Here is a 232,500-nt window from a genome sequence, read left to right as displayed (position 1 = left end):
TCTAGAGAATTACAAAAATTAGAAAGTAAATGGATTTTTAAGTTGGATACAATGACACCCAAAGGTCTAAATGAGAATATCAATTATGGGGCCTTTCTTCCCATGTGACTCTTTTCTTTTGATCTTTGAATACAGCGGCCCAGTTATCCTCCTGTACCTCCATAAGACTCCTTTTCCTCACCTCCATAAGACTTCTTTTCTCTACCTCTTTCAATTGCCCTTTCTGTCCACCCATTTTCTACCCCTTCTCCACCCATTCCATACGGGAAGATTAATTTGACAATAATATCAAAGTTTATAAAATTATTATAGTTTCCTCTCTCTCCAAATCAAGCTAATAAATTATTTAGAATGTTCCACCATATACCTTATCATCAGTATTCATTTTATTTATATTTTTTTTATCATATATATATTTTTTATGGGTTATTATACCATCTTTACACTCCTTAGAATAATAGTAATTTGCACAATCAACTTACCACCCATGGACAGTATATTTTTTTATTGTTATGGTTGTTCTTTTCTTTTTTTATGCTTTATTCAACCAAGCAATCAAATATTGCAACGTTTTTCTCTAATTATCACTACTGTCTTTTCATTTCCATGCACACTATATTTCAAATCCTTTAGTCATTTTTTATGTTAATTATTGATACAACGAATTTATCACATTTTTATTTTTATTCTTATTCCCGATATCACAATATACTACCCATTAGGCAACTTTTTTTATTTTACAATGACATATGCTTTGTTATTACAGTTCTTGATTATGTTCATTGGATAAGTTCATCACTATCTGTGCATAGCATTTTTTGGGCAATAATTACGTAAGTGTTCACTCTCAGGCTATCATGCATACCAATATGCCTGGCTATAGAGATTCATTTTAAATTATGAAATAAAAGTTAAATTTTATTTAATTTATAATCATTTCAAAAGAGTGCGCCACACACTAAGCTCTTTTTTTAGTGTAGTACCCACTAGTGGTCTACACTAATAACCTTTAGAAAAATATACTTCTGTTTATATCCCTGCTGTTTTAGTTTGGTGAAGGTGTATCACATGATTTGGCCTCCGTGCGCTGCTGGGCAACGGGACGCTGGAGCTGACAGTAGACGCTGCACAGCGTGAGTCACCGAAGGTGATGACACTGAATGGTGTCAGGCGCCCAGGACACGGCAGCAGGAAGCGGAGGAGGATTACATGCACTGGGTGAGCTATAAATATTGTTTAATGTATATTGTCTGTGTGTATGATCCTGAAGATGATTTTCCAATAAATCGAAACGTTGATATTGTTTCCCTTGCTGTGGAGTCCCGTGAGTGCCGCCCGCTTGTCGTTCTCTATTCATGGTTATATATCTGGGGGAGCACCTGGGCTATATGGACCCATTGCTGGTAGTGCCGACCGGAAAGTAATACATATATATATATATATACACACACACACAGTATGCTAGCTGGAGTGCCCGGCAGTGGCAACGGGGTGATCTGTATTTGGATGCAGGAGTCTTTGACGGTCATTAAATGACCGAGGTCGACAATGGATATGTTTGACTTTCTCTCATATATTTCTAAAGTGCTGCATTGATGTTGAAAATCTCTTGGATTGGAGAGAAGCGTTTTTGCTTTTTTTGCTTAAGAATTTATGGATATATAAGCATTTTTCCTTCACCATTGCCATTTGATATGTTTTTTTTTAAAAAGTGTCTCTTTTGGAAATAATAAACTTTCATATACTAATTAAGAAGTTTGAGTGCCCTTTGACTACAAAATTTAAATATCCTGTACCTGTGAAGGAACGGACTTAAGGGAGCACCATTTGAGAATTGCTGGAGAGTGTGCATTTGTTCAAAGTCTCTCTCTCTCTCTCTCTCTCTCTCTCTATATATATATATATATACACACACTTTATGCTAGCTGGAGTGCCCGGCGTTGCCCAGGATTTTAAGAATGTCTTTTTACAAAAATAAATGTGTAAATAACATTGTAGATAGCTGAATACCCGTGCTTCGCTACGGGATGAGGATGGTAAATTAAAATGATAGTTGTTCATTAATTTACGTTGGTTGGAGATCTAGTATATAGGCATATCTTGCTTCCCTGACACACTTTGTGTAGTGGCCGGACCCCTTTTTGGTCCCCCAAGGGACCCTGTTCTTCCCACTATACAACTCTCAGTCTGTGGCTTCCTGCTGCTTCCATTCCCCTCCTCACATCATGTCAGTGCCCCTGTGAAATTATCGATTTTTTTACAGTATCTTATATAGCGCAGCACATTATGTAGCTCCTGATATACTCTGTGCTGCTGGGGGACCGTGCTACTTCCACTATATAACTCTGTGTGTGGGTTTGTGCTACCTGCATTCCCCTTCTCACATCATGTCACTGCCCTTGTCACATGCAGCCCTGTCATCACTGACATATCATGCATGTCCTGATATAGTCTGTGCTGCAGGCCCACCCCTAGGGGTGCTAGTGGTGTGTTACCCCCACAGTGTTTGTTCCCAGAATGTAAGTCATATGTGTAGCAAGCTTGGTGTAAATTGCTGCATGCATTCCAGAGTTATGCTGTCTGCTGAAAAACTCTGTGCTGCTGCCTCACCCCTAGGGGTGCTAGGGTTGTCTTACCCCCAGAGTGTTTTTTTCCCAGCTTGTAAGTCATATGTGTATCAAGTTTGTTGTAAATTGGTGTAAGCATTCAGGAGCTATGCTTTCTCCTGAAATACTCTGTGGTGCTGTTCCACCCATAGGGGTGCTAGTGCTGTCTAACCCCCACAGAGTTTGTTCCCAGATTGTAAGTTAGATATGTGCCAAGTGTGGTGTAAATTGATCCAGGCCTTCCACAGTTTTTCTGTCTGCTGACATACTCTGTGCTGCTGTCCCACCCCTAGGGGTGCTAGGGGTGTCTGACCCCCATAGTGTTTGTTTCCAGAGTCAGTGGCGCACCCAGGGGGGGTTTCCGAGTACCCAGAAACCCCCCTCCACTAAAAAAAAAAAAAAAAAAAAAAAAAAAAAATTTTTTTTTAAACTTTTAGCTGCATGAGTATTATTAATGACTGTCTAGCGTACTCTGCAGCCTGCTGTCTTCCTGGTGGCACTTGCAAGTGCAATAAAAGTTTACTTTATTTTAATTATAGTACATATATATCCATGTGCCTACATATATACACATGTATATACATACATACATACATATAAACACACACACACACATATGATATATATACATGTGTATATATATGTGTACTGTATGTGTGTGTGTGTGTATATATATATATATATATATATATATATATATGTATGCATGTTTAATATGCTATGTATATGTGTATATGGGTTCACTACGATCTCCCGGCGACCAGCATACCGGCGCCGGGAGGCCGGCCGCCGGCTTACCAACAGTGTGGCGAGCGCAAATGAGCCCCTTGCGGGCTCGCTGCGCTCGCCACGCTACGCGCTCCACACTATTCTATTCTCCCTCCAGGGGGGTCGTGGACCCCCACGAGGTAGAATAAGTGTCGGTATGCCGGCGGTCAGGCTCCCCGCGCCGGTATGCTGGTCGCCGGGAGCCCGACCGCCGGCATACTGAAGACCACCCGTGTATATGTATGTGTGTGTATATATATATATATGTATGTGTGTGTGTGTGTGTGTAGATATATGTATACTGTATATTTATGTGTGTATATATATATACACACACACACACACACACACACACACACACACACACACACACACAGACACACTAGTTTTACGGACCCAGCATATACTGGGTCACCTCAGTCCCCGCCCCCGTGATTGGCTCCGCCCAGTTCTGGAAACCCCCCCATGCAAATCCTGCGTTTGCCACTGAGAGTGGAAGTCAGATGTGTACCAAGTTTGTTGTAAATTGCTGCAGGTATTCCAGAGTTATGCTGTCTGCTGAAATACTCAGTGCTGCTACCTCACCCCTAGGGGTGCTAAGGGTGTCTTCCCCCCACAGTGTTTGTTCCCAGATTGTAAGGCATATGTGTACCAATTTTTGAGTACATTGCTACAGCAATTCCAGAGTTATGCTGTCTCCTGATATACTCTGTGCTGCTGTCTCCCCCCCTAGGGGTGCTAGGGATTTCAAATTGATTTAGTTGCCTCCGTCGTGTTTTAATACGCTCGTATGTAAAATTTCACGATCTATGCTTGTAAACTGTGGATTTGTATAGAAAGACAGATGGACAAAATTTTCGCTTTGATATAGTAGATATATATATATAAACTTAGGCTAGTATAATCCCTGTAGTTAGTGCATTAACGCAGAGCACTGGGATATCAACCAATCACAGTTTTTGCCAGAAATTCATATTCTCAGTAAAGAGAACAGCACAGTCTTGTCATTGAATAAATAAGATTAATATAGTTACTCTTGCTGTGATAAAGCAACACTTTCTCAGAAAAATTCAGGACAAATGGTACATTGCAGTACTCGCTTTTATTTTAACATTCTGGCAAAGAGATGACACAATTCTCTTCATATATTCTGAGCTGCTTTTAGGTTGTACAGTGATAAAGATGGTAAATGTCTCAAAACAAAAAAAAAAAAACACAAAAAAACAGAGACACGTACATGTTTTCTAAACAGACAATACCTCCAGCACGCAGTTTGGTATGTAAACTGAACTGCAGCATTTTTGAAAGCTGACTTAGTCATACATCATGAGAAGACTTGGGTCTGCCTTACATATTTTGGTCAGCAAAAACATTTAACATTAAAGAATTTATTATTAACTATGTAGCATTCACTTTATGTCAACAGACATCGACCAGCTGCTTGTTTTAGAATACCTCCAATTAAATGTTCTTTTAAGAGAAGACCACCGCGTGGAAGCTTTGGAAGGCAGCTGAGTTATGCTAATCAATTAAATATATAAAAAAAACCCTGAAATGATCTTTGTCTATAGGAATTATTTAGAAGACACGCTACACTTTATTGGGTGTTGAGGTATTTTCAGATCAGTTTTCCCAACCTAAAGAAAGAATGTAGCGCTTAAAGGTAAACTAATGAGAAAGACAGGTCACATCAATAACACAATTTAATAGTATTAATAAGAGCAATAGTTAAAATATTCTAAAATACACAATTTCTAAAAACCAATGTAGTGGATTGGTAGATGAAAAGAAAGTGTTCCTCCCACTTGCATAAAGGTTGAAATTATAGCAATAATGCAATAGACCTGTTCCTTTAAACAGTCCCCTAAGTCCAGCATGGGCTCATGTAGGGGGTGTAGTATGGCTGACCGGTGGTCTCCTGACCGCCGGTCAGCTTACCGACGCCGGGATCCCGGCAGCATAGCGACGCCGGGATCCCGGCGGGGAGGGGCGAGTGCAGCAAGCCCCTTGCGGGCTCGCTGCGCTCGCCACGCTGGGGGCTCGGTGGCGACCTGCGGTCGCCACGGGTTCTATTCCCACTCTATGGGTGTCGTGGACTCCCACGAGTGGAAATAGTCCCTGTTGGTCGGCATGCCGACCATCGGGATACTGAGCCGGCGGGATGGTGGAGAAGGTCATGTGACTGTCGGTTAGCAGACCGCCGGTCACATGAATACCACCCCATGTAGGTCACAGCCGTAAGTAATAGTTACCACCAGTGTCTTTCCAGGTTTTTAAGCGGATCTGCGTCCGCAGATGGCAGTCCCTTGGTTGGTGGTGCAAAGGAATTTTCCATGGTTTGTAGGGATCCCTCCTTGAATGGGGTCCAATGTGATGTAACAACAGGGGACTTGGTCCAGGTCTCAATCTTCCAGTGATGTCAATTGGTGGGAGTGAACACACAACAGCAGATCTCACCAATGCGTTTCGTTGCGCTCATGCAACTTTTTCAAGGTGCTGTTCAACCTGCTGAAAAGGGTATAAATACTCCTTCAATATGCCTGCTCATTTGCATATGAAATTGATTATGACAATCCCATCTCATTAGAAGACCAAGTAATCACAGACATCACAGTTTATAATAAACCTTATTCAAATACATAATCATATGTATATAAATATTATGGAATTTCCAATTCACATCTAAAATAAATGTTATAAAAAAACGGTCACATGACCGCTAGTTCCCACATATACATATGGATAAATAGAAAACCAGGGGTGGTTCGTGACTGATACTCACTATATATACTAGGAGCAGAGGTAAACATCAGTTCCATATATTTCCAGCATCTCTGATATAAGTAGATCCCCCTCATTATTAGTATGAGAGGGGGATGCAGCTGAATCGACAGTTAGAGTGGGAAAAGGGATTCTACCCCATTACTGTAATGCATCCTGGTGCGCACAGCCATTGATGCGGCAGGTGAAATGTAAACAACGCATCACTCTGCCGCGCCCGGACATGGTCTCTCAATGCATCACTGTAGTGCGTCCAAGCGTGCGCACGGGATGGCGCAGCATCGAATATAACAACACCGCGTCATCTTCCCACGCCCAGACACCACACAGTGGCGCATCGCGTGACTCAGAGTGTTTCTAAGGCAACGTGTGTCCTCACACGTTGCCCTGGTGATGATAAACATTGGCTCGATGATAACAATAAGAGTCCCCTGAGGGCCTACATACAACCGATTAAGCATCTAAACTCTAATCAGTAATTAATGTGGAGAATACACATAATGTGAAGGAGATATAAACTGCCTATTTAATAAAGCAGAATTTCATATCTAAAGAATTGGGGTCGTGATGAATCGTGTATATATATATGCACAGTCTGTGTAAGACTGCCAGCCCATAATAGGAATAAAAAAAAAGGGGGAGGGCAGGGAAAGAGGGACACAAGTGCAAAGCAAACACAAAAAATATTATGATGGGAGGTGGGGTGGTCATGGTACTGTGTTGAGTTCAACTGCTTCATTCAATCCTAGTGGATATATGGTATTTAGCCTGAACATCCAATATAATTCCTGTTTACACAAGTTTTTGTAGCGATCCCCACCCTCCTCATCATTTCAATATGTTCAATTGCTACCAGACGAAGCGAACTAGGATCTCCATTATGGCTATCTCTAAAGTGTCTTGATATGCTATGTGTATGAATTGTATTCGTAATATTATGGCGATGTTCCATAAAGCGGACTTTAATACTTCTTGTGGTGCATCCTACATATCTCTGGTTGCAACCACATGTAAGAAGATATATAATATAATTCGTGTTACAATTCATAAAACTGGTGAGAGCATATTCTTTCCCCTCCCTAACATAAAAAGGTGTTGTTTTCCTAGGTATATGTTTGCACGTAGTGCATCTAGTGGCCCCACAGCGATAAAAACCCTTTGTTTGCATTGTCAGCCACATTTCATGTGTACTCTCTCCTACCTCTTGTATTGATGTATTCCTTATAAAGCTAGGTGCGAGAATATTTTTAAGGGAACAGTTTTCTTAAAGATAAACTTAGGTCTATTTGGTATCTGTCCCCTAAGTAGGGTATCTTGATTCAAGATTCCAAAGTTCCTACAGACAATCTTCTTGATCTGCATACTCTCACTATTATAAGTGGATATGAAAGCTAGATCTTCCTGCTGAATATTAGGAGTATTTATTGTTCTCTTTGGTCTAAGTAAGTCTTCTCTGTCCAGGTCAGAGACCTCTCTGATAGCCTTTATCAAAGGTGACTGTGGGTACCCCCTATTTTTAAATGCTTCCATCATGGATTCAGCTTGCTCCATGAATTTGGTGTTATCCATGCAGTTGCTACTTAGATGCAAAAATTGGCCCCGCGGAATGTTCTTCTTCCAAGGGGGGTAGTGGGCACTTTGGTAGTGCAAGTAGGAATTGGTGGCAACCTCCTTGTTATAGTTGGAGGTATATATTTTTCCATCCCTGGCTTCAAGAGTTATATCCAGGAAATTCATAGTGAAAGGGTGATAGGAATGAGTGAATTGTAAATTAAAATGGTTTGAGTTAAGACAGGAAACGAAGTGTAGTGCCGAAGTCAGATCCCCATCTTAAATAATAAAAAGATCATCAATATAATTGCCATAGAGGACCAAGTTTGCGCCGAAGCCACCTCCCCACACATGGGCATCCTCAAACACGCCCATGTATAGGTTGGCATAACTGGGCGCAAACCTGGTGGTAACTATTGGTGGTAACTATTACTCACGGCTGTGACCTACATGAGCTCATGCGGGACTTAGGGGACTATATAAAGGAACAGGTCTATTGAAGAATTGCTATATCTTCAACCTTTATGCAAGTGGGAGGAACACTTTCTTTTCATCTACCAATCCACTACATTGGTTTTTAGAAATTGTGTATTTTAGAATATTTTAAGTATTGCTCTTATTAATACTATTAAATTGTGTTATTGATGTGACCTACTTTTCTCATTTGATTACCTTTAAGCGCTACATTCTTTCTTTGTTTCTTTTGCAGGGGGTCTGACCAACCCCCTGTGTTTATCTGCTGTGTTGAACCTCCCCATTCAGCACCAGGAACAAATCACCCTCGGGTGCTTTTTCCCCCTTTTTTTGCAGTTTTCCCAACCTGTTGTGTGTGTATTCACAAAGGTGCCTAAGACAGATGCTGGGGTGCTGCTGCCTGCTGTAAACTTCAAGCTAAAGTATCTATTACTGCAGCTATAAAGAAGAAGTTAAAAAAAATTAAATAGAGAGGTAGTTTTTAAACATTTGTAGTCATAGGGCGAAATATGAATGTTTTGGCTATTTTACGTGTGGGTTTGACGAGATCTGAGCTTAACTAAATGCTAAACTTCACATACTGTAAAATAGCACATTTTTAAACTGCAAGGGTACGAAAATTTCCAGCCCAAAGTTTGTAAATGTGATTTAAAATCCTATATTTAAAAAAATGACACATAAAACCACCAGACAAATGGTAGGTATTTGAAACCTGTGTTTGACAAGCAAGATATCTAATACCAATGCTGGTTGATCCACTTTGCCTGTCTAAATACATATATATAGAAACCAGGTTACATTTGAATGTCCACACATCTTGCTGAACCAGTTTGCTGAAGTTTATTAAAGTCCAGTTTGTCAGGATGGCACAGCATCAGCATTGGTTCTAGCATCAGCAAAAGTTTTCCTGTGACCCTGTCACTGATTAGACACCTAAACAACAGACAGAGAGGAGGGGGGTGCAAATCCCCACCCCTAAATTCCCTTCCGCACACTGAAAATTACCTGTAACCATCCCTGAACCTATCTGGTAATAAAATTCAGAGAATTAGTCACAAATGTTTGCAAACATATGTTTAGCTACTGGCCACATCACGGCTTCTCCGATACAGCAGTCCTAACCTACATAATAGCAGTGCCCACATAGGGCCACGTAATTTGTCACAGTAGGCCTCATGATAAAGGCTATTACTAAAACACTTCCAGACAGAGAGCTAACTTACCCAGGAGCCACCCCCAGGATCTCCCATTGGCACTACAAGGAACAGCATGCCTTCCAAATGCTGCTCCCATTCAATGCCTCTTGCACACAAGCAGACAAACAATTTGGCAGTTGCTCAATCATACCTGGAGATAATTATATATCAGGTGCTGGAAGGGGGAGGGGTCACAGACAAACAACAGACAGAGAGGAGGGGGGTGAAAATCCCCACCCATAAATTCCCTTCCGCACACTGAAAATTACCTGTAACCATCCCTGAACCTATCTGGTAATAAAATTCAGAGAATTAGTCACAAATGTTTGCAAACACAGCTGCTGGCCACGTCACGGCTTCTCCGATACAGCAGTCCTAACCTACATAATAGCAGTGCCCACATAGGGCCACGTAATTTGTCACAGTAGGCCTCATGAATAAGGCTATTAACATAGAAAAATAGAAACATAGAATTTGACGGCAGATAAGAACCACTTGGCCCATCTAGTCTGCCCCTTTTTTATTTTATCCTTTAGGCAATCTCAACCCTTTTTTAACCTTAATTCTTTGTAAGGATATTCATATGCCTGCCCCAAGCATGTTTAAATTGCCCTACAGTCTTAGCCTCTACCACCTCTGATGGGAGGCTATTCCACTTATCCACTACCCTTTCTGTGAAGTAATTTTTCCTTAAATTTCCCCTGAACCTCCCCCCCTCCAGTCTCAATGTATGCCCTCGAGTTCTAATACTTCTTTTCCTTTGAAGAATGTTTCCCTCCTGAACTTTGTTAAGACCCTTGATATATTTGAAAGTTTCTATCATGTCCCCCCTTTCCCTTCTCTCCTCCAAACTATACATGTTAAGATCTTTTAGCCTTTCCGGGTAAGTTTTGTGATGTAGGCCATGCACCATTTTAGTTGCCCTTCTTTGTACACTCTCTAATGTATTTATATCCTTCTGGAGATAGGGTCTCCAGAACTGGACACAGTATTCCAGATGGGGCCGTACCAATGACCTATACAGTGGCATCATCACTTCTTTTTTCCTGCTACTGATTCCTCTCCCTATGCAACCAAGCATCTGACTTGCCTTTCTCATTGCTTTGTTGCATTGCTTTCCTGCCTTCAAGTCACTTGAAATAGTGACTCCTAAATCTCTTTCCTCCTCAGTAGTTTCCATTATAGTACCCTTGATACTATACTTAGCCTTTGGGTTTTTGAGACCCAAGTGCATGATTTTGCATTTTTTAGCATTAAACTGTAGTTGCCACGTTCTTGACCATTTCTCAAGCCTACCTAGGTCATTAATCATTTGTTTGACCCCACCCGGTGTGTCTACCCTGTTGCATATCTTTGTATCATCTGCAAAAAGGCATATCTTCCCTTCAATACCATCTGCAATGTCACCAACAAAGATATTAAAGAGAACTGGACCAAGTACAGATCCCTGGGGTACTCCACTGGTAACATTTCCCTCCATAGATTGCACTCCATTAACTACGACTGTCTGTTTCCTATCCTGCAACCAGGTTCTTATCCATTTAACTGATTTATAATCCACCCCCAGGCTTTCAAGTTTATTTAGCAGTCTGCGATCTGGGACAGTGTCAAATGCCTTACTAAAGTCTAGATATGCTACATCTACAGCTCCCCCTTGATCTATTATTTTCATCACAGAGTCAAAAAAGTCAATAAGATGTGTTTGGCATGATCTCCCACCAGTAAATCCATGCTGTTTTGGATCCTGTAAGTTGTTTGATTTAAGATATTCCACTACTCTTTCTTTTACTAGTTTTTCCATTACTTTCCCTACTACTGATGTAAGGCTTACTGGTCTGTAGTTACTTGCTTCTTCCTTGCTTCCACTTTTGTGCAGTGGAACTACATTTGCTCATTTCCAGTCCTCTGGAATAGCACCTGTATTTAGTGACTGGTTAAATAATTCTGTTAAAGGTGTAACCAGCACATCTTTTAGCTCTTTGAGTATCCTTGGGTGTATCCCATCTGATCCCATTGATTTATTACTAAAACACTTCCAGACAGAGGTTAGGACTGCTGTATCGGAGAAGCTGTGACGTGGCCAGCAGCTAAACATGTGTTTGCAAACATTTGTGACTAATTCTCTGAATTTTATTACCAGATAGGTTCAGGGATGGTTACAGGTAATTTTCAGTGTGCGGAAGGGAATTTAGGGGTGGGGATTTGCACCCCCCTCCTCTCTGTCTGTTGTTTGTCTGTGACCCCTCCCCCTTCCAGCACCTGATATATAATTATCTCCAGGTATGATTGAGCAACTGATTAGACACCTGTTACCTCTCTACTCCACTAACTGATATCAATTGCCCTGACCCCAACACAAGGCAATCTACTTATACCTCCTCCCAGGTACTCACTAGCTAAATAATCACACCCATGTGATCCACCTGTGTATCTATGCTGTGTGTGCAGGGATGTGTGAGGAATTAACCCTGTCTTTAACATAAATCTGCAGACTCCCACAGAAAGTATTAATCTCTCTCATAAAAGACTGGGACAAACTAACCTGTTTGTTACACACCTCTTCCCATAGCTTTGTCAGCCTAGGAGAAATGCACAATGTCTGTGGTAAACTGCATTTTTTGCCACAAGCCCCTTCCCTTTGCTTCACCAGTCTACAGTAAGTGGTTATTTCATGGAGCTCAGATTTATGGGAGAGAGTGTTTTAATTTTTACGTCTCCCGATCTATGTTCCTCACCTAGCTGAAACACATTTTCAACTTTCTGTTTTACAGTAGCAGACTTATCTTTGGGTCTACGGTAGGGCCAATATATTATAAAGTGACGACCAAAAATTGCACAATGAGTTTTACAAAAGCAGCCTATGTTTGAAAATAGAGGTTTCACTAATCCTCCAAATACTTTCTAGAAACATATACAAAGTCTAACCACAATGGCGCTAGAATAAGATTGCACACTCTCCTTAATTTAAAATATATTAATATAAATAACAACCTTAAAAAGTCCTCAGTTTTGATGAAAACCAGTTTCAGAACATCAGGTTCCAATCAGGTAGAACAAAGAATAGTAGTTCCTCCGCACTTAACCTTAAGGGTATATGACACTTCGAATAAAGTGCCTAAAATGTCCAATTAAGACACAATCCTCTATTAAAGTCAAATAGTCACTTAGATAAACTGAATGTCCAAATGAAAAGTTAATATTCAATCAATTTCTTATCTCTTCCTGGTTCCACCAATCTTTGCAGGTATCAAGTACACTTGTAATCAGATGTCTCCACTTTTGTCAAATAGTCCTCAGATGGAGTATATGAAAAACAAGCAGTAGCAGATCATAGTGTATACCATACAAATTTAGTGTTTAAAATTCACAAGTAATCCATCAACATGCATACCAGAAATGACCTTCAAGGGATGCACAGAAAGAACATATAGGGGTTATTTTTCTAGCTTCCCCTATTAAGCTGTACCTCCACCGGGTCCAAGGTAGCAGTGATCAGCAAACACCAACGCATTTCAACCTCTATGGGGTCTTTATCAAGGTGTGAATGTATGTCTGTAGGACCAGGTATTTATAGTAACAAACAAAACACGCCCACTTCCTGTTCCAGGGGGCGGAATTCTTAAATCATTATTGCTAAAAATGCCTATTTAAAGCATTTACATGACTGTGGATAATATAGTTGGAATCCTGATTTTTAATACTCATAATACCAGTAAATAATTAAATCAAAAACCCTCCCTTGATAGGGAATCAATACCGTGATCGCCATGCGTTCCATTGCCGCAGGAAATGACGTGGCAGTACTTTATACTGCACTGCTGGGGTTCTGTGGCAGGAAGTGGTTACGTTACCGCCATGCGTTCCATGGCTGGAACGCATGATGTCACTTCCCATTCCACCAGAGATGGCGTGGCGCTGGTTTCCCCACATTATATTCTATCAAGGGAACTCACTACATCACTTCCCTTTTTACCGGAAGTATTAACTCGAGAATATGCACTATCCTTATGTATTCATATAACATGGAACATATATCACTTCTGACCGGAAACCACAATGGTGCTAGAATAAGATTACACACTTACCTTAATTTAAATATATTAATATAAATAACAATCTAAAATAGTCCTCAGTTTTTATGAAAACCAGTTCCAGAACATCAGGTTCCAGTCAGGGAAGGTTCGTTATGGCTCCATGTATAATACTCCAACTGGAACTTGTATCCCAAAAAAGAAAGAATATACAGTATATACAGTACTGTATATACTGTATATACTGTATACACAGTATATACAGTAGTGCAACACCATTTTCAGTAGTTAGTAGAAAATAATGTTAGAGCAAACGCACATTTAAATAAACAAATACCAAGCACTTCATATGTATTCAATGAATGGCATTGACTTTTCATATTATGCAATTTAATGTTTCCTCACTCAGATGCATGTCACTCAAAAAGGAAAGAACACATAGTGCAGGGCCATTTAAAAAGTAAAATAAATGAAATATTCCATAGAACACACATCTCTTAAGCAAGTAACATACATGAAATATATGTTTATTCCCTCAGCTGGATAGATGGATGCCAGTAACTTCACAAAACAGGAAATGGATCAGAAAAGAAATTCCCACAGGTCCCAGAATGGGTAGTTTCAATTCAAAGGGCCCATAAAGAAACCTATGAATATAGCCAGTATAGCCAAACTGGATGGGAATGCTGGATTCACCTTGCTTAACATTTTATAAACTTTAAAGGTTCTTTTTCATAATCATGGTGAACAGTCATACAGACCACATATTTATAGTATAAACCATTAAACAGTGATAAAACAATTGATTATGTCCCACCCCCTTCAATTCCTGTGCATGCTGGGTGCCAAAAGGAAAAGGACATGCATCATAAGCATCATAACAACGGGCTTGGCACCGTGCCCGCAGCGTGGAGAGCGCAGCGAGCCTGCAAGGGACTTTCTAATGCTTGCCCCACTGCCAGCAAACTGGTGGCCGGATCCTGCTGTCAGTATACTGGGATCCCGGCCTCTGGTTTTTCATACTGCTCCCTGTTATATTACAATCGGAAGTGTCAATTGGCCGCATTGTGTTCCACCGCATTTCAAACACTGGGACTGGATGTCCGCTCACTCATGCATTCCACCGCATTCCGCAGAGCTGGGAATGGAAGTCCATTGTTGGTAACATCCTTTGTCTAACATATTGTGTTCGGTAGCGGCTGAGGTCAGTTGTAATGCTTTCCACTGTTCTACAAAGGTAAGCAGGCAGCTTCATGCAGTATAATTGCACTTATAGATTTCCATAGTAGGTGCTGCAGCTGCAGTATCCAAAAATGATAGAGGGGGACTTCCACATTATCCGTACAAATAGAAAAAGATAACAAATATCAAGTCACATAAACAATTTTATGAAAAATATAAATACATCATGCAGAATAAAAAAGGAAACTTTCTAAAAAAATAAATTTCAATTCAAATTCCCCATTTAAGCCACGGGGAGCTAATGTTTTTAATTGATAAATCCATCTCCAGAACCCTAGCTTTCCAAGATGGGCATAATGATTGTGTGCACCCAAAAGATTTTATGTGACATTCCTTAGAATTATGTTTCTTTTTAAAGGGGGCAGACAAAATATGGTATCCAGACATTTCTTTATGTTGTACAGTAGATGTGCTCTGCAAGGCAAATTCTGAGATGGCAACTAGTTATTCCAACATAAACGAGATCACATTCGTACTGCAGAACATACACAACATTTTTAGACCCACACGTTATGAATACCCTAATTAGGTAGGTCTTACCATTAACGATTACATCCTTAATTTTAGTATCATTGCTCTTCAGTGACCTACACATTAGACAGATGCCACAACAATGAAATCCATTTGTTCTTATTAGAGATGAGCGCCTGAAATTTTTCGGGTTTTGTGTTTTGGTTTTGGGTTCGGTTCCGCGGCCGTGTTTTGGGTTCGAACGCGTTTTGGCAAAACCTCACCGAATTTTTTTTGTCGGATTCGGGTGTGTTTTGGATTCGGGTGTTTTTTTCAAAAAACACTAAAAAACAGCTTAAATCATAGAATTTGGGGGTCATTTTGATCCCAAAGTATTATTAACCTCAAAAACCATAATTTACACTCATTTTCAGTCTATTCTGAATACCTCACACCTCACAATATTATTTTTAGTCCTAAAATTTGCACCGAGGTCGCTGTGTGAGTAAGATAAGCGACCCTAGTGGCCGACACAAACACCGGGCCCATCTAGGAGTGGCACTGCAGTGTCACGCAGGATGTCCCTTCCAAAAAACCCTCCCCAAACAGCACATGACGCAAAGAAAAAAAGAGGCGCAATGAGGTAGCTGTGTGAGTAAGATTAGCGACCCTAGTGGCCGACACAAACACCGGGCCCATCTAGGAGTGGCACTGCAGTGTCACGCAGGATGTCCCTTCCAAAAAACCCTCCCCAAACAGCACATGACGCAAAGAAAAAAAGAGGCGCAATGAGGTAGCTGACTGTGTGAGTAAGATTAGCGACCCTAGTGGCCGACACAAACACCGGGCCCATCTAGGAGTGTCACTGCAGTGTCACGCAGGATGTCCCTTCCAAAAAACCCTCCCCAATCAGCACATGATGCAAAGAAAAAGAAAAGAAAAAAGAGGTGCAAGATGGAATTGTCCTTGGGCCCTCCCACCCACCCTTATGTTGTATAAACAAAACAGGACATGCACACTTTAACCAACCCATCATTTCAGTGACAGGGTCTGCCACACGACTGTGACTGATATGACGGGTTGGTTTGGACCCCCCCAAAAAAGAAGCAATTAATCTCTCCTTGCACAAACTGGCTCTACAGAGGCAAGATGTCCACCTCATCTTCACCCTCCGATATATCACCGTGTACATCCCCCTCCTCACAGATTATCAATTCGTCCCCACTGGAATCCACCATCTCAGCTCCCTGTGTACTTTGTGGAGGCAATTGCTGCTGGTCAATGTCTCCGCGGAGGAATTGATTATAATTCATTTTAATGAACATCATCTTCTCCACATTTTCTGGATGTAACCTCGTACGCCGATTGCTGACAAGGTGAGCGGCGGCACTAAACACTCTTTCGGAGTACACACTTGTGGGAGGGCAACTTAGGTAGAATAAAGCCAGTTTGTGCAAGGGCCTCCAAATTGCCTCTTTTTCCTGCCAGTATAAGTACGGACTGTGTGACGTGCCTACTTGGATGCGGTCACTCATATAATCCTCCACCATTCTATCAATGTTGAGAGAATCATATGCAGTGACAGTAGACGACATGTCCGTAATCGTTGTCAGGTCCTTCAGTCCGGACCAGATGTCAGCATCAGCAGTCGCTCCAGACTGCCCTGCATCACCGCCAGCGGGTGGGCTCGGAATTCTGAGCCTTTTCCTCGCACCCCCAGTTGCGGGAGAATGTGAAGGAGGAGATGTTGACAGGTCGCGTTCCGCTTGACTTGACAATTTTGTCACCAGCAGGTCTTTCAACCCCAGCAGACCTGTGTCTGCCGGAAAGAGAGATCCAAGGTAGGCTTTAAATCTAGGATCGAGCACGGTGGCCAAAATGTAGTGCTCTGATTTCAACAGATTGACCACCCGTGAATCCTTGTTAAGCGAATTAAGGGCTGCATCCACAAGTCCCACATGCCTAGCGGAATCGCTCCCTTTTAGCTCCTTCTTCAATGCCTCCAGCTTCTTCTGCAAAAGCCTGATGAGGGGAATGACCTGACTCAGGCTGGCAGTGTCTGAACTGACTTCACGTGTGGCAAGTTCAAAGGGCATCAGAACCTTGCACAACGTTGAAATCATTCTCCACTGCACTTGAGACAGGTGCATTCCACCTACTATATCGTGCTCAATTGTATAGGCTTGAATGGCCTTTTGCTGCTCCTCCAACCTCTGAAGCATATAGAGGGTTGAATTCCACCTCGTTACCACTTCTTGCTTCAGATGATGGCAGGGCAGGTTCAGTAGTTTTTGGTGGTGCTCCAGTCTTCTGTACGTGGTGCCTGTACGCCGAAAGTGTCCCGCAATTTTTCTGGCCACCGACAGCATCTCTTGCACGCCCCTGTCGTTTTTAAAAAAATTCTGCACCACCAAATTCAAGGTATGTGCAAAACATGGGACGTGCTGGAATTTGCCCATATTTAATGCACACACAATATTGCTGGCGTTGTCCGATGCCACAAATCCACAGGAGAGTCCAATTGGGGTAAGCCATTCCGCGATGATCTTCCTCAGTTGCCGTAAGAGGTTTTCAGCTGTGTGCGTATTCTGGAAAGCGGTGATACAAAGCGTAGCCTGCCTAGGAAAGAGTTGGCGTTTGCGAGATGCTGCTACTGGTGCCGCCGCTGCTGTTCTTGCGGCGGGAGTCCATACATCTACCCAGTGGGCTGTCACAGTCATATAGTCCTGACCCTGCCCTGCTCCACTTGTCCACATGTCCGTGGTTAAGTGGACATTGGGTACAACTGCATTTTTTAGGACACTGGTGAGTCTTTTTCTGACGTCCGTGTACATTCTCGGTATCGCCTGCCTAGAGAAGTGGAACCTAGATGGTATTTGGTAACGGGGGCACACTGCCTCAATAAATTGTCTAGTTCCCTGTGAACTACCGGACGCACGTCTAACACCAACATAGTTGTCAAGGACTCAGTTATCCGCTTTGCAGTAGGATGACTGCTGTGATATTTCATCTTCCTCGCAAAGGACTTTTGAACAGTCAATTGCTTACTGGAAGTAGTACAAGTGGGCTTACGACTTCCCCTCTGGGATGACCATCGACTCCCAGCGGCAACAACAGCAGCGCCAGCAGCAGTAGGCGTTACACGCAAGGATGCATCGGAGGAATCCCAGGCAGGAGAGGACTCGTCAGAATTGCCAGTGACATGGCCTGCAGGACTATTGGCATTCCTGGGGAAGGAGGAAATTGACACTGAGGGAGTTGGTGGGGTGGTTTGCGTGAGCTTGGTTACAAGAGGAAGGGATTTACTGGTCAGTGGACTGCTTCCGCTGTCACCCAAAGTTTTTGAACTTGTCACTGACTTATTATGAATGCGCTGCAGGTGACGTATAAGGGAGGATGTTCCGAGGTGGTTAACGTCCTTACCCCTACTTATTACAGCTTGACAAAGGGAACACACGGCTTGACACCTGTTGTCCGCATTTCTGGTGAAATACCTCCACACCGAAGAGCTGATTTTTTTGGTATTTTCACCTGGCATGTCAACGGCCATATTCCTCCCACGGACAACAGGTGTCTCCCCGGGTGCCTGACTTAAACAAACCACCTCACCATCAGAATCCTCCTGGTCAATTTCCTCCCCAGCGCCAGCAACACCCATATCCTCCTCATCCTGGTGTACTTCAACACTGACATCTTCAATCTGACTATCAGGAACTGGACTGCGGGTGCTCCTTCCAGCACTTGCAGGGGGCGTGCAAATGGTGGAAGGCGCATGCTCTTCACGTCCAGTGTTGGGAAGGTCAGGCATCGCAACCGACACAATTGGACTCTCCTTGTGGATTTGGGATTTCGAAGAATGCACAGTTCTTTGCTGTGCTGCTTTTGCCAGCTTGAGTCTTTTCATTTTTCTAGCGAGAGGCTGAGTGCTTCCATCCTCATGTGAAGCTGAACCACTAGCCATGAACATAGGCCAGGGCCTCAGCCGTTCCTTGCCACTCCGTGTGGTAAATGGCAAATTGGCAGGTTTACGCTTCTCCTCCGACAATTTTATTTTAGGTTTTGGAGTCCTTTTTTTACTGATATTTGGTGTTTTGGATTTGACATGCTCTGTACTATGACATTGGGCATCGGCCTTGGCAGACGATGTTGCTGGCATTTCATCGTCTCGGCCATGACTAGTGGCAGCAGCTTCAGCACGAGGTGGAAGTGGATCTTGATCTTTCCCTAATTTTGGAACCTCAACATTTTTGTTCTCCATATTTTAATAGGCACAACTAAAAGGCACCTCAGGTAAACAATGGAGATGGATGGATTGGATACTAGTATACAATTATGGACGGGCTGCCGAGTGCCGACACAGAGGTAGCCACAGCCGTGAACTACCGCACTGTACTGTGTCTGCTGCTAATATATAGACTGGTTGATAAAGAGATAGTATACTCGTAACTAGTATGTATGTATAAAGAAAGAAAAAAAAACCACGGTTAGGTGGTATATACAATTATGGACGGGCTGCCGAGTTCCGACACAGAGGTAGCCACAGCCGTGAACTACCGCACTGTACTGTGTCTGCTGCTAATATATAGACTGGTTGATAAAGAGATAGTATACTCGTAACTAGTATGTATGTATAAAGAAAGAAAAAAAAACCACGGTTAGGTGGTATATACAATTATGGACGGGCTGCCGAGTGCCGACACAGAGGTAGCCACAGCCGTGAACTACCGCACTGTACTGTGTCTGCTGCTAATATAGACTGGTTGATAAAGAGATAGTATACTCGTAACTAGTATGTATGTATAAAGAAAGAAAAAAAAAACACGGTTAGGTGGTATATACAATTATGGACGGGCTGCCGAGTGCCGACACAGAGGTAGCCACAGCCGTGAACTACCGCACTGTACTGTGTCTGCTGCTAATATATAGACTGGTTGATAAAGAGATAGTATACTCGTAACTAGTATGTATGTATAAAGAAAGAAAAAAAAACCACGGTTAGGTGGTATATACAATTATGGACGGGCTGCCGAGTGCCGACACAGAGGTAGCCACAGCCGTGAACTACCGCACTGTACTGTGTCTGCTGCTAATATAGACTGGTTGATAAAGAGATAGTATACTCGTAACTAGTATGTATGTATAAAGAAAGAAAAAAAAACCACGGTTAGGTGGTATATACAATTATGGACGGGCTGCCGAGTGCCGACACAGAGGTAGCCACAGCCGTGAACTACCGCACTGTACTGTGTCTGCTGCTAATATATAGACTGGTTGATAAAGAGATAGTATACTCGTAACTAGTATGTATGTATAAAGAAAGAAAAAAAAACCACGGTTAGGTGGTATATACAATTATGGACGGGCTGCCGAGTGCCGACACAGAGGTAGCCACAGCCGTGAACTACCGCACTGTACTGTGTCTGCTGCTAATATATAGACTGGTTGATAAAGAGATAGTATACTCGTAACTAGTATGTATGTATAAAGAAAGAAAAAAAAACCACGGTTAGGTGGTATATACAATTATGGACGGGCTGCCGAGTGCCGACACAGAGGTAGCCACAGCCGTGAACTACCGCACTGTACTGTGTCTGCTGCTAATATATAGACTGGTTGATAAAGAGATAGTATACTCGTAACTAGTATGTATGTATAAAGAAAGAAAAAAAAACCACGGTTAGGTGGTATATACAATTATGGACGGGCTGCCGAGTGCCGACACAGAGGTAGCCACAGCCGTGAACTACCGCACTGTACTGTGTCTGCTGCTAATATAGACTGGTTGATAAAGAGATAGTATACTCGTAACTAGTATGTATGTATAAAGAAAGAAAAAAAAACACGGTTAGGTGGTATATACAATTATGGACGGGCTGCCGAGTGCCGACACAGAGGTAGCCACAGCCGTGAACTACCGCACTGTACTGTGTCTGCTGCTAATATATAGACTGGTTGATAAAGAGATAGTATACTCGTAACTAGTATGTATGTATAAAGAAAGAAAAAAAAACCACGGTTAGGTGGTATATACAATTATGGACGGGCTGCCGAGTGCCGACACAGAGGTAGCCACAGCCGTGAACTACCGCACTGTACTGTGTCTGCTGCTAATATATAGACTGGTTGATAAAGAGATAGTATACTCGTAACTAGTATGTATGTATAAAGAAAGAAAAAAAAACCACGGTTAGGTGGTATATACAATTATGGACGGGCTGCCGAGTGCCGACACAGAGGTAGCCACAGCCGTGAACTACCGCACTGTACTGTGTCTGCTGCTAATATATAGACTGGTTGATAAAGAGATAGTATACTCGTAACTAGTATGTATGTATAAAGAAAGAAAAAAAAACCACGGTTAGGTGGTATATACAATTATGGACGGGCTGCCGAGTGCCGACACAGAGGTAGCCACAGCCGTGAACTACCGCACTGTACTGTGTCTGCTGCTAATATATAGACTGGTTGATAAAGAGATAGTATACTTGTAACTAGTATGTATGTATAAAGAAAGAAAAAAAAACCACGGTTAGGTGGTATATACAATTATGGACGGGCTGCCGAGTGCCGACACAGAGGTAGCCACAGCCGTGAACTACCGCACTGTACTGTGTCTGCTGCTAATATAGACTGGTTGATAAAGAGATAGTATACTCGTAACTAGTATGTATGTATAAAGAAAGAAAAAAAAACCACGGTTAGGTGGTATATACAATTATGGACGGGCTGCCGAGTGCCGACACAGAGGTAGCCACAGCCGTGAACTACCGCACTGTACTGTGTCTGCTGCTAATATAGACTGGTTGATAAAGAGATAGTATACTACTAATATTATATATACTGGTGGTCAGGTCACTGGTCACTAGTCACACTGGCAGTGGCACTCCTGCAGCAAAAGTGTGCACTGTTTAATTTTAATATAATATTATGTACTCCTGGCTCCTGCTATAACCTATAACTGGCACTGCAGTAGTGCTCCCCAGTCTCCCCCACAATTATAAGCTGTGTGAGCTGAGCAGTCAGACAGATATATAATATATATAGATGATGCAGCACACTGGCCTGAGCCTGAGCAGTGCACACAGATATGGTATGTGACTGACTGAGTCACTGTGTGTATCGCTTTTTTCAGGCAGAGAACGGATATATTAAATAAACTGCACTGTGTGTCTGGTGGTCACTCACTATATAATATATTATGTACTCCTGGCTCCTGCTATAACCTATAACTGGCACTGCAGTAGTGCTCCCCAGTCTCCCCCACAATTATAAGCTGTGTGAGCTGAGCAGTCAGACAGATATATATAATATTATATATAGATAATAGATGATGCAGCACACTGGCCTGAGCCTGAGCAGTGCACACAGATATGGTATGTGACTGAGTCACTGTGTGCTGTGTATCGCTTTTTTCAGGCAGAGAACGGATTATAAATAAAACTGGTGGTCACTATCAGCAAAACTCTGCACTGTACTGAGTACTCCTAATGCTCCCCAAAATTAGTAAATCAAGTGTCTCTCTAATCTATTCTAAACGGAGAGGACGCCAGCCACGTCCTCTCCCTATCAATCTCAATGCACGTGTGAAAATGGCGGCGACGCGCGGCTCCTTATATAGAATCCGAGTCTCGCGATAGAATCCGAGCCTCGCGAGAATCCGACAGCGTCATGATGACGTTAGGGCGCGCTCGGGTTAACCGAGCAAGGCGGGAAGATCCGAGTCGCTCGGACCCGTGAAAAAAAACATGAAGTTCTGGCGGGTTCGGATTCAGAGAAACCGAACCCGCTCATCTCTAGTTCTTATACTTGATCTTTTTTCTTCCTCTAGACAACTACGTACTAATTTATTCCTTAATGATGGTGCTTTTCTATAGATGAAAGATGGTTTTGATGGTAATTTATCCCCTATGATTAGGTCATTCCTTAATACACTCCTGTGTTTCCTAAATACATGTTCCACTTCTCTAGAATTGGTGCTGTATTGACTAATAAAAGCTCAATAATTTTTATTTGTATCACGCCAAGAGGTTTTAGATTTATTTTTAAGTAAATCTGTTCAAGTGATCTTATCTATCCTTTCTTTGGCATTTTCAAGGAGACTGACATTGTATCCTTCATCCAGAAACCTTTGTGTGGTTTAATGGATACATTCTTTACATACTGATTCCACTGAGCAGTTCTTTTTAATCCACATGAACTACCCAAATGGAATACAATCTATCCACTGTCTTCAAAGATATAACTATTACAGTCAGTCGGCTTACGGCAATTCTTAGTTTGTATCTGATTTTCTTTAATATAAATGCTAAAGTCTAAGAACACAATCTCTACTTTTAGAAAAAGTAAGATTAATATTGAAATCATTACAGTTTAATGAGTCATAAAAAAGGACAAATCATACATTGAGTCACCCCAATCAAAAAGGATATTGTCTATGAACATTTGCCATAATACCAGGTTTGCCCCCAGATGGCCATCTGGCCATATCACTTAGTCTTCCCAATATGATATAAATAAATTGGCATATCTGGGGGGAAAATGTGGTATCCATGGTGGTTCCTACTTGTAAATAATTTGATAAAAAAATAAGTAATTATTGGTCAAGATGAAATTAATGCCATCTAAGATTAAGTCCTTTGTGTCGGAGTTTAATTCACTCCGGTCCAAAAGGTAAGAGACTACTTTCAAGCCAATCTCTGTTTGCATAATATATATATATGCGAAAGCCCTCACTCAGTCACTGATTAACTGATCACTAATTCTCTTACTTTCCAATGTTAGGAAGATGATATTTAACATAGGTATTCTACAGGTGGCAAATGGGAAAACTACGTAATTAGAATTTTAAAAACCTCCCCTAAGGGGATGAAAAGGGTGTTGACATAATGACATCATTACCGATGTGTAGCTTGCATTGCGCGAACTATAACTCCCAAATGGACAATCTCATCAAAATTTGGATTGCACCTTCATTGTGTAGAATTTAAGAAACTACAAAAGTGCAAACTCCTCACTCACTGATTCATCACTTATTTTCTTTCTTGGGAAGAACAAATTTATTGTACTAATGTACTAAAGCTTCAATATGAGGGAAAGCCTGTGTCTACAATGATAGCTATTAAAATGGAGTACTGTGAGATGCCGTTTAAGTCCTCTTGGACACTGCCTCAGAGAAAACAGGTGGTAAAAATGATAATACGTAACAGGGACAGGTTTTTTTCTGTTCCTGGGCATACTGTTAACAAAGAGTATGGTATAGTCTCATTCCCTGGGGGAATAGTTAATAAATGGCCCTACCATAGAAACATATACAAATTCAAATCACAATGGTGCTAGAAAAAGATTACACAGTCTCCTTAATTTAAAATATATTAAAACAAATAAAACCATTAAAGTCCTTAATTTTGATGAAAACCAGTTCCAGAACATCAGATTCCAATCAAGGAAGGTTCATTATGGTTCCGTGTCTAATACTCCAACTGGAACTTGTATCTCCTAAAAGTAAGAATGTATATACTGTAGTGCAACACCGTTTTCAGTAGTTAGTAAAAAAATATATTAGAGCACACTCACATTTAAATAAAAATACCAAGCACTTCATATCTATTCAATGAATGTCAGCGACTTTTCTTATGATGCAATGTAATTTTAGGGGGAATCTTTAGGAAACAGAAATTTGGCTATATCAGTAATAAGGATAGGCCACTGGCTGACTCATCACTTTTCTCTTACTTCCCGATATGTTAGGAAGATGAAATGTAACATGTATTCTACAGGTTGGGAATAGGAATAGGATGTTAATAAACCTCCCTTAAGGGGATGAAAAGGGGGTTAACATAATGATGTCATTACCAATGTATTGCTTGCGTTGCGGGAATGATAATGCCCAAATCGACAATTAGATCAAAATTTGGATGCACCTCCAGTGTGTAGCATTTAATAAACTACAAAAATGGTCTTGTCACTTTTTACCGTATCTGCTACACGTGCTCCTCGGGTAACGCCAAGAACCATGGATTAATATTCACTTATATTAAGACTTCTCAAATTTACAGCTCTATAGATTTACCTAATTTTTAACACTCATTTATATTTACAACTGTGAAAATCAAAAACTCCCGTGTGAAGAACGGGTAGAACAGCTAGTAGTATATAAAGTGTTATCATCAGCACTACATAAAATATACCCTGATTGCCAGCTTAAGGAATATATCTTATGTAGGACATCACTGGTATCTTTAAGGTATGCCCTCGTTTTCTTAACTATAGGTTGTAGGTATGAATATATTACAGATGACAGATTAGATGTTATACTATTAGTACTATGATACAATATTTGTATACAAATCGCGCTTCAACACTGGATAAAAAAGAAATAATGTAGTCCGGTTTTTTCAAAAAGCTGAAAGTCTCTGATCGTTGCCTCCAGGAAATTTTTCTTCAACCAGGTATTACATAGAGGAAGGAAGATAGAAAAAGATTTTTTCCAATGTGTAGTAATTTCTAAAAAGTCACAGAAATCATACGAGGGGACTATGGGATGTAGAAATTCCCCTCCTTTGTGTCTTTGTAAGATATTCTGGGACCACCCGAAAAGTGTGTTGGTCGTAAACACAGAATGCTCACTTTCTTGCTTACTTCAACAAACATATGAAAACTCCTATAAAGGTATCTCTGGGATTTTCAAGCAGGGCTTCACTCCAGAGGGTTCCTAATTTACCAGATTATTCTCCAGCATAAGGAACATGAGAGGAAAAGCAGAGAAAGAAAATCCAATGTGTGGTGGTTTTCTATAACCATACAAATGGGGGTATGGGGGATATACAGATAAGTACAGAAAGGTCCTTTCTCCTCCGTGTCGTTATATCACATTAGGGGACCACCCAGGTAAATGTGTATTAGATTACAAATACGGGATGCTCACTTTAAAGCTTACATAAAATCAGGCCATTGCAGACATATAAAGGTATCTTTCATGCAACACTTCATTAAATGTTCAACATAACACGCTTACACGTGGGCTTACTTGAAGGATGTAAGGTATGTTCACGTAGCAGTTTCTTTTATAACGACTCCATAGTCATTCTCCACCAGAAAAAAACGTGTTTATAATAAACAAACGGATTTTATTAGACAAAAAATATGTACATTAAAACATGAGAACAAGGATCACCTTGCTTTGGCAGTTATAAAATTTCCAAGAAAGGGTAAAAAGACATTCAAAGGGCCCTAATGTTCTTACCCAATCTGCTGGGAGCCTAAAGAACAAAAGATCACCGAGTTCTCACATAAAAAACACTTGCCACAAACGCGTTTCGACTACTCTGGTCTTCCTCAGGGTGGTGGTGGGATCCCAGAGCAATCTATTTATCCTCTGATGGATCCCACCCCCTTTTTTTGTACATAGTGGAGAAACTTTAATAAGCCGTGTATAAACATTTAAAAGTTTTTTAAATGTTTATACACGGCTTTTTAAAGTTTTTAAAGTTTTTTAAGGTCATTCCCCATAAGGATTGGTCACTGCTGTTTATCCTTCACTTAAGGGGATACAAAATATTTCTCTCTTTGGGACATTTATTAAAGTTTCTCCACTATGTACAAAAAAAGGGGGTGGGATCCATCAGAGGATAAATAGATTGCTCTGGGATCCCACCACCACCCTGAGGAAGACCAGAGTAGTCGAAACGCGTTGGGGGCAAGTGTTTTTTATGTGAAAACTCGGTGATCTATTGTTCTTTAGGCTCCCAGCAGATTGGGTAAAAACATTAGGGCCCTTTGAATGTCTTTTTACCCTTTCTTGGAAATTTTATAACTGCCGAAGCAAGGTGATCCTTGTTCTCATGTTTTAATGTACATATTTTTTGTCTAATAAAATCCGTTTGTTTATTATAAACACGTTTTTTTCTGGTGGAGAATGACTATGGAGTCGTTATAAAAGAAACTGCTACGTGAACATACCTTACATCCTTCAAGTAAGCCCACGTGTAAGCGTGTTATGTTGAACATTTAATGAAGTGTTGCATGAAAGATACCTTTATATGTCTGCAATGGCCTGATTTTATGTAAGCTTTAAAGTGAGCATCCCGTATTTGTAATCTAATACACATTTACCTGGGTGGTCCCCTAATGTGATATAACGACACGGAGGAGAAAGGACCTTTCTGTACTTATCTGTATATCCCCCATACCCCCATTTGTATGGTTATAGAAAACCACCACACATTGGATTTTCTTTCTCTGCTTTTCCTCTCACGTTCCTTATGCTGGAGAATAATCTGGTAAATTAGGAACCCTCTGGAGTGAAGCCCTGCTTGAAAATCCCAAAGATACCTTTATAGGAGTTTCTTTTCATATGTTTGTTGAAGTAAGCAAGAAAGTGAGCATTCTGTGTTTACGACCAACACACTTTTCGGGTGGTCCCAGAATATTTTACAAAGACACAAAGGAGGGGAATTTCTACATCCCATAGTCCCCTCGTATGATTTCTGTGACTTTTTAGAAATTACTACACATTGGAAAAAATATTTTTCTGTCTTCCTTCCTCTATGTAATACCTGGTTGAAGAAAAATTTCCTGGAGGCAACGATCAGAGACTTTCAGCTGTTTGAAAAAACCGGACTACATTATTTCTTTTTTATCCAGTGTTGAAGCGCGATTTGTATACAAATATTGTATCATAGTATTATCTGTTTTTTCCGGTTGATAACTCCGGAACGTATATCTAATTGCAGCATCAACGCTTCCAGCGCAGGGAAGTATTTGCTTTTTTCTTTTTGTTATACTATTAGTGCCAGCTATAATTGGTCTTCTGGGGGGATTTATTGGATCTTTATGGATCTTGGGTAATATGTATATCGTGGGAATAGAGGGGTACTTAATATTTATAAAGTCAGTTTCTTCCTTTGTCAGTTCTCCTATCTTAACTGCTTTAGCAGTGAGGTCATCAGATAAGAATTAAAAAAAAAAATTCTGTAGGATCACCTCTCAATGTTTCATATTTATTTCCATGACAAAATTGTTTTTGTATTTCACCAACACAATCATTTTATCAAACAAGACTACACTACCCCCTTTATCGGCTGGTTTAATAATAAGTTGTTTATCATCCTTTAAGTTCTTTAGAGCAGTAAATTCCCTTCTGGTTAGATAACATCTTTTATTCTTCACAGGTTTATTGAGTACCTTGTTAACTTCTTCACTCATTAATTTGTCAAAGCAATCAATAAAGCTGCCCTTTTGGTGAGCAGGATAAAAGGTAGATTCGTTTCTGAATTTGGATCTGGAGGGTACTGCAGTCTCCACATTCTGAAACTTATCATCCTCTTTCCCCATATTTTTTTTTTAACTGTAAGCTCTCAAACATATTTTTGTATATCAATGTAAAGATCAAATGGATCTACTTTGCTTGTAGCTGCAAATTTAAGCCTTTTCATAAGGACCTTTGCTTCATCTTTAGTTAGTATCCTTTTACTTAAATTGAAAATTTTCATGTGATTAGTTTGTTGGACCATTTTAACCTCTGTGTTTTGTTTGACTTTGAACTTAGGTTTTCCTCCTCTTTTACCTCTAGCTCTCTTTTTGTGCTCTTTTAAAACTGGTATCTTTTCCTGGGACAATGCTCCCACTCTAAAAAAAAAAAAGGGGGGAGTGAGGTATGGTTTCACTTCTCTCCTCAATCTGTTCCGATACTCAGGAAACTGTTGAGGTTTATTATTTCTCTCTGGCCTATCCCTATTACTAATATAGCCAAATTTCTGTCTTCTAAAGTTGTCTCCTAAAATTACATTGCATCATATGAAAAGTCACTGACATTCATTTAATACATATGAGGTGCTTGGTATTTTATATTTAAATGTGAGTGTGCTGTAATATAATTTTCTACTAACTACTTTAAACGGTGTTGCACTATATACAGTGGGGCAAAAAAGTATTTGGACAGCCACCAATTGTGCAAATTGACCCACTGAAAAAGATGAGAGAGGTCTGTAATTTCCATCATAGGTACACTTCAACTGTGAGAGAGAGAATCTGAAAAAAAACCTAGGAAATCACTAGAGATGAGCAGGTTCGGTTCGTCAAGATCCAAACCCTCCCCCCCCCCCCCCCCCCGAACTTCACGTGGTTTTCACGGGTCCGAGGCAGCCTCGGATCTTCCCGCCTTGCTCGGTTTCCCCGAACGAGGCCGAACGTCATCATCCCATTGTCGGATTGTCGCAAGATTCGTATTCCATATAAAGAGCCACGCGTCGCCGCCATTTTCACTCGTGCATTGGAGATTGAGCAGAGAGGATGTGGCTATGTTCTCTGCCTGAAAAGCTCAATATCTGTGCTCAGTGTGCTGCAAATATCTGTGCTCAGTGTGTGGCATTGTGGTGACCACCAGTATAGTATAGTATACAGTACAGATACAGTACAGTAGGCCATTGCTGTATCTTGCAGCTCTGTGTCACTTCTAGTATCCATATCTGTGCTGCATTGTTGTGAGCAGTATATAGTAGTACAGTGCAGCATTTTGGTGACCACCAGTATAAAGTAGTACAGTACAGTAGGCCATTGCTGTATCTTGCTGCTCCATGTCAATTCAAGTATCCATATCTGTGCTGCATTGTTGTGAGCAGTATATAGTAGTACAGTGCAGCATTTTGGTGACCACCAGTATATATAGTAGTACAGTACAGTAGGCCATTGCTGTATCTTGCTGCTCCATGTCAATTCAAGTATCCATATCTGTGCTGCATTGTTGTGAGCAGTATATAGTAGTACAGTGCAGCAATTTGGTGACCACCAGTATATACAGTAGTACAGTACAGTAGGCCATTGCTGTATCTTGCAGCTCTGTGTCACTTCTAGTATCCATATCTGTGCTGCATTGTTGTGAGCAGTATATAGTAGTACAGTGCAGCATTTTGGTGACCACCAGTATATAGTAGTACAGTACAGTAGGCCATTGCTGTATCTTGCAGCTCTGTGTCACTTCTAGTATCCATATCTGTGCTGCATTGTTGTGAGCAGTATATAGTAGTACAGTGCAGCATTTTGGTGACCACCAGTATATATAGTAGTACAGTACAGTAGGCCATTGCTGTATCTTGCAGCTCTGTGTCACTTCTAGTATCCATATCTGTGCTGCATTGTTGTGAGCAGTATATAGTAGTACAGTGTAGCATTTTGGTGACCACCAGTATTTAGTAGTACAGTACAGTAGGCCATTGCTGTATCTTGCAGCTCTGTGTCACTTCTAGTATCCATATCTGTGCTGCATTGTTGTGAGTAGTATATAGTAGTACAGTGCCGCATTTTGGTGACCACCAGTATATAGTAGTACAGTACAGTAGGCCATTGCTGTATCTTGCAGCTCTGTGACACTTCTAGTATCCAAATCAGTGCTGCATTGTTGTGAGCAGTATATAGTAGTACAGTGCAGCATTTTGGTGACCACCAGCATATATAGTAGTACAGTAGGCCATTGCTGTATCTTGCAGCTCTGTGTCACTTCTGGTATCCATATCTGTGCTGCATTTTTGAAAGCAGTATATAGTAGTACAGTACAGCATTTTGGTAACCACCATTATATAGTAGTACAGTACAGTAGGTAATTGCTGTATCTTGCAGCTCTGTGTCACTTCTAGTATCCATATCTGTGCTGCATTGTTGTGAGCAGTATATAAAGTACAGTGCAGCATTTTGGTGACCACCAGTATATATAGTAGTACAGTACAGTAGGCCATTGCTGTATCTTGCAGCTCTGTGTCACTTCTAGTATCCATATCTGTGCTGCATTGTTGTGAGCAGTATATAGTAGTACAGTGTAGCATTTTGGTGACCACCAGTATATAGTAGTACAGTACAGTAGGCCATTGCTGTATCTTGCAGCTCTATGTCACTTCTAGTATCCATATCTGTGCTGTATTGTTGTGAACAGTGTATAGTAGTACAGTGCAGCATTTTGGTGACCATCAGTATATATAGTAGTACAGTACAGTAGGCCATTGCTGTATCTTGCAGCTCTGTGTCACTTCTAGTATCCATATCTTTGCTGCATTGTTGGGAGCAGTATATAGTAGTACAGTGCAGCATTTTGATGACCACCAGTATATATAGTAGTACAGTACAGTAGGCTATTGCTGTATCTTGCAGCTCTGTGTCACTTCAAGAATCTATATCTGTGCTGCATTGTTGTGAGCAGTATATAGTAGTACAGTGCAGCATTTGGTGACCAACAGTATATATAGTAGTACAGTGCAGTAGGCCATTGCTGTATCTTGCAGCTCCGTGTCACTTCAAGTATCCATATCTGTGCTGCATTGTTGTGAGCAGTATATAGTAGTACAGTGCAGCAATTTGGTGACCACCAGTATATGTAGTAGTACAGTACAGTAGGACATTGCTGTATCTTGCAGCTCTGTGTCACTTCTAGTATCCATATCTGTGCTGCATTGTTGGGAGTAGTATATAGTAGTACAGTGCAGCAATTTGGTAACCACCAATATATATAGTAGTACAGTACAGTAGGCCATTGCTGTATCTTGCAGCTCTGTGTCACTTCTAGTATCCATATATTTGCTGCATTGTTGTGAGCAGTATATAGTAGTACAGTGCAGCATTTTGATGACCACCAGTATATATAGTAGTACAGTACAGTAGGCCATTGCTGTATCTTGCAGCTCTGTGTCACTTCTAGTATCCATATCTGTGCTGCATTGTTGTGAGCAGTATATAGTAGTACAGTGTAGCATTTTGGTGACCACCAGTATATAGTAGTACAGTACAATAGGCCATTGCTGTATCTTGCAGCTCTGTGTCACTTCTAGTATCCATATCTGTGCTGCATTGTTGTGAACAGTATATAGTAGTACAGTGCAGCATTTTGGTGACCACCAGTATATATATAGTAGTACAGTACAGTAGGCCATTGCTGTATCTTGCAGCTCTGTGTCACTTCTAGTATCCATATATTTGCTGCATTGTTGTGAGCAGTATATAGTAGTACAGTGCAGCATTTTGATGACCACCAGTATATATAGTAGTACAGTACAGTAGGCCATTGCTGTATCTTGCAGCTCTGTGTCACTTCTAGTATCCATATTTGTGCTGCATTGTTGTGAGCAGTTTATAGTAGTACAGTGCAGCATTTTGGTGACCACCAGTATATATAGTAGTACAGTACAGTAGGCCATTGCTGTATCTTGCAGCTCTGTGTCACTTCAAGTATCTACATCTGTGCTGCATTGTTGTGAGCAGTATATACAGGGCAGTGTCACGATCCGGGTATCTGGACGCCATTACTTACCCTTCAGAGGCCTCCTAAGGCTGGCTCAGTGTTCCAGGACCGGATCCCGCTGTTCCTGAGTTTCCACATGCAGAATGTCAGAGTGGTGATTTCATCAGCCGCGGCCTCCGCTGTGCCCGCGTGGTTAAATGTGCGCTTGTCAGTCTGGCGTCTCCTGTCTCCTGTGGCCGGCGTCGCCATTACTGTTTCAATTCTCACATGGATTACAAACCAAACTTCCCTCCAAGTGTCTGCATGGGCGCAGCCATCTTGGATTTTGTCATCTGATTATTTCCACCAATCTGCTGTCTGTATTGTTGATTTGCATAATTGCCTAGCCAACCCCTTCCTTGCTGCAGGTATAAGTAAGCTGTGCCTGAGCAAGGAAGGCGTCAGTGCTTTGGTTGTCTAACCTAGTTCCAGTTTGTCTCTCTCCTGTGGTTGTCTTCCAGGTTCCAGCTCCTTTCTCCAGACTTCTGCTATAGAGACCCGCACCAGCATTCCATCTGCGGTGTAGCCTGACTCCCCGGTCCATTCTGGACTCACCTGTTTCCAGCTACAACAATCACCTGCTTCCAGCCCAGCTTCCAGCAGTGTACAGCTTCTCTTAAAGGGCCGGTGTCCTTTCTGCAGTTTACCACTCTCCACCGGTAATATTATTTCACCGCTCTCAAACAATCACCTGCTTCCAGCCCAGCTTCCAGCAGTGTATAGCTTCTCTTAAAGGGCCGGTGTCCTTTTCTGCAGTTTACCACTCTCCACCGGTATTATTATTTCACCGCTCTCAAACTCCAAACTTCATTATTATTTCATCGCTCTCAAGTTCGTTTATTATTTAACTGGTTCCAGCCAGTATCCACTCCGTACCAACAACAGTCTGGTTCCAGCCAGTATCCACAGCAGCCGTTTTACCTTCAGCAGCCCAGCCTTTCCTGGAACATCAGCTGGTACGATCCTGGGTTCTCTCCATTGCTACAGTCAGGCCTGGTAAGGACTTTCCAACTAGAAGATTATAAGAACTGTCTCACACTACCAGTGCCTGTGACCCTTGCCACCCTGTAGTACCCAGGAATAGTATTTATCCTCTGTTGACTTTTATGTTTCCTTTTACTGCTGCTGTGTTACGGAGTTTGTCATAATAAACATCATTGACTTTTATCCTGGTTGTCGTGGTCACGCCTTCGGGCAGTTATTCTACATGTTACTTACATGTCTAGGGGTCTGATACAACCTCCCAGGTTCTGTTACATCTCAGCCCCTACAACTGAGGCTGCCTCCCGTCAGCTCAGGCCCTCAGTTGTGACAGTAAGCACTGACCTAATGAATCCAGCCGGAGACCAGGATCAAGCGGCCAGGCCGATGCAAGAACTGGCAGCCCGACTTGAACATCAGGAGGCTGCACAGGGCCACATCATCCGCTGTCTCCAGGATCTCTCTACACAGCTGGATGGGATTCAAACGACCCTCCGTGGACCTGGCACGTCCGGTGCGTCCACTACAGTGACACCAGCTGTAACCCCACCCACCTTACCCATTTCCAGTCCACATCTTCATCTTCCAACGCCAGCAAAATTTGATGGATCTCCAAGGTTCTGCAGGGGATTTCTCAATCAATGTGAAATCCACTTTGAGCTTCTACCTGGCAATTTCTTCAGTGACCGTACCAAAATTGCCTATATCATCTCCCTTCTCAGTGGCTCAGCCCTTGACTGGGCATCACCTTTATGGGAGAAGTCTGATCCCCTGCTATCCTCCTATACTGACTTTGTAGCTACATTCAGGCGCATCTTCGACGAGCCAGGCCGGATAACATCTGCTTCATCTGAGATTCTCCGTTTACGCCAGGGAACACGTACTGTGGGACAGTATCTTATACAGTTTAAAATCCTGGCATCCGAACTGGCATGGAACGACGAGGCCCTGTATGCTGCATTCTGGCATGGCTTATCAGAACGCATCAAGGATGAGTTAGCTACCAGAGACTTGCCCTCTAAGTTGGATGAGCTAATTTCTCTTTGCACGAAGGTTGATCTACGTTTCAGAGAGAGAGCAACCGAGCGAGGAAGATCATCTACTCCTAAATCTTCTGCTCCTCCTCCTCGTCAACCATCTCCATCCAAGGATGAGCCTATGCAAATTAGTCGTTCCCGTCTATCTCCCGCTGAGCGCCGAAGAAGTCTCTCTGAGTCTCTCTGTCTCTACTGTGCAGCTCCGTCGCACACTATCAATGCCTGTCCCAAACGTCCGGGAAACTCCAGATCCTAGCTCGCCAAGGAGAGGGCCGGCTAGGAGTAATGATCTCCTCTCCATCTCCTCATGACTGTAACCTCCCAGTGTCGCTCCAAATTGCTCAACGTTACAGGAACGTCATTGCCCTCCTTGATTCCGGAGCAGCTGGGAATTTCATAACCGAAGCTTATGTTAAACGGTGGTCCCTACCCACCGAGAGACTGTCCTCGTCCATCTCTTTGACTGCCGTGGATGGCAGCAAGATTTTTGACGCAGTCATTTCCTTAAGGACTCTTCCAGTTCGTCTGAGAGTGGGAGTTCTTCATTCTGAGTATATTTCTTTTTTAGTGATTCCAAGAGCCACACATCCAGTGGTTTTAGGCCTTCCATGGCTCCGTCTCCACAACCCATCAATTGACTGGACGACTACGCAAATACTGGCATGGGGTCCCTCCTGTGCTGAGACTTGTTTAGCCAAAGTTCTTCCTGTTTGTTCTTCCTTCCCCAGGTCATCTGATGTTCCGCCTCCTCCATATCAAGACTTCACGGACGTGTTCAGTAAAGCCTCTGCTGATATCCTTCCTCCTCATAGAGAATGGGACTGCCCAATCGACCTCATTCCAGGGAAGGTTCCACCGCGAGGCCGAACTTATCCGTTGTCTCTGCCTGAGACACACTCCATGGAAGAGTACATCAAAGAGAACCTGGCGAAGGGTTTCATCCGACCATCTTCTTCTCCAGCCGGCGCAGGCTTCTTCTTCGTTAAGAAGAAAGACGGTGGTCTGCGTCCGTGCATCGATTACAGAGGTCTGAACGACATTACCGTCAAGAACCGATACCCTTTACCCCTGATTACCGAGCTCTTTGATAGAGTTAGTGGTGCAACTATTTTCACAAAGCTGGACTTGAGGGGTGCCTACAATCTCATCCGAATCCGTGAGGGTGACGAGTGGAAGACCGCCTTTAACACCCGTGACGGACATTATGAGTACCTCGTCATGCCCTTCGGATTGAGCAACGCTCCAGCAGTCTTCCAGCACTTCGTGAATGAGATTTTCAGGGACATCTTGTACCGCCATGTCGTGGTTTATCTAGACGACATCCTCATCTTTGCTAATAATCTCGAAGATCATCGTTTCTGGGTAAAAGAGGTTCTTTCCCGTCTCCGTGTCAATCACCTCTATTGTAAATTGGAGAAGTGTGTGTATGAAGTTAAAACCATTCCGTTTCTAGGTTACATTGTGTCCGGTTCCGGACTAGAGATGGATCCTGAGAAACTCCAAGCAATCCAGAATTGGCCTATACCCTTAAGCCTCAAAGGGATCCAGAGGTTCTTAGGGTTCGCCAATTATTATAGAAAATTTATACGAGACTTTTCCACCATCGTGGCGCCTATCACTGCATTAACCAAGAAAGGTGCTAATCCGTCCAAGTGGTCCGAGGAAGCTACACAGGCCTTTCACCTTCTGAAGCAACGGTTCATCTCTGCACCAGTTCTGAAACAGCCCGACACTGACTCTCCTTTTATCTTAGAGGTAGATGCCTCCTCCGTTGGAGTAGGAGCGGTGTTATCCCAGAGGGCCAAAGATGGACATCTACATCCTTGCAGTTTCTTCTCCCGGAAGTTCTCCCCAGCTGAGCGCAACTATGCCATTGGCGATCAGGAGTTGCTAGCCATCAAGCTCGCTCTGGAGGAGTGGAGATACCTGTTGGAGGGAGCTTCCCACTCAATCACCATACTTACCGACCACAAAAATCTTTTATATCTCAAAGGCGCACAATGTCTGAATCCTCGTCAGGCCAGATGGGCACTTTTCTTTTCTAGGTTTGACTTTAAACTCCAGTTCTGTCCGGGTTCTCAGAATCGTAAGGCCGATGCCCTTTCCCGCTCATGGGAGCAAGAAAATGAGTCCGAGTCTGCAGACAAGCATCCTATTATTAATCCGTTGGCATTCTCCACGGTAGGGATGGACTCTACGCCTCCACCAGGGAAAAGTTTTGTTAAGCCAGTTCTAAGGAAGAAGCTCATGCATTGGGCCCATGCTTCCCGTTTTGCTGGACATACAGGCATTCAGAAAACCCTTGAATTTATTTCTAGGTCCTACTGGTGGCCAACTCTGAAGAAGGACGTTATGGAATTTATTGCCTCCTGCCCAAAGTGTGCCCAACACAAAGTCTCCCGCCAGTCGCCTGCGGGGCAACTGGTTCCATTATCTGTTCCCCGTCGACCTTGGACCCATTTGTCGATGGACTTTGTTTCCGATCTACCTATCTGCAACAAGTTTAATACCATCTGGGTGGTAGTTGACCGGTTCACCAAGATGGCACATTTCATCCCTCTCACCGGTCTTCCGTCAGCTTCCAAGTTGGCTCAAGTGTTTATACAAGAGATCTTCCGACTTCACGGTCTTACTGAAGAGATCATCTCGGATCGTGGAGTACAATTTGTAGCCAAATTTTGGCGAAGTTTGTGTCAAGCCCTCCAAGTCAAGTTAAAGTTTTCCACGGCTTACCATCCTCAGACCAATGGTCAAACCGAGATGGTGAATCAGGACTTGGAGGCCTTCCTCCGTATATATGTGTCTTCCTCTCAAGATGACTGGGTTCAACTCCTTCCTTGGGCTGAGTTCAGCCACAACAATCAATACCATTCCTCATCTTCTTCTACACCATTCTTCATTAATTATGGATTCCACCCTAAAGTCCCAGAATTCCAACCGCTTCCCGCAACTTCTGTTTCAGCAGTGGATGTCACCTTGCGTCAGTTTTCAAATAACTGGAGGAACGTCCGCGCAGCCCTGCTTAAAGCCTCATTCAGGTATAAGAAGTTTGCCGATAGGAAGCGTAGAGCGGTTCCTGCTCTCAAGGTGGGTGATCGTGTGTGGCTGTCCACGAAGAATTTGAGGTTGAGAGTTCCCAGCATGAAATTTGCACCTCGCTACATCGGACCCTTCAAGATTGAACAAGTCATCAATCCTGTTGCCTACAGGTTACAGTTACCATCCTTCTTGAAAATACCCAGGACATTTCATGTTTCTTTGTTGAAACCGCTGATCCTGAATCGGTTTCATTCCGCACTTCCTCCAGCCCCCAAAGTTCAGACTCAACGGGGAGTCGAGTACGAGGTGGCCAAGATTTTGGACTCACGTTTCCGTTACGGTCAGTTACAATACCTCATTGACTGGAAGGGCTATGGTCCTGAAGAACGCTCTTGGACCAATGCCTCAGACGTCCATGCTCCTGCCTTGGTCCGAAATTTCCACGCAAAGTTTCCTTTAAAGCCTAAGAAGTGTCCTGGGGCCACTCCTAAAGGGGGGGGTGCTGTCACGATCCGGGTATCTGGACGCCATTACTTACCCTTCAGAGGCCTCCTAAGGCTGGCTCAGCGTTCCAGGACCGGATCCCGCTGTTCCTGAGTTTCCACATGCAGAATGTCAGAGTGGTGATTTCATCAGCCGCGGCCTCCGCTGTGCCCGCGTGGTTAAATGTGCGCTTGTCAGTCTGGCGTCTCCTGTCTCCTGTGGCCGGCGTCGCCATTACTGTTTCAATTCTCACATGGATTACAAACCAAACTTCCCTCCAAGTGTCTGCATGGGCGCAGCCATCTTGGATTTTGTCATCTGATTATTTCCACCAATCTGCTGTCTGTATTGTTGATTTGCATAATTGCCTAGCCAACCCCTTCCTTGCTGCAGGTATAAGTAAGCTGTGCCTGAGCAAGGAAGGCGTCAGTGCATTGGTTGTCTAACCTAGTTCCAGTTTGTCTCTCTCCTGTGGTTGTCTTCCAGGTTCCAGCTCCTGTCTCCAGACTTCTGCTATAGAGACCCGCACCAGCATTCCATCTGCGGTGTAGCCTGACTCCCCGGTCCATTCTGGACTCACCTGTTTCCAGCTACAACAATCACCTGCTTCCAGCCCAGCTTCCAGCAGTGTACAGCTTCTCTTAAAGGGCCGGTGTCCTTTCTGCAGTTTACCACTCTCCACCGGTATTATTATTTCACCGCTCTCAAACAATCACCTGCTTCCAGCCCAGCTTCCAGCAGTGTATAGCTTCTCTTAAAGGGCCGGTGTCCTTTTCTGCAGTTTACCACTCTCCACCGGTATTATTATTTCACCGCTCTCAAACTCCAAACTTCATTATTATTTCATCACTCTCAAGTTCGTTTATTATTTAACTGGTTCCAGCCAGTATCCACTCCGTACCAACAACAGTCTGGTTCCAGCCAGTATCCACAGCAGCCGTTTTACCTTCAGCAGCCCAGCCTTTCCTGGAACATCAGCTGGTACGATCCTGAGTTCTCTCCATTGCTACAGTCAGGCCTGGTAAGGACTTTCCAACTAGAAGATTATAAGAACTGTCTCACACTACCAGTGCCTGTGACCCTTGCCACCCTGTAGTACCCAGGAATAGTATTTATCCTCTGTTGACTTTTATGTTTCCTTTTACTGCTGCTGTGTTACGGAGTTTGTCATAATAAACATCATTGACTTTTATCCTGGTTGTCGTGGTCACGCCTTCGGGCAGTTATTCTACATGTTACTTACATGTCTAGGGGTCTGATACAACCTCCCAGGTTCCGTTACATCTCAGCCCCTACAACTGAGGCTGCCTCCTGTCAGCTCAGGCCCTCAGTTGTGACAGGCAGCATTTGGTGACCACCAGTATATATAGTAGTACAGTACAGTAGGCCATTGCTGTATCTTGCAGCTCCATGTCACTTCAAGTATCCATATCTGTGCTGCATTGTTGTGAGCAGTATATAGTAGTACAGTGCAGCAATTTGGTGACCACCAGTATATAGTAGTACAGTACAGTAGGACATTGCTGTATCTTGCAGCTCTATGTCACTTCTAGTATCCATATCTGTGCTGCATTGTTGTGAGCAGTATATAGTAGTACAGTGCAGCAATTTGGTGACCACCAGTATATATAGTAGTACAGTACAGTAGGCCATTGCTGTATCTTGCAGCTCTGTGTCACTTCTAGTATCCATATCTGTGCTGCATTGTTGTGAGCGGTATATAGTAGTACAGTGCAGCATTTTGGTGACCCCCAGTATTTATATAGTAGTACAGTACAGTAGGCCATTGCTGTATCTTGCAGCTCTGTGTCACTTCTAGTATCCATATCTGTGCTGCATTGTTGTGAGCAGTATATAGTAGTACAGTGCAGCATTTTGGTGACCACCAGTATATATAGTAGTACAGTACAGTAGGCCATTTCTGTATCTTGCAGCTCTGTGTCACTTCTAGTATCCTGAACAGTGCTCAGTATCACTGGTCAGTGTCATGTCAGAACAAAATGTTTTGGAGGTTGTGAAGGTGTCTTCCTCAGAGGAGTCTGTACCAGGTACTCAGGATTGCCTTGAGTGGTTTCATCTCATTAGGATGGAGACAGAATGGCTGGATAGCCTAGGAAATAAGATTCCTTAGAGTTCATTAGGGCATACTCTATTAAGTTGCTGGAAAAAAGCTACGAAGAATACTCTAGATATGGATCAGTCCATTTCATCTAGGACCCCCTCAGCTCCTGATACACAGGTCTTGCAGGCCAATGCAGACATTGATGCCAACACAGGGATCGACACAGAAGTTAGAAGGGGGCACTATGATAGATTGGAAAATAAAATTCAGTAATTTATCAATGCCATTAGGGATGTGTTAGAAATACCTATACAAATAGAGGAAAATTCTTGTATGCTAACTGGAAAATCATTAGTGACATTCCCGGTTTCAGAAGAGTTGAATACCCTATTTGAAAGCTCCTGGTTAAACCCAGAAGAGGTTTTTCACATCCCCAATAAAGTACTTAAGACATATCCCTTTCCTGAGGAGGATAGAAGGAGATGGGCGATTCCTCCCATAATGGACATTTCGGTGTCCAGGCCATCAGGGGTAATTACATTACCTGTACAAGGCTTGGCCTTGTTAAAGGAGCCGACTGACCACAAGATAGAGACGACTCTAAAATCCATTTACACGGCTACTGGAGCCGCCATTAGGCCCACTATTGCATGCACTTGGGTAGCTAGGGCTATGTTAAAATGGTCAGACAATTTAATAGAAGACCTTGATACAATCCATGGGGACGATGTTGTCTTGATTCTAGGTCACATAAAGGATTTGGCTAAATTCATGGTGAAAGCCATGAGGGACATTGGGCTGATGAATTCTAGAGCATCCTCCATGGCAGTAGCGGCTCACAGAGGTCTCTGGATCCGCCAATGGAACGCAGACGCCGAATCCAAGAGGTACCTCCCCTTCGTAGGTGAGACACCGCTTGGGGACACTCTGAATACAAATCCTTCCGCAGCACCACCTGTGAGAAGACGTAACTCTGCTTCTCTGATCCAGTCCCCATGGGCTGCCAGATCGAGAAAATTTGGGAGGGCCTACTTCTGCACGAGGCTAGGCCATAGAAAGAGCAGAAAGTCTGCACCCTCTACAGGTGCACGGATTCAGAGGTTGGATTCTACTCCCTTAGCGTCCTCAGCATGATGCGGAAGGTCTCCCATGTGGGGGTCCACTGGGGGGGATCTCATCTACATCACTACAGGGGAGCCTTAGTGATTATAATTATATCCCGGGTAATAAAAATTATTACCCAGGGTTACAAACTGGATTCAGGAGTCTCCCCCTGGCTGTTTGTTTAATCAGCCCTGCCAATTGTTAGGACAGTGGGTTTGTCCCTGTCATATAAAAATATTTTTTTTTTTAAAGTGCCATCATGTCTGACACTTCCGTATATGTTCAGTGGTACTGCCATTTGATATAATTCCCGACATTACTGCCATTTAATTCCAGTGATTTTGTCATTTTCTTTCAGTGATTTGGACCAATAATACCATTGATTAGAATTAATAATTCCTGTGAAACTGGCTTTTCATTCTAGTGATTTTGTCATTTTCTTCCAGTGATTTAGACCAATAATACCATTGATTAGAACGAATAAATCCTGTGATACTGGCTTTTCATTCTAGTGATTTTGTCATTTTCTTCCAGTGATTTGGACCAATAAATAATACCATTGATTAGAACGAATAATTCCTGTGATATTGAGGTGTTTGTGTCGCTTAGCTTAGCCATTCATTCCAGCGACCGGCATCCAGCGACCGTGGTGCACCTCTTTTTTTCTTTGCATCATGTGATGTTTGGGGCCAATTTTTTTAAGTGCCATCCTGTCTGACACTGCAGTGCCACTCCTAGATGGGCCAGGAGTTTGTGCCGCCCACTTGGGTCACTTAGCTTAGTCATCCAGCGACCTTGGTGCAAATTTTAGGACTAAAAATAATATTGTGAGGTGTGAGGTGTTCAGCATAGACTGGAAATGAGTGGATATTATGGTTATTGAGGTTAATAATACTATAGGATCAAAACTACCCCCAAATTCTATGATTTAAGCTGTTTTTGAGGGGTTTTTTAAAAAAACACCCGAATCCAAAACACACCCAAATCCGACAAAAAATTTTCAGGGAGGTTTTGCCAAAATGTGTCCGAATCCAAAACACGTCCGCGGAACCGAATCCAAAACCAAAACACAAAACCCGAAAAATTTCCGGTGCACATCTCTAGAAATCACATTGTATAATTTTTAAACAATTTATTTGTATATTCTTGCGGAAAATAAATATTTGGACAATCAAAAAGTTTAACTCAACACTTTGTAATATAACCTCGGTTGGCAATTACAGAGGTCAAACATTTCCTGTAGTTCTTGACCAGGTTTGCACACACTGTAGCAGGTATTTTGGCCCACTCTTCCATGCAGATCTTCTCTAGATCTGTCGTTTTGGGGCTGTAGCTGGGCAACACACACTTTCAACTCCCTCCACAGATTTTCTATTGGGTTGAGGTCTGGAGACTGGCTAGGCCACTCCAGGACCTTGAAGTGCTTCTTACGTTCCATCTTCAATGCTCTTACTGAGGGAAGGAGGTTTTTGCCCAAAATCTCACGATACATGGCCCCATTCATCCTCTCCTTAATACGGATCAGTCGTCCTGTCCCCTTTGCAGAAAAGCAGCCCCAAATCATGATGTTTCCACCCCCATGCTTCACAGTGGGTATGGTGTTCTTGGCATTCATCATTCTTCTCCCTCCAAACACGGCGAGTGGAGTTTATACCAAAAAGTTAAATTTTGCTCTCATCTGTCCACATTACATTCTCCCAATCCTCCTCTGGATCATCCAGATGGTCACTGGCAAACTTTAGACGGGCCTGGACATGTGCTGACTTAAGCAGGGGAACCTTTCGGGTGCTGCAGGATTTTAATCCATGACGACGTAGTGTGTTACTAATGTAACCTTTGTGACTGTGGTCCCAGCTCTCTTGAGGTCATTGACAAGCCCCCCCATGTAGTTCTGGACTGATTCCTCACCGTTCTCAAGAACATTGATACCACAAAAGGTGAGATCTTGCATGGAGCCCCAGGTCGAGGGAGATTGTCAGTGATATTTATTTCTTCCATTTTTTGATAATTGCACCAACAGTTCATCTCTTCTACAAGCTGCTTGCCTATTTTCGAATAGCTCATCCCAGCCTTGTGCAGCTCTACAATTTTGTCCCTGGTGTCCTTAGACAGCTCACTGGTCTTGACCATGGTGGAGAGGTAGCAGTCTGACTGTTTGAGTGTGTGGACAGGTGTCTTTAATACAGATAACCAGTTCAAACAGGTGCCATTAATACAGGTAAAGAGTGGAGGATAGAAGAGCTTCTTAAAGAAGAAGTAACAGGTCTGCGAGAGCCAGAAATCTAGCTGCTTGGTAGGTGTCCAAATATTTATTTTCCACAAGAATATACAAGTAAATTGTTTAAAAATCATACAATGTGATTTCCTGTTTTTTTTTTCAGATTCTGTCTCTCACAGTTGAAGTGTGCCATTAATGGAAATTACAGACCTCTGTCATCTTTTTAAGTGGGTCAACTTGCACAATCGTTGGCTGTCCTAATACTTTTTTGCCCCACTGTATGTTCTTTCTTTTTGAGATAAAAGCTCCAGTTGGAGTATTATACACGGAGCCATAACAAACCTTCCTTGATTGGAACCTGATATCCTGGAACTGGTTTTCATCAAAATTGAGGACTTTTTAAAGTTTTATTTATTTTAATATATTTAAAATTAAGGAGAGTGTGCAATCTTATAATAGAACCATTGTGATTTGAATTAGTATATGTTTCTATGGTAGGGCCATTGATTAACTATTATCCCAGGGACTAAGACTATATCAACCTCTTTGTTAGTAGTATGCCCAGGAACAGAAAAAAACAGTCCCTGTTCTGTGTTACCATTTTTACCACCTGTTTTCTCAGAGGCGGTGTCCAAGAGGACTTAAAGGGCATCTCACAGTACACCACAGCACTCCATTTTAATGGGATGTGGCTAGAAAAATGTAGACAAATTGGAATGATTCTCTGGGGTTTTTCTAGTCAGCCACTGCTAATTTGTTCATACTGTATCTGGAGAATTCCCAACATCTTTAGAATGCTAGAGGTCAGATGGTGTGACCAATGTTATCAGGTCACTTTTGACCTCGTTATTTTATATTTAGCTTATATAAAAATTATATTTTCAAAAAGTTTATAAAGATGTTTTTGCTTTAGTCCTGCTCACTTGTTGGAACCCCTGGCTTGTGAAGACTTTATTCATACAGAACATGCATATTAAAAAAAGATGCAACAAGCATATAAATCTACACCAGATAGAAATCCCATGGGAGCTCATCTTTAGAGTATAGATTGTGCAAACAATGCCAGATGAAGATAGCATGGAATGAAAAAGACAGGTCTAGGAAACCAGCAGTCTCAATCAGGGTAAGCGTTCACAAGTTTCATCAGCCAGCCTGAATCCGAGAGGTGTTTGTTTACCTTGCTCAAAGTGTTTAAAACCAATTGCTTCTTCCTCAGAAGCATGGTGACCTGTTTCATATTCATCCATTTATCCCTCTAACAATTACATCCTCCCCTCCGACTTGTGGAACCATTACTTTCTGTATCACGGAGAAAACACATAAATGTGATGAAGGGCCCAAAACCAGAAGTAAGATGGCCAGATAACTTCCTTAGTTTCATTCCACATGTGCTCCATCCCACATCCAACCATGTATATAAAACACAACTTTATTACCAGTTGCAGCATGAACTCGTTTATTGGGAAATTACGCCCATTCACCATAAATTCCGTAATTTTTCTATTAGACATGTTCCGCACCAATGAAAACCTTGAGTGCGAGTATTTACTCTTTTAAGCCTCAATGCTACTCCTAACTAAACTACTTTTGAGGAAATTAGATTTCTTATATATAACTGATGGATAATTAGGAATTTTGGGCCTAATTCAAGGTTCATTGCAAAAGCAAAATATTCCTCTAGTGGGCAAAACCATGTGCATTGCACGTGGGGCAGATATAACATGTGCAGAGAGAGTTAGATTTGGGTAGGTTATATTGTTTCTGTGCAGGGTAAATACTGGCAGCTTTATTTTTACACTGCAATTTAGATTTCAGTTTGAACACACCCCACCCAAATCTAACTCTCTTTGCACATGTTATATCTGCCCCACCTGCAGCTCACATGGTTTTGGCCATTAGAGAAAGATTTTGCTTTTGCAATCAACCTTGAATTAGGTCCTTCATCCTGTTGCTGGAAAAATTCCAATTCCTTTCAAAGATAGTTTTAATCTCTATGAGTGAGTGGAAAGTACTGTGTTTCGCTAACTCTGCACTAGTCTCTGAGTGAAGAGATCACCAGCCTCTGTCAAATGGAAAATGACCAGAGAATTTCGAGCATGTTCACTGTATGTGGCAGTCAGTCCCGTGAAATACCAGAAAATAGATAATAAAAGTAGACTGCAAACTCCGCAAACCAAACAAATGAGGCAATATCCATTCAAAGATACATTTGTCACTATCATTAACTAAGGGGTCTATTTCCAAAGCCTTGAATGGAGATAAAATAAACGGAGATAAAGTACCAACCAAACAGCTCCTAACTGTCATTTTTCAAACACAGCCTGTAACATGGCAATTAGGAACTGATTGGCTGGTACTTTATCTCCATCCAAGGCTTAACAAACAGACCCCTGATTACGAAGGCCAGACTTGCCACTTGCTACCATCTCCTCTCTGAATGGAATCATGACTTGCAACTAAACCAACAAGTTTCTGGCCCACACCAGCACTACTGATCTGCCAAAGGAGTCTTTGTGCCACAGAGTTGAGATTGATGAGGCAGCAATACAGTAGCCTACAGTAGAAATAATAATCCACTATAAACAACTATAAACAAAGAAAGATTGAAGTGACTGTAATTAAGGCCCTGACCGCAACAGAGTAACCAGGGAGCATCACATACACATACTATGGTCAGACAAACAAAAGAGGCACTGAATGAACAGCTTTCCCTGTAGGCTCCAACAGAAACGTGAGTTGCGGAGGTACTAGAAAATTAGGAAAGAAGGTGGAGCTGTATTTATGAGTGCATAAGAAGTGAGAAGACCTCTGGAGATATGGATAGGTGCTTTGCAGAATATATGGAGATGAGGTAACTGATGAGGGAGAATTAGATACACAAGGGTAGGAAGGGAAAAGGATCTCTAAAGGATCATAGATTGCAGGTTAGAGGAGATTAGGGAAAGAAAATGATGTAGGGCTGAACATTTCTATAAAGAAGATGAAAGTTATGCTCTATGGTAAATCACATTTTATGGAACAGACGTTAAACAGAGGCATGAAGGGTAGAGTTTTAAGTTTAATTGGCTAGGAAATTGGGAACACCTGTAGTAGTATACACTGTCAGAACAGCCATCAAACTGTCAATGTGGTTGGAGAAGTGTCAGAGATGAAAAGGAAGATATGATTAACATTTCTCGAAGATTAGAGGCCTGGTTTGAAGTATGCATGATAATGACATAAGAGATGTTAAATTAAGCCATGTAGGTATTAGTAGTACTCTCTGCGGCAGAGAGTGGAGAGGCCACAGAGAAGCCCAGCACTCTGGAAGGAAAGACCATAGAGAGGCACAGCACCATGGGAAGAAAGTCAACAGACAGACATAGTGCCCTGGGAGGCAGCAGTGAGCAGCACAATGTTGCAGAACTTAGGAAAGGCAGCAGAGGCCCAGTGTTAGGATATGGTGCACTCTGTACCTTTCTCCTTCTGTGTACCGGTCTATGGTTGCATCCCCTAGTGTTAGATTTCTAGTACCAGGAGTCACTCGGAGGCAGAGTTATATGATGTAAGTTCATGTTCCTCCATCTCAGGGAGAGAGTGAGGAGAGTGTGACCGAGACTGAGAGTCCTGGTGTACAAGTGTGCAGAGCTGAGACTGGGAGCAGATCTCAGCTACAGAGACTCACAGTGTTTCCAGTGCATGCATCCCAGCTCCAGAGCTGACGCTGAGCCAGGCACTGCATCATCTTCTCTACAGTGGAAGTCAGACTGCACTTCTGCGCAGTCCTCCATCCTTCACTACCAGACATCTCCTGATAAGTACTGCTACCTAATGCTGTTACCTTATGTGAAATATGGGCTCCTGATTACCTCTATCAGTGTTACATCTGAGTCACCTGTGTACACTAAATAAACCTGCATTACTGTTTAAGTCACTAAGTGTGTGGACTGACATCACTGCACCAGATATCCCAGTACACTCTGCCAACACCCAGTGCCCAGGTAGGAAAGGCAGCATCAAGGTGCAGTGTCCCAGGAGCCACGCAGCAGAGAGACAGAGCACCATGGGCGGAAAGGCAGCAGAGAGACACATTGTTGCAAAAGGAATGGCAGCAGAGAGGAACAGCAACCTGGGATGAAAAGCAGCAGAGATGCACAGTGTCGCAAAAGGAATCATAGCAGAGAGGCACCGCACCCTGGGAGGAATGGCAGTAGAGAGGCACAGCACCCTGGGAGGAATGGCAGCAGAGAGGTGCAGCACACTGGGAGGAATGGCAGCAGAGAGGCGCAGTGTCTCAGGAGGCATACTGCTGATTGGCACAGTGTCTAAGGAGGCAGTAAATGCATGTGACTGGAAAAGTCATTATTAGATATGAGGTTTTGGCAAGATGACCACATACATAGGCGGAGAGGGGTAAGAAAGAATCATATGCTGACACAGAGGGGCAACAGAGAACAAATCCAGACTCAGTGGGTCAGGAGAGAACCATACGCAGATGCATAGGGACAGTAAAGAAACATATGCAGTTGAAGAGGAGCAGGAGATAAACATAAGCAGGTGCAGAGGGGCAGGAGAGAATTATACACAGACGCCAAGGGACAGGAGTCAAACATACACAGATGTATAGGGGAAGGAGTGAAACATATGCAGATGAAGAGGAGCACGAGAGAAACATACTCAGGTGCAGAGGGGCAGGAGAGAAAAATACGCAGGCGTAGAGGAGCATGAGAGAAACATGCAGACACAGAGGGGCAGGAGAGAAAAAGACACAGAGGGGCTTGAGAGTGGAAGGGGGAAAAGGGCAAGACAGAGATGGGATGAAGACAGAAGAGGTCAGAGGGACAAAGTAGTGAGAGATAAAAAAAGAGGGGAGATAGAGGGTGATGAGTGACAAAGGGAGAAGTAGACAGATGAGCGAGGCTAGAGCAATGGGATAGAGAAAAATAGAGAGTGGGAACAGGTAAAGACAGAGGCAGGAGGAAACTGAGAAAATAAAATTAGAAAACCCAGGCAGTGCCAAGAACAACAGCTAGTTTATAATATTGTTTGCTGACGTCTAGACCTATGGACCTGGTCCAGGGCCGGATTAAGCCATGGGGGTGCCCGGGGTTGCATAAGAGAAAGCTAGTGATGTCAGTGTGCTTTTGCTGGGGGGCCCCCTGACAAAGGGGGACCCTGGGTACAGTATGCCCTGCGACCCCCTATTAATCTGGCTATGGCCTGGTCATATCTATATTATATTGATACATTTTATCAGTGCCTGTCCCTAAACAGCTTGTGTATCAACAGCAATCTGTTCAAAATATTAACACCTGTTCAAATAAGTCTTCTCCAGTGTATTATGTACAGTTCATGCCCACATGATGATTACTGTTTATTGCTTTGACGTCAATTGTGACTGCTATATTCCTGATGCGTCATAACCAATAAAAACTATATTTAAAAATATAATCTTCAAATTAATTCCTTACTTCTGTTTACGTCTTTACCTATCACAGATGTTACACTGGAAAACTAATTAATTACATTTGTCCGTTCTTCCTTCATGGTTGGGAATGACAATACTTGCTGCTCTTTATATTTTATAAGTAAAATAGTATAATACAATGCAGTTTTCAGACTGAACAACATAGCTGTGGTTTTATTAAGGATATCAAATTATTTAGCAGCAACAGAATATTAGTTTATCAGTTTCATTGTTTAAGAATTGGCGTCACCATAAACACATTCACGAAACTCCAATCTGCAATTAAAGAAAACACTGTAATTATTATGTGCCCCTGACGTAAATGCTAAAGTCAACACCAGTTAATAAAATGTAATCACAAAACATAATGGAATCAAATGTTAAATTTCATTAGAATGTTATCGCATTTAACTGCTAACAAATGACATTTTATAATTAGGAATGGCAAGGAAGTCCTTTGTATTCAAGAAAACCTGATTGTAACTTTAAGTAAAAAAGTTTGCCACCAAAATAAACCTGCTGCTTACGCAGGGCCCATCCTTAAATAAGATAGAGTGGAAGAGAGCTTACAGTAATTAAGGTGTGTGTGTGTGTGTGTGTGTGTGTGTGTGTGTGTGTGTGTGTGTTGAGGGGGATGATGGAGGGGGGGTTATCTACTACTTGTGACTGTCCATAAAATGTAGCTGATTTTTTCTTATATACTGTACATTTGTACATAATGTAAGGTACATATAACAGCATACAAACAACAATAAGGCAATTGGGGAGTGAAGCAATTTACATAATTTACAGATTTATAAAAGTATTGGTTAAACATTTATTTGTCCTCTTTTTGATGTCTGAGAAGAACCCCTTTGTCTCTACAGCATTGGTTCCCAAACTTTTTTGAATAACAGCGCCCTAGAGTATCAGAATTTTTTTTCACAGCACCCCTAAGCCAAATGTTTCATATTGAAAAAATTCAGAAAAAAATATTAAATTACGTAAATTGTGTTTATACAGTATGTTATCCTTAGGTTCAGTTATGTGGTGAGGGATAGGATTCTCTTCTGTTTGTTGACATATTTTATGATGGAAAGCCACTAGCACTGGTTTTGCCTGTTACATAGACCATAAATAATTTGTATTGGTCCTGGACTAGCAACTCCGGGAACCCCTGCAATTTTCAGTTTTGGGTGTACCGTTGGTTTTCCATAAGTTTTGCGAACGGCTGACTTGAAAAACAAAACTGATGGGGATCTCCCGTCAATACAGACTTTAGAAAGCTATTGGACATCGGGTCCCCATCGATGTTTATAGCATTAAAAGTATAGAAACCCCAGATTTACTAAGCAGAAGCTTTAGAAACTGATAGATACCAACGAAAAACTGACAACATGAAATGCCCAAATAGACTAGCAACTGAGCGTTGGGTTTGTGTGCTACTGTAAAATACATTCTTTTGGTCAAAGTTTCATTAAGATGCCTATGGAAAGGGACAAAAGTACAGAATGTGCAACGCTGTGGCTGCAGGCAAGATGGATGGTTCTGGCTATGCAAAGCTCATCACTTATAAAGTAGATATATAGTATATAGTATTATATAGTATTATAAGTATAAGTATTACATAGTATATAGTAATACTATAATATAGTAATATAGCATAAGTATTATATAGTATATAGTATTATATAGTATTAGTATTATATATTATATAGTATTAGTATAGTATTAGTATTATATAGTATAGTATTAGTATTATATAGTAAGTATTATATAGTATATAGTATTAACTTATTTAATATTGGCTCTTTTTATGAAAGATCCATTCATTCCCTGCTGTGAAGGTGTAAATGCTAAAAATACACTATAGTTACTTGAGAAATAAACACTGTTGAAGTTACTGTTGTTTTTTTGTAATTACTACAGTAACTTATGGCAATGGTATTAAGTGGAAAAGTAAAAAAATGCCTCTTGGTTCTAACTTATGAAATTTAAGTTTCCTTTTCCCATGTATTTTAGTCAAGGTTTCACTAGGTGTGGTATGACTTGTTAACAGTCATCTTGTGACATCCGGTTCCGGCGCCCATGTGAGGAGAAGCTGATTGCTGCAGCTCTCCTGCACCCTCGGTAACCGGAGCACACAGCGCCTCCCGCTCGCGGCTTTTCTCCGCACCTGGCGCACACTACCTGTGGGAAAGTGCTGGGGACTGGATGGAAAGGTTTCTGTCCTCCCCCATGCCCCCTAAGCCCAGAGATCGAGGTCTGAAAAACGGCCGGGGGAATCCAAGATGGCCGCCGCACCTAGCTCACAAACGAGTCTGCAGGCTGCTGCCAGCATTAAACAGGCTTCTGCAAAACACATTTCTCCCTCAGGTGAGCCTGACTGTTCCCCTGCCTCTCCAGTGACTTATGCTGATGTAGTGAGAGCTGTTAGGGATGCCATGGAGCCTATCATGGATGCACATGCTGCTAAAATGCAGCAGGCAGTAAAAGACCTAAAATCCCAAATCAAGCAGTTATCTAAGACTCTTACACCTTACTTCAGCATTTTTCACCACCGATCATTGCACGACTCACTGCCAGCACTAATTACTGGATCTATACGGATGACCTTCTCCCGAGATTACTGTGTGAAAAGGTGGAAAGCACCAGCAGCCGGGAGACCATCACGGAGAATCCAATGCTGGAAGAGAGTGGCTGAATAGTCTTATTCACTGACCGCATTACACCGCCCACCGCCAGCACTAATTATTGGATCTACACAGATGACCTCCTCCTGAAACGACTGCATGCAAAGGTTTAAAGCACCAGCAGCCGGGAGACAGTCACGAAGATTCTAATTGCTGGAAGAGAGTGGTGAGCATATATATTAAAATCTTTTTTTGTCTGGCCAGACATTGTGAAGAACTAATCCTTTTAAAACTTCACCAGTATTAAATTAACATACGGACATTGTCACGCTGCTCTGACTAAAATCCTCTATACACAGCTACCAGCGGCTCTGCTGGTTACAAAGATTAGCGTATGCTGTGTTACTTTGTTACAACATTTGTTACGTTATATCTACAGGGATACGGATATTCTTAAATACCCTGAAGAGCTGCTATATTTCTTTAAATTGGACTGATTCAGGAAAGCAGTTAAAAATTTATATTATAAAGGATACTGCTGAATGATCTTCTGTTTACTTTATTGACCAGACAAATAAGAGCATATTTATATTTATAAATATAATTTTAAAAGTGTTTAAATTACCGGCCGGTGGTGATATGTATTAATGTATTAAATTTTATTTTTTGTTTTTGAAATGAAGCAATAAATTTTGTTGCCCAATCTATTTGCGCCACAAATACCTTTGTTCCACAGTTATCTAAGACTGTTCTTACAAATGAACAAAGGCTGGGGGAGACTTTTCAGGATGTTGGGGATCTTAAGCACAGATATGATGAGCTCCAGAAATCTCACTTCCAGCTGCTGAACAAGGTTGACGATCTTGAAAATAGATCGAGGAGATCGAATCTTCGGGTGCTGGGGCTCCCTGAGTCACTGAAAGATCCTGAATGGACTCTTTTTTTACAAACGTCCCTCCTTGATTTGTTGCATATCCAAGATGAATGCACTGGCTTAGTTATCGAGAGAGCCCACAGACTGGGTCCCCCACGTTCTTCACCTAATAGCAGACCACGTGTGGTTATATTTAAATGTTTGAACTTTCTCCATAAGGAGGCAATATGGACGGCATCCAGGAGGCATAGGAATTTACTATGGGAGGGAGCTCGTTTGGCCATTTTCCAGGACTACTCCGCGGAGGTATCCCGGGCACGTCGGGAATTTACCCCCCTTTGCTCCCGTTTGGTAAAGGCGAATAAAAAATTTGCTCTGCTTTTCCCTGCAAGACTACGCCTGTTTGATGGAAATTCTTTCCGGGACTTTACAAATCTTGCAGATGCAGAGGCTTATGTTTCTGAGGCATCTAAGGCAGATGACGACTCCTCTCAGGCGGATGACACCCTGGATCGAGATGGCTGAGTATTGCTCCTGGACTTCTCTGTTTCCGGTTATGTCTGACAATTTCATTATTGCTGTAGAATCTGCTGCAGGTGTTTTTTCCCCCAAAAGAGACTTTGGTCTTATACAGCGGGCTTAACCTTTTTGCCTTGTTTTCTGTTTTAGATTTTTCTTATTCATCTGTTGTCTTTTTGTGGCTATGTAATCTTTCTAGAATGGTTATATACGCTTAGCGGAGATATCTCCCCCTACTTCTTATGTGACAGGCTGCGTTTTTCTTTTTCTTTAACATGCTCTGTGTGCTCTGATATTTTCTTGTTATTTTTCCTATGTATATTTTCATATATTATGTTGCCGAGGGTGGGTAAGGGCGCCCCCCTCCCTCATTTTTTCCTCAGGTTTTCATAATTCTGGCTGGCTCATTGGCGGTCTATGACGGCCTCTGTGCTTGCTTGAACCGGTTGTTCTCGTTTTCTGAAGTTATGATTGTCCTTAGCAGGACTTTCTTTCACAATGTTAATGTTATATTTTGTGTGTTTTCTATGTTTCTGTCCCTCTTTTCTTCTCCCCCTCTCCTTCTCCTCCTTATGTGTCCACCCCGGTATGATTTGTATCCGTTTTTCGGCGGCTGTAGATATCATGATTACTGCGCAGGTTTTCAGGTTTTCCCAGTTAATTTGATGCATGGCTAGTTTGAGTGTCGGCACGTGGAATGTGGGAGGGATCAACTCCCCAGCAAAACGCAGAAAGATTTTGCTCTATCTTCGGAAGGTGGGGATGGATGTTGTTTTCATTCAGGAATCTCACCTTATGCCAAATGAGGTGGTAAAATTGAACACTATGGGTTGGTCTGTGGTAGCCTCTTCCTCCTTCTCTTCTAAGGCTAGGGGAGTGATTATTTTAGCACGGCACACGGTCCCTATCTCTGTCCATGCGATTTTAGATGATACTCGGTCGGTATGTACTGGCAGATGTCACATTGTATGCATCCAGGTTCCTACTTTGTAATATTTATGCTCCCAATCAGTACTCTAAGCAATTTTATACGAACATGGTCACTAAGCTACTAAGCTACTCTGAAATTCCTATAATCTTGGGTGGAGATTTTAATTTATATTCTTCTCCAACCTTGGATAAATCCCTCCCCCCCTCGTGCTCCCCCCTCGTTACCACGTATTGGTATCCCCTATATTTGCTCGCAGTTGTCCTTAGTGGATGTGTGGCGCGCATGCTACCCATTAGAAAGGGAATTTACATGCCTCTCAGCTGCGCACCACACGTTCTCGAGGATTGATTATCTGCTGTTATCTGACTCCTTTTTCTCAAAAGTGGCTGACTCTAAAATTGAGGATATCTGTATTTCGGACCATGCTTTATGCTGGATGAAATTGATGCTCCTCTCAGAAAAATCCCCTTTTCGCTCCTGGCACTTCCCCTCTCATTTAAGTGGCTCTCTGAAATTCCGCTCCTCATTAGATGCAGCGTGGCTGGATTATCATACGCATAATGGAGAAACTCTGAGCGAGGATCCTGCTCTTTTCTGGCAGGCGTCAAAATCAGTTATTCGGGGGCACATTATGTCCTATAGTAAAAAAAGGGATTTAGATTAAAACTCACAATATTTGGAAGCCCAGGCGGCTCTTACTCACTCTTTTCAGGAATTTAAATCCTCCCCCTCCCCTTCTACTAGGGAACAATACCTTACACAAAAAACACTGTTTGATACCCTCCTTTCTCAAATGGAAGCTAAATATTCATTTACAAGAGACTGTGGCATTTACAGATATGGCAATAAGTCTGGCAAACTGTTATCCCGTTTGTTAAAAGGCAGACACCCTAAAGTGGTCATTCACTCTCTGCTCACCCAAGGTGGGGACAGAGTACAGACCTCGGCCGAGATTGCTGAGGTGTTACAGTCTTTTTATACCACTCTTTATGCACGTCCTGTTATTAACCAGACCCACAAGTCTAGCTTTTGGTCTTCTACTGATCTGCCTCAAATGTCAGAGTCGCACTGTACCTCTCTTCTTTCACCTATCACCACTGAGGAAGTTTCTTTAGCAATAGCTGGACTGAAGACTGGGAAGACTCCGGGCCCTGACGGTTTTGCCAATGACTACTATAAAATTCTATCTACTAGACTGTGCGAACCTCTTTCTGTCTTATTTAATTCTTTAATGCAGGGTGCTCCCTTGCCCCAATATTTTAATTCCGCAGTCATAAAGGTTATCCCGAAACCTGGCCGGGATCCTGAGTCTCCCAGTTCTTATCGTCCGATCTCCCTTCTAAACACGGATTATAAATTGTTCACTAAAATCCTCTCGAATAGACTCAAATTCATAGTCCCTGATATAGTTCATACAGACCAGACTGGATTTGTCTGGGGTCGGCAATCAGTGAGCAATATCCGAAAGGTCTTGACTGTTATGCAGGCCTTTCAGCTTTCCAAACCCACTGACACTAATGTATTATTGTCACTTGATGCCGAAAAGGCGTTCGACCTGGTCACCTGGGACCATCTGTATGAAACGCTTCACCGCTTTGGTGCACCTGAAGACTTTGTCTCTCTTATTTCCCGATTATATGAATCTCCCTTTACTCAAGTTTTGGGGAATGGTATCCTCTCATCCCCTTTTCTTATCCAGAGTGGCACACGTCAGGGCTGCCCCTTGTCACCTTTATTATTTGCCTTAGCTTTAGAACCCCTAGCTGTTTCCCTGAGAAATTCTCCCAGATTTACAGGCTTAAAAATAATGGACACCATGGTAAAATTATCACTGTATGCTGACGACATGCTTCTATTTATTTCTCATCCTGATACGTCCATCCCTGCGATTGTCTCCCTGATTGAACAGTTTGGTTCCTTTGCGGGATACAAAATTAATATATCTAAATCCGAGCTTCTCCTCCTTTCAGGAGACTCTTCCCTCTTTCCATTACACCCGGTCCTGTCCCGATTCCCAGTGGCTCGAGATAGTCTTAGATATTTAGGGGTTCAGATCCCTACTTCCCTCCCGGATCTATATGCGGTTAATTTTGGTCCTATTTTGTCCAAGGTGTCTAAAATCCTTACAGGCTGGGCGTCTCTGCCCTTGTCTCTTATGGGTCGCGCAGAAGTTATTAAATCTGTTGTTTTTCCCAAGATTGCTTATTTTCCTCTTATGCTCCCTATTGCCCTTGTTGAGAAAGATGTCCTTTTTCTTAAACAGTGTTTCACTAGATTTCTATGGGCAGGTAAACGACCAAGAGTCCCCTACGCTAGGTTACAGCTATTACGTGAAGAGGGAGGTATGGGAATCCCGGATCCTGTTCTATTTAGTAGAGCAGCGATGTACCGGTATATCACAGACTGGCTTTGGGGCAGATCAGTGTTTACGAACTTGCCACTTGAACTGGCCGTATTCCATCCTTTCTCCCCTGCAGCATTCTTACACACCCCAAACTCCCGTCTCCCATCTGAGATAAAACATAATATTTTATTTTGGCATACATATCGAGCATGGCAGGCCACTCACACTAAAGCCCAGAGAAAACCTGACACCTCTCTTCACACTACGTTTTGGGGTAACCCATGTTTCCTTCCTGGCCTTGATAACGCACATTTTTTGAGTTGGAGAGAAAAGGGGATCGCAGCTATTAGAGACATACGACCCAGGAGGCAACGCAGTGCTTTCTTTCGCTGATATCCAGATAAAATTTGGTATTTCCCACCGGGAATTTTATGTACCTGCAGGCTAGACACTTTGCTCAATCCCAGTCTCACCCAATGATTTCTGAGGCTACCACAGACCCGCTGCGCACCTTAATGGTGCTTACTAAAGATTGTCCTTACCATCTTAGTTACTTCAGAAACACCTTCAGGGTCTCATATAGAGACCGGCTCTGGGATTCCGCATTGTCTTCATGGTCCAGAGATATCCCCAATATGGGATTGTGCGCTGAATTGTTAGATAACATTTTACCCACTTTTAGGTTCTTATACTCTGCCTCTTTGCAAGAGGTTCACTTGAAGACGCTCCAAAGGGCATATATAGCGCCTAATCAGAGGGCACACATGGTCCCAGACGACACTGGCTGTTGCATCAAATGTACTGTGCAGAGTGCCACCTTGTACCACAATATGTGGTCTTGCCGGAAAATATCTAAGTTTTGGTACAAAGTGGTCGCTTATCTCAACACTGTATTTAACTTACGGTTAATAAAACGCCCGAGGGCTTGTTTGCTACTTGATTTTAGGGAGTGGTCTCTTCGGCCTGAAGATAGGGACATTGTTCCTGTACTCTCTGTTATCCTGACAATTGCCAAGAAACAAATTCTTAATAATTATATCAAACCGTCTACCCCTTCTTTGATGGCTGTGAAACACATGACCCTCCAGATTATTTATTTTGAGAGGCGTGCTACTCTTCCTGATATTGAATTGAGGGTCAGGCGGTTTGCCAGGAAGTGGGAGAGGTATATTGATACTCTAGACCCGTATGTACAGTCGTTCATCTATAAACTTTTTGAGACCACAACGTGGTATCTATATAGACAAATCGATAGGGCCTCTTGACAACCTAGGCCCATGTACTGTTCCTTTGGGACCCCCTGCTGTTTTCTTAGGAAATGCAATTATATTAATTTTAATACCCCATGCTGTATGTTTAGTCTGATGCCATATGGGTACTGAACCTTCTCTTTGGTTAGAATGGCTAACCATGCCTGAATTACTTCTTTAATATTTTTTACTTAGGACTCCTCTGGCCGCTACTCATTCATGATATGATTATACTGGTATTGTTTTCCCCATTTGTTTCCCCCCCCCCCCCCCCCTCTGTCTGTCTTCTTTACTGACCTCTCGGGTATACTGATGTCCTGTGAATCCTCAGGGTTATTGTAACTATACCGGTTTCTCTCCGGTTTTTGGTATGTCTGTATCATGAAGGTCTTCCCTGTTCTTGTATTTCTATAAAAAATCTAATAAAAATTGTTGAATAAAAAAAAAAAATCAGTCATCTTGTTTACCAGAATGATATGTCGACATAATGAACTGTTGACAACCAGCCCCTGGTGGCATAGCGGCTTCTTAGCTTGACATGGCTGCATCGGCGGCTCCAGTGTCTTCTTGCAGATCCTTCTGGTCATGTGACAGACAATTCTGGCAGGTACCTTTGGTGCTGCTGCATTCTGAGAGTTTCTCCCCTTATCCCTAACCCCTGCACCCCCCCACATCCTAACCCTAACCTCCTTTCCGCTTAGCCTCTCACACAGCCTAACCCTAGCCGTCAACATCCTGAAACTGTCATCGTTTCTCATGGCGACATTTCAGATGTACACATTGCGAACCAGTGGATAGTTTGAGGATGTGGACCTAGTGTATGTCAAGAGTTTGAATCATGTTGACTTTTAGTTGTCGACATAATTAACATCTACATTGTTAATGGTGACCATTTGACCGTGTACCGGTTTAACTCACCAGATAAATCAACAGGACCTGCAGTGGGTGCTTGGGACAAATGTGTCATCACTGCATTAGAAGATGGAGTTTGCTGACCTTGATGATGCTAAGATGACAGCCTGCAACTGCCCTTGATGGGCCTTCAACCAAAGAGACACTTTGTTGCATTTGTCCATCACCTGCCCAGGATTAAATACAGTAGCTAGCTAGGTTCATGAAAAGCTGCAATATAGCACAGTTTCTAAACAAGCTGGGTCAATACCAATAATTTAGATAACAATGCAAACACCACAGAACCTTTGTAGAAAGTTATAAATAAAATAATAATAAGTAGCAACTGATTAATACTGTATACAAAACCAGTACGTCAGATAATGACCATAGAGAGCAAAGAAGAATATGTGTTTGTTCATTGTGCAATGATTTGTGCCACCCACATGAGCATCTGGCTTTAAATGTACTCTAGCAGCTTGTCTTAGTTTTATAAGCAAGTCAGTCTATACAGGGAATTCTGAAAAATAATGAAGGTGCACGCAAACATTGGCACAGGGCATCCAAATAAGATCACAGGCATAGTAAGCTGAGTGTGTGCACAAACCTAGGAAGACACAAAGGTGCAGGCAGGCATTGGACACACCACTAATGTCCAGCTGCTAATGACTTTGATGCTCATTCAGAGATGGATGCCGATCGCTGCATACACAGCCAGATTTGCATCCATCTCCTCACATGCTGGGGGCCGCCCAGCACAGGGCATGGCCGCCCAGCATGTGTGAGGCCGCCTCCCGATGTATCCGCAATTAGATTGCGCTGTGAGGTGGTCAGTCGCCATTTTTTCATCGGCGCGACCTGCCCCACCAACGCTGCATCGCCATCCAGTGAAAGCCCACCACTGTCAATAATGTTGCGGTCGCAACCATCCGGGATGCGACCGCAATGTGTGTGCCTGTGCAGTCTTTACGTGGCCACTGCGTGTAGTTTGCCGATGGAGGGAAAACTGCATTGCGGGCCGCATTAGCGGTCAATTCAGAATGAGCTCCTTTGTTTTGGGATGACATAGAAAATTACTATATTATTTTAAATATCAATCAAATGGATATATTATTAATTATTGGGTTCTAGACCTGACAATTATCATTTCTTGAACATATTGGGTGGATGGGGTCTGGACTGTACACCCTAGGTACTTAAAATGGTATGTGCTACCTTGCTGGTACTTAGTACTAAAATATAGGAACAAGAGAGCAGTTGCACCATCCAACCATTATAATAATAATAAATTAAATTATACATCATATCTGAGGTTCTTGGCATACATTGGCCAATATATGAGCCTGCCCACCAGTCGTCACGGTAACCTCATCAGACAGGTCCCTAACTTTATAGGTGAGCTCAAGGAGGACAGAAACCTACCATGGAGCAGAATGGCAAAAGCCTCTGGGGCACATTTTTTATTGTCATTTGCGCCAGCCAGGGCCGTTTCTAGACAATTTGGCTCCCAGAGCAAACACTAAAAAAATTTGGCCACCTCATATACATATAAAAAAATTAACATTTGCGTCCGCCAAAGGCGTGTGCATCCCCCCAAAGTCAGTGGCCACACTGTAATGGGCGAGACTTTGCTGCAATGGGAGTGGCCTTTCCAGAAAAGGCTACTTTTCACCGACATAGTGTCCCTGACAACATATTATGCCCCGCACTGTAATGCCCATGCCACCATATTAAACACCCACAGTTATGCCCGTCACCATATTATGCCCCAACTGTAATTCCCCATACACCATATTATGCCCTCACATGCCCCTGTCACTTTATTATGCCCCTACTGTAATACAGTATGACACTGTACCTGCTCAATGTCAGGGGATCCCCCCGGCCCCTGCCAGCCCCTGCCACCCTTCCTTTCATTGGTAGTGGAGGATTCTGTGCCAGAGATGTTAAGAGATGTTGAGATTTGGGGGTTTACTCATTTGCCTCTCATATGTTATGTACCTCAGGATAAAAACATATAGAAGCTGTTGTCGAAGTCAAAAATATTACATAGAGAAAACATACAAACTCCACACATTATAAGTCACTATGCTTGCAAATACGCACAGCGTGCAAAGCAATATATGGTAGTATACGCATTCACAGAGACAAGCCAAAAGGATATATTCAACACATATTTCATACCACACATAAATTAAACATATCAAGCACTAGACATTATAATGTTTTAAATTATATAATGGAGTATAACGTCATGTATATGTATTATTGGAACAGAACAAGATAGACATGTTGTGCTTGGTGTCAAAGTAATCAGAGGATGCCTGTGGTTAAGTTGTAGCTCATTGCAACAATTAGTTATGATTGAATGTATGAATATGAAGCCACAATTCAACTGAGAACAAAAGACATCCTGCTTCTTCAAGGCTGGACATTGCTTGCATATGAACTGACCAATAACACATCATGAATGAGAAAGTTCCCTCCCCTGGACAAATAACAGACGACCCAGTCCCAGACCTATACTCCCCCAACATACATAGTGTATACCTGATCCCAGAGACAAGAAGTTGTGTTTTGCTGTTACTCTGCTACTGTGAGGATGGAGAGAGAGAGAGAGATATGGAGCGGAGTTTTCAATGAGGGAGATGGTAATTGTATGCTGGCCGTGACTGTATGAATTCTTTTGTAACAATTGCTTCCTATGAAAATGTACTCTGTAACCATATATATACTGTAAATGTGATATATTGTATACATATCCTTTTAATATCAAATATATACAACGAACGTTGGACCTCAATCAGACAGATGTGTGCGTGTACTTGTTTTCTCTTAAGGGATGTAGTGTTTGCGACGTACAGCACACTTTTATCGTATATGGTAATAAGATGCGCCTTGCGTCGTCAACATATATTAGTGCTGGTATTTTAAATATTTATTAGAAATTAATCTGACTTTATCAGATGGGGGCGCATCCGCGATATCACGTTCTTAATGATTTCACTGTACAGATGCGGCTGTGGTCTACCAGCTAATGATGGACGCATCTTGATGCTGCTGAATCACTTGCCGTTTGTTTTTTTTGTGTTATCAGTAAGGCGCTGATATGAAATTCAAGGGACAATATATAAATGCACAGTATTTAAAATGCTACAGCATATTTTTATTGTTGCAAAACAAAGTTCAAATAAGTCTTAATGTGTTTGATTCAGATTGGATTGTTTATCTGTTAAGTAAATTTAAAAGAGCATTTAAAAGTTAGTGCATAGGTATGATATAGCTGTGTTAGCATGCTGAGGCCAATTCAAATACTTTTAAACCAAGGCCTAAAGTAACTTCTGGTGCTTGTAAAAAATTGTGATTTCTTTGTGACAAAAGAGCTAGCCACATGGCCTGTCCACCATCTTGTTCAAGCACATGGATGGGAATGAGGGGGAGGAGCAGTGGCCATTTTAGGAAGGTCGCTCTATCCAACTTAGCTAACAGCTGACTTTCAGTCTGGTTAAAACAATCAGTTTCCTTTGTCACAAAGAAACAACATATATGTACAAATCCAAAACCATTTATAAGCTACCAATGATTTTATTTAACCCATGCCATAGTCAATTACAAATAGTTTCAATTGGGCCTAGTGAGAGTTAATAGTGAGATGAATACTTGATGTAAGAAATTACACACAGATATAAAAAAAAGTTTTTTTTTCTCTTCAGGATTTGTTAACTCTCTGTTTGCTAAAAGACAGGCATGGAAATGTTAATTAACTTGTTTAGCCACTTGTACAGCCAGGCAAACATCTTTGATATGCAAAATAGAGGCTCTGAGAGAAACTACATTCATTCAGTGTGTTTACGAATACATATGATGGGTGAAGGAGTTACATAGAAGTGCAGTAAATGGTGTATATATTATATATATAATATTATATTATTAAATAATATGGGTATTTATATCAGTGTATGTTCTGCAAGATAACTATCCAATCTGAATTATAGCATTTAAATTATAGTCAATAGTCATTATAGATTTGCATAAAATCGGATACATTTATTTGTTATATATTTGATATATTTCGTTAAGGGAGTAATTATAAATAACACAAGACACAGTTCCAGCTTAATAATTTAGGTAAACACTCAAAGGAGGATTACCCTTGTGGGCGGCTTCCGGCGGGTGTAAGGAACAAAGGTGTAGTGTGTAAGTGAGCACTAGGATTATTGCTTACATTGATAGTTATACGTGTGGTATATTGAGTTACGAATGCAAGGTGTACATGTGGTATGGTACGTGAGGTAAACGTACGGGAATGCACGATTGCGTAAGCACGCAAGGTTGCGTGAAGTAGCGAGTGCAAGTGTAACCACACAATAGGTATAAATTTAAAGGCGGGATAGAAGACATTTATACAATAGCAAGTAGCTATCCGATTTTGCCCCTCTGGGGCAAGCTATCAATCAAAGGGAGTGATATTTTTCTGTACTGATAATGCCGATTTATTACCTTATAAAATTCAATATATATGGGTAAGAGACTCAGTACGCAATTGGCATATGGGGTCCCGTAAGGGTACGCACTTAGCGTAGCAGACGCTTAGCCGTGGTCGAGACGCACATGCGGCACGCTCGCTCACAGCTTAACGCTTGGTGTCGAGCACGCTATAGGCGGCCGACTACCGTAATGCTACGCAAACAGCGTAGCGGACGCTCGTGACCACGAGGGGAACACGAGCGGCGCAGACGCTCACGGGATGACACTCAGTAAACCTTGTATGCAACACACTGAAAGATTGAGTTTGTACTGTAAACCTTACTACTGAAATACTGTAGCGATATAACGCTGCTTAACCTTGCTAATATAAAAGCTGCTTGAGCGATTGAGACGCTCCGATTACCCTCAGCAATGTAATAAACACACAATACCTTGCTAAGGTTCCAACACCTTTATTAACAATATTTAGCTAAGTAAAAAGGGGAAAACAGTTAACAGTTCATACACTACAGGCTAACATAAATATCTAACAGAGTAACTACACGTGAATATACAATAGCGGCACAATCACAAACACAAATACATAGACTAAGAATGAACGGCTAACATTACATGGGTAACAAAGTGGCCACAGAGAAACATACCATACGGGGAACACCCGCTAGCGCAACCGGATCCAGTCCTCCAATTATCAGAGATAAATGTTGATGAGAGAGAGTACTGGCCGGTCAGGGGACAGTGACCCTTATATACACAATATACTTTTTTCCTATGAATAAGCAAATGCGAAACGATCGTTAGGGATCGGACGCACTTACTATGTGTCCTTTTAAATATTTAGCCTAGCCACTGTACAATTTTTGTTGCCTAGCTTGTCTAGATATTTTGTGCCTCAAGAGTATTTGTTGCTGCCGCGGGTCCCCCTGTGCGCTTACCGCACGGGAGACGGCCGCTATACAGTATATCCAGCCATGCGTGTGGTCTCACACGGGAGAGCCGCGGTCAGCGGCTCCCTGCTGACACACGCTGTGGGAAGGAACCGAGGACACTGCTGCACTGGGACTTCTCATTAAGATCCCAGTGTGCTGCCCGATAACATCTAATACAATAGCGGCCAAACATTGAGGGGACACGCTGTGGTCCCAGCTACATTGTAGCTTGTTCCCGCTGATACACGCTGCGGGAGGGAGCGGATTATATTGCAGCACTGAAGTTTATAAAATCTCATTGTGCCGGCTCTGCAACGCTGAATGTATAGCGGCATAATACTAAGGGGATATATAGAGGTCCCAGCTACAGTGTGGATGATTTTGCAGGCACTATTTATTATTAGAAATAAAGAAAATATATGTGCCACACACAATACTGAATAATTAACTGTCCTATTATGAAACAATCTGTTTGGTAAATGTGATACAAAGAAATATTATAATATATATGGGTGACTGCCTAATGAGCACTTGGGTTGCGATATTAAATAAATAATTGCTTTAGTATTAAGGATAAATATCAACCATTTAGCAACAACTGTTCAATAAACTATACATGTGTATAATAGATGTCGAATAGAATCTGATTAAAAGCAGAGGTTGTAGGGTTAATGCATGAAAAACATTATGTGCAAGCGATGTTGATACAGGATCAATAATACGACTCTCAGCCATATAGCAAAGAGTATTATCAACGACACATATGTGTAGAGAATGATAATAAGCCCCATCTGTCTAAGAACATTCTGCGAGACAGTAATAAGGGCAGCTCAAGGAGAAAATTAATACATAAGGCACCATATATTTACTTAGGACAGTAACACAGGGACACTATCCCCCAAGTATTAATCAATACATTACTCAGAGAAGGCAACATTATATCATGGTCCACCATTTAAATACAGCAAATTGAAGTCAGTGATGCGCACACTGAAAATACGGAATTTAAATCAAAATAGTGGTGGTATCATTAAGTTACAAGAAGGAGTTGTTTACTCCCAGATACAAATGTATCATTACAAGACATTTGGCAACTTTAGTTGTTACTAATACAGAAACACTGTTTAAAACATTGGAGACAGTGAAGAAATACACCATTACAGTGGCTGAGCTTTTTTAATTCACTTTATTAAATTCTTACACAATTATTCACAATTCACATGCACTATATTTCGCTCATGTTTTAGTAATAATATTAAAAGTTATATTTTAGAATCTGTGGTCATCTATCGTAACAGATATTTGACTTTAAGAAAATTTACTTGTCCGTGTGTGCCCAGTATAGGGAATCTTCTTCTTTTGAACTTCTAGACATAACTATACGCAGGAGCGATTAATCTTTACCTAACCAGCACCGGATTGTTTCTAATAAAATGTTCTTTAGTTAGGTACCAAACACCACTGCTCAAACCCTGTCTGACCCTTCGTATCATGCAAAGAGGAATTCCTCTGTCCAGCGACCAGTTACAATAAACAAACTTACAGTTATCATTAAGGGGAACAGTACCTATAAAACATACTATTTGAATTTATTATATAACGATTGAGTCGCCCGCTAGACGCATACAAACTCTACCGTAAATGCACATACCACGCGCTCAAGCGCACGCCTGTGGAGGCGCCGTCACGCAACTGCGAATATGCGCACGCACGGGAGAGAATGTGCACGTGCAGCGGGCAAGCGCATGGAGTGAATATATGGCAACGTGTAGCATGATATTTTTCTGACTTTGACAGTCCACCCTTTGGCAGTCATCATTAACTGCCACTTCCTAAAACAGTTCAAAAAAAGAAAAATATATGTCATCATGTAAATACCTTTTTATGATTGGGTAAAGGGAGGAGAGGAGAAGGTGGTAAAAAGGTATGACCTAGTGAGATAGTAGAAGCATGTGTGTATGAATCCATGTTTGAGGGGTCATGTATCATTGTGCCGTACGTGTTTTACATCAAGCTTCGAGGTATTGCGAAGTATACATTTGAATCCTTCTTATCCCGTATTAAGGGTCTGTGGATGGGCTGTCAAACTTTACCGAGCTCTTTTCGGCTTTTGGGTTGCAACAAATGGGGGAGCACATTTAGTTGATGATACATGAATGGGGGGATATGTGAGTGCTGATATCTGTGTCTATATTCCCTATCAACTATGTGTGTCATTACCTGAAGGTTGTAGAGGTGAAGATGAGAAGCAATTATTATAACTGCAGTCATAAACTATGTGAATTTAATATGCATTCGCCGATTGAGGTCTTGTCTGATGTCTTGTCTTGATGTACATGTTGTCTGATGTTTCTCGATGCTTTTGCTATAAATGGCGACAAAAGCTTTTCCATTGTCCAGAAAATTACAGTCTCTAAAGTATTGGGCTATCGTAAAAATTTAAAGTCACTAGGGATATTTGGGGTCTGTGGTATTAGTCCATCAATGGTCTGTGTAAAAGAGGTTGTCAAATTCTTCTTCCAAGCGGATGTCTTTGTACCTTGGAGGAAAACAAAGGAGAAACGGGTGAAAGAAACGGACCGTGGAATCACATTTTCATCACAACATTGTCTCTATCGTTGGGTCATAAATCAAATTAGTTGTTGTTATTACAGTGTCCTCGCTCCTCAGACTCATCACTCTGGTACTACCTTTACACTTCGCCAAAATCCGAACGCATCTAAATATCAGGCCAACAAATATGACTCCCAGAATACACAAAAGAAATTTTCCTACATCCATAATAATACCTTGGGCCCATTCTCCTAAGCCCGAGAACCAATTTCGTGGGTTCAACCATGACACCCAACCGGTCAGCTCATTGCCCACAGCGGCGAGAGTGAGATTATGTCTCCTTCGGAACTCCCACTTTAATTGTAAAATGTCATCCATCTTTTGGTCTATGACCTCGGCCGGGTCCTCAGTGCTATTTGTAATGTACGTGCAGCACTTTATTCCATATTGAGTTGCTAGGGTAACACAATATCCGCCTGTCACAGCTGTGAGGTAATTGAGAATCATCCTATGCTGAACCAGTTCTGTTTTGTAGGCTTGTAACTCTTTCCCAGTGTACCTGAACGTGTCGTCATACATTTCGGTGATATTGTCTAACAAATTTGCAAGCGCAGATATATATTTATAATTTATCACTCCTCTGGCGGTACGAGTGATATCTAATGTGAGTAGGAATTGAATCCCGGTGGATTCATGGATCAGATCAGAGGCTGGATGCTCTGTTCTTTCTATCAGGTGCCGTTTAACGATGTGCTCGTAATGAGTATGAGTATAAGGAGCTTGGGCACCGCGGTGAATGTCTTTCATTTTGTTATGGGTTACAGTCATTACTTCAGGCAGTACTTTTCCAATATAACACAATTCCTCTGAGTTTGGGGCAAGCCACTTATACGCCTTTCTCCCGCATATGAAATATGCATCATCTGGAGAACATATGGGACTGAGTATGACATTACCAACTTTCCATGTGAAACCTCCTAACCCTAATTCTCCCATCTGTTTAGTACACGTATCTGTTTGTACGATATGTGCACAGTATCCTGGTGATACTTCTCCAACTTGCATGGTCCTACTTCCTAAAGTGTACCTATACCGGAAAAATCTTCCATGGTCGGCTATCTGGCGTATAAGTTCTGTGTCTATGGGCATTCTGTCGGCTCTGTATGAAAAGGTCATGGTTTGATTACTCCATGACACTTCCCAATTTCCCGGCTTTCGGGGATTGGAAATGTTAAAGCATACTAAGGACCTATCCACATGATATTGGTGGAGCTTCAAACTAGGAGGACTAGAGATATTAAACCTCTTGTCCACCGGCCTCCCACCACTTAGCTCAAGTACCTCTCCTACAGTTAAAGGGAATGGTACTAGTCCTGATTTGCTATGACCTTGAGGTACTTGAGAGCATACCCAACAGTCTGTCTGGTTTAACACTTTAAACAACTTAAAGCAAACCACCAAGTAGGCGCACAGTACCAATGGTGTTGATAAAAAATGATTTATTGACATAAAAACAATAACAGACTCATTAAAAGACCACAACAATACACAGAGCATATAACTGAGGTATTATAAGCCTCTAATACACACATAAGATGTATTAATATGTGAAAGGGACACTGAAATACGGGAGAGCCCGTCTCTGTAGGATAGGGTTAATCTCTCACATTAATTCCATATCAAACAGTTCAAATGGAAATGAAGTCCTGCAAAATGATGTAATAAGCGTCTATGACCATAGAGGTGTCCAGATTTAAATACTATTTCCTTGGAGCAAAATGTGAATAATAAACCAACCGATTGCTGTTACTCACTGAGACGTAGCGATCTCCCACTGCACGGGATAGGTAGTTGAGGAGCCGCTTGTTATCACCCTGTGCATGGGTGAGACATCCGTCAGCGGTGTATTCAGGTGAGAACTGTTCCCTTCAGTGCGGCACCAAGTAAGTGTGTCAAACCACCGTGCAGATCCCCCAGCTGTGCCTCTTGAAGAAGCCGCCTGAGGTGCGGAGAAACGCGTTGAGGGTACAGAAGAAGGGGCCACATTTGACCATTAAGTGTCCCGTGGAGCGTAACATCCATTGCTATCAGCCGTCTGTTACAAGCTGCTGGTGAACGATTCAGCCTGCGATCTAATTATCCCACTCAAATTTCCCCTGCATTTGGAACACTGCTACACCTTGCCCGGCCGGGCGTTGCTCAGTAAGCTGGGGGATCTGCACGGTGGTTTGACACACTCAATGGGATGGCTCTGTTGGTATTGCCTTTCCGATATTCTTCCTCAAGCAGGTGAGACATGTCATCGCTCTTTTACCCGCATGGGAAGAAAATCCTGGGGCGCACCAATAAGCTCTTACCAACTTACACATTCCTTCTTTGCCTAGATGAGTCAGCCCATGTGCCGCTTCCGCTAGACTTGGAAGGTATGCTCTGGGTGCCACTGGCTTACCCTGTCCATCTGTCCAGAGTCCTGAGGACTCCTGGCCATATCCTTTTGACCTCCAAACTGCCTTTTCCTGTGGGGAACACAAGTTTTGCATTTCACACAATTTCTGTGTGTTTACAGTATTAAATACCATTAGTTGTGTGATGTCTGTTTGTATGGGGGTACTGGCTGCTGATTTAGCAGCTTCGTCTGCTCGGCTGTTACCAAGTGATACCGGGTCTTGGCTATATGTGTGAGCTTTACACTTGATAACTGCCACTCTGTCGGGTTCCTGTATCGCTGTTAGAAGTCTTTTGATGTGGGCTGCATGCGCTACGGGTGTGCCAGCTGCCGTCATTAAATTTCTGAGGCGCCATAGGGCCCCGAAATCATGGACTACTCCGAAGGCGTACCTAGAATCTGTGTAAATATTGGCTGACTTGCCCTTAGCCAATTCGCATGCTCTGGTTAGGGCAACCAGTTCAGCAACTTGTGCTGAGTGTGGTGGGCCTAGCGGTTCTGCTTCTATGGTACTTTGGTCATCTACGACTGCGTATCCAGTACACAAGTCTCCCGAGTGCGTCTGTCTGTGACAACTACCGTCAGTGTAGAAAGTAAAATCTACATCTTCCAGTGGGTTGTCACTGATGTCAGGTCTTGCCGTGAAATTTTGGGTCAAATATTCCATACAATCATGTGTGTCGCTGTCCTTACTAAATCCTCCTTCACCATCACTCTCATCCTCCACCCTTTGTGGCTGTCCAGGCACACCTGGGAGATATGTTGCAGGATTTAGTGCACTGCATCTCTTTATAGTAATGTTTACCGGGGCCATCAATGCCAATTCCCATCTTGTAAACCGTGCTGATTAGACGTGCCTAGTTTGGGCAGAATTCAGTAAAGCTGACACTGCATGTGGTGTATGAATTGTGAGGTTGTGTCCTAGCACTACATCTTCGCTTTTACTTACTAGCAATGCTATCGCTGCAACACTTCGCAAGCATGTGGGGAGGGATCGCGCTACCGTATCTAGCTGAGCGCTATAGTAGGCTACCGGCCTGCTGGCATCACCATGCTTCTGGGTTAAGACACCTGCTGCGCACCGAGCACTCTCTGTTCCGTACAGCTCAAAGGGTTTCCCATAGTCTGGCATACCTAATGCCGGTGCCTGCGTTAGGCACTGTTTAAGTCTCTCAAATGCCATCTCGGATTCGTCTGTGTGCGAAATCCGATCAGGTTTGCTTGATGAGACCATCTCCTGCAAAGGTAGGGCCAGTATGGAAAAACCTGGGATCCAGTTACGGCAATACCCACACATTCCTAAAAACGTTCTAATCTGTTGCTGGGTTTGTGGCAGGGTCATGTCACGAATTGCTTGAATTCTATCAGCGGTGAGGTGTCTCAGTCCTTGTGTCAGACAGTGTCCCAAATACTTCACCCTGGTCTGGCATAATTGTAACTTATCTTTGGAAACCTTGTGTCCTGTGTCTGAAAGATGAAACAGGAGTTGTTTCGTATCTCTCAGGGACGCTTCTAGTGAATCAGAACACAGCAGTAAATCATCCACGTACTGTATTAATACTGATCCACTCTCAGGTTGGAAAGACTGTAAACAATCATGCAAGGCCTGAGAGAAAATACTTGGGCTGTCAATGAAACCTTGTGGTAAGCGAGTCCAGGTGTACTGAACTCCTCTGTATGTAAATGCAAATAAGTATTGACTGTCAGGGTGCAGAGGTACCGAGAAGAAGGCGGAGCAGAGGTCAATAACAGTGAAAAATTTGGCAGTGGGAGGGATTTGCATAAGGATGACAGCTGGATTTGGCACTACAGGGAATTGACTCTCAACTATTTTGTTGATCCCCCTTAGATCCTGCACTAATCTGTAACCCCTCCCCCCACTCTTTTTAACAGGGAAGATGGGACTATTGGCAGTGCTGGACATCCTTACCAGGATGCCCTGTTGTAGCAAGCGCTCTATTACAGGGTAAACTCCTAACTCCACCTCTGGCTTCAGAGGGTATTGTGGGATTTTTGGAGCTATCCTACCATCTTTTACTTGCACAACTACTGGGGCTACGTTTACCATTAATCCAGTGTCTTGTCCATCCTTGGTCCAAAGTGACTCCGGTATCTGGGAAGTCATTTCTTCTACCTTGGACGGACACCTATTTACAATAACAGAGTGTGACATTAATCTTGTTGGGGAGTCTAGCATATCCTGCGCTTCCAGAGCGTGGTTTTCGGGTATATCCAAGAACACACCTTCAGGAGTACAATATATGACGCATCCCATTTTGCACAGTAAATATCTCCCTAGGAGATTAGTCGGAGCCGATGCAGCCAACAGAAAAGAATGCTTGGTATGCAAAGGCCCTATCGTAATCTCTGCTGGTTTGCTTAAAGGATATTGTCGCACTACTCCTGTTACTCCCATGGCTGGAATTGCTTTACCAGTGGTTCTCATGCCCACGGTCGAATTTATCACTGACTTGGCCGCCCCCGTATCTACAAGGAAATTTAGAGATTTACCAGCTACATCAATTGTGACCTCGGGTTCACTTCCAAGGCTCGCAATTAATTTCACTGGCTGCAGATTACAGGTGTGGCCCCACCCCTATGGTGCGTGGTGACCTCCCTGCATCGCACTGGCAGCTATTACCGGTGAAGGGGGTAAATGGGAACTATCAGAGACTTGCCAGTCTCTTCTTGGGGGATACCTTCTTGTTTCCCCTGCGTGTGGCTCATAACTCCGTCTCTGCGGTCCTTGATCCCAATCTCGTATGTCATGTCGTTGTCTAGGGTTTTTATATGCATTGTGTGGGTTACTGGTGCAGTTACGTGCAAAATGTCCTTCCCTGCTACAATTGTAACATTTTACCATATACGGCTTACCACCAGGGGTCTGAGATTTAGACTGAGGCGACCTTGTTGTAAGGGCTTGGATACTTATAGCCATCAGTTTATCACCCTGTGACTCCCTGCGTCTTGTGATGTTCCTGTCGTGCCCAACAGCAGTCTCTCTTAAGGCGGCCACCGACATGCCTCTCCAGTTAGGGTGAGTGGTTTGTACCCTATTCCTTAATACCTCCTTTAAACCATCCATCAAGACGGACACCGCTACCTCTCTATGGTGTATATTTGCCTCAATGTCCACGATCCCAGTATATTTAGCCATTTCCTCCAGTGCCCGGTGGAAATAGTCAGAGGCAGTTTCTCCTTCCATTTGTTTGATGGAGAAAATTTTGTTCCATTTTACCACAGCTGGGAAGTATATTCCAAGCTGCAGATTGATTCTGGTTACATTATCTTGATTATACTCATCCGTAAGGGGTACCTCTTCATCTAATTTACAGTCAGCTATAAATTTTACAGGGTCAATACTAGAGGGCAGGCATGCCCGCAGTAGTGTCCGCCAATCTTTGTTGTTAGGTTCAGTGGAGTTACCCAGGTCCTTAATGAACCTCTGACATGCAGCTAAATCTTTTCTGGGATCAGGAAATTCAGACAAAATTGTTCTTAATTCTGCTCGGGACAAGGGACAATGCATTGCAATATTCCTGATGGGTGTGACCCCATTTGTGTCGGTCTTCCCATTGGGGACAACTATCACTCTAACAGGATTAAGATTAATTACTTCATTCTGGGTTGATTCTACAGTGTGTGGTGCAACAGTTTCAGCATATTGTACAGTGCCGTACTTACCTTTAGACACAACCTCACCTGTCCCTGAACTATGGGCCCTTGATACCACTCTTACTGGTTGGGCGGTGCCCACTGGAGTATCGTTTATGGTGGCCGCTAGAGAGAGAGCTGAAATCGTAGTGGGCTCATCTTCCTGGTCGTATTCCTGGGGGAAGTTTAAAATGGGATACAACTTGCATGGGTTAGCGTTAGTATCAACATTTGCATTAACTTTCATTTTATTCTTATCACTACTACATTGGTTAAGTGCACCCTTATCGAACACCCGCATGCCATTCTCTGCAGCCACTTTTTCCCCTACTATATACGGTGGTGGTGCCGTTGCTATCAGACTTCTATCAGGATTCGAATTTGCTTTCTGAGCTAATTCCTGTTGTATTTCACTTTCCTGTTGCCATACCTGTAAACAATCGTAATGTCTAATCCTCTGCTTTGCAGATTTTATTAGACCTATCCTTCTTCTTAGATTTTGCAATACCTCAGGGTTCAAACTGCCTACCCGGGGAAACTGTTCCCCATCATCCTCTGTCATTCGTTCCCATTCTTTGCATAATACCTGTGTGTGTGATCCGTATTTTTCACACATTATATACCGTGCTGACCCTTTGGGCCAACAAATACCAACGTGAACCCTTGTTGGACGTCCCTTCTTTGAGCAATTGGCCCCCATTGTTTGTAGATATTGCTGTCTCAGCGAATTCTTACAAAACAAACCAAGTTGCCCGCGGTAAGGCGACGGTGAAAGTTCAACTAGTGCCTTCACTCACTTTACGCCCCAATTGGCCAATACGAGTTCCAGCAATGTGCCCACCACTGGTCGTACCCAATTCGCGGGATCTTTTTGTAACCTCTATTTACTGGGGTGTGTGGGAGTATGCTACCCTCCCCAGTAAGTATTGGTTGTTGGAGATTTCCTGAGTGAACAGCGAAACTCCCTTAAAATAACAAAAACCTACACAAATCACGTTAGAATGTACAAATAGCATTTATGATGGGTATCAAGGTAACAAACTAATGCACACAATTACGTGCGGTTCAGTCGCACTGCGCATAAGTAACTTAATATTTATACGCTGTACGACCAACGGAACCGGTTGTTTAGGCTGCGAAACCTTCAGCCGGAGCTCAACTTGTCTATATGGGTACTAAGCAAAACCCCCGGGCTGCGCTTAAACCTTCGCAGTCCTTTTGTCTGCGGATACTACTTGCTCCTTTTACTTTGTATAATGTTAACGTGGGCAAGCCAGTCCCACGCCACCAAGTGTCCACTCACCTGATGTGGTCTCTGACGGGATCCCGATTTCTGGGTTCACAAAATAATACCTTTATTTCCACACTCACTCCTATTCACTCATATGCACACTGATCTTTCTGTACAGAAATTCCTTTCATACAGGCAGTAGTCCAATCCCTGAGTATTGCAAATAGAAAAAGGTTCTCTTTTAACTAAGCTTTTTGGAGACTGAACAAACCTGTGCTATTATCAGGTGGCTATACTATACCGCCCACACCAAAACAATGCTATTGTGTAATTTGAGTTTCGGTGGGCGTATCCGTACGCTCCGTTGCGTAATATACGATCCGTGCGTCGACCCTCGCGTCACGTACGCTAGTCCCACCCTTTGTTAGGGACACGTGTACGCAGGCCAGATATGTCCACAGAAACACAACTAACACGTTTCTTTAAATGTAAACGATGTTCAACTGTAATCGCTTACCGTACACCACATAGTATCTGCTATGCTGTGTGCGTGTCCTTTACAATTATTCCCTTAAAAATTATCCTTTATAATCTCAACTAAATAGCACCAGATTTCCTCAGCACGTGTCTAATAATCGATTCTAATGGCAACAAGAGAGTGAGATGTAACAATGTATAAATGAAAAGAAATGCAGGTGTGTGCGTGCGTGCGTGTGTACGCAAAACAGAAATATACAGTTTTAAAAGATAATAGCGTATTGTTCTTACCTTCCGGTTCCGGATTCCACCCCAGCACTCCTACAGCGTAGCGTAACAGATGCTTATCTAGTCAGCACCACTGTATCCCTCACCACCAATACGGATAGGTGGTGCTGCTTTCCCGCCCTTTGCTGACAGATAAAGTCTGTGTTCGCTAGTGCGGATATGTGGAGGACGGACAAGGCCCCAATTGATAATGCCGATTTATTACCTTATAAAATTCAATATATATGGGTAAGAGACTCAGTACGCAATTGGCGTATGGGGTCCCGTAAGGGTACACACTTAGCGTAGCAGACGCTTAGCCGTGGTCGAGACGCACATGCGGCACGCTCGCTCACAGCTTAACGCTTGGTGTCGAGCACGCTATAGGCGGCCGACTACCGTAATGCTACGCAAACAGCGTAGCGGATGCTCGTGACCACGAGGGGAACACGAGCGGCGCAGACGCTCACGGGATGACACTCAGTAAACCTTGTATGCAACACACTGAAAGATTGAGTTTGTACTGTAAACCTTACTACTGAAATACTGTAGCGATATAACGCTGCTTAACCTTGCTAATATAAAAGCTGCTTGAGCGATTGAGACACTTCGATTACCCTCAGCAATGTAATAAACACACAATACCTTGCTAAGGTTCCAACACCTTTACTAACAATATTTAGCTAAGTAAAAAGGGGAACACAGTTAACAGTTCATACACTACAGGCTAACATAAATATCTAACAGAGTAACTACACGTGAATATACAATAGCGGCACAATCACAAACACAAATACATAGACTAAGAATGAACGGCTAACATTACATGGGTAACAAAGTGGCCACAGAGAAACATACCATACGGGGAACACCCGCTAGCGCAACCGGATCCAGTCCTCCAATTATCAGAGATAAATGTTGATGAGAGAGAGTACTGGCCGGTCAGGGGACAGTGACCCTTATATACACAATATACAGTGCACTACAAAGGGTCCTACAATCTTATTGTTCATTGGACACAGGAATGTCTCTCTGCATTAAAACAAAAGGTCATAGGTTGGTTTGAACAGGTGGGCTGTGACTATATCGAACTGCTCAGGTGGGAGGGAATCTCAGGATTCCCGCCGCATGGATAATGAACCGCAAATATAGTAAATGTCCAGAAACTACTAATAGACATAACTATACGCAGGAGCGATTAATCTTTACCTAACCAGCACCGGATTGTTTCTAATAAAATGTTCTTTAGTTAGGTACCAAACACCACTGCTCAAACCCTGTTTGACCCTTCGTATCATGCAAAGAGGAATTCCTCTGTCCAGCGACCAGTTACAATAAACAAACTTACAGTTATCATTAAGGGGAACATTACCTATAAAACATACTATTTGAATTTATTAATTATGTAACGATTGAGTCGCCCGCTAGACGCACACAAACTCTACCGTAAATGCACATACCACGCGCTCAAGCGCACGCCTGTGGAGGCGCCAGTCACGCAACTGCGAATATGCGCACGCACGGGAGAGAATGTGCACGTGCAGCGGGCAAGCGCATGGGGTGAATATATGGCAACGTGTAGCATGATATTTTTCCGACTTTGACAGTACAGAAAAAACATTGTGTGTTAGTGTGAGTGGAAGGTAGGAGTGGATGTATTGAACCCCGGAAATCGGGAACCCCCGTGGAGACGCTAAGTTAGTAGAGGCTCAACAGCGTGTAAGGGTCGCGACCTTGCGTATTAATCAGGTATTGAAGCACGTAGTGTGTGATTTAAAACGTGCAAAGGTGCGCGATAGATTGTGAAGTATTGAAGTTTAAGGTTTTTGTGTTACGCTACGGCTGAGGAGCGCAGCTTGTGAATTCGACTCCCGTGATCGTAAGGCATATAGATAATAAGTATCTATAGGCCGTGCGATTGGACCACGCATATGTGTGTTATACGTGGGCAACGTGATACCATTTGCGTTATTTTGCGTAGTTGTGTCATATGCACTTTGTAAAGCATACGCAGATGTGATTTGTGTAAACAAAGGGATTTTTCGCTGAGTACTGTGTGATCTCAGGAAATCTCCCTAGTGGACATTCACTGGAAAGGGTGATCGATAAGTTGTTTCTCATCCTACAAAAATTTCAGTGGATAGATACCGAAAAGGAATTTTTCGCTGGCTCTCTCAGGAAAATATTCCAACAGAACCTCCACTGAAAGAAATTACGGTGCTGAAGGGTCTGGTAGGAGCCTAAGGTTGGGCACATCGGGTTTTCCACTGTTGGAGTGGGTCGTAGTACCGGCCAGCGGGGGCAGGAGCAAGTGAAAGCGCTCGGTAAGAACTTTCACTGTCTGCTCGTATTGTTCATTTGGGGATTGTGTATAAAAGGCCCACAATGGGAGCCAAGTGCACAAGCGAGAGACGTTCGGCAGCCAGGGTTCAGGCTGGAGAGTTGGGGCCAAGAGGGTCCACAAGGTTGATAATGTGTGGGAAGTATGGTCCACACGGAGAGGCTTTTTGTGACAAATGGGTGAGAATGACAGTGGATGATAGGGCATAATTTCCTAGAGTTGGTGAGTTTGATCATGAGGTATTGCAGGTAGTATGTCTAACCAAAGTCATATAAGACAAGAACGGAAATACAATAACTGTTTGAACTTGTAGCAACAATAAATAAGTAGAAAAAAAAGAGAGAGCAAGTACACCGCCATATGTAGATGTGGAAGCAGTTACAGCTAGCATACAAACTGTAGAAAATAATAAAATTTGAAAAATATTAATGTAACCTATATATGTACTAATGAATGTCAAAGTTTTATTTAGGAGGAGAAGGCGACCTGACTGGTTTCAGCCATTTCTCATGCACTCAGAGGAGTATCCAACCAGTAAAAGAGGAGCAGTAGCCTGCAGGGGAAGTGGCTGAGACCAGTGGAACTGGTAAGTATGGAGTCATTCAAGTACAGATATAAAATAAAAATCAAGAAAGTAACGTCATAAATGGAGAATATCCTGTCCGCACATTAGTATTTGCCAGTAGGAAAGCGGACAGAGATAGGGTAACCTCCGGGTATTTCTTTTAGTTACCACAAAAGAAGTATTCATTTCTAGTAATGCCCCTAGTCTAGATGAACTCGGAAATGTTTGTTGGACCATGTACAGACCCTTAATATGGGTTGAGAAGGATTGAATTAATACTTCACATGACCTAGAAGCTTGTTGATTTTTTGTCTTTTGCAGTACTAGAAAATTCTCCGTCTGGATAAGATCACTGGTAAACACTAATTCGGCAAATGGGAGGAATGAAAGTAGTGCAACATTACCCTTTGACAAAACCTACAGAAGTTACGATTGGGACTCTATGATGCTAAACCCTTTCCTTTTTTTCCTAGCAGCAGTGGACCCTGACTAACTTAATCGACAGAGATTTTGTTAAATGTGAAATACATATATTGTACTCCCGCTCAGGAAGTACAAGGTATGTTAGATACACTCAAAGACTAATGTTGCATTCCACTGTTCTAGATTCATGTCCATCACAGGTAGAGTAAATTATCTCACAAGATACCGGGTTCCCTATGAATTTAGGATTGACAGGACACTGGATTGACGGCTGAGGTAGTCCCAGTAGTGACACAGCATGCACAAGCTTTAAGGGGGGGTAGACCAAGTAGTTAATCAATTCCCTGTAGTACCCAATCCAGTTGTCATTTTAATAAAACCCCCTCCACCTCTACAAACTTATCAGTCACCAACCTCTATTCTGTTTTCTTCACAGTTTTCCTCTTCATCTTTGCGTTCACACAGGGTGGTACAATACATGGACCTGACTCTCCCAAGATTACGAGTGACAGCCTGAGTATTGTCTCCCAAGCCCTGCATGACTGTTTACAGTCCTTTCAGCCTGAGAGTGGGTCGGTGCTGATACAATATGTTGATGACTTGTTGTTGTGCGCTGATTCATTTGAGGCATCCCTGGCAGATACGAAGCAATTTCTGTTTCGTCTCTTCCAAACAGGACACCAGGTCTCAAGGGATAAACTACACTTGTGTAGGACAAGGGTCAAATACCTGGGACGTAGTACTGGTACATGATTTGACAGTTCATACACCACATGCCGTATTGGTCCTTCAAAGTTCTGCCCGAACCCGGTATGTCTCATCAGCACAATGACACCAGTATATTACTGCAGAGTGCCTTGTCATGCACAAAGGGTGGAGGAAGGATGAGAATACTGGTGAAGGGAAAATTTGTATAGACACTGATATGCATGATGGTATGGAATATCTGAATCAGACCTTTACTACGAGACCAGACATAAGTGACAGCCCGTTGATGTAGTGTTTGCGACGTACAGCGCACTTTTATTGTATATGGTAATAAGATGCGCCTTGCGTCATCAACATATATTAGTGCTGGCATTTAAAATTTTTATTAGAAATTAATTTGACTTTACACTGTCCCGCAAACTGGCACCCATCACAGCTGTGTACAGGATATATATGTGCCTGGCCCTGAGTTTACTGACTAAAGGGTCTATTTACTAAGCCTTGGATGGACATAAAATAGATGGAGATAAAGTACCAGTCAATCAGTATCTAACTGCCATGGCACAGGCTGGGTTAAAAAAAAATGGCAGTTAGGACTTTTAAGAACTCAGGGGCAGATGTATGAAGCCCGGAGAGTGATAAAGTAGTGATAACTGCAGGGTGATAATGCACCAGCCAATCAGCTCAAATATGTAAATCGACAGTTAGGAGCTGATTGACTGGTGCTTTTTCACCTTGCACTTATCACTACTTTTTCACTTCTCCAGGCTTAATACATCAGCCCTTCAAACCCTAATTAGGAGCTGATTGGCTGGTATTTAGGGGCAGATTTATTAAGCCTGGTGAGGTGAAAAAGTGGAAGGTGATAAAGTGTCAGCCAATCAGCTCCTAGCTGTTAAATTACAGTCTGTGTTTGAAAAATGACAGTTAGGAGCTGACTGGCTGGTGCTTTATCACCTTCCACTTTATCACTTCACCATGCTTAATTAATATGCTCCTCAGTCTTTTTCAACTTTATCACTCTCCGAGGCTTAGTACATCTCCAAAGTGTGCAATCCTACAGAGATAGTAACATGACAGTTAGGAGCTGATTGGCTGTTACTGCTGTAAGGAGATGATTGGTTTGTACTTTATCTCTCTTTACTTTATCACTCTCCAGCAGCACCTAAATTAGAAGGCCTCCAAAGCAATAAAGACACAACAATGAGTAAATGATAGTGTTTTGAATGAAGATCATTAGACAAAAGAATAGGTCCTTACTATACATGATATGCCATTGGTTTTATCAGTGAAAGTGATGGTGGTGAGATTTGTGTCTGCATTAAATGGACAGATCTCGTCTAATCATAGAGAGAATGCTATGCCTCAACATGAACCAAAATGCACCAAACCATTTCCATGCTACAGTATCACAGCAGTTTTGTAGAGCACTATACAAAAAAATGCTTCAGCACCCCTTAGCATTGTGCCTCCTAGTAATCACATATTCCAATTTCCTACTATATCTATTTTGTCATTGTAAATGTTATGCACAATAAAAAAATAATAGTAAATAGCAATTTTTACTTAATCTGATATCTATTATATTGGCACATAGGGCCTAATTCAGGTCCCATCGCAAACTCAATGCGACCACAATTTCAGCGAGGTGCCGCATGTCGTCACGCCAAGCCGCTCCGATCAAAAAAATGGCGGCGGGACCTCTACCGTTGCAGCCTAAGGAGGCTTGCATAGTTTCTGCGACCATGCTCTAATTGCGTCGCGACTGCAATTACAGCACGATCGCAATTGGTGGGTGGTGGGTAGTGTACTGGGCGGCCTTGCCCTGAGATGGGTGGCCCCCAGCATGCGATTCCATGAATTAGGCCCATAATTCACTATCCGCCATCTGCTGACATTCTGATGTGACCTGAGAATAAGCTACGATAAAAAAAAAAAAAAAACAAATAGAACTACCTAATCTTTTATTTGGAAATTAGCAGTTTATTGCAGAAAGCATGGTCCGCCTCTGACAGCTCCTGAGAGCAACTGGAAATCTTGGTCAAACTATGCTGTTAATGCACTTCTTGGCAAAATAGTGTGGCTTCCACCTCCAAGCTCGCCTCTATCCACTTCTCCTAACATGTTTCTTGGAATATTGAGCAAATTCTTCAGATTTTCATTGTTTTTAATTTAGCAAAATATTTATTTGTGGGAGATAAGATTAAGATTTTATTAATCCCCAATTAGCAATATTTTTATAACAAATAACACAGCAGTTACTTATCAGTAGTTTTGTCAACAATTGACGCCCACAAGCGTAACAATGTCTGTTATGGCCAGTGATATTATTAGCAGGAATGAGGTCCCTGCAGACATTGGGGCTAATTCAGGTTGGATCGCAGTGTGCGATCCAACCAGAATTTTTGCTGAAATGATGCAGGTGCATGCGTAGCACTCGTCCTGCGCATGCGTCCGCATTTTCTGGGGGGAAAGGGGCGCAGAAAATGCGATCGCCTCTGCCTTTCAATCAGGCAAAGGCAGTCGCGGGGCGGGGGGGTGGCAGATGGGGGAGGAGACGGAGCGTTGCGGTGATGGTGTGTTGTGAACAGGGGGCGGGGCGGGGGGGTGGCAGATGGAGGAGGAGACGGAGCGTTGCAGCGACGGTGTGTTGTGAACAGGATGTGATCATGGCGGCCGCATGGCGTCACACACAGCCGCTGCAATCAGTAAACTGGCGGCGAGTCTCCTGCGGCCGCAGCTAAGCTGCGGCGGCAGGAGGCTCCCAAAATTTCTGCTAACAAGCAGAAATTGCGAACGCTCCGCAATTTCTGCTTGTTCAAGTGGGGGAGGCTCCGGTCAGCATGCTGGGCGGCCTTGCCCTGCGATGGGCGGCCCCCAGCATGCGAAAACAAAGGATTGCAAATTCTGCTGATTAGCAGAATTTGCAATCCAACCTGAATTAGCCCCATTATTTGCAAAAACTGAGTTTTTAAAACAGCAGCTATTCTGATGAAGTGTAAGATGTTCAGAAAAATAAATCCGGATTATGAGGCAGATACCATTAGCATCATAAGTGCAATTACGATAGGCTGATTTATGCTTGTCCCACATAGACAGAGCAGAAATTATCAGAAAATGCTGATTTGGCGGCAGTTCTCAGCTAATTGAAATTGCAACTAAGGGGGGAATTAATTAATCGCGAGAATTTATGGGAGGTAGCCTTGGACTTGAATGCTCGAGGCTATTCAATTGAACTCCCAAATTCCCCTGTTATAACGCCCGTTAAAGTACTGTGTTAATGGGCGTTAATGCACAGAATCTGTGAAAAGTTAGCGGATTTGTTAATGCAGTCGCTGAACCTGTTAACCCCTGAGTAATCAAGGTTTTTTTCGCGCTCGTTCATCGTCGGTGCCCCGTCGCTTGTGCATGCAGGCCAATATGAATGATCTCATCCATATTTGCCTGCACTGCTATGGAGCCGGATTACGGGGGGGGGTGAAGAAACTTCACTCCCCACTTCACTGCCCCCCCACCGCCGGGTCGCCCGTAGGCCGTATCCGCCATCGGGCAGCTCGGCGGCGGATCAACAAATGTGTAGGGCCCAAAACAATATTAGACCACAGAGATATTTTTTTCTTGAACTGATTATCAGATAATTTATTACTGGTTCAAGCAAAAATAAGTTATTTAAAAACACAAAATGTTAAGCGTATAAATTCCTTATAATGCTGTCTTATTTCAATTTATATTTATCTTTGTTTTTCGTTGAAAAGTAGGTAATAATAGGCAATTGTGAGAAAAGGTCTATATTAAAAAACAAATTCTGTAGACACTTATTCTCTTCTGAATCATCTCTAATTTGGGGTTACTTAAATTAATTAAAATTCCAGCTAATTTAATTCTGCATTTGCATAAATGTGGTCTGTTTTAAAGAGTAATAGGCCCTACAGACTCGGCGATGTGCCGCCGAGCTGCCCGACCGCCGATACGGCAGACGGGCGACCCGGCAGCGGGGGGGCAGTGACGGGGGGAGTGAAGTTTCTTCACTCCCCCCGTCACCCGGCTCCGTAGACGTGCAGGCAAATATGGACGATCTCGTCCATATTGGCCTGCATGCACAGCCGACGGGGCATCAGCGATGAACAAGCGCGGAGCCGCGCATCGTTCATTGCTGCTGCCTCCACACTGACAGATATGAACGTTATCTCGTTCATTAATGAACGAGATCGTTCATATCTTGCAGTGTTATCACCCAGTGTGTAGGGCGCATAAGAAACATTTTTGCACATGACAATTCTAGCATCTATGGGGTTAAAAAATGCTGCAGTTTTTGATGGGAGGAGTTTAGCGGGGTGTTCGTTGTATGAATGTGCTGAATTACTGTATGCACCCATCTTCAAAATTATGGGGGGAATTTAATTGTTATCACACCCTGATCTCCCGTCTAAAGTGATGTGAGTTCGTAGGGGCGATATTCAATTGATCCCCGTTAATGCACTGATCGTGCACCATTAGCAGCTAAACCAACTAAATGAATGGGCGTGATCCCAAAAAGTGCTGTTTGGGCAACCAAACAGGTCACTTTCACATAGTGATGTGCACCGGACATTTTTTGGTTTTGGATTCGGTTCCGCGGCCGTGTTTTGGATTCGGACACGTTTTGGCAAAACCTCCCTGAAAATTTTTGGTCGGATTCGGGTGTGTTTTGGATTCGGGTTTTTTTTTACAAAAAACCCTCAAAAACAGCTTAAATCATAGAATTTGGGGGTAATTTTGATCCCATAGTATTATTAACCTCAATAACCATAATTTCCACTCATTTCCAGTCTATTCTCAACACCTCACACCTCACAATATTATTTTTAGTCCTAAAATTTGCACCGAGGTCGCTGAATGATTAAGCTAAGCGACCCAAGTGGCCGACACAAACACCTGGCCCATCTAGGAGTGGCACTGCAGTGTCAGACAGGATGGCACTTCAAAAAATAATCCCCAAACAGCACATGATGCAAAGAAAAAAAGAGGTGCACCAAGGTCGCTATGCGACTAAGCTAAGCGACCCAAGTGGCCGACACAAACAACTGGCCCATCTAGGAGTGGCACTGCAGTGTCAGACAGGATGGCAGATTTAAAAAATAGTCCCCAAACAGCACATGATGCAAAGAAAAAAAGAGGTGCAATGAGGTAGCTGTGTGACTAAGCTAAGCGACCCAAGTGGCCGACACAAACACCTGGCCCATCTAGGAGTCGGACTGCAGTGTCAGACAGGATGGCAGATTTAAAAAATAGTCCCCAAACAGCACATGATGCAAAGAAAAAAAGAGGTGCAATGAGGTAGCTGTGTGACTAAGCTAAGCGACCCAAGTGGCCGACACAAACACCTGGCCCATCTAGGAGTGGCACTGCAGTGTCAGACAGGATGGCACTTCAAAAAATAGTCCCCAAACAGCACATGATGCAAAGAAAAAAAGAGGTGTACCAAGGTCGCTGTGTGACTAAGCTAAGCGACCCAATTGGCCGACACAAACACCTGGCCCATCTAGGAGTGGCACTGCAGTGTCAGACAGGATGGCACTTCAAAAAATAGTCCCCAAACAGCACATGATGCAAAGAAAAAAAGAGGTGCACCAAGGTCGCTGTGTGACTAAGCTAAGCGACCCAAGTGGCCGACACAAACACCTGGCCCATCTAGGAGTGGCACTGCAGTGTCAGACAGGATGGCACTTCTAAGAATAGTCCCCAAACAGCACATGATGCAAAGAAAAAAAGAGGTGCACCAAGGTCGCTGTGTGACTAAGCTAAGCGACCCAAGTGGCCGACACAAACACCTGGCCCATCTAGAAGTGGCACTGCAGTTTTCTAACGAGAGGATGAGTGCTTCAATCCTCATGTGAATCTGAACCACTAGCCATGAAAATAGGCCAGGGCCTTAGCCGTTCCTTGCCACTCCGTGTCGTAAATGGCATATTGGCAAGTTTACGCTTCTCATCAAACGCTTTTAATTTTGATTTTTGGGTCATTTTACTGAACTTTTGTTTTTTGGATTTTATATGCTCTCTACTATGACATTGGCCATCGGCCTTGGCAGATGACGTTGATTGCATTTCAACGTCTCGGCCATGACTAGTGGCAGCAGCTTCAGCACGAGGTGGAAGTGGATCTTGATCTTTCCCTATTTTACCCTCCACATTTTTGTTCTCCATTTTTTAATGTGTGGAATTATATGCCAGTAATATATCAATAGCAATGGCCTACTGTACCGTACTGCTATATATTATATACTGGTGGTCAGCAAAATTATGCACTGTCCTCCTACTACTGCGCACAACAACTAAAATGCACTACAGGTATGGATGGATAGTATACTTGACGACACAGAGGTAGGTAAAGCAGTGGACTACTGTACCGTACTGCTATATATTATATACTGGTGGTCAGCAAAATTATGCACTGTCCTCCTACTACTGCGCAAAACTTAAATGCACCACAGGTATGGATGGATAGTATACTTGACGACACAGAGGTAGGTAGAGCAGTGGACTACTGTACCGTACTGCTATATATTATATACTGGTGGTCAGCAAAATTATGCACTGTCCTCCTACTACTGCGCACAACAACTAAAATGCACCACAGGTATGGATGGATAGTATACTTGACGACACAGAGGTAGGTAGAGCAGTGGACTACTGTACCGTACTGATATAATACTGGTGGTCACTGGTCAGCAAATTTCTGCACTGTCCTCCTACTATATACTACAATGCAGCACAGATATGGAGCGTTTTTCAGGCAGAGAACGTAGATATTTTCAGCACACTGAGCACAGATATTTGCAGCACACTGAGCACAGATATTTGCAGCACACTGAACACAACTGAGAGAACGCTGCACACGTCCTCTCCCTATCATCTCCAATGCACGAGTGAAAATGGCGGCGACGCACGGCTCTTTATATAGAATATGAATCTCGCGAGAATCCGACAGTGGGATGATGACGTTCGTACGCACTCGGGTTAACCGTGCAAGGTGGGAGGATCCGAGTCTGCCTCAGACCCGTGTAAAATGGGTGAAGTTCGGGGGGATTCGGATTCCGAGGAACCGAACCCGCTCATCACTATTTTCACAAATTTCAGGTCGCACCCCCGCAGGGTGCGAGCTGAAATGTCAGTGCCGGCAGCTGATCACGCCTGAACTGAGCTGCAATTGAATGGCTCATTGGGCTCCATCTGCTGGATACCGGCACAAATTACATTTGAATTCCACCCAAAGAGTTTGCTTGAAGAAATTCCTGAATATACAGCAAGATACTGAGCTTTTATACCCTTGCAAAAAAAACTTGTGTATTACACGTGTCCTCATATACCTACCCTTGTCGTGCTATACGTTGTGAGACTGGATCTATACTTAGGTGATCGCCACAGGTAGCGATTCCTGCTTTTATATATTGTCAGTGTGGGAATACATTTGAGATTGGCTATCCAGATATGAGGAGTCCTTAGGGCTCCCAGCTTGGATCAATTCACGTCCATTATTGTTAGTAGTGGTGAGTGGTTGGGGAGGGGGCGGATGTTTTGGGATATTTAGTGTTTTTGCTTGATTTTTTTTAACCAAAAAGTTTACAAATTGCACAAATATTAAATGCATACTTCTGAAGAAAAAAAAATGAATCTAAACTATTGTCCCTTCCCATCCTGTACAATAAGATGTGTATTCCATAAGTGACTATAACTTCTTGTCATTATTGAAACAGAATTCTTACTGTTTTTTTTTATTATTGGCCCCCACCTACAGTATGCCACACCCCTATATCTTAATAGGCAGTACAGATAGTGTAATAGCATTACTGCCTCACAGCACTCAGTTCATGGGTTCAATTCCCACCATGGCCATAGTTGTGTACTCCTGTAATCCAAAAATGTACAGGTAGGTTTATTAGCTCCTAACAAAAAAAAAATGAACCCTAGTGTTTAAGTGTGTGCATGTACGTGTGTTTATGGCAGACTAGATGGGCCAAGTGGTTCTTATTTACTATCAAATTCTTTGTTTCTATGTAATGCCATCATTTGCTTCCATTTCTCATAACATATCCCTTGGGCTGGCAAGACCTCAGGTGGGTCCAGGTACTTGGGCAGCAGTCCACTGGAGCTACAGATGGAGCCACCTTTATCTTGGCCTTTAATAGAATTAACTGAATCAGGGCAATCGGACTTAATCCCCTGATGTAATGACTTAATCCTAGGGATGTGCACCTGAAATTTTTCGGGTTTTGTGTTTTGGTTTTGGGTTCGGTTCCGTGGCCGTGTTTTGGGTTCGAACGCGTTTTGGCAAAACCTCACCGAATTTTTTTTGTCGGATTCGGGTGTGTTTTGGATTCGGGTGTTTTTTTCAAAAACCCTAAAAAACAGCTTAAATCATAGAATTTGGGGGTCATTTTGATCCCATAGTATTATTAACCTCAATAACCATAATTTCCACTCATTTTCAGTCTATTCTGAACACCTCACACCTCACAATATTATTTTTAGTCCTAAAATTTGCACGAGGTCGCTGGATGGCTAAGCTAAGCGACCCAAGTGGCCGACACAAACACCTGGCCCATCTAGGAGTGGCACTGCAGTGTCAGGCAGGATGGCCCTTCCAAAAAATACTCCCCAAACAGCACATGACGCAGAGAAGAAGAAAAAGAGGCGCAATGAGGTAGCTGTGTGAGTAAGCTAAGCGACCCTAGTGGCCGACACAAACACCTGGCCCATCTAGGAGTGGCACTGCAGTGTCACGCAGGATGGCCCTTCCAAAAAATACTCCCCAAACAGCACATGACGCAAAGAAGAAAAAAAAGAGGCGCAATGAGGTAGCTGTGTGAGTAAGCTAAGCGACCCTAGTGGCCGACACAAACACCGGGCCCATCTAGGAGTGGCACTGCAGTGTCACGCAGGATGGCCCTTCCAAAAAATACTCCCCAAACAGCACATGACGCAAAGAAGAAAAAAAAGAGGCGCAATGAGGTAGCTGTGTGAGTAAGCTAAGCGACCCTAGTGGCCGACACAAACACCTGGCCCATCTAGGAGTGGCACTGCAGTGTCACGCAGGATGGCCCTTCTAAAAAATACTCCCCAAACAGCACATGACGCAAAGAAGAAAAAAAAGAGGCGCAATGAGGTAGCTGTGTGAGTAAGCTAAGCGACCCTAGTGGCCGACACAAACACCTGGCCCATCTAGGAGTGGCACTGCAGTGTCACGCAGGATGGCCCTTCCAAAAAATACTCCCCAAACAGCACATGACGCAAAGAAGAAAAAAAAGAGGCGCAATGAGGTAGCTGTGTGAGTAAGCTAAGCGACCCTAGTGGCCAACACAAACACCTGGCCCATCTAGGAGTGGCACTGCAGTGTCAGGCAGGATGGCCCTTCCAAAAAATACTCCCCAAACAGCACATGACGCAAAGAAGAAAAAAAGAAAAAAGAGGTGCAAGATGGAATTGTCTTTGGGCCCTCCCACCCACCCTTATGTTGTATAAACAGGACATGCACACTTTAACCAACCCATCATTTCAGCGACAGGGTCTGCCACACGACTGTGACTGAAATGACTGGTTGGTTTGGGCCCCCACTAAAAAAGAAGCAATCAATCTCTCCTTGCACAAACTGGCTCTACAGAGGCAAGATGTCCACCTCATCATCATCGTCCGATTCATCACCCCTTTCACTGTGTACATCCCCCTCCTCACAGATTATTAATTCGTCCCCACTGGAATCCACCATCTCAGATCCCCGTGTACTTTCTGGAGGCAATTGCTGCTGGTGAATGTCTCCATGGAGTCATTGATTATAATTCATTTTAATGAACATCATCTTCTCCACATTTTCTGGAAGTAACCTCGTACGCCGATTGCTGACAAGGTGAGCGGCGGCACTAAACACTCTTTCGGAGTACACACTGGAGGGAGGGCAACTTAGGTAGAATAAAGCCAGTTTGTGCAAGGGCCACCAAATTGCCTCTTTTCCCTGCCAGTATACGTACGGACTGTCTGACGTGCCTACTTGGATGCGGTCACTCATATAATCCTCCACCATTCTTTCAATGGTGAGAGAATCATATGCAGTGACAGTAGACGACATGTCAGTAATCGTTGGCAGGTCCTTCAGTCCGGACCAGATGTCAGCATCAGCAGTCGCTCCAGACTGCCCTGCATCACCGCCAGCGGGTGGGCTCGGAATTCGTAGCCTTTTCCTCGCACCCCCAGTTGCGGGAGAATGTGAAGGAGGAGATGTTGACAGGTCGCGTTCCGCTTGACTTGACAATTTTCTCACCAGCAGTTCTTTGAACCCCTGCAGACTTGTGTCTGCCGGAAATAGAGATCCAACGTAGGTTTTAAATCTAGGATCGAGCACGGTGGCCAAAATGTAGTGCTCTGATTTCAACAGATTGACCACACGTGAATCCTGGTTAAGCGAATTAAGGGCTCCATCCACAAGTCCCACATGCCTAGCGGAATCGCTCTGTTTTAGCTCCTCCTTCAATGTCTCCAGCTTCTTCTGCAAAAGCCTGATGAGGGGAATGACCTGACTCAGGCTGGCAGTGTCTGAACTGACTTCACGTGTGGCAAGTTCAAAGGGCAGCAGAACCTTGCACAACATTGAAATCATTCTCCACTGCGCTTGAGACAGGTGCATTCTACCTCCTTTGCCTATATCGTGGGCAGATGTATAGGCTTGAATGGCCTTTTGCTGCTCCTCCATCCTATGAAGCATATAGAGGGTTGAATTCCACCTCGTTACCACCTCTTGCTTCAGATGATGGCAGGGCAGGTTCAGGTTTTTTTGGTGGTGCTCCAGTCTTCTGTACGCGGTGCCTGCACGCCGAAAGTGGCCCGCAATTCTTCTGGCCACCGACAGCATCTCTTGCACGCCCCTTTCGTTTTTTAAATAATTCTGCACCACCAAATTCAAGGTATGTGCAAAACATGGGACGTGCTGGAATTTGCCCAGATGTAATGCACGCACAATATTGCTGGCGTTGTCTGATGCCACAAATCCCCAGGAGAGTCCAATTGGGGTAAGCCATTCTGCGATGATCTTCCTCAGTTGCCGTAAGAGGTTTTCAGCTGTGTGCGTATTCTGGAAAGCGGTGATACAAAGCGTAGCCTGCCTAGGAACGAGTTGGCGTTTGCGAGATGCTGCTACTGGTGCCGCCGCTGCTGTTCTTGCAGCGGGAGGCAATACATCTACCCAGTGTGCTGTCACAGTCATGTAGTCCTGAGTCTGCCCTGCTCCACTTGTCCACATGTACGTGGTTAAGTGGACATTGGGTACAACTGCATTTTTTAGGACACTGTGAAGTCTTTTTCTGACGTCCATGTACATTCTCGGTATCGCCTGCCTAGAGAAGTGGAACCTAGATGGTATTTGGTAACGGGGGCACACTACCTCAAGAAATTGTCTAGTTCCCTGTGAACTAACGGCGGATACCGGACGCACGTCTAACACCAACATAGTTGTCAAGGCCTCAGTTATCCGCTTTGCAACAGGATGACTGCTGTGATATTTCATCTTCCTCGCAAAGGACTGTTGGACAGTCAATTGCTTACTGGAAGTAGTACAAGTGGTCTTCCGACTTCCCCTCTGGGATGACGATCGACTCCCAGCAGCAACAACAGCAGCGCCAGCAGCAGTAGGCGTTACACTCAAGGATGCATCGGAGGAATCCCAGGCAGGAGAGGACTCGTCAGACTTGCCAGTGACATGGCCTGCAGGACTATTGGCTTTCCTGGGTAAGGAAGAAATTGACACTGAGGGAGTTGGTGGTGTGGTTTGCGCGAGCTTGGTTACAAGAGGAAGGGATTTACTGGTCAGTGGACTGCTTCCGCTGTCGCCCAAAGTTTTTGAACTTGTCACTGACTTATGATGAATGCGCTGCAGGTGACGTATGAGGGAGGATGTTCCGAGGTGGTTAACGTCCTTACCCCTACTTATTACAGCTTGACAAAGGCAACACATGGCTTGACACCTGTTGTCCGCATTTCTGTTGAAATACTTCCACACTGAAGAGCTGATTTTTTTGGTATTTTCACCAGGCATGTCAATGGCCATATTCCTCCCATGGACAACAGGTGTCTCCCCGGGTGCCTGACTTAAACAAACCACCTCACCATCAGAATCCTCCTTGTCAATTTCCTCCCCAGCGCCAGCAACACCCATATCCTCATCCTGGTGTACTTCAACACTGACATCTTCAATTTCACTATCAGGAACTGTACTGCGGGTGCTCCTTTCAACACTTGCAGGGGGCGTGCAAATGGTGGAAGGCGCAAGCTCTTCCCGTCCAGTGTTGGGAAGGTCAGGCATCGCAACCGACACAATTGGACTCTCCTTTGGGATTTGTGATTTCGAAGAACGCACAGTTCTTTGCTGTGCTTTTGCCGCAAGTCTTTTCTTTTTTCTAGCGAGAGGATGAGTGCTTCCATCCTCATGTGAAGCTGAACCACTAGCCATGAACATAGGCCAGGGCCTCAGCCGTTCCTTGCCACTCCGTGTCGTAAATGGCATATTGGCAAGTTTACGCTTCTCAGACGCTTTTAATTTTGATTTTTGGGTAATTTTTTTACTGATCTTTTGTGTTTTTGATTTTACATGCTCTGTACTATGACATTGGGCATCGGCCTTGGCAGACGACGTTGATGGCATTTCATCGTCTCGGCCATGACTAGTGGCAGCAGCTTCAGCACGAGGTGGAAGTGGATCTTGATCTTTCCCTATTTTTTTAACCTCCACATTTTTGTTCTCCATATTTTGCGCACAACTAAAAGCCACCACAGGTATACAATGTAGATGGATGGATAGTATAGTATTACTTATACTTATGGACGACGAGTGACGACACAGAGGTAGGTACAGCGGTGGCCTACCGTACTGCTGCTTAGTGCTTATATATAAATATAATATACTGTATAACGGACCTGGTGGACAGTGTCAGCAGACTGCTAAACTAGTATGAAGAAAGAAAAAAAAACCACCACAGGTATACAATGTAGATGGATGGATAGTATAGTATTACTTATACTTATGGACGACGAGTGACGACACAGAGGTAGGTACAGCCGTGGCCTACCGTACTGCTGCTTAGTGCTTATATATAAATATAATATACTGTATAATGGACCTGGTGGACAGTGTTAGCAGACTGCTAAACTAGTATGAAGAAAGAAAAAAAACCACCACAGGTATACAATGTAGATGGATGGATAGTATAGTATTACTTAAACTTATGGACGACGAGTGACGACACAGAGGTAGGTACAGCCGTGGCCTACCGTACTGCTGCTTAGTGCTTATATATAAATATAATATACTGTATAACGGACCTGGTGGACAGTGTCAGCAGACTGCTAAACTAGTATGAAGAAAGAAAAAAAAAACACCACAGGTATACAATGTAGATGGATGGATAGTATAGTATTACTTATACTTATGGACGACGAGTGATGACACAGAGGTAGGTACAGCCGTGGCCTACCGTACTGCTGCTTAGTGCTTATATATAAATATAATATACTGTATAACGGACCTGGTGGACAGTGTCAGCAGACTGCTAAACTAGTATGAAGAAAGAAAAAAAAACCACCACAGGTATACAATGTAGATGGATGGATAGTATAGTATTACTTATACTTATGGACGACGAGTGCACTGACGACACAGAGGTAGGTACAGCCGTGGCCTACCGTACTGCTGCTTAGTGCTTATATATAAATATAATATACTGTGTGTATAACGGACCTGGTGGACAGTGTCAGCAGACTGCTAAACTAGTATGAAGAAAGAAAAAAAAAACACCACAGGTATACAATGTAGATGGATGGATAGTATAGTATTACTTATACTTATGGACGACGAGTGACGACACAGAGGTAGGTACAGCCGTGGCCTACCGTACTGCTGCTTAGTGCTTATATATAAATATAATATACTGTATAACGGACCTGGTGGACAGTGTCAGCAGCAGACTGCTAAACTAGTATGAAGAAAGAAAAAAAACACCACAGGTATACAATGTAGATGGATGGATAGTATTACTTATACTTATGGACGACGAGTGACGAGTCGACACAGAGGTAGGTACAGCCGTGGCCTACCGTACTGCTGCTTAGTGCTTAATTATATATATAATATACTGTATAACGGACCTGGTGGACACTGTCAGCAGACTGCTAAACAAACTAGCATGAAGAAAGAAAAAAAAAACACCACAGTGTTTTTCAGGCAGACAAACGTATACTGGACTGGTGGTCACTGTCAGCAAAACTGTGCACTGTACTCCTGCTATAACTGCTCCCCAGTCCCCACAATTAGGCAGTGTGAGCAGTGCACTCAGCACAGATATATCATGCAGCAGTGCAGCACACTGAGTGAGCACAGATGTGGTGGAGCGTTTTTTTTCAGGCAGAGAAACAACGGATTAAACTCAAAACCCTGCACTGTACTCCCTAACAGCTGCTCCCCGTCCCCAATCCTCCCCACAATTATAACTAACTAAGTTCTAATATAATACAACGGACTCGGAGAGGACGCCAGCCACGTCCTCTCCCTATCAATCTCAATGCACGTGTGAAAATGGCGGCGACGCGCGGCTCCTTATATAGAATCCGAGTCTCGCGAGAATCCGACAGCGGGATGATGACGTTCGGGCGCGCTCGGGTTAACCGAGCAAGGCGGGAGGATCCGAGTCGCTCGGACCCGTGTAAAAAAAGGTGAAGTTCGGGCGGGTTCGGATTCCGAGGAACCGAACCCGCTCATCACTACTTAATCCCTTAATGTATTGTTCTCTCTGTATTGTATTGCATCTGAAAACAATAGATGAAGGGTTTATGCTAATAAACCATGGGGTGCCTAGGCGCAGCAGAGAAGCCAAGATGACCGTGGTTGCATCTGTAGTTGTGTTTGGGTGTTTATGCCTATGGTAAATACGGGGGACACAGTTGTATGACTACAATTGCCACAACCTAAAGCTATAACCATCCACAGTCAAAAATTGTATTCCATTTTAACATACAGTACCCTCCAACGTTTTACACATAAAAATCGGTACTAATTTGAAAAGGGGGCGTGCCCACGGGTAAAGGACCACGTCCATTTTCCTATACTTTCAATGGAAGTTTGGAGAGCCAAAAGTCGGTACAGACCATAAAAAAGGTACTATAAAAGCCAAAAAGGTACAGTTGGAAGGTATGTTATAATAGCATTAGAATATAGCGAGATATGATCAGGAATACCGACACTGGAAACCCAAAACAGTGCGGAATACAGATGCCGTGATGCTGACGTGGATCACAATGCTGGCACTATGCGCACGCACGCTGGGTGGGGTACTAGTGGAGGTTAGGTTTACATACCTCCCAACATGACCCTCTCCAGGAGGGACACAATGCTCTACTTCTGGACTTTTCTCTTAATGTTTGATTGCCGGCACCTGTATTAAACTAGTTAATGGATAAGAAAGGTGTTGCAGCACAGGTGATGGCAATCATATATTAAGAGAAAAGTCCAGGAGCAGAGCATTCTGTCCCTCCTGGAGAGGGTCATGTTGGGAGGTATGGGTTTAGGCTGTGCAGGGAGGATAATGCTGCAGGGGATAGGCTGCTGGGGTCGGTGTTAGGGTTAGCACAACTGTTACGTTTAGGCTGCAGGGGATGGAAGGGTTAAGTTTAGGCTGCGGGAAGGGGGGTTAGCATTAGGCACTACCAGGAATAGTTAGGGTCGGGATGCGAGGGGGAGGGTTTTGTTAATTACAATTTTGCATTATATTTGCTTTGTGAATTTATCAGGAGCATTCATTTTACCTGTATTTTATTTATACAGTACCCAACCTAAAATCGTTCTTCATCCATTTACATTTTAATTTGTTGCATTTCATAACCCCCGCTATTACAGTCCAGGTTTTAAGAATATCTATTATTATGTCCAGATGGTTAAATCATAGTTACATAGTTACATAGTTACATAGTTAGTGAGGATGAAAAGAGGCAAAATGCCCATCGGGTTCAACCTGTATCCGTGTTAAGCAGCGCATATTATAATGCACCAGCCAAAATAATGGTTTCATACCTATTGACAACTATATTTCGTATCACTCCCATATACATAATGTCAGTATATTAAATGCTATAGCCTTGGATACCTTTTTCAGCTAGAAAACTGTCCAATCCGTTTTTTGAAATGCATTTAAAGAGTTATCTTCCCTGGCAAGGAGTTCCAAATCCTTATTGCCCTAATGGTGAAGAATCCTTTCCTACGTTGTGTACGGAATTTTCTCTCCTCTAGCCTCAGTGAGTGCCCACATGTCCTATACAGAGTTTTATTAATAAACAAATCCCCTGTTAACTCCTTGTAATGACCCTTTACATATTTGAAGATATTAATAATGTCTCCTCTTAGTCTCCTCTTTTCAAGGGAATACAAATTTAACCTAGTAAGCTTTTCCTCATACTCCAGTGTCTCTAACCCTTTAATCAGTTTAGTAGCGCGCCTTTGAACTCTTTCGAGCTCCCCGATATCTTTTTTATAATATGGTGCCCAAAATTGAACGGGATCCGGCCTGAAGATCGACAGTGTCTAGTAGAGATGTGCACTTGAAATTTTTCGGGTTTTGTGTTTTGGTTTTGGGTTCGGTTCCGCGGCCGTGTTTTGGGTTCGACCGCGTTTTGGCAAAACCTCACCGAATTTTTTTTGTCGGATTCGGGTGTGTTTTGGATTCGGGTGTTTTTTTCTAAAAACACTAAAAAACAGCTTAAATCATAGAATTTGGGGGTCATTTTGATCCCAGAGTATTATTAACCTCAAAAACCATAATTTCCACTCATTTTCAGTCTATTCTGAATACCTCACACCTCACAATATTATTTTTAGTCCTAAAATTTGCACCGAGGTCGCTGGATGACTAAGCTAAGCGACCCTAGTGGCCGACACAAACACCTGGCCCATCTAGGAGTGGCACTGCAGTGTCACGCAGGATGTCCCTTCCAAAAAACCCTCCCCAAACAGCACATGACGCAAAGAAAAAAAGAGGCGCAATGAGGTAGCTGTGTGAGTAAGATAAGCGACCCTAGTGGCCGACACAAACACCTGGCCCATCTAGGAGTGGCACTGCAGTGTCACGCAGGATGGCCCTTCCAAAAAACCCTCCCCAAACAGCACATGGCGCAAAGAAAAAAAGAGGCGCAATGAGGTAGCTGTGTGAGTAAGATAAGCGACCCTAGTGGCCGACACAAACACCGGGCCCATCTAGGAGTGGCACTGCAGTGTCACGCAGGATGTCCCTTCCAAAAAACCCTCCCCAAACAGCACATGACGCAAAGAAAAAAAGAGGCGCAATGAGGTAGCTGTGTGAGTAAGATAAGCGACCCTAGTGGCCGACACAAACACCGGGCCCATCTAGGAGTGGCACTGCAGTGTCACGCAGGATGTCCCTTCCAAAAAACCCTCCCCAAACAGCACATGACGCAAAGAAAAAAAGAGGCGCAATGAGGTAGCTGTGTGAGTAAGATAAGCGACCCTAGTGGCCGACACAAACACCGGGTCCATCTAGGAGTGGCACTGCAGTGTCACGCAGGATGTCCCTTCCAAAAAACCCTCCTTAAACAGCACATGACGCAAAGAAAAAAAGAGGCGCAATGAGGTAGCTGTGTGAGTAAGATAAGCGACCCTAGTGGCCGACACAAACACCGGGCCCATCTAGGAGTGGCACTGCAGTGTCACGCAGGATGTCCCTTCCAAAAAACCCTCCCCAAACAGCACATGACGCAAAGAAAAAAAGAGGCGCAATGAGGTAGCTGTGTGAGTAAGATAAGCGACCCTATTGGCCGACACAAACACCGGGCCCATCTAGGAGTGGCACTGCAGTGTCACGCAGGATGTCCCTTCCAAAAAACCCTCCCCAAACAGCACATGACGCAAAGAAAAAAAGAGGCGCAATGAGGTAGCTGTGTGAGTAAGATAAGCGACCCTAGTGGCCGACACAAACACCGGGCCCATCTAGGAGTGGCACTGCAGTGTCACGCAGGATGTCCCTTCCAAAAACCCCTCCCCAAACAGCACATGACGCAAAGAAAAAAAGAGGCACAATGAGGTAGCTGTGTGAGTAAGATAAGCGACCCTAGTGGCCGACACAAACACCGGGCCCATCTAGGAGTGTCACTGCAGTGTCACGCAGGATGGCCCATCCAAAAAACCCTCCCCAAACAGCACATGACGCAAAGAAAAAAAGAGGCGCAATGAGGTAGCTGTGTGAGTAAGATAAGCGACCCTAGTGGCCGACACAAACACCGGGCCCATCTAGGAGTGGCACTGCAGTGTCACGCAGGATGGCCCTTCCAAAAAATACTCCCCAAACAGCACATGACGCAAAGAAAAAAAGAGGCGCAATGAGGTAGCTGTGTGAGTAAGATAAGCGACCCTAGTGGCCGACACAAACACCGGGCCCATCTAGGAGTGGCACTGCAGTGTCACGCAGGATGGCCCTTCCAAAAAATACTCCCCAAACAGCACATGACGCAAAGAAAAATTAAAGAAAAAAGAGGTGCAAGATGGAATTGTCCTTGGGCCCTCCCACCCACCCTTATGTTGTATAAACAGGACATGCACACTTTAACCAACCCATCATTTCAGTGACAGGGTCTGCCACACGACTGTGACTGAAATGACGGGTTGGTTTGGACCCCCACCTAAAAAGAAGCAATTAATCTCTCCTTGCACAAACTGGCTCTACAGAGGCAAGATGTCCACCTCATCATCATCCTCCGATATATCACCGTGTACATCCCCCTCCTCACAGATTATCAATTCGTCCCCACTGGAATCCACCATCTCAGCTCCCTGTGTACTTTGTGGAGGCAATTGCTGCTGGTCAATGTCTCCACGGAGGAATTGATTATAATTCATTTTAATGAACATCATCTTCTCCACATTTTCTGGATGTAACCTCGTACGCCGATTGCTGACAAGGTGAGCGGCGGCACTAAACACTCTTTCGGAGTACACACTTGTGGGAGGGCAACTTAGGTAGAATAAAGCCAGTTTGTGCAAGGGCCTCCAAATTGCCTCTTTTTCCTGCCAGTATAAGTACGGACTGTGTGACGTGCCTACTTGGATGCGGTCACTCATATAATCCTCCACCATTCTTTCAATGGTGAGAGAATCATATGCAGTGACAGTAGACGACATGTCCGTAATCGTTGTCAGGTCCTTCAGTCCGGACCAGATGTCAGCATCAGCAGTCGCTCCAGACTGCCCTGCATCACCGCCAGCGGGTGGGCTCGGAATTCTGAGCCTTTTCCTCGCACCCCCAGTTGCGGGAGAATGTGAAGGAGGAGATGTTGACAGGTCGCGTTCCGCTTGACTTGACAATTTTCTCACCAGCAGGTCTTTGAACCCCAGCAGACTTGTGTCTGCCGGAAAGAGAGATCCAAGGTAGGCTTTAAATCTAGGATCGAGCATGGTGGCCAAAATGTAGTGCTCTGATTTCAACAGATTGACCACCCGTTAATCCTTGTTAAGCGAATTAAGGGCTCCGTCCACAAGTCCCACATGCCTAGCGGAATCGCTCTGTGTTAGCTCCTCCTTCAATGTCTCCAGCTTCTTCTGCAAAAGCCTGATGAGGGGAATGACCTGACTCAGGCTGGCAGTGTCTGAACTGACTTCACGTGTGGCAAGTTCAAAGGGCATCAGAACCTTGCACAATGTTGAAATCATTCTCCACTGCGCTTGAGACAGGTGCATTCCACCTCCTATATCGTGCTGAATTGTATAGGCTTGAATGGCCTTTTGCTGCTCCTCCAACCTCTGAAGCATATAGAGGGTTGAATTCCACCTCGTTACCACTTCTTGCTTCAGATGATGGCAGGGCAGGTTCAGTTGTTTTTGGTGGTGCTCCAGTCTTCTGTACGTGGTGCCTGTACGCCGAAAGTGTCCCGCAATTCTTCTGGCCACCGACAGCATCTCTTGCACACCCCTGTCGTTTTTTAAAAAATTCTGCACCACCAAATTCAAGGTATGTGCAAAACATGGGACGTGCTGGAATTTGCCCATATTTAATGCACACACAATATTGCTGGCGTTGTCCGATGCCACAAATCCACAGGAGAGTCCAATTGGGGTAAGCCATTCCGCGATGATCTTCCTCAGTTGCCGTAAGAGGTTTTTAGCTGTGTGCGTATTCTGGAAAGCGGTGATACAAAGCGTAGCCTGCCTAGGAAAGAGTTGGCGTTTGCGAGATGCTGCTACTGGTGCCGCCGCTGCTGTTCTTGTGGCGGGAGTCCATACATCTACCCAGTGGGCTGTCACAGTTATATAGTCCTGACCCTGCCCTGCTCCACTTGTCCACATGTCCGTGGTTAAGTGGACATTGGGTACAACTGCATTTTTTAGGACACTGGTGAGTCTTTTTCTGACGTCCGTGTACATTCTCGGTATCGCCTGCCTAGAGAAGTGGAACCTAGATGGTATTTGGTAACGGGGGCACACTACCTCAAGAAATTGTCTAGTTCCCTGTGAACTAACGGCGGATACCGGACGCACGTCTAACACCAACATAGTTGTCAAGGCCTCAGTTATCCGCTTTGCAGCAGGATGACTGCTGTGATATTTCATCTTCCTCGCAAAGGACTGTTGGACAGTCAATTGCTTACTGGAAGTAGTACAAGTGGGCTTACGACTTCCCCTCTGGGATGACGATCGACTCCCAGCAGCAACAACAGCAGCGCCAGCAGCAGTAGGCATTACACTCAAGGATGCATCGGAGGAATCCCAGGCAGGAGAGGACTCGTCAGACTTGCCAGTGACATGGCCTGCAGGACTATTGGCATTCCTGGGTAAGGAGGAAATTGACACTGAGGGAGTTGGTGGGGTGGTTTGCGTGAGCTTGGTTACAAGAGGAAGGGATTTACTGGTCAGTGGACTGCTTCCGCTGTCACCCAAAGTTTTTGAACTTGTCACTGACTTATTATGAATGCGCTGCAGGTGACGTATATGGGAGGATGTTCCGAGGTGGTTAACGTCCTTACCCCTACTTATTACAGCTTGACAAAGGCAACACACGGCTTGACACCTGTTGTCCGCATTTCTGTTGAAATACTTCCACACCGAAGAGCTGATTTTTTTGGTATTTTCACCAGGCATGTCAATGGCCATATTCCTCCCACGGACAACAGGTGTCTCCCCGGGTGCCTGACTTAAACAAACCACCTCACCATCAGAATCCTCCTGGTCAATTTCCTCCCCAGCGCCAGCAACACCCATATCCTCCTCATCCTGATGTACTTCAACACTGACATCTTCAATCTGACTATCAGGAACTGGACTGCGGGTGCTCCTTCCAGCACTTGCAGGGGGCGTGCAAATGGTGGAAGGCGCATGCTCTTCACGTCCAGTGTTGGGAAGGTCAGGCATCGCAACCGACACAATTGGACTCTCCTTGTGGATTTGGGATTTCGAAGAACGCACAGTTCTTTGCGGTGCTTTTGCCAGCTTGAGTCTTTTCATTTTTCTAGCGAGAGGCTGAGTGCTTCCATCCTCATGTGAAGCTGAACCACTAGCCATGAACATAGGCCAGGGCCTCAGCCGTTCCTTGCCACTCCGTGTGGTAAATGGCATATTGGCAAGTTTACGCTTCTCCTCCGACAATTTTATTTTAGGTTTTGGAGTCCTTTTTTTACTGATATTTGGTGTTTTGGATTTGACATGCTCTGTACTATGACATTGGGCATCGGCCTTGGCAGACGACGTTGCTGGCATTTCATCGTCTCGGCCATGACTAGTGGCAGCAGCTTCAGCACGAGGTGGAAGTGGATCTTGATCTTTCCCTAATTTTGGAACCTCAACATTTTTGTTCTCCATATTTTAATAGGCACAACTAAAAGGCACCTCAGGTAAACAATGGAGATGGATGGATACTAGTATACTTATGGATGGACTGCCGAGTGCCGACACAGAGGTAGCTACAGCCGTGGACTACCGTACTGTGTCTGCTGCTAATATAGACTGGATGATAATGAGATGAAATCAATATATATGTATATATAATATCACTAGTACTGCAGCCGGACAGGTATATATTATATATTTATTATGTAATGACTGATGACGGACCTGCTGGACACTGTCAGCTCAGCAGCACCGCAGACTGCTACAGTAAGCTACTATAGTAGTATGTATAAAGAAGAAAGAAAAAAAAATCAACCACGGGTAGGTGGTATACAATTATGGATGGACTGCCGAGTGCCGACACAGAGGTAGCTACAGCCGTGGACTAACGTACTGTGTCTGCTGATAATATAGACTGGATGATAATGAGATGAAATCAATATATATGTATATATAATATCACTAGTACTGCAGCCGGACAGGTATATATTATATATTTATTATGTAATGACTGATGACGGACCTGCTGGACACTGTCAGCTCAGCAGCACCGCAGACTGCTACAGTAAGCTACTATAGTAGTATGTATAAAGAAGAAAGAAAAAACAACAACCACGGGTAGGTGGTATACAATTATGGATGGACTGCCGAGTGCCGACACAGAGGTAGCTACAGCCGTGGACTAACGTACTGTGTCTGCTGCTAATATAGACTGGATGATAATGAGATGAAATCAATATATATGTATATATAATATCACTAGTACTGCAGCCGGACAGGTATATATTATATATTTATTATGTAATGACTGATGACGGACCTGCTGGACACTGTCAGCTCAGCAGCACCGCAGACTGCTACAGTAAGCTACTATAGTAGTATGTATAAAGAAGAAAGAAAAAAAAACAACCACGGGTAGGTGGTATACAATTATGGATGGACTGCCGAGTGCCGACACAGAGGTAGCTACAGCCGTGGACTAACGTACTGTGTCTGCTGATAATATAGACTGGATGATAATGAGATGAAATCAATATATATGTATATATAATATCACTAGTACTGCAGCCGGACAGGTATATATTATATATTTATTATGTAATGACTGATGACGGACCTGCTGGACACTGTCAGCTCAGCAGCACCGCAGACTGCTACAGTAAGCTACTATAGTAGTATGTATAAAGAAGAAAGAAAAAAAAAACAACCACGGGTAGGTGGTATACAATTATGGATGGACTGCCGAGTGCCGACACAGAGGTAGCTACAGCCGTGGACTAACGTACTGTGTCTGCTGATAATATAGACTGGATGATAATGAGATGAAATCAATATATATGTATATATAATATCACTAGTACTGCAGCCGGACAGGTATATATTATATATTTATTATGTAATGACTGATGACGGACCTGCTGGACACTGTCAGCTCAGCAGCACCGCAGACTGCTACAGTAAGCTACTATAGTAGTATGTATAAAGAAGAAAGAAAAAAACAACAACCACGGGTAGGTGGTATACAATTATGGATGGACTGCCGAGTGCCGACACAGAGGTAGCTACAGCCGTGGACTAACGTACTGTGTCTGCTGATAATATAGACTGGATGATAATGAGATGAAATCAATATATATGTATATATAATATCACTAGTACTGCAGCCGGACAGGTATATATTATATATTTATTATGTAATGACTGATGCCGGACCTGCTGGACACTGTCAGCTCAGCAGCACCGCAGACTGCTACAGTGAGCTACTATAGTAGTATGTATAAAGAAGAAAGAAAAAAAAAAAAAACACGGGTAGGTGCTAGGTGGTATACAATATTATATATATATTATATACAATTATATATATATATATTAAACTCATAAACTGGTGGTGATTATTAAACTGGTGGTCAGGTCACTGGTCACACTATCAGCAACTTGCAAGTAGTACTCCTGAGTCCTAAGCAGACAATCACAATATATATTATACTGGTGGTCAGTGTGGTCACAAACAATGGCAGTGTGGCTGGCACTCTGGCAGCAAAAGTGTGCACTGTACGTTATATGTACTCCTGAGTCCTGAGTCCTGCTCTCAGACTCTAATTGCTCCCCACTGTCAGTGTCTCCCCCACAAGTCAGATAATACAGTCACACTATCTCTCTCTATCACTTCAGCAAGTACTAGTAGTAGTAGTACTCCTCCTAATGCTCCCCAAATTACTACTGTGTCTCTCTCTGTCTCACTCTCTTCTCGAATCTCTATAAACGGAGAGGACGCCAGCCACGTCCTCTCCCTATGAATCTCAATGCACGTGTGAAAAATGGCGGCGACGCGCGGCTCCTTATATAGAATCCGAGTCTCGCGATAGAATCCGAGCCTCGCGAGAATCCGACAGCGTGATGATGACGTTCGGGCGCGCTCGGGTTAACCGAGCAAGGCGGGAAGATCCGAGTCGCTCGGACCCGTGTAAAAAAAACTGAAGTTCGGGCGGGTTCGGATTCCGAGGAACCGAACCCGCTCATCTCTAGTGTCTAGGTCGACAATGTTTAGGTTGACCACTATAGGTCGACAGTCACTAGGTCGACAGGGTCAGAAGGTGGACAGAGTCAGAAGGTCGACATGTTCTAGGTCGACAGGTCAAAAGGTCGACACGAGTTTTTTTTTTTAAATAATCTTTTTTTTACTTTTTCATACCTAACGATCCACGTGGACTACGATTGGAACTGTAATCTGTGACGAGCGAAGCGAGGTACCTTGCCCGAAGCATGGCGAGCGAAGCGAGCCATGCGAGGGGACACGGTGCACTAACTGGGGTTCCTGGTCACTCTACGAAGAAAACGACACAAAAAAAAATAAAAAACTCACGTCGACCTTTTGACCTGTCGACCTAGAACATGTCGACCTTCTGACCCTGTTGGCCTTCTGACCCTGTCGACCTAGTGACTGTCAACCTATAGTGGTCGAACTAAATATTGTCGACCCAGACACTGTCGATCTAATGATCCACACCCAATTAAACACAATATTTTAGATGCGGACGTACCAATGATTTATACAGAGGCAGGATTACATCCTTGTCCCTTGACTCAATACCCCGTTTTATGTACGCAAGGACTCTACTTGCCTTCTTTGCTGCATTTTGACATTGTGTACTGTTATTAAACCTATTATCTATGAGCACCCCCAAATATTTTTCCACTACTGCTACCCCTATATTTTCCCCATTAAGAGTGTAGAATGCAAGTTTGTTTTTAATCCCAAAGTGCATAACGTTGCATTTTTCAATACTGAATCTCATTCCCCATTTAGACGCCCAAGTTTCAAGTTATAGTAAGTCATTCTGTAGAGACTCCACACCGATTTCTGAATTAATTACCTTACACAGTTTAGTTTCATCTGCAAAGATTGGCAATGTGCTTCCAAGGCCCATTCCTAGATCATTAACAAATATATTGAACAGTAGCGGACCAATTATGGACCCTTGCGGTTTTTCGCTGACTACTGGTGCCCAGCTGGAGAACATCCCATTAACCACTACTCGTTGTACCCTTTTATCCAGCGAATTTCCTATCCGTGTACAAATAGTATTTCCTAGTCCAAGTTCCCTTAATTTGTTGATCAGTCTCCTGTGAGGCACTGTATCGAAGTCTTTTGCAAAATCTAAAAAGACCACATCCACTGCTTTACCCTCGTCGAAATTATCGCTCACTTCCTCGTAGAAGCTAATTAAGTTAGTTTGACATGATCTGTCCCTCACAAACCCATGCTGACTATTGCTAATAAACTTAGAATTCCGCAGATAATCCTCTATGCTACCCTTCAAAATTCCTTCCAATATTTTACCCACTATAGAAGTTATACTAACTGGCCGATAGTTCCCAGGATGATTTTTAGATCCCTTTTTAAATAATGGCACTACGTCAGCTATACGCCAATCACTCGGTACCATACCTGATCTAATTGAACTATAGAAAATCAAGTATAAGGGTTTTGCTAGCTGAGCTCTGAGCTCCATAATAACCCTCTGGTGAAAGCCATCTGGGCCCGGTGATTTATTAATCTTTATGTTGCTTAGTCTCTCCAGGACTAATTCTTCACTTAAACAAGTATCTAGCCACGAATCATTATCGTCACTGTCGTTATGCACTACTGTCACTGCCTGATCCTCCCTGGTGAATACTGATGAAAAAAATTGTTCAGTATTTCCACTTTTATTTTGTCATCGTTTATCAAGGCTCCCAGTTCATCTTTTAATGAACCTACATTCTCCTTTTTTAACCTCTTACTGTTTATGTATTTATAAAACTTTTTAGGATTGGCTTTACTCTCTATAGCTATTTGCTTTTCATTTACCATTTTAGCTGCTCTAATTACCTTTTTGCATCTTTTATTGCATTCCTTGTAATACTGGAATACCTCCTCCTCTCCAGTTGATCTAAATGCTTTGAAAGCAAGCCTCTTATTAGCTATTTCTTTTTTGACCTCCTCATTAAGCCACATTGGTTTGTGTTTAGTACTCCTGCGTTTATTGCCTATGGGAATGAATTTGTGAATATTGCTATCAAGCAACCCTTTTAAAGCATCCCACATTTCCGCAGTGTCCTTACCCTGAAACAAAACTTCTCAGTCAATGTCATTTAGTGCCTGTCTCAGCATATTGAAGTTAGCTTTTCTAAATTTTGATGTTTTGGTTGATCCCTTATAGCTTTTTTTTTTTTATACTAATGTCGAATGAGATCATATAGTGGTCACTGTTTCCCAAGGTCTCACCAACTGTAATATTTGATGTAATGTCCACATTATTGGTAATAACTAGGTCCAGAATATTATTACCTCTGGTTGGGTCCTCAACTAATTGAGACAAGTACTAATCCTTTAATCCTGCTGCTCCTAGCTTTTATACACAAATCGTTTCTCCAATTTATATCAGGATAGTTGAAATCCCCTATCCATAGGATGTCCCCCATTCCCGCAGCTTTTTCAGTTTGCTGCCAGAGTTGTTCCTCGTCATGTATGCGAATATCTGGTTGTTTGTAGCACGTGCCAATGACTAGTTTTTTTGCTTCAATGCCCCCGCTTGCGATCACAACCCATAGCGATTCCACGTTATCTCCAGTCCCCTCATAAAAAAACATCTATTATGCTTGGCTTTAGAGATGGTTTTACATACCCCTCCTCCCCTTTTGGTAGCCCTATCTCTCCTGAAAAGTGAATATCCCTCCAAATTTGCAACCCAGTCATGGGAGTCGTCCCACCATGTTTCCGTAATACCTATAATATCATATTGATTTTTTGATACAAGCCATTCCAATTCCCCCATATTACCTGATAGGCATACATTTTAGCTTAATATTTCTCTTGCCAGTTTGTTTTAATGGAATGTTATCCTTATTTACAAGTGCCTTTCTAGAATTACTCTTACCGACTGTCATTCTCCTCCCTCCCTTAGCACCCCCATCATACTTAATACAGTCTTCTTTACTACTACTATAAGACCTATTAAGTCTTTCTAACCCCCCTCCCTCCCGATGAAGGTATTTTCCCTTATGCTATGGACATAATATTCTATATACTGTACTGTGGACCATAATCATCATAAGATAATAATGTAGGGATACCATGGGCAATACCTTTGTCGGTAATCTCTGTGTCAATACCCCCGCAATTACCCTTGCCAGCGGATCTTTCCCTGCCCCCTTTGCCACCCCCAACAGGGGCAAACGCAGGATTTAGTAAGGGGGGTTTCCACGTGTAGTGTGTGCATATAAGATATATATATATATATATATATATGTATATATAATATATATATGTATATATATATATATATATATATATATATATACATAAACGTGTAGAAAGCAGCACTCCCAACATGTGATAAATAAGCTGGTGCCCTCCTAGAAACCACTGTGGGTCCAATATACAGAACGTGAAGGCGGCACTCAGATCAATAATGCAACAACAGGCAGTTGTATTTACAACTGCCTGTTGTTGCATTATTGATCTGAGTGCCGCCTTTACGTTTTATATATCTATATATATCTATATATCTATATATTTTTTTTTTTTTTACTGAGTATACTGAATATACTTACATAGAGCACACATTAATTTATACATACAAACACACATACATACCTACACACACTAACATACACATACACACACACACACACACACACACACACACACACACACACACACACTTCATATACAGTACATGCAATACTGTATATTTTATACATACCAGGGGCTGGGACAGAGGCAGGAGCTGGGGCTGGGACAGAGGCAGGAGCAGATGGACGGCAGTGTGTGTGAGGACGGAGGGAGCTGCTTTGGCTAAGCATGTACCGCCAGCAGCTCCCCCCTTCCATGGTTCCCTGCTCTATGCTGCTGCAGCAGCCAGCAGCTACAGTAAGCGGTTGCGATCGCGATCGCGCCTTTTACTGAGACGGAGACACTGCTGTCTCCGTCTGAAAAATGAAAAAAATGTCTCATCAGGGGGGGTTTCCAGGAACTCAGAAACCCCCCCTGCGTGCGCCACTGCCCAATTTGTTTACTACCCCCTTCCTTACTGTTCTCATTGTTTGACCCGTAGCTTCTAGCTAAGCCCTCCCCCCAGGCTCCTAGTTTAAAAGCTCCTCCATCCTTCTAACCATCCTGCCCCCCAGCACCGCAGCCCACTCCTCATACAGATGCAATCCTTTGCGACAAAAAAGATGGCACCTGACTGAGAAATCCGCCCAGTGTTCCAAGAACATAAACCTCTCCTTTCTACACCAGTCTCTTAGCCACACATTTACCTCCCTAATCTCCCTCCCACCTACCACTAACTTTGTCGTTGGTGACAACATGCACCAAGACCGCTGGGTCTTTACTAGCCCCTCCCAACAATATGTCTATCCAGTCTGTGATGTGCCATACCCGAGCACCCGGGAGACAACAGACCATACGGCGATCACGGTCTCGGTAGCAGATTTCCCTGTCTCTCTTTCTGATAATAGAATCCCCTACCACCACAACCAGAGTAGGTACTTCACTATCTTTTTTCCCTTCTGTACCGGAGAGACGGCTCCTCTGGTTGCTAGAGGGAACAGTCTCCTCCGGCTCCATCATTTCCTCACTGCCATCCCCAGAATCTTCATCCAGCCGGGCAAATTTATTGGGGTTTGGCAGATCGGAGATGTCCTGTCTCCCCCTCCCCCTCTTCTTCTTTCTTCTCACCTTGACCCAGCTGTCTACCTGGTCATCCTCGTCTACCATTCTATCTAAAATTTGTTTGAGATTGTGAATACTCAGTCGCTTAACGGTCTGCTCTAGATCAGTCACCTGGGCTTCCAGAGCAGCCGTTCGCTCACATCTCACAGATGTACCCGCACTCGGACTGTTGTTCCAGGTGCGCATACATCATGCACGATATGAACTGAGTGAGATTCTCAATTGCGGCCACCCCCATTTTTGCTAAGTGCTAACTCCCTGTTACCTTTTGAAAAACGAAAATCGAGAAGAGGGGGAAAAAAATGTATAAAGGGGACAATAAAATATAGTCACGTAAACAGTAATATAGTTAAGCTTATACTTATCTTCTTGTGATCCTTTTCACTTATGCAGCAGCAGTCCCTGCAGCAGGCACCTCTAGCAGCAGCAATGCCCGCAGTCAGGCTGTGGCGGCAGCAGCTCCCAGCCTGGTCGCAGCAGCGTCACCCGGCAGTACTTGTCCAGGGGGTGTCAGGACCTCCTGCCGCAGCACCTGTTCAGAGGTCCCTGCTTTTCCTGTGTTGGCTCTGTCCAGCTGCCCGTGGCACCTTGTCTCCTACTCCCAAAGCTCACAGCTTCACCTCCTGCCCAAAAAAATAGAGAAAAACACACACACACACACACACACACACACACACACACACACAACACAACAAAAAATCAAAACAGACTTTCCCCTCCGATGGTAAGAATTAGGCAGTAGGGGTAGGGTTAGGTGTAGGCTGCAGGAGGGGAGGGTTAGAGTTTGGTTTAGGGCTAGGGGTTAGGGTAACTGACCACCAGAACAGCTACATAACACCCAGAATCCACAATCACCTGTTCTCAGAAAGACACTACTGGAGCGGCTGGAGATCCACTACCAGGTTAGTGAAGTCGCTGCTCTGACGACATTCTAATTATGTTGGCATTTCATCAGTGTTAATATGATGAATGTGTGCCTACAGTGTTAATATGATGAATGAGTGCCTACATTTCGACCATGTTGACATTCTTATGTCAACATAATATACCTAACCTGCACTAGCTCCAGGATAATGCCCTGTTGTTAGTGGGAGGTAAAATCGAATAAATTGCATGGTCTGGGTAGCATGAACCTCCATTCCATGGCAAAGAATGGGCTCAGACTGAACAACTGACTAAAACATCTTTCCTGGGGGGAGATCAGTGGCACATCTGTAATGGGTACAGGGTGTGCTGTGCATGCGGATCCCTGTTTCCAGCGGGGCCCACACCACATCCATTTCTGAAATAGTTAACCCTCCGGAGTCCTGCGTCGGCAGCAGTAGCACTGCACAAATCACCAGGAAAATGGAGCAGCGGCCATTTTCTCTGCCCTGTCAGCTAGCGAGGAGGGTGTTTGGACGGAGACTCATGGACTCCCTCCTCTATTAATACTAGAGATGAGCGCCGGAAATTTTTCGGGTTTTGTGTTTTGGTTGTGGGTTCGGTTCCGCGGCCGTGTTTTGGGTTCGACCGCGTTTTGGCAAAACCTCACCGAATTTTTTTTGTCGGATTCGGGTGTGTTTTGGATTCGGGTGTTTTTTTCAAAAAACCCTAAAAAACAGCTTAAATCATAGAATTTGGGGGTCATTTTGATCCCAAAGTATTATTAACCTCAAAAACCATAATTTACACTCATTTTCAGTCTATTCTGAATACCTCACACCTCACAATATTATTTTTAGTCCTAAAATTTGCACCGAGGTCGCTGTGTGAGTAAGATAAGCGACCCTAGTGGCCGACACAAACACCGGGCCCATCTAGGAGTGGCACTGCAGTGTCACGCAGGATGTCCCTTCCAAAAAACCCTCCCCAAACAGCACATGACGCAAAGAAAAAAAGAGGCGCAATGAGGTAGCTGTGTGAGTAAGATAAGCGACCCTAGTGGCCGACACAAACACCGGGCCCATCTAGGAGTGGCACTGCAGTGTCACGCAGGATGTCCCTTCCAAAAAACCCTCCCCAAACAGCACATGACGCAAAGAAAAAAAGAGGCGCAATGAGGTAGCTGACTGTGTGAGTAAGATAAGCGACCCTAGTGGCCGACACAAACACCGGGCCCATCTAGGAGTGGCACTGCAGTGTCACGCAGGATGGCCCTTCCAAAAAACCCTCCCCAAACAGCACATGACGCAAAGAAAAAAAGAGGCGCAATGAGGTAGCTGACTGTGTGAGTAAGATAAGCGACCCTAGTGGCCGACACAAACACCGGGCCCATCTAGGAGTGGCACTGCAGTGTCACGCAGGATGGCCCTTCCAAAAAACCCTCCCCAAACAGCACGTGACGCAAAGAAAAAAAGAGGCGCAATGAGGTAGCTGACTGTGTGAGTAAGATAAGCGACCCTAGTGGCCGACACAAACACCGGGCCCATCTAGGAGTGGCACTGCAGTGTCACGCAGGATGGCCCTTCCAAAAAACCCTCCCCAAACAGCACATGACGCAAAGAAAAAAAGAGGCGCAATGAGGTAGCTGACTGTGTGAGTAAGATAAGCGACCCTAGTGGCCGACACAAACACCGGGCCCATCTAGGAGTGGCACTGCAGTGTCACGCAGGATGGCCCTTCCAAAAAACCCTCCCCAAACAGCACATGACGCAAAGAAAAATAAAAGAAAAAAGAGGTGCAAGATGGAATTGTCCTTGGGCCCTCCCACCCACCCTTATGTTGTATAAACAGGACATGCACACTTTAACCAACCCATCATTTCAGTGACAGGGTCTGCCACACGACTGTGACTGATATGACGGGTTGGTTTGGACCCCCCCCAAAAAAGAAGCAATTAATCTCTCCTTGCACAAACTGGCTCTACAGAGGCAAGATGTCCACCTCATCATCATCCTCCGATATATCACCGTGTACATCCCCCTCCTCACAGATTATCAATTCGTCCCCACTGGAATCCACCATCTCAGCTCCCTGTGTACTTTGTGGAGGCAATTGCTGCTGGTCAATGTCTCCGCGGAGGAATTGATTATAATTCATTTTAATGAACATCATCTTCTCCACATTTTCTGGATGTAACCTCGTACGCCGATTGCTGACAAGGTGAGCGGCGGCACTAAACACTCTTTCGGAGTACACACTTGTGGGAGGGCAACTTAGGTAGAATAAAGCCAGTTTGTGCAAGGGCCTCCAAATTGCCTCTTTTTCCTGCCAGTATAAGTACGGACTGTGTGACGTGCCTACTTGGATGCGGTCACTCATATAATCCTCCACCATTCTTTCAATGTTGAGAGAATCATATGCAGTGACAGTAGACGACATGTCCGTAATCGTTGTCAGGTCCTTCAGTCCGGACCAGATGTCAGCATCAGCAGTCGCTCCAGACTGCCCTGCATCACCGCCAGCTGGTGGGCTCGGAATTCTGAGCCTTTTCCTCGCACCCCCAGTTGCGGGAGAATGTGAAGGAGGAGATGTTGACAGGTCGCGTTCCGCTTGACTTGACAATTTTCTCACCAGCAGGTCTTTCAACCCCAGCAGACTTGTGTCTGCCGGAAAGAGAGATCCAAGGTAGGTTTTAAATCTAGGATCGAGCACGGTGGCCAAAATGTAGTGCTCTGATTTCAACAGATTGACCACCCGTGAATCCTTGTTAAGCGAATTAAGGGCTCCATCCACAAGTCCCACATGCCTAGCGGAATCGCTCCGTGTTAGCTCCTCCTTCAATGTCTCCAGCTTCTTCTGCAAAAGCCTGATGAGGGGAATGACCTGACTCAGGCTGGCAGTGTCTGAACTGACTTCACGTGTGGCAAGTTCAAAGGGCATCAGAACCTTGCACAACGTTGAAATCATTCTCCACTGCACTTGAGACAGGTGCATTCCACCTCCTATATCGTGCTCAATTGTATAGGCTTGAATGGCCTTTTGCTGCTCCTCCAACCTCTGAAGCATATAGAGGGTTGAATTCCACCTCGTTACCACTTCTTGCTTCAGATGATGGCAGGGCAGGTTCAGTAGTTTTTGGTGGTGCTCCAGTCTTCTGTACGTGGTGCCTGTACGCCGAAAGTGTCCCGCAATTCTTCTGGCCACCGACAGCATCTCTTGCACGCCCCTGTCGTTTTTAAAAAAATTCTGCACCACCAAATTCAAGGTATGTGCAAAACATGGGACGTGCTGGAATTTGCCCATATTTAATGCACACACAATATTGCTGGCGTTGTCCGATGCCACAAATCCACAGGAGAGTCCAATTGGGGTAAGCCATTCTGCGATGATCTTCCTCAGTTGCCGTAAGAGGTTTTTAGCTGTGTGCGTATTCTGGAAAGCGGTGATACAAAGCGTAGCCTGCCTAGGAAAGAGTTGGCGTTTGCGAGATGCTGCTACTGGTGCCGCCGCTGCTGTTCTTGCGGCGGGAGTCCATACATCTACCCAGTGGGCTGTCACAGTCATATAGTCCTGACCCTGCCCTGCTCCACTTGTCCACATGTCCGTGGTTAAGTGGACATTGGGTACAACTGCATTTTTTAGGACACTGGTGAGTCTTTTTCTGACGTCCGTGTACATTCTCGGTATCGCCTGCCTACAGAAGTGGAACCTAGATGGTATTTGGTAACGGGGGCACACTGCCTCAATAAATTGTCTAGTTCCCTGTGAACTAACGGCGGATACCGGACGCACGTCTAACACCAACATAGTTGTCAAGGCCTCAGTTATCCGCTTTGCAGCAGGATGACTGCTGTGATATTTCATCTTCCTCGCAAAGGACTGTTGGACAGTCAATTGCTTACTGGAAGTAGTACAAGTGGGCTTACGACTCCCCCTCTGGGATGACCATCGACTCCCAGCAGCAACAACAGCAGCGCCAGCAGCAGTAGGCGTTACACGCAAGGATGCATCGGAGGAATCCCAGGCAGGAGAGGACTCGTCAGAATTGCCAGTGACATGGCCTGCAGGACTATTGGCATTCCTGGGGAAGGAGGAAATTGACACTGAGGGAGTTGGTGGGGTGGTTTGCGTGAGCTTGGTTACAAGAGGAAGGGATTTACTGGTCAGTGGACTGCTTCCGCTGTCGCCCAAAGTTTTTGAACTTGTCACTGACTTATTATGAATGCGCTGCAGGTGACGTATAACTATTACAGCTTGACAAAGGGAACACACGGCTTGACAAATGTTGTCCGCATTTCTGGTGAAATACTTCCACACCGAAGAGCTGATTTTTTTGGTATTTTCACCAGGCATGTCAACGGCCATATTCCTCCCACGGACAACAGGTGTCTCCCCGGGTGCCTGACTTAAACAAACCACCTCACCATCAGAATCCTCCTGGTCAATTTCCTCCCCAGCGCCAGCAACACCCATATCCTCCTCATCCTGGTGTACTTCAACACTGACATCTTCAATCTGACTATCAGGAACTGGACTGCGGGTGCTCCTTCCAGCACTTGCAGGGGGCGTGCAAATGGTGGAAGGCGCATGCTCTTCACGTCCAGTGTTGGGAAGGTCAGGCATCGCAACCGACACAATTGGACTCTCCTTGTGGATTTGGGATTTCGAAGAACGCATAGTTCTTTGCGATGCTTTTGCCAGCTTGAGTCTTTTCAGTTTTCTAGCGAGAGGCTGCGTGCTTCCATCCTCATGTGAAGCTGAACCACTAGCCATGAACATAGGCCAGGGCCTCAGCCGTTCCTTGCCACTCCGTGTGGTAAATGGCATATTGGCAAGTTTACGCTTCTCCTCCGACAATTTTATTTTAGGTTTTGGAGTCCTTTTTTTACTGATATTTGGTGTTTTGGATTTGACATGCTCTGTACTATGACATTGGGCATCGGCCTTGGCAGACGACGTTGCTGGCATTTCATCGTCTCGGCCATGACTAGTGGCAGCAGCTTCAGCACGAGGTGGAAGTGGATCTTGATCTTTCCCTAATTTTGGAACCTCAACATTTTTGTTCTCCATATTTTAATAGGCACAACTAAAAGGCACCTCAGGTAAACAATGGAGATGGATGGATACTAGTATACAATTATGGATGGACTGCCGAGTGCCGACACAGAGGTAGCTACAGCCGTGGACTATTGTACTGTACTGTGTCTGCTGCTAATATAGACTGGATGATAATGAGATGTAGTATGTATGTATAAAGAAGAAAGAAAAAAAAAACCACGGGTAGGTGGTATACAATTATGGATGGACTGCCGAGTGCCGACACAGAGGTAGCTACAGCCGTGGACTACTGTACTGTGTCTGCTGCTAATATAGACTGGTTGATAAAGAGATGTAGTATGTATGTATAAAGAAGAAAGAAAAAAAACCACGGGTAGGTGGTATACAATTATGGATGGACTGCCGAGTGCCGACACAGAGGTAGCTACAGCCGTGGACTACTGTACTGTGTCTGCTGCTAATATAGACTGGTTGATAATGAGATGTAGTATGTATAAAGAAGAAAGAAAAAAAAAACCACGGGTAGGTGGTATACAATTATGGACGGACTGCCGAGTGCCGACACAGAGGTAGCTACAGCCGTGGACTACCGTACTGTACTGTGTCTGCTGCTAATATAGACTGGATGATAATGAGATGTAGTATGTATAAAGAAGAAAGAAAAAAAAACCACGGGTAGGTGGTATACAATTATGGATGGACTGCCAAGTGCCGACACAGAGGTAGCTACAGCCGTGGACTACCGTACTGTGTCTGCTGCTAATATAGACTGGTTGATAATGAGATGTAGTATGTATAAAGAAGAAAGAAAAAAAAAACCACGGGTAGGTGGTATACAATTATGGACGGACTGCCGAGTGCCGACACAGAGGTAGCTACAGCCGTGGACTACCGTACTGTGTCTGCTGCTAATATAGACTGGTTGATAATGAGATGTAGTATGTATAAAGAAGAAAGAAAAAAAAAAAACCACGGGTAGGTGGTATACAATTATGGATGGACTGCCGAGTGCCGACACAGAGGTAGCTACAGCCGTGGACTACTGTACTGTGTCTGCTGCTAATATAGACTGGTTGATAAAGAGATGTAGTATGTATGTATAAAGAAGAAAGAAAAAAAAACCACGGGTAGGTGGTATACAATTATGGACGGACTGCCGAGTGCCGACACAGAGGTAGCTACAGCCGTGGACTACCGTACTGTACTGTGTCTGCTGCTAATATAGACTGGTTGATAAAGAGATGTAGTATGTATGTATAAAGAAGAAAGAAAGAAAAACCATGGGTAGGTGGTATACAATTATGGACGGACTGCCGAGTGCCGACACAGAGGTAGCTACAGCCGTGGACTACCGTACTGTACTGTGTCTGCTGCTAATATAGACTGGTTGATAAAGAGATGTAGTATGTATGTATAAAGAAGAAAGAAAAAAAAAACACGGGTAGGTGGTATACAATTATGGATGGACTGCCGAGTGCCGACACAGAGGTAGCTACAGCCGTGGACTACTGTACTGTGTCTGCTGCTAATATAGACTGGTTGATAAAGAGATGTAGTATGTATGTATAAAGAAGAAAGAAAAAAAAACCACGGGTAGGTGGTATACAATTATGGACGGACTGCCGAGTGCCGACACAGAGGTAGCTACAGCCGTGGACTACCGTACTGTACTGTGTCTGCTGCTAATATAGACTGGTTGATAAAGAGATGTAGTATGTATGTATAAAGAAGAAAGAAAAAAAAACCACGGGTAGGTGGTATACAATTATGGATGGACTGCCGAGTGCCGACACAGAGGTAGCTACAGCCGTGAACTACCGTACTGTGTCTGCTGCGACTGGATGATAAATAATGATATAAAAAATATATATATATCACTACTGCAGCCGGACAGGTATATATTATATAATGACGGACCTGCTGGACACTGTCTATCAGCAGAATGAGTTTTTTATAGAATAAAAAAAAAAACACCACACAAGTCACACGACGAGTGTTTAACTTTTTCAGGCAATCACAATATAGTATACTACGAACTATACTGGTGGTCAGTGTGGTCAGGTCACTGGTCAGTCACACTGGCAGTGGCACTCCTGCAGCAAAAGTGTGCACTGTTTAATTTTAATAATATGTACTCCTGGCTCCTGCTATAACCTATAACTGGCACTGCTCCCCAGTCTCCCCCACAATTATAAGCTGTGTGAGCACAGTCAGATATATACATAGATGATGCAGCACACTGGGCTGAGCAGTGCACACAGATATGGTATGTGACTGAGTCACTGTGTATCGTTTTTTTCAGGCAGAGAACGGATTATATTAAATAAAACTGCACTGTCTGGTGGTCACTGTGGTCAGTCACTACTAAACTCTGCACTCTCTACAGTACTCCTAAGCTCCAGTAAATCAAGTGTCTCTGTCTCAAATCAATCTCACTCTCTCTCTTCTAATCTAAATGGAGAGGACGCCAGCCACGTCCTCTCCCTATCAATCTCAATGCACGTGTGAAAATGGCGGCGACGCGCGGCTCCTTATATAGAATCCGAGTCTCGCGAGAATCCGACAGCGTCATGATGACGTTCGGGCGCGCTCGGGTTAACCGAGCAAGGCGGGAAGATCCGAGTCGCTCGGACCCGTGAAAAAAAACATGAAGTTCGGGCGGGTTCGGATTCCGAGGAACCGAACCCGCTCATCTCTAATTAATACACCCCTGTATATTGAGCAATTTTTTCACTTACTTACTGCAGATAAGTCACAGCAGTTACCAAGGATAACATATGTTCTATAAAAAAAATCTTCAGCATTTTATCCTAAAAATGCTTCATATTTGTCTTAATAAATGTGCATTTAAAATTCCTTCTTAAGCATCTCTTGGATTGCACCCATCACCAATAATCTAAATAGTCAGCCACAGTAAAATTTATGAGTAATATAAAAAAATGTCATGTTGTGGACTGCCAGGAGTGTACTAAGAAGTGAATCACTTTCACTGAACATCTGTGCAGTTGTACAATGCAGACGTAGTTTTCTAATACTTCAAATGCTTTTCATTTCCAAAACAAATCCCTCAATGAAAAGTAAAAACAAAACAGTTTATATTTGTTTTTATAAATCATACACAAAATTCTGCTAGATTTTGTCATTTTTTTTCCACCAGAGGAACGATTTAAATACCTATCTTAATCTCTCTCTCTCTCTCTCTCTATATATATATATATATATATATATAAGAACCAGTGGTCCACACAATTATGAAATACTTTCTGGGGTACCTGTATGGTCACCAATCAAATCCAATAGCCAAAAAACGGGAACACTCACCAGTCTTAATGCAGACTTTTAATCAACTGATCATGACAGTAGACTAGTTAATACATCAACGTTTCGGTCCTGGTGTGGACCTTTGTCAAGATAAACATACACTGGACAGAACAAACATATATACCCCACAAATACCCTCCCCCCAAACAGCAACAGCCAATCCCATCACAGAAAGCATTGATATATTGTTAAAATCATACCTGTGCAACTTTCAGTCCCAAAACCAAATTCACCTTCCAAATGAGTACAAGCTGTGTGCGCTGCGGGTCCCATCAGCATGGCAGCATCAATGCGCTATGCACTGGCCGTGGCATGCGTTCCACCGCCGCCAGCATTTCCTGCATGTGGAATGCACTTCCGGTGATGAATCCCGGAAATATGCGCACCATGGCACGCAACTGTGTGCTCCACCGCCGCCCCCTCGTCCTACGGTGGTCATTCTGAGTTGTTCGCTCGCAAGCTGCTTTTAGCAGCTTTGCACACGCTAAGCCGCCGCCTACTGGGAGTGAATCTTAGCTTATCAAAATTGCGAACGAAAGATTCGCAATATTGCGAAAAGACTTCTCTGTGCAGTTTCTGAGTAGCTCGAGACTTACTCTGCCAGTGCGATCAGTTCAGTGCTTGTCGTTTCTGGTTTGATGTCACAAACACACCCAGCGTTCGCCCAGACACTCCTCCGTTTCTCCAGCCACTCCCGCGTTTTTCCCAGAAACTGTAGCGTTTTTTCGCACACACCCATAAAACGGCCAGTTTCCGCCCAGAAACACCCACTTCCTGTCAATCACATTACGATCACCAGAACGAAGAAAAAACCTTGTAATGCCGTGAGTAAAATACCTAACTGCATAGCAAATTTACTTGGCGCAGTCGCACTGCGGACATTGCGCATGCGCATTAGTGACTAATCGCTCCGTTGCGGAAAAAAAATAATGAGCGAACAACTCGGAATGACCCCCTACATGTGGAACACACTTCCGGTGGCAGATTCCGGAAGTGTGCGCACCACGGAGCGCAGTTATGCATTCCACTGCTTCAGAATACTGTTCAGTGTGTAATTTGTATAAACACAGTCAGTGGGTGTCTACTATGTCAATATTAATGTTCCTGTATTAATACAATCATACACTATTAATATACATAATCAAAACACCGTACTTATGAGATATAACTACAGATAGTCTCTTCAGTGAATTTTTCCCAAGATGCTGATAAGAAACTTATAACATACAAAAGTATATGACTTTTATATACAATATGCATCTAGATATATATTGTAAAATACTGATATAGGTTCTACAGCATAATTAACAGTTAAACTAATGACAGTCTCCCCCTGAAGGAGGCAGACTATTATAATAACAACTTAATCACAATAAGCGGCCACAGACTGTTGTAGAGATTTGGATTGTACAAAAGAAAAAAGAAAAAAAGAAAAAATATAAACAAAAAATATATGTATATTCAATGCAAAAAGATTCCATATTGAATTCCCTCATTAAGGCCACATGGTCGTATAGTGTCCAAGCGGTAAATCCAAGCTGCTTCGCATTTTAATAGCATCTTAGCGTGGTCCCCACCTCTTCTTGGTGGATCGACTTTATAATCATGCATCTCAATGATGCTAGTGAGTAACGGGCTTCAACAAAGTGTCTTGCAACAGGCTTATCGGAATTTCCACTTTCCAGTGCCGATCTAATAGATAAGCGATGGTTCGCCATCCTATCACGAAATGGGTGTATTGTTTTACCCACATACATCAAGGAGCATGGGCAGATCAAAATATATATGATAAAATCAGAGGTACAAGTCACTCTGTGTCGGATGTATAGTTTCTTGCCAGTATGAGGGTGGTGAAAAAATTCACCAACCAACATGCTCCAACAGGTGGTGCAATTTATGCATCGGTAACATTCCTTTTTCTTGGGTAATAACCACATCGTCGACGGCTGTGATAGTATTCTGTCAGGTTGCATCAGAATGTCTTTCAAATTTCGGACCCGTCTAAAACTCAAAAGTGTTTTTTCAGGTAACCTCTTAGCAAAAGCCGGATCAGTTTTAATCACTGGCCAAACTTCTCTTACTGCTCTCCGTATAATTGGTCCAGCAGTGTCAAATGTGGCGGTGATCAACAAAGGGATTTTCCTCCTTTTGTTTATTTGGATTATCGTTGGTATAGATTTTATTTGCCTTAAGTAGGCATCTATCAATCGTCTGCTGACTATATCCACGAGAGTAAAATCTGGATTTCATGTCATCCAATTGGATCTGTGTCGTATGTGTATCTGAATTATTTCTAAACACCCTCAAAAATTGTGAAATAGGTAGATTTTGTTTCAATGAGCCTGGGTGATGGCTCTCAAAATGTAGCAAAGTATTACAATCCGTTATTTTCCTAAACAGTCTGTGGCCATACCCCAGTTCAGTGGTATAGACACTCACATCCAAAAAGTCAATTACCTCCCTATTGTATTGCATTGTAAACCTAAACGGGGAGTCAAGACCATTCAAATGCTGTAACATCACCATCAGAGACTCTTCCGATGTAGTCCAAATCAAAAATATATCGTCAATAAAATGACGATAGAAGGCAATACTATCTCCAAACAGCGGGATGATGTTCTCATTCTCATAAGCATCCATAAAAAGGTTTGCATATGATGGCGCTATGTTACTACCCATAGCGGTTCCCGCTGTCTGGAGATAGTACCACCCATCATAAGAGAAGTAGTTACAAGTCAGGGTCAGTTCAAGTAAATGAATCAAAAAATGAACCAGAGGAGTACCTGTGTGTGATCTGCTTAAAGCCCATCTCACTGTGTTAATACCCTCACCGTGGGGTATTACGGTGTATAAGGACGTAATGTCCATGGTGACCAAAATAGGGTGTGTTTCATAAGGTATCATATTAAGTAATCTCAAAAAGTCACCTGTGTCCCTAAGGTAGCTTCTAGTATTTTTCACACAAGTTTGTAGAAAGCTATCCACATATTGAGCCACTGGGGAGAATAATGAATTACGAGCTGAAATGATTGGATGGCCGGTGGCTTGTCCAAAGTCTTGTGAATTTTTGGCAATAAATATAAAATTGGACAGATCAGGTATTCGGTTTTAAGAAAACCTAATGTCTCCTCATCAATCCAATAATTACTTAAAGCACTATTTAACAAAGTATCTAGCCGGTTCTTAAAAGATACGCCGGGATCACAAGATAATTGCCTATATGTATCATCATCTGCTAGTTGCCTTAGTGCCTCAGTATGATAATCACAAGTATTCAAAATCACTACAGCACCCCCCTATCAGCTGATCTTATAGTGATAAGGGGATTATTCTTGATATCCTCAATTGCTTTCCTCTCCAAGGCTGTTAGGTTATATCTCACCCTCTTCTGTTTATTCAAAGAGTCCCTGATATTGTGGTCAAGCATCCTGTTAAAAGTTTTTATGCTTGGGTTTTGTGATGGGGGATCATATGTACTTTTTTTCTTAAATGGATTGACTATCCCTGTTGTTGACTGAGTGTGTTGAAATTTTTCCATAAGTCTTAGTTTGCGCCCAAGTTTGAATTTTGCCAATAGACCAACCAAAGTCATTAAGATTGGGGGTAGGGATAAAACTAAGACCTCTTGAGAGCAAACTCATCTCTGATTCTGAGAGTGTATAAGATGACAAGTTAATCACTTGAAATTGATGTATTAACTACTGTAATTATCAGTTGATTAAAAGTCTGCATTATGAAGACTGGTGAGTGTTCCCATTTTTTGGCTATTATATATATGTATATAATGTGGCTTCAGAGCTGGATTTACACATGAAAGAGGATGGTATGCATTTTTGTGGGCCAAACTCCCCTGGGGAAGCCTCTGCCAACTGGCCTGGGGCTTTATTACTGCTATAGTTAATTCCTCTTAAGTTTCATGATCCCTGGCTAGCAAAGCCCATTACTGGCTATCCTGAAATCAAGGGAACCCCACAATAGTTGTCCCCCTGATTAAGGGCCTAATTCAGACTATGTTGCTTATGTGCAAAAATCGCTTTAAAGTGACCTTTGCACATATGCGAATGCGGTTACGCTGGTATGCCCATGTGCAAGGTCCTTCAGAATGTTGTTTAAGACCTGGAGTGGGGCGTTGATGCTGCATTTTGTGGGCGTGGACACTCCATTTAAGGGGCATGGTCTGGACAATGGAGGCATGTCCTAATCATTGCTGGGATGGGTCAAAACGGCTGCATGACATCACATGCAGCTGCTGCAACCCTTAACATGGCGGGTAGCCGTTTGCCTTTGCAGCTAGTCTACGTAGGCAACATAATGTAAAAAGAAACTGGTGGTTAATGACGTGCGCCTAAAAGCTGCCCTTGACCCCAAGGTAAAAAAGTGTCACCCACACTTTACACATACAAGACAGACAGAAGTTACCAAGGATGTCTGGGGCGCTAGTATAACTGGTCGTGTTGACTGGAATGGAAATTTTACATATGTCCCTTAAAGAGAAAGAAAAATGTACACATAGGCCCTCATTCCGAGTTGTTCGCTCGGTATTTTTCATCGCATCGCAGTGAAAATCCGCTTAGTACGCATGCGCAATGTTCGCACTGCGACTGCGCCAAGTAACTTTACTATGAAGAAAGTAATTTTACTCACGGCTTTTTCTTCGCTCCGGCGATCGTAATGTGATTGACAGGAAATGGGTGTTACTGGGCGGAAACACGGCATTTCAGGGGCGTGTGGCTGAAAACGCTACCGTTTCCGGAAAAAACGCAGGAGTGGCCGGGGAAACGGTGGGAGTGCCTGGGCGAACGCTGGGTGTGTTTGTGACGTCAACCAGGAACGACAAGCACTGAACTGATCGCACAGGCAGAGTAAGTCTGGAGCTACTCTGAAACTGCTAAGTAGTTAGTAATCGCATTATTGCGAATACATCGGTCGCAATTTTAAGAAGCTAAGATTCACTCCCAGTAGGCGGCGGCTTAGCGTGTGTAACTCTGCTAAATTCGCCTTGCGACCGATCAACTCGGAATGAGGGCCACATAGTGTAATACTGTAATACTGGTATGAGATAATGTGAACACAGTGTAGTTGGACTCGTACCAAAAGACGGATTGGATTGTGCTTTGAGTTTGAAGTAAATCTCAGTTACATCAGGTCCCTCATTTGTTGCTCACACTTCACCAAATGGTCCAGGACAGTCCCAATCCACTCAGAGTAGATATATATATGGAAAGAGAAGCTTCAAATAGTATGGTAAAGTACAAAAAATATATCCTTTATAAGATGAATATTATAAAGACTCTCACCCTCTCATGGAATATATAAGGCACAAAGTGGGTCTTTTGAACAAGGACCAGTAGTCACTGTAAATGGTTACAATGTCTCATCTTCCTCAAGGTTAGTGTTCTCCCTGATATACTTCCAAGAGGTATATAGAGAAAAGAAAGTGCTCCAAATAGTGTAACACTATTTATTAAAACAATTTAAAATATAAACATGGGCAGGTAATGGACTCTCACCATACAAAAGATGTTTCAAGGCAAGTTAACAGAAGAAGACCAGGCGTCCCCAGAGATCGTCGTCAAACATGCATGTAAGTCGTTCCAGTCACCACCCAGTACCTCCACCAACGCGTTTCGATAACTAGCTGTTATCTTTCTCAAGGTGTAAGAGGTAACTGCCAAGTGAGTGGTATTTATACCAAACAATCCTGATGAACCTAATAGAAACATCAAACCTAATGCCAGACATGGATCTACTAATTATCTAAATCCCCTATTACTAACAATGGAAAAATACTGGACATCCATTCCCCCTTGTCCATTTTGTGGTTTTACATATGTTCTGAGCTTCTCCCACAGATGTTAAGGCGTGTTCACTTAATTACTTTGGCGGATATACATCATGGAATGGCGCCGCTCTCCTCTGTGTGGTCATCACCGCGATCGTACCTGCCCCACTTCCGGCGGGAGATACGTCACATCCGGCAGAGGAAGGTCGTCTTTATCTGCGTGTCAGACGTAATGTGTAGCTCGTCAAACTTCCGGCGGAAGGGAACAGTCCGTTTGTACTGTGCAGCCGCATTATTTCACCCCCGGATATTATTGTCCTTTTGCGTTCCACCTCATGCGTGTCACCGCAAATCGCGGAAGTCTTGTTGATGACCCAATCAATATCACATATATTAGGAGGCAGCGTAATCGATCCATATGTCAAATGAATAAAACATCAAAAAGTTAGTAAACAAGACTTAAATTATATGTTTAAAAATGACTTTAAAAATAACCTTAAAGGAACCACTTGGTTTCAAAATCTTTATTCAAGCCTATGGGTTCTAAAGTTTTAAAATAAAAAATATATTGCATTTCATTAATTGCTAATTTTTTCTGAATGTCACCTCCCCTTTTATCAGGGTGGATTTTTTTCAGAGCCATAAAATTTTTAATATGATTTACACTACAGTCATGTACTTTTTTGAAATGGGACGATAACGCATGGGTATCGAGTCCCTTTTTAACATTACGGAGGTGCTCTCCCATTCGCACTTTCAGAGCCCTACTTATAAAGGATATATTTTTTGTACTTTACCATACTATTTGAAGCTTCTCTTTCCATATATATATATCTACTCTGAGTGGTTCTGGACCATTTGGTGAAGTGTGAGCAACAAATGAGGGACCTGATGTAACTGAGATTTACTTCAAACTCAAAGCACAATCCAATCCGTCTTTTGGTACGAGTCCAACTACACTGTGTTCACATTATCTCATACCAGTATTACAGTATTACACTATGTGTACATTTTTCTTTCTCTTTAAGGGACATATGTAAAATTTCCATTCCTGTCAACACGACCAGTTATTCTAGTGCCCCAGACATCCTTGGTAACTTCTGTCTGTCTACGTAGGCAACAGTCTACTCAAAACATACAAAAGCATCACCGTCGTGCAATGCTTCCATATGTCTGCGGGGGAGGGGCTAGATCCGGCATGCTGAAGTCAGATTGCTTTTATATGTATGTAAAGTGAACAAAGCACACTGGGATACAGAGCATACTGGGGTAGAGGGCACAGAACAGTGCAAATTATACAACAACTTTTTTTTATTTAATTGTTCCATATATTGTGTCTGCTTGTCCTGTCTGTGTTCCATATCCTAAGTGTCTGCCTGCCCCATCAGTATTCCATATCCTAAGTGTCTGCCTGCCCCATCAGTATTCCATATCCTATGTGTCTGCCTGTTCTGTCCTCCATATATTGTGTCTGCCCTGTACCTCCCTGTCCTGTCTGTGTTCCATATACTATGTCTGCCTTACATGTCTGTGTTCATTCACTGTGTCTGCCTGTCCTGTCTGTGTTTCAGATACTGTACCTGCCTGTCCTGTCTTTGTTCCAAATACTATGTCTGCCTTTCCTATCTGTGTTCCATTCTCTGTGTCTGCCTGTCCTGTCTGTGGTCCATATCCTAAGTGTCTGTGTGCTATAGAAGCATGGGGACACTGCTCAGGAAGAAGACAGACATGCCGCGTAGAGCAGAACAAAGTAGAAATTTACCTGCTGTTTAGCAGTCCAGCTCTGGAGAGGAGAAACACAATGAGAGAGAGGACCAATGTGTTTATGGTGTGTTCCTGTGAATTGTGTAAACAGTTTGGAAGAACTGCCCCTCAAGTTTGACTAAAGCTTTACAGAGATCAGCAAATAGTCTTTTCGGAGTGAGCTGCTACAGTGTCAAGTGCTAAACTCCAGTGCTAAACTGTAATCCGCTCTAGTGGGGTGAGTTACAAGAGCCCTTAATGTTGCTGAGACTTCCGGTGGCACAGACAAACTAAAGTGTTCCAGTGAAGCTGTATCCACCTTTAGGAGGGAAAGACAAATCTCATCTTAACTCCGCTCTGGGTGAGATCAAACCATTGTCTCTTGTTTGTATGTTATATGCATGCTGCCATTTTCTGAGAAAGTCTTTGATTTAATGTTTGAAATGAGTGCTGCAACAGACAGGTAAAGGCCCCAATTTGTGCACACAAGGACCAAATGCAACCCAGGTATGTCAGCATTAAGGCCATTTCTTTGTTAGGATTTTGGACATAATAGGTAGATAATCAGAGTTGTAGTCAGGTACTGTAAGTGAGGTACATAACCATTGCTGAATGCAAGTGTGTGATAAGGCTGTAGTGAGTGGCTAATAGTTATGTTTTTTGGCCTGTAAAATTGACATTTATACACGGTCGAGTCACATTATTATGACCACCTCTTATATTTGATGTCGGCAGCATTTAGCCATGAAGTACGTCACATGTCGTACGCTGGCTTGGTGGGTATATAAGGTGTGCGATAGGCCGCCTGCACACATATCACTCGTTGCTGTCATCGGTAAAAGGGGTGATTTATCCGAGTCTGAAACCAGCACAGTTTCTGAACTGTTCGTATGCTGCTTGGAAAAGGTGCATTGTGATTGGACAAACGGCAGCATGGCGAATAACCAACGTGGAAACTGTGGAGCACCACGTGCCACTGATGTGAGAGGTGAACGTCGGCTACAAAGGTGCGTGAGGGCCGACCAACACACTACAATGGAGCAACTCACCATCAGAATGAACGTGGGGGCTTCCAGACGTGTGTCTAAAATGATAGTTCACCCATCTAGCTGCTGTCCGTGCTGCACACGGCGGCTACTCTGGCTATTAGCAGATGGTCATAATAATGTGACAAGACTGTGTATAAGTTAACAGGAACTCTTAGTCAATATATTGTAGTCTATAGGTATAGCTAATTAAGTTAAAAGCTAGGATATAAATTATACCTGGTCCCATTTAAACTGTATAGTAGTATGTAGACTTATACACACACACACACACACACACACACACACACACACACACACATATATATTTATGAAACGACTAACATTATACAAGCTTAGTGGTTCTGTGCTTGTAACTATTAATGTGTTGATTCTAAAAACATATTCATATAGCACAATAACATAGATAAACAGTAGTAAGGTGTTCTAATTTTAATATACAATATACTAGCATGTTTCTCCACCACCACCACTTGGGTGTGATTTCTTTGGAATTTGTTTTCCTTCCTATATATACCTTTATTTTGATTTGTTGGTGTGGCAGATATCGCAGGCATTTTCATTTTAGTTGGAATGTCTTTTTTTTCAAAAGTTTTTCAAAAATAATACAAGATTGATGAATCAATTTGCTGCAAATTGAGCTTTTCATCTAAGATTGCAAATCTAGGTTAGTTTCACCCATCTCTATTAATCAGGATTATCTAGTTTTGTCTGCCGAATTAGACCTCATTGTATGTTCAACTTTTCCTTAATCCTCTCTGTACCTTAACCGCAATGCCATCTAAAAATGGTACAATTAAAAAATATATATTTTTATATACCTAAATTCAAATTGAGAAGTCCCGTTGATGACATTTCATTAATTACAGAAATCATATTTTTTTCCAGAGAATATATTACAATTGCATCGTAAACACGCTAACACTTAACAGATGGAATGCTGCAGCATATTTATTCTGCTAACAACACTTCAACAACAATTTAAATAACAAGCTGTTAGGAAGAAACTTCTTCCCAATCTGAGATAGTAAATATGTATGTGACGAAGAGAGAAAGTGTCATAGGAGTATTTTAACTTGTATCTAGATAAAAAAAAAATACAAACGACATATATTTTACAGTTATTTTTCTGCAGACAATAACTGCTGCAACTTTTTAATTGAACTTGTTTTAATCATGTCATTTTTATTTTTATGTTTTAACTTGTATGTTTGAAATGTTCTATTACATCTTTTATTTCTTCTGCAAAACAACACACTTGGCATGAACTCTGGAATTGCTCAGGTTGAATTATGATAAGTAGTATGTAAGTTTAACATCAGCAACAAGGATCAAAAGGTGATTTTGACATCTAACAGCTTTTTTTTTCCATTTTCTAAAGTCAAGCGGCCGAGCCATTATCAACCCATTCAAACTTCACAAGTAGTATACCGCTAATTTAAACTCCACATTTTCCCATGTACTATCTTTAGGACCCTGCAGCATTATATGTTCCCCCCAGTAATTTTATGGCTGTCATGTCACTTCTGCATATTATTTTACTAATGACTACTGACAAGCGGTAGAAATGCAAGGCAATACTTTAGTTCTACCGCTGCATGGAAAGATCCAGCGAATGGAAAGATAGTAAAGGTTTATTAACTGCAACGGTAAACTTCTGCCAATAAGCTGTAGATATTTGGAGCCAACTCTGGAGACAATTTCAAACATTTTGACTACGATATATCCTTAGTTGTTTGCACCCAAATTATTAAAAGACAAGGGTGTGTTCTGTAATTATATTTAAAGAATAGATTTTGTATTAGGAACCAAAAAATGTTTACATTCTACAACGCTATGCAAAATTGAGTTAAATTTAATTGAGCCAATGTATGTGAGATTAAGGCCAGCAACATCAACACATAATACCTGTACTTAATCAATAAACAGCCATGCAAACACTTTTAAAACCTTTTCTGTAGCAATTCTTTTATATTTTCCTCAAGCCCATTTGAAAGTGAAAGTAAAACGAACACCATTAGCATTATTAATAAATAGTATTTATCCAACTCCTTTTGTGCATGGTTTTATTTTTTTTACCTCACTATCACCAGTGATTAATTTTCCTATGGCAGCCCCCCCTGCCCCCAGGTAAAATCTGCCACCTCAGCTAAGAGTCAGTGAAGCCAGATGCAGTCCGTGAGACTGCACTGGCTTCACTGTGACTGGTAGTTACTTCCTATTGGAAGTCCTACAGTATCTGTCAGTCACAGAAGGTACAGGGAGTCCCACTGGGAGGTGTTTCCTCCCATTGGAACTGCCAGAGCAATCTATGAATAGCAGAGAGCTGGCTTCATTTTTGCATTTTGTTTCTGTTTCTGGTTTTGCAAAACCACCCTTCGATGTTTTGGTTTTGGATCTGTATTTGGACACGTTTTTGTTCTTACAGGTATTATTAAAATTTTTAGCCATTTCCAGACAATTTTAACCACCTTACCAATATTGGCCAAAGGATGCAGCTGTCTGGCTGGTTACTAAGTGAAAGAGCAGCAGCACAAACACACAGCAGTTTAAAAGAATATAGCACATCTATGAAACATTACCGCACAGCAGACATAAGAATGGATGTTTAATAACTTATACAGTCCCATAGAAAGTAACCAAGAATGTTTTCATCTATCAAGAACTAGCTCAGAGACCCAAGGTAAGTACAGGGAAATGGAGGTGAAGTACAAGTGGAAGGCAGGTAAAAGAATGATATATTGATCAAACAGATTATTTAAAAAAATATATAAATTGAATTGTAGACTCTATTATCATCTATTTTGAGGCAAATTAGGAGAGAAATGGCCATAAAATTATACAAAAATGATCAATTGATTAATTAAAATTACCATGTGTGAGGCCTAGATTAAGAGCTGTAGTCTGTACTTCAGGAGAAAAGAAGGCCATCAAATACAAGAATGATTGATTGATTGATTGATTGATTAACTAATTAAAATTAACATGTGGTACCACATCATATTCGAGTTAAAAATGTGTTACAAATTAGTACAGATTGTAGAGTAACAACCCAACCCATAAAAAAATTCTCTGCAAAATAGGCCATCACTAATGCCCCAAAATAGCCCATAATTGAAAGAAAAGTGGTGCAAGATGGGATTTCCTTTGGGCCACCCACAGTTTAACAAATCAAGCACTTCAACAACCAGGACTGCCACTTTTGTGGCTGAAGTGCTTAGTTTGTTTGGAACCCTGCAAACCAATTTTTACTACTGTAACTCTGATTGCAAATGAGGAGGTTGATAATGAGGGGGTTAATTTCAAATTATGATTTTTTAAAATAAATTTGATGAACTCGCTGCAAATGATGTAATATGGAGGAGCTGCCTAGATTTTTAACGTCCCTACTGTTTACTGTAAGGTGACACCTCTATCTCTTTTTTTACATTATGAAAGAGTTCTATTTTAAGTGCCCTTTCTTAAACTTTCTGACACATGGACAACCTTCAGTAGATGTAGTATATTGTAGTACTATCATGAATGGCAGCAGCCACAGCACTAGTAAATGGTTGCTGCTCCTGCTCTTCCATAGATTGATCGTAATCCATATCGACTCATAGAACTTATATTTTCATTGCGGTGGAATGGCCTGGCCCTGAACACACAAGTTTTAAAAAATAAGAAAACACATTTTTCTGTTTTTTAATAAGTGACAACAACTTCACACTGTGACTCACAGTGCTTATTTTATTAATGCAGTGGCACGGCACCTACTGAGCATTATTGAACACACATAACTTTAAAAAAAATCTTTCTGTTTTTTTCACAAATGAGAACTACTTTACCAGCATGCACCAATAAAGGATTACTGCTGCCATGTGTTACTATTAGGAGATCTGGGCTGCACGCACCAGTGTGCACCAGTATATGGTTATTGCTGAACTGTATTACTAATAGGAGTTCTGGGCAGCACTGCGAGCAGTTACAGCACCATTGTGCACCAGTAAAGGGTTAATGCTGCCCTGTATTAGGAGCTCTGGGCTGCAATGTAAGCAGTGACAAAAAAACACCAATGTGCACCAAGGGTTAATGCTGCTCCTGTATTAGGAGCTCTGGGCTGCACTGTGGGCTTACAGCACCAGCATGACTGACTGTGCACTGATAAATAAAATAGAGGGTTAAGGCTATGGATAAAAAAAAATAATGGCATTAAAATTAAAATAAATAATGCTGCCCTTAGGAGCTCTGGGCCGTGTGCAGTGTGTGCAGCACCCCAGTTAGGAGGAAGTTTAAGGACTGTGTTATCTGTCTGGTGTCTGCTGTGAAATGAAAATGACACCCGAATCACAGTGGGAGGGACTTGAATCCAAAAGACACCAGATCCAACACTGGGAAGATTGTGTTTTGACTGGAATCCAAGTGCAGTTGGAAGACTAGCATGCAAAGGGAATAGGAAGCATATCCACAGCAACAGAAGATAATTCGGATCAAAACCAAATAAACATAGGCAGAGAGAAGAACATAGCTAGGAACAGGAAAAGCACAAACAAAACTCTAAAAGCTACAGTATGTGTGCAAATGCTAAGAGCTTAGGAAATAAAATCCCAGAACTAACTGCAATAATGACAAGGGATGATCTAGGTATTGTGGCAATAACAGATTCATGGTGCAATGAAAATCATGACTGGGACATAGCTATACCAGGATATACTTTATTTATGACGGACAGAATGGGATAAATCGGAGGAGGGGTAGCAATATATGTAAAAAAAAAGCCTAAATACTACCATAAAACAAAGTATTGAAGAAAAAACTGAGGCCCTTTGGGTGACCATAGAAACAGGAGAGAAGTGAATTATTCGTATTAGCATGATATACAGGCCACCAGGACAGGAAGAAGAACTGGACAAGAACCTATTGCAGGACATAACTAAAATGGCATTAAAAGGAGAGGTAATAATCTTCCTGATGTAAACTGGGAGGTGTCTGTTGCTAGTTCCACTAGAAGTAGAGACATTTTAAATTCCCTTCAGGGAGCATCCCTCCACCAATTGGTGAGGGAGCCCACTCGGAAAGACGCAATATTAGACTTAATGCTTACGAATGGAGACAGAATATCGTACGTAAAAGTGGTTGAAAACTTGGGATCCAGTGACCATGAAGCAGTATGGTTCGGCATAAAGACCCATACAAAAACAAAGGTGTTTGATTTTAGGAAGGCTGATTTTGTAGGGATGGGAAAATGTGTAAGTAATTCTTTGGCAGAGTGGAGGAACTTGGAAGCAGTGCAGGAGAGGTGGAAAACATTAAAAAGTGCAATATTAAAGGCAACAGATCTTTTTATCAAAAGTGTTAGGAAATACACAAGGAAAAGGAAGCCAGTGTGGTTTGCGAAAGAAGTAGCAAATATTGTGAAAGAAAAACAGATGCAATGTAACACAGCAATGAGGAAGGCTAGTCAGATGCTTGGCTGCATTGGGAGAGGAATCAGCAGCAGAAAGAAAGAAGTAATAATGCCATTGTATAGGTAATTGGTACGGCCTCATCTAGAATACTGTGTTCAATTCTGGAGGCCATATCTTCAAAAGGATATTAATAGATTAGAGCAGGCTTTCCCAACCACGGTCCTCAAGGCACAGTAACAGTGCATGTTTTAGTGATATCTAGGCTTCAGCACAGGTGATTTAATTAGTAGCTCAGTTATTTTGATTTAACCATCTGTGCTGCAGCCTGTATAACAGTAAAACCTGCACTGTTGGTGTGCCTTGAGGACCGTGGTTGGGAATGCCTGCATTAGAGACTGTACAAAGAAGGGCAACCAAAATGGTGCATGGCCTACATCACAAAACATACCCAGAAAGACTAAAAAAATCTCAATATGTATAGTTTGGAGCAGAGAAGGGAAAGGGGAGACATGATAGAAACTTTCACATATATCAAGGGTTTTAACAAAGTCCAGGAGGGAAACATTCTCATATTGAAGAGGAGCAATAGGACACGAGGACATGCACTGAGACTGGGGGGGGGGGGGGGGGGTTCAGGGGAAATTTGAAGAAAAATTATTTCACAGAAAGGGTACTGGACAAGTGGAATAGCCTCCCATCAGAGGTGGTAGAGGCTAAGACAGTAGAGCAATGTAAACATGCATGGGATAGACGTAAGGATATCCTTACAAAGAAATAAGGATCAAATAAGTTGTGAGATAAAAATATGGTTAAAAAAAGGGCAAACTAGATGGGTGGTTTTTATCTGCCGTCAAATTCTATGTTTCACTTGAATCCGCTTGAAAAATTTTGGTGGGTTCGGTTCTCTGAATACCAAACCCGCTCATCTCTAAATTGTATATATGTATGTATATATATATATATATATTTATATATATATATATATTTATATATATATATATATATATATATATCATCCAAAGTCAGACCCTGGCACTCTGGTCTTATGTTTCACCTGCTCAGGTGCCTTCCCCTCAGACCAATGTCTGCTGCATACACTTCCAGAATGCGGGCGGCACTCAGAGACTTTCAAACCTCAGATGAAATTGGTGGACAAACCCCTTAGGGCTGCTTTATTGTGACGTTTCGGCAGAGCCGGCCCTAGGCATAGGCAAACTAGGCAATTGCCTAGGGCATCTGGTATGCTTATGGGCACAATCAGCTTCTGCTGATTAAAATAATATGCGGCATGCCTATATTCTGTGTGTAGCATTTCGTATGCAGATACAGCCACAGTCGCACACAGTATACAGTATAGGCATGCCGCATATCATTTTAATCAGCAGTAGCTGCGTGTGCATCCTAGCCACATAGCAATGCAAATAAGATGCATTTTCATAAAAAATAGGCACCCGACATTAGCAGAGCTGCCAATTGACTCACGACAGGAACTATATGTGTCATTATGTGTATAAGGGCATTAATAATGTGTAACATATGTGTAAGGGGCACTATGTGTGTCATTATGTGTATAAGGGCACTAATAATGTGCAGGATATGTGTAAGGGACATTATGTGTGTCATTATATGTATAAGGGCATTAACAATGTGCGGCATATGTGTAAGGGAAATTATGTGTATAAGGGCATTAATAAGGGTTGGCATAATGTGTAAGGTGCATTATGTTTATAAGGACATTAATAATGTGTGTTATATGTGTAAGGTTCATTACTGTGTGGTATTATGTGTATAAATGCATTACCAATGTGTGGCATTTTGTGTATAAGGTGCTCTACTGTGTGGCATAATGTATAGAAAGGGCACTACTGTGTGGTCTAATGTGAATAAAGAGCAATATGGTGTGGTGTAATGTGAATAAAGAGCAATATGGTATGGTGTAATGTGAATAAAGAGCAATATGGTGTGGTGTAATGAGAATAAAGAGCAATATGGTGGGGTGTAATGGGAATAAAGAGCAATATGGTGTGGTGTAATGGGAATAAGGAGCAATATGGTGTGGTGTAATGAGAATAAAGAGCAATATGGTGTGGTGTAATGTGAATAAAGAGCAATATGGTGTGGTGTAATGGGAATAAAGAGCAATATGGTGTGGTGTAATGGGAATAAGGAGCAATATGGTGTGGTGTAATGGGAATAAGGAGCAATATGGTGTGGTGTAATGTGAATAAGGAGCAATATGGTGTGGTGTAATGTGAATAAAGAGCAATATGGTGTGGTGTAATGAGAATAAAGAGCAATATGGTGTGGTGTAATGTGAATAAAGAGCAATATGGTGTGGTGTAATGGGAATAAAGAGCAATATGGTATGGTGTAATGTGAATAAGGAACAATATGGTGTGGTGTAATGTGAATAAAGAGCAATATGGTGTTGTGTAATGGGAATAAGGAGCAATATGGTATGGTGTAATGTGAATAAGGAACAATATGGTGTGGTGTAATGGGAATAAGGAGCAATATGGTGTGGTGTAATGTGAATAAAGAGCAATATGGTATGGTGTAATGTGAATAAGGAACAATATGGTGTGGTCTAATGTGAATAAAGAGCAATATGGTGTGGTGTAATGTGAATAAAGAGCAATATGATGTGGTGTAATGAGAATAAAGAGCAATATGGTGTGGTGTAATGTGAATAAAGAGCAATATGGTGTGGTGTAATGGGAATAAAGAGCAATATGGTGTGGTGTAATGGGAATAAGGAGCAATATGGTGTGGTGTAATGGGAATAAGGAGCAATATGGTGTGGTCTAATGTAACTAAGGAGCACTTCAGTGTGATGTTATGTGAATGAGGGGCACTACTGTGAGGAGTAACGTATATAAGGTAAAGTGGTACAACTGTCTGATGTAATGTGAATATGGGACATTATTGTATGATAAATTGTGAATAAAGTTGCACTACTGTGAGGCATAATTTGAACTGGGGTTACTATTGTGTGGCCATGCTCCTTACCAGCAAAAACACATATCTTTTTGGGCTGTGCGCCGAATATGCACACTGTTCTTATTTAAATTACAGAAGTTAGGAAAACAAAAAAAAGGACTGCTAAGGGTGGGGGGTAATGGTGCTGGGAAAGGAGTGCAGGGTCACAGGCGGAACTAGCGGTGGTGCTAGGGGTCACCAGCCAAAATCTTGCCTAGGACATCATATTGGTTAGGGCCGGCTCTGCATTTCGGGGCCAAAATCCCCTTCCTCAGAGGTCTGAGGAAGGGGATTTTGGCCCCCAAACGTCACAATAAAGCAGCCCTAAGGGGCTTGTCCACCAATTTCATCTGAGGTTTGAAAGTCACTGAGTGCCGCCCGTATTCTGGAAGTATATATATATATATATATATAGACACTCACTTCTTCCACAGATAGAAAAAGGGCCCCTGATGAAAACCATGAAGCGTTGAAACAGCTGTTGGGCGGACTGTAGCAGTGGGTATATCCAGATGGTTTGTCAGGAATAAAACCCCCCTTTTTTTCACCTACTAAACGTGAGTGCTGGTCTAATTCTTTTTCTATCTGTCGAAGAAGTGAGTGTCTATATCAATTACCAGGACCCTGCACCTGAACTTATCGCTATTGACATAGAGTGCTGTCATTTTTGTCATATTTTATATATATATATATATATATATATAAATATTTAGGGCAGCATGGACAATGTAACAGCAATTATTAGTGCCGCACAGCACTGAGGTCATGGGCCGGATGTAATGGATTGCGAGATGGCCGGAGCTCCGAGATGCCGGCCGAACTCATACGATTTTTAAAGCAGCAAACGTTTACAAGGCTAAACCAGATTGGTTTTGCCTTATTAACATTTGCTGCTTTAGAAAAACGTACGAGTTCAGCCAGAGTATCGGTGCTCCGCCCATCTTGCAATCCATTACATCTGGCCCCATATTTCGATTCACACCATGGCCCTAACTTTGTGGAGTTTGTATATCCTCCCTGTGCTTGCGTGGGTCTTCTCCGGGTACTCCAGTTTCCTCCCACAATCCAAAAATATACTGTCAGGTGAATTGGCTCCCAGCAAAAAAATTAACCCTATTGTGAATGAGTGTGCATGTACATGTGGTAGGGTGGGTTCACTACGGGTGGCCGGCGGTCGGGCTCCCGGCGACCAGCATCCCGGCGCCGGGAGCCCGACTGCCGGCTTACCGACAGCTTGGCGAGCGCAAATGAGCCCCTTGCGGGCTCGCTGCGCTCGCCACGCTACGGGCACGGTGGCGCGCTACGCGCGCCACACTATTTTATTCTCCCTCTATGGGGGTCGTGGACCCCCACGAGGGAAAATAAGTGTCGGTAAGCCGGCGGTCGGGCTCCCGGCGCCGGTATACTGAGCGCCGGGAGCCCGACCGCCGGCAAACAGAAGACCACCCTGGTAGGGTATATAGAGTGTAAGCTTCACTGGGGCAGGGACTGATGTGAATGGTCAAAATATTCTCTGTAAAGTACTGCGGAATATGTGTGCGCTCTATAAATAACTGGTAATAAATAATACTGTATATAATCTGGGCAAACGGGCATCATAGCAAGTGCTTTCACTGGGTGCCAGGTCTTGTCCTATGGCACGTCCCTGTTTGAAAAATATGGGGGGGTAGGGGCAGAGGTTAAAGTGAGCTGGAATGGGGCAGAACTGCATTCCGTCAGCCCCATTTGGAGATGGAACGCAGTTCCGCCTCCTCCGGCACACCTAATTCAGCTGAGGTTGTGTTACCAGTGGGCACCCACACCTTACCTCCAGCGGCAGCCGGCGCTCATTCCTGAGCTCTGGCTTCCGGCTGTGTGGGGCTGTGTGGCACTATGGGAGAGACATCATGTCATCTCTCCCATAGTTTCGAGGAGTGGGTGGCCAGGCGGAGGTCAGTGGCCCAAAAGCAGGAGCGTGGCTGGTGAGTATCTTGATTTTTTTATTTTTGTGTGTGTTTGTGTGTATAAGCAGCACTACTAGGGGGCATCTCTACTGGGGGCATCTCTATTCGGGGCACCTGTACTGGGGGCAGCTCTACTGGGGGCATCTCTACATGGGGTATCTCTACTTTGGGCAGCTCTACAGGGGGCATCTCTACTGGGATCATCTGTACTGGGGACAGCTCCACTAGGGGCATCTCTACTGTGGGAATCTCTACAGGGAACATCTCTACTGGGGGCATCTCTACAGCGGACATCTGTACTGGGGGCAGCTCTACTGGGGGCATCTCTGCTGGGGGCATATCTACTGGAGCCATATCTACTGGGAGCATCTCTACTGGGGGCATTACTACAGGAGGCATATCTACTGGAAGCATATCTACTGGGTGCATATCTATTGGGGGCATATCTACTAAGGGCATCTCTACTGGGGGCATATTTACAGGGGGCATAACTACTGGGGCAAAACTGCAGGGGGCATTTCTACTGGGGGCATCACCACAGGGGGCATATCTGCTGGAGGCATAACTACAGGGGGCATCTCTACAGGGGGCATCTCTTCTGGGGACACCTCTACAGGAGGCATAACTACAGCTGACATAACTACAGGGGGCATATCAACAGGGGGCATATCTACAGGGGGCATAACTACAGGGGTCATTACTACTGGGGGCAATGCTACACAGGGGGCATTACCACTGGGGGCATATCTACCGTGGGCACTGCAAATGAGGGCATTTCATAAGGGCACTTAATAAGGGGCATCACTCCTGGGGACATAAGGGGCACTACTACTGGGGGCACTGTATAAGGGGCACCAATACTATGGGCTCTACATAAGGTGCACTACAGCTGTGGGCACTACCACTACAGTGGGCATTGCATAAGGGGCACTACTACTGAGGGCATTGTATAAGGGGCACTACTGTTGTGGGCATTATGTGTATTTGGGGTGCTACTATTGTGGGCTTTGTGTATAAGGGGCACTAATGTGTGTCATAACATGAATAAGGAACACTACTATGTGGTGTCATTTGAATAAAATTGTGCCACTGTGCAGCGTAATTTGAATTGGGGATACTATTGGGTGACCAAGCCCATTTTTTGAGACCATGCCCCTTTATTGTAGCGCACGCAATCCCTTTATTGCACAAGCGTGGGGGGTATGAGTTCTACTACCGCTCTAGGACCACTTTAAGCACTGGGGGGGAGGGGGGGGGGGAATGCATTTTCTCACCCAGGCCACCAAAATGTCTAGTTATGACTCTAGTCTTGGTAATCTGCCCGTATTTCCTACAGTTTATCATGATTACCTCATCCTCCTTGTGGGCAGGCAAATGCAGATTAATGCCCAGATTTATCAAGCCTTGGAGAGTGATAAATTGCACGGTGATAAAGTACCAGCCAATCAGCTCCTAATTGCCATGTTACAAGCTGGGTTTGAAAAATGACAATTAGGAGCTGACTGGTTGGTACTTTATCACAGTGCAATTTATCACTCTCCAGATCTTGATAAATCTGAGCCTAAGTGTGATGTAGCAGAAAATCGGTAATGACAGTAGAAAATAAAATAAAAAAAATCGCTTAATTTGTGCTGCCTATATCGAGCCCTTCCAGTCACTGAAAAATCGTGTTGATTGTTGGCTCAAACCCAAAAATCATTTAGTGTGTGCTGCTGAAATCAGGCCCTTCCACTTGCCAAAAAATCATGACGTTTGCTGTTCGACCAAAAAATCACATAGGGCCTGATTCAGGTTGGATTGCAAATTCTACTAAGTAGCAGAATCTGCAATCCATGTGAACACATGCTGGGGGCTGCCCATCTAAGGGTAAGGCCCCCTCCCCCCCTTGAGGAACCAGAAATTTCGCAATTTCTGCTTCATCGTAGAAATTAAGGTTGCCTCCTGCTGGCGCAGCTTGGTTGCACCCACAGGAGGCCTTCCACCATCTTTCTGATTGCAGCGGCTGTGCATGATGTAACGCAGCCACCGCGATCACTCCATGCCCCCCGATTCCATGATGTCACCACCATTTCTCTGGTTCCGCCCCCACAAAGCTCCATCTCCGTCTAGGAAACAAAGCATTGCCGCGCCCCCCCCCCCCCCCCCCTACACTGATTGACAGGCAGAGGCATTCGCATTATCTGCTCATCCCATCAGAAAATGTGGGTGCATGCGCATCATGTGCCTGCTTTCTTTTTGTCATTTTTGCAGTTGGATCGCTTAAAGCGATCCACCCTGAAGCAGCCCCATAGTACCTATACAAGCTTTATTGCCTGACTCTGAGTAGTTTGCAAGGGATACATATGATATCCCGGCAGACGGGATGCCAGCTGTTGCTCATCATGCGAGGGGCCCAATGGCTCGCTTCGCTCTCCACAGCTTCTATTCCCACTCGGTTGCTGGCGTGGATCCACCAACTGAGTGGGAATACGAGTCAGGTGTCGGGATTCCAGCTGTTGGTAAAATGCTGTCAGGGTTCCGGCATCAGTATCCTGAATGCAGAGATGCTGACACCCGGTATATTAGCTGCATCTTGTAAGGTGTGTGTGCAATTTGCAGATATTCACTTGATCCGTCCACAATTGGACTTGCGTCCAATTCAGATTCTTCCGCTCAAAGTGCAAATGGGAAACCGCAGCATTAAAAATACATTTAGAAATCTTGTATAATTTTCTTTCTTATACAGTAGCAACAACATGGACATTAATGGCAGCTACAATGCACAAATCTCATCACAACCGTTTTCATTTTAGAAAACTGACATCTTTATTTACTATAACTGCATGTAGGATATAAGATTGTCAGCTTCATTAATGCTCTGTTTGCCCTGGATATATCATTCAAGCATGCAATTAACTTCAGTAAGCTAGCTATTAACTACCTGAATGCACTGATCTAAAAGGAAACATCTGCCTAATTTATGTCTATTTTCCAGTGTGCTGACAGAAATACAGTTACATTCCAGCAGTCAGCCCCTGAGCTTGTCTTCAACATGGCGCTGCTGGTTTCAAAGCTTATCAGACTGAAGGGACCCTTTGATTAATCTAGTCTTACAATTAAGCTGCAGGAAATTGTGCACAGGTTTGCTGAGTAGCTGACTTAAATAAGGTGCAGGGGGTGCAAGAAGCACTGTAAAGAAATAATTAGACTCCCCTGGCAGAAGGAGGAAATAATGGAAGGTGTGAGACTGGATGAAAGGTATATACGGTAGTAGTTATTATCAACATTTTAAGACCTACGGATCAGTGGTGTCACTAAAGGCCTCGAGCCCTGATGCGAAATATAAGCCATTGACCCCCCTTACATTTGCCCACCCCTAATAACACTCGCCACACACATATAGCGCCACATACATCATGCATACTTCAGTCACAGGTGTTTCACCCATACTGCCTGCCTTTTTGTACTCGCTCTTTAATGTGGCTCTTATCTCTTGTTTGCACCTTGTTCTTGTATGGCCCACTCTTGCCAACTGCCCCTTTGGGGTCTATTTACTAAGCCTTGGAGGGAGATAAAGTGGACAGAGATAAAGTACCAGCCAATCAGCTCCTAACTGTCATTTTTCAAACCCAGCCTGTGACATGGCAGTTAGGAACTGATTGGCTGGTACTTTATCTCAGTCCACTTTAGCTCCATCCAAGGTTTAGTAGATAGACCCGCTAGTTCTTTAGGGCAGATGTATTAACCTGGAGAAGTGATAAAGCAGTGATAAGTGTAACGCACCAGCCAATCATTACGAATTTGAAAAATGACAGTTAGGAGCTGACTGGCTGATGCGTTATCACCTTGCACTTATCACTGCTTTATGACTGCTTTATCACTTCACCAGGTTAATACATCTGCCCCTTTGATTGATCCTAGAATTGAGTAACATTTTCCTTACCATTCCAGGGAATATTCGAATCATACTGCATTTGGGAGTGATAATTTGCATGCTACCTGGCTGGGAATGGTTTTAAGTGTTTTGTGCATAGTTCTCCTTATAACAAAGCAGACTGAAGTGACCATGATAATCCCAGCTAGCTTTATGTATTATAAAGCCCAGTAATGAGGCTTACATGTACTGCATACTGCACAATGGTTATTCTGCAGAAGAGAACAGCAACTCCTATTGAATCACTAGAACGTTCACCTCTATAAAACAGTCTGGGCTGTGGCAGAATTCAATTTGCATAAGATATCGCAACTATCTGCTCATCTCAGCTCCTTAGCTCGTGTTTATGGCTTTTGTGTCTGTCCTGAGTCTTCAGTATCAGCATTGTCATCCAGGGCTGGACTGCCCCACCGGTGTTCAGGGGAAACCCCCGGTGGGCCCCACTGCCTGGGGCCCCACCCCCTCCTCTAGGGATCAGATTTTGCACTTAAATTACACATTATGCATATGTTGCATTATACTGCACAGGACTATGCTGTACGTTCTACAGTGTAGTGCTGTTATCAATATGGCACATTATCATGCATGCACTAGCAGTATTTACTATATATATATTTTTCAAGGGGCCTAGAACATGCACTACTGGTTAGCCAAGCCTCTAAGCATGGGCTCCTACTTCTGCATTTCCCCGGTGGGCCCTTCTTGTCCCAGTCCGACACTGGTGTCACCTAATTCATAGATGTGACAACTTTTATTCTGGCTCTTATTTTTTGTATGTCTCTTATTTCTTGTATGTTCCCCTCCTACCTGTCAACTATTGACTCTTGTCAGCCCTCCTCAGTCACTCTCTCCTCCAGGGTCGGGCTGAGACCCAGGGCATTACCATCTTGCTAGACCAGACAATTTCCCGGGTCTGATGTCTGAAAGGAGTATGATTGAGAAATTCAGCAAAAATTATTAAATTAAGTAACTTGTGCTCACCTGTGGTTCAGTTATGTTGTGGTGCCCAGGGTTGCGCATCTGTTTATTACATATTTTATGATTGGCAGCCGCCATCGCTGGTTGAGCCTATTACATTGACCATACATAATTTGACTTTGTCCTGGACCACCAACCCATTGTACCTCTACAAGTGCCCTGCGGTACCCAAAGACTACAAGTATTTAATCATTGAATTATTTTTCCAGAATTAGAACAATAAGCTCAAGATTCAAATCCTTTTTTTATGAACCAAACCACAAGTGAATCACTCATCACTAATTTTGAGTTAGCACCACTGCAAATGAATTGTATGTAAGAAAAATCCTAAAGCATAGTATACTGTTTGTAAAATAGGGTGTGTAGAGTGCTGTCAGTTTCTATATAGTAAAATCACAGCAGACCCGGTATATTATGATAGAGCAAGAACAGAAGAAAATTAATCAATTTGGATATGGGTGCACTCATTCCCTTCCACAAGGCAAGGGAATGAGTGCACCATAGTTGCCTACCCTCCCTCATTCTGCAGGAGACTCTCTGAAATAGTAGCAATCTCCCTGACTCCCTAAGTAGACCAGCAATCTCCCTGATTGCACCATGCCCCGATTATGTAGCTGTAACATTTGTAGGGGAAAAATAGAAATCAGAGATACATACTGTACATTCAAATGGGATCATCAGTGCCATTTCCCTGTATTGGTTATAAGAATGATCCCTATGGCTACATGCAATGTAAATAAGGTTTCTCGTGGCTACTTACAGTATATGGAGCCTCAATACACAAACAAATCCTGCAAAATATAAGTCCCATTTCTTCAACTATTAGATCTTACTAACTTTGGGGCTCATTTACATTTGGATGTAAGTTATTTCTATGACACGTCTCTCAGATGTAGCAGTACACGTCCACTCTGATAGGTGTTACTTTCACAGTCTCCCCGAAATGCTTTTTCAAAAGTAGGCAAGTCTGGAGTACACCCATATCCAAACTGATTCCTTTTTTTCTTTTTTCTTTTGTTCCTTATATCTTCCTAAGATAGTGCCACCTTGTGGGCAAGTTTGCAAAAACAGTTAAACAATTGTTTTGAGAGTAATGATATTTAGTTGAGGCATCTTTCCAAAAGAGGAGACATTTTTTGTATCCCTCCCTTATTTTCTATACCCCTTTCTTCCCTGTTTTATAAAACATTTATAAAAAATGTAATTGTGAAAAATAGAAAAAATAATTGGTTTTCCGTGTATAAAGTATAAGTTTGTGATCAGGACCTTCATTCCTCTATGTCTGTCTGTTATTGTATTCTGTAACTGCTAATAAATAAAGAAATAAATGTAATGTCTCTACAATAAATCTGGGTATTTCCATAAACTAAAATCTGTATATTATTTATTAACATTTAATTATGTGGCACAGCATATTTTATCGTGCTTGTTTACAAATAGGAACAAAACAGGAATACATTGAGACAAGATAATGACAGGGTAGGAAGGCCCTGCTCTCAGCTTGCAATCTATACTTACAGTATAATTTCAAACTATTTATGGTAGCCTATGCATTTTTAGCTATTATTTATTATATTTTTTGACCAATAGGTCTTTATACAATAAATGGTTTAGTTCAGTGTGTTTCTGTCTTGGTATGTAACATCAAATAAAAACACTGTTATATAAATGTGTTTTCGGGACTTTTATGTGCAATCGTTGTCTGTTTATAATGAAAGAGCATGAAAATTAGAGTTCATTATCTGGTGTTGACATCATCCAATCACTCACCTCGCAGTGCCAGGAACCATAGCTATGCAAAATGATCGCTTCCTAAGTGGACAGTTTGATTTATAGCAATTTCCTTTAACAGTAATTTAGTTTCAGCAACATCAAACTTCAAAGATTTTCTTTCTACGGAACCCTTGATGGTAATTTTAAGGAATCTAAATGTTTCTTTTGAAAACCTTATTTCACAGCCTTACTTCCTGACTTTTTTAACCTTTAGATCTCAACTGTGTCATTCTATTAAATTCTACTACTTTATTATTTATGACTTGTTGTTTTTGTATGACTTTTTTTAGACTTTTATGTCATTTTTCTGATTTAGAAAAACTATTGTATTCAAAGCTCAAATATATATTTATAGTGAATATTATACAGTACATGGATGTTATAGAAAATAGTAAAAGTAGCAGCATTAATAAATTGTGGAAAACATTTTCACGGAGCGCTAATTATATTTGGAATACTTTAAGGATCACTTATTACTGTACTGCAAATACTGGCAATCCTTGGTGACCAAGCTAACCTTAAGTCTCATTACCCTAGTGTAAAGGAGTCTTGCTTAGCTGTTGTGGTCACTGCCAATGGGCCTTATTCAGGTTTGTTAGCAAACCGGAAAGTTAGCAAATAGGTAAGACCATGTTGCACTGCATATGGGGGAGATGTAACACATGCAGAGAAATTTATATCCCTTTCCATTGGTGTCTATATAATGGATGCAAAGTGTGCGGTGCACACGGGCCCCTGACCTGGTATTTCAACCCTGGAATAATGCAGGGTTATTCCCGGGTTATTCCTGGGTCAGGGGCCTAATTCAGACCTGATCACTCGCTAGGGTTTTTTTGCACTGCTGCTAACAAATAGCCGCAGCCCATAGGGAAGTGTATTTTCCCTTTTCAAGTGTGTGAACGCATGTGTAGGAGAGCTGTACAAACAGATCTCGTGCAGTTTCTGAGTAGCCCAGGACTTACTCAGCCGCTGCGATCACTTCAGCCTGTCCGGGACCAGAATTGATGTCAGGAACCCTCCCTGCAAACGCTTGGACAAGCCTGTGTTTTTCCAACCACTCCCAGAAAACGGTCAGGTGCCACGTCCAAACGGATTTTTCCTGTCAATTTCCTTGCGATCACCCATGCGAATGGATTGTTAGCACAAACCCATTGCTGAGCGGCGATCCGCTTTGTACCTGTGCGATGCACCTGCACATTGTGGTGCATACGCATGCGCAGTTTAGACCTGATCGCAGCGCTGCAAAAAACGCTAGTGAGCGATCAGGTCTGAATTACCCCCCAGGTGCGGTGTGAATGGGTAACCTGGATCGATGCGATCCGAGATCCATTTACAGTATGGAAGAGGCAGCATGGAGATGATCTTGTGGTACACTAGTAAATACGGTTTTATTGTTATTATTACATTTTATTTATAAGTCGACACAAGTGTTTTGCAGCGCCATTCAAAGGACAGTACAGGGAGACTAAACTTATCATTACAGTAAATAAATAACAAAAATAGAGTACCAGTAACAAAGAGCACCACAATTCTCAAAACATAATACAGCTTAGATGTAAGTACAGAGTCAGTGATTAGCATACTACTATGAGCTGGTGGGCATAGGTAGAGATGAGCCTTTACCCGCAGGAGAAAAAGCGGGTAAAGATGGTCGCTGAGTAAGAGAGGGCTGTGAGTGAAATGTGTCGAGAAAAGGGTTTTGGCAACAAGAGGAAAGAGGGCCCTGCTCTGAGGAGTTAATAATCTAGTAGGAAGGGGCGACAGACAGATGACATGAGGTGCAAGCAAGCGGGAGGTAGCCTGATGGCAGGATGTAAGCAAAGCAGAGATGGTCAAGACATGAGGCAGGGGGATGAAGGAGCAGCCCCCGGACTAGGTTATTCATTGGAAGGGTACGCTTTGATGAATAGGTGGGAAAGGAAGATAAGCCTAGCTGCGGAGTTGAGGACAGATTGGAGGGGAGCAAGATGGGAGCAAGTAAGGCCATTGAGCAGAACGCTGCAGTAGTCAAGCCGTGAGATGACCAGGGAGTAGATGATAAGATTAGTTGCACTCTGGGAGTGAAATGTCCTGATGCAAGCAATGTTGCTTAGCTGGAAGCGACAGGATTCTGCCAGAGCTTGGATGTGGGGTGCAAAGGAGAGGGAGGAATCAAGAGTGACGCCCAAGCAGCGGACTTGGGGAACGGGGAGATGATGGTGTTGTCAACAGTGATAGAGATATTCATAGGAGGTGCTACTCTGGCTGGCGGAAAGATAATGAGTTCAGTTTTGTCCTTGATGAGCTTCAGAGAGCACTCAGCCATCCAGGAGGAGATGGCGGAGAGGCAGCAGTAAACCTGAGAGAGGACAGAGCGGGACAGATCAGGTGTATAGGCTACTCATTGACCTTTCTTGATCTTCCTGGCTCTTCTGCTGAGTCACCTGTAGGATGATTTCAGCTTCAGGTTCGCTAGGTAATAACGGGGGTATTGAGAAATGGACCAAAGCTGAGCGATGACACTTCCGGCCTCATTGAGGTCAGTTTATTTGAATAGACAAGGTAAGTTAAGTGAGGGAACACTACCCGTAGGACGGGTCTACAACAACCAACCAAATGTGAAGATCTGAGTACAGCAATAATCCTTCCTAATAGTTCTGCCAATAATGCCTGTCACTCTGTAATACTGATAATTACGACATATATATCACTTTAAAATACTTGTAGTCAATAACATATGTTACTCTGAACACACTACATACAATAACACATATCACAATGTAAATACTCCACTCAATAATCATGGCTAGCTTCCCAACCTAATACAGGTTTAGTATCCCTTATCCAAAATTCAAAAACACACATTTTTGGTTCCCCTACCAAGATAATGACACACACAATAAATAAATAAATATATATATATAGAAGCATACATACATAATAGATATGTCATTGTCTCAGTAGGGGACCCAAATACAGGTATGTGGGATTTTGAATATTGGATAAGGGATACTCATCCTGTAGTAATTTAGTCATACAGTTAATGAATGTATTTTGTTAAAAACACTGAGGCAACTCTCTCTATCAATGTTCCTGGCACAGAGTTCCAATATGTAAACTAGATAAAGAGGTCACACTGACACCCTCTAATTACATTTAGATTTTGTTGTATATGGATATGTGTCCTTTCCCCTTTCATTCAATAATGTATATATATATATATATATATATATAAATACTTTAAATACAGTGTGTAGGGAGGTGCTCCTGGGAATGGCGTATACGTACAAAACAAGGCAGAAAAAAGTATTCCCCCGTTGTGGGCACACACGGACTTATATCTTTTCTAATAGTCAAATACCCTTACGATAAATGACCAATAATATTAAAATTTAACTTTTATTATTCTCATTAAAACATAAGCGAAATATTGTGCAAGTGTATTCATTTGTGTGAAAAAAATATAATAAAGTGAATTAAAAAGCTTTGCCACTGTGTTTAATTCCTTATTCACTGACTTTAATAGTTTTGAACAGCGTTGCAATATTTGTTGCAATCTTCAGCTGTTAAGTGTATTTCATTGATACATTTGTATCTCAGGGTTAGTAACTCCTGTGAATAGTTTTATTGTACCACCACTATCCTTATCGGGTACTGTGCTTACAGTGTACGCATCACTGGCTCATAATGCACCTTTTATTATGGATAGTTTTATGGTGGACCTTATGGCTTAACTATGGTGCCTTTTAGTATCCAACGGCAATAATTATTTCAGGGAGTGTCACCGATGTGTTTCTCTTACTTACATCAGTACAGAGTCGCTGTGTGATGGAGTGTGTGTGACAGAGATTGTTCACGCTTATTATTACAGGTTACCCCAACTTTCTGTCCAACCAATATATAATCTACACAAGGACTTAAATAAATCACACTGTGTCTGTGCACTCTATGTGTAATATTTAAACAGGTCACAGTGTTGTATTAGATATAGCACTAAACTGTGCTTTATTGATGGTATGTTGCAGTTATGTTTTACATATCAAATAAGAAATTTACGGTATAATCATCTGTGACTTTTATTCCATGCATACACTGGTCGTCTGCAGTAATTCACATATATTCAAATTAAGAGGAATTTCAGCATCAAATGCTGACACAGTGTGAAATGGGCCAATCTATACCCCCGCACACATATATCTGTCTGTGCTTTGTGGTTTGTATCTCCACAGTATGACTACCCTGTATCTCCTTATCATGTCCGTTCAAGGACACAACTCTGGTGTCCTATAGTATCCAATGATAGCGATAACTTCAGGGAGTGTCACCAATGTATTCTTTAATTTACATCAGCACAGTGTTACTGTATAGTGAAGAATATGTGATGAAGATTATTCTCACTTGTTATCATAAAATGTCCACAATTTTCAGTCTAACAGATATGTGGTTCACATCGGGGCTTAATTAATTCACATTAAGTCAATTGGATCTGTATGTTTATTGGTTGGTCTATGGAGTTTTAAATAAATCACATTGCTCTTATTCAATATAGTACTGACGTGTGCTTAATATTTTATTGGTGCTGTATCACCATTGTGTTTCACATATCAGACGTAGTGTTTACAATGTAATTACCTGTGACTTCTATTTCAGCATTTAATGCTGAACTTTCAGTCTATATGACTATATGTGAATTATTACTGATGACTAGTGTACTTATGAAATAGAAGCCACAGGTAATTACATTGTAAACACTACGTCTGATATGTGAAACACAATGGTGATATAGCACCAATAAAATATTGAGCACACGTCAGTACTATATTGAATAAGAGCAATGTGATTTAATTAAAACTCCATAGACCAACCAATAAACATACAGATCCAATTGACTTAATGTGAATTAATTAAGCCCCGATGTGAACCACATATCTGTTAGACTGAAAATTGTGGACATTTTATGATAACAAGTGAGAATAACCTTCATCACATATTCTTCACTATACAGTAACACTGTGCTGATGTAAATTAAAGAATACATTGGTGACACTCCCTGAAGTTATCGCTATCATTGGATACTATAGGACACCAGAGTTGTGTCCTTGAACGGACATGATAAGGAGATACAGGGTAGTCATACTGTGGAGATACAAAGCACAAGGCACAGACAGATATATGTGTGCGGGGGTATAGATTGGCCCATTTCACACTGTGTCAGCATTTGATGCTGAAATTCCTCTTAATTTGAATATATGTGAATTACTGCAGACGACCAGTGTATGCATGGAATAAAAGTCACAGATGATTATTCCGTAAATTTCTTATTTGATATGTAAAACATAACTGCAACATACCATCAATAAAGCACAGTTTAGTGCTATATCTAATACAACACTGTGACCTGTTTAAATATTACACATAGAGTGCACAGACACAGTGTGATTTATTTAAGTCCTTGTGTAGATTATATATTTGTTGGACAGAAAGTTGGGGTAACCTGTAATAATAAGCGTGAACAATCTCTGTCACACACACTCCATCACACAGCGACTCTGTACTGATGTAAGTAAGAGAAACACACCGGTGACACTCCCTGAAATAATTATTGCCGTTGGATACTAAAAGGCACCATAGTTAAGCCATAAGGTCCACCATAAAACTATCCATAATAAAAGGTTCATTATGAGCCAGTGATGTGTACACTGTAAGCACAGTACCCGATAAGGATAGTGGTGGTACAATAAAACTATTCACAGGAGTTACTAACCCTGAGATACAAATGTATCAATGAAATACACTTAACAGCTGAAGATTGCAACAAATATTGCAACGCTGTTCAAAACTATTAAAGTCAGTGAATAAGGAATTAAACACAGTGGCAAAGCTTTTTAATTCACTTTATTATATTTTTTTCACACAAATGAATACACTTGCACAATATTTCGCTTATGTTTTAATGAGAATAATAAAAGTTACATTTTAATATTATTGGTCATTTATCGTAAGGGTATTTGACTATTAGAAAAGATATAAGTCCGTGTGTGTGCCCACAACGAGGATTACTTTTTTCTGCCTTGTTTTGTACAGAGTTCCAATATACCTGAGCTCAGGGTAGAATAACAGATTCCAAATATATGTCAAAGCGGCTGAAGTAGGGATATATATGCATATATATATATATATATATATATATATAAAGATCCAAAATATAAAGTTAAATATGAAAATAAACACAGTGACAGGTGTGATCCCGGGTGGCAATAATACACTTTTCTTCCCAAACTGGTAAATTCTTTTCCACAAACTAGTGTAAATCTCCTCTAATTTAGAAACAGGCTGATTGTCCCGTAACTGAACCAAACATTTCCTGTGAATGGTTTGATCAGGGGCCCCCGGCTTATACTATATGGATTAGGCAGGTACTCACTCAGTATCAGCGTATGTACTGGTCACTCAGGTCTCCCACACACTGTTGCATCAGACTGCGGGATCTCTCTCTGGACAGGGCCTCCCACTCTGCATCAGCTGTTAGCAACACACTGATTCTGCTCCGTACCTCTGTAGAGTGGTCTTCGATGGTCGCATTGACACTGCTGCCAGTAAGGACAGCAGGGTAGGGAGCCCTCCGGCCGCCGTCACCCTTTTCCCCTCTTCCGTTCCGCCACCTGTTACCGCTGATCCCTCGCACTCTGTCACCTCTCCCTGGGTCACGCTACTCCTCCCCGCTGGGGCACTAAACTGTGCTGTGCACTTAAGACACGGGACCTTGCACTGTGATCACACTCTGTCTGGGGCTGCCTCAGTGCTGACCCCGCGCGCATCACCAGTCCTGGCTTCTGTGATCCTCTCTGTGCAGGGCTGTGAAGAGCAGTGTAGGCCCCTGGACAAAACAATGCACTGGGGGCCCTATCCATTCTCCAGCGGCAGGGGTGAGGGATGCTATCAGTGGCAGTTTAATGTCCTGCGGGGGGTAGGGGGTTCTATCTTTCGCTCAGCATGTAGGACCTGGAGCAGTAATTTCTGCTAATTACTCCTTAACTGCACAGATGGGGCTGGACAGAGAACACTAAACTTTAGAAGGGGGCATTGGGCTGAATGAAGGGAGCCTGGTACATGACTTCCAGGGTGGTAGGGGGTGTTTAATATGCAGGGAGGGGTGGGTAGTGGAGTGGGCTTAATATTTATCATTTTCCGGTGGGAGAGCAGCTTGCTTGACTGTAGATATCTCCAGTTCCTCGAAATAGATTTCTTAGCTTTCAATGGGATACAAAACTAGAGAGTCCCGCCTTTTAGGATGTACTGGGGATTTGGGTCAGGAGCCAGAGCATCCCTTAGACAAATATATAAAACCACATCCCAGGTGTGTGGAGATGGTCAAAGTAGAGACAAGCTGCTAGTGTCAACTGAAAGGGGAGAGTCCCAGCTTTTGGAGTACACCCTCAGAAAAACTGTAAGTCCAACAGGACGAGAGATATCTGGCTGGGAAGAGCAATTACCAGGCTTGGATGGGGACCAGTGCTTTGAAGTCAGATATCTCTGGTTCCCCAAGGCTGATTTTCAAAAATCTGGTACTCCTGGAAAGAGGGGACCCTCAGCTCCTGGCATCTTTGGGCAAGTGCCCATTGAGCCCATATGAAAAGACAGCCCTGTCTCTGTGCTCCACGTGCGTTCTCTCTCCGCCTGCAGGCATGAGCAGGGGCATATATCACCTCCCTCTGTCCGGGACAACATTCCACATCCATGATTCCCACTCTTGGAGGAACCAATCAGGTGAAAGTAAGTATACTTTGGTCTGTTCAGCAATATAACACTCTTAGCTGCATTAACCCATGTTGTCCCTGCAGTTTCTCTAAGAGAAAAGACTGTGCTGGGTTATGTACAGCATGTCCCAGCAATTCTCAAACAAACATGCTGTGACCTGTATTTCCGCAGATTCTGGGGGTACCACAATCGCATCTCCAAGTGCCACCTCTGCACCTGCCCTTGGTGACGCCGGCACCGCCTCTGCAACTGCCCCCTATAGCATCCCGACCCGGAATATTACTGGGCCATGTTGCCAGTCTGAAAGGGGTCTCCTTCAGGTCGCACCTATGAAGGACCCATGTATAATTCCCGGGTGCTACCTGTGCTTGCAATATGAAAGCGGTATTAGATTTTGGGTGTGGTGTGTTCAAACTGAAATCTAAATTACAGTGTAACAATAAAGCAGCCAGTATTTACCAAACAGAAACAACATAACCCAACTAAATCTAACTCTCATCTGCCCCACCTGAGGTGCAGCATGTTTTTGCCCAATTTCTACTTTCTTGGTTTACTAATAAACCTGAATAACCCCCAATGTCCGCTATATGCACCTTACTATTACTGTAATTGTTTTTACAGAATTATTAGGTGCCCCTAAAGCAGTACATTGCTTCTGAGATTGATGCCAAATGCGAACAACGATCGAGGTACACTAACAGGAAAATAGACTCTCTCAACCTACTTCTAGCAGAGTATTTACTGTTTTTCTTTTGTCTACAGGCAGAGGCATTTTAATTGATGGATGGCCCATGTTCCTCCCGCTCCCCATGCAGCTGTCCTTCTGGTCGATGCCTTCTGCTGGTGGCCATATTTTGCATAATATTTTCAGAAAGATGGAGCATGAGCAGAAGGTTTCAAAGGCTCTTTTTTCGTCTTCCTACTATACAGACAGAGGTGTTTTAATGGATTGGTGGCCCGGAATCTTTGCATTTCCTACGCTGGTGACATCTTTCTGTAAATATCTCCCGTAAGATGGCCGCTGGCAGCAGGTATAGGGTGGGGTGTTTCTCTGTACATAGTGTGGTCTATTCTGAGCGTAGCGTAGGGTACACCACCTTGGCAGAGGAGCTCGAATTCACTGCACACTTTGCACTCATTAGATGCCACTATATCCATGCATAGGACTCCAGAAGGGAAGTTATTAGTTTTGAGAAAGCCCAATCTCTCCCATGACACAAACAAACATGAGATAGATACATACATACATACACACACACACACACACACACTGACACAAAGAGATATATACAGAATTTAGACTACGGACAGCAACCAGTGTGCAGGAATAAGGCTCTATCATTAAAGAACCTGTGACATATTGTATCAGTGTGATACCAGGCAGCTACAGGTGCTGCCGGGCACTAGAACCCTGATGACACCGAACGATGCCACAAGGAAATAAATGGGAGGCAGGAGGACCCAGCTGGAACCCTGAGCAGCAGGCAGAGTTTGTGGGCTTTGGATGGACGGTTGGGGGCAGAACTTTGGAGAGCCCAGGCAGTGCTGCAGCAGATGCCAGGAGTGAGAGGCGCTTAGAGCCAAGGCTGCAACTGGGGACATCGTGAGAGTGGCAGGAGAGCCACAGCAAGTCACAGTGAGATGCTGGGAAGTGGGGATGCAGGCACAGAACCAGGAGCTGGCTGGAGGCTGCAGATTGGAGTGCTGCAGTAGGAGGATGCGCTTGCATGCAGCAGAGGGAGATGCTGATCTAGGGCTACAGGAGGCACTTATGAAAGATTACAGGAGGCGCTGAGACAACATGGAGCAGTTCTGTTCAAACAAACCACAAGTGCACCTTTTTTTATTTATTTAATAATTTTATTAAAGTATCAAGTATACGTACATACACAATGCATACAGTAGTAATAAGAAGTACAGTATATTGTAACAAAAACACAGACACAGTTTAAACAAGAACATTCCAGTCTGGTATCGCCCACAGAAGCGGTACACAATCTCCACATTGTCCCTCAGGAAATACAGTGTGAAAATCCAGCAATAAGACTAGTTTGAAGTGTAGATTCCTACAAAATTCCAAAGCTCCAGAATCGAAGCATTGAATAGAGGGGGATTCGGTCCCAACAACTGACATATATAACATATATGTATATAGGAAAACAGAAGGGCGGCACTCAGAGCATTTCTTTAAGAAGTAAAGTGCAGTGACTTTATTGTCAGTGGAGACATCTACGTTTCGGGGACGCAGCCCCGTCGTCAGGATAAGTAACAATGAACAAAATCAGTGTATAAATACCTTAATGTTAGAGGGACTCCTCCCGCCCGTTCAGACCACGCCGCCCGGATCCCGGCCGTGCCGTGCCTCCTAACCGGAAGTGACGCGACGCCGGTCCGACCAGCTGACGCGCTGATGCTGTGGGGAAGATCACCATGGTTACATACAAACAGTGAAACAAATGCACCCTAGCGTCAATAGACGTCACTAGTCTCTATACGTGTATACCGCATGAAGCAGGATTGCTAGCGGTTAGACGTTTGATTACCAACAATATAAGGGGCCAGAAATAGAGTTTTTCTTGCGACTATTAAGGTATACCTTGACACATAATTACTTCCTATATGACAGAAGGTATTATATTCAACGCACTGGGTGTGCGATGGGATCCGCTGTGGTCATCTTAAACTCTACCTTAGATATATAGATGACATATTAATATTCTGGACAGGGCCACAAATGCAATTAAGTAATTTGATTCAATCACACAATCAGACATCCAGCCCGGTAAAATTACGGTACATAATGGAATAATTAATACATCACTCTTTGTCAAACCAACTGACAGAAACAATCTCCTCAAACATGAGTTTCCATCCCAGATCGACTATTAAAAGTCTCCCTTTTTCCCAGTTCCTCCGGGTTTGTCGCATAAATAGCACCCCGGAAAGGAGGGATTTAGATTTAGAGGTGATGTTACAGAAATTTCTAGATCGGGGGTACCCACTAAGAGAGTTGCAACAAGCTAGGACACAGGCTCTTAATTACACACGAGAACAACTGCTAGAACCTAAGGATAAAAAAACGCTGACAGGTAGATTTCCGTGGGTCACACAGTTTAATACTAATAGTAGACACTTAACTAAAAGAACGAAACAACTGTGGCCTATAGTATCCACGGATAAAGATCTGGGCGAGGTTTTTGAATCAAAACTCTTGGTTAGCCAGTCTAGAAACAAAAGCATTAGAGATTATGTAGTTAAAACCGATTTGTCAAACTTTGGTACACCCAAACCACACTTTCTTAGTAGGAAACCTGGCTGCTTTCGGTGCAGTGGCTGCACGACATGTAGCTACCTTACCCCGGGAGACAAATTTAGACACCCACACACAGGAAAGACATTCACCATTCAATACCCGTTGTCCTGTGAGTCTAATTTTGTAGTATACCTCATTAATTGTCCATGTGGACTGACGTATGTGGGTAAGACGGACTGTGCCTTTAAAATACGTATGGCACAACACAGATATGCGATCCGCGAAGCCATCAAATCGGAGGATAGTGAGCAACCGGTGGCCAGACATTTTGCTAAGGCAAAACATGGCATGGCTACATTGAGGTACAAAATAATTGACCATGTCCCCAAATCATTGCGAGGAGGCGATCGATCAAAAAAACTCTTGCAACTGGAATCCAGATGGATCCATATATTAAATACTATTTACCCTAAGGGATTAAATTAATCTGTCAATTTGAGATGTTTTCTGATACATCTCAGAATGGGGCACCATTATCAAAAACTTCTAAGTTATACCACGTAGTAAATTGGAAACATTTGCGTAACATCTCCTTAATCACAGGTGAACAAATTAGAATATATGGTAACCAGACCCCAAAATATTTTCCTGGTAATTTTTGCTTCTGAGTTGATGTTTCCACCTAATCCATCATGAAGAGGTGATGGACTCTAGGGTACACTAACGTTAGTGACAGGGATTCCTGAGCAATCCACTGTGATAGTATCACTTTTTTAGTAGCTGCAGCGTATTTGGCCAATAGGAGTCAGCGCCGTAACTACGTGTGTGCCAGGTGTTCCTGGCACACAGCGCATTTGCCCTGAGGGCGCACGGCCAGCGGCTTGTATTGAGTCAAATTGATTCATTACAAGCCATCTGTTCTGTGCTGTGTGCGCCCGTGCGCCACGCTGGAGGAGAGCAGCAGCGCCGGAGGCAGGGAAGGAGGAGGAGGGAGGGGTACTGGAGCCGCAGCAGCGCTATGTAATTGGTAGAGGCGCCGCTGCAGCATTCCCCTCTCCTTCCGCATTGGCTGCCCGGTGCTGCTGTGAATGTTGGGATGCGCTTCCCTCATCCCAGCATTCACAGCGGCGGCCAGCCAATGCGGAAGGAGAGGGGACTGCTGCAGCGGCGCCTTTACCAATTACATAGCGCTGCTGCGGCTCCATTCCCCCTCCCTCCTCCTCCTTCTCCCCTGTGGCTGCCCGGGATCTGCCAGCACGAGGAGCCTGACTGCCAGCGGGGAGAGATGGTAAATATCTCTCTCTCTCTATTCTGTCTGCCACAATGTGTAAAAAGGGGGACGCTGTCTGCCATAATGTGTAAAAAGGGGGACGCTGTCTGCCGTAATGTGTAAAAAGGGGGACTGTCTGCCGTTATGTGTAAAAAGGCACGCTGTCTGCCGTAATGTGTAAAAAGGGGGACGCTGTCTGCCGTAATGTGTAAAAAGGGGGACGCTGTCTGCCGTAATGTGTAAAAATTGGACGCTGTATGCAGTAATGTGTAAAAAGGGGGACTAGCTGCCGTAATGTGTAAAAGGGGCTCTACCTGGTGTAGTGGCGCTACTGTGGAGCGTAATTTGAATAATGGAGACTACTGTGCGCCGTAGTATGAATTGGTATTATTTTGTGGCCACGCCCCTTCCCCATGAAGCCACGCCCCTATATATTTTCCATGCGCCTACGGCGTGCACTGCCCCTGTCTTGCATAGGTGGGGAGGGGAGGGGGGGGCGCCAATGCCGTTTCTTGCACACAGCGTTAAAATGCCTAGTTACGGCACTGATAGGAGTATCCGTCCTTTTGACAGATTTGATTTCTCTTGGGCCAAAAAAAGTGCAACTTTTGTATATCTATCTCCCACATATGCTCAACCAAGCCTGCAGTATAAGGACACATATAAGTTGTACACTTTAATCAATAGTCTCTGGACAGAGTTTAATTATCAAGATTACAAGGCACACTTCAAGCCCATTCTGTGAAACTTTGGCATCATAATGTATCATCATTAGAGCAATGGCTTCTTCATTTTGTTTAATTGCAGCTACCCATTGTAAAGAACCTGTGCTACATTTTATGTGAGTCATTGGTGGTCATACCGAGTTGATCGCTAGCTGCATTCGTTCGCTGTGCAGCGATGAGGCAAAAAAAGCGGCACTTCTGCGCATGCGTATGCGGCGCAATGCGCACGCGCGACGTACTATTACAAAGAACGATGTAGTTTCACACAGGGTCTAGCGAAGCTTTTCAGTCGCACTGCTGGCCGCAGAGTGATTGACATGAAGTGGGCGTTTCTGGGTGTTAATCGACCATTTTCAGGGAGTATTCGGAAAAACGCAGGTGTGGCTGGGTGAACGCAGGGCGTGTTTGTGACGTCAAAACAGGAACTGAACAGTCTGAAGTGATCACAAGCGCAGAGTAGGTTTGATGCTACTCTGAAACTGCACAAAAATATTTTGTAGCCGCTCTGCGATCCTTTCGTTTGCACTTCTGCTAAGCTAAAATACACTCCAGTGGGCGGCGGCATAGCGTTTGCATGACTGCTAAAAACTGCTAGTGAGCGATCAACTCGGAATGACCACCATTGCACTGTACCTATTATCAAGGGCTGGCTGAGTACTGGCAACAACAATAAGTCAGGCAAATCATGCCCCATCCCCAATCACAGCTGAGTATTTAACAGACAGCACCATTGCAGCTTCACTGTTATTGAACTGAAGTTTGTGGAATCAACATTTACTGGAATTTGTAAAGGAACGCAACAATTTCCCATCAGTCAAATACAGATGGAGCCCTTCTCATTTTTGCTTTTAATAGGATTAATTGAGCCAGGGCAGTTGGACTTAATCCCCTGCTGTATTGACGTAATAACCTGCTGTATTGTTCTCTCTGTATTGTATTGCATCTGAGAACAATAGATGAAAGTCTTATGCTAATAAATTTTGGTGCACCTAGGCGCAGCAGAGAAGCCTAGGTGAGCGTGGCTCCAACTGTGTTGTGACAATTTGCCTCTCTACTCTAAATCTTAAATGCACCGATGCAAGTCCTGGTCAGTGAAGATCCTAAAGGTTACCCTATTATATTCCAGGACTTATTTTGCAAAGGTTAGATACCCCTATGGGACATATTGCGCTTGTAGATGTTTTGTGGATTTTTTCTGCCTTACATTGCATTATTTTCTATGAATTTATTCATGATATTTTGTGAATATTTTGAATTATTGCACTCTTAGGCATTTTTTGTGAGCACACATACTGTACACTCACTTTTGTGTATTATGACCACAATGTACAGTATCTTTACTGTTGGTGCTTTGGGTACGTGACAGCTTATTGAAGTACTACGAGTACTGTGAAGTATAATAGTATTGAGCTCATTAAACATTATTGAAGTGTTTACAAGTTGGATTATTGAGGTTGTACAGTTTAACTAAAATAAGGTCAAAAGTGTCGCCTATAGCAATGAACAAGGTTCATTGTACTACAGTATTATAGTAATTGTTATCCACATTCGTTTCAGTAATTGAAAGCTCATTTTATACTGTATTTCACTTGTTGCTGATCCTTTTACATTGGAACATATTTATAGTGGCAAAGCATTCCAGATTAATAATTCACATGTCACTTTACTTTTGGGTGTCATCTTTGTATTGGGGATTTGGAGGTTCTCTGTTCCTCTGTTGCAGTGGCGTCACAAGCCGGGTGCGGGGGGTGCGGCCCGCACCTGGGTGTGACGCCTACTAAGGGGTGACACCACACTGTGGGCTCCTCCGCAGTGACAGGTGCCGAGCGCTGCAGTGTGAAAGTCTGCTACAGCACCCGGCTCCTGTCATAGAAGAGGAGCCGACAGTGCTGGTAGACTGTCTCCGGGGGCAGCTCAGTACAGCCCAACATCTCCAGAGATGTTGGGCACGCCTCCGGACTGACGCCCCAGCAAGGCCATGCCCCTTTGTTGTCGGCCACGCCCCCTTTTGCTGCGAGCGCGTACCGGGTGTCACCACACCCGGTGATGCCACTGCTCTGTTGTGCCGTGATAGGAAGAGTAGCCTTCAGAGACCACATACAATCTGCACTGCACACAAGCATCCACCACTAGGGGGGTGTCACATCAGTAGAACTCTGGGCTTGTTTATTCTGCTAATAAGCAAATGCTAAAGTCTTGAGTAAATCTGAGTCAAGTGAATTAAGGGAGTAATTTAGACCTGATCATTGCTGTGCATTTTCGCACAGCGGGCGATCAGGTCTGTACTGCACATGCGTATGCACCGCAATGCGCCAGTGCGTCGGATGACTGCACTGGGCTTCGGTGCATAGCGACGTGATGGTGCGAAAATAAAAACGATTGCACGGGCAATCGCAAGGTGACTGACAAGAAGAGGCCGTTTGTGGGTGGCAACTGACTGTTTTGTAGGAGTGTCCGGGAAAACGCAGGAGGGAACAGGCATTTTGAAGGAGGGTTTCTGATGTCAGCACCGGCCCCAATCATCGCACGCAGTTTCTGAGTAAGTCATGGGCTGAGCAGAGACTGCACAAACTCATGTTTGTGCAGCTCTGTTACAAATGCGATCGCACACCTGCACACATCCAAAACCCTTCCCCTGTAGGCGGCGACTACCTTATCGCAGGGATGCAAAAAACGCACCCTAGCAATCAGGTCTGAATTACCTCCTAAAGTTCCAACTTATAGTGTGTCTCTATTGCAGTTTGTGTTGTTCAAGCAGCAGCCATTTTTCTGGAGACCAAAAATGTACTGAGATTTATGTAAATAGCTCAGCCACTATGGCTACAAGATTGGAGATTGGAGATTGGAGACAAACTGATGGCAAAAATGATCACCATGTGCTGAGTGAAGGAGAAAACTCTATCAGGCAGACTCATCAGCACCAGGCACCCTTGATAAACACACACCCTTCAACATCATTAAAGATGAAACCGGTACAATTTTGAAAAAGGGGCATGGCCATGGGTAAACTGGGCGTGGCCAGGCGGTGCTGCCATAGGAATCTATAGGACAAGGGAGACACTGAAAATCGGTACACAGACCTTTTTGCCCGGTACAGACCTTAAACAAAATGGTACTGTCCCGGTCAAAAAAGTACAGTTGGAGGATATGCAAACAATGCTGCTTTCAAGTATGCACTCTGTATCCCCCTGAAGTTACCCTGCTAGCAGTAATGAGAAAAGCAGGTCCACTATGCAGAGATGCCCAATACAGTAGAAAAAATGCTAATTCTGATTGGTTGTTATTTATTACAGCACTTTTATTTTTAGGTACATAATGAATGTACCCAACTGCCTAAATGAGCACAACTGTGGTGTTCCTTCATTACACTGATGCATATTTATAACATATTGTTTAAGCCCCCACTGAACACATTTCTGCCATCTCTGACATAAAAGAAAGGCAGCCTGGTGGCCTGTCAGGATGACTTGTAGTCAGCCCAGTGGCAATTATGCTGTAAGGGAAATTGGTTGTAGCTGATATTAGGGTGCTTAAATAGGTTTATTATGGTGTTAAATGAGTGAAAATCATTCAGAGGTTAAAGCTCACAAGGAAATGAGATGTAATTACGTGAAATAAGTTATTGTTAAGTGTGATTACCTGAAACACATTAAACCCCTTGGATTGGAAATGGAGCACTGAAGTAACTAGCATCTAATATACACCATGTAGACAAAAGGGATCGGACTACCCCCCCCCCCCCCACCGCGCATCAATATAGTGCGCTCTTGCAGCAGACACGTGGTTGTGAAGTATAAAACAGATAGAGGGGAACTGATATAGACCATCTACTAATGTAATGTTTTGCAGGAAGGAGCTAACCGGATTTAAAAAGGGGATCATCGTAGGCTGCGTGATGTCATGTTTCCAGGGTGACGCCGGACTGCTATATCGAAAATTTGGTAACCTGGATGGATTGGACAGCTCCGAGTCCATAACTTAACACCATTGAGAACCTTTGGGATAAATTGGAGCAACAAAAGCATTCTAGATCAACTCGACCTTCATTGTGGCAGTTAGGGGTCTATTTACTATGCCTTGGATGGAGATAATGTAGATGAAGATAAAGTCCCAGCCAATCATCTCCTTACTGCTATGTTACAGGCTGTGTTTGTGGAGCGGATTGGCTGGGACTTTATCTCCATCCACCTTACCTCCATCGAAGGCTTAGTAAATAGACCCCTAAGTCACTGTACTTAAGTTGGAATGGTAAAACATACCACCTGCTGTTGTCCAGGAACTTGTGGACAGTTTGCCAAGAATGGTGTCTGCAGTAATCACTGCACATGGTGGACCTACAAAGTACCGACGTCAATAAAATCTCATTGATGTATTTGCTGTCAGTGTCCAATCACTTTTGTCTACACAGTGTATTTAGCATACTGTATTATATTGTTATGGACTAATAATCTTTAAATGAAAGGCCATAATGAACAGCATTACAGTATATAATAAATTAAGAAATTTTAGAGTTTGTGCTTTATATATTTTATTCAATAAAGTGATTGTACTTTAGTTAGAGCACTCCTAAATGTCAATTTACTGCTGGTTTGGAATATGTGTTCCACTTATTTTCATGGAAAATAAGTGATATACAGTAAATCAATTGCACTTGGAGATGTCTATGTACAAGCATGCTATGAAATTGACAATCTACTAAGAAATATTATTATTTCATTTTCTGTTATTTCAACAAAGCAAAAAAGCTTGGTCAAAGAAGTTAGTGTAGTTCAAAGAACACATTTGTACTTTAGCACTCATTAAATTGAGCTATGAAATAAGGAAGAACTTTGCTACCGAAAGAGAAAACGGAAAATGGGCAAGTACATAAGCATCAAACAGTGTAGCAATGCCTATAATTATATAACAAAATTGGGGGCATAAAAAGGTACATGCTTATACAGGCCATATTCAAGGGAAGAAATAACAGGGGTGGGGTGGTATCGGGAGACAGGTGGGACAGCCAGCATAAGGCTAAAGTGGAGGGAAAGAAAAAAGAGAGAATAGGACAGAGTTCAAGAAGCTCCAGGTGTAGACATAATCTAGAACAAATACCGCGAAGTCCACCCTTGTGAAAGGACGTATTGCAGCATGGATCAGGTTAGAAACCGATTTCAAGGAAGCTGCAAACTAGACCTTGTTAATAACCAATATTAGAGTCTGAGGAGAGGATGTCTTCCAGTCATTAGTCAGCTGTGATTTGGCTACTTTAGTACTTTGTAAATGTGACTAATTAATTTTTTTAGACCTTTGGAACCCTGGGGATAGACTTGAGTAGCAAGATTGAAAAAGGGATTATGTGTGAGATAAACATAGGGACCAATCTTCCAATAGGACAGTCCTACAAAATATAGAAATATATGCCTTGAGCAAGAAGCTTGATGGTAGCATACATTTAGCTATGACCATGTACAACTGAGTATGAAGTTAATAAGAGTTTTCTTCAATTGCAAGACAATTTGATGATTTAGCAATTCTTTAGCAGATCTCTGACCATTCCTCCATGGCCATCACTCTTCTACAACAGTTTGAAAGGATCAGTGTGGTCCTAATGATTTTCAAGAAAAGTATGGTACAGGAAATCGAAAAACCAGTAGGACAGATGACTTAATGTGCAATTACAAATTTCTCCAAAATGTGCAAAACCGAGATATTAAAACATGTAAACATGGGGATATGGTTTGTGAGAATTGCACCATAGGGAAAAAGCATTGTTGCTGTACTGGTTAGCATTACTGCCTCACAACACAGGTCATTGGTGAGATTTTCGCAAAAACCCTATCTAGAGTTTGAATGTTCTCCTTGTGCTTTAGTGAATTTCCTTGGGTTCTCTGGTTTCATCCTGCACCCAAAAATATACTGGTAAGTTAATTGGGTTAAAAAATTAACCTTAGTGCCTATGAGTGTGTACACATGGTAGAGACCAGTATATATACAGTATATATTCAAGTGGTTCCCATACTTGGTCCTCAATGCATCCTAACAGTCTGGATTTTCATGATACCCATGCTTAAGCACAGCTGGTTTAATTAGTGCCTCAGTCAATTTGCGTTAACCATCTGTGCTCAAGCATAGAGAGCCTTATAGCTGGATTGTTAGGGTGCCTTGAGGACCGAGTTTGGGATGTGAATGACTAAATTCTCTGTAAATTGCTGTGGAATATGTGGACTCTATATAGATGACTGCTAAAAATGAGGTGTAAAAAAGGGTGTTTCTTAATAGGCGTGGGTAGAGTAGTGTATGAGGACAGGGACAGGTTCTGAAAATGATGCAATGATCAGTATTCAATTCTTTCCACCCCCTTCCACACCCATTCTGTATCTGCTGATGGGTGTGGTATCAACACGTCAGCTCGCTATCTCTGGGGTAATGAGGCGCCCTAACCCTTTATGCAGCTAAACCTGATTACTATGGGTGTGATTTGCCCAATAACAGGGATCACTTTGGAAAGGAGGCTGGGCGTGATATATCAATTGAATACCGCCTAGTCTTTCCTATAAAGACAAGGTTAAACTGACAGGGGAATGCAAAAGTCGAAAGTGGTGACTAAAGGAGCCAGGGTAGAAAACTATTCCCAGGCAACCTGTGGATAAAGTGTCCTCAATGACCACCTATATTATGTCAACAGGGGGCTGTAACTATCATGACACTGCTGAGCATATTTTTTGATAATCTGAATGCCAAGATAACAAATGGACAATGGCCTCCATTTCAAATCTAAGTTAAGGTGCTACAATTTAATTCCGAGGCTGGGAGTTAAAAGACCAAAGCCTCAGCAAACAGGTTAGAAATTAAGATTTGAGATGAGGACAGCATAAAGAGGATATCATCCACAAAGAAGAAGATCTTATCTTTTGGAAAGCCCATATCAATCCCATTAATATCCAAGTTCAGTCAAATACTGGCAGTCAAAGATTTAATGCATAAAGCACATACAGTGGGGAAAGTGGAAAAACCTGTCAAGAACCATTTCTCAGGCAGAACAGGTGTGAACTAAGACCTTTAGACAGCACAGAGGCCAAGGCTGCATTATTATTTTTATTATTATTATTATTATTAAATTTTATTTATAAAGCGCTACAAGTGTTTCGCTGCACCGTACATACGACACACATTAGAACAATGCGGGCTACACAGAACTTAACATTACAGAAAAACTAAAACAGGGCACAGGTAACAGTTAGCACCACAGTTCTCAGTACACATTACAGATGAGCACAGGCGTGCGCACGGGGGGTGCCTGGTGCGCACAGGCACCCCCTAATGTCCAGCACCCCCCCACACGCCACGCCTGCAGCACGCTGCTCATTCCTGTGCCTGCCACAGCGCAGGCATTACAGAGTCACACTGACTCATGTTATGCCAGCGCTGCGCTGTCCACTGCCAGTGCCCCAGAGTCTTCAGAAGTTCAGCAACGCAGCAGCTGCAATGACCGGGTCCCGGCCGGGAGGGGGAGGATGAGCCGCACTCTCAGCTCCTCCCGCCAGAGTCAATAATGTTGCCTGTGTGGGACTAGCCGGCGGGAGGGGGAGGAGGGGCCGCTCTCTCATCTCCTCCTCCCATACTCCATAATGCTGCCTGTGTGGGACTTGCCGGCCGGAGGGGGAGGAGGGGCCGCTCTCTTAGCTCCTCCTCCCATAGGTCACAATGCTGCTTGTGTGGGATTCCCTGGCTGGAGGGGGAAGGAGGGGTTGATATTTCAGCTCCTCCCCTTTCATACTTCTCCACGTGCCCTGATGTCCCCAGCTCCAAAACGTCCATTGGAGGACTTTTTTGCACTTGATTGTAGAGGTAGGAGAAACACAATCCTAGATTTGTTCAAGTAGCAAGTGCTGCTCAGCACCTCTTTGTCTCTCCATCGGCCCCCTCTCTCTCTCTGTCTTTCTATCTCCCCCTCAGGTCCCACCCTCTCTTGCCCCCCCTCTCCCTCCCTCTGCCCTCTCTCTCTGTCTCTCTTGTGCACTATTTCTCCCTCTTTCTCCCTCGGCCCTCCTCTATCTCTCTCTTCACCCCCCTCTCTCACTTTCCCCCCTCCTTCTCCCACTTCCCTGTCTCTCTTTCTCTGCCCCTTCTCTCTCCGTCTCCTCCCTTGCCCCTCTTTCTCGGTCTCTCCCGCTGTCTCTCTCTCTCTCTCTCTCTCTCTCTCTCTCTCTCCCTCTATGCCTCTCTTATGTCTCTCTCTCTGTTCCCCTGCACCACTCTTCCTTCCTCTTCATCCCTCTCTCTCACCCTCACTCTCTCCTATTGCCTAATATAATTCCTCTTCTACATACGCGCACGCAGGGGAGGTTTCCGAGTACCTGGAAACCCCCCCTGCCAGCCGATCAATTGCCACAGATGACTGATCATTTATTTAAACAGCGGATCTTTGTACAAATGAGTGTGCTCCTCACCAAGCTCACACCTGCATCGGCGTCTCTACCTATACTCCTCCTCCCGCATCTCCTTTTGTCGCCTCCCATGTCGCTGCCTGTCCCGCGTCTCCTCCTCTCGCGTCCCGCATCTCCTCCTCTCGCCTCCCGTGTCTCTGCTTGTCCCGCATCTCGGCCTCAACCTCCCGCATCTCCTCCTCTCGCCTCCCGTGTCTCCTCTCCGTCCGTGCCTCTGCCGTGTCTCCTCTCCACGCGTGCCTCTGCCTGTGCCGCGTCTCTGCCTTTCCCTCTACCTCCCGCGTATCTGATATTCTCTAAAAGCCGTTGCTGGGCTGTGGGATCTGATAGCCCTCTAGAGCACTGCACATTCCGCAGGACCAGCTTGTTGGACCACAGGGCTTCCTCCCGACCTGCAGGTAAAATATAACTGCTCCACGGGTACCTCTTCTCATTGTGCTGCTGGCTGCTGCTGAAATCTCTCTCCCCCCAAGACCCTTCACCGTTCTCTCTCCCTCCCTCATGCCTCTCCCCATGCCCCTCTTTCTCCATGCCTCTCTCTGCCCATGCCCCCTCTCTCTGTCTCCCAATGCCCCCTCTCACCTGTGTCTTTCTCTCCCACCTCTCTCCATGCCCCACACTCTCTCTTCCCATATCCCCTCTCTCTGCCCATGTACCTCCTCTTTCCCCATATCACCCTTCTGTTTCACACCTTGGCCACCTGTCTCACCATGCCTCTCTCTCCTCATTCCAGTCCTCTTCCTCTCTTCTCTCTCTCCCATGCTCCCCCACTCTCTCTCCCTCCCCAAGCCCCCCTTATCACTCCATTCCTCTTTCTCTGTCCCTTTCATGTCTTCCTAAGCTCTGTATGTGCGTGCACACACAAATGGGTTTATATATATATATATATATATATATAAAACCAGTTCTATGCTCCGGCACTGGGCATTGCCCCAACAGTGGGGCTGGCTTGCTCAGGTGCCCTCCTCCAGGTATGAAAACCAGATAGATACCAACAAGGACAAATGAGGCGGCACTCAGAGTCTTCAAACAAACTTAGAAATTGTAATGGTGCATATCAACGTTTCGGGGTCTCCCCCTTCATCAGGATTAGTGCAATACTAAACAGAATGTGCTTAAATAGAACTTACCACCCACAAGGAACATCCCCTCCAGCGTGTACCAGTGGCCGCGCCATCCCGGCGTCCGGCCCGTCATCTCCAACGTCGCAGCGGAAGTGACGCGCCGGCGTCCGGAGGCGCGTCCATGGCCACGTTGCCTAGCAACAGAGAAGCATGTAAACACCCTTAGTGATCTAGGAACGTGATCCTTACTTCAAACCACAATTCTTATACCTGTTTACATATCATAAAACAGTGTTAAAAACTTTGTGTGCTCTCTTAGTTTGATGCTAGGTAGTAAAGCATTTTTTGCATAAACATACAAACAATTTTTTTAAATATAAAAAAATACAAAAATGCATAAGTGAAAAAATAATGATGCTGAAAAACCAAAATATGGATTAAAACTTATTAATAAAACATGCACGAGTGAAGCAACCCCTTGGCTTCGCCTCAATCTATTATTGCCTCACTTCATGTATGTAAAGCATCGTATAACAAAACGTAACTATTACAGATACCCTACATTGATTTTAGACTTTAAACCTGCTAACCTATTATTCTAGTTGCTATTTTTGACTACTTCATTTCATTTCATAGCGCCGTGACAGAGAGATGCCTCGCATCTTCTGCTGTAGAATTATCTCAAATGACACCTTACAGGATCAAATTAGAAGGATAACTATCGCATCTAAATGAAATTAATGAGACCCAAATTGTCATTTAGCCCAGCGGGTCTGAGTGTATTTAACCTATGGATCCACCTGGACTCTAATTGTAAGAGTTTTCTGCCTCTGTCACCGCCTCGCGTGGACTCAGGTACATGGTCTATGATTCTATGTTTAAAAGTGGCCATGGTATGTCTACTTTCCACAAAGTGTTTGGCTACAGGTTGGTACCCCTTGCCAGTTGCAAGGGCTTTCCGGATGGCCAACCTGTGTTGTGCCATCCTGATTTTAAACTGGCATTCAGTCTTCCCGATGTAGTATCTGCCACATGGGCAGATGATGGCATAAACAACAAATTTGGTAGTACAGGTTAATGGCCATTTAATGGGAAATTTTTTACCTGTACACAGGTAAATCAGGGTCAGTGGCTACTAATGGCCATAATTTCTTTACCTGCTTTTGTGTATGATTACTGTGTGCATTGAAATCACACACCCAAGGGATAACATCACCCAATTTTTTGACACCCTTTGGTACCAGGCTTTCAATTCTATTTTTACTTAAAGCTTTTTCTTTGGCCTGTGCTAATAGTTGCCGTAAGAATGGTTGCTTTAAATGCACGGGGTGTACCACCTGTTCATACATGAAATGATGGCCCTGATTTACCTATGTTCCGCCATCAGAGAGTGATGCCCAGCTTTATGAAAGGAAGGAGCATCAAGGACATGGTAGTCAAAACTGACATGGCAAAATTTAAGGAAACCAAAAAGCATTTTTTGCAACGTAAGAATGGTTGCTTTAAATGCACAGGGTGTACCACCTGTTCACACATGTCGGTGGGAGATAGTATCACACATCCGTGTACAGGTAAAAAATTTCCCATTAAATGGCCATTAACCTGTACTACCAAATTTGTTGTTTATGCCATCATCTGCCCATGTGGCAGATACTACATCGGGAAGACTGAATGCCAGTTTAAAATCAGGATGGCACAACACAGGTTGGCCATCCGGAAAGTCCTTGCAACTGGCAAGGGGGACCAACCTGTAGCCAAACACTTTGTGGAAAGTAGACATACCATGGCCACTTTTAAACATAGAATCATAGACCATGTACCTGAGTCCACGCGAGGCGGTGACAGAGGCAGAAAACTCTTACAATTAGAGTCCAGGTGGATCCATAGGTTAAATACACTCAGACCCGCTGGGCTAAATGACAATTTGGGTCTCATTAATTTCATTTAGATGCGATAGTTATCCTTCTAATTTGATCCTGTAAGGTGTCATTTGAGATAATTCTACAGCAGAAGATGCGAGGCATCTCTCTGTCACGGCGCTATGAAATGAAATGAAGTAGTCAAAAATAGCAACTAGAATAATAGGTTAGCAGGTTTAAAGTCTAAAATCAATGTAGGGTATCTGTAATAGTTACGTTTTGTTATACGATGCTTTACATACATGAAGTGAGGCAATAATAGATTGAGGCGAAGCCAAGGGGTTGCTTCACTCGTGCATGTTTTATTAATAAGTTTTAATCCATATTTTGGTTTTTCAGTAGAGATGAGCGCCTGAAATTTTTCGGGTTTTGTGTTTTGGTTTTGGGTTCGGTTCCGCGGCCGTGTTTTGGGTTCGAACGCGTTTTGGCAAAACCTCACCGAATTTTTTTTGTCGGATTCGGGTGTGTTTTGGATTCGGGTGTTTTTTTCAAAAAACACTAAAAAACAGCTTAAATCATAGAATTTGGGGGTCATTTTGATCCCAAAGTATTATTAACCTCAAAAACCATAATTTACACTCATTTTCAGTCTATTCTGAATACCTCACACCTCACAATATTATTTTTAGTCCTAAAATTTGCACCGAGGTCGCTGTGTGAGTAAGATAAGCGACCCTAGTGGCCGACACAAACACCGGGCCCATCTAGGAGTGGCACTGCAGTGTCACGCAGGATGTCCCTTCCAAAAAACCCTCCCCAAACAGCACATGACGCAAAGAAAAAAAGAGGCGCAATGAGGTAGCTGTGTGAGTAAGATTAGCGACCCTAGTGGCCGACACAAACACCGGGCCCATCTAGGAGTGGCACTGCAGTGTCACGCAGGATGGCCCTTCCAAAAAACCCTCCCCAAACAGCACATGACGCAAAGAAAAAAAGAGGCGCAATGAGGTAGCTGTGTGAGTAAGATTAGCGACCCTAGTGGCCGACACAAACACCGGGCCCATCTAGGAGTGGCACTGCAGTGTCACGCAGGATGTCCCTTCCAAAAAACCCTCCCCAAACAGCACATGACGCAAAGAAAAAAAGAGGCGCAATGAGGTAGCTGTGTGAGTAAGATTAGCGACCCTAGTGGCCGACACAAACACCGGGCCCATCTAGGAGTGGCACTGCAGTGTCACGCAGGATGTCCCTTCCAAAAAACCCTCCCCAAACAGCACATGACGCAAAGAAAAAAAGAGGCGCAATGAGGTAGCTGACTGTGTGAGTAAGATTAGCGACCCTAGTGGCCGACACAAACACCGGGCCCATCTAGGAGTGGCACTGCAGTGTCACGCAGGATGTCCCTTCCAAAAAACCCTCCCCAATCAGCACATGATGCAAAGAAAAAGAAAAGAAAAAAGAGGTGCAAGATGGAATTGTCCTTGGGCCCTCCCACCCACCCTTATGTTGTATAAACAAAACAGGACATGCACACTTTAACCAACCCATCATTTCAGTGACAGGGTCTGCCACACGACTGTGACTGATATGACGGGTTGGTTTGGACCCCCCCCCAAAAAAGAAGCAATTAATCTCTCCTTGCACAAACTGGCTCTACAGAGGCAAGATGTCCACCTCATCTTCACCCTCCGATATATCACCGTGTACATCCCCCTCCTCACAGATTATCAATTCGTCCCCACTGGAATCCACCATCTCAGCTCCCTGTGTACTTTGTGGAGGCAATTGCTGCTGGTCAATGTCTCCGCGGAGGAATTGATTATAATTCATTTTAATGAACATCATCTTCTCCACATTTTCTGGATGTAACCTCGAACGCCGATTGCTGACAAGGTGAGCGGCGGCACTAAACACTCTTTCGGAGTACACACTTGTGGGAGGGCAACTTAGGTAGAATAAAGCCAGTTTGTGCAAGGGCCTCCAAATTGCCTCTTTTTCCTGCCAGTATAAGTACGGACTGTGTGACGTGCCTACTTGGATGCGGTCACTCATATAATCCTCCACCATTCTATCAATGTTGAGAGAATCATATGCAGTGACAGTAGACGACATGTCCGTAATCGTTGTCAGGTCCTTCAGTCCGGACCAGATGTCAGCATCAGCAGTCGCTCCAGACTGCCCTGCATCACCGCCAGCGGGTGGGCTCGGAATTCTGAGCCTTTTCCTCGCACCCCCAGTTGCGGGAGAATGTGAAGGAGGAGATGTTGACAGGTCGCGTTCCGCTTGACTTGACAATTTTGTCACCAGCAGGTCTTTCAACCCCAGCAGACCTGTGTCTGCCGGAAAGAGAGATCCAAGGTAGGCTTTAAATCTAGGATCGAGCACGGTGGCCAAAATGTAGTGCTCTGATTTCAACAGATTGACCACCCGTGAATCCTTGTTAAGCGAATTAAGGGCTGCATCCACAAGTCCCACATGCCTAGCGGAATCGCTCCCTTTTAGCTCCTTCTTCAATGCCTCCAGCTTCTTCTGCAAAAGCCTGATGAGGGGAATGACCTGACTCAGGCTGGCAGTGTCTGAACTGACTTCACGTGTGGCAAGTTCAAAGGGCATCAGAACCTTGCACAACGTTGAAATCATTCTCCACTGCACTTGAGACAGGTGCATTCCACCTACTATATCGTGCTCAATTGTATAGGCTTGAATGGCCTTTTGCTGCTCCTCCAACCTCTGAAGCATATAGAGGGTTGAATTCCACCTCGTTACCACTTCTTGCTTCAGATGATGGCAGGGCAGGTTCAGTAGTTTTTGGTGGTGCTCCAGTCTTCTGTACGTGGTGCCTGTACGCCGAAAGTGTCCCGCAATTTTTCTGGCCACCGACAGCATCTCTTGCACGCCCCTGTCGTTTTTTAAAAAATTCTGCACCACCAAATTCAAGGTATGTGCAAAACATGGGACGTGCTGGAATTTGCCCATATTTAATGCACACACAATATTGCTGGCGTTGTCCGATGCCACAAATCCACAGGAGAGTCCAATTGGGGTAAGCCATTCCGCGATGATCTTCCTCAGTTGCCGTAAGAGGTTTTCAGCTGTGTGCGTATTCTGGAAAGCGGTGATACAAAGCGTAGCCTGCCTAGGAAAGAGTTGGCGTTTGCGAGATGCTGCTACTGGTGCCGCCGCTGCTGTTCTTGCGGCGGGAGTCCATACATCTACCCAGTGGGCTGTCACAGTCATATAGTCCTGACCCTGCCCTGCTCCACTTGTCCACATGTCCGTGGTTAAGTGGACATTGGGTACAACTGCATTTTTTAGGACACTGGTGAGTCTTTTTCTGACGTCCGTGTACATTCTCGGTATCGCCTGCCTAGAGAAGTGGAACCTAGATGGTATTTGGTAACGGGGGCACACTGCCTCAATAAATTGTCTAGTTCCCTGTGAACTAACGGCGGATACCGGACGCACGTCTAACACCAACATAGTTGTCAAGGACTCAGTTATCCGCTTTGCAGTAGGATGACTGCTGTGATATTTCATCTTCCTCGCAAAGGACTGTTGAACAGTCAATTGCTTACTGGAAGTAGTACAAGTGGGCTTACGACTTCCCCTCTGGGATGACCATCGACTCCCAGCGGCAACAACAGCAGCGCCAGCAGCAGTAGGCGTTACACGCAAGGATGCATCGGAGGAATCCCAGGCAGGAGAGGACTCGTCAGAATTGCCAGTGACATGGCCTGCAGGACTATTGGCATTCCTGGGGAAGGAGGAAATTGACACTGAGGGAGTTGGTGGGGTGGTTTGCGTGAGCTTGGTTACAAGAGGAAGGGATTTACTGGTCAGTGGACTGCTTCCGCTGTCACCCAAAGTTTTTGAACTTGTCACTGACTTATTATGAATGCGCTGCAGGTGACGTATAAGGGAGGATGTTCCGAGGTGGTTAACGTCCTTACCCCTACTTATTACAGCTTGACAAAGGGAACACACGGCTTGACACCTGTTGTCCGCATTTCTGGTGAAATACCTCCACACCGAAGAGCTGATTTTTTTGGTATTTTCACCTGGCATGTCAACGGCCATATTCCTCCCACGGACAACAGGTGTCTCCCCGGGTGCCTGACTTAAACAAACCACCTCACCATCAGAATCCTCCTGGTCAATTTCCTCCCCAGCGCCAGCAACACCCATATCCTCCTCATCCTGGTGTACTTCAACACTGACATCTTCAATCTGACTATCAGGAACTGGACTGCGGGTGCTCCTTCCAGCACTTGCAGGGGGCGTGCAAATGGTGGAAGGCGCATGCTCTTCACGTCCAGTGTTGGGAAGGTCAGGCATCGCAACCGACACAATTGGACTCTCCTTGTGGATTTGGGATTTCGAAGAATGCACAGTTCTTTGCTGTGCTGCTTTTGCCAGCTTGAGTCTTTTCATTTTTCTAGCAAGAGGCTGAGTGCTTCCATCCTCATGTGAAGCTGAACCACTAGCCATGAACATAGGCCAGGGCCTCAGCCGTTCCTTGCAACTCCGTGTGGTAAATGGCATATTGGCAAGTTTACGCTTCTCCTCCGACAATTTTATTTTAGGTTTTGGAGTCCTTTTTTTACTGATATTTGGTGTTTTGGATTTGACATGCTCTGTACTATGACATTGGGCATCGGCCTTGGCAGACGACGTTGCTGGCATTTCATCGTCTCGGCCATGACTAGTGGCAGCAGCTTCAGCACGAGGTGGAAGTGGATCTTGATCTTTCCCTAATTTTGGAACCTCAACATTTTTGTTCTCCATATTTTAATAGGCACAACTAAAAGGCACCTCAGGTAAACAATGGAGATGGATGGATTGGATACTAGTATACAATTATGGACGGGCTGCCGAGTGCCGACACAGAGGTAGCCACAGCCGTGAACTACCGCACTGTACTGTGTCTGCTGCTAATATATAGACTGGTTGATAAAGAGATAGTATACTCGTAACTAGTATGTATGTATAAAGAAAGAAAAAAAAACCACGGTTAGGTGGTATATACAATTATGGACGGGCTGCCGAGTGCCGACACAGAGGTAGCCACAGCCGTGAACTACCGCACTGTACTGTGTCTGCTGCTAATATATAGACTGGTTGATAAAGAGATAGTATACTCGTAACTAGTATGTATGTATAAAGAAAGAAAAAAAAAACACGGTTAGGTGGTATATACAATTATGGACGGGCTGCCGAGTGCCGACACAGAGGTAGCCACAGCCGTGAACTACCGCACTGTACTGTGTCTGCTGCTAATATAGACTGGTTGATAAAGAGATAGTATACTCGTAACTAGTATGTATGTATAAAGAAAGAAAAAAAAAACACGGTTAGGTGGTATATACAATTATGGACGGGCTGCCGAGTGCCGACACAGAGGTAGCCACAGCCGTGAACTACCGCACTGTACTGTGTCTGCTGCTAATATATAGACTGGTTGATAAAGAGATAGTATACTCGTAACTAGTATGTATGTATAAAGAAAGAAAAAAAAACCACGGTTAGGTGGTATATACAATTTTGGACGGGCTGCCGAGTGCCGACACAGAGGTAGCCACAGCCGTGAACTACCGCACTGTACTGTGTCTGCTGCTAATATATAGACTGGTTGATAAAGAGATAGTATACTCGTAACTAGTATGTATGTATAAAGAAAGAAAAAAAAACCACGGTTAGGTGGTATATACAATTATGGACGGGCTGCCGAGTGCCGACACAGAGGTAGCCACAGCCGTGAACTACCGCACTGTACTGTGTCTGCTGCTAATATATAGACTGGTTGATAAAGAGATAGTATACTCGTAACTAGTATGTATGTATAAAGAAAGAAAAAAAAACCACGGTTAGGTGGTATATACAATTATGGACGGGCTGCCGAGTGCCGACACAGAGGTAGCCACAGCCGTGAACTACCGCACTGTACTGTGTCTGCTGCTAATATATAGACTGGTTGATAAAGAGATAGTATACTCGTAACTAGTATGTATGTATAAAGAAAGAAAAAAAAACCACGGTTAGGTGGTATATACAATTATGGACGGGCTGCCGAGTGCCGACACAGAGGTAGCCACAGCCGTGAACTACCGCACTGTACTGTGTCTGCTGCTAATATAGACTGGTTGATAAAGAGATAGTATACTACTAATATTATATATACTGGTGGTCAGGTCACTGGTCACTAGTCACACTGGCAGTGGCACTCCTGCAGCAAAAGTGTGCACTGTTTAATTTTAATATAATATTATGTACTCCTGGCTCCTGCTATAACCTATAACTGGCACTGCAGTAGTGCTCCCCAGTCTCCCCCACAATTATAAGCTGTGTGAGCTGAGCAGTCAGACAGATATATAATATATATAGATGATGCAGCACACTGGCCTGAGCCTGAGCAGTGCACACAGATATGGTATGTGACTGACTGAGTCACTGTGTGTATCGCTTTTTTCAGGCAGAGAACGGATATATTAAATAAACTGCACTGTGTGTCTGGTGGTCGCTCACTATATAATATATTATGTACTCCTGGCTCCTGCTATAACCTATAACTGGCACTGCAGTAGTGCTCCCCAGTCTCCCCCACAATTATAAGCTGTGTGAGCTGAGCAGTCAGACAGATATATATAATATTATATATAGATAATAGATGATGCAGCACACTTGCCTGAGCCTGAGCAGTGCACACAGATATGGTATGTGACTGAGTCACTGTGTGCTGTGTATCGCTTTTTTCAGGCAGAGAACGGATTATAAATAAAACTGGTGGTCACTGGTCATTATCAGCAAAACTCTGCACTGTACTGAGTACTCCTAATGCTCCCCAAAATTAGTAAATCAAGTGTCTCTCTAATCTATTCTAAACGGAGAGGACGCCAGCCACGTCCTCTCCCTATCAATCTCAATGCACGTGTGAAAATGGCGGCGACGCGCGGCTCCTTATATAGAATCCGAGTCTCGCAATAGAATCCGAGCCTCGCGAGAATCCGACAGCGTCATGATGACGTTCGGGCGCGCTCGGGTTAACCGAGCAAGGCGGGAAGATCCGAGTCGCTCGGACCCGTGAAAAAAAACATGAAGTTCTGGCGGGTTCGGATTCAGAGAAACCGAACCCGCTCATCTCTATTTTTCAGCATCATTATTTTTTCACTTATGCATTTTTGTATTTTTTTATATTTAAAAAAATTGTTTGTATGTTTATGCAAAAAATGCTTTACTACCTAGCATCAAACTAAGAGAGCACACAAAGTTTTTAACACTGTTTTATGATATGTAAACAGGTATAAGAATTGTGGTTTGAAGTAAGGATCACGTTCCTAGATCACTAAGGGTGTTTACATGCTTCTCTGTTGCTAGGCATCGTGGCCATGGACGCGCCTCCGGACGCCGGCGCGTCACTTCCGCTGCGACGTTGGAGATGACGGGCCGGACGCCGGGATGGCGCAGCCACTGGTACACGCTGGAGGGGATGTTCCTTGTGGGGGGTAAGTTCTATTTAAGCACATTCTGTTTAGTATTGCACTAATCCTGATGAAGGGGGAGACCCCGAAATGTTGATATGCACCATTACAATTTCTAAGTTTGTTTGAAGACTCTGAGTGCCGCCTCATTTGTCCTTGTTGGTATATATATATATATATATATTAGCTTACCGATCATCGGGATCCTGGTGGTCACAATACAGACGCCGGAATCCCGGCGGGGGCACCACACTGCCATACCATCTATATATATATAACAGCCAATAAGGAAAGCTGTTATTAACGTTATCAAGTCTGTGAAGTGCCGCTATATCTTGCTGTGTGTGTATATATATATATATATATATATATATATATATATAAAATCTCTATCTCGCATATCTGGAACCCCCTCTCCCCCCTAAAAATCCTGCGTTTGCCACTGTTCTATGCCTCTCTCTCTCTGTCTACCCCTCTTTGTCTGTCTCTCTCTCCATCTCTGCCCCTCGGTCTCCACCCCCTCTCACTCCCTGTGTGTCTCTCTCTCTGTTCCCCTGCACCATTCTTCCTTCTTCACCACTCTCTCTCTCCTTCACTCTGTCTCCCCCTGTCTACCCCCTCTCTCTGTCTACCCCCACTCTCTCTCTGTCTACCAGCTCTCTCTCCATCTCCCCCTCTGTCTCTCTCCATCTCTGCTTCCCTCTCTCTCCATCTCCGCTCCTCGCTCTCCCTCCATCTCTCAATAGGCGTGTTAGTCACTCCCAATAGACGATTATAGACACGCCCCTCCAATCGTGCACCCCCTAATAAAATGTGCTGCGCACACCTATGCAGATGAGATGTAAGAACGTAAAAGAGTAATCAGCATACTACTGGGGGTGGGCTGCCATTGGAAGAGATGAACAGTCATGAGCAAGAGGAAATGCAGGCATAGACAGTCACTGAGTAGGAGAGAGTTGTAACTGAAGTGCAAGAGCAGAGGATTGTGAGAACAGGAGGAAAGAGGGCCCTGCTCTAAGATACTTGCAACCTAGAGGGAAGGGGAGACAGACAGGTAACATGAGGTACAAGCAAGCGGAAGGTGGCCTCGTGGTAGGAAGGAAGCGAGGCAGAGACGGGCCAAGTGCAGAGGGTTTCTCTGCACTACCAGTAACGAGAAGGAACCCACTGCGACCAAAGATGAGGCTACCGGAACCGGAGTTGAAACAGCAGTAGACAAGATGTTTAGCCAATGAGAACGATGGCACTATGAAGGTGGATATCGTCGTTTGAGAATATTTTCCGGAATTACTCCAGTGCCGGCTGGAGAAGAGACATATGACAACTGGCGAGAAGCAGCTATTCAACACTTGGAGGAATGGCAATGTCCAGAGCACATAAAAAAAACAGCGCACAGTGGAGAGTCTTCGGGGACCCGCTATGGGGGTTATACAGGCCACAAGGCGAAGTACAGCATCAGCTGCTCTGAAAGACTATATCGAAGCGCTGGATTTTTCATTTGGCACTATCGAGGATGTGGGGGACCTAATGGCACGACTGAATCGTACGTATCAAGAACCCGGGGAGACTTTGACTCACTACATATACCGGGTGGATAGATTGATCTATAAAATTGTGGATAAAAGTGGTATAGCTCCTGAGGGTGTCAATGAGAGCCGTAGGAAGCAAGTGTTAAAAGGGGCGTTGACTAACCACCCTGTTGCCCAGCGCCTTCAATGTACCATGGCTTCGGGTCCCCCACCTACCTTAACTGACTTAGTAAAGGAAGTAAAGTTAGAGGAGGTACAAATTGAAACTCGAGAAAAAACTATCAAGAAGGTAAAGGTGGTACTACCTACTCCGGCTCCTTCACTTCTTAATGATCGATTGTTCAAATTGCTCGAAGAGCAAAACAAGATAATAGATCAGTTAATTGCCCTACAGGCCAATACTACATCTAGGTCCTACTGGCCCCCTGGTGGGGAGAGAGGGAGGAGTCGTGGAAGTGGAAGTCGAGCTCCCATTATTTGTTATAGTTGCGGACAACCTGGACATCGGTCCTTTGAATGTCCAAGTGGGAGGCTGGAAGGACAGGAAAGTCAGCAGGAATCTGGTCGGAGGAGAGGGGCTCAGTGGGAAAACCCCAACGGGAGTGCTGTGACCCCCTCACAGGCTCCCCAATAATAAATGTTCTAGCAATGGGGAGTGCCCAATGGTCTTCAACCATCCCTGAGACGCTAATGGGGCATGCTCCCCTGGTGAAGGCCATGATAAATGGACATGACGGTACAGTACTGATGGATAGTGGATCACAAGTGTCCATCGTGTTTGAGACTTGTTATAAGAACCATTTGCCCGATGTACCCAATCAACCTCTATGTGGTCTTACTATTTGGGGATTGAGTGAGCAGAAGTATCCGTACTTGGGCTATATCATTACTCAAATTACCTTTGACCCCGGACTGATTACTCCAAATGAAACTGTTCAACTGGTCGCATTGGTGTGTCCAGATTCGCCGGGGGACAACGGCCAACTCGCTGCCATTGTGGGAACTAACACCAATATGTTCCGCCATCTCATGCGATGGTGCGAGAAGCAAGAGAGAGAGAATAAAGTCGTACTAAATACTTCCCCTGAAAGGAGTAACTATGAGTATCCTGTAATTGGAAGTCATGCTGTGAGGGGTGCTGACGAAGCAATTCATGATTCTGACGACATATCGATACAGAGCAAGCTTGAGAGCTGTTTTGAGGGAAGCGACATTGATGACAAAAGTAGGCAGCGGTTAATAGAACAGCTTAAGGTGATGGAGAATGTGTTTTCTAAGAGCGATTGGGATCTAGGGACCGCCTCGGGAGTGGTGCATCACATCAAATTGAATAATGACACTCCTTTCCGGGAGAGATCCCGAAGATTGGCCCCTGCCGATTTCGACGATGTAAGGGTGCATCTACGTAATCTTCTGGAAAATAATGTAATTGCCGATTCGGAGAGTCAATATGCTTCCCCCATTGTAGTCGCTCGTAAGAAAAATGGAGAGATCAGGTTGTGTATAGACTATAGGACCCTGAACAGTAGGACGGTGCCCGATCAGTACATGGTGCCGAGAGTGGATGAGGCATTAGATTGCCTCCAGGGAAGTCAGTGGTTCTCTGTCCTTGACCTGTGCTGCGGGTATTATCAGATCCCGATGAGTGCGGAGGACAGAGCAAAAACAGCATTCATCTGTCCCATCGGGTTCTTTGAGTTCTTGAAAATGCTGCAAGGCATAAGGGGCCCCGGCCACGTTTCAGAGAACTATGGAGAAAACTGTCGGTGACATGTGCTACCGCGAAGTGTTGGTATACCTCGATGACATCATCGTATTTGGGAAGGACCTGGAGGAGCACAATAGACGGTTACTTAAAGTACTGGAACGACTGCAGGCTAGGGGATTGAAGCTGTCCATGGAAAAATGCAAACTGTGTAGATCCTCGGTCAAGTATTTGGGGCACATTGTGAGCCGGCATGGCATAGCTACGGACCCAGATAAGGTGGCTACTGTGAAGAACTGGCCTAGGCCAGACAACCTTAAAGAGTTATGGTCCTTTTTAGGTTTTTGCGGATACTACCGGAAATTTGTACCACTGTACTCTAAAATCGCTAAACCTTTAACGGACTTGACCAAAGGGTATCCGCCTAGTACTAAGAGCTCCTATATTAGACCAGAAGTAGGAACTCACTACTACAAACCTAAATAATCTTTCGGGCCCCGGTGGACTGGTCAGTGTGAGGAATCGTTTATTGCTTTGAAAGATCAACTCACCCGGTCTCCAGTGTTAGCATATGCTCAGTCTGATCTCCCTTATGAAGTGCATATTGATGCATTGTTCGAAGGTATTGGAGGAGTTCTATACCAGAAACAAGAACAACGGTTACGGCCCCTTGCGTACGTCAGCCGAGGGCTTTCCGTCAGTGAGAAGAATTATCCGGTACATAAACTGGAATTCCTGGCGTTGAAATGGACAATAATTGAAAAGTTCCATGATTATCTCTACGGCGTCCATTTCACAGTCCAAAATAGATAACAACCCACTGACGTATATCCAGACTTCAGCTAAATTAGACGCAACCGGTCATAGGTGGTTGGCTGTATTAACCAACTATGACTTCATGATTAAATACCGACCTGGAGCTTACAATCAAGATGCGGATGCGCTATCGCAATGCCTCATGATGCAGGGTGTGGTACCGCAGAGGAATGGGTTGAAGTGACGGCAGCTGCAGTAAAAGGATTATGTCATCATATAAGTAGCAATAGGCACAGTGAGACGGCTGCCATACTTGCAACTGGGGCATCAGAATTAGCCATCCCTTCCTCTTACTGCTGGTTGGGACGGGCGGCTATGGAAGGAGTAGGGGTGATAACGCCGGTGCAGCTGTCGCAAGAGCAACGGAATGACCCAGATATCATCCCGGTGCTACGACTCATGGAGGATCCAAAACACTGTATAATTTGCGCACAATTGTCTAGAGAGGCAATGGTATTGTTACGACAACGTAAGAAGCTGAGGGTGAAGAAAGGGATATTATATCGAGCAACCTATAAGAATGATGGAAATCTTAAATTACAGATAATACTGCCAACCAAATATAAGCAGTTGGTGTTGGAATCGCTGCATGACCAACACGGTTATCTAGGATATGACAAAACACAGGGATTAGTGGCTGACCGATTCTTCTGGCCTTTCATGAATCGGGACATCGAACAATTCTGCCGAACCTGCGGAAGTTGCATTCTTAGGAAAACATTGCCTCCCCGGACTGCACCATTAGTAAATATTACCAGTAGTGGACCAATGGATTTAATCTGCATTGACTTTTTGACACTTGAAGGCTCAGGGTGCCAGGACAGCCATATATTAGTGGTCACGGACCACTTTACCCGATATGCCCAGGCCTACATAACCGTGAATCAAAGAGCTGTGACCGTTGCCAAGACTCTGTGGGAAAAATTCTTCATACACTACGGTTTACCCGCAAGAATACACTCCGATCAGGGAAGAGAGTTCGAGAGTCGTTTAATTCGGGAATTATGTCAGTGCTGTGGTATCCAGAAATCCCGTACTTCACCATATCACCCGCAAGGAGACCCACAGCCCGAGCGGTTCAATCGGACCTTATTGAACATATTAGGAACGTTGGGAGCGGAGAAGAAACCGCAGTGGCGACATTATGTATCTCCCTTGGTCCATGCATATAACTGCACTCGGAATGAGGCTACAGGATTTACCCCTTATTACCTTATGTTTGGACGAGAGGCGCGATTACCTATAGATGTCTGTATGGGAACCCGGATTAACACCTCATCTGCTTTGTCTCACACTCAGTATGTGAAACAACTCAGGCAGCAGCTGAATGAGGCCTATCAGCTAGCTCAGAAGGTGGCCCGTAAACTGGGAGAAAGGAATAAAGCTCAATTTGATAGTCATGTCAAGGAGCACCGTTTAATGCCAGGGGATCGAGTGTTAATTCGGGCTTTAGGAGTGCCTAGAAAACAGAAACTGCATAATCGATGGAGATCTGAACCGTATATGGTAGTGAAGCAGTTGCCAAATATTCCTGCCTACCAGCTCATACCGGTCAATGGGCAGGGACCAAGGGTAACTTACCATCGACAGCACTTGCTTCCTATCTTGCAAGATATCCGATGGGAGGGAATGGGAAATCCTCGGACACAAGGAGAGAAGACTAGTAAAAGTACTAAGCCGAATCCCGTGTATATCTATGATGAAGGAGAGGAGGAGGATGCGAAGCTGGAGGATTATCCCATGGGATTTTACTATCAGGAGACAACGGATGACAGGATAGCACCTGAACCACCCATGGATGTAGTATCTGAGGAGCGGGGACCCGTCCAGAGTTGGGGACGAGATGATGGGGGCATTGTGGATGATGGTAGTTGGGGAACCGACGAAGATTCATATGTAATGGAAGAAGCTGGGGGAGAGATAGGGAATGTCCCTACTCAGGTATCTATGTCCCCTAGACCGCAAAGAGTTCGTAAACCCCCTAGAATACTCACCTACGAGCAGTTGGGAACCCCAACCGAAGTCCCATTGGTATTGCATCCTCACGTGGTATTGTCATGGCCATATTTCGGGTATACTTTACCCCATGTTATTGTTAGTTAAAACCATAGAGCACTTGTGTAGATGGTGATGTCCACCTCAAATCTAAGTGTACTCACCAGGGGGAGAGTGTAACACCCTATTATCTATGCTCACTGGGGTGAAGAGAAGATATTTCCAAATAGGTAAGGACCCTATGAATAGATATACATGGTATGCTAGGTGTAAATATATGAATTGTTTATAATATGCATATCGTAATAAAAGTGTAACTATTTTAGTATATAATATATATGGGGGATGCTGGAGGACGATATATCCCTATGGGTATTGAACTAGGGGATTATATGAGTAAATTGGCACGAGCGGGGATAGAGAGACTAGTCCAGAATCCCCTCGTGCTGTAAAAAGTGTGATCGCATGCGGGGGAGGACTTCAAGCAGCGCACAAGGATAATGTCAGTTAGAGACCGTTACCCCCCGGGAAGAGGAGAGCCGGAGCGGTGATGCAGACGGAGAGAGACGGGGTGAAAGGCTATATGCAGCCAGCTGAAGGGAGCTGAGTGACTGGCGGAGGAGGAGGCCAGAGAGCTGAGCTAGGGGAGCCACGGATACCGCTAACCGGATCCATCTCCCGGAGACTGATGAACGCAGGCAGGCGGGCGATGAGCTGTTGTGACGGAAATAACCCCAGCTGTAACCAGAGCTGCTAATGATGCTGCAGGTACGGGGGGAGCGATGCCCACTGCTGTTATAGCGCTGCCTATATTGTGAAACGCCCCTATCTGATACTTGCCCAATAAGGGACATAAATGGCAGCACAGCAATAGGCGCAAGACAAAGGGACAACCCTCTTGAGGGGGGGTCAGTAATCCAATATATAATTACAGCCCTCAAATACATAGTGCATCACAGTCAGAGGAGCAAGAGGAAAGGGACTACCCTTTTGGGGACCAGTAAGCCTGCCTACTAACAGCCACACGTAGGTCCATAATACAGCCAGAACAGCAATGACCAGGAAGGTAAAATCAAGAGCTTTATGTGATTTACATGGTTTTCACTAAATAATACCCCCTACACAGCGATGGGAACTGAGGAGGAACTTTGATAACGGGCTGTAAGTGCGTATGGATGAGAGGCTATAGGGACGCGCAGCACTGCCCAGCCAGGTGAACCTGAAGATGTTGCATAGCAGGTACGGGATATCGCTTTTACACAAGTGCCGATAGACCACAACTATACCCCTCTACCAGGATAAATATCCCCTCAGTGACAGAGAAATTACCGAGATAAATATCCACTCAGTGACAGTAGAGGGAGTCACCGCACCTTTCACCTCCCCTCTACCTATTGAACTCATCTCTGTCAGGAAAATAGGGAAGGTAGAGTGGAACTCTGGGGAAGCAACCGTAGTAATTGATCAAACCCCTTGTCGTGGAATTGAGTGACACACCTAGGAGGAGAATATATATACATATATATATATATATATATATATATATATATTTCTAGACTGGTATTATCCACAGGATCCCATCATTGGCCAAGCGTGGCCCAACTATCATCACTGTGCACTGGGCCCCAACTGTGCACCAACGTGTTACCTCAATTACTCCACCCAGAGAGACACAGAGACTGGAGTAATTGATTAGCGATAGTATAACACTAGGTAATACAATAAGTCTTAAGACTAATTACCATATCAATTTTTCTACCTAACCAGTTATGTTGATTTTTTTTGTAATGCATGCAGGAGGAAGTGTATAGGAATTGCTATACATTAACATATTAATATTTATAGAGTATTAGTGTTGATAACGGTATAACATTTAAATAAAATGTAAATTCTGCTGTTGTGAAAATGCACTGTATTGCTGAACAATAAATACTTACCGGGACTACCGAACTCCAAACGAACACGTCATTAAGGGATCTGGAAGAAACGAAAGAAACAAGCGGTGGTAAATGTAGGTAATAAGTTATTACTGAGTAAAGTGTATTGATATATACCCTTTCTTGGCTTTCCCAAGCAAGCCTATAATATCCATAACGCTTGGGTGGAGGCACACAAAGTCTACAGTGTAGTACAACCCCATTACCATTAGTGCCACTAAGTTGGGAGGGGTTACAGCTGCATACATCAATTGATTGACAGGAGATAGAGGGAGTGAACTCGGGTGCAACTGTCTGCCCAATCCCACCCACTTGATATCTGCCCAGTCAGATAAAAGGTAAGTGATGAAGAGGTAGGGTAGTGGTTGATCAAGGGTAGAATCAAAGGAAATAAAAACTTGCAATATACAATACTTTTAAATTCATAAAATGACAGTATGATACATCACTTGACTTCTATTTTGCGGCAGAATGTCTAAAATCTGTGTTTTCTCACAGATGTACAGTGGTCCAGGTGAGCACATGTGGAAAAGACAAAGATAAAAATAATGTGTAGTACTGCAAACAGATCAATGGAAAAACAATCCCCTCCAGTGTCCTGAAAATTAGGGGCGATGTCAGTAGTTGTCGATAAGAATAGATGGGATAGAGCCTCACCACCACAATATAATCAATGGCGCATGCCAACAAATTTACATCTAGAGTGGGGTAAAAATCACATAAAGGGATGCAGTCAATTTACCGACAATCAAAATCCCGACGGTTGAAATCCCGACAGCAATTGACCGACGGTCAAACTCCCCGACAAGGTTAAGATCCCGACATGGACAAAATACCGACATTTAAAATACCGACAAGGTCAAAATACTGACATGTAAAATGTTGACAGGTCAAAATGCCGACATGCGTTTTTCATGATTTTTTCACTGAAACCGACTTGTTCATACTTTACCATCCCAGTGGACCTGGACGAGGAATATAATAGTGTGGCGAGGCACCGTGCCCGAAGCATGCGCTCGCCATGCGAGGGGACGCAGTACACTTATATTGTGTCCATGTCGACCTATGTCGACATACACACCAAAACACAATGGAAAACTCATGTCGGCATTTTGACCTGTCGACATTTTACATGTCGGTATTTTGTCCATGTTGGGATTTTTACCTTGTCGGGATTTTTACCGTCGGTCAAGTGCTGTCGGGATTTCGACCATCGGGATTTTGATTGTAGGTACTTCATACCGATCCCATCTTTACACTGGAAGACAAGGGTGAAACAGACCTAAATACGCAGACAGTATCAGGAGAATGACGCATACACAACAGTTGGATCCACACATAGCAGTTTCTTTTAAGTGCTGATCTCACACAGAGTATTGATAAAAATGTAGCCCGGTAAATAAATAAAGGTTCAGCAGGAAATACCAGATGGTAAATGTTATCTGAGGAATACATTAAATATATATATATATGTACCAATCCATACGTGGAAATTTAATGCCTGTGTAAATATATAAAATCTGTGTAAAATCTGTGTAAATATATAATCTATAACCTCGCTGTCTAATGTAATATTTGTATCATATATAGAGTTACTGATGGGAAATGGGTATAGTAAATATTAACTTTGGTTCTGGGTAATGGGGCCCATTGTATGATCTGGGCTAGACAGACTTTTCTAGAAGCCCTCGTGCTGACTAGGGTTTGCCGGGATGGATAGCTCGTGGGGGGGAGCGCGTGGCAGAAGCGGGAGAACTGGAGAGGACTGAGGAGGAGACAATCTGAGAGGAACGAGGCTGAGGCAGTGAATTTGACATGGAGGGACGGACGCACCTGAATTGCTCCTGAGTTGGAGTGAAGGACTCCGGTGTGTCTAGCGATTGCTCCGGTGGAGTGTGGAGCGAGGTCTGAGGGGCCATCACCGTGGTGAGAAGCAGCGGGACTTGGAGCGGCGGTTCCCGCTTGACTGATCGAAGGAGGCGGCTAGTGACGGAAGGAGACGCGGACGGCGTCATCGCTGAGGTGTCAGGAGTATACTCCCTCCCGGCTGGGCGGATCAAAGGCGGCCCTTTACAATATACCATCCCCAAAGCCGGAGGTATGAATGGGTGAGTGACAGTGGAGGACAGAACCAGAGCCCCAGCTATAATACTCATGATCCTGCAGCAGCTGTTAGCCTGTAGTGTTATCTTCTGCAATTCAGCTTAGACTCAGCTCTGTCAGTGACTATAAATCTAAGGCTTATACCTACCTCAGCATTGTCAAGGACAATTAGTACCGTACTCAGTTGTGTCTCAGCCCTCCTCATCATTATCAGTGATAAGCCGTATATTACACATATAATGCCCTCAGTTTATTCAACGCAGTGTTGAGGTCAGAGACTTTTAAAGCCCCTGGTACTGCGGAAATCAACTGTGTGTCTGCCCACTTTTCTCAGCCATAACCTTACCTAGGGTTATAAAGGGTTACCCCACACTGCACTAGTTTGGTCAGAACTAGTCGGATTAGTCACTCAGTCTGTCATTAGTTTCGCCAGTGTAATAGCACCATTGTAATTCCTTCGCAAGCAGATCATTCTATGGAAATTATTGCTTGATTCGCATCTTAATTAATAATTTACTACAGGGACGCAGATATATGTATAATTAGCATCAACTACTAAAACCCGGATTATATGAGTTCCAGTGCCAAGTACCCTGAAATTCTACACTACCCTAGTTATTTTATTGCATGTTGGGAACTGACGACTAACGGAATATCTCTTTCCAAGACTGTCTCTAACTAAAGTAATTGGGGGAGAACGATCCTAGAGTTGTTCTGTATCACCCCCTATGGATATAGATATATATTGAGACACTCCTCGGCACAAGTTGTGTTGGCCAGTGTGGAAAAAGGATTAGAAGATTTCCGATTAATCACCCTGACTATTATAATAAAGGTGGTAACACCAACATAGCCACATTGCACGGTGATAACGAGGATTATTATAGTAGTACCTAGGTATATACCTATAGAAACGCATGTGACTGTACTATCAACCTGCTAATACCTAATCTTTGGGCTCTCAATAGGCACTTGATACTTCCCGAACTGTATCCTTGTATAACACTGACAAGGACTATCCTGGAAACGTTAAAAAAGTGGGTCATGTATATGGAAATCTCGTATGAAGGTACAATAATCAAAAGTTCAGTTATTGTTTAGTGAAGAATACCTCAGGAGTACAAAAGGCAAAACTGGGCCCCAACAGTGCACCAACGATAACCAACTGGTATACCCAACACTTAAGATTGATACTGCAGTGGGACTAATAATATTCGAGTAAGTGTAGTGATAATCTATCTCATAACCCTAGTTAAATTAATTTGTTGTATGGTATAACAGGTAATCTTTCATATATATTAATATATGTTGTTAAATTATATTTTTGTTTGTGAGTAATGATTCCACTTGCACATAAACATGAGTAAGGTAACCGGAACTTAAAGATATGAAGTATTTATTCTGTGAAGGAAAGAAAATAAGAAAGTATTAAAGTTCTACTAATAAATACTTACCGTTTAAGGGGACTGTTTGTCTCAGTCATCTGAAGATCAGAACCTGAAACACCCAAGAAGATACAAAAGGTAAATAAAACATCTTAACCACCCCACCCGATACCGTACATATATCACTACTTGTCTCAGCTTTCCCAAGCAAGCCTGGGTTGGAACTATCACTGCTTGGGTGGAGGCACTCTGTCATATGTATTAAGTACCCCCTCGAGGTGAAAAAGGGGTTACAAAAATAAAAATTTTTCCAAATATAATAAAAAATTAACAAAAATTAAGAAAAAAACCTTTCAACCTTTATGCGCTTCCTGCGATCTCACCCGAAGAGTAAGGTCCTGAACCATCTGAGTTAATTCCTGTATTTGGTTAACCAAAAGCTTACTGGGGTTTGGCCCTAAACCTGCCGGATTCATGAGGCCGAATTTCTAGGCCCACCAATACAACGGAAAAAATTAAACCCCCCTTTTTTTTTATGTGGGCCGGTGATAATGTTACGGTCCTGATGCTCATGACAGGGGAGATCTTATGTAGTGAATCCTGAGCACCAAGACGGAATGCTGGGATTGGGAAATGGGAAGGAAATAGCCCCTAGCACCCTACCTCCGTTGTCCTACTCGTGTTATCAATTCACGCCTGAACGACTATGGTTTCTTGGGCCCATGGCAGCTGCGTTTGAAGGGCGGATTAAATAAACACTAAGCGGCATAGGCCGCAACACGCGGCAGAAGCCGCTACTCACGAAACCGGGCGAGAACCCCAGATGACAGACAGGTTTGCAAGGACTAGAAGGATTCCCAGGACCGGCTTCGGACCTCCAAAGTACCAAAGGGCAGGGAGCAAGATCCACCAAACACGGCTGACAGGAACAGAGTTCTGCAAGGCAGGAACAGCATACAAGAAGCTATCACCGGCGGGGCTGCAGTGTGCTGGCTCACATAAAAAGGCCCTGCTGGCCAATAACAGGAGGGCCAGCAGGACCAGCCACCAGACCCTAATTACTAGTTGCCGTGCAGCTGCCCTGCTGCATGAGCAACCTAATTAACTATTCTTAGCAACGGGGAACGCGGTCCACCTGTGGCGTCCCCGTTGCTATGCACCCGGCGGCCCTGCACGCACGATGTCCTGCGTTGCCAGGGACCCGGCGGCTATCATGCGCACGGCGTCCTGGCGTTGCTAGGCGCCGTGCGGGGGACAGGGAAGGAGAGAGGCGTGGCGGCCGTGACCGCTGCTCAGTCAGGGCACGGCCGAAGACCACCGCGCCTAACAACACCAGGATGAGGATATGGGTGTTGCTGGCACTGGGGAGGAAATTGACAAGGAGGATTCTGATGGTGAGGTGGTTTGTTTAAGTCAGGCACCCGGGGAGACACCTGTTGTCCGTGGGACGAATATGGCCATTGACATGCCTGGTCAAAATACAAAAAAAAATCAGCTCTTCGGTGTGGAATTATTTCAACACAAATGCGGACAACAGGTGTCAAGCCGTGTGTTGCCTTTGTCAAGCTGTAATAAGTAGGGGTAAGGACGTTAACCACCTAGGAACATCCTCCCTTATACGTCACCTGCACCGCATTCATCAGAAGTCAGTGACAAGTTCAAAAACTTTGGGTGACAGCGGAAGGAGTCCACTGACAACTAAATCCCTTCCTCTTGTAACCAAGCTCCTGCAAACCACACCACCAACTCCATCAGTGTCAATTTCCTCCTTACACAGGAAAGCCAATAGTCCTGCAGGCCATGTCACTGGCAAGTCTGACGAGTCCTCTCCTGCCTGGGATTCCTCCGATGCATCCTTGAGTGTAATGCCTACTGCTGCTGGCGCTGCTGTTGTTGCTGCTGGGAGTCAATCGTCATCCCAGAGGGGATATCGGAAGACCACTTGTACTACTTCCAGTAAGCAATTAACTGTCCAACAGTCCTCTGCGAGGAAGATGAAATATCACAGCAGTCATCCTGCTGCAAAGCGGATAACTCAGGCCTTGGCAGCCTGGGCGGTGAGAAACGTGGTTCCGGTATCCACCGTTAATTCAGAGGCAACTAGAGACTTGATTGAGGTACTGTGTCCCCGGTACCAAATACCATCTAGGTTCCATTTCTCTTGGCAGGCGATACCGAAAATGTACACAGACCTCAGAAAAAGAATCACCAGTGTCCTAAAAAATGCAGTTGTACCCAATGTCCACTTAACCACGGACATGTGGACAAGTGGAGCAGGACAGACTCAGGACTATATGACTGTGACAGCCCACTGGGTAGATGTATTGCCTCCCGCAGCAAGAACAGCAGCGTCGGCACCAGTAGCAGCATCTCGCAAACGCCAACTCGTTCCTAGGCAGGCTACGCTTTGTATCACCGCTTTCCAGAAGAGGCACACAGCTGACAACCTCTTACGGAAACTGAGGAACATCATCGCAGAATGGCTTACCCCAATTGGTCTCTCCTGGGGATTTGTGACATCGGACAACACCACCAATATTGTGCGTGCATTACATCTGGGCAAATTCCAGCAAGTCCCATGTTTTGCACATACATTGAATTTGGTGGTGCAGAATTATTTAAAAAATGACAGGGGCGTGCAAGAGATGCTGTCGGTGGCTCGAAGAATTGCGGGCCACTTTCGGCATTCAGCCACCGCGTGCCGAAGACTGGAGCACCACCAAACATTCCTGAACCTGCCCTGCCATCATCTGAAGCAAGAGGTGGTAACGAGGTGGAATTCAACCCTCTGTATGCTTCAGAGGATGGAGGAGCATCAAAAGGCCATTCAAGCCTATACATCTGCCCACGATATAGGCAAAGGAGGAGGAATGCACCTGACTGAAGGGCAGTGGAGAATGATTTCAACGTTGTGCAAGGTTCTGCAACCCTTTGAACTTGCCACACGTGAAGTCAGTTCAGACACTGCCAGCCTGAGTCAGGTCATTCCCCCCATCAGGCTTTTGCAGAAGAGCTGGAGACATTGAAGGAGGAGCTAAAACAGAGCGATTCCGCTAGGCATGTGGGACTTGTGGATGGAGCCCTTCATTCGCTTAACCAGGATTCACGGGTGGTCAATCTGTTGAAATCAGAGCACTACATTTTGGCCACCGTGCTCGATCCTAGATTTAAAACCTATGTTGTATCTCTCTTTCCGGCAGACACAAGTCTGCAGAGGTTCAAAGACCTGCTGGTGAGAAATTTGTCAAGTCAAGCGGAACGTGACCCGTCAACATCTCCTCCTTCACATTCTCCCGCAACTGGGGGTGCGAGGAAAATGCTAAGAATTCTGAGCCCACCCGCTCGCGGAGATTCAGGGCAGTCTGGAGCGAGTGCTGACATCTGGTCCGGACTGAAGGACCTGCCAACGATTACTGACATGTCGTCTACTGTCACTGCATATGATTCTCTCACCATTGAAAGAATGGTGGAGGATTATATGAGTGACCGCATCCAAGTAGGCACGTCAGACAGTCCGTACGTATACTGGCAGGAAAAAGAGGCAATTTGGAGGCCCTTGCACAAACTGGCTTTATTCTACCTAAGTTGCCCTCCCTCCAGTGTGCAATTGCCTCCAGAAAGTACACAGGGACCTGAGATGGTGGATTCCAGTGGGGACGAATTAATAATCTGTGAGGAGGGGGATGTACACAGTGAAAGGGGTGAGGAATCGGAGGATGATGATGAGGTGGACATTTTGCCTCTGTAGAGCCAGTTTGTGCAAGGAGAGATTGATTGCTTCTTTTTTTGGTGGGGGCCCAAACCAACCAGTCATTTCAGTCACAGTTGTGTGGCAGACCCTGTCGCTGAAATGATGGGTTCGTTAAAGTGTGCATGTCCTATTTATACAACATAAGGGTGGGTGGGAGGGCCCAAGGACAATTCCATCTTGCACCTCTTTTTTCTTTCATTTCTCTTTGCATCATGTGCTGTTTGGGGACAATTTTTTTGAATTGCCATCCTGCCTGACACTGCAGTGCAACTCCTAGATGGGCCAGGTGTTTGTGTCGGCCACTTGTGTTGCTTAGCTTAGTCACACAGCGACCTTGGTGTGCCTCTTTTTTTCTTTGCATCATGTACTGTTTGGGGACAATTTTTTTGAAGTGCCATCCTGCCTGACACTGCAGTGCCACTCCTAGATGGGCCAGGTGTTTGTGTCGGCCACTTGTGTCGCTTAGCTTAGCCATCCAGCGACCTCGGTGCAAATTTTAGGACTAAAAATAATATTGTGAGGTGTGAGGTGTTCAGAATAGACTGAAAATGAGTGTAAATTATGGTTATTGAGGTTAATAATACTATGGGATCAAAATGACCCCCAAATTCTATGATTTAAGCTGTTTTTGAGGGTTTTTGTAAAAAATCACCCGAATCCAAAACACACCCGAATCCGACAAAAAGTTTTCAGGGAGGTTTTGCCAAAACGTGTCCGAATCCAAAACACGCCCGCGGAACCGAATCCAAAACCAAAACACAAAACCTGAAAAATGTCCGGTGCACATCACTAGTTGTGAATGGTTTTGCAGATGTCCGCTGACTGAGCGGAATTTTAGCACAGCATACACATGCGAATCCGGGGGCATGGCTTAGTGGGTGTTAGGGGGTGGAGCTAAGCTCCGTGCCCTGACGCTTTGAGAAAGAAAAAAAAAAATTGGTAGCACTGAACCATCAATGGCGAGAAACCATCTTGTTCTCCCCCATCGATGGTAAAAGTATTCAACATCGGACATAGACCATCGATGGTCGATGGCCAACCCTAGCTACCCCTAGGCAATGAGCATTCCCTAAGCCAACAAGCATTCCCCGTGGCAACGAGCATGGATCCCAGAGCATAAAACCCCTGGCAAAAAGTATGACAGTGCGTGAAACCCCTGGCAACACGCATGAATCCCCTGGCAACGTGCAGGTAAAAAAAAAAAAACCTCCCTGGAAGGTGTGACCAACTTCAAAAAAGTCACCATTGAAGGGGTTAAATTGTATTAATTCCATTATTATTTCCCCTACATAAATGTCACATTATTATATATAGAAGATTATCTGGCCACACTTGCACGGGGCAAATTTTCACTCCACCTGGGCGGCGACTATCTGATCGCAGGACAGTGTAATTTGCAGCTCAGCAATCAGGTCTAAATTAGGCCCATAATCAGGACTAAAAAGTAATTGCTTGAGAGCAATGTAACAATAAGGTCAGCGAACCAGCATCAGTATAATACAGTGTAAAATCATTACTCTAATAACGTCTTTTATAGACTTACATATATATCTATATCTATATATTTATATATATATATATATATATATACTGTATAAACTACAGAAATAATTCAAGCCTTCTACATAAATGCAATAGATAAAATACATATAGTACCATGGCGCAGTCATTGCAAAATATATATAGCCATATAATATGGTCAGTAAAGTTCTACCCACCTGACTGTATGAATAACAGTAATTTCCAGTGCCTGTTAACGGAGGAACATCAATATTTCTATAGTCTATGTTTGATAGAATCGCCTACACCTGTGATAGTGGAGAGTCTTCACTATCATAGGTGCGGGTGATTTTATCAACCAGAAACTATTGGAATCAGTATGGATCAGTACTGTCAGGTCCTCAGTATGGATCAGTCGGTCTCAACACAGACACCAGTGTCGGGCAGGAGATCCAATCTAAAGTACCTGTTAATGTAGATTCCAATATGGAGCAGCTAATATATACAGGTACTGTAAATGCAAGCCACAAGTCCTCCACCGTTATATGCGGCTCTAGAAATGACCTTTATGAGGCTGCACTGTAGGATATGTCTCTAGCCACACCGTGTAAACTACTATTGAGCTATGATTTTTTTTTTCTCACATCCTACATCAATATTATAGAAAATATAGAAATATGTGGCTATGCTTTGATCTACAGGAATGGCTATTCATTTGCACAAATTATTATGCATGTCACATTGGCATTTACATTTTTTATCCAACATGACAGCAAAATCTCTTGACCCTCCTTCAAATTTCATATAAACATATTGGTTTTTAAGCTTGTAAAAGTCAAACTTAATGTTCTCGACCTTTCCCGAGCAGGAACCATTAGATTTTCAACTGTTAAATATTATCGAAGCCGGCATTGTAAATGACATAAGCTCTTTATTCTTATAGCTTTGAGGCTTTGTTGGACATAAGGAATGTGTGACTATATCAAAGATTTCCATTAAGCCAATAAACAGAACCAAATCAAAAATCGCTTTTATCCACCTCTTAATTAATATCATATTTACAGATGAACAAATTGACATTATTGAGTGTTTAAAACATAAAGCAGATTAGGACAGGATAAGTAATTGATTTAAATAACTAAAGATGAAGAACTGTCTACAAATCAAACAATGCCAAATGTTAGATAATGATAACCGGGGTCAGCCTGCAATTAAATAAATCCATTAATATATCCACATAGTACAGAAGTGCGAGGTGAGTTGTCGACCAAACACTTGAAAGTTCAGTAGCAGATTACACATGTAGAACAAGCCGTCAGTTTGATGTGCAGTAATTGCTGCAGAGCTTTTTAAATAGAACCAGCCATTAATCCTCCATTCAAAATGTTTATTAAAATCGTGCTCATTATCCTCCTGAAATCTGTTAATAGACCCGTTAATACATCATAAATAATCAAACAATATAAAACATATATATATATATATTTATGCAGCATGGGAAAACATTCACAACATTTGTTGTTATTTTTATTATTTTTATATCTACTAGAAATTATTATTCTCCATGATTGAAATACTTTATTCACTTTTAGGGGTATTCAATTCGTGCCATTTTTTTTTTTTACTTGTCGAAAAAACTGCACTTTTCGATAGTGATGAGCACCGGAAATTTTTCGGGTTTTGTGGTTTGGTTTTGGGTTCGGTTCCGCGACCGTGTTTTGGGTTCGAACGCGTTTTGGCAAAACCTCACCGAATTTTTTTTGTCGGATTCGGGTGTGTTTTGGATTCGGGTGTTTTTTTAAAAAAAAACTAAAAAACAGCTTAAATCATAGAATTTGGGGGTCATTTTGATCCCAAAGTATTATTAACCTCAATAACCATAATTTACACTCATTTTCAGTCTATTCTGAACACCTCACACCTCACAATATTATTTTTAGTCCTAAAATTTGCACCGAGGTCGCTGGATGGCTAAGCTAAGCGACCCAAGTGGCCGACACAAACACCTGGCCCATCTAGGAGTGGCACTGCAGTGTCACGCAGGATGGCCCTTCCAAAAAACACTCCCCAAACAGCACATGACGCAAAGAAAAAAAGAGGCGCAATGAGGTAGCTGTGTGAGTAAGCTAAGCGACCCTAGTGGCCGACACAAACACCTGGCCCATCTAGGAGTGGCACTGCAGTGTCACGCAGGATGGCCCTTCCAAAAAACACTCCCCAAACAGCACATGACGCAAAGAAAAAAAGAGGCGCAATGAGGTAGCTGTGTGAGTAAGCTAAGCGACCCTAGTGGCCGACACAAACACCTGGCCCATCTAGGAGTGGCACTGCAGTGTCACGCAGGATGGCCCTTCCAAAAAACACTCCCCAAACAGCACATGACGCAAAGAAAAAAAGAGGCGCAATGAGGTAGCTGTGTGAGTAAGCTAAGCGACCCTAGTGGCCGACACAAACACCTGGCCCATCTAGGAGTGGCACTGCAGTGTCACGCAGGATGGCCCTTCCAAAAAACTCCCCCCAAACAGCACATGACGCAAAGAAAAAAAGAGGCGCAATGAGGTAGCTGTGTGAGTAAGCTAAGCGACCCTAGTGGCCGACACAAACACATGGCCCATCTAGGAGTGGCACTGCAGTGTCACGCAGGATGGCCCTTCCAAAAAACACCCCCCAAACAGCACATGACGCAAAGAAAAATGAAAGAAAAAAGAGGTGCAAGATGGAATTGTCCTTGGGCCCTCCCACCCACCCTTATGTTGTATAAACAGGACATGCACACTTTAACCAACCCATCATTTCAGTGACAGGGTCTGCCACACGACTGTGACTGAAATGACGGGTTGGTTTGGACCCCCACCAAAAAAGAAGCAATTAATCTCTCCTTGCACAAACTGGCTCTACAGAGGCAAGATGTCCACCTCATCATCATCCTCCGATATATCACCGTGTACATCCCCCTCCTCACAGATTATCAATTCGTCCCCACTGGAATCCACCATCTCAGCTCCCTGTGTACTTTGTGGTGGCAATTGCTGCTGGTGAATGTCTCCACGGAGGAATTGATTATAATTCATTTTAATGAACATCATCTTCTCCACATTTTCTGGAAGTAACCTCGTACGCCGATTGCTGACAAGGTGAGCGGCGGCACTAAACACTCTTTCGGAGTACACACTTGTGGGGGGGCAACTTAGGTAGAATAAAGCCAGTTTGTGCAAGGGCCTCCAAATTGCCTCTTTTTCCTGCCAGTATAAGTACGGACTGTCTGACGTGCCTACTTGGATGCGGTCACTCATATAATCCTCCACCATTCTTTCAATGGGGAGAGAATCATATGCAGTGACAGTAGACGACATGTCCGTAATCGTTGTCAGGTCCTTCAGTCCGGACCAGATGTCAGCATCAGCAGTCGCTCCAGACTGCCCTGCATCACCGCCAGCGGGTGGGCTCGGAATTCTGAGCCTTTTCCTCGCACCCCCAGTTGCGGGAGAATGTGAAGGAGAAGATGTTGACAGGTCGCGTTCCGCTTGACTTGACAATTTTGTCACCAGCAGTTCTTTGAACCCCAGCAGACTTGTGTCTGCCGGAAAGAGAGATCCAAGGTAGGTTTTAAATCTAGGATCGAGCACGGTGGCCAAAATGTAGTGCTCTGATTTCAACAGATTGACCACCCGTGAATCCTTGTTAAGCGAATTAAGGGCTCCATCCACAAGTCCCACATGCCTAGCGGAATCGCTCTGTGTTAGCTCCTCCTTCAATGTCTCCAGCTTCTTCTGCAAAAGCCTGATGAGGGGAATGACCTGACTCAGGCTGGCAGTGTCTGAACTGACTTCACGTGTGGCAAGTTCAAAAGGTTGCAGAACCTTGCACAACGTTGAAATCATTATCCACTGCGCTTGAGACAGGTGCATTCCACCTCCTATATCGTGCTCAGTTGTATAGGCTTGAATGGCCTTTTGCTGCTCCTCCAACCTCTGAAGCATATAGAGGGTTGAATTCCACCTCGTTACCACTTCTTGCTTCAGATGATGGCAGGGCAGGTTCAGGCGTTTTTGGTGGTGCTCCAGTCTTCTGTACGTGGTGCCTGTACGCCGAAAGTGTCCCGCAATTCTTCTGGCCACCGACAGCATCTCTTGCACGCCCCTCTCGTTTTTTAAATAATTCTGCACCACCAAATTCAAGGTATGTGCAAAACATGGGACGTGCTGGAATTTGCCCAGATTTAATGCACACACAATATTGCTGGCGTTGTCCGATGCCACAAATCCACAGGAGAGTCCAATTGGGGTAAGCCATTCCGCGATGATCTTCCTCAGTTGCCGTAAGAGGTTTTCAGCTGTGTGCGTATTCTGGAAAGCGGTGATACAAAGCGTAGCCTGCCTAGGAAAGAGTTGGCGTTTGCGAGATGCTGCTACTGGTGCCGCCGCTGCTGTTCTTGCGGCGGGAGTCCATACATCTACCCAGTGGGCTGTCACAGTCATATAGTCCTGAGCCTGCCCTGCTCCACTTGTCCACATGTCCGTGGTTAAGTGGACATTGGGTACAACTGCATTTTTTAGGACACTGGTGAGTCTTTTTCTGAGGTCTGTGTACATTTTCGGTATCGCCTGCCTAGAGAAATGGAACCTAGATGGTATTTGGTACCGGGGACACAGTACCTCCAACAAGTCTCTAGTTGGCTCTGCAGTAATGATGGATACCGGAACCACGTTTCTCACCGCCCAGGATGCCAAGGCCTGAGTTATCCGCTTTGCAGCAGGATGACTGCTGTGATATTTCATCTTCCTCGCAAAGGACTGTTGGACAGTCAATTGCTTGGTGGAAGTAGTAAAAGTGGTCTTACGACTTCCCCTCTGGGATGACCATCGACTCCCAGCAGCAACAACAGCAGCGCCAGCAGCAGTAGGCGTTACACGCAAGGATGCATCAGAGGAATCCCAGGCAGGAGAGGACTCGTCAGAATTGCCAGTGACATGGCCTGCAGGACTATTGGCATTCCTGGGGAAGGAGGAAATTGACACTGAGGGAGTTGGTGGGGTGGTTTGCGTGAGCTTGGTTACAAGAGGAAGGGATTTACTGGTCAGTGGACTGCTTCCGCTGTCGCCCAAAGTTTTTGAACTTGTCACTGACTTATGATGAATGCGCTGCAGGTGACGTATAAGGGAGGATGTTCCGAGGTGGTTAACGTCCTTACCCCTACTTATTACAGCTTGACAAAGGCAACACACGGCTTGACAAATGTTGTCCGCATTTCTGTTGAAATACTTCCACACCGAAGAGCTGATTTTTTTGGTATTTTCACCAGGCATGTCAATGGCCCTATTCCTCCCACGGACAACAGGTGTCTCCCCGGGTGCCTGACTTAAACAAACCACCTCACCATCAGAATCCTCCTGGTCAATTTCCTCCCCAGCGCCAGCAACACCCATATCCTCCTCATCCTGGTGTACTTCAACACTGACATCTTCAATCTAACTATCAGGAACTGGACTGCGGGTGCTCCTTCCAGCACTTGCAGGGGGCGTGCAAATGGTGGAAGGCGCATGCTCTTCACGTCCAGTGTTGGGAAGGTCAGGCATCGCAAACGACACAATTGGACTCTCCTTGTGGATTTGTGATTTCGAAGAACGCACAGTTCTTTGCTGTGCTTTTGCCAGCTTGAGTCTTTTCATTTTTCTAGCGAGAGGCTGAGTGCTTCCATCCTCATGTGAAGCTGAACCACTAGCCATGAACATAGGCCAGGGCCTCAGCCGTTCCTTGCCACTCCGTGTGGTAAATGGCATATTGGCAAGTTTACGCTTCTCCTCCGACAATTTTATTTTAGATTTTTGAGTCCTTTTTTTACTGATATTTGGTGTTTTGGATTTTACATGCTCTGTACTATGACATTGGGCATAAGCCTTGGCAGACGACGTTGCTGGCATTTCATCGACTCGGCCATGACTAGTGGCAGCAGCTTCAGCACGAGGTGGAAGTCGATCTTGATCTTTCCCTATTTTTGGAACCTCAACATTTTTGTTCTCCATATTTTAATAGGCACAACTAAAAGGCACCTCAGGTAAACAATGGAGATGGATGGATACTAGTATACTTATGGATGGACGAGCGACTGCCGACACAGAGGTAGCTACAGCCGTGGACTACCGTACTGCGTCTGCTGCTAATATAGACTGGATGATAATGATATAAAAAATGTATATATATCACTACTGCAGCCGGACAGGTATATATTATATAATGACGGACCTGCTGGACACTGTCAGCTCAGCACTGCAGGCTCCTAAAGTAAGCTACTAGTATCAAGAAGATAGAAAGAAAAAAAAACACCACGGGTAGGTGGTATACAATTATGGATGGACGAGCGACTGCCGACACAGAGGTAGCTACAGCCGTGGACTACCGTACTGCGTCTGCTGCTAATATAGACTGGATGATAATGATATAAAAAATATATATATATATCACTACTGCAGCCGGACAGGTATATATTATATAATGACGGACCTGCTGGACACTGTCAGCTCAGCACTGCAGACTCCTAAAGTAAGCTACTAGTATCAAGAAGATAGAAAAAAAAAACACCACGGGTAGGTGGTATACAATTATGGATGGACGAGCGACTGCCGACACGGAGGTAGCTACAGCCGTGGACTACCGTACTGCTTCTGCTGCTAATATAGACAGGATGATAATGATATAAAAAATATATATATATATATCACTACTGCAGCCGGACAGGTATATATTACATAATGACGGACCTGCTGGACACTGTCAGCTCAGCACTGCAGACTCCTAAAGTAAGCTACTAGTATCAAGAAGATAGAAAAAAAAAACACCACGGGTAGGTGGTATACAATTATGGATGGACGAGCGACTGCCGACACAGAGGTAGCTATAGCCATGGACTACCGTACTGCGTCTGCTGCTAATATAGACTGGATGATAATGAGATATAAAATATATATATATCACTACTGCAGCCGGACAGGTATATATTATATAATGACGGACCTGCTGGACACTGTCAGCTCAGCACTGCAGACTCCTAAAGTAAGCTACTAGTAGTATCAAGAAGATAGAAAAAAAAAACACCACAGGTAGGTGGTATACAATTAAGGATGGACGAGCGACTGCCGACACAGAGGTAGCTACAGCCGTGGACTACCGTACTGCATCTGCTGCTAATATAGACTGGATGATAATGATATAAAAAATATATATATATCACTACTGCAGCCGGACAGGTATATATTATATAATGACGGACCTGCTGGACACTGTCAGCTCAGCACTGCAGACTCCTAAAGTAAGCTACTAGTATCAAGAAGATAGAAAGAAAAAAAAAACCACCACAGGTAGGTGGTATACAATTATGGATGGACGAGCGACTGCCGACACAGAGGTAGCTACAGCCGTGGACTACCGTACTGCGTCTGCTGCTAATATAGACTGGATGATAATGATATAAAAAATATATATATATATCACTACTGCAGCCGGACAGGTATATATTATATAATGACGGACCTGCTGGACACTGTCAGCTCAGCACTGCAGACTCCTAAAGTAAGCTACTAGTATCAAGAAGATAGAAAAAAAAAAACCACCACGGGTAGGTGGTATACAATTATGGATGGACGAGCGACTGCCGACACAGAGGTAGCTACAGCCGTGGACTACCGTACTGCGTCTGCTGCTAATATAGACTGGATGATAATGATATAAAATATATATATATATATCACAACTGCAGCCGGACAGGTATATATTATATAATGACGGACCTGCTGGACACTGTCAGCTCAGCACTGCAGACTCCTAAAGTAAGCTACTAGTATCAAGAAGATAGAAAAAAAAAAAACACCACGGGTAGGTGGTATACAATTATGGATGGACGACTGACTGCCGACACAGAGGTAGCTACAGCCGTGGACTACCGTACTGCATCTGCTGCAGTGCTAATATAGACTGGATGATAATGATATAAAAAATATATATATATCACTACTGCAGCCGGACAGGTATATATTATATAATGACGGACCTGCTGGACACTGTCAGCAGAATGCGTTTATAGAATAAAAACACCACACGACGAGTGTTTAACTTTTTCAGGCAGACAATCACAATATACTGGTGGTCAGTGGTCACTGGTCAGTCACACTGGCAGTGGCACTCTGGCAGCAAAAGTGTGCACTGTTAAAATATGTACTCCTGCTATAACTGCTCCCCAGTCTCCCCCACAATTAAGCTGTGTGAGCAGTGAGCACTCAGCACAGTCAGATATACAGTATTACATAGATGATGCAGCACACTGAGGGCACACTGATGCTGAGCACAGATATGGTATGTGACTGTGTCACACTGTGTATCGTTTTTTTTCAGGCAGAGAACGGATTAATTAAACTGGTGGTCACTGGTCACACTATCAGCAAGTAGTACTCCTAATATGCTCCCCAAAATTAGTAAATCAAGTGTCTCTACTACTCTCTAGTCTACTCTAAACGGAGAGGACGCCAGCCACGTCCTCTCCCTATCAATCTCAATGCACGTGTGAAAATGGCGGCGACGCACGGCTCCTTATATAGAATCCGAGTCTCGCGATAGAATCCGAGCCTCGCGAGAATCCGACAGCGGGATGATGACGTTCGGGCGCGCTCGGGTTAACCGAGCAAGGCGGGAAGATCCGAGTCTGCCTCGGACCCGTGTAAAAAGCGTGAAGTTCGGGGGGGTTCGGTTTCCGAGAAACCGAACCCGCTCATCACTACTTTTCGACAGTTTGCAGGACGAATTCCCATTCGACCGATTCAAAGCCCGGCCTGATTTTTCGACTTCGAATTTGCTGCAGATCCACCTGTTTTTCGACAGTTTTTTGGTTAATTTTCACCCATGCCGATTCGACAAAAAACAACAACAATTGAATAGCCAACGGTCGAATTAGTGCCGGTTTTCTGACTGTCGGAAAAGTTGTCACGAATTGAATATCCCCCGAAGAGCGTTATATTTGCTATGTCGAAATGTAACCATGTTACATTACGGCATTGTGCATGGTATGTCAGGCTGCGACTATTCGCAGCTATCGATCGCTTCATTAATTCCTGTATTGTGATGACTTGGGGTAATTAGTTTGGTCGAGGGGTATATTGGTGCAGTGTCTCGCGCTTAATCAGGATCCAGAGACAGATTTTAATGTAAATAAATAAAATGGTGCTCTACTGGCAGCATAAATGAAACAATGCAGAGAACACCAAGTCCCCATTCACGGCATTGACTCACTTCTTCGCCGCTGACTATTCTTGGGTGCTCAAAGTCTCTGCCTGCTTCTTTGCACAATGCATTCACAGAGCTTTTTAGCCCACCCTGCTACATGCAGATCTGGACTGGTCTCCTGGCCTACTCACATTCAATGGTCACTGGCCTGGCTCATGTCCGAAATTAGGATTTTTCGGCACCTGGGGCAAGGCAGTAATTTGGCACACCCACAACAAATAAATAAATAAATAAATACATAAAAAATAAATAAAAAACAAAAAATAAAATAAAAAATAATAAAAATACAAATTAACAGAAAAAAAATAAATTACAAGTGCACCACACAGTGGTGGCTGGGCTGGCTGGCCGGCCTGGCACTGGCAGTGCAGTGCCTTGTAGCCCTATCCTTTTCTGACTGCACTTCTGGCTGCAATGTGACTGGACGTGGCTGATTAATGACTTAGGGTGCTGTGGTAACTTGCCCCCTGTAATCTCTCTTTATCTGGAGACGCACTGCAATGAATAACCTGAAAGTAAACTACAGCCCTTGCAAGGGCTGCTGGGAACTGTAGTATTTTTTTTAGTTTCTTCACTGCAATGCACCCGGCTCCTTGCAACCGCAGCCACAGAAGGAGGGGGAGTGTTAGGGGGGTTAAATTGACTGTCCTGGTGCCTCCTCTGATCTAGCACACAGGTCACATGCCGCCGAGTGCCAAAAATCCTAGTTTGGACCCTGAGGGCAAAATGTCTGAGCCCAGTGGCAGTTGTGAAGAAGTGGCGGTGGTTTAAAGTTGACACTAGGCATGAGCTCATGGACCAGCGACCAATCAGAAGTAGTAGCTTTTTAAATTTGGTGCTGGCTGTAAGCCAATCATGACTTAAGGACTTGCATCCAATCAGAATTGGCCATGGCAAGCCAATGACGGCTTGTCGCATCACAGCTCTGCTCCCTCATGGCAACTGATGTCACATGCCGCCAAGTGGAGCTGTGAGTTCATTGGAGGGGGACAGCGAGAAGGAGGTCCTGTTAATAGCTCTGGCATTTGCAGAAGAATCTAAAGGACAGAGCGGTCAAGAAAAAAGATGGGCAGCCAGGATGCTTTATAGGCAGAAGAAAAAAGATGAGGATGGCAGAGTTCTGCTAGTGGTGGAAAACAGAGAACTATACAAAGTTCCCCACCGCAACCTCTCCCAATGGAACAGGTAGGTGGCCTTGAGACACCTGCAATTATCCCCTCCAACAACCAGCAGGTGTCAGGCAGTAAGCCGGGTAAAGTCAGGCCTTAGGCCTTAAGTCTGTGGGGCAGTTGCCAGGCCTTAGGGCTGGGCACATAAGAGGGCACTAGGGGGTAAATGTATTACCCTCTGTTATGGGGGAGAAGTGTTATCAGCACACGTTATGTGCACTGATACTGCTTCTCCCCCATGTATTACTGCAGTGGTGCGTGCAAGGTGACAGGGGCGCTCTCACTATTGGTGCTGCTTTCTACAAGATAGCACACCGATATTGTGGGCAATGTAAGAATGGTCAGTTGCATTGACCATTCCCACACCTACAGCTATCAATTTTGACAGCTGCAGGGGTCGATGCCGATATACCAGCCCTGTTCCTAGCTGTGGCAGGTGCCAGCTCCGGTCTGCTTGTTAGATTTCATGAGACATACAAGATTTCATGCATGCTCAGTGAGCCAGCTGGGGATGAGAGACACAGCGCATCAGCACTAGGCTGACAGGTATCGCCAGAGGGGGGAGTTTCACTCCCCCTCTCTGGCAGCCAAGATGTTAATACATCTCGATGCTAGTGCTTCCCGCTTCACCTCGGTAAAGAGGCGAAGCGGCAAGAGTGATACCAGCACGATATGTGCTGATATCATACGTTTACCCCTAAACCCTGTAGATTTTTGGTTTGTTTCCATTAGGTGTAAGTGAGTTTGGGCATTAGGCCCAGTTCATTTTGGGTCCTCTTGTAGGCAGGCAATAGGCTGTGCCCCTGCTGAGTGACTGGACATTAGATACAGGTCACTGCTTGGCACTTGAAAAGCAGGCACTAGTCCTGAGCCCATTATGAGTGACTGGGCATTAGGCCCAGGTCCCTCTAATCTGCAGCTAGGCAAGCCAAAGGCCTGAGCATGGGCATTAGACCTAGGTATTAGTTAGGTGGGCAGAAGGTCCAAGCCCCATTGATAGACCTGGTTCTCAGGCTCAGTTAATTGTATAGTGGTGGGAAATAGGCCCAGGTTAGGGTAATTGGAGAATACAATAGGGAGTTGAGGGCAGTCTGGACCCCATTTAAAGCAGTTTTCCAGCTGAAATTAACTAAATGCTTTCCCACCAAAGTACAGTACCTCTGTATAGGCAGGCAGGATTTAAGAGGACAGTACTATAATTATTTTGGAAACTCTTGTGGTGTGAGTTGGTAATTGTCTTGTGTCCATGCAGGTCAAAAATATATTAGAGCAATGTTAGAAACGTTTATATTGTACATGTTATGTTGTTTATTTAAATGTACTTTAGGCCAGTTAGGTTAGGCCCAGTTTGTTACTGTAGGTAAGCAGTGTAGTTGTGATTAGAGTTGTGTGGTTCGGTTCTCCAGATAGCCAAATCCACCCTAATTTTGTGGGTCCAAAAAACAAAACACAAGGATGAAATTAGAACTGAAACCAAAACACTGTGGTCCGCGTACATCTCTAGTTGTGATACATTGTAGGATTAGTATAGGGACCTACACGGTATTTGTTTCTCCGGTATTTGGGATCTGTGAGGGAGTCAGAGAGTCAGAGAGGTAAATAGTAACCATGGTAAAAACCATTTTTATCTGTGATCTCTTTCAGTCCTTCTTTTTTGCTGACATACAGTGGTCGTTGCACTAAGGTGCAAGGTCGGGTTTCCATCAAGTGCACAAACCACTTATACTGTAGGTGAAACTCTGGGTATGAAGACAAAAGTGCTAGGGATGATTTCCACTAAAATTCAAAATCCCCTATTGTTCCAAAAGGGCGTCATGGTTGCCTTAGAGGTAGGACGGAACTCACGTTTTGTGCTTCCTTATAGACCTCCTTTCGTCCAGCCTGCACATCGCGACCATCTGCTACACATACAGCCTCAAGGTGAGAGGGTGCAATGCAAAGTAGGCCATATGATTACACCAGCACGGCAGCAGGCTACGGGATCCGGTCTGAAGATCGACAGTGTCTAGGTCGACAATGTTTAGGTCGACCACTATAGGTCGACAGTCACTAGGTCGACATGGATGGAAGGTCGACAGGGTTTCTAGGTCGACATGTGCTAGGTCGACAGGTCTAAAGGTCGACATGAGTTTTTCACATTTTTTTGGGGGGGGGGATTTTTACATACTTAACGATCCATGTGGACTACGATTGGAACGGTAAAGTGTGCCGAGCGAAGCGGTAGCGGAGCGAAGGCACCATGCCCAAAGCATGGCGAGCGAAGCGAGCCATGCGAGGGGACGCGGTGCACTAATTTGGGGTCCCGGTCACTTTCCGAAGAAAACGACACAAAAAAAAAAAAAATCCTCATGTCGACCTTTAGACCTGTCGACCTAGCATATGTCGACCTAGAAACCCTGTCGACCTTCCATCCATGTCGACCTAGTGACTGTCGACCTATAGCGGTCGACCTAAACATTGTCGACCTAGACACTGTCGATAAAACGAACCACACCCGCAGGCTACACTCCAGCTATGCACCTCTTACATATAACTGCAGGATATTTGTTCCATTCCTTGTCTGTAACCAATAGAATCTAGCAGAGTAATAATTATATTAGTCACATACTAACACAGTGTGAGTGACATACACAGTAACATAATTTTATCCTAATTATTTTTGAGATCATATATCTGCTTACATAAATTTGTTATAAATCCTTATTCAATTTGTATTTTTTAGTATATTTTCTGCTGTGACCGGACCCCCTGTGCTACAGAACACTATAGCAATAACGGGGACTGCTATCGCTATAGTCATGCACTTGCTTTGGGGCATCACTAACCTACAGTACCTACTTCGACCTTTCCATTACCTATTCATAATCTTCAAAATTTTTGCTTTGTCTACACCATCCGCTTACCATCATGGAGACCTTCAATATGTATTTATAATTTCTCTACTGTTCTCGTTATCCATATATTTCTTTATGCTACTTCTTACCTGAGCTAGATGTCTCCTAAAATATTAACATACACTCACCTACAGGAAGATGCATTAAGCCTTTCAAAGGTGACAAATGGAGAAGTTGCCCATAGCAACCAATCACCTCTAGTTATAATTTATCTAGTTCAATCTATAAAGTTAAAGCTAGAATCTGATTGGTTGCTATTGGCAACTTATCTAGCTGTACTTTTTAGAAGGTTTGATACATCTCTCTTTGGCCAATATTTACTAATATTCGTGTTTGAGTCGGTTTGTGTAGTGTTTAAACTCGTTTTGTATCGGGTGCATTTTCATGCAACTTTTTGAATCCATATACGCAAAGTTACGAAGCAGTCGACTTTATGGTTGTCGTGTTTTCCGATATCGATGCCAGTCGTTTTTTTTGGCACATTTACGGCCGTCATTGCCGTTTGCGTACGTGTTTTTGTTGTATTTGCTGGGTTTTTTCCTAAGTTAAACGCGTCAGGGTTTTTTTTTCCAGCGGCCGCATTTTCACTTTCAGTTTCGATTTTCATCCCCGTTCGTGATTGGTTGTGTTTCAGATGGTAGGAGTGTCTGTGCGCAACCATATAAATATGCCCCAAACCGTCCGCACCTCGTGGGTTTAGTTAGTGGTGAGGAGGAGGGAGGTAGGTGAATTTGTGGTTTGGGGGGTCATTCCGAGTTGTTCGCTCGCAAGCTGCTTTTAGCAGCTTTGCACATGCTAAGCTGCCGCCTACTGGGAGTGAATCTTAGCTTATCAAAATTGCGAACGAAAGATTAGCAGAATTGCGAATAGACACTTCTTAGCAGTTTCTGAGTAGCTCCAGACTTACTCGGCATCTGCGATCAGTTCAGTCAGTTTCGTTCCTGGTTTGACGTCACAAACACACCCAGCGTTCGCCCAGACACTCCTCCGTTTCTCCAGCCACTCCCGCGTTTTTCCCAGAAACGGTAGCGTTTTTTCGCACACACCCATAAAACGGCCAGTTTCCGCCCAGAAACACCCACTTCCTGTAAATCACATTACGATCTCCAGAACGGAGAAAAAACCTTGTAATGCCGTGAGTAAAATACCTAACTGCATAGCAAATTTACTTGGCGCAGTCGCACTGCGGACATTGCGCATGTGCATTAGCGACTAATCGCTCCGTTGCGAGAAAAAAATAACGAGCGAACAACTCAGAATTACCCCCTTGGTGAGGAGTGTTGGTAGCGATTTCTGAGTGTGGTATTGTGTTTGAAAGTCGTCTTGTCATTCTTGTTGTCTTGTATTTTGTGGTTTTGTCTCATTTTTAGTCCAAGTTATTTTTCTTTATAGTCCCTTGTCAGTGTGTGTGTGTGTGTGTGTTGTGTAGTGGTAGTGGAGGAGTGTGTTGTTTGTGTTTTTTTTTCTGTGTTAACTGTTTAGACACACAATTATGTGTGACTCAGAGGTGGGTGAGGTGGAGGGTGTGAGTGAGGGGGAGGAGGTTGGTCAGGTGGAGGAGGTGAGTGTTAGTGAGGTTAGTGAGGTGGAGGAGGTGGGTGAGGTTGCTGCAGCAGCCTCAAGTGATAGTGACAGTCAGAGTGCTCCGCAGCCACGCACCACTACTAAGACTGGGCGGAATGTCAAGTTTAGTTTTGCTGAAAATGTGGCATTGGTGCATGAGCTGATGAAGTATCAGAGGCAGCTATTTGGTCCTGAGTCCGCCCAGGTGCCAACACGGAGGAAGATGGTGTTGTGGGCGAAAGTTGTTGCTGCTGTCAATAGTGAGGGGGTGGTCAAGCGGACGGAGGACACGTGCCGCAAACGGTACTATGACATAAAGCAACGTGTCAAGTCCAAAATGGCCAAGGAGGCCAAGTCGGCTCGGAAAACCGGTGGTGGGCAGCCCTATATTGCAAGATATCTGGAGTATGAGGAGCCCATGCAGAGTGTAATCCCTCCAGAAGTTGTCTCTGCAACCTATGTCCGGGATTCATATAGGCCCAGGAAGAATGGTGAGCATGTGTATTTGCATTTACATTCTATGGTTTTTTTTTTTAAATGTGTGTCATGTGACGTTGCATATTACTCCCATCTTCAAGTGTGTGTCAGCAAATACATTGTTTTGGTTAATGTTTTATACAATAGCCAATGTAACATCTTACTTTATTGTATGTCATGTGTTTTTCTGACAGATATTTTGCATGTGTAGTTTGGACTTGGTGTGTCTCTGAATTGTCCTGCAATAATGTTTTCCTTTTGGCCGATTTTTCATTTAAAATTGTGACTATGTTTTATATTTAAGTGATCCATGTGCAATGTTTTATAAACAGTGGTTGTCATGTTAGAGGCTGGAGTACTGGAAAGTGGTTTGAAATCCACTTACATGTGTAGTGTCATTATTAGATAATGTTAATTATTTAATTAAATTAACAATATATATATATAGTTTTTTGCTTGTATTTGTACCGTGACACCACACTGCAGTGTCATTTTTTCTGAAAAATTGGTACATTTTGTTTTGGCTCATATAGTGGTAATGTGTCTTTGGAGTGCCACATCACAGAGCAATTTATATATTGCATCTGTAATATTTTTCCTTTCAATACAAAATGAAGATGTGTGTTTATTTTTTTTTATTTTTTTGTCTTTAACTTGTGGCCTATGTCAGTGTCCTGTACATGTTTTCCTGTGTTGATGTTGCCATAGTGCATATGTGTTTTGGTCAATGTTTTTAGTTTTGTTTTTTTTCCGGTCCATATGTTTTTTATAAATAAAGACCAAGCATTTCTTCAAGAATAAATGTTTATAAGCATAATGGGTGGATGTATACACAATAGCATGATTACATTTTTATTTTTATTTTTTTATACAGTGTTAGAAAAAAGCAGTACTACTCGTCGGCCAGTAACTCCTATCACATCTGATGATGATGACGCTGCGGAAGCAGGTAAAGTGTCCATTGTAGTATAGGGTATGCTTGTAAAGGAATGGCCATAACAAAATTGCACTTTCATTAAAAGGTCCATCAAAAGAAGTATGGAGCAGCAGAAGTGGCACTTCTGAAAGATATCACCACAAAAAACCTGTGGCCGAAAAGAAAGCAAGGTCGTATGTCCCGGCCCAAACACAGCAGGCTACCCCGCCACGAAGATTATCGTCCGTATGTTCTGTCCCCCCACTCCAAATTTTGGACACACTTCCAAGATGTCATCCACACTCCCCTTATCTTGATTGTGAGTATCAAACTGAAAATGTGTAAAATTTCAGTACGTAATCAAAATATTTCATAACCGCATTAAGTCAAAACACATCAAAAACGTAAATACCGCAGTAAGTAAAAGCTGAAATGTAATACAAGCTAAATGTCCTTGTCCACATCCAGTAAAGATATGTATGTCCACTTGAGCCATACAGTATGACATTGTGAGTAAGATGCTGTAACAAAAAAGCATGTTGGTTTTTTTGCAAAAAGTAAGGTTGTTTTTCAACATTTCACATGTGTGTTTGAGGTAACATTGCAAAATACATATAAAAACATTACTATGTTTGTTTGAACAAAGCTATAAGGTAACACATTATGTATTCCAATGTGTTTTTATGGTGGAGTATGTGTGAGCTACAATAAAACTAAAGTGTTTGCTTTCACAAAGGTTAAGTAACCAGACACATTTGCCACAAACAGGCATATGTATGTATTTAAGCTATGAGTGATGATGTTGCTAGGCAGAATAGTTGTAAGCAACAGTGAATCACATGTGTTCCATGTGTAGTGATTTGTTTACATTTCTCAAACATATGGATAGCTAACGGAGATTTGTTTAACATTTCAGCTTCTAGTCCTGGGAACAGAATCCCTCCGCAACAACAGCAACACAGTGACATGGAGGAGACAAACATCTTAGAAATGCAGCCATTAATGCAAGGAATGAGCCCCCCAGCACCTGTGAGTACACCACCACAGCAAAGCACACCACCACCACCACAACACAGCCCAACAACACCAGGAACACAAGGCCCTGATCAGGTGTTTTGGACCATTTGGGCTAGACAGCAGGCCACTAATGAAGATTGCCTACGTAAGCAGACACAAATGTTTGCAAGCCTACCATCTCACCTCAGAAGAATATCAAGAAATCTGAGTAGACAAAATTAACAAACAACCAGAATAGGCAATACCATGGAACTCATGCGTACAGACATTACACAGGTCATGGGCAACTTACAGCTCATAATGGAAGAACAGCACAGAGAACAGCAAAGTTATATGAGCATTTTTCAAAACAATCAAAAGATTAATGAAAGTTTATTCCGAATAGTAGACAATCAAAATGCTGCTACATGTGAACTCAATGCCACCCTCACTAACCTGAATGAAACACTCAGATGCATGCACCAACAGCAAACAAGCAGCAGTTCTGGTACGACTACTCCAAATATCACGCCAGTCTCATCACCACCAAGACGCTCCACCAGAGCACGACAACATGACAGTGCTAAAGGTAAAGGCAGGACAAGCAGCCACCAAAAAAAACGTGAAAAAAATACAAGTTAGACATTTGGGATAAGTAACTCAAAATAGTTAGTAAGTGTATTTTTGGCGAAAAATATATAACACTTAGCTCCTTGACACATTTTTCAACATCATTAATTATAAGTGCTACAAACAAAAACAAAAAATTTGTACGCTTATTTATTCTTTACCATTTTTTTGGGTATTGGAGGATGGAAATGTTGATGGAGTCACACATACATGTTAGCAGGAAGTAAACTGACCACTTGATTTTTTTCTAATCATTACTCTTTCTAGATTCCAATCATTCTCTGTTCCTGCAGACACAATAATTGGCAGCCAGGCAGAATGTCTTTAGCAGGAAGTAAACTGACCACTTGATTTTTTCTAATCATTACTCTTTCTAGATTCCAATCATTCTCTTTTCCTGCAGACACAATAATTGGCAGGCAGAATGTCTTTAGCAGGAAGTAAACTGACCACTTGATTTTTTTTTCTAATCATTACTCTTTCTAGATTCCAATCATTCTCTATTCCTGCAGACAATCCAAATTACAATGTTATTGATACATATTTTAGCTTTCTTCTCTATACAACATTACAAGAAGAACACAATTGAGTTGCGTAAAAAACTTGTAATATGTTGCCTTTGTTTTGTTTTAAAAACATTGTCAAAATGAATGTCAGTATTGTTGGGCCATGTTTGTGTGTGTTAAAAATTAGTAAGAATGTTTTTACACATGATGCTGAAACAATTACAAACAAATATGTACTTTTACATCAAAAAACAAAGAATGTGTATAATAATGTATATGTGTGGCAAACTGTGTATTTACTTACACATCATCAAGTTTACAGCATCAAACATTAGGAAATAAATTATTCCTGATTACAGTAAGTTTGTGTGTCTTAAATATGATGGTGCATCACACATAGGGACACATGTATTCCTCAAGGCTAACATATTATATGTTGAGGAGTGTTTTTTGGGAACACAGATTCTCAAACTCGGCCCTCAGGAACCCACACAGTGAATGTTTTGCAGGTCTCCTCACAGAATCACAAGTGACATAATTAGCTCCACCTGTGAACCTTTTAACATATGTCTGTGAGTAATTCATACACCTGTGCTTCTACTGGGTTACGTGAAAAACATGCACTGTGTGTGGTCCTGAGGGCCAAGTTTAGGAACCTGTGCATTAGGATGTTACACACAATGATAAAGTGAAATACTAAATGGATTATGTGGGCTTGTAAGAAATTAGCACTGCAAGTTTACGATCACTTATCCAGACTTAATGCATGCCACTCATAATCTGTTATTTTGAGCATAACAATACACACAATACACATGCGACATTTGTTTTTCATAAAGCGAGGGTATGTTTGTATGCGTCAAGGAGACAGACACATTCTGAGTAATGGTTTTGGAAAAAAAGGCAAAACATCTATTTATGATTACACAACAAATGAAATAAGCAAACCAAGCTTACCTTAGAAATTATTATTATTATTACATTTTATTTATAGGGCGCCACAAGTGTTTCGCAGCGCCGTACAAAGGACTGTACAGGAAGACAAAACTTAGCATAACAGTAAATAAATAACAAAAATGGAGTGCAGGTAACAAAGAGCAACACAATTCTCAAAACATAATACAGCTTAGATGTAAGTAGCGAAGGAGTAGTCATTGTACTACTTGGGGCTGGCGGCCATAGATAGAGATGAGCCTTTACCAGCAGGAGAGAAAGCAGGTAAAGATGGTCGCTGAGTGAAATGTGTCAAGAAGAGGGTTTAGACAAGAGGAAAGTGGGCCCTGCTCTGAAGAGCTAACAATCTAGTGGGGAGGGGCAACAGACAGATGACATGAGGTGCAAGCAGGTAAGCCTGATGGTGGTATGCGAGCAAAGCAGAAATGTCCAAGGCATGGGGCAGGGGGATGGAGGAGCAGCCTAAGGACTAGGTTATGCATTGGAGGGGTACGCTTTGATGAATAGGTGGGTTTTCAATGCCCGTTTGAAGCTTTGCAAGGTCGGGGAGAGTCTAATGGAGCGGGGGAGCGCAATTGATAGCAATTGATGATCTCTTGCCTAACCTGCCTCCCTACATCTGTACTCCAAGTATCACCAGATGTCTCTAATCCCTCTGCTTGCTGGCTGCTTTCTTCCTCCTCCTCCTCCTCCTCAACATGTGGCAGATGTTGTTGCAAACACATGTTATGAAGAAATCAGCAGCAGAACACAATTTGAGTCACCTTGGAGGGACTATACAACAAAAGGCCACTAGACTTATCCAGACACCGAAACCTAGATTTCAGCACACCAAAACATTTTTCTATCACATTCCACATGGACTTATGTGCATGATTGTAATTGTGTTCATCAGGGGTATCAGGTCGGGACAATGGAGTTAGAAGCCAAGAGAAACAGCCATGTCCTCCATCACCTAAAAGACAGATATAGTAACGTGATTCATGTTAAGATACAGCAACACATAAGTAACACACTGTGGGGCAGATGTATTAACCTGTAGAAGGCATAAGGAAGTGAAAAACCAGTGATATGTGCAAGTTAATAAAGGCAGCAGGCAATCTGTTCCTAAATGTTCATTTACATATTGGAGCTGATTGCCTGGTGCCTTTCTCACCTTGCACAGATCACTGGTTTCTCACTTCCTTATGCCTTCTACAGGTTAATACATCTGCACCTGTATTTGGACAAAGTATACGCAGGCCTACACATATCAAATTACATACCCAGCAGCCATCCATCTGGCATTTGTCCGTCCTCAAACTTATCAAAGAGGGATGACTGACTGAGGATGAAGGAGTCATGGCAACCCCCCGGGTAACCAGCAACAACACTCATTATTTTGAGATTTGCATCACAAACCACCTGCACATTTGTTGAGTGTTCGAAATGGCGGTTTGTATATATGTGCTGCCTGCCCCTAGGTGGACTCAGCTGAATGTCTGTGCAATCTATGGATCCAAGCACATTGGGCATGCCAGCCAGCTCATAGAAATCTACCCTGACGGCATGCCACTGAGACTCCTGGGTAGGGAAGCAGATTGAGGCCTCGATGTGGGGCTGCAAAACACCCAACACCTGTGTGTATATTTAAAAGAACAATAAACATGAGATTTTAGGACAGAACTGGCCACCGAGAAATTAAAACAATCACAAAACAGAAGAGGTAGTTAGGTATACATCACCTGTGTTAAGATTCTGGAAAATGAGGGCTGTGAGATTCCTATGACATCCCCAGACACAGCCTGAAAGCTGCCAGTAGCCAGAAAGTGCAACACAGCCAGGAGTTTGTGCAGGCCTGAGACAGAGCGAGAGCATGCTGTCTCAGGGTCTAGGCTAGGGGTGGGCAAAATACGGCCCGCGGGCCAGATGCGGCCCGCAAACCGATCCTGCCCGGCCCACTGCCTCCCACCAGCGAGCAATGACAAGCGGCCCGACCGGCTGAGCTGCTTGTCATTGCTCTGCACTGCAGTACCTCCAAGCTGCCAGCGGCGCCTCTCTCCCCTGCTACTCCTGCTGCTGCGTTGTAGCAGCCTCCTCCTCCAGAGTCCCCAGTGACAACGGCTGTATTCAGCCGAGAAGGGGCGGGCCTACGTGGGGCCTCAGGGGGCGGAGCTACACAGGACAAGAGCCAGACTGCTACAGATCCATCCTTCCTGCCACTGCCAGCCAGATCAGTAAGTTAATGGGAAAAGTGAAAGTGTGTGTGTGTGTGTGTGTGTGATAGTGTGCATATATTTGTGTGTGCGGGCAGTGGTGTCAGACTGTTTTTAGGTTTGGGGGAGAGATCTTTAGCTCTCGCTGTACCAACCCCTCCCGTGTTCTGTCACCATGTCACCCCCATGTTCTGTCACTATGTCACCCCCCCCGTGTTCTGTCACTATGTCACCCCCCCCGTGTTCTGTCACTGTCACCCCCCCGTGTTCTGTCACTATGTCGCACCCCCCCGTGTTCTGTCACTATGTCACACCCCCCGTGTTCTGTCACTGTGTCACCTCCCCGTGTTCTGTCACTGTGTCACCTCCCCGTGTTCTGTCACTGTGTCACACACCCCGTGTTCTGTCACTGTGTCACCTCCCCGTGTTCTGTCACTGTGTCACACCCCCCGTTTTCTGTCACTGTGTCACCTCCCCGTGTTCTGTCGCTGTCAACCCCACCATGTTCTGTCACCATGTCACACCCCCCGTGTTCTGTCACTGTCACCCCCGCCGTGTTCTGTCACCCCCCCTCCCCGTGTTCTGTCACCGTGTCACACATCCGTGTTCTGTCACTGTCACCCCCACCGTGTTCTGTCACTGAGTCACACCCCCCGTGTTCTGTCACTGTCACCCCCCCTCCCCGTGTTCTGTCACCGCGTCACCCCCACCATGTTCTGTCACTGTCACCCCCCTCCCCGTGTTCTTTCACTGTATCACCCCCCCCCCCGTGTTCTGTCACCGTGTCACACATCCGTGTTCTGTCACTGTCACCCCCCCTCCCCGTGTTCTGTCACTGTGTCACCCCCACCGTTTTCTGTCACTGTGTCACACACCCGTGTTCTGTCACTGTCACCCCCCCTCCCCGTGTTCTGTCACCGTGTCACCCCCACCATGTTCTGTCACTGTGTCACACACCCGTGTTCTGTCACTGTTACCCCCCCCTCCCCGTGTTCTGTCACCGTGTCACACCCCCCATGTTCTGTCACTGTGTCACACCCCCCGTGTTCTGTCACCCCCACCGTGTTCTGTCACCGTGTCACCCCCACCGTGTTCTGTCACTGTGTCACCCCCACCGTGTTCTGTCACCGTGTCACATCTTTCCCCAGGGGCCATAAGACACTGGATAATTTGCTTGCTGCACAATAATTATCCTAAATAAGATGTTAATGTGTAAAAAGGCTCTCTACGTGCCGTAATGTGTGTAAAAGGGGCTCTACCTGGTGTAATGTGTGTAAGTGGCGCTGTGTGGCGCAATTTGAATAATGGAGACTATTGTGCAGCCTAATATGAATCTGTATTATTTTTTGCCCACACCCCTTCCACATGAAGCCACGTCCCTATATTTTTGGCAAGTGGGGCGAGCTGCTATTTTGTATGTGGCCCTCGGATACTGACAGGAAATGTCAAGTGGCCCCTCAGCTGAAATAATTGCCCACCCCTGGTCTAGGCCCAGTTTGACAAGGTCATAGAGACGGAAAATGTTGTTACGATTTAGACGGAACATCTGTATGACCTTATCATCGGACAATGCGTTCAAGTTTAAACGCCCCCTAAAAAAACGAGGCCTGCGCAGCCTCCGCGGAACCTGTACAACCTGCTGACCATGTTCAGTTTCTTGGCCCTGGTTACTTACAGGCTGATGTCTGAGTCTGAGGAATCCCACAGCACACAAAAGATCACTGGCCCACAGTCCTGCTGCCATTTCTGAGTGTAGGTGTATTGAAATGGGCCTAACATCCTTTTATAGGCACCCTAATTCAGGTGTGAGTGATTTTTTATTTGCAACACATGTAAACACGACTGAAAAAAGCAGGTCTATTTTTTTGCCGCTTTTTTTAATGAATCGCAAAAAAAAATACGACCGCATTTGAGCACTCAGAGACTAACACCCAAATACGAATGAATAGTGAATTCCCGTATTCTATGTAATAACAGCCGCGTTTGACCGATGGTCTATTCATTCGTATTTGTGAACGTTGTCATTTAAACCATTACGAATAGTCCAAACACTGACGAGATTGGTGCTTAGTGAATTCCCGGATTGGGACTTAGAAAAAAAAACACAAATCGGACAAACTCGATTTTTTAGTAAATATTGGCCCTTGTCTTTGGACAAAACTTTGCTGCCCACCCCTCACCCAACCACAACCTCGGTACATGTATCATGCTAGATACCGTATTCAGGGGGAGATGTACTTAGCAGTGAAAATAGTGGAGAAGTGATCCAGTGGAGAAGTTGCCCATAGCAACCAATCAGCATTGAAGCAACATTTATAATTTGCATACTATAAAATCATACAGAGTAGATGATTGGTTGCCATGGGCAACTTCTCCGCTAGCTCACTTATCCACTTTTTTCACTGCTTAGTACATCTCACCCTTAACATCTGTTTTTGTTTTCATTTTGATGAGTGCTGGATATCCACTGCTTGATAAGCTGCAGAAACACCCATAAAAACACAAACCAAATTTAAAAGTGTGAGTAGATCTGTAAACACTTTACAATTATATAATAAAGTATGTATTGCCTCCCACAAAAGGTCATTTCCTGTCAATCACTTTGCAATCGCATCTCGGTGAGCCTGCGAACGCATGGCAATCGCAATTCAGCCTTTGCACACACGCAATGCAATTGCAGCTTATGCGCAGTCTGTCAATAATTGGGCGATTCGCAATTTTACAATTTAACAATCCATGCTGAATGAGCTTCTTAATCCAACCCTGTAAGGGACTAAAGGCGGATACACACTAGCCGATGCAGGAATGATGGCAATGAATGACTATAGCGTTGAACGATATAGCGCTTACACACTGAACGTTATCGTTCAATGATAACAATCAGTGACATCACCACTGGCATTCCCGGACATGCTGCTCAGCCCGACATTTGAGCTTGCATGTCAGCTCAATATTGGTGATCGCTGAACAATGTGTGAGAGCGTGCCTCTTTCATCGGTAACCAATATTGCCCCCATACATACTGGACGATATAACCCTAAAAATAAATGATAATGACATTTATGTCATTACAGTTCATTTTTTAGGCTGAAATCGCGTAGCGTGTATCCCCCTATATCCGTATGGTTCTCCAAAGTCACTTTTTAGAATTAAAAGTATGACAACACTGATCACGCTTACATTTAATTATTGTGTGTGTGATTGTGTGTGTGTGTGTGTGTGTGTGTGTGTTGGGCGGGGGGGGGGGGGGGGGGGGGGGTTGACGTGCTACTGAATGAACCAAAGTTGCACATTGCATATTTTTTCTTAACTTTATTTTTAAGTTTTAGATTTCATTAATAAATATTAAATAATTACTAAAACCATAACTATACTATAATATATAAATATATCAATATGATATATGTGCAATACGAGGAGTGTTCAATAAAGCAAATCTCGAAAGTTGTAATGTCATTTAGTTATGTGCATATTAGATGCAATATCCAATATTCCATTGTGCCGTACTATGGGGATCATTCCGAGTTGATCGCTAGCTGCCGTTGTTCGCTGGGCAGCGATCAGTGTAAAAAATGTCTAATCTGCGCATGCGTAGGCACCGCAATGCGCACGCGCGTCGTAAGGGTACAAAGTCCATTGTGGTTTTGCACTGGTTCTAGCGACGATTCCATTCGCACAGATGGCCGCAAGGTGATTGACAGAAAGTGGTCGTTTCCGGGTGTCAACTGACCATTTTCAGGGAGCGCTTAGAAAAACGCAGGCGTGTCGGGGAAAACGGAGGCATGACTGGGCATTTGCTGGGCGGGTGTGTGACGTCAAAAGCCGTCCCTCCGTCGTTAGAATCAACGCACAGGATAAGTAACTACAGGGCTGGTCTTGTTTTGCACAAAAAGATTTTGCAGGCGCTCTGCTGCACAGGCGTTCGCACTTCTGCAAAGCGGAAATACACTCCCCAATGGGCGGCGACAATGCGTTTGCACGGCTGCTAAAAACTGCTAGCGAGCGATCAACTCGGAATAACCCCCAATATTATTAGTAGTATTAGTATTATATTTAATATTCAGATATCAGTGTTTGCATCTTGAGCTCCAGAATGGGATTGTGATCCTCACAGGAATATTATAGTATTACCATGAAAGCACAAGAGCCAGGGATCATTTAACGGCAGAGCCAGCAGGCTGTGCTATATCTCACCAAAGAAAAAGCAGAGGATACATGAAATCGTTTTAATTCAAAATGTTATTCAATCTGTTAAATCAACAACCCCCACACATTCCCACCCTGTTGTCTAGGGGGTGTTTTCTCACAAACTCTCTTCCTTAAAAGACACACATAGGAAGATCAAATAAATGTAACATGAATACAGCAGTATATAAACAGAGTATCATTTCAGGGGAAAATGGGAATTATGAAATATATTTTTTTAAAAATTATGATCGCTTCTGAAACACTGAATGACATGCAAAATACCTGAAATTACACTACTTAATAAATGCTGCACTGAATTGATGAAAAGTTGCAAATGTGTCATATATCTTGAAAAGAAATCTATGTAATGGTAAACATGGGAATTGCCTTACTACCTTACTATCTACAAAGCAAAAAAGTAATATAGCATAAGTATCAAAAGTGTTACAAGTAAAGCAATAACACCAAAAAAAAAAAAAAAAAAATTAGTGCTGAGGAATTTGCTGTCTTTAATTCCCCCCCCCCCCCCCCCCCCCTTGTCATTGACAGCTGTGCTGTCCCCTCCTAGATAAACTATGTGAATAAGCCATAAACATCTGTTGGTGTCTATAAAGTACACCCACACGATAGCCCTGGATAAGCATATATCTCCAGCCTTTGAAATCACTTGCTAATCACACACTTGTTCTACAGTGTTTACGTACACCACTGTTTGAAGTTCTGATATTCCTGTTGCGCGATGCCTTAGTCATCCCCTCAGCTCTGCTGCCATCTCCGCTGAACAGTGGCTAATTTTCTTTTAAATGTGGCACTATTCATGAGCGTCAGTAATGTCTCCAGACAGACAATAGTTCTAAAATGAAGTATTCACCATAATTGCAATTGTAGGATATATATGAATGCATCATTGTACAAGTCGGGTCTAGTTGTCTGAGTTTTTTGGCAACATTTTAAAAGTGCCAATACAGCTGCATATTCTGTCTGTGATTTACATGATTTCTGTCTCTAAGCCTCTGTCTGCCTTATGAGTAAGCAACATAAGTACTACAGTACCTGCTGTACTTGTTGCTCGGGCTACAGTTAACCACAGCATCATTTTTGCAGTTCGCAAATTGATATATTGATGCAAATAAGTACAAACACGTATTGGCACTCTACGAGGTGTGGCTATTAAATAACGAGACTGATGATTAATGTAATAATGGTAAATTATAGGGGATCGGTATGAAGTACCTACAATCAAAATCCCGACGGTCGAAATCCCGACAGCAATTGACCGACGGTCAAAATCCCGACAAGGTCAAAATCCCGACATGGACAAAATACGACATTTAAAATACAGACAAGTTCAAAATACCGACATGTAAAATGCAGACAGATCAAAATGCCGACATGAGTTTTTCATTTTGTTTTTGTGTGTATGTTGACATAGATCAACATGGACACCATATAAGTGTGCCGCGTCCCCTCGCATGGCTCACTGCGCTCGCCATGCTTCAGGCACACTATTATATTCCCCCTCCAGGTCCACTGGGATGGTAAAGTATGAACAAGTCGGTTTCAATGAAAAAATCATGAAAAACTCATGTCAGCATTTTGACCTGTCGGTATTTTAAATGTCGGTATTTTGTCCATGTCGGGATTTTGACCTTGTCGGGATTTTAACCGTCGGTCAATTGCTGTCGGGATTTCGACCGTCGGGATTTTGATTGTCGGTAAATTGACTGCATCCCTTCTTATTTTCGATTGGTCACAACTGTGCTGTAGCTCCTTATGTGTCAGCTGTCTTAACAGCTCAGTTGCTTTCTTCTTTACCTCAGTTACTGATGCATAATGGGTTCTCTTGAGTACTGGTCTAACTTTAGGGAAAAGAAAGTAGTCACATGGTGCTAGGTCTGGTGAGTATGGAGGGTAATCTAACACTCTGTATCTCAGCCTAAATCTGCTTCACAGAGAGCTTCTTGGGCTGGTGTGCTATCCTGATGGAAGATGAACCCATTTTTCCACAACTCTTGCCTCTTACTTCTGATTCTTTCCTGCAAAGTTGATATTAAATTTTTGTAGTAATGTTGATTCACTATTGCGCCTTCTCGTACCCAGTGGGAGATGTACTAAGCCTTGAAAAGTGATAAAGTGGAGAGTGATAAAGTACCAGACAATCAGCTCCTAACGGCTATGTCACAGGTTGTATTTGAAAGATGACAGTTAGGGGCTGATTGCCTGGTAGTTTATCACGTTTTAAGGCTTAGTACATCTGGCCCCAGTCTGCCAAAATAAACACCCTTGATATTAAAGAAAACAATTAAAATTGCTTTAAATTAGCATTTGCTTTTGACGTGCTTTCTTCATTCTTGATGATGATGGTGTTTTCCAGTGAATGGGCTGGTGTTTTGCCTCAGGATCGTACTGGAAGATCCATGTTTCATCACAGGTAATAACTTTATCTAAATGATGTGAATTTGCTTGAATTTGTTCCAAAATAACTGTACAAGTTTGCATTCTATTTTCTTTCTGCTCGGCTGGGAGAAGCCTTGGAACCATCTTAGCACAAACTTCGGTCATGTTACTTGATGCAAAACTTGTCTAATCTTTTCTTTGTCGATGTTACCATTTCTGCATCAGCATCAATTTTCTAAATTTTCTAAATGTTATCCACATTTTCTTTTGTTTTTGCAAGGCATTCCGGGACAGTCATCATCTTCGACATGCTCATGGCCTTCACAAAATCTTTTGTGCCACTCAAGCACATCTGCATGAGATACACAATCTGCCCCAAAAGCCTTGGTTTGCATACGGAAAGATTTGGTGGGTGTTTTGTAACAAAAAAAGGTAGTAGACACATTGCTCTACTTTTGAAGTATTTTTATGACACATGGGAAAATTTTCTTAGAACGCCGTGTGACAGCAAACTATCTGTGTAAGAGGGATGAAAGTTGCAAAATTGTTTTGGGATAGTGCACGGTTAATAGGGGTCATTCTGACCCGTTCGCGCACAGCGGTACTTCGCTGTCGTGCAAACAGGTTGGAACAGCACATGCGCGGCGGCCGCATTGTGCACGCGCGTCATTGCCTGGCGACGGCCATCGCTGGGCAGCGGCCAGAACAAAGAAGTAAAGTGATCGCTAGCGTGATCGCAAGAAGATTGACAGGGAGAAGGCTATCCAGGGCGTCTACTCACCATTTTCCGGGCGTGGAGATCCGAACGCAGGCGTGTCCAGGCGTTTGGATGGCGGATGTCCGATGTCAATCCTGGGACCTTCGTCGCTGGGTAAGTAGGTCTGACCCTGGTCTTGTTTTGCAGGAAACTTTTTTAGCATAGCAAGGCTGCACAAGCGATCACAGCCCTGCTATGCTAAAATACACTCCCCCATAGGCGGCGTCAAGTTGATCGCATGAGCAGCAAAAAGTTGCTACGTGCGATCAACTCGGAATGACCACCAATAATCCCCCACTCTATTTTAACTCAGTATAGCTTATTTTTTTGCAAGTAAAGTCTTGAATACATATTCTGTATAAACAACTCTTTGTTGCTTGGACTTCATTAATCAACAAAGATAACCAAAAAATAAAATCACTATTGTCATTTGTTACGACAAGCCTCACATGGGTACCTGTGATGTGGCAATGTGAAAGAGTTATTAAAAACAAAAATATTAACTGGTTTGTCTAAAAAATTTATAAAATCCACAACTTCCTGTTCTGCCGCCACTAAGATTTAGCTTCATTGATCTACTTGCATTGGTTCTCCATGCAGATTAGTTTTGGATTAATTAGTGAAATTAACCTAAGGTATGTTAGTTTAATTTTTCTGCTTCATGTGCTAGTATTTAAAATTTTTACAGTGTTGCTTGTTTTTCAGTTTACTTTAGTAATTAATAAATGAACGTTGTAATGCAGTGATTCCTGAGATATATTTATTCACACGTTTATTTAATATCTACTTTGTATTTGCTAGCATTGTAAGTCATTATTTTAGACTGCATAGTGAAGTATTTCAGTCACCCTTTACTGCTTATTAGGACAGTTTGGGTATGATATGTCAACAGTCAAAGGGGGAGATTCAAATGTTTGAATAGCCGGTTGGGTGTCTGTGTTGTCTTGTCTATTAGATAGTAAAAAACAGACTCCCAACTGACTTTTCAGACATTTGAATCTCCTCCATAATGTCAACATGGTCATAAAGTGGGCATTAACCAAGTAGACACTCAAAACCACGTAGACACTTTATCGTCATATAACAGAAGGTCAATAACAAAACTTTCACTCTAACTTAACTAAAATAACGACATGAGACCAAACGTGCCATTCAAAAAATAAAGGGCACCTCTACAACAGAAGTATGGTGGCAGAGGAAAGAGCGGCAAACGTTTTGTGACCACTTGTCTTGTGTAAAGCTATGTCACAATTTGCAAGGACCAACTGTACCTATCTAATCAAGTTGGAGGTACTGTATCTGACAAATATGCCAATGTATTATTCTGGCTAACTTGGCTGAAAGTTACCGTTGACACATAACCAGTGATTTGATGGGGAAGGCAACCCAATACTGCATTAAGATGGATGCCATGTCAGGAAATAAAGCTGACACACAAAACACATACGGGAAGAGAGGGTGGATGATCAAAAGCAAAGAGGAAGTGATAACTGCCCTAAACCCCAATTATAACTAGAGATGAGTGGGTTCGGATTTACTCGGTTCTTAACGCCAGAATTATCGCAAGTTCTTTTTTTCTGGATTTTTCTTATTGGCTAACCAAAACACGTGATGTCCATGAGCCAATAAGGAGATTCGGGTAAATCTGAGTATATCCGAGTAAAACCGAACCTGCTCATCTCTGATTATAACCCACCCGTAAACTGACCTACACCAATCCCTACACTAAACTAGACTGCCACTCAAAACAAAGAACACACCTCCAACTATTACCCCATTCTGTCCCTGACTAATGGTTTATGTGCCCTCTGTTCTATACAAATCTTGGCCATCTATCTCTAAAGTGGACACATAATTATCCATAAACCACTACTTTCCTTACACACACGAATTTCACATGATAAATTCAATTCATATCTATGGGATGATCAGGCCCACATTCACTTTCCAAGTTCCTGAGTTGGTCCATAATCATGATATTAGTTTAGAACATATTGCCTCATCCATTCCAGAGAGTGACAACCATACTGTAATTCACATTTGGTCATACACAGTGTATGAACAATACCTATACCTTCTGTCCCTTGCTTTTCTTATTCTCCATTAAAATTAAATCAATCAGACTTTACATTGACTACAACAAATAGAACCCATAGAAGTGGTAATTTTAAAATTTTATGCGGTATTGGACCAAATTGAAGGATTGTGTGAAACAGCTGTTCAGTGTTTGGTAATCATCTAAGGTATAAATACCATGCTAGTTGTCCACCTAAGTCACCTTTGAAAAAGCTGCACTGCTTGCAGCGAAACGCGTCAGGAGGAGGCTACTTGGGTCATCAACTGTGCTATATTTTTGCTGCCAAATCACATCCGGACCAAATACTGGACTTTGCCATCTGCAGATAAAACGGGATAAAACATCCAACAACTTGGAACACCATTACCCCATCTCTACAAAGAGGACACCGTACCAAATGAGGATCCCCGAACCTGGCTGGTTTTTGAGTATAAACATCAGAGACACTCTTAAGGGACTACACCTCTAGCGGTCTTTTGGTAAAGTGCATTGGTGTGACTGCGCTGTCAGTCTGTTTTTATCTGCTATATGTTCCAGGCATAATATTAGGAATGGCTATTAATGTGATAGGCAGCTATGCATTATTGACCCTCAATTGCTGTTTTCATTGTTTTAAATTGTTATATGTGGACATGGATCCAATTTTTATTGAGGCCTAAAACTCATGTTTTATTAAATTTAAGAATTTTTTCACTCAATCCTTCATATTAGAATCATTTATATCATTCCATTAGCGCTGCTATTTTTTCCATTGGTTTTCTTTGATGTATGGTTGGGGTGTGACTACCCCCATAACGTTATAGCAGCAGCATTAGAGACACAGCACCTGAAAGCGCCCGATCTTCCATTTGTTTGGTAGATTTCCTAGCAATTACAAACCCACCAGAAAATCAACCATTGATAAATGTCACCTTTTCTTTTCATAAGGTAGGACTAATAATAATCTACTATAATAATACGTCTAATGTAACAATGATTTTCAATATGTTACAAATCTTTGCCATTTACACAAAATTAAAACATTGTACACTAGTATGTGCAGTGTTTGAATGGTAATATGAAGTCTACTATAGCAGTAGCATGCAATCTCACCGCGTCTTCTCTCAAAATTAGCAATTTGCTGTCACAACTGAGGGTTTAGGCTGACGGGAGGAAGCCTCAGTTGTAGGGGCTGGAATGAAGTTAAACTTAGATGGTTTAATCAGACCCCTGGACATGTAAGTGTGGAAGGAATCCCGAAGGTGTGACCATGACAAGCAGGTTAAAAGTCAAATGAAAGTTTATTAAACAGACTCCGTATAATCACAACAGCGTTCACAGTCAGTATTAGCAGTGGCAGATAATACAGTTCCTGGATCACTAAACCATAAAAGGTATAACAGGGCACTGGTAGGTTGCAGAACGGATGTTATAGTCCTTGGGTAGAATAACCTTACCAGGCCAGGCTGTAGTAGTGGAGACAACCGAGGAACACGCCAGTAGGTGTATGAGATGATGCTGGTAACTGGAATGCACTGTAGGAGTCACTGGACGGAACCAGCCAGATGGTGGAGACACGGAGTTAAAACTGAAAGATGCTAGGATGCGTGGAAACAGATGAAATGAAGAGTGGTTACCGGTGGTAGTGGATACTGCTGGTAAGTAGAAATCCGCTGGGAGAACACCGGCTCTTTAAGGAGGCTGAATTCTGTTGGAAGCAGGTTGCTGGAAACAGATGGGTTAATAGCTGAAAGCTTGGAAGCTGGAAGCAAACGAAGTAATAGCTGAAAGCTGGATCAGTCACAGAGGATTGCAGAGTCAGGCTGCACCGCAGGATGGAAAGCAGGTGCGGGTCTCTTTGTGGATGCTGGAGACAGGAGCTGGAACCTGGAGAAACAAGCCACAGGAGAGAGAGACTGGAACAAGGTATGACATTCAAAGCACTGACATCTATCTGGCCCAGACACAGGATACTTATACCTGCTACTATGCAGGCATTGGCTGGGCAATTATGCAGATTCCAGAGATGGTGGATTGGAGGAATTGGAGCATGTGATCAAATCCAACATGGCTGCGCCCATGCTGGAACCTGGAGGGAAAACCTGGTTTGGAATGAAATGTGCAAACATAGTGATAATGGCGGCGGCGGCCGCGGAGGGCAGGAGACGCTATATAACAGTTACATGCTGGGACACATGAAGGACAGCAGAGGCCGCGGCAGGCATGATACATGATTCTGAGAACCTGCAGCAATAACACAGTAATGGCGGCGGAGGCCGCGGAGGACGGGAGACGCCATGTTGGATTCAAACATGGCGCCGCTGTGGTAGTGTCTCAGAATGACAGGAGGGATGTGCAGAGTGTTGACACAGATGAGATCCGGATTTGGAACGCTGGGCCAGTCTCAGAAGACACCTAAACGGCAGGTAATGGCGTCCAGATACCCGGATCGTGACATTTGCTGCTTACCCTACTATTGTTTATTGAATTATTATGCACATCACATTATTATGACCCCCCAGCTAATAGTCAGAGTAGCCGCCGTGTGCAGCGTAAAGAGCAGCTAGATGGGCTGAACTGTTGTACACACGTGTGGTAGACCTCAGGTCCATTTTGAAGGTGTTCCACTGCAGCGTGTCGGTCAGCCATCACGCACCTTCGTAGCTGACGTTCATCTCTCACATCAATGGCACGTGGTGCTCCACAGTTTCCACATGGGTCACGATACACCTTCACCACACCAGTATGAGAACAGTTCACAAACTGTGCTGTTTTAGAAATACTGCCACCCTAGCCCCAAAAGCTGATAATCATCCCTTTTTGCAACTCGGATAAATCGCCCCTTTTACCCATGACAGCAACAAGTGATATGTGTCCAGACAGCCTATCACACACCTTATATGCCCACCAAGCCAGCGTATTACACTTGATGTACTTCATGGGCTATGTGCTGCCATCATCAAATATAGAAGGTGGTCATAATAATGTGACTTGACCATGTAGTCTGTTTTCATACTGTGAAACCATCTCCTTTTTCAAGGACAAAATGTTATGATATAAATATCTTCTATATTTTTAGAAAGCAACCCAATACTTTTGCTGTTTAAAGCTCTCCTAAAATAATGACTTTACAATACATAGTGCCGTGAAATGAATCCAAACTATTTTAATAGCATTAAAAAAACTAAACGTACGGTTCACAGATTTGTTAATTCATATTCACCAAAAGATATTTTTTTTTAAATGGCAAGTTATTGTCATTAATGTTTCTTTAGGCTGCGATTTAGCCAAATTTCAGTTCAAAATTTCAGAATACTGTTTGAGTGAAATTTATTACATGAAATGCAATTCGATTTGGTTTACTGTAATTCTTGGGTCCTCAGTGTCCAGTCAGCCTTCTGAAGTCTTTGTGGGAGTGCAAGCAGCAAGTGAAATCTAAGAAGGATGCCCAAAAAGTACATATTTAGGAATTAGAGTTTTTTATTGTCTGATAGGAAAATAGCTACAGCTTTTAAGTATAAAGCCCAGTGCTGTTACTAGACAATTTGGCTCCCAGTGTGAGCATTCAAAAAATGTGCCAAATAGACATTTAAAAATGTGCGCACCCCCACCCCCTCCTAGACATAAAAAAAATATTTTGAGCGCGTGCTCCCAGTGGGAGGGCATGGCCTCGCTACAATGGGCGTGATCTCACTTAAATAGGCGTGGCCTCGCAGGAAAAGACTACATTTCACCACATGTTTTGGCCCTATAATAACAGATTTCGACCACTACAGGAAGAAAACATTCCATCATATTAAGCACCACACAGTAATGCCCCTTGGACCATATTATGCCCCATGCACCATATTATGCCATACACCACAATGCCCGTGATACATTATGCCCAACAGTAAAGCTTCTACTTACTTTGAAATGATATGCTTGTTGCCAGGGGTTTCATGCGCTGGGTGTCATACTCATTGCCAGGGGTTTCATGCACTGGGTGTTATGTTCGTTGCCAGGGGTTTCATGCACTAGGTGTCATGCTCATTGCCATGGGTTTTTATGTGCTGAGTGTCATGTTTATTGCCAGGAGTTTCATGCGCTGGATGTTATGCTCATTGCCAGGGGTTTCATACTCTAGTATCCATGCTCATTGCCAAGGGTAATGCTCATTACCAAGGGTAATGCTCGTTGCCAAGGGGGATGCCGCTCCCCCTCCTCCTTCCCTAGTACTCTGCTCAGGGGGCAGAGTTTCGCGGAATGGCGTGGTTGCATCAGGACGTCAGAAATGCAATTGCGTCATTCCGTGAAACTCTCTCCCCAAAGTGGAGTACTAGGGAAGAGGGAGGTGGGGGAGCAAATGGAGATTATATATTTACAGTGTGTGTGTATATATATATATATATATATATATATATAATATTCCTAATTTTTTATTTTTTTCACCCATTTACCTCACCCATACTATGTCCAGGTTTTCACCAACCCTCTCCATCACCCCTTGTCTACCTAATCCTTTATTTTTCCCCTTCCTTCCGCCTCTATCTCTACTCCCTAGTCTCCTACATCTCCAACTCTCTCCCCTCCTCTGTTTTCCCTCCTCCCTTCCTGTCACCCCACTTTTAGTCAGTTCTGCCCCACCATGTTCCTGCTACCCCACCACTCAGTCCAGTTCCCTCCCTCAATTCTCTGTCACTTCACCTAATCTTCATCTGCATCACACTGCAGTCCCTCCCTGACCTCCTCCTGCAATTTCCACCCTAGCTTACATGCCTGTACCAACACTATGCCTGCTTTATCCCTTCCACCCAAATTAAAATCACCCTGATAATCTCATTTGCATCTCTCCCTCAAACTCACATGCCCTATCCTGTGCCCTATAGAATGCCAGATCTGTTTGTAACAAACTGGTCCCCACCCATGACCTTTTCATCTCCAACTCCCTGCATCTCCTGGCCACTAAAGAAACCTGGATTACTCCCTATGATACACCCAGACCTACTCCTACCAATTTATACCCCCAGAACCATCCCTTACATTCTCTACATTTGAGGTCCATGCTATACGCTTTTTCCAACCTGTCTGTCTTCAAGTGGCTGTAATTTACCAGCCCCCTGGCATGCCCTCCAAATTCCTTGACAACTTTGCTTCCTGGCTTCCGCACTTTCTCCATTTTGACACTCTCTCCATTATCTTAGGCGACTTCAACATCCCAATTGCTATTCCCACAAAATCCCCTGCCTCTAACCTTCTTAACCTTACATCCTCGCTTGGTCTCTCCCAGTGGACCCCATCCCATGTGAATGGGAGCTCACTGGTTCTGGTCTTCACTCACCGCTGTGATATTTCTGATTTGTCCAACTCCCCATTTCCCCTCTCAGACCACCACCTACCTGCTCTCCTTTAACTTATCTCTCTGCTACTGCATCTCTAACTCTGAGAGCTAACTTCACTAAAAGTAACTTTGAGGCTATAAACACCACTTCCGTATCCTCCCTGCTCGACTCACTTCTCTCTCCTATACTATCTCTCTCAAGCCCTGAACAAGCCACATCCCTATACAATGTTTCCCTTACTTCTGCTCTTGACTCTGTCACTCCACCAACCACTATACACCCTTGCAGGTCAAAACCTCAACCATACCACACCAAATACACCAGATATTTGCAAAAATGCTCACATACTGCTGAACAACAGTGGAGGAAATCACGCTCTAAGGTAGACTTCTTCAATATTACACTTATGCTCTCATTCTTCAGTTCTGCCCTTTCCCTCGCTAAACAGTCATACTTCAAGAACTTCATCTCCCCCCAGTCTTTGAACCGCCTGCACCTCTTTGCCACTCTCAACTCCCTCCTTTGCTTACCCCTACCTCCTCTACCTTCCTCACTCTCTGCTCTTGACTTTGTCACTTACTCCACATCCAAAATTTACTCCGTACATCAGGACATCACATCCCACCAAATTATGAGCAACCATCCACCTCCTTTCCCTTACAAGCCCTCCCGATCCCTCTTACCAACTCTGGGAGTCATTCAGATCTGATTGTAGATGTACTAAATTTAGCACATCTATGATCAGTTACTCAGACATGCGGGGAGACGCCCAGTATAGGGCTAGTCCATCCCACATGTCTGGCCCTACCCCCCTCCCCTGCACGGGTGCGAAAGCATCGTACAGCGGCAATGCTTTCTCATCCGCCAAGTAGCTCCCTGCCTGCGCAGCCAGGGTGCACTGGCAGGCAGATACCCGCTGCATCCTGAGTCGCAGTGGCTGCATGTGACATCACGCAGCCCCCGTGGCCTGCCCCCGCAACGGTCCATACATGCCTGCATTGTCCAGGCCATGCGCCACCAACGGCATTCGAGCGCCCACTCCCACCCCGCGACTGCCCCGCGACCGCCTCTACCTGTCAATCAGGCAGAGACGATCACAGCTCTGAGATGCTTTCACATCTCACTGGGCTTCACAGGGGTGCACACGCGCAGAGCTCCCACTGCGTGGGTGCACTCCCCAAAGGGCTTCGGACTGCGATCTCTGCAGCAATCCAGTCTGAATGACCCCCACTGACATTTTTCTCAAATCTATCTGGTGAGGAAGTCATGGCCCTCATTTGTTCCTTACACACCTCTACCTCCCCACTTGACCCTATCCCCTCCCACCTATTCTGCTCTCGCTCTCTGCATGCTCCCATCTTGCCTACCTTCTCAATTTCTCCCCTTCATCAGACACTGTGCCCTCTGCCTTCAAGCATGCACTTATCTCCTCTATTCTTAAAAATGCTACCCTTGATACACGCACTCTCTCGAACTATCGACCCATCTCTCTCCTCCCTTTTGCCTCCAAACTCCTTGAACATATTGTCTATAACTACCTTACTGCCTTTATTTCCTCCCACTTACTGCTTGACCCATTCAAGTCTCTCTCCACTCCACTGAAACTACCCACACTAAAGTCTGCAATGACCTCCTTTCTGCTAAATCCAAGGGCCACTACTCTCTGATTATTCTCCTTGACCTCTCTGTTGCTTTTGATACTGTTGACCACCCTCTCCTTCTGCAAATCCTTCACTTCCTTGGTCAGGGTGATACTGCCCTCTCCTGGCTATCCTGCTACCTCTCTGACCATTCCTTCACTGTCTCCTCTCATGGCTCCACGTCCCCCAGCACCCTTCCACTATCTGTAATTGTCCCCAAAAGTTCTGTTCTTGGTCTTCTCCTTTTGTCTCTATATACGTCCTCTTTATTTGTACTGATTAGCTCTTTTGACTTACAATATCAACTTTATGCTGATGATACTCAAATCTACCTTGCCTTCCCTGACCTCTCACCTGCTCTCCTCACTCATGTACCCAACTGTCTCTCTGCTATCTCTTCTTGGATGTCCCAGCACTTTCTTAAACTTAACGTGTCTAAGATTGAGCTAATCATCCTCCCACCCTCCCGCTCAACCTCACCTCCCACAATCTCATTATCTATTTCTGGCACTACTATTTCCTCCTCTAACCGCCAATCACGCGGTCTTGGAGTAAACCTTGACTCCTCCCTCTCTTTCAAAATACACATTCAGCACCTCTCACAAACCTGTCATTTTCATCTCAAAAATATTTCTAGTATCAGACCCTTTCTCACTGGTCATCTCCTGACTGGACTACTGTAATCTTCTCCTATCTGGCACCCTTGACAAATACCTCTCTCCACTTCAATCTATTCTCAATGCTGCTGTCTGGCTCATCTTCCTAACCAAATGTACTACATCCACCTCCCCTCTCTTACAATCCCTTCACTGGCTCCCCTTCCCCTTCAGAATTATTTTCAAGCTTCACACACTCACTTGCAAAGCCCTCACCCACTCCTTTGCCAGTTACATCTCTGACCTTATCTCCCTTTTCACTCCCGTCCGTTCTCTTCGCTCTGCTAATGCATGCCGTCTCTCTTGCCTATTGATTACCTCAAGACACACTTCTCCACAACCCAGCCGTCTCTCATCATAAGACCTGTGTGGCCCACACTCGCTTTCTACCCCATCTGTGTCACCCCTGTCTGTGTGCCCCTCCCCTTTAGAATGTAAGCTTTTACTAGCAGGGCTTCTTCCCTCATATGCTTTTATGTCTCTTATTTAACCTATCTTCTTTTTAATACTCCCTTTGACGGCACCAAATCCTTTGGTTTTCTGCCACTCTTATACTTCTTTCAGTGTTGTCTGTTGATGCAGCTATTGTATGTTTATATAGCCTGTACTTGTCCTATATCGTATTGAATTGTAAGTCGCTTTTTTCTAGTTTTTGTTTATTTTTTTATGTACTCTGTAATTTGGTGCTGCGGATCCCTTGTTGTACCATATTAATAAATTATGATGATGATAATAATAATAATAATAATAATAATAATAACAACAACTATTGTCTTCTATAGGCTACGTTTTCAAAATAGTTTTGAAGAGGTATCATTCCAAAACTCACACATGTGCATTAGGGAAGATGGGACCTAACTCTGTGGTAAAGTGATAGCTTTCTATTTACTCTTTGTCAGGATGAGCTGTTACTGGAGCCACATGATGGGGGTCATTCCGAGTTGATCGCTCGCTAGTAGTTTTTAGCAGCCGTGCAAACACTATGCTTCCGCCCACTAGGATTGTATTTTAGCTTAGCAGAAGTGCGAACGTTTTTATCGCAGAGCGCCTGCAAAAAAAAATTGTGTAGTTTCAGAGTAGCTCAAAACCTACTCAATGCTTGCGATCACTTCAGACCATTCAGTTCCGGATTTGACGTCACACACCTGCCTAGCGTTCGCTTAGCCACACCTGCGTTTTCCCTGGCACGCCTGCGTTTTTCCGAACACTCCCTGAAAACGGTCAGTTGCCACCCAGAAACGCCCACTTCATGTCAATCACTCTGCGGCAAGCAGTGCGACTGAAATGCATTGCTAGACCCTGTGCAAAACTGCATCGTTCGTTGTGCCCATACGTCGCACGTGCGCATTGCGCCGCATATGCATGCGCAGAACTGCCATTTTTTAGCTTGAACGCTGCGCTGCGAACAAATGCAGCTAGCGATCAACTCGGAATAACCACCGATATTTGATAAATTGCAAACTAAACTAAAACTAAAATAGTTTCTTTGGACCAAATGTATTAAGCTTTAACAAGAGATAAAGCGGAGACAGATAAAGAGTGATAAAGTAGCAGCCAACCAGCTCCTAACTGTCACATGGCAGTTAGGAAGCTGATTGGCTGGTCATTTATCACTCTTTATCCATCTCCACTTTATCTTTTGTTAAAGCTTAATACATTTGGGCCTTATTGCGAACATATGCGGCAATAAGAAATTATTTTTAAGGAGACTTTGACAATACTGAAAATTTGTCCTCAGCACTTAATGCACCTCTTGAAAACTATGATGAGGACAGTTAACATAAGGAGTAGTGAAATTTACGCCAAAATATATTGTCTTAAAGGTGTTCTGCTTTATTTTGTGTTTTGTTTTTTGGAGGGGGCAGGGGGGGGGGAGGGGTTGGTTTTCTACCATATTTACCAACCTTCCTGCTCCATTTCTATTCTGCCTGGAACAAGTGTTCCTTGACATGCAAGAGTATAGTTAAAAAGGTGTTCTTTTGCTGACGGCTGTAGGAGGTTGCCATAAAAGTGTTGCATGAAGTCCTTGAAGATAATTGCTACCTGATGAGATACATTTGCAACACTTCTCTATTTCTACTCATTATTTAAGTATTTATTCAGTCTTATAATATTCTCTCTCATTCCGACATCATTTAAAACAACATTTTATTGTTTTTTTAATTAACTCTTTTTTTTTTAGAACTAGCCCATTATCTGGGAACACACACTTATTGGGTAAAGCAAGCCACACAGTAAATTATATGAGATTTCTTGCTGTACTTGATGCTGTCAAGTCTTGATATATACACACAAGCAAAGAGATCATCATTGTATCACTCCTCATTTAGAACTGTTGGAATTCTTAGATGTATAAACCCATAAACCAATACATGGAGTTTTCATTTGTGTGTTCTCAGTTCATTAAAATTATTTCATTATTTCATGAAAAGCAATCTTTCCTTATACAGTACACAGATGTTTCAAATAAGCATCTACTTGCCATTGCTGTGTACACAAAAATGTCATTTAACACAACTGACAAACACTAACAATTTTCCACTACTGCAACAAAAAAAGGTATAAATTTAAATAAGTCTAGTAAAAGAAAAAAAGGAAAAAAAACACCACCACTTAGGAACAGCTGTGATGTGACCTGGATTACTGACATCGTGGAAATAAAGAAGGTAAAAAAAAATTTCCCCAATCATTGCCATGTCAAAAGTTGATTTCTTTATTTAAACACATAAAGACGGTTGCTTTTCCACAACCTGGTTGCATGCTTGATTATTCCGTTGAGTACTTCTTTTACTAGTTTTACACTTTAATTAATAGACTTGTGAATAACCACAAGAGTTTTGTGGGAAAGAAAATCTGCACAGAGGCATTTCTCTTTGAAGATCCCAGCCCTGGCTGTCTAGGATAATTTAAGACATACTTAGTAAAAACAACAAAATCATACAATTGAATGTATAGCCTTCTATCTGTTTTATGTTAAAACAAATCCCTGCTGAGCTGAAAGTGACTTACATAAAAGTTAAAGAGAGGAATTTGATTTATTGCCACCTGTTACTATAGCTTGGACTCATTTAACTCTTGTTTATAGATAAGACCTATCTTCTGGGGGGCTCATTAGAGAGTTGCCGTAGGGTAACCTCGATATGTAAACTACAGCTGTCTAATTGGTCTACACTGTCTTTGTTTTTATAATGGGAAATAGCTACACAACACTTTTAATTAGATTGTTAAATATAATAGTAAAGAGGCAAGG

General features: G+C 43.6%; 1 long non-coding RNA gene across 1 annotated transcript; it reads right to left on the bottom strand.

Moving 5' to 3' along the window:
- Positions 1-48,926: 48,926 nt before the first annotated feature.
- LOC135050558 (uncharacterized) lies at positions 48,927-185,535 on the bottom strand. The gene is made up of 3 exons (XR_010241661.1): positions 185,484-185,535; positions 181,927-181,966; positions 48,927-49,005 (listed from the first exon to the last, which is right to left on the bottom strand). It is a non-coding gene; the product is annotated as an uncharacterized LOC135050558 (long non-coding RNA).
- Between the last annotated feature and the right edge of the window lie 46,965 nt (positions 185,536-232,500).

The sequence above is a fragment of the Pseudophryne corroboree genome, chromosome 2 (assembly GCF_028390025.1).
Source record: "Pseudophryne corroboree isolate aPseCor3 chromosome 2, aPseCor3.hap2, whole genome shotgun sequence".
NCBI lineage: Eukaryota > Metazoa > Chordata > Amphibia > Anura > Myobatrachidae > Pseudophryne > Pseudophryne corroboree.
The sequence above is the reverse complement of the archived record's forward strand: the minus strand, read 5'-3'. Positions and strand labels throughout refer to the sequence as shown.